Source organism: Malaclemys terrapin, chromosome 22, assembly GCF_027887155.1.
Source record: "Malaclemys terrapin pileata isolate rMalTer1 chromosome 22, rMalTer1.hap1, whole genome shotgun sequence".
Taxonomy (NCBI): domain Eukaryota; kingdom Metazoa; phylum Chordata; order Testudines; family Emydidae; genus Malaclemys; species Malaclemys terrapin.
Genome location: NC_071526.1, coordinates 5,073,918 through 5,362,275, shown reverse-complemented (window position 1 = coordinate 5,362,275; position 288,358 = coordinate 5,073,918). Strand labels below are relative to the sequence as shown.

At 52.3% G+C, this 288,358-nt stretch overlaps 1 protein-coding gene across 1 annotated transcript; it reads right to left on the bottom strand.

Moving 5' to 3' along the window:
• Positions 1-53,287: 53,287 nt before the first annotated feature.
• Positions 53,288-258,365, bottom strand: NKAIN1 (sodium/potassium transporting ATPase interacting 1). Its single transcript, XM_054011940.1, has 7 exons — positions 257,746-258,365; positions 124,939-125,076; positions 118,875-118,955; positions 104,966-105,163; positions 101,060-101,120; positions 88,750-88,831; positions 53,288-54,448 (listed from the first exon to the last, which is right to left on the bottom strand). The coding sequence occupies exons 1-7, from the start codon at positions 257,797-257,799 to the stop codon at positions 54,439-54,441; spliced, it is 624 nt and encodes a 207-aa protein (XP_053867915.1). The 5' UTR covers positions 257,800-258,365; the 3' UTR covers positions 53,288-54,438.
• Between the last annotated feature and the right edge of the window lie 29,993 nt (positions 258,366-288,358).

Here is a 288,358-nt window from a genome sequence, read left to right as displayed (position 1 = left end):
ACAAACCCAGCATGCCTCAGCCGTCTGCACTCTGCCACCCTCTGAGGATCACAAGCCACTGCTGCAATGGGCTCCACCACGCCTTGGGCCTCCCTCTGGATCCTGCCACAATAACCGTGCAACCAAAAGCAGGGGTAGCGCCTCCACCTGTGCTGAATCCACGCCTGGCACCGGCTGGAGCAGACCGACGTGAGGAGTGTGCAGCGCCACAAGGCTTTCCATTTCATGTGCTGGCAGGCTAAGGACACTTCTGCACAGGGCCTGGGCAGGACGGACACGTGCTCCGAGTCCCACAATGCACCAGGAAACAGTTGCCAGCACAGCTCATGTTATCCAGGTGCTAAGAACCCTGGGGCATGCACCCTGAAATCCTAGCACCTAACCCAGGTTACTGTAGAGCCAGTGTGGACACAGGTGGGCGGGTCTGAGTCGTGTGTGGCTCTGCAGTGTGGATGCTCGCAGGTAGGCTTAGCTAACCAGTGTCCACCCCCAGGGGCCTGGAACCCGGGAAACACTTCTGCAAACACATACCCAGAGTTCTGGGCTGGGCTGTTGTTAGTGGAACCCGTCAGAACAGTGGATTCTGGATTTATCACCCCATGGAGATGCATGAGGCAATTCAAATCTCACTTAGCCGTTGTTCCAGGCTATCTTGTTCCCTGTGTGCTACTCTTCCATTTCCAGGGGTTTGTGACACTGGGTGGCATTCTGAGAGGCAGAGAAGATGTAACATATGAGGACACACACACACACACACACACACACACACACTGCTCTACCTTGTGTGGATAGAGCTGAGTGTATAAATTGACTTTTCAGGAGGGAAAAAGTCAAGAAACATTTCAACATTTTGTTATTGCAGCCCCTCCCTTCCCCCTCCTCCTCCCCACTGGGCATTTTTAAAAAGCTGCTCTGGACCTGGTCCAAATTCTCCAGATTTGTATTTCAACATTTTGAAATGTCCAAAAATTCTGCATAGCCAAACATCCAAAAAATGGTGGCTGCGCGCAAATTCTCAAAAGCAACACAAACCCCTTTGTGAGACTTTCCCTGGAGTGCGTTTGAGTGTGTGTGTGAGTGTGTGAATCTTTTATTTTTAAATAAAAATACACCCTGATTTGCAAATGAGCCTCCAGCCTGACATCATTGCTTCCTAGAGTTGCCATTTCATATTGTGCTGAGTGGTCCAATTCTGTACAGCTTGTAATGGTCCCACACGTGTGTACAGTGCTGTGTCAGGAGCCGCGCCGTGGCAAGGCTAGGCACTGCTCAGCCCTGGCACTCGCCCGGTTATGTTCTTTTCTTGGCTCCCGCCCGATGAAAATGATCAGATTTCTGACTGCTCCCAGCGAGCGTTCCTGAACCATTTTAAAATTAATTGCCACCATAATAATGAACAGACAAATGCTTGCCTGCAACATGTTTTCATTTCCCTTAACTGGATAATTCCCTAGAGAATTATAATCCACCCCAGGCCCTTAATCACATCTCACAATATAAAATGCACTCCAAATGCCACAGATAGATAGCAGATAAAGGACAATGAATCTTTATGGCCACAAATGCTGCATAATAAACTGGAAGATGCTCCTGAAAATCAAGCCCCAATGAGTTTAATTGAAAAACACTGTAATAACGGACATGTTTTACTGTATTAGCCTCTCACTCATAAATGTCACATTAGCTCTCCAGGCCTTGGGATGATCATTCTGTATTAATTCAGAAGGCTCTGTGCCTCTCCAGTGTAAGACATCATTAACCCTTTTGCTTCTGCTGCTGCTCCATGAACAGCCTTGCCCCCGACGGCTCCAGCTAGCCCCCCAGTTCCCTGTACTGGGACTTCAGGGTGAATCTGTCTCAATGAGTTGGAATCGTGGCTCTCCTTCCTTCATTTACATAAGAACATAAGAATGGCCACACTGGGTCAGACCAATGGTCCGGCTAGCCCAGTATCCTGGCTTCAAACAGTGGGCAATGCCAGATGGTTCAGAGGGATCCATCCCCTGTCATCCAGTCTCAGCTTCTAGCAGTCAGAGGTTTAGGGACACCCGGAGCATGGCTAATAGCCATTGATAGACCTATCCTCCATGAACTTATCTAGTTCTTTTTTTGAACCCAGTAATAGTTTTGGCCTTCACAATGTCCCCTGGCAATGATTTCCACAGGCTAACTGTGCATTGTTTGAAAGAGTACTTCCTTATGTTTGTTTTAAACCTGCTGCCTGTTAATTTCATTGGGTGACCCTTAGTTCTTGTGCTATGTGAAGGGGGAAATAACACTTCCCTCTTCACTTTCTCCACACCAGTCACGATGTTATCGACCTCTGTCATATCCTCCTTAGTCGTCTTTTTTCCAAGCTGAACAGACTCAATCTTTTAATCTCTCCTCATAGGGAAGCTGTTCCATGCCTCTAATCATTTGTTGTTCTTTCTCTGCACCTTTCCCAATTCTAATATATCTTTTTTTTTGAGATGGGGCAACCAGAACTGCATGGTGTGGGCGTACCATGAATTTATATAGTGGCATTATTATCTATCCCTTACCTAATGGCTCCTAACATGCTTTTAGCTGGTTTGACTACTGCTGCACATTGAGAGGATGATTTCAGAAAACTATCCACAATGATTCCCAGATCTCTTTCTTGAGTGGTAACCGTTAATTTAGACCCCCATCATTTTAGATGTATAGTTGGGATCATGTTTTCCAATGTGCATTACTCTGCATTTATCAACATTGAATTTCATCTGCCATTTTGTTGCCCAGTCATCCAGTTTGGTGAGATCCCTTTGTAATGCTTCACAGTCTGCTTTGGACTTAACTATGATGAGTAATTTTTTTCATCTTCAAATTTTGCCACCTCCACTGTTTACCACCTTTTCCAGATCTTGTATGAATATGTTGAATAGGACTGGTCCCAGCACAGACTCCTGGGGGGGACACCACTATTTACCTCTCTCCATTCTGAAAACTGACAATTTATTCCTATCCTTTGTTTCCTATCTTTTAACCAGTTACCCATCCATGAGAGGACCTTCCCTCTAATCCCATGACTCCTTACGTTGCTTAAGAGCCTTTGGTGAGGGACCTTGTCAAAGGCATTCTGAAAATCTAAGTACACTATGTCCACTGGTGAATGCATAATTTTTTTTGGGAGGGATAGCTCAGTGGTTTGAGCATTGGCCTGCTAAACCCAGAGTTGTGAGTTCAATCCTTGAGGGGGCCATTTAGGGATCTGGGGCAAAAATCTGTCTGGGGATTGGTCCTGCGTTGAGCAGGGGGTTGGACTAGATGACCTCCTGAGGTCCCTTCCAACCCTGATATTCTATGATTCACTGGATCACCCTTGTCCACATGCTTTTTGACCCCTTCAAAGAATTCTAATAGATTGGTGAGGCATGATTTCCCTTTACAAGAGCCATGTTGACTTTTCTCCAACATATCATGTTAATCGATGTGCCTGATAATTCTGTTCTTTACTGTGGTTTCAACCAATTTGCCTGGTACTGAAGTTAGATTTACCGGCCTGTTATTGCCAGGATTGCCTCTGAAGCCTTCTTTAAAAATCAGCATTACATGAGCTATCTGCTAGTCATCTGGTACAGAAGCAGATTTAAGTGATTGGTTACATACCACAGGTAGTAGTTCTGCAATTTCATATTTGAGTTCCTTCAGAACTCTTGGGTGAACCCCATCGTGTCCTGATGATTTATTACTGTGTAATTCACAGGCACTTGGTGATGAAAGGATAAAAGGTACAACAACTTAGTTTGTTCCTGTGTGTGTTTTCTTACTAATGTATAAAAAGTCACTGAAAGAGCTTTGTTTAAAAAGGATATTTTCCCTCTCCTGTTTGTTTATTTTTTCTTAAGACACAATTGGAGCAGTGAGGTTGGTAAATCACGGGTTTGCTGGAGGTCTCCCTGGAGGTTTCCATGATGTGGATTATGAGCCTGAGCCAAAGCCCATTGAAATCAATGGGAGTTTACGATAAAGGAAAATTTGGGTCTGAAGTGAGCCACATACTTCGTACCCAAGGGAACTTGAGAGGTGCGTGTAATATATTTATGACAGTTATTGTACAATACCTATGCACATCACATATTACAGCTGGAGAACACAGCCACAGCCACATTTGCTCTAGTGTCTCTAGTATGAAGGGCCTTTTCCAGTTATTTGTGACCTCCAGAGACTTTCACATTTTGGGCTGAAATTCTCCATCTCTGGCTGTGCCCGGGAGTGAATTTTGATATGTGAAAATCTGAGAGAAAATAATTCTTTCGTTCCACACCTCCCTCTCATTCATGACATACCCTCCCCCCTCGCAAGCCCAATTCTGCTCTCCGTTATGCCCGTCTATATTCAGAGTAAATCCATTTAGTGCACTGGTTTGCTCCAGATTCATACTGTTCTCATTCTAAACAGAATTAGACCTGGAATGAGACACCGAGCAGGGAATTCCTGCTTTCTTCACTACAAACCATCCAACCTTGTCACTGAAGCATCACACAGCCAGCATAAGACTTATACACCATTTAAGTCCCACTTAAGACTTCAAATTAGATCTTAAATGGGATCTAGGTGCTACATAGGCTTTCTGTTGGCCCTCTATAGATGGCTGAGTGAGGCAAGCGTCCTGGGGAAGTAGCAGAATGTGATCATGTAATTAAAGATGGTGTCATGATTACAGCGGGGTGAAACTTTTCATCCAAAACTTTATTTTAGTGAAAAATGCTGATTCGGCAACTGAAACATTTCATGAATACACGTTGGTTTCACCATATTGTTCATGTTGGGGGGGGGGGGACGACCCAAAAGTCAAATTGTTTCAAGTTTTTGATTCAAAACTCCTTTTTCATTTTGAAATGTCCTTCAATTTTATTTTAAAAATTCAAAAATGTTAAAATAATGCCTGAAATTGGAATGAAACGTGTTGTTTTTGGATCAAACAAAACATGTTCCTTGACCCAAAATGTTTTTTCCCCAACTTTTTGATTCAGCAAAAGTTTAATTTTGGGGTTGACTCAAAACAATCCCCCTCCCCCCCCGATTTTTCAGAATTGCCCCAAACCAAAAATTCAGCTATCAACTCCAGTCATAATGTGTGTACACCAGAGGGAAGAGTAACCGTAATTCTTTCACTTCTCGATTTTTCAGTGCTTTAACTTTGCAACCTTTGCACTTTCTCAGTGCAGTTGGGAGCAGCTTTCCATTTCTCAGCTGAACGTGAACTCGCCTAAGATTTGGGAGTGCTGGGATTCAAGGTGTTGGTTTCAGCCCCTCTCTAGTACAGGTGTAACGTTTGGATGGGCCAGAGTTCACTTCATTTCCCATCTCCAGTGCCTTAAAAACCCCCAGAGTTCAGTCTCTGAGGGCTTGTCTATACTTACCGCGCTGGTTCGGCGGCAGGCAATCGAACTTCTGGGTTCGATTTATCGCGTCTTGTCTGGACGCGATAAATCGAACTCAGAAGTGCTCCCCATCGACTCCGGTAATCCTGCTCGCCGCGAGGAGTACGCGGAGTCGACGGGGGAGCCTGCCTGCCGCGTCTGGACGGCGGTAAGTTCGAACTAAGGTACGTCGACTTCAGCTACGTTATTCACGTAGCTGAAGTTGCGTACCTTAGTTCGATTTGGGGGTTTAGTGTAGACCAAGTCTAAGGGTTTTCAGCAAGGATTGCACAGGGGCAACCTCCCCACATTCGCGTCCCAAAAGGAACTAAAGGAATTAATTTAATTAAATAACTTTATAAAATCTTATGATAAAGAAACAAATAATCTATTTTTTACAGCATGACATGGCTATGTTATAATCCACAGACATTATCTTCACAGTTCTACATAAACATAAATAAAGGAAACAAATTAAAATCTGAACAGTTCAGTCACCACAGAAACACCGTGAGAAGGAACGGAAAGTTCCCAAAAGCTTCGGTTTTGTTCACCTAAGTCTCAGTTAGAGTCTTTGATCACCAAAACTAGACAGTCTGCTGAGTCCACTTGCTTGTAGGGATCTTCAGCTGGAATCCAGGCAGATATTTCCTCTGCTGAAATCACTGCTAACCAATCCACTGACTGATTAACCCACCACTCAGTAACGTGTCTAGATGTAAAGAAAACCCGATTACAAGAAAATACAAAACTGAGAATAGCAAACCAGAAATGACTCTTTCCCCATTAAAGAAAAGTGGGTGAATTGCACTAGTTGAGACAATGTAACTAGAACAGTTTGGCTAAAATCAAATCAACAGTCCAAGCGTACAATTGAACAGAAGAAGTTGATTTCCCCTCCCAGTTTCCCCTGGCTGTAATTAGCATTGCCCAGGCGTCCCTGTTCGAGGGTTAACAATACACTCACCTGCTGCAAAACGTTTCAGACTTAGGGACAACAACCTGCTTCCTCAGGGCCGGTGCAAGGAAGTTTTTCGCCCTAGGCAAAACTTCCTTCTTGCGCCCCCCAGCCCTGCGGCAGCTCCCTGCCCCCCCTCCGTCCTGAGGCACACACCCCCCCCGCGGCAGCTCCCCACCCCAGCTCACCTCTGCTCCGCCTCCTCCACAAGCACGCTGCCCCCGCTCTAATTCTCCTCCCCTCCCAGGCTTGCGGCGCCAAACAGCTGATTGGCACCGCAAGCCTGGGAGGCGGGAGAAGTGGAGCGGCCGCTGCGCTGGGAGAGGGAGTCTGAGCCACACGTGTCAGCGCGCCGCTGGCAGCCCAGCCCAGGAACGCTGTAAAAAAAAATTGGGGGCACTGCTTTTTGGCGCCCCCAAATCTTGGCGCCCTAGGCAACCGCCTAGTTTGCCTTAATGGTAGCACCGGCCCTGTGCTTCCTGCTTCTGGGCTCAGCTTCTCCCAACTCACCCTGCAAAGCACCTGCCCTGCCCGCTCGCCCTCAGCAACAGGGAACCTAGTGGAGCAGACCCAAAACTACCACACCCAATTCCAGAAGCTTCTGGATGTGGAGTACTAAATCTGCCTAGCATCAATGACCTAAACACAACTCACTCCTATCTCCCCCCAATGGGTCTCTTAAAGAGATATCTCCCTATTAGGCACATGGGTTACACAGGCATATGTACATTCCAGATATATACCCTAATCATCTTTAAAAGCCCACACAAATGAATTAATTCAATGAAAGACGACTTGTCATTTCTGGTGTCCCGGGAGAGCGATTGTAATTGATCCAATTACTTTTGTTATGGGCAGGGCCGGCTCCAGCATTTCTGCCGCCCCAAGCAAAAAAAAAAAAAAAAAAAAAGCCGCGATCGGCGGCGGCAGTTCAGAGGCAGGTCCTTCGCTCCTAGGGAATGAGGGACCTGCCGCCCCCGAATTGCAGCAGGTGCCGCCCCTCTCCCTTGGCCGCCCCAAGCCCCTGCTTGTTAAGCTGGTACCTGGAGCCGGCCCTGGTTATGGATAGAGAGGGATGAATTGATTTGTATAAACCAGAACCCTTGAAATTAACAAAGTTTGGTTAATTGTTGTTGCTGTCGTTTTCTGATTTTCTCATCTTCCCAGACTGAGAAGGAAGGAGGTGTATAAATTACTCTAACAAAGGATGTGGGTATCAGTTTGCATACTGCTTTGGATTACTTCAGGATGAAAGTCGCAATATAAACGTAAGAGCATTATCATCACATTTTCTCTCTGCACCCTAAGAAGGAAATTCAGAAGTGGATGTTTCCAAAAAGAGCGCTTTCTCATTCAAATTCGAAAATAGGGTCTGCGCTGAGGATTTGCAGGCCCGGATTAAGGCCTAGGCACTATGGGTAGAATGCCCCAAAGGAGTTAAACTCCTAACTTCTGTTTAGGCTCCTAACTTGCCTTGATTTCAGTGGAAGTGAAGAAGAAAAGTGGACTTCCTTTTGAGCATTCCACCCTAAAGACCTGTGCGAAGTGCCCTACCTTCTGCAGCCTTGTGATTACATGAGAATCTTAGCTTTCATTAACAACAACAACAAAGACTCTAGCTGTTATGGAGGGAAGAAGAGCTTGGAAACATGAATTACGCGTAACCGATGCAGTAACATTTAATTCAAATGGAAATTTTAAAAAATTGCAGCCGGAGGCAGATGCTGAGCATGGATAATTTCAGCCCAAATGCTTAAAAATTCGCAGTGATAAGCAACTGAAACCAGGCTCTTAGCATGGGAAGTGTTGGGGAAGCTGGCCTATAGAGCAGCGTTTCTCCCGGTGACTAAAGGTTCCCTGCACACTTCCTGGAGGCTGGCCCCCGAGCTGTAGATGTGGGCATGACATGGGCAATATGCTTTTTCTAGGCAATGCCAGGCTGGCCCTAGCCGGCTTCCCCGCCCGCAACTTTAATAAGCAGTTGGCCGCATGCCAAGTATTTGTGAATCCGGAGCACACCATGATGTGTGACCTAGTTCTTCATTGGTCCACTGACCCTTTATTTCGGTCCTATTTCTAGGCTCTGATTGGTCCTGCTGTTGCCATAGAGACCAAGCTCCATCTCCCCCCCTCCATCCATGGCACCAAGAAGGCATTGGATAGCTGTTGTTTAATCAACCCTCGCCAAGACACACATCCGGATCCTGATTATCCCCCTCGGCCAGTGGAGCTGAGGGCGGGTTTATTCACCGTGACTGGAGGGAGGAAGATTTCCTCCCCCTTCACGGGGATCCCGTTAAACCTGCTTTCTGCGCCCCCGCCTTACGAGGCCAAACCACAGGCTCTGCACAGGGGTTCCTGTCACTCACCATGCACTCTGCCCCGGCCAGGGAGGACAGTAGCTCAGTGTGTGGTCCTGGTCTCTCTTGTGTGGCGCTACAGCTGCAAACTTGCTTCTGCTCCCGGTGTACTTTATCCCTGACACTGAGCTCCCCTGGACTGCTCGCATGGGGCTGGGGGATCCATGGGGCAGGGGAGACAGTTCCTGTTGGGGGGGGGAGCTGAGGGGCATTGAGAATGACTGGGGGTGAGAGTCACAAGTTTAGAAAGAAGCCTGGGGTTGGGGAGAGGGGCTGAATTGTGCTGTGCGAGATTGTGCGGGAGATGGGGGGTTGTGCTGTGGTTGGCGGGGGGTTGTGCTGTGGTTCGTGGGGGGGGTTGTGCTGTGGGAGATGGGGGTTGTGCTGTGGTTGGCGGGGGGTTGTGCTGTGGTTCGTGGGGGGGGTTGTGCTGTGGGATATGGGGGTTGTGCTGTGGTTGGCGGGGGGTTGTACTTTGGGAGATGGGGGGGTTGCACTGTGGTTCATGGGGGGGTTGTGCTGTGGGAGATGGGGGGTTGTGCTGTGGTTGGTGGGGGGTTGTGCTTTGGGAGATGGGGGGTTACGCTGTGGTTGGCGGGGGGGTTGCGCTGTGGGAGATGGGGGGTTGTGCTGTGGTTGGCGGGGGTTTGTGCGGTGGGAGATGGGCGGTTGCGCTGTGGGAGATGGGGGGGATTGCACTGTGGTTGGTGGGGGGGTTGCGCTGTGGGAGATGGGGGGGTTGTGCTGTGGTTGGCGGGGGGTTGTGCGGTGGGAGATGGGGGGTTGCGCTGTGGGAGATAGGGGGTTGTGCTGTGGTTGGTGGGGGGGTTGTGCTGTGGTTGGCGGGGGGTTGTGCTTTGGGAGATGGGGGGTTGCGCTGTGGTTGGTGGGGGGGTTGCACTGTGGGAGATGAGGGGTTGTGCTGTGGTTGGCGGGGGATTGTGCTGTGGTTGGCGGGGGGTTGTGCTTTGGGAGATGGGGGTTGTGCTGTGGTTGGTGAGGGATTGTGCTGTGCTTGGCAGGGGGTTGTGCTTTGGGAGATAGGGGGTTGCGCTGTGGTTGGTGGGGGGGTTGCCCTGTGGGAGATGAGGGGTTGTGCTGTGGTTGGCGGGGGGTTGTGCTCTGGGAGATGGGGGGTTGTGCTGTGGTTGGTGAGGGGTTGTGCTGTGCTTGGCGGGGGGTTGTGCTTTGGGAGATGCGGGGGTTGCGCTGTGGTTGGTGGGGGGGTTGCGCTGTGGGAGATTGTCGGATATGGGGGTTTGCACAGTGGTTGGTGGTGGGGGGGGGTTGCGCTGAAAAATGGTCAGAATGACCCCTCTTTCATTAAACCATTGCTAGCTGAAATCCTAGGCTATATTTTTCTCCCACCTCCGTTGTCTGGTGAAGACACTGAATTGTGACTCAGAATGCAAACCCCGTGTTTGAGACCTTGGGCAAGTCCCCTAATCTCTCTGTGCCTCAGTTCCTCATCTATAAAAATGGGGGTAAGATGACATCCTCTCTCCCAATCTTTCTCCGGTCCATTTATCTATAAGCTGTTTGTTGCAGGCATTGCATCTGGGCAAGTGTTTGTGCAGCATCCGGTACAGTGGGGCCCTGATCTTGGTTGGAACCACAGTCTCTAATACAGTACAATACTATTACAAATAAATAATCATTAGGGCTGTTGATTAACCGCAGTTAACTCACACAATTAACTCAAAAACTTAATCACGATTAATCGCAGTTTTAATCACACTGTTAAACAATAGAATACCAATTGAAATGTATTAAATATTTTTGAATGTGTTTCTACATCTCAAATATATTGATTTCATTTACAACACAGAATACAAAGTGCACAGTGCTCACTTTATATTATTTTTATTACAAATATTTGCACTGTAAAAATGATAAACAAAAGATATAGTATTTTTCAATTCACCTCATACAAGTACTGTAGTGCAATCTCTTTATCGTGAAAATGCAACTTACATAACTGCATGCAAAAAGAAAACAATGTAGAACTTCAGAGCCTACAAGTCCACTCAGTCCTACCTCTTGGTCAGCCAATTGCTAAAAGAAACAAGTTTGTTTACATTTACAGGAGATAATGCTGCCCGCTTCTTATTTGCAGTTATTTTTTGTACATAATTCTACATTTGCAAATTCAACTTTCATGATAAAGAGATCGCACTACAGTACTTGTATGAGGTGAATAGAAAATATTATTTCTTTTGTTTTTTACAGAGCAAATATTTGTAATCAAAAATAAATATAAAGTGAGCACTGTACACTTTATATTCTGTTGTCGGACATGCGTCTGACGAAGTGGGTATTCATCCACGAAAGCTTATGCTCCAATACATTTGTTAGTCTACAAGGTGCCACAGGACTCTTTGTTGTTTTGTATTCTGTGTTGTAATTGAAATCAATATATTTGAAAATGTAGAAAACATCCAAAAAGATTTAAATAAATGGTATTCTCTTATTGTTTAACAATGCGATTAATCACTTGACAGCCATAATAATAACAATAGTATTCTCTGAGAGTCTCTTCCAAGTGTGACTCTAAACAGTTAACCTGGATGGAAAGTCTAAGGGGATTTTTGTACTGAGCACGTCTGGCCATCAGGAGAGCTGGGTTCTGTCACTGATTCCCTTTTTGACCTTGGGGAAACTGAGTCCCAGGAGAGGGAAGTGACTTGCCCATCTGTAAAATGGAATAAACAACACTTACCTGCTCCCAGTGAAGGATGAGTCTGAATTTGTTGCTTGTACAGCAAGGTGAGATCCTCAAAACAACGGTGCTAGAGAAGTGCAAAGTGGGATTAATTGCATCGTTGTTACAATGGTGCTTTGAGACACTTAGACTGACGATACCAAAGGAAGACAACGGGTTATAGTACACGATTTGCACTGCATCCTGGAAAACTTTTGCAACACATTCCCACATCTGTCTGGAAACACAGCGCATTCCCACATCCTTTTGACTTCATGTTTCTTTTCCCAGCCCCTGACCATTCCTAATGCCAAGCCTTCTGTTCAGCCCTTATATGCACCCAGACGGAGTTCCCAAAGACCATGGTAATAACACCACCAGCACTACACCTGGATGTGTCAAAGCTCCACTTTCTACAACTGCTCAACAGTTCTCCAGCAGGGTCCTGAGGCCTGTGCAGAAGCCGAGTTCGAAGTCCCGATCCTGTGCAGAAATCCAAGGCTTTGTCAGTGCCTCCTCCGTGCCCCTCGTCTTGGACCCAGAGCACTTGCTGTTTAACATGCTTGTACTGCACCAGGCTCCGGTGGGGCTTCCCGAGCCAGAGAGGCAGATCAGGGAGAACAAGAACGGCGCTCTTTAATATTTAAACAAAAGCGTTTGATCTTTAAACCATGAGGTTGTTCTTCAGAAGTTTAGCCAGCAATAGAGCAAGGCTGGTTACTGGCTCCAAGCCTCTTCCAGCGGCTTCCTACATTTCAACAGCGGGATCAGGAGGCAGATGGATCCAAACTGGCCTCCAAAATCTGAGCCCAATTCTGGGGGTGGGTGCTGGTTTGTATTTTTGGGGTATTGGCTCAAACCATCCCCAGGACCAGCTGTCTCCCTCCTCCTGCAGTTTGGACTCCTCATAGGGTTTGCACACAATCTAATAGCTCATAGATCTTCAGGTCGGATGGGACCATCGTGATCATCTAGTCTGACCTCCTGCACAGTGCAGGCCACAGAATTTCATCCAGCCCCTCCAGGAAGTGACCAATGCCCCATGCTGCAGAGGAAGGTGAAAAACCCCCAGGGTCTCTGCCAATCTGACCTGGGGAAAATTCCTTCCCATCCCCAAATCTGGCGATCAGTTAGATCCTGAGCATGGGGGCAAGACCCACCACCCAGACACCTGGGAAGAAATTCTCTGTAGTAACTCAGAACCCTCCCCATCTAGTGTCCCATCACCAGCCGTTGGAGATATTTGCTCCTAGCAGTCACAGATGGGTCACATGCTCTTGGGGCTGGGTGTGGGAGCAGGGCTGGGGGCAGGGAAAATGCTGGTTGTGCTCCTGCCCACGGGGCTTGGCAGGGATCAATGCTAGGCCTGACACTAGTCGACGTTTTCATCAATGGTCTGGAAGGAAATATCAAATCACGGCTGATGCAATATGCAGATGGCCCAGAGATTGGCCGAGTGGGAAGCAATGGCGAGGACAGGGCGTCATACAGGGCGATCTGGATCGCTTGGTAACCTGGGCCCATTCAAACACTGTCAGATGGAAAGTTGTAAGTGTAGGAACAAGGCTGTGTCCTGGGAAGCAGCGCCCCTGACAGGTACCTTGACGTGAGCTCCCAGTGCGATGCTACACAGGGGAGGAGAGAGAGGATTTTACTTCTGCATGTGGCACAAGTGAGACAGACCCTGGAATGAGCTGTGCCGTTCTGCAGTCCCCATCATAAAGAGGATGTCAAAACACTGTAGAGGGCTCAGCAAAAAGCTACAAAACTGCTCTGAGGGTTGGTGAAAATGCCTCGCAGCGAGACACTCGCTCAGTCTAGCTGATCACAAAGAAGACTGAGAGGTGACTTGATTATGGTGTGTCAGGACCTTCACAAGGAGAAAATACCAGGTGCGAGAGGCCGCTGCAATCTAGCGGAGAAAGGCAGGACGAGAGCCAACAGCTGGAAGCTGAGGCCAGACAGAAGGCACTTTTCTTTTTTCTTTTTAAACAGCAAGGACGAAAAAGGATTGGAACAAACTCCCAAGGGAAACCACTGGTGGATTCCTCATCCCTTGGAGTCTTCACATCCAGAAGATTTGTTTTAGCCAACGCCAAGTCCCAGGCGCTGACTTTCCAGTGTGCCCCAGGCCCTGCTCCCATTCCACTCTTCCCCAAGGCCCCCCCCCACCTCTTCCTGCCCCATTCTGCCCCCTCCCCCGAGCATGCCACGCCCTTGCTCCTCCCCTCTTCCCTCCCCAGGCTCCTGCACGCAGCAAAACAGCTGATCGCGGCAGACGGGAGGTATGGGGAGAGAGGGGGAAGCACTGATTGGCGGGGCCTGCTGGTAGGCGGGAGGCACTGGGGAGAAGAGGGGAGCTGATTGGGGGCTGCTGGTGGGTGCCCGGCACTCACTTTTCCCCCGTGGGTGCTCCAGCCCCAGAGCACCCGCAGAGTTGGCACCTAGGCTCCAAGTTATGGATTAGTCAAACACAAGTTATTAGGCTTAATCTAGAGTGTTTGGGGGGAAAGGACTGGTCTGTGCTATAAAGGAGGTCGGACTAGCTCATCTACTGGTCCCTCGGGACTCTGAGCTCTAGGATAACGGTTGCCTGAAAACTCTTTAGGGTTCTGATCAAAATCGACGTTTCCCCTGGAAGCCGACACATGCAGCGAAATATTCCACTGAATCAAATAACACATTTTCCACTGAAAACCCGGCTTGGCACAAAACGTTATCAGCCCTCGTACAAACGGACGGCGCCAACGCTCCCTGAACGGTGCTTGGAGCCGCAAGAGCAGGTGTGCAAGGAGCCACGTCTGGCACTTCGTGGCTGGAGAGGAGGCCGAGTCCGAGCAGGAGGATTATTAACGAGGCCCTGTGGTGCACTCTCGCTCTTAAAGGGCCGGGGGCCCTGCTCACATATGTCCTTCAATGGAGCTGCCCCCTTAACTCCAGTGGGGAATTCAGCCCCGAGCTGCGGACAGCAGCCAGTCCCATCTCCCTGCACACCCCCTCTCAGGGCATCCAGCCGCCCATGGAGAGCACGGTCAGATGTGGCTGGGAATTGGCCTTTTGTCCTCCAGAGACAGACTCTGACACCCCCGCCCCCCAAATCTTTGGACTCATCAGCGGTTTACAAACTCCAGGGAGGATCTCAAACCTGCCGCTATGTGCCAGGAAAGGCCCTTCCTCCCCCTACCCTCCTCCTCTAGCCCCCGTTTCTCTCCTCTCCATTATTGTCCTTGGAAGGCTTCAGCTCATCGTATACACATGTGCATGCACACTGCCCCCGCCCCACAGACACATGTGCACATACAAATACACACACGCACACTGCCCCCGCCCCACAGACACACGTGCACATACAAATACACACACGCACACTGCCCCCGCCCCACAGACACACGTGCACGTACAAATACACACACATGCACACTGCCCTGCCCCCCAGACACACGTTCACATACAAATACACACACACACACATGCACACTGCCCCGCCCCCCAGACATACGTGCACATACAAATACACACACACGCACACTGCTCCTGCCTCCCAGACACACGTGCACATACAAACACACACACACATGCACACTGCCCCCACCCCCAGACACACGTTCACATACAAATACACACACACACATGCACACTGCCCCCACCCCCAGACACACGTTCACATACAAATACACACACACACATGCACACTGCCCCCGCCCCCAGACACACGTGCACATACAAATACACACACACATGCACACTGCCCCGCCTCCCAGACACACGTGCACATACAAGTACACACACACACATGCACACTGCCCCCGCCCCAGACACACATGCACATACAAATACACACACACACATGCACACTGTCCCCACCCCCAGACACATGTTCACATACAAATACACACACACACATGCACACTGCCCCCGCCCCCAGACACACGTGCACATACAAATACACACACACATGCACACTGCCCCGCCCCCCAGACACACATGGACATTCAAATACACACACACACATGCACACTGCCCCCGCCCCAGACACACATGCACATACAAATACACACACACATGCACACTGCCCTGCCCCCCAGACACATGTGCACATACAAATACACACACACACGCACACCGCCTTCACCCCCAGACACACGTGCACATACAAATACACACACACACGCACACCGCCCTCACCCCCAGACACACGTTCACATACAAATACACACACACACACACGCACACTGCCCCAGCCCCCAGACACACGTGCACATACAAATACACACACATGCACACTGCCCCCGCCCCACAGACACACATGCACATACAAATACACACACACACAAGCACACTGCCCCGCCCCCCAGACACACGTGCACATACAAATACACACACACACGCACACCGCCCTCACCCCCAGACACACGTTCACATACAAATACACACACACACATGCACACTGCCCCAGCCCCCAGACACACGTGCACATACAAATACACACACACACGCACACTGCCCCCACCCCCAGACACACGTGCACATACAAATACACACACACACGCACACATGCACACTGCCCCCGCCCCACAGACACACATGCACATACAAATACACACATACACATGCACACTGCCCCCGCCCCCAGACACACGTGCACATACAAATACACACACACACATGCACACTCCCCCGCGCCCCAGACACACGTGCACATACAAATACACACACACACGCACACTGCCCCGCCCCACAGACACATGTGCACATACAAATACACACACACACATGCACACTGCCCCGTCCCCAGACACACATGCACATGCAAATACACACACACACACATGCATACTGCCCCGCCCCCAGAAACACGTGTATATACAAATACACACACACATGCACACTGCTCCCTCCCCCAGACACACGTGCACATACAAATGCACACACACATGCACACTGCCCCGCCCCCCAGACACACGTGCACATACAAATACACATACACACATACACACTGCCCCGCCCCCCAGACACACGTGGACATACAAATACACACACACACATGCACACTGCCCCGCCCACCAGACATACGTGCACATACAAATACACACACACACGCACACTGCCCCACCCCCCAGACCCACGTGCACATACAAATACACACACACACACATGCACACTGTCCCCACCCCCAGACACATGTGCACATGCAAATACACACAGACACGCACACTGTTCCCACCCCCAGACACACGTGCACATACAAATACACACACACACATGCACACTGCCCCCACCCCCAGACACATATGCACATACAAATAAACACACACACACACATGCAGACTGCCCCGCCCCCAGACACAGGTGCACATACAAATACACACACATGCACACTGCCCCCGCCCCCAGACACACATGCACATACAAATACACACACACATGCACACTGCCCTACCCCCCAGACACACATGCACATAAAAATACACATGCACACTGTCCCGCCCCCCAGACACACATGCACATACAAATACACACACACACACATGCACACTGTCCCCACCCCCAGACACATGTGCACATGCAAATACACACAGACACGCACACTGTTCCCACCCGCAGACACACGAGCACATACAAATACACACACATGCACACTGCCCCCGCCCCACAGATATACGTGCACATACAAATACACACACACACACATGCACACTGCCCCCGCCCCCAGACACACATGCACATACAAATACACACACACATGCACACTGTCCCGCCCCCCAGGCACACATGCACATACAAATACACACACATGCACACTGCCCCTGCCCCCAGACACACGTGAACATACAAAGACACACACACATGCACACTGCCACCGCCCCCAGACACACGTGCACATACAAATACACACACATGCACACTGCTCTGCCCCCCAGACACACGTGCACATACAAATACACACACACACACATGCAGGGCCGGCTCCAGGCACCAGCGAACAAAGCAGGTGCTTGGGACGGCCAATGGGAAGGGGCGGCACGTCCGGGTCTTCGGCGGCAATTCAGCGGCGGGTCCCTCAGTCCCTCTCGGAGCGAAGGACCCGCCGCCGAATTGCCGCCGAAGAATGAAGCGGCGCGGTAGAGCTGCCACCGAAGTGCTGCCGGTTGCGGCTTTTTTACAATTTTTTTATTTTTTTCCCCCCGCTTCGCTGCTTGGGGTGGCAAAAAAGCTGGAGCCGGCCCTGCTCTGGAGCATCCACACTGTTCCTTTTAGTGCGCTAGCTCAAACCCCACTAGCGCGCGGCTGTCTACACAGAGTGGGGGCCCACTCCCAGATGCTGTGCAGATGTAGCCTTAATTGCCTGCGAGAGACAGCCGGTCAGGGCTACATGATCTGATGGTCCCATCTGGTTTTAAACTCCATGAAACGATGATCTTCAGAGGTGCTGAGCTGCCCGCAGCTCCCCTTGACTTCAGCAAGCTCCCAGCACCTCTGAGGCATCTCAGGCTGGGCAGTTAATCAGGGCACAAGCGAGATTGGCCCCATTGCCCCTTAAAGGGGCCAGTCACCCTGTGACCGGGTTCAGCCGTATGTAGAAGGATCCTCCCATGTCTGATTGTGCTTCCTCCCTCCTCCATGTGCTTCCTCCCTCCTAGCCCGCAGACCATTGCAGAGTTTGCTCCTCTAAGATTTTGGCCACACGACCTCGGCCTGCCGCCTCCCCCAAGCCCTTGTCCTTGGGCGTCACTGACTCAGTACTTTGGGTCTCTTCCGTTATTTGGGGCCCTGCGGTGGCGTGATCCCCAGGGCTGCCTCTGCCGGGTAGGGCGTAGCCAGTCGTTTGGCAGACAGAGAGCGTAGCCCTATGGGGAGGGGAGTGGTTCTAGAATGGCTTTAGAACCAGTCCCAGGGCACGGACTGGTGTTTCGGAACCACTGCTCTAGCATGCTTGTTTTTCCCAGTCTGATCGGGGTTCCCACGGCAGCACAACCTGGGCACAGAGTCGGCCCTATAAAGGGAAGTTTCCAGGTGAGGTTTGGAAGGTGACTGGGTGTTAATGAAGGGGAAGGAGCCAGGGAAACGCTCCCTACGCTGCAGAGAAGGAGGCTCTTGCACCAGCCGCCAGCGGCATTGTGTCCTTGGTGTCTGGGTTGCGCTAAGGGAGGGGGCCGGGATGCAGCAGCAGGCCCAGGTGCGGTGCCCGTTGGCCGTTGGCTAGGGCTGGCTAGAACTGCCTCGCTTGGAAGGAAGAACACGGGTTCAGGAGTGGGGGGAAGGGGGGGGAGCGCTGGTGTAGCGCGGCAGGGGTCCCTAAGCTCTGGCACCAGCAATGCTGGCTTTGTGCCGGCGCAGACACTCCTGCTGGCTGAGCAGAGACTTCATGCAGAGTTACTTGCTTGCCCTTCCCAAGAGGAGCAGGCTGGCTGGCTGCAAACCCTCCCCCCAGCCAAAGCCCCCCCGTTATGTGCTCTGGGTGCGGGGGGAGTGGAGAGGGCTGGTGGCAGCAGCTTTGTCCGATGCACATACAATGTGGACAGGAAAATCTGCCAAAACAAGGCCCCCCAGAGAGTGAATGGGGGGTGGGGGACAGCAACAGCAAGATTCCCCCTCCCCCCGCCCCCCATGTGCAATAGCAGCCACGTGGCCAGGCCTGAAAGAAGAGGAAGCTAAGGGCCCTCTCCCCCGCACCCAAGGAAAGGATCCTGGCAGCGCAGTCGGGAGCCTGGGGGCAGTGGCCGGTGTCAGGAGCAGGGACTGCAGCCAGCTCAGGGCTTGGGCCACTGGTCACTCATGGCATCAGCTCCAGGAGCAGCAGGCACTGAGCAGTGTGTGTGTGTGTGTGTGTGTGTGTGCACACTTGTGTCGGGGGCGGGGGCAGTGTGCATATGTGTGTGTGTGTTTGTATGTGCACGTGGGTCTGGGGGGCGGGGCAGTGTGCATGTGAGCTGCCCACTGCTCCCCTTGACTTCAACAGAGCTCCCAGCACCGACAAGCCGGCACCAGCAAACCAAGGCACCCAAAATTTGGGCTAAACGTCCCACCCGCAGCACGTTCTGTGGCGGCACCTCAGGCAGGAGCTGACACACTGGAAGTGGGACAGGCAAAGTCCCCTTGAGCCTGGCTTCTGACCTGAAAGGAAACCAATGGTCTTGAGAGCCGTGGCTGCCTTCACCCGTGGGGCCAGGCCTGTCTCCAGCTTCCAGTCACAATGTGTCTCAGTGCCGCGGCGAATGATATTCTGGGCTGAGTGGCGAGTGTGAGATCGCGGGGCCGGCTGTAGCTGGGTGGGTGTGAGTTCTGATTGTAGCCTCCCGCCAGTGACCCCCCGACGGCGATTTCCTCCCAAGCCCCCTGTTTTTCAGAGGCTTGGAGCTGCTGGAAAAATGGCCCCGGAGGTTCCTAAATTCCCGAGGCACCTACGTTTCTGCAGGTAAAGTCCCATCGGCATCTAAAGATTTGCCAGTGGGAACATGTACAGCCGCTTAAATCCTGACGCCCAGCCCGTGCCTGAGGCCTGGCAAGAGCCCGAACAAGGCGTTCCCCGGCCGGCCTCGCCCAGTCAGCGGGTGTTTGTCCAGGCTGCCGTAAAGCACAAGATGAGCTGGTAGCAGCACCTCCCTTTCGCTCCATTCATTGGAGCAGGAGCGTGAACCAGACTCGTCCTGGGAGCGCTCTCGCCACCGGGTCCTGGGCAGTCTCATGCTCTCTCTGGCCCACCGAATATTTAAGTATATTTTGTGCAAAGAGGGACGGTTTGAGCCAGGGGTATTGGAATGGGGGAGGTGGGGCAGGGAGCCATGCCCCGCCCCTGCCACTTTTTACCGACTGTAGAGGCAAGCGACGGAGGGTAGGGGGAGCATACAGGGGACGGGGCCTTGGGGGAAGAGGCAGTGCAAGGGGGCGGGGCCTTGAGGAGAAGGGGTGCCGTGAGAGCTAGGGTTGCCAACTTTCTAATCGCACAAAACCAAACCCCCTTCCCATGCCCCTTCCCTGAGGCCCCGCCCCTTCCATGAAGCCATGCCCCTGCCCCGCCCCTTCTGAGGCCCCACCCCCAGCTCACTCGATTCCCCTCTCGCCTCATCGCTCGCTCTCTCCTACCCGCCCTCACTCACTTTCACTGGGCTGGGGCAGGGGTTGGGGTGCAGGAGGGGGTGTGGGCTCTGGGACAGAGTTTGGGTGGGGGAGGGGGTTCCAAGCTGGGGCAAGGGGTTGGGGTGCGGGAGGGGGTTCAGGATGCAGCTCCAGCTGAGAGGCACTTACCTCAGGCCACTCCTGGAAGCGATCAGCATGTCTGGCTCCTAGGCGGAGGGGCCAGGGTGCTCCGCGCACTGCCCGCGCATGCAGGCGCCGCCCACGCAGCTCCCATTAGCTGCGGTTCCCGGCCAATGAGAGCTGCGGAGTTGGTGCTCAGGGTGGGGGCAGCACGCGGAGCCTCCCTGGCCCCTGTGCCTAGGAGTCGGACATGCCGGCCACTTCTGGGAGCTGTGCAGAGCCAGGGCAGGCAGGGAGCCTGCCTTAGCCCCGCTGCACCGCCGACTTGACTTTTAACACCCTGATCAGCAATGCTGACCAGAGCCGCCAGGGTCCCTATTCGACCAGGCGTTCCGGTCGAAAACCGCACACCTGGCAACCCTGGCGAGAGCAGGGGTTCGGAGAGAAGGGGCTGTGCAGTGGTGAGGCCTCAGGGGAGCAGTGCAGCCATGGTTTGGGCACCTGTGCCCCCCTGCCCCACTTTCAGGGTGCTTCTGCCGCTCGTGGCTTGAGTGCATCCTCCACCCCAAAATACCCCAGTGGTTAGAGCACCAATCGGAGATGTTAGAGACCTAGTTTAACTCCCTGCTCCTCTTGGGTGGAGTGGGGATTTGAACCCAGGTCTCCTGCATGCTGGCTAAGTGAGTTAGCTACTGGGTGGGGCAGCTCCTCCTCTGTGTTCTTTCCTGAGAAAGGACTGACCCACTGTTCCAAGGAAAATTCCATCATTAGGTGTAATCACTGCCGGCTTGAATACAACAAAAGGAAACATTTATAATTTACTTGGTCCAAGATTTCTGTCTGAATGTGGGAAAAGAAAGGCACTTCATTATTATTTTTCTCAAAGAAGGAGTATGAAGCATAGAATCATAGAATCTCGGGGTTGGAAGGGACCTCAGGAGGTCATCTAGTCCAACCCGCTGCTCAAAGCAGGACCAAGCCCAACTAAATCATCCCAGCCAGAGCTTTGTCAAGCCAGGCCTTAAAAACCTCTAAGGAAGGAGATTCCACCACCTCCCTAGGGAACCCATTCCAGTGCTTCACCACTGAAAAAGTTTTTCCTAATATCCAACCTAAACCTCCCCCACTGCAACTTGAGACCATTGCTCCTTGTTCTGTTATCTGGTACCACTGAGAACAGGCTAGAGCCATCCTCTTTGGAACCCCCTTTCAGGTAGTTGAAAGCAGCTATCAAATCCCCCCTCATTCTTCTCTTCTGCAGACTTAACAAGCCCCGTTCCCTCAGCCTCTCCTCATAAGTCATGTGCTCCAGCCCCCTAATCATTTTTGTTGTCCTCTGCTGGACTCTTTCCAATTTTTCCACATCCTTCTTGTAGTGTGGGGCCCAAACCTGGACACAGTACTCCAGATGAGGCCTCACCAATGTTGAATAGAGGCCAATGCTCACATCCCTTGATCTGCTGGCAATGCCCCTACTTATACAGCCCTTATGGAAAGAACATGAATCAAGGAGCTGCAATGTTTGATTGTATGAAAAAATCTAGCTCATCGGTGCGGTCCCAGAGAGGCTCACCCACCCCCGGATGCACAGACACCTATGTCAGTGACCCCCGATGGTGTAAACGTCCCTTCGCCCCCAGGCAGTCCTTCCCGAGTGGCTGATTCAGCAGCATGGCAGACTGGAAATGAAATGAAATGAGGATATTTTGGGTTCCCCAAAGCTGAGCGGTATTACCCACGGCTCTCAGCTCAACGTCTGAAGTCCTCCATGCCAGGAGCTTGTCAAACATCCCCCTGTGCTGGCCCCAGAGAACAGGGTGGCCTTTTCAAGTCAGCGACCGTGTCCTGTACGATTAGTGCCCTTTGTCTGAGATCGGGCTTGGATTTTCCGAGCTCCGTTTTCTGGGGAAGGAGAGGGCAGAGGAGATTTATTTATAATATTTGAAAATATGTGACAGAAGTGGTGTGGTAGGTGCACCAAGATCTCAGTGGGCCACCAGAGGATTACGAAGGTTCTGCTCCTGCTCCAGTGGAGATCGACAGTCCCATTCGAATGGGACAGGAGTAGGTTTTGAGAACTGGGTTTTCAAAGGAGTTCAGCACCAGGCATGCACCCGTTATGCTGAGTTCTCCGAAAAATCTGGCCCAGATTTTCATCAGTAACTAGTGATCTCAGGTGAGATCCCCTAAAGGCACTTGATTTCCAGAGGTCAGATGCTCTGCAATTTCTGACCAGCAACTTAAGAGGTCTCAAGTTGGGCAACCAAAAATCATTCATTGCTTTGAAAATCTTGGCCTGTTTTGGTGCTTACTTGGGAGCTGAGCTCTTCTGAAAATTCCAGCGGAAGTTACCAAGCCAAGTTCGTTTCTCCTGCCCTAGCGAGAAAGAGGAATTAAAGGGAAAGCCGTCCTCTTCTTTCTACGACGACAACAACAACACGCTTCGGCTCCAGCTGCTTGGGGATGGTGCGTGCCAGCGTTGTGTGCTGCTGCTGTAGGTAATGGAATATAAGCTTGATTATTCATTCATTACCTTTGCTTCGCTTTGCCCTTGTTTCACAGCTGTCTCTGTCAACTCCTGAAAACAAGAAGCATGTGAATTTGTGTGTCTCGGTGTGTGGCACTTAGAGATGGGCCCAGGCTGCAGAGTTCAGATCCAGAGCCACCGCCATCCTTCCCAAAAGGTTGGATCTGGGTTTATGGGTTTGACCTGGAATAGGCAGAAGGGGCTGGCTTAGGTTTGGAACAGGCATGCATTTGGGGATGTGGATTTTGATGCACAAGCGAGATAAAGGCCATTGGTGGCATTTAGACTGAAAGCTGCCCACAGTGCTGAGGCATTCAGATCCTGAGGAGTGGCTCTGACCCATTTCTAGATAACCCTTCTGCAGAAAAGGACCTAGGGGTCACAGTGGACGAGAAGCTGGATATGCGTCGACAGTGTGCCCTTGTTGCCAAGAAGGCTAACGGCATTTTGGGCTGTATAAGTAGGGGCATTGCCGGCAGATCGAGGGACGTGATCATTCCCCTCTATTCAGCATTGGTGAGGCCTCACCTGGAGTCATGGTCTCAAGTTGCAGTGGGGGAGGTCTAGGTTGGATATTAGGAAAAACTTTTTCACTAGGAGGGTGGTGAAGCACTGGAATGGGTTACCTAGGGAGGTGTTGGAATCTCCTTCCTTAGAGGTTTTTAAGGTCAGGCTTGACAAAGCCCTGGCTGGGATGATTTAGTTGGGGTTGGTCCTGCTTTGAGCAGGGGGTTGGACTAGATACCTCCTGAGGTCCCTTCCAACCCTGATAGTCTATGAGTCTATGAACCTGCAGCTTGCTGTCTGCAATAATACAATCTCATCTGTCTGGTGGGGGTTGGGGGGCGGGGAGGTCCTGTCCTGGAGGTTGAATGCAATTGAAAATCTTCAAGTTTCTGGAAAAAACAGCCCCTCCTTTGAGGACAAGGGTGGAATTTGAGGGCTGCCGGCTGGTACCTCTTTGCAAACCGTTTCCGTATTCCCACCTTCCCCCAGCCCTGCAGAACTGTCACCCAATGCCATCACATGTGTCGCAGAGCCCCCTAGAGGCCCAAACAGGACGGGGACCTCGCTGTGCTCGATGCTGCACAGACCCACGGCGGGAGATAGTCCCTGCCTCAGAGAGCTTCCAGTCTAAATAGACCAGACAGACAAAGGGTGGGAGGAAAAACAGGGGAAGTGACTTGCCCAAGGTTCACCCCGCAGGGCAGCCGTGGAGACAGGACTAGAACGTAGGTCTCCTGACTCCCAGCCCAGTGCACTTCTCAACCAGAACCACATTAAACAGCCAGCTAGTTGGACTTGGTTAAAAACACATGGGAAAGAGCCCATGACAAATGAGAGGACAAAAATAAAATGAATTCATTACAGTTATTCCGCCAGTGGCAGGAAAACCTTGCAGCAAAGCAGCCAAAGATCTGTCTGGGTCTTTCTCCCTCGCTCAGTAGCGTGGTGGCTTGGTTCCCCACCCCTGCAAGCACATGGAGAATCGTTACTATCCACAGGGCAGCCCGCTCTTCTCCATTCCTTGCCTTACTGCTTTTCTGAGCTGCAGAACCAACAGCCGTACCCCAGCCCTCATATGAATCATTTCTCCTGAAAGTCTGAATAAACTCTCTCAGTAACTTAAATGCACACAATATATTGGGAAACACGCAGCTGTTTACTGGAGCTAATACGCGCCAGCGAAATGCCCCCTTAATCTTCCTGCTGGGAAGGGCCTTTCAAACTGTGCATGTTTAGGCTTTGAGATAGTCTTTAGCTTGAACAACCCCAGCTCTGTTAAGGCCAGCAACAGCTGTAGCCTAGATGGAGGGCTGTTGCAAGAACCCCTTTCCTATTAAGTTGATTCATAGATTATCATTCCAGAAGGGGCCATTGTGATCATTTGGTCTGACCTCTGAATAACACAGGCCATAGGACTTCCCTGAATTCATTCTTGTTTGAACTAGAGATGATCTTTTAGAAAAACATCCAATCTTGCTTTAAAAAGGCAAGTATGGAGAATCTACGACGCCCTTTGGTAAGTGGTTCCAATGCTAATTATCCTCACTGTTAAATATTTACACCTTATTTCCAGCTTAGTCTGTATCTGAGTCTAGTCTTCCACTTCCAGACATTGGCCCTGGCTGGATCTTTGCTTGCCAGACTGAAGAGCTCGTTAGCGAAGTTTTGCTCCCCATGTAGGTACTTATAGATGGCGAACAAGTCACCTCTTCACCTCTTGGTGAAGCAGACTGAGCTCCTGGAACCCATGATGAGACTTTGGTCTTTCACTAAAGAGAGAGAGTGTGTGAGAGAGAATACACTGTGCTCTGAAGCTATAGGCTAAGGGCACAGGTAACAAAAATGTGACGGGTTGAAGTGCACACACCAGAAGAGCAAGCAGGTGCAGAGGGGTTGGCCAGAGGCATGGGATCTTTCCACCTATCGGTTGCTCCTTTATAGCTGACCCAAGCTAGCCGTCGTTAGAAGTTGTTTGTTTCTGCAAAGAGTTGGCGAGGTGTCAGCCTTATACAGGGTGAAGAGCTTTTGCTGTGGCGGTGACATTTTTCAATTTTCTGCTATTGAAAAGGCAAAAAAAATGCAATTGAACCTCCCCAGATCTTTTGTCGCAATCAGACATTTCCCCACAGACATTTGCGTTTGGACAAAAAAAACCCCCAGTTTTCACTGAAAAATGTTTTGAATCAGAAATTGTGACCAGTTCTTGCTGAGTCCCATTGCCTGGGCAGTGCGCTGGCAAAACTTGCTCTGCCGGAGCTGTTCCTGTTCCCTGGCCTGTACCCGCTTAGCGGGCAAAGGGCTGCAGTTTCCAGGGCAATGAATCTAGAGTAGGGTATCTTATAAAGCCCAAGCAGACAAGGTTTTGCAAGAAATTAAATGGCTATTTATGGTGCTTACATAGCTCCCATCACCACAGCATCTCACAGTCTTTAATGTAGTTCTCCTCTCCCCTAGGAGGCAGGGCAGAGCTATTATCCCCATTGTACAGATGGGGAACTGAGGTCCAGAGGGGCTACGGTCCAGATCCACAATGGGACACAAGCATTGCGTGTCACATCGCCTAACTTTTAGGTGCCCATGGAATGGAACGCTAAACTGTCTTATACTGTTCAGTCACTAGGTGGTGCTGTGTGTCCCATATAGTAGAACCTCGGAGTTATGAACCCCTCGGGAATGGAGGTTGTTCGTAACGCTGAACAAAACGTTCTGGTTCTTTCGAAAGTTCACAACTGAACATTGACTTACTGCAGCTTTGAAACGTTACTGGGCAGAAGAAAAATGCTGCTTTTAACGATCTTAATTTAAACGAAACAAGCACAGACACAGTTTCCTCCCCCTGTCAAATCTTTTTTAAAAGACTTTCCTTTATGTTTTAGTAGTTCATGTTTAACAGAGCACTGTCTTGTCGTTGCTTTTTCTTTTATCTCTGCTGCTGCCTGATTGTGCACTTCCGGTTCCAAATGAGGAGTGAGGTGACTGGTCAGTTCATAACTCCGGTGTTCGTAACTCTGAGCTTCTACTGTACCTTATTTAAGCTAGGCTGAGCGCTACTGGGCAGATCATTAACCGGGGAACCGCCTGATCTAGCCAATGGGACATGCCGATGACAGGGAGGTGTGCTAAGCCCCGCGGTGGGCACCTAAGTCCAGGCTGCAGGGAGGTGCCTCGCTCTGTTGGTGACTGACGAACCAGGGGGAGATGGAATTTGGCCGCCAAAGTCACATATGGGAGCTGATCCGGGGGGACTGATCCAGGGGGGTGCTCACAGTTGGGTTGCCAGAGTAGTGATTTTGTCTACACTCAGCACAGTAACATCTGGTATTGTAACTGCATGCACCTGTTGATTGAACTGGCTACTGCGACGTACTTTAGCAAAATGCCCAATCTTTTTGCAAGGCATCTGGTTTTCAATAGGAATGCCCGGTCGCAGAAGGATCCTGGTGGCTCTGGTCAGCACTGCTGACTGGGCCATTAAAAGTCCAGTCACTGATATAGGAGGGCTAAGGCAGGCGCCACTTGGCTCCTGGAGGCGGTCGGCTCATCTCTCCGACTCCTAGGTGGAGGCACAGCCATAGGGATTCTGCGTGCTGCCCCCACCCTGAGCACCAGCTCCGCAGCTCCCATTGGCTGGGAACCGGAGCCAATGGGAGCTACGGGGGCGGTGCCTGCGGATGAGGGCAGCACCTGCAGATGAGGGCGGTGCGCGGAGCTGCCTGGCCACGCCTCCGCCTAGGAGCTGAGGGAAATGCTGGCTGCTTCCAGGAGCCGCCTAAGGTAAGCGCCACCCAGAGTCCGCACCCTGAACTCCCACCTGCATCCCAACCCCCTGCCCCAGTCCTGAGCCCCCTGCCCACATCCAAACTCCCTCCTATAGCCCACACCCCCTCCTGCACCCAACCCCCCTGCTCCAGCCCTGAGCCCACACCTTGAACCCTTCATCGCCAGCCCCACTCCAGAGCTCGCCCCACCAGCCAGAGCCTTCACTCCCTCCTGCACCCCAACCCCCTGCCCAGTGAAAATGAGTGAGGGTGGGGGAGAGCGAGCGATGGAAGGAGGGGGGATGGAGTGAGCGGGGGATGGGGCCTCGGAGAAGGGGCGGGGTAGGGGCGGGGCAAGGGAGTTCGGTTTTCTGCATTTGGAAAATTGGCAACCCTAGCTCAGAGGCCGCCTACCAAATCAGGCCCATCAGGCGAGTTCACCCGAAACAGCCGGGAAGAGGAGGCGGTGCCCCCTAACTGTTAGCCCAGTGCCTAGGGCACTCACCTGGGACGGGAGAGACACAGGCCCAGCTGAACCCGTGGGGAGGAGATGGGGGCCCCTGACCACCGGAAAAAACACCCCCCCCCTACAAAACCCCCAACCCAAACAGATGTGGTGGGAGGGGGCAGGACCCGCACTGGGGGCAGCCCGATTTGGCGGAAGGGGTGGGTGCGGCGGACGCGCGCACACCACTGGGGCAGCTTAAACAAGTTGTATCTGCAGCAAAGCGAATGCATTTCAAGCGCGAATTCAGCGGCTATCACAGCAAAACTCCTTTTCTATGCAGGCTCCATTGTATCCTGCATTGCAGGCGCTGCGCTGTGCTGACGCTCGTATCCCAGGGAATGCGTTTCCTCTCTTTAAGTATGGCGTCATGCTTCCTTTATCTCCGCAGGCGTCAGCGTCATCTCCTTGGAAGCCAGCGCCTTTGCGGGGCAGTGACTGTTCATTTGCAGTGTTACCCACGGCATGCAGGGTGCTCGCTGAACCCTTCCGGACAGGTCCTGCTCCGGGAGGAATTCTTCACACGCGTCCTAGTGTGTTGCCGCGGAAGAAGGGAGATGAAACCGGTTTCAGTGTCTGGCTCTGAGAGGACCCTGAACTCTGCCTGGCTCCATGTCTCTCTCTAGCCTATTTCCTGTGCGATGCCAGCCAGTGGGGTCCACGGGCAGCACCCTTCAGCCCCCTCCATCCTCCAAGCCTGGGCAAGAAAATGAGGAGGGCCGGGCACACACTTGGAAGCTACTCTTGCATCCTCGCTGCCAGACCAGAGACTAGTGTTGCCTAATGGATAGAGCACTGAACTGGGACTCAGGAGACCTGAGATCTCTGCCACTGGCCTGCTGGATAACCTCAGGCAAGTCACCGCTCCGTGCCTCAGTTTCCCCCATCTGTAAAATATGGATATTGCTATTCACCTCCTTTGTGCAGTGCTCTGAGATTTCCGGGTGTAATGCACTAGCTGAGAGCTGAGTGTTGTTATTTCACCCTGCAGCACGCACTTTGGGAGCAGACAATTGCAGGGAATCACGTAGAGCTGATGAATACAAGCGCAAATACCTAACAACAGCCTGTTTCACTCACAATCTGGCATCCCTTGACAGTGACACACTGTGACTTGCCCCTTGATGGTCTTAATTGCACCGGCGTAGAGGCAGCAGCAGACTCCTGGGAGGAGCCCAGGGCTGCACGGGAACAGAATCGCAGAGAGAGTGGCTCCCCTGGCTGTCACACCTTGCACCGTGTCTCAGGCCAAAGGCCCCGGCCAAATGGGGCAAGTCAAGCAATGCCCGGCCCATGCCATCTCTGGAGGGGCGTCTTGGCCTTTACATCACCACAGCAGAACTGCGGGCTTGTCCACATCAAACTGAACAAAAGAGGGTTTAAAAAAAATAAACAGAGATGGAGATGAACCAAAATCATGGCCTTGGAGACCTCTTTGCTCTGGGGAAATTTGGGCCTTTTAGGTCAAAATTTGTGGCTGACGGGGCCCATCGTGAACAGTAAACCTTATTACAAGCTGGGTTAAACCTTGTTATGAGTTGAGATGAAACCGGGTTGAAACTGATGTGTGAACACGCCCTTCACCTGCTCAATCTTGCTTAACCAAGAGGTGAAGAGGTGACTTGTTCGCCATCAGCTGTTGCTGGCCTTAACAGAGCTGTTTGTTGCTTTTATTCCAATGGGGCTGTTTTTAAACAGCCACCCCTAAAACAAGGCTCAGAGCAGGGTATTATTATTTCATCCTGCAGCACAGATTTGGGCCTGTCCAGAAACTAGCACCCTATAGGCGGAGGTTTGACTGGGTATTGTTCAGACTGGGGGCAGGGGTGTCTGTGTGTGGGGAAGGGTCTGTTGAAGAGGCAGACAAGAGACTGGGACAGAGACTGAGAGCGGAGCAAGAGAGCCAAGCAGCCGCCTGTCAGCACTTATGTCGGGGGTGCTGGCTAAAGGGGTTTGGAGGAAGAAACTGCTCCTTTTGGGTTTGGTTCCTCCTGCACGAGCAGGGGCTCTGTGCATCCCTTGTAAATAGACCCGACAGCACTAAAGAAAACCCCAGACTCCAGCCTCAATTTCTGCCCCCAGGTGGAACATCCCCAGGGTCGCTCGGGTCCCAAAGGGGGAGCGACTTGGCTCTGAAATCAAATTCCCGATTGCTTTGCAACCCCATCTCATTCACAGAGAGTGGATGAGCGGCTCTGCCGCGGGGCATGCTGGGGAAGGACGTGACTCCTTTGCGCAGGCCAGCTGCTGGAATCGTGCCCGCAGTTAGCCACCCTGGCCTGCCTGCATGACACGAGGGACGCACCTACCCTGCGCCCAGTGGGACAAGGAAGGGGTTAAAATCAGAGTTAATGATATGACCCAAAGCTCCCCCATGATGGGGGGATGCACTGACAGGGTTTTGAAAATAAAGCTCAACTGATTTCCATTCCGGGGCCAGGGACGTGTGCCATGCGCCAGCATCTCGGGGCCTTTCCCTTAGGCCCGTTCCCACTCGGCCCTTGGGGTGGGGGAAGGGTCACGTCCCAGCAGTGGGATGGTGGGGACCAATTCCAACACAGCCTTTTCTTCTCTGCTGGGGAATCTCTCTAAGCCCTGCCCAGGGGTTCCCACGCACGATCCAACTCTCGGCCGAGGAGCCAGGAGGGGAATTTGCATAAACCATTTTTTGATGGGAAAATCGGGTTTTCAGCTCAATGGAAATGTTCACAGAATGTGTGCGTTTTCCTTTAAAAAGTCTGTTCTTTTGTCAGAAAAATGGGGAAAAAAAGCAAAAAAGCAAAAAAAAAAGAATCCTTTGTTTTTGGTTGCTGAAAACCGAAGCATTTGGGGGTTTGTTTTTCAATGAAAATGCAGTATTTTCCATGGAGAAAGCCCCCCTCGTCCCATTGCCTCACCAGCTGTATCTACCAGCAGCCCCAGGGAAAGGACTAGAGACAGGAGCAGAACCAGTCACAAAAATGAGCAGCATTTCAAAGTTCTTTCCCTTTCGCAGGCTTTGAAATGTTCATGATTTTGCAAAATTTTCCATGATATTTCCTCACTGGCATTTTGATCAAAATCATTTTTTATATGTTTTCCATTCATCAAAAGCCAGGGGTTCGGTGAGAAAATGTGGTCTCCAGTAAATCAGAAACATCAGTAGTGATTTGGTCAAGAACACCCCTGCAAAACTCGCAGGGGTCGGGGGAGGGAAATGTCAATACAGGCAACGACCACGGTGACAAGCGATGTTTGTTTCTTAAAAATCTTTTTGGGCAAAGAATGTGGAGCGGCTCTTGGGGAGTGGCTGGAGCACAGCGAGCTGTGAGGGCAGCCGTAGGATTCGGAGCCAGGAGACGATCCGGTTTGCTGTGTGGAGGGGGGAGCATTGGGGCAGGCTGTGGGGAAGACTGAGTGAGGGGGTGCTCCAAGGAGGAGCCCTGAAGCAGAAGCGTCCTTGGAATGATCACTTAGCGCTAGGTTGGTTGTTCTCTGCAATTGCAGCAAGTCAGACTCGGCCTTTCCCCAGGAGATTCCCTGCTGGTCCATCACCTGCTTTGCTATTCAGTCCCTTCCGGCTTTTCCCCGGTGCTTCCCCAGCCTTGCATTCTTTGTGCTGCTGGGGGTCCCATGCAGAGCTAGCTCCTTTCCCGGGGCTCTCTGCATCCCCAGCCCCTCCCAGACAGAGATTCTGCTGCACCGGTCCTTTCCCTTCCTCACACCCCATGTGGGATCTGGCCCATGGTTAGCTGCAGCGGAGAGGCACCCGTCTCAACACTCCCGAACGCTGGGGAAGATGCATATTTCACAGCAGAACTCTGGCAGTCTAAAACGCAAGAGAGTGCGTCGTTCTCAGAGCCACCAGACCATTCTTTCAAACTCGGTGGCCCCTTGGGGAGAGAAGGATACAATGTGGCTAGGGTCAGGGCATTCATGGCTTCCAGGCTTCGTGCTGCGGAGCGGGGAGCCCGGAAGCTCTAGGCACCCCCTTTTTAGCCAGGTCTTGGCTCCCAACTCTGCAGGGTGGAACCTGGAAGCACTGAGACCCTGGCTTAAGCCAGGACTCTCAGGGCTTCTCCCCAGTCCGTGCCGGGGAGCCTGCCAGCCCTGGAAGGCTCTGTGGTTGAGGTAGAGGACTGGGTGCCTAGAGATATGGGGACTGTTTCCAGCTCTGCTACAGGCCCTGTGTGACTTTGACCTTCTCCATTCCGTGCCTCAGTTTCCTGACTGATAATTCCCACATTACCACACTAGTGACCTACACACTGTGAAGGGCTTAAATGACAAAGGGAGGATCACGCTATATCTGCCTGGACAGGCTGTACGGAGGCTTTCTTGCTTTAAGATCCTTGACTAGAGAGTGCTGGTGACACAGAAGAGGCCTGGCCCTCTGCTGCCCTGCAGTGTGTCATCATTTACCCCAGTGCAAGGTGGGTGTGCAAACCACAACCGATCTGATTGTGTAAATGACAGCGCCAGGCGCAGGGAAGCAGAAAATCAGGCCCGAAGCATGCTGAGTGTGTTGCCAGCTGGATAAAGAGGCAGGCTGCGAGATTCACACGGGGTGGGACGGGCAGCCACCTGTTAATTTTGTTCTCTTCTGAACCACTCAGGCAGGGCGCGGGATGCAATCCACAGCCTCGCTTGCCACAGCGGCGGAGAGAGCAGATTGATTAATCTTCCCCAAGTCCTGATTGCTGCTTCGTTCCGCGATAGCTGAGCTGGGGGTTGTTGTGTTTCTTCCCTCCCTGCCCAGCCCAACTCCACACGCTCGATTCCTGATAAATTGCATTTGACGTTTAATTTAAAGCCCGGGGTGCCGGAATCCGAAACAGCGCTGAAATAATGGTGATGAAGCACTGCGACAGCCTGGCGCGCGGCCATCCATTTGTTTAACTCCAGCGCTGAGCAGAAAGGCAGGGCGGGACAGGACGATCTTTCCCAGAACCCAACTTGAGTTTGTTTTCAGAAATGGGGGTGGGGAGGATATCGTGGGGAAAAGAGCTGAGATGGTCATTTAACCGCAGTGCGGCTGACATGGCTAAGTTCCTCATCACCAGCAGGGGGAGTGCTCCCTGCTGGAATTAAATGACCCCTTTGAGCCGTGTCAGACTCACACCCACAGCGATGGGGGCACCAGTGAGAGAAGGCTGGGTGGGGTCCCGGCTGGGGTGAAATGCTCCCCTCCCTGGGAACGTCCCCAGCACAGGGGTGATAGGCAGCACCCCGCTGCCCTCCCGAGCATACCTGGGCAGAGTGGGAGGGGTTGTGATGGGGGGGAAGGGGGACATTGCTAAGGGAGGGCGAGTGGCTGGAGGGCTTTGCAGTCTGGCTATTATTATTTACGCCTTGTATTTCTCTAGTGCCGAGAGCTCCAGTCATAGGGCAGGGCCCCATTGTCGCTGTACAAACAGAACAAACAGACGGTCCGTGGGCCTTGCGGGAGCAGCCCTGGGGCGGGTCGGTCTTATTCAAAGGGCCTCGCTGGACATCGGGTTCAGCTCGGATTCCTGACGGTGTGACAGTGAGGTAAAGCTAGCGTACGGTAGTGTACTCACCAACCACGGCGACCCCTGGGGTCAGAGTGTGGTGCTGCAAGGGGTCCTCGTCCCTGGCACCTCCTGCTGGTCACCTGTCCCTCCCCGGGTCTTCCGGGGCTCAGCCTCCAGCCAACTCTCCTATAATCCCTCCCCCTCCTGAGGTAACAAAAAGGTCCAAGTAAACAGCCACAGAAGAATTCTTCTGCCCCTCTTGGGCTCCGCTGAAGTGCTCTTAGCTGGCCCTACTTCAGGACGTCCCCTGCAGGGGCCTAACCTGCTGCTGGAGAGCTCCCCCTCTCTTACTGCATGTCTTAGCAGGTTTCCTCCACTGCCTCCTTGCCCCAGGGACTCTGGCAGCTTCCCCTAGGGCTCCTGCTAGCCCCTAGCTCAGGGCTGTGGGTTCCTTCTCCAGGCCCTTGCCAGGGAGAGGCAATTCTCTTACTCCCTCTCTCCTGAATCTGCTCCCCTGCTGAACAACCTCAGCTCCTTACAAGGCCAAGGTGCCCGGGGGGGTGTCTACACCCAGCACTCTGGGACTGGCCTTGTGCACTTGGGGTTTCCAAGCCCGCTCTTGAGCATCCACACTGCTTTGTAAACCCAGCGTTACAATTGCTGAACCTGCCACGCTAATGTGTCCATAGTGCCACGGGCGGCTCTATGTTTTCTGTCAGGCCTGCGGGCGGTCCGCTGGGGACAAGAATTCGGCAGCATTTCTGCGGGTGATCTGCCAGTCCCGCGCCTTCGGCGTACCCGCCGCCTAATTACCGCCAAGGCCGCGGGACCAGTGGACCTCCCGCAGGCATGCCGCCGAAGGCTCCCTGACTGCCGCCCTCACGGTGACCAGCAGGCCGCCCCGCATGGCTTGCCACCCCAGGCACGCGCTGCATAGTGCTCTACACAGACCTTCTGACTCGGGGCTGTGGCTTGGGCTGCGTCCAAACTGCAAAGTGACAGGGCTTGGCCTGAGTCTCAGCGGGACCCGGGCTCTGACCCTCCGCCCCCAGCAGAGTCTGGGGGCCTGAGTCCAGAGAGGTTCCTGGCCTGAGTCAGGCTGATTTCTGTATGGATGGAGGGGCCGGTTGGGCTCAAAGCTGAGTCTAAACCTGTGTTTACATTACAGTGCCTTGTAGATCCCCCTGTGGTCCTTAGCTAGCTCCGGCCAGGAGGCCATTAATTAATCTCTCCTCAGCCGCAAAGCATGACTCAAACTGGGGTCCCCCCCCCTTTTCTAGGCAGCGACGGGGGTTCACTGCAGCACAGTCACCTTCCCCCAGCAGGCCCCTCCTGAGGGCTAAGCACAGAATCTGGCACAGAGACAGACTGAGCTGAAATAAGTAGATGGCTCAAGGACCATCCCCTAAAACAGAGGCCCCCCGGTACTTTCCTTCGTGGCTAATTAGAACCTCTCCCCGAGCGGTTTGCTCCCTGTTGCAGAGCAATGCGTGGTCCAGTTAGCTCTGTCTGCACAGGGATCAGCGCGCGTGAATGGGCCTTCCCCCTGGCTCACTGGGATGGGAAGATGCCCTCAAAGCAGGTGGGTTCCCTTCGTGCAGCGCTTCCCACCCCATCGCTATGGGATTCCCATTAACATTATGCCCCTCCCCTGGAAGCACCTCGGCTGCTCGGCCCAGTGGCCGCAGGAGGTGGGGGACCAGGTCTCCTGGGCAGTGAATGGGGGAGCATGAGATTTGGGGGTGGGGTGCCCAGACAGCCAGGAGGTGAGAGTGAGGAACCTGGTGAGGTCACAGCCCCACACCCTTTACCTGCCTCCCCTCCCTATTGTGGGGTTGGATCCTGTAGCTTGAGGGCCTGCAACCTCTCTGGGACTCCACTCCAGTGTGGCATCTCCTCCCCAGGTCTCAGCCTGTTCCAGTCCTTCCTCCTCCGCTCCCTCCTAGCAGCCCTTCACGGGCCCAGGGGTAGCCCAGTCCCTTTCATTAGTTGGGTTGGGCTCCCCTGCTGCAGTGCAGGGCACAGGTCTGTCTGTCCACAGAGACCAGCCACCCTGTGACACTGCCCCAAACCCCTCTCTAGATCCTCCTCCTCTTTGGGCCTCCATTTGGGATGGGAGAGGCAGTAGCCAAGGCAGGTGGCTCCGAGACGAGGGGCTGGCAGAACCTGGAGGGAAAGGGCAGGTGGCTGCCTGATGAAGAGGGCAGTTTGGGACCCCCGGTGTAAGATTTTGGGGCAGCCCTTCTGGATTCATCACCAGAGCTGTGGAACAACCAAAGGAGAGGCTGCCTCCAGTGACTCCCGCCTCGGCTTTGTGCTGAGCCCAGTGCATGCTGGGCAGGACTTCGGGAGTATGGTCAGGGCTGGGTGGATCCCCACTCCGTGCAGACATGATCAAAAAGCTCCACATCTTGTACCTCACTCAACCCTTAGCCTGGGATGCAACCTCCACAAGGCAATAGAGATAAGTGGGGAATTAGGGAAGGGAATCCTAGGGTGACTTGGCAACTGAATGCTCCCTGATAACTATCCAGAAACATTGGGGACCCTCAAACTGGCTGATATCCTGGAACTCCTTAATCCCCTAACTCTGGAACCGATGAAAGGAAATAGATTTTATACACGATGCATAAACTGTGGAACTCATCACCACAGTAAAATGTTCAGGCCAGGAATTTAGCAAGATTCCAAAAGGGACTGGATATTGATAAGGATGCCAAGAATATCCAGAGTATTAATTAATAACCAAAGTGTTGGAAGAGAGATTAAATCTCGTGTTTCAAGGTTTAAGAAGATCTCTCTCTGTTAGAGACCAGGATGAAACCGGAGTGCATGTGTTTGTGTGTGGTGTAGGGGGCAGATTATTCCACACCTGTTTGTTGCAGAGTTCTTACACTTTCCTCTGAAGCGGCTGGTGCTGGCCACTGTCAGAGACAGGATACTGTGTTGGGTGGCGAGTGGATCTGATCTAGTCGGGTAATTCCTCTGTTCCGAACGAACAGCACTGCCGAAATATCAGCAGGAGGCAGATTCTGCCCAGAGCCGAGTCAGTACAAAATACGCAGCTCTGAGGGTGCTCGTTCCATGCAGGCACATCACATCCCGGGGGAAAGCTGGCTGGAGGTTAACATGGGTTAGAATCATGCTGTTAGTAGCACTGGCTATATAATTCACGCCTCCATCGTGCATGGTACCCATGTTCTTGATGATTGAGCCATCAATTACTTCTGCTAATTAGGGGAGACAGCTCCTCGCTTCTAACTGATGGCCCAGATTAGGGGAGAGCAGGCTCTGAGCTGGTTATGCGTGGAGTTAACGGATAATAATTCTGCGGTTGCTAGATTATTTGCCACTTTCAAAAGCAACTCTGAAATAATTCAGTGTTATCTTCCCAAAGCACTTTACAAAGGAGGGCCAGGATCATTGTCTGCCTTGTATAGCTGGGGAAACCGAGGCACGGAGCGAGGCAGTGACTTGACAAGTAAGTCAGTGGCAGAGCTAGATGGATAGTTCAGATCTCTAGAGTCCCAGCTTGGTACTCTTCCCATCGGACCATGCTGCCTTCCTAGGGCATGTAAACACACAAATGGAAGAATCCGGGCAAGTTCAAAGCCACCAGATGGTCACCAGTGATACCAGATTTGTGTCTTCCTGGGATCTCTTGCTTACCTCTGTATTACACACCACAACCACTTACGCCTTCACAGTGACCTTGGGGATGGAACTTGGGACTTTCTGCTCCAACTAAAGGAGAGTCTACCTCCCGCCAGTGGAGGGCGCTAATGACCCAGACACACTGCCTTGTTCATTACAATTAGCAAAGGTAAAGCTATAAGGAGTCTCCCTTATTTTTTACTTGAACATTTGTAACTGTGCCTATGTAGACGTATGGAAGAAAACTCTATGGTCAACTTTGCTTGGGTAAATATTAGTGGTTTTGAGGGGTTACTCCCAAAATTACCTTTAAAATATGCTAATGTACAATTTGTATGTAACTGTGGGTCTAAGTGCGTTTCTAGAGCTGGCTAGAAAATCCTTTTATATTTGCCATGAAAAAATTTCAAATTGTTTGCCGTTTTCCCCCAATTAAACAAAACCAAAAAAGTTTACTTTTTATTGGGACTGTCAAGCGATTAAAAAAATTAATTGTGATTAATTGTGCAGCTAAACAAAATAATAGAATATCATTTATTTAAATATGTTTGGATGTTTTCTACATTTTCAAATATATTGATTTCAATTACAACACAGAATACAAAGTGTATGGTGCTTACTTTACATTTATTTTTGATTACAAGTATTTGCATTGTAAAAAAACAAAAGAAATAGTATTTTTCTATTCACATCATACAAGTACTGTAGTGCGATCTCTTTATCATGCAAGTTGAACTTACAAATGTAGAATTATGTACAAAAAACCCCAGCATTCAAAAATAAAACAATGTAAAACTTGAGAGCCTACAAGTCCAATCAGTCCTACTTCTTGTTCAGCCAATCGCTCAGATAAACAAGTTTGTTCATATTTTCAGAAGATAATGCTGCCTGCTTCTTGTTTACAATGTCGCCTGAAAGTGAGAACAGGCAGTCGCATGGCACTGTTATAGCCGGCGTCACAAGATATTTACATGCCAGATGCACTAAAAATTCATGTGTCCCTTGATGCTTCAATGACCATTCCAGAGGGCATGCATCCATGCTGATAACTGGTTCTGCTTGATAACCATCCAAGGCAGTGTGGACTGACGCACGTTTATTTTAATCATCTGAGTCAGAGGCCACCAGCAGATGGTTGATTTTCTTTTTTGGGGGTTCGGGTTCTGTAGTTTCTGCATCAGAGTGTTGTTCTTTTGAGACTTCTGAAAGCATGCTCCACACCTCATCCCTCTGAGATTTTGGAAGACACTTCAGATTCTTAAACCTTGGGTCAAGTGCTATAGCTATTTTTAGAAATCTCACATTAGTACTTTCTTTGCGTTTTGTCAAATTTGCAGTGAAAGTGTTCTTAAAACGAACATGTGCTGGGTCATCATCCGAGACTGCCATAACATGAAATATAGGAGAGAATGCGGGTAAAACAGGGCAGGAGACATACATTTCTTCCCCAAGGAGTTCAGTCACAAATTTAATTAATGCATAATTTTTTCAATGACCGTCATTAGCATGGACGCATGTCCTCTGGAACGATGGATAAAGCATGTAGAAGCATATGAATCTTTAGTGCATCTGGCACGTAAATACCTTGCGATGCCAGATACAACAGTGCCATGCAACCGCCTGTTCTCACTTTCTGATGACATTGTAAATAAGAAGCGGTCAGCATTATCTCCTGTAAATGTAAACAAACTTGTTTCTTTTAGCAATTGGCTAAACAAGAAGTAGGACTGAGTGGACTTGTAGGCTCTGAAGTTTTACATTGTTTTGTTTTTGAGTGCAGTTATGTAATAAAAAAAATGACATTTGTAAGTTGCACTTTCATGATAAAGAGATTGCACTACAGTACTTGTATGAGGTGAATTGAAAAATACTATTTCTTTTGTTTTTTACAGTGCAAATATTTGTAATCAAAAGTAATATCAAGTGGGCACTGTGCACTTTGTATTCTGTGTTGTAATTGAAATCAATATATTTGAAAATGTAGAAAAACATCCAAAAATATTTAATAAATTTCAGTTGGTATTCTATTGTTTAACAGTGTGATTAATCATGATTATTTTTTTAATTGCAATTAATTGTTTTGAATTAATCGCATGACTTAATTGCTATTAATCGACAGCCCTGCTTTTTATTTTTTCCATTGCTTTCCCTTTTAAACAGTGTTCTTTCAACTGGAAAAGGAAGAGAAAAGGGAGGGAAATAATAACAACCCCCCCCAAAATATTGTGGGGGAGAGGTTGGCAAAAAAATTGGAAAATCTCAGCCAAAACAAACGAAGACACATTTTTTGTTACAAAACAAAACAAAAGAAAAGTTTAAATGAAAAAAATGTTAACCAGCTGGATCAGTGCCCATCATTTGCTTCAAATCTTGTATTTAAAAAAATAATAATAGCTACATCAACAATAAAGATACAAACACTCAGGCAAAAAAAGATGTATTTTTCTTCTAAATGTGTTGGGGATGGGAGCAAGGTTTGTAATGGAACCATAATTATCTCTTCCTCTGCTGTGAGAGCCATAGTATAATTAAGAATATTTCTCATTTAAATATCATGTTTCAATTAAGGATCTCAGATCACTTTATGAACATTTATTACAACAATCCAGGGAAGTAGGCACTAATATCCCCATTTTACAGATGGGGAAACTGAAGCACAAATCGAGCCTGATTCTGGTCTCACACCAGTTTTATACTAAATCTGTTGACTTTGGTGGCATTGCTCCTGATGGTGTAAATGAAAGGAGAATGATCAAGTTTGAAATAATTTGCCCGGTATTGTGATGTATTGAAAACTGTATTAAAATTGCAAACTGTCACTTTACATTTCAGGGGTCTTTTCTGCTTCCAGGCTAGGGGTCTCTGTAGGGCAATCTGGGGCTAGCAGCAGTCAGCCTAGAGAAAGGTCGGGGGAGTTGTGCCTGTCTGTTTTAGGGAGCAGCCTGCTTTGTCTCTCTGTTTTGGGTTCGTGTGCTAAGAAATAAAGTCAAGTTACATTGCAACATTCCAAAAGGAATATGTGTGTTTTTATCTAACTTCTCTGTGTGCGGGACATGAATAAAGCAAGGGGCATACAGCAGGAATAGAATCCAGGGGACCGGCCCTCAATCCTCTGATGTGACCAGTAGGGCTTCATATAAATATAAAACCACGTCATTATGAAATACATCCTTGTACATTTCCATACGTGTTAATTGTGCTTATCTCCTTTGCTATGTTCCCACAGTGTGGTCTGGTGCCGAACTTGGCCTCTGGAAATGGAACCGGGAACTCTGGAGGTAAGTGACAAATGAACAAAGAGCGAGCCTGCCAAACATCCTCTCTCCTCCCAATCGGTTTTGAGTGTATTGCAGGCAATTTGTGAGCTACCGCTGAGTGACTGATGGCAGCTGTATTTTCAGTAGCAGCACTCAGCATGCCTCTACAGTCTGGCCTTGCAACTGACGTCCTTTGCAAACAATAATTAATTAAACCTCAGAGTCTTACTGAAAGGTTTTGAACACGCCCAGGACCCAGCGCGGTAGGGCAGGAAGTGACGAATACCGTATTCCAAAGCAACTGCAGTGGGAAGGCAGAATATCATTCCTGGAGCTGGAATTTGCCAGGACAGTTCTGCAACAACCCCAAGTAAGCATAGGGTTACCATACGTCCGGATTTTCCGGGACATGTCCGGCTTTTTGGGACTCAAATCCCCGTCCGGGGGGAAATCCCAAAAAGCCGAACATGTCCGGGAAAATAGGGAGGTGCTGGGCCGGAGCCGGGCCGGGGCCGGCGGTGCTGGGCCAGGGGCGCTCGGCCGGGAGCTGGCCTGGGGCCCAGGGGTGCGGGGCCGGGCCGGGCCCTGTGGTGAGGGGCCGGCAGTGCTGGGCCGGGGGCAGGGGCCAGGACCAGCAGTGCTGGGCCGGGGGTGCTGGGCCAGGGCCGGGGGCCGGGCCGGGGCCGGGGGAGCTCGGCCGGAGGCTGGCCCGGGGTGCGGGGCCGGGCCGGGCCCAGCGGTGCGGGGCCGGGGGTGCTGGGCCGGGGGCCGGGCTGGGGCCGGCGGTGCTGGGCCGGGTCTGGGGGGGGGCAGACTTGGCCGTGCCTCCTCCCCCCCCGCCCCTTACCTGCTGCCTGCTTCAGGCTTCCTGTGAATCAAATGTTCGCGGGAAGCAGGGGAGGGGGCGGAGTTGGGGCGGGGACCTTGGGGAAGGGGTGGAGTTGGGGCAGGGGCGTGGGCGGGGCTGGGGGCAAAGCCAGGGCCCTGTGGAGTGTCCTCTTTTTGGACACTCAAAATATGGTAACCCCAAGTAAGCAGGACCTTTATTTTGTATCTCATCTGGACGAGCTGCATCTCTCCTTGCTCTATACGGGGACATTGGTTCATTACTGACTCAGAGGAGGAAAAGTAACCCACACTGAGGTGTCAGCTGCACATAGTGTGTCTGGGTGGTCTTCCACCCATGGGGTTGCAGAGCCCTATATTGCTCAGGTTATGAGAGCATGCGAACATATAGTGCAACTAGGCTACAGCACTTAGGGTGCTAGTTTCATCTCTGCTCTGCTCTGCATGGCAGGGCTGCTATTACAGTATAGCCAAGACCTTCTGATCAGGATCTGGGTCGCTTTGCGTTAGGCACTGTACAAACACACAGGAAGACACGTCACCATCTCGATTAATTTCACACCCTGCTTTAATTCCATGAATGAAGCTTCCCCTGAAGTTTGGAACTACAGGAGATTTCAAATAATATTCCCAACCTGGCTAAGTTATTGGAGTTAAAATGGCAAACACAGACCCCATACTTCTGAAAATCCCTTTTCGTTTTTCTTGTGGGACATTAATTCTGGGTTTTGTTTTTTACTTCGAATAATGTCTTAATTAAAAATGAATACTTCACCTGGGACTTAATCATTTAAACGTAACCCGGAACTCAGAATGGAATCGTTGTCAAGCATTTGGATTTTCTTTCTATAATGATGATGTTCTAACAAGGATTTTGTCCTAATATATAAGAACGTAAGAACGGCCAGACTGGATCAGACCAAAGGTCCATCTAGCCCAGTATCCTGTCTTCTGACAGTGGCCAATGCCAGATGCCACAGAGGGAATGAACAGAACAGGTAATCAATAAGTGATCCATCCCCTGTCGCTCATTCCCAGCTTTTGGGAAACAGAGGCAAGGGACACCATACTGCCCATCCTGGCTAATAGCCATTGATGGACCTATCCATAAAAACATAAGAATGGCCATACTGGGTCAGACCAAGGGTCCATCCAGCCCAGTATCCTGTCTGCCGACAGTGGCCAATGCCAGGTGCCCCAGAGGGAGTGAACCTAACAGGTAATGTTCAAGTGATCTCTCTCCTGCCATCCATCTCCATCCTCTGACAAACAGAGGCTAGGGACACCATTCCTTACCCAGCCTGGCTAATAGCCATTAAGGGACTTAACCTCCATGAATTTATCTAGTTCTCTTTTAAACCCTGTTATAGTCCTAGCCTTCACAACCTCCTCAGGCAAGGAGTTCCACAGGTTGTCTGTGCATTGTATGAAAAAATACTTCCTTTTGTTTGGTTTAAACCTGCTGTCTATTAATTTCATTTGGTGACCCCTAGTTCTTGTGTTCTGAGAAGGAGTAAATAACACTTCCTTATTCACTTTCTCCACACCAGTCATGATTTTATAGACCTCAATCATATCTCCTCTTAGCTGTCTCTTTTACAAGATGAAAAGTCCCAGTCTTTTTAATCTCTCCTCATACGGCAGCCGTTCCATATCCCTAATAATTTTTGTTGCCCTTTTCTGAACCGTTTTCAATTCCAATGTATATTTTTTGAGATGGGGTGATCACATCTGCACACAATATTCAAGATGTGGGCGTACATGGATTTATATAGAGGCAATATGATAGTTTCTGTCTTATTATCTATCCCTTTCCTAATGATTCCCAACATTCTGTTTGCTTTTCTGACAGCCACTGCACATTGAGTGGATATCGATATGGCGTTGCAATCTTAGCTCTTGTAAGTAAGTTTTTTGTCTGGGAATTTCCTTAGTTCCCCTCCTCCCCCTTCCAAAACAGTGTTTGTACAGCACTTAATACAATAGCATCCTAGTCCCAGATCCTCAAAGCTATTTAGGTTCCTAATTTCCATTGACATTTATTATGTAACCCTTCTGCCAGTCAGCGTTGACAGAAACAAGGGCCGGGTTCAATATCTAGGGTTCAGTATCAATACAATGCAAAACCGACTCGAGTCCCCACCCAGTGACCTGGGACAATTACACACCACCGCCTGGGCGCCTTTAAGAGGCAATACTTCTCCTTTTGCTAGCACAGTGTCTGAGTGTAGCAAAAAAAATTTTAAAAAGGAGGGGAGAACTCAGCATTAATTTGGGAAAACACCACAACTAGGTTCATAAACATAAACTCTGAGCAAAAGACCCACCCCAAGTAGATTGGGCAGTGTCCTTTCCTCCTCAGGTTCTTAAGACCAACAACCCCAAAGTCCCTTTAACATGCCCGTCCCTTCTCTGCACCCCACTCACAGCTGCTGTCCTTGGTCAGTGCAGCCCCAGAGTCCAGAGGTTCATCTGCAGAGTTCACTTCCCATCCTGGGTGGAAGCAGGGGTAAGGAGGCACCTTACACACTGCACTGCTCGGGCACTCACTTGCCACCCCGCCAACCAATTTCTGCACCTCTCTGTGGGGCTCTGCTCTGGCCCTCTCTGCCAGCCACCCTGCTGGCTGCTTGCCGCACCTCTCCACCAGCCACCTTGCTGGCCATTCCTCTTCACCAGCTGCCCTGCTGGCCGCTTCCCATGCCTCTCTGCCAGCCACCCAGCTGGCCACTTACCACACCTCTCCGCCAGCCACCCACCCACTCACTCACCAAGAAGTCTTTGGGGCCCACCACTTAACACAGCTCAGTTTTAATCAGAACCCCATCGCTTCCCAGCTCTTTGAGCTCTGGTCAAGTGAAAAGTTATATCTATTCCCACCCTCTCTCTATTCATTGGGCTTTGGAACCCATGTCCCCTGCCTAGCGAGTGCCATTCAGTTGAGGGTGAGTCCCTCCATCGGGGTATGCCAGGTACAGTTCCGCTGCCCTTGATTCACGCAACAAAGATAGCAACCCTTTAATACTCCTGCCCCAATAACAAGGAGAGTGGGGATCCAGCACGAGCCACAAGTGATCATTTGGGCAAGAAATTCCATCATGCTGAGTATCAAGGCAGGGTGGGTGTGCCCATGCAAACAAGATCAACTCCTGAAGTCCTTTTCCACAGTTCACCACTAGATGTCAGGGGGGAGCTCATTCAGACTTTGCTTACATTTATTATCATAACCATCCTCTGCTATGCATGCGCTTATTTCTTATTACTATTATTAATGAGTCACTACATTTTGGAGAAAAGAGCTAGAGAAAAGGCCAGGTCAAACTCCCCGCAATTAGTTAAACTCTGCAGGAATTTGTGTTTGTTCATGAAGCTTTCAGCTGTAGACATCCAACATCCTGGTTAGAGCTGGGGGAATAAATGATTTTTTGGATCATTGACAACGCTGAAAAGTTGCGGCGGGGGTGGGGGAATTGTTTCAGATCAGACTGAAAACAAATTAAAAAAAAAAATTGGCCAATCAAAAAGTTTTTTAAAAAACTGTTTAAATTTTGAGCATTGTAAAATATTTTTGAATTTTTAAAAAAATGATATTTAAGGAAATTTCCAAAGAAAAAGTCATTTTGAGCCAAAATAGCCAAACATTTTGTTATGAAAATGTTAAAATGAAATGTTTTGATTTTTTCCCGTGCAAGGAACAATTCACAAAATGCTTTGGCATTGTTGAATCTTCACTTTTCACCAGAAAAAAAGTTTCAGTTGAAAAATATCTCCCAGCTGTAATTCTGAGTCAGACAGACACTTGCATAGCCAAGCGTTCACCCGGCAAAGCATTCAAGCATGTGACTTTATGGGGCTAGTTTTAATGCTGATTTTCATGGGGCTATTCAATGTGCTTAAAGCTAAGCACGTGTGCACGTGATTTGCAGATCGGGGCCATGTCCTTAGAGCGCCTTAAGTTGTCATTTCTCAAATGTGTTGTGAATGCAGCTCTGGGGGTTGCCAGCACTGATTTCTGGGGACGCTGCTGTTTGTTTCGCGAGGGGGAATGATTCAAATGTGAATTGTACAGGGAGAAAATTACCTTCGCTGGCACTCGAGGAGGAAAGGCTATAGATTGGCTAGGGCAGCTCGGCATTCCAGGCCGTGATTACCAGCCTCTTTGTGGTCACTTTAAAAAAAAACACTCAGTTACATGAGACAAAAAGATGGATGAGTCCTTGGTTAAAAGCCCATGTCTATATTAATGCTATGGAACTACAGTCAGGGGTTGTCCATTGTTGTAGTTAATCCACCTTTCTGAGCGGCGGTAGCTAAGTCGATGGATAAATTCTTCCTTTAGCCTCGCCGTGTCTGCATCGTGGGTTAGGTTGATCTAACTGTGCCGCTCGCGGTTTGACATTTTTCACAGCCCTCAGCAATATAGTTGAACCAATCTAATTTTAAAGTGTTGATCAGATCTCAGACTCAGCAGTGCGAGAATGCAGCATTTCTTAAAGGAAAAAAAAAAGCAAAAAAACCACCACTTTTTAATCAATTCAACTGCACAAAAAATGAAAATACACAAAACCAAAACAGCCATTGGATGAAACTTCTCTGACTTTTATAATTACAGAATAGAAAACAAATCCCCATTTCACATTACAAATATGGTCTTATAAAAACAAACCAACTCAAAAAAGATCTCAAAGCACCAGTGCCTATATCCTTCAAGTTTAAAAAGAGGGGGGAGGGCAGGAAGGGGGGGTTAGGAAGTGGAATTTCTTTCTACCAAATTTTAAATAACAGGTTTTTTTCTTTCTTGAATAAATACCCACACAGGTGACAATCCAGGAGGAGGATCGGTGCTTTTCTTTTACAAGTCTACACTGAAACCTGGAATTATATTTCATCCAGGCTTTAGTTTGTTTCTTAAGCAGGGAATAGAAGCGCAGACCTTGTCCGTGCAGTTTACCCAAGTCTACAGGGCTTTTTGTGTTAGATCTTGGTGCAGTCTTTATCTTCTGTCAGCAACTCCACCATGTGAGATAACCAGTTTGCATCCCCTTCTGCACTGGATGGACCGGCCAGTCCTCAAAGGAGCTTCCATCTGGGGGAGAAGAGAAAGGGCGCACTCCCTGTCTCAGGCCCAGATTGGTAGCAGCAGCTAAGCAAAACTTTAAACTAAAGCTGAACTCGAAGCACGTTAGTTTCCTCGTTGACATCTATGGGGCGTAAGGGTGAGCATGCACCTAAGACCACAACTCAGCACGTGTTTCACTCTCATGGTGTGCTTCAATGGGACGTGCGTGAAGTGAAATGTGTGATTAGGGATGCTTCCCTCAATGGAACAGACGTGCCAGAGCATCAAAGCTATTTAAGTGCCTGTCTCATATTAAAACCAATGGGAGTTAGGCACTTAAAGACCTCTGAGGAGCTTGGCCTAAGTGCGCTTGACAGGTAACTCAGGATAGGGTGGGGAGCAGGTTGAAATTAATAAATCTAAAGCGCCACAGAAAGGCCAGTGGGGCTGAGATGTGGTCATTGCTGCCCCTGCTGGCTTGGTGGGAGACTCGTCCAGAGGCTTCCCGTCGCGTTCAGAGCATCGCTGGCTTGGCTGACTTCCCCAGGGTCAGCGGGGAGGTGGGATCTCACCCACAGAGCCAGTCACTACTTCTTTTCTTTTTTTTTTTCTTTAGAAAACAGCTGTTTTGACTCAAAATTGTTGCCTGAAAGGTTTTAAACTTCCCGGGGTAGGAGCAGCCAGTTCCCTGCCTTGCCGGGGAAGGGGGAGCGGGAAGCGGTGAAGGCCCAAGGAGGGGCCCTGTGGCTGGTGACACAGGCCAGGACTTAGAGAGACCCTGTGCGGTGACACGTGGCAGCACAGGCTGGGAGCCAGAGCGAACCTCAGGGTTTGGCTGTGTCCAGCCGCCTCACTGTTTGTTACTGCCAAGGCCTCTTTTTCTCCAGCAAGATATTGTCCCAGCCCGGCTGTCTGCTCCCGCCATGCCCTGACACTGCCACGCTCATTCCCCATGCCCCCTGCACTAAGCACCCTGGCCCAGATCCTCCAAGGTCGATGGGTGTTCAGAAGTAGGCCCTCCCTCCCCATCTAGCTTCAGGTGCCCCCCATCCTCTGCGGCGCAATAACCCTGACACAGTGATCAGCGCCCGCTGGAGGGGACGGACGCGACTCTAGGGGAACCACGTCGTGCCGTTGCTGAGAGCCTGGGACCAGGCGGCTCAGAGGGCAGCTCACTCCGCTTGCCCTGGGGGATCTGGGTCAGCTGCGGTTTTTAATAGGAGCCAGTTTTGCTCCGGAGCAAGGAGCAGATCTAGGCAGACATCGGTGTCTCCCAGCCTCTGGCCCGGGTAGGATTCAGACCTGTGTGACTAGCGCGCTGAGCAACTCCTCTGTGCTGGGAGCTGCTGGCCACCGCCCTGGAAGCTCCACACAATCTGTCCCACCTGCGTAGCTCCAGACCCCTCTCCTTGCTGCCCGAGCCCCATGGCGGGGGAGAGCCCGTGAGCGCAGCGGCAGGCAGAGGGCCCTGGCTGGTGCACTGGCTGGAAGAGCTGTCACAGGTCCATGCCTGCTGTGGTTGTCTAGGAGTGACAATCCTTTGATTTCAAAATGGGAATTGTTTCAAACAAGCTGGGTTTTTCCAGACAGATTCCTCCCCAAATGGAAAGGGATCAAAGGGAAGGAGATGGGAGTGCGAGGGGCTGCCGGGGTCATTTCCGGAGGGATAATGACAGGCAAAGCGCCATGTGTCCCTCCTTCCTTTGGTCTCTTTGTTCTCAGGAATGGCTAATGTCTCTGCTTATCCACACCCTGTGCAGATCTGGGCCTGTGGACGGCTCCTGGGTCACAGGATGCAAACGCCTGCAGGTATTTCCCACCCCCCACCCCCCAGCCTGGCAGATAATGGCTGAGCCCAGCGCCTGTTTAGAACGATATTCAGAGCAGCCTAGCACTGTTGTTAATGGTTCGTTTCCAAAGAGTTTCTTCCTTGTTCTCTGTCGCTGAGAAACGTGGCTCCCAACTAGGGACCTGACCCAGCGGGGGGCTCCAGGCCAAGTGGCAGGACGAGGCCCCTTGCCAGGTAGGAAGCCCTGATTTTCTTTCAGGGTTTTCACAGGCTCTGAAATTAACGTGGAAACCGTGTCACCTACTTCCTTGTTAAACTCTGCATTGGCCTGCACTGCTGATGTGGGGCCCAATCCTACTGAACAGCACTGATTGCTGGCCAGCGCTCTGACTACCACATGGGCTACTCACATGGTGGGGGGGTACCTCGCAAGCTGTCTCCTTACACCCCTGCATGGGCTACCTGCATCACTGGTGCAGAGACAGCAGTGGGAGTGAGGCCGCTACTCCCCTTCCCATGCAGGTGAGCAGAGACTGGACTGGCAAGGGTGGGAGTGGACAGAGCTGACCCTGCCCTTTGCAAGGCACTGGCCAATGCACAGCGGGCATGGAGGGGGAAGTCTGCTGTGCCAGCTAAAGGACTGGCACAGATACTTTACCCCTGGAGTAAACAGGGAGCAAACATTGACTATCTGAGTCACAATTCAGCCCTTGCCCTGGGCCAGTGTAACTACATCCTAGCCCTTCCCCAGTGCTTGTGGGAAGGCCCCAACGTAGCCCGCAGCAAGCACTACGCTCAGTAGCAGGATCAGACTTTGCCTTTGTTAGCTGCCTTGCACATTGCTGGCTGCACCGCAGCAGCAGAGTAAATATTGTAGGTCCTGTATAAACAATGATTCAGTGACTTGGTGAACAATTACAACCCCGCACCCCAATCCCTGTGGCAATTTTGAATGCAGACCTATTTCCCTACTGGATTAAAGGCAGGTTGAATTTCAGGCCTCAACTGCTTGACGGGGTCTTTTAAGCAGGTGATGCACGATTTGTAGCGTTCACAGTATCCCATATTGTTACAACAGCGCCTCCACATGGGCTGGAGGACTTAAGGTTCCATCGGCTTTTCCTTTCTAAACCCTTGGGTTGGATGGTTTGCTGCCGTAGTAGAAACGCACTCCCGGGGGAATGTAGTGCCAAAGGGACTCAGTCCCAGAGAAAGAGGATATTAAAACCAAACCCGCCCCGACAGCACCAGCTGTGTGTAGCGGTAGCGTGCAAAGGAGCCGTGGGAACTCAAGGTTGCGGCTGGTGGGCCTAAAGGCTGACAAGGCAGACTTGGTGCTGGCACATGGCATTGAGAGCAAAAGGCTCTTTGCCTGGAAAACAGGGGAGGCAGAGGAGCTGGGCAGGGCATAGGGCAGGGGGTCGTTGGGCGGAAGGAGGCATGTTGGTGTGGATTGATGCAGTAGGTTAGGGCCTATGGAAGGAGCCTGTTTCATAGATTTTGAGGCCGGAAGGGGTCACTATGATCATCTGGTCTGACGTCCTCTTGTAGCACAGGCTACGGACCTGCCCCGGTATAATTCCTGGAGCAGATCTTGTCAAGAAACCTCCCATCTTCATAGAACAATGGCCAGCAATGGAGAATTCTAGAAAGGGACGTGTGAGCCTGTGGTAAAAATGCCTGGAATTCGGGGTGGAATTCCGGTTCCCCCGTTTGCTAGAGCACACGCAGCCGTAGTGAAGAGGACCTGGCCATGCTTCAAGAGGCACCAGGAGACTCTTCACACTCTTTCCTCCCTTAGGCAACAGCGAGACGAAGACAGGGAGGAGGACGTCTTCTGGAGAGAGGAGCCTCAGAAGCCCTCCTGGAAATGTCCTGTTAAATCAGCTCTGATCTCTTCAGAAAGTCCCCGTTGCTGGGGACCAGCCCCTGCCTATGCTGCAGGAGAAATTCTGCACTAAGTAGGCTGGGCTAGGTGCTAGGGCCTTATGGCCTCTGGTTTTATGAAGCCACTTAACTCTCCCCTGACACGAGCCCGGCTGTTCCAAGCACATCACCAGTATTTCATTTCCCAGCATCATTGCTCTGGTGCTTTCCAAAGCCCCTTACTAAGGCGGGTGAGTATTACCGTCCCCCTTGTACAGACAGGGATGCTCAGGCAGCGAGAGAGGAAGCAGCCCCACCAAGAAAGCAACCCAGGTCTCCTGTCTCCATCCAATGGGGAATGTGGCTTTTAGGCTTGCACCGTGCCATGCTTTCCAATTCTCCTGCTTCCCCAGCCTCCGACACCCCTCTGCTTGCCCATTCCACCAGAGATGGGCTAGAACGTCCCCATGGGGTTCTGAACTTGCTCTGAGTTTGGGGTTCTTGGGACCTAGGATTCCAGTAAGACAGCAATGTGCTTCTTGAGGCTGCAGGCACGAGCCAAGGAAGAGGGTTGGCCTGGCCCATGTTGACAGCGGATTTGATGCTCGCTGGCTAAACTCCTGAAGCCCTAAGTAGCAAATGCCTGCAAGGCTCGAAGTGGCAGCAGCGCCCCCTGAAGTCACTGGGAGACCAGGTACTCAGCACCTCTGCCAATCAGACCCCAGTTCATTAGCTCCTTTTGTACATGGTGCAGGAGTTAGGAGCTAGACAATCAATTAAAGGCCTGGACACTTAGGCTCAGCTCCTCCAAGGGAGTGAACTGTCTCCACACCTTTGAGGATCTGGCCCTTAGAGATCAGACTCTGTCTCAGCAATAGCAAAGCTGCATCTGCAGCCCACCATGGGGCACAAAGTCACGCGCCCATCCGCATCTCACCCTCACTGGGACTGCAGTGGACGGCCCTAGCGCCAGCTCTGTGTGTACAAGTGTCCACATCAGAGACATCACCACTGCATCTGACACTAAGGGCTTGACTACACATGAAGTTATTCCTGATTAGGTCCGTGTGTAGACGCTCTTATTCCAGATCAAGCATCCTGTCTCCACTGCTGCTACTGCCAGGAGGAATGCTGGCTCCCAGGTTTGCTAGTGCAGATGCAGCCTTGGAGATGAGGATGTAGCAAGGGTTACAAAAGGCATCAGAAGACTCTTCAGACGCTTTCCTCCCTTGTGCAACAGTGAGTGTGCCTTGATTCCGGCTTACCCCTTCCAGGCACGCTTGTTCTGGAATAAGAGTGTCCATATATGGAGTGAATCAGGAACACTTCATTAGGAGCAACTCCATGTGTAGAGAGGGCCAGGTTGGGGACAGCCATGCCTTTTCCCCACTCGAGGGCACCCACGCTTATCAGCAGAGGGAAAGAAACACCGGCCATGTTGACCCAGGACATATAGGCCGACTTCATGATTGCCCATCCAGCACCGTTCTTAAGCATCAAAAGTCTCTCTCACATGCCCCTATCGTGGGAAAGGCCCAGCAGTGTAACCTGAAGACACAACACTGGCCTCAGTTGCCTTGACTTTCTGATATGTAATGTTATACCATAGGCAGGGTTGGGGGGTTCGCTTTGTTTGGCATTTCCTTGGTCTTTGGAAAACAATGTTGTCCTTGTATGGAGAGACTGAGCTGGGTCCCTTTAGATTCAGGCACTTATACAATAACATTCATTATCGTATTTAAATCAGCTCTACATTGCTGGAGACGAAAGAGTCACTATTACCAAGCTCAAACTTTTACAAAGCAAGAGGCAGGCCCCCAAAATCATGAGACTGGCTTACAAATCACGAGATTTAAAAATACTCAATAATACACTTGTGGCTGTGTTTCTTTGTCACCTGGTTTCAGAGCCTTTGGGATAAACTCCCTTCGTGTTTTCAGTAGGGCTGTCGATTAATCGAGTTAACTCATGCGATTAACTCAAAACAATTGCAGTTTTAATCACACTGTTAAACAATAGAATACCAATTGAAATGTATTAAATATGTGTGGATGTTTTTTTACTTTTTCAAATATATTGATTTTAATTGCAACTACAGAATACAAAGTGTACAGTGCACGCTTTATATTATCATTTTTTATTACAGATATTTGCACTGTAAAAATTATAAATTAAAGAAATAGTATTTTTCAGTTCAGCTCATACAAGTACTGTCGTGCAATCTCTATCGTGAAAGTGTAACCTACAAATGTAGATTTTTTTTGTTACATAACTGCACTCAAAAGCAAAACAACGTAAAACTTTAGAGCCTCCAAGTCCACTCAGTCCTACTTCTTGTACAGCCAATCGCTAAGACAAACAAGTTTGTTTACATTTATGGGAGATAACGCTGCCCACTTCTTATTTACATCACCTGACAGTGAGAACAGGTGGTTGCATGGCACTTTTCTACATGGCATTGCAAGATATTTACATGCCAGATATGCTAAACATTCATATGCCCCTTCATACTTCGGCCACCGTTCCAGAGGACATGCTTCCATGTAGACGATACTCATTAAAAAAAAATGCGTTAATTACATTTGTGACTGAACTCCTTGGAGGGAGAATTATATGTCTGTTTTATCCGCATTCTGCCATATGCTTCATGTTCTAGCAATGTCAGATGATGACCCAGCACATATTGTTCGTTTTAAGAACACTTTCACAGCAGATTTGACAAAACGCAAAGAAGGTACCAATGTGAGATTTCTAAAGATAGCTACAGCACTTGACCCAAGGTTTAAAAATCTGAAGTGCCATCCAAAATCTGAGAGAGACGAGGTGTGGCGCATGCTTTCAGAATTCTTAAAAGAGCAACACTCCGATGCGGAAACTACAGAACCCGAACCATCAGAAAAGAAAATCAACCTTCTGTTGGCAGCATCTGACTCAGATATGTAAATGAATAAGTGTCAGTCCACAGTGCTTTGGATTGTTATTGAGCAGAACCCGTCATCAGCATGGACATATGTCCTCTGAAATGGTGGTTGAAGCATGAAGGTACATATGAATCTTTACTGCATCTGGCACATAAATATCTTGCCATGAGAACGCCTGTTCTCACTTTCAGGTGACATTGTAAACAAGAAGCGGGCAACATTGTCTCCTGCAAATGTAAACAAACCTATTTGTCTTAGCAATTGGCTGAACAAGAAATAGGACTGAGTGGACTTGTAGGCTCTGAAGTTTGACATTGTTTTATTTTTGAATGCAGGCATTTTTGTACATAATTCTACATTTGTAAGTTTAACTTTCACGATAAAGAGATCGCACTACAGTACTTGTATTAGATGAATTGAAAAATACTATTTTTTTTTGTTTTTTATAGTGCAAATAGCGATCAAAAAGAAATACAAAGTGAGCACTGTACACTTTGTATTCTGTGTTGTAACTGAAATCAATATATTTGAAAATGTAGAAAACATCCAAAATATTTAAATAAATGGTATTCTCTTATTGTAAACAGCACGATTAATCGTGCGGTTAATTGCGATTAATCTTTTGAATCCCTTGACAGCCCTAGCTTTCAGGCTTTTCTCTGAAATCAGCAGAGCTAGACACTTCCCTTTTTAGGCATGAAAGCTGAGATTTTCCTGCAGTCTCTTGATTCCAGAAGCTGGAGCTTTAAGAAACTAACCAGATGTCGTGAGCCTTGTGGTAAAATCGCAAGAGCTGGCAACAGTGCAACTTCTGGCTGCGCCTCAGGGGTGAATGGGGTGCTGTGGCCGTTTACCAGAGGCAAGAAGCAGCCAGCTCTCACTGCCAGCCAGCTGACAGAGTGTATTCCTCCCACCAGTGCTGAATTCATTAAGTGCAGAATATTTTGCCCCCGCGCCCCATGAAATGTCCTTTCGGATTGGCACTTATCTACACTGACAAGGGACACACTAGTTCAAATAAAGATGTGGATAAAATTAAAGAAGAAAATAGTCAATTGAGATCCTACCTATCCTCCTCTGGTCAGTTTCACCTTGCCTTAAACACAGATACCTGATGCATTGCTAGCTACTCAATCCACCATCCGTATTGCCAAGCCATGGCGCCAGGGGTTCAGATCAGAACAGCTGACATAACTGTATGGATGGACGGCAGGAGTCCAGTCAGGGTGTTGATGAATAAAGCTGTTCCTTAGACAGAATCTTCTCCCCATCCTCCATGAAAATATCGGTTTTCCACCGCGTGGTCCTTGCTCTCATTGGAGTTACAGCTACCGGTGAGATTTGAACAGTAGCCAGCAGGTGGAGCCATTGCACCTCTTTTGGTCCCTCAGTCTGAGCAGAAAAGTGTGTGTGTGTGTGTGTGTGTGTGTGTGTGTGTGTGTGTGTGTGTGTGTTTCTCTGGTGTTGCAGCAAGTCCCTGAAAACTGTGCAACTGCCCAGAAGGAAAATAAAAGGAAACCAAGATGAACCCAGGGTGTTGGCTCCGTGCTGTCCTCGCCTTTGGCGTGTTTAGTTGTTGCTTTCGGGACAGTTCGCAATCGTTCGGGGCCTCCCGCCACCTCGCATTCCCATGAAGATCCAGGAGGGGGCGGATTCCAGGGCGCAAGAGAGTTACCCAGATCTAAGGGAACAAACCAAAGGCACAGAGTTAGGAAGGGGTCTGGGATTGGCACTGACCCACCTAGCACTTGAGACAAAGAGATTCGTTATCTACGTAGGGCTCAAGGTGGGCTCCGTGCTTTCCAGACAGAAGGAGACAATGTTCCTAATCAGAGCAGCTTAAGGCCTCAGTGGGCATGTGGCTTTGCCCTCCTCGCCCTCACTCGCCGTGGGATGCTCCACCCGTTATTTATACTTGAAGGCCCTGACGGAGATCGGGGCCCCATGGTACTGGGTGCTGCATAGACACAGCGTAAGAGACAGTCCCTGCCCCAGAACACTCCCAGACTGAACACACCCAGCAGACAAAGGCCGGAGGGGCGGGACGAGGATCATCCACACTCTACAGAGAGGGAATTGAGGCAGAGAGATTCAGGGGCCGATGGCTCACACAGGCGTCCTTGACAGAGGTGGCCACTGAACCCAGCTCACTGCTCTCGCCACAAGGGCGCTGACGCCCTCACAATGTAAGAGAGACTCTCAGTTTTCATCACCAATCCATTTCCAGCCCTTTTCCTCGGGGGCATGGTGGGGGGCGGGGAGAGCTGGAGTTTGTGACGGGGCACTGCCTCTCCGTGCTGCCCATCCTTGCAGCGGCTGGAACACACACGGCTCCCCATCCCCTGATCACAGCATGGGGGAGCTACCGCTGCTGGGGCCAGGGCTGCTACAAACGCCCTCCCTTCCGACCCCTCTGCTGAACAGCCAATGCAGCCCGAGAGCCAAAGCTTGGCAGGGGAGAGGCAGCTCCCCGCAGCAGATCAGGGCCTGCTCGTCTACACTGAACAGCTTGGCTGGCGTAGCTCTGTCAGTGAGGAGTGTGACAAAATCACACTGCCCAGAGCTGCGCCCACGCCGGCAAAAACTCCCCTACAGACGCTGCTGTGCCAGCAACCGGCCTTGTGCTGGGGGAGCTTCTTTTGTGTGGTCTGAGCTCTGGGGCGACCGCACTCTGGTGACTGTATGAGCCGGATCCCCACGGGGAGGGCTTGCCAGCCTAGCCCTGGGTCGGTATTGCTATACACCAAACCCTTGGCAGTGTAGACAAGACCCTTTCTGGGAGCTTAGACAAGTCACTTCGCACGCCTGATTCCCCCACCTGCTGGTAACAGCTGGTTACTTGTAAGGGTTCTTTGAGATGTGGGTGCAGCCACGCCCCATGCCCGGGGCACCAAAGCTGGAGACTTGCCTAGCAGTACCCCAGGGGCAGCTCTCATTTCCCTCCCCACAGTCCCTTCCAGGGCTCCATAAGGGTGGTGCTCCCCGACCCCCCTCAGTTCCTTCACACCGAAATCCCCATCTGGAGACTCCAATGCAGAGGGGCACAGGGTGGGTCGAGGAACATGTCTGCACCCACATCTCAAAGAACCACCATTACGATACAGACACGTAACTGTCTTTTCTCCTTCGAGTGGCTGCAGACGGGGGTTTCACTCGTGGGACTCTGGGCTCAGAGTCGATCTATGGAGTGAGTGCAGAACTGCCTTCCAAAGTCTGCATCCGATCTCGAGGCCGCGTTGACAGCATCATGTCTAGCAAAAGTACGCAGAGAAGACCACATCGCAACCCTGCAGGTATCGCTAAGAAACGCAGCCGATGTCACCTGAGCGCTCACTGAATGAACCCATTGGAAATGCTCTGCATGGAGACTGGTTGTCTCTGCATCCGCAGAGTAGGACAGTGGCTCTCACCTTTTACAAGCGACCGCCCCCCTTTCAGGGGTCTGATTTGTCTGGCCTCCCCCCAAGTGTCACCTCTCCTAAAAACTACTTGCTAACAAAATCAGACATAAAAAACACAAAAGTGTCACAGCCACTGTGACTGAACAATTGCTGACTTTCTCATTTTTACCATCTAATTATAAAATAAATCAATTGGAATATAAATATTGTACTTACCTTGCAGTGTATAGTACATAGAGCAGTATAAACAAGTCATTGTCTGAAGGAAGTTTTAGTTTGTACTGACTTCGCTCGTGCTTTTTATGTAGCCTGTTGTAAAACTAGGCCAATCTCTAGATGAGTTGATGGACCCCCTGGAAGGCCTCTGTGTACCCCTAGGGGTCCACGTACCCCTGGTTGAGAACCACTGGCATGAGATAAAAAGGTGAGGTGATGAATGAAAAGGCTTAGCCCTTTCTAAATAAAACGCCAAGCACCGCCTGACATCTAGGCTATGTAGCCGCTGCTCCTCTGCACTTGAATGTGATTTGGGAAAAAATAGAGGCAAGTAAATGACCTGATTGCTGTGAAACTGAGATATGACTTTGGATTAAAATTTCCGGTGTGATCTTAAAACCACCTTGTTCTTGAAGAATTGACTGTGTGGAGGATCTGCCATTAAGGCCTGCAACTCACTAACTCTTCCTGCGGATGTTATAGCCACACGGAAGGCCATCTTCTGAGAGAGGCGCGCCCATGAACAAGTTGCTATCAGCTGGAACAGTGGACCCATCAGCGCCGCCAGGACCGTGTTAAGGTCCCGCAATGGGACCGTTTCTTTCATCAGTGGAAAAAGAGTGAGGTCATGTCTTTTATTGGACCGACTTCTGTTGGCGAGAGAGACAAGCTTTCAAATTTACGCACAGCTCTTCTTCAGGTCGCTCTGTGTAAACTCAAAAGCTTGTCTCTCTCGCCAACAGAAGTTAGTCCAACAAAAGATATTTCTTCACCCACCTTGTCTCTCTAATATCCTGGGACCATCAAGGCTACATCAACACTGCATACAGCGGGAGGAAAAAGACAGATAATACCTTTAAAACTGCTCATCACCATAGGGTCTGAGAATTCCTTGCATGGGAGGATGGAAAGCCGAGAGCGCCTCCAAGTGAAACGTCAGGGATCTCGGACTGAAGCCTGACAATTTCAAACGCAGCACCTACTCCACAAGGTCCTGAGTCTGCAGTAACATAGGCTGGATTTGCTTGGACAAATGAGACCGCCTGCCTGCAAATAGCCGGGGCATAGATATGACAATGACAACAGACTGCCTAGCCGCATTTGACCAAAAGTAGGCGCAGAAGGCTTCCTCCTCCGTGATTTGTGCCTGCCTCGCAGTGTAGGACGACTGACAGAAATATTGCTGAGGACGACATTGCTGCTGTTGTTGCTGTTGGTTCCCAGAATGCCATCTCTTTGCAGCCTGGATATAAATTCCCGATGAGCATCGGGTGACCCGGGAACCTTTGAAAGAGTGTAATGGCTCATCAGTTCTCTCTGAGGGTAAGAGGTGACCATCAAACGACAAGTTCTCTCTGCTTTGCTGGGTCTCGGGCGCTACACCAGAGTTTTGTAACCATGACATTCTTCACATCGTTACAGCCGAGGCCACGCCAGGGCGGATGTCTTGGCCACTAAATAACATTCCATAATGAAGGACTTGAACCCCTCCCTGGAGGATTCTGGTAACTTGTCCACAAATTTGGACATAGTGTCCCAGTTCACAAAATCGTATTTTGATAACAGACCTTGCTGGTTTGCAATGCGCATCGGCAAGAAGACTTTTCTCCCCATCAGATCTAGCCTTTTGGACTCTTTTTCTTTAGACACAGCTTTATATCCACCCTGTTTCACTCACTCATTTGCTGCTGTCACAACCAGGGAATTTGGAGCTGGGTGGGTGAAAAAGGATTCAAAGCCTTGCATTGGCACATAACATCTCTTCTTATGACTGCCATAAAGTGTACAAAGTTCTTTAAACAACTACGACTTAAAAGCCTCACCCTGATCTGTCAGCATGTTCACTGGGTACCCAATACGGCTTTACAGACTGTGTCCAGAAGACCTGAACCATAGTCTGCACTGACAAATCCTTCACAGGAATTGCCACCACAAATGTTGTGTAATGATCAGTCATGACAAGCACATAGGTAATTCTGATTTTAAATGATCTAACATCACCATTGCTATCAGTAGCATGCAAGGAGGTTCTATCAAAACTACCAGCTTTATTTTTTAAGTTACATATTTCACATTTCTGACACCACTGGACAATGTCCTCCTTCATTCCAATCCAACAGAACCTCTTTCTCAAGTTTGGTTCTGTCTCTTTATCTCCAAAATGTCCAAACGCATTGTGATAAGCTTCTAATACCGTCCTTACACTCTGTCTGGGCAAGACAATCTGTATCATCTCCTCCTTAGAGTCAGAATCTATAACCTTCCTTACCAACCTCCCATTCTCTTGGAGATATTTTTGTTGTCTCTGCAGTTTCACAACCTTAGCTGGTAACTTTTCCCAGCAATCAACCATCAGCACTCGATCTTTTCTTAGATGCCTTCTTAATTCCCGCGTTACCAGACTCCATAACTGAATTTCCGTCCACAAATCTTGACGTATGTCAAGTTCTATCTCTTCATTCCCAACCACATGATTAGCAATAAACCTGGCTCTCTCTATAGGAACATTCAGAAACAGAGGCATTTCCAAATCCTCCTTTTCATCTGAGTCTTCATTTATAATCACCTTTTGTGGCAGCCTAGACAATACATCAGCATTTACATTAATACTGTAATATATTTGTATTTGATGGTGAAGTTATAATTGACCAGACAAGAAGCCCACGGTTGTTCCAATGCCCCTAGTTTGCCAGTTTGCAAATATGTCGATGGGTTGTTATCTGTAAACACTTCAAATGAGGTTGCTGTAAAATAATGCTGAAACTTTCCCATTACTGCCCAGGCTAATTCCGAGAATTCCAACCGGAGTGAACTGTATTTCTCATCATTTCTTTGAGATCCCTTTAAGCTCCAGCGTTCGTCAGCAGTCGCTCGCTCGCTCCCTACCATCTTGCTCTTGAGCAAGGGGGGCTCCCTATCCTTTGCTGCTGGCATCTATATATACTAGTCTAGAAGGTAGTTTATAAACTGGATATGCCAGGACGGGGCTAAGGATGGAGAGATTTCGATTCTTCAAACGCTGCTTGGCACTCTGCTCTCCATTTTAGCTGGGCAGCTTTAGAAATGTTCTTATCTCCAGTGTTTCTTAACAATCCAGGTAATGGCCAAGCAACTTTAGCTAAGTCCTTAATAAATCAACAATATTCATCAACAAATCGTAAGAACTACCAGACGTCTTGTACCGTGGCAGGTATGGGCCACTCCTCTGTCATTCTCAGTTTCTCGGTAACAGGAGCGACCTGTGCCACAGACACTGTGTGTCCCAAATTGTTCACATTTTCTTTTAGGAAATGATGTTTCGAAGGTTTTACTTTTAATCCATCTTGTGTGAATCTATCAAACACCATGTCCAAGTGTTGCAAACGTCCCTCAAAGGACTTTGAATACACAGTGATGTCATGGAGACATAATCAAATGGTATCAAAGTTCTCAGAGTCTTGACAATGCTCCACCCATCTCTGAAAAGTCCCTGGAACATTACAGAGTCCTTCTTGTAAATTCAGGAAGTCCCATGGGTGTCACACAGGTGGGTTTTTTCTTGATCTTCTGGTGCCACTGGAATTGTCCAGTATCCACTTACTAAACTGATAGTAGAGAAGAAACTTGCTGACTTTCATGCCACTAAGGAATCTTCCGTTCTAGGTATAGGTGTCCTTATGGGTGACCTGATTCAATTTTCAGTAATCTACACAAAAGCGCAGTTTCCCATCTTTTGTCTGAACTAGCACAATGGGCACAGCCCATGAACGATGACGCTCTTTTATTACATTAGCTTCCAAATCTCTTTTATCATTTCCTTCACCAGCCGATACAGAGCTAGAGCAACTGGTTGAAATCAGCCCTAATTGGAGGATGTCCCCCTGTGGGCACAGTGCGCTGTATTTGGGTGGCCCACCCAAAATCTAAAAGATGTTGCAAGGAAGCTATTCCATGTTCCTTAATCATTTGTACTAACCTTTCTACCTGCTTTGCAGATGCTGAAGGCATTCCCAAGTCTACTTCCTTTGTCCATACGTATGGATCTATCTCACCATCCTGGATCACTGTCTGCAGATGTCCCACTTCCCCAAACTGTTCATTGAGCACTAAATTGTCTTCCCAATCTATGCATACCAGACGCCCAACCACCTGATTTCTATATAGCGTCACAGGTCTGGCCACATAATTCAGTATCCTAATTGGTACTAATCCTTTTTCCGTTGCCACTGTTGTGGGAGCTCCCTACTTTATCCCAGCAAGGTTCCAGTAAAGAAATAAAACCAACTTTTGTTTTACAAATGAGACAGGTTTCCATATTAGGGTGCAGCTTGATGGGATGCACATCTGCTATTCTCACTTATTGACTGGCAACGTTTTCATAGCTTTCTTATACTGCATGTTGAATCACAGTCTGCCGGACCTTCTTGTAATAACTGGGGAGCTGCTGCTCTGACCCTAATACTTGAAACAACGCCTCATAACTGTTGCAGGAGGCTCCTACCTATGACTACTGGGGGGTAAATAATCACGGTTGACATTGCTAATGAAAATACCCTGATCTGGATGTTTAGAAGTTCCAATGTGAGCTTCAGCTTCCATTTAGCCTGCACATGAGATACCCAAACCACTTCCTGCTACCGATTTCACCCTGTTCTTGGTAGTTGACAACCCCTCTTGAGTCCAATGTTTCCTAAAATGTCAGCTCTGCAAGGTGGTGACTTGAGACCCGCTATTTAGCAAGGCCCACATTTCTATCCAATTAATCTTAACCAACACCGTTGGGCACCTTCCCACAGCAGTAGCCTGCCCTTTAATGTCATTCAGGTCTGCCCTCTGTCTCCCCAAGCTCTGAGCCTATTCTCAGACATGCATCTCCTTGCCACATGTCCCACCTCACTGCATCTTCTGCAAATAGGATTGCCATCATGACCAAACTTACCAGTTGTCCTATGCCCTGTGTTCCTACTCCTTGTGACCCACTGGATGACAAACCTCGGCTTAAACTAACAATGTAACTATTACTAGGGTGACCAGGTGTCCGGTTTTCGACCGGAACGCTTGGTCGAAAAAGGACACTGGCGGCTCTGGTAAGCACTGCTGACCGGGCTTTTAAAAGTCTGGTTGGCAGGCTGACCTGGCTTTTAAAAGTCCAGTTGGCAGTATTATGGAGCTAAGGCAGGTAGTCCTGTCCTGGCTCCGCGCTGTGCCCTGGAAGCATCCAGCAGGTCTGGCTCCTAGCTGGGGGGGCCCACGGGGCTCCACGTGCTGCCCTCGCTCCAAGCACTGGCTCTGCACTCCCATTGGCCAGGAACCACAGCCAACGGGAGCTGTGGGGGTGGTGCATGCGGGTGAGAGCAGCACGCAGAACCGCCTGCCGCGCCTCCGCCTAGGAGCTGGACCTACTGGCCGCTTCCGGGGTGCAGCGCGGAGTCAGGACAGGCAGGAAGCCTTCCTTAGCCCCGCTGCGCCACTGACCGCGAGCTGCCCGAGGTAAGCCCGCACCCCAACCCTGAGCCCCAACCCCCTGCCACAGCCCTGAGTCCTCCTGCACTCCAAACCCCTCATTCCCGGCCCCATCCCAGATCCTGAATCCCCAGATGGAGCCCTCACCCCCCCTTCACCCCAACCCCCTGCCCCAGCCTAAAGCCCTCCTGCCACACCCTGAACCCCTCTGCCACACACCCCAGCCTGGAGCCCCCTCCTGCACCCCAAACTCCTCATACCCATCCCCTCCCCAGACCCCGCACCCCCAGCCAGAGCCCTCATCCCTCCCACACCTGAACCCCCCTGCCTCAGCCCAGAGTCCCCTCCCACACCCTGAACCCCTCATTTCTGGCCCCACCCTGTAGGCCGCACGCCCTCCCATTAGAGCCCTCACCCCTCCCACACTCCAACCCTCTGTCCCAGCCCAGTGAAAGGGAGTGACAGTGGGGGAGAGTGAGCCACCGAGGGAAGGGGAATGTAGTGAGTGGGAAGCAGGGCCTTGGAGAAGGGGCAGGGAAGGGGCGGTGCCTCAGGGAAGGGGCGGGGCTAGGGTGTTTGGTTTTATGCGATTAGAAAGTTGGCAACCCTAACTATTAGCTGGTGGTTGAGGTAGGCTGTTAGCCCGATATGGGGACTAGCCACCAGAGGGACATGGCACACACATTTCATACTCCTCCCAACAGGGGTCGCCCACCCAGAGCAGCATCTGGGGCCCACAAGAGTTGAAGTCCCACTTGGCTGAAAGGAGTAACTCCGTTAGGTGATAGCAATAGTAGGCTGTTATCCTCTATGCAGTGCAGACATCAGATGAGACACAATGCACACGTTTCAGGTGTGTCACACAAGTTACCTGAGTTTGCCACTTATACCTATTTCCTGACCACCCAGCGTACTGCTTACACAACAGCTTCTGTGATGCTGGGTTTGGCCCAGGCATGTCTCTGGGGGGCCGAGCACAAGGGGGGGAGACAGTTATGAGGGAGCAACGCCACTAGGGTCAATGCAAACAGCTTCAGGAAGGGGGGTGTTTTCCACACACAGCGAACAAGCAGAGCCGGTCTGTTTGAAGGGCTTATCGCATTAAGGAAAATAACAAGAAAGAACGAATGTGACATCTCCCCGAGAGAGCGCAGTGTATGCGTCCCTGTTCTGGAGCATGCTGCGGCTGACCACAAAACGGCACTGCCAGCCAGCAGTGGAATGGCCAAGGCCACCAACAACCAAGTCATAGCAGTTACAGAGCTGCGTGCACTGTGGGAAAACAGTCTGGAAGGTGCACAGCTCTCCACAGACACACAGCAGATACACACGGCTTCTAGTCTAGGTACTTATACCACAGCTCCAGAGCACCTCCTAACCTTGAGTGCATTTATCCTCACAATCCCCACTGAGAGGCCGGGAAGTGCTATTAACCCCAGTGTACAGATGGGGAATTGAGGCACAGGGAGACAAAGCAACTTGCCCAAGGGTACACAGGGGTAGAGCAGAGACTTGAACTCCCAAGTCCTAGGCTAGTGCCTGAACCAATGGACCATCCTGCTTCACCAGGCCGTGTAACATCCCGCTGCAGTTTAGCAGTTAGGGCAGGGGAACTGGGCTCTCTTTCTGGTCCTGCCACTGACTTAAGGCAAGTCCTCTATTACTAGTAATGATAATAATTAAGGCTAAGATTTTGTCATGGGTATTTTCAGACACGGACCTATGCCTGGGAGCTGCTCCAGCTCCGAGGACCGACCCAGCTGCCGGGGACTGACCCAGCCACCGGGACTGCTCCAGCCCCGGCCACTGCTCCTGCAGCCAGGGCTGAAGCCGAAGCAGTCACGGAGCTCTGTGAAAGTCATGGAATCTGTGACTTCCATGACCAAATCGTACCCTTAATAATAATCATGGTTATTACAATAGTGCCTAAGGACCACCCACACTCGGGACCCCATTGCACTGGGTGTTGTACAGAGTAGTAGACATTAGGGTTACCATATTTCAGCAAGCAAAAAAGAGGACGGGAGGAGCCCCGCCCTAGCCCCGCCCCTGCCCCTCCCACTTCCCGCCCCCCCTGACCTCCCAACCCTCCCCCCGTTCCTTGTCCCCTGACTGCCCCCTCCTGGGACCCCTGCCCCTAACTGCCCCCCAGGACTCCACTCCCTATCTAAGCCTCCCTGCCTCTTGTCCCCTGACTGCCCCAACCCTTATCCACACACCCACCCCCAGACAGACCCCTGGGACTCCCACGCCCCATCCAACCACTCCCCACCCCCTGACAGCCCCCCCCGAACTCCCAACCCATCTAAACCCCTCTGCTCCCTGTCCCCTGACTGCTCCGATCCCTCTCCCCACTCCTGCCCCCTGACAGCCCCCCCAGAACTCCCAACCCCTCTAAACCCCTCTGCTCCCTGTCCCCTGACTGCTCCGATCCCTCTCCCCACTCCTGCCCCCTGACAGCCCCCCCCAGAACTCGCAACCCATCTAAACCCCTCTGCTCCCTGTCCCCTGACTGCTCCGATCCATCTCCCCACCCCTGCCACCTGACAGCCCCCCCCAGAACTCCCAACCCATCTAAACCCCTCTGCTCCCTGTCCCCTGACTGCTCCGATCCCTCTCCACACTCCTGCCCCCTGACAGCCCCCCCCCAGAACTCCCAGCCCCCTACCCCCCGCTCCTTGTCCCCTGACTGCCCCCTCCTGGGACCCCTGCTCCTAACTGCCCTCCAGAACCCCACCCCCTACCTAAGCCTCCCTGTTCCTTGTACCCTAACTGCCCCCTCCTAAGACCCCCCCCAACTGCCCCCCAGGACCCTACCCCCTACCTGTACCCTGACTGCCCAAAACTTTCTCCACCCCCCCCCAAAAGCCCCCCCCGTTTCTTGACTGCCCCCTCCAGAACCTTCCTGCCCCCGGTCCCCCTTACCCTGCTGCTCAGAACAGGGTGTTGGGCTCTGTGCAGCCGAGCCGGACACGTGGCTGCGCTTCCCAGCACAACAAAACCCGGTCCCTGGCCCTGCACAACAAAACCCGGTCCCTGGCCCTGCACAGTGCTGCCGGACCGGGCTGCAGGAGAGGCCAACTCAGAATGCAGGGCGGCTCCGGCTCCTCTACAGCTGCTCAGGAGTCCAGCCCGGGATTTTTCTGCAGCCCTCCCAGCCGCTCGCTCTGCTCTGCCGGGGGAGGGGGAAATCCCGGACATTGTGAGTGCTTTACAAATTCCCCCGGGACGCTATTTTTAGCGCGAAAAGGAGGACATGTCCGGGTAAATCCGGACGAATGGTAACCCTAGTAGACATTCCCTGCCGCAAAGAGCTTACAGTCTAAATAGATCACCTAGCCTGTCTTTCCCCACCTGGACAAGGAGGAGATATCAATACTCACCTCCTACCAGGGTTATCAGGGGGGTTGGTTACTTACCATCTTTACAGAGCTTCAATACCTAGCCACAGTCTAAGGCCACGTCTACACTACCAGCTGTGGGCCGTGTTCAGCTGCCGAGGTTTGTATATTGCTCAGGGGCCTGCAAACTGCACCTACTCACCAGCAGTGCTTGTGTTGATGCAAAGTGTGGTGCACCACAAGTACGTATCCCAGTGTGCCGCATGCCACTTTCTGGTGCAATGCCTTCTGGGAAATGATTTGCAAAATGTGTTGTAGGATAATACTGACTCGCCCAGGGATCTTTGGGAGCGAGGGGTCAAGTTTCCAGCATGCGACTTTCTCCATCCCATAATGCCAATACTGACTCGCCCAGGGATCTCTGGGAGCGAGGGGTCAAGTTTCCAGCATGCGACTTTCTCCATCCCATAATGCCACCCATAACCCATAATTTTGACTTATTTATTTTTTTAAATCCCACATATCTGCAAGGCATTTTTAGTATCCAACATCTCCGATAGACGCATGGAGCCCACACAGCTCTGCACTATTCGCATGAACATTGCACATACACGGTGCACGGTGCTCCTGTATTTGCAGACCTGCAGGAAGTACCACAACTTCCAGGGACATGAGGATGTCTTCAAGGACAGTTTGTGGAGGGACACTGCGAAAACCAATTCAAGATTTTTGGTGGTGTTCATGGAGCAGTTGCAGACAGTGGAGCGCTGCTTCTGGGCCCGAGAAATGAGCACATCTGGTGGGATCACATCATAACGCAGGTTTGGGATGTCAAGCAGAGGCTGCAGAACTTTCAGACGCGAAAGGCCACATTCCTGGACCTGTGTGCCACGCTCACTCCAGGTCTCCAGTGCATGGACACCGGAATGAGAATTGCATTGGCAGTGGAGAAGCAAGTGGCAATTGTACTCTGGAAGCTTGCAATGCTGGATTGCTATTGGTCAGCAAGAAATAATTTTGAAGTTGGAAAATCCACTGTGGGGACGGTTGACATGCAAATGTAGAGGGCCATTAATCATCTTCTACTATGCAAGACTGTAACTCTCTGCAACGTGCAGGACGGATTTGCACCCAAATTGTGGTAGGGTGATTGATCATAGAATATCAGGGTTGGAAGGGACCTTAGGAGGTCATCTAGTCCAACCAGGTGCTCAAAGCCAGACCCAGCCCCAGATCCCTAAATGGGCCCCTCAAGGATTGAACTCACAATGCTGCGTTTAGCAGGCCAATGCTCAAGCCACTGAGCTATCCCTCCCTCCTGGAGGGATATGCATGGCACACATCTCTCTATTTTGGCACCAGCCCACCTTGCCACAGAGTATATCGACAGAAAGAGCTATTTTTCTCTGGTTATGCAAGTGTCGGTGGATCACTGGGGATGCTTCACCGACAACAGTGTGGCTGGTGAGGGAAGGGGCATGACACTCACATCTTTAAGAACACAAGACTTCAGAAAGCTGCAAGAAGGGCCATTCTTTCCTGACCGTCAGATTACCATTGGTGATACTGATATGCCAATAGTGATTCTGGAGTCATACACTGGCCATCTTGACAGCACCAAGGAAATATTCAACTCTTGGCTCAGCAGGTGCAGAATTGCAGTCAAATGTGCTCTTGGTAGATTGACGGGACGCTGGTGGTGTTCACTCACTTGTTTGGATCTCCATGAGAAAAACATCCATGCCTGTTGTGTCCTGAATAATATCTGTGAGGCAAACGGGGAAAAACTACCACCAAGGTTCAGGTGGAGCAGACGTCTCTGACTTTGAAGAGCCAGACACCGAGGTCATTAGAAGAGCTGAACGTGGAGCTATCCAGGTGAGGAAACAGTACTTTAATGGTCAGCCCCAGGAGCGTTCTCTGCTGGAGTTTCTCTGGGAGCTTTGGGTACTGCTAAGGATTGTGCAGGGCTTGCTGTACATTGATAAAAATGACTGGGTGTTTTCCCAAAGCTATGAATTCTGTGGTGCTTGGTGTGGATTTACAAGTGCCATTTGCTTTGACGATCACTATGTATTTGGCAATATTTGTTATGAACTAATAAAGATAATTTGATTCTCCAAAAATAGAACTTTATTGAGCGGGGGAAAACGGCGTGGAAAATCAATGTGCACAAAAAACCCAGAGGCAATGTTACACAAATTTTTAACAAGCTTAATGGGGTGAACATTTAAAACTAGAAAGGCAGTAAACATTTATGTCCATCTGAGTAACAAATGTAGGCCGTTGTGGCTACACAGCTGTGGTTCTTGCAGGTCACTGTATGTGAAGCTGTGGTTTTCCTTGCTGTCCCCAGCATCGAGTGGTAGGAGTAAGGATGTGCCCTACCATGCTATCGTTGGGGAGTGTGGAGTTCTCCAAGGACTGTAAAGGGTGAGGAGTCCAGGATTTTTGGACCCGTAGGTCAACCAGGGTCTGCAGCATTTGGGTTTGCTGCCTGAGAAGACCCATTATGTCTTGGTGCATCTCCTTCTCCTTTTCCAGCTGGGAGTCCTGGGCCTTTCTCCTGTCCTTTCTGGCTTTCTCCAGGCTGTTGGTCATATTGGCCCTCCAACCTCACGGTGTGATGGAGCACTGGCTTGCAGAATCTCACAGAACATGTCCTCACGAATCCTCTTCTTTCTCCTCTCATCAGAGTCAAGCGTTCAGAGGGCATGGAGGGGGCACCAGAGGCAGCTGCTGATTAAAATTGACAGATGTACCTCTGAATATACAGTCACAAGGGAAACGGAAAGACAAGTTTCAAAACTCCCTTCCCTTATTCCCATAAACACTTGGAACAAGAAATGATTATTGATCCTTTAGCTTCGGAGCATCTTGGCACAGCACCACAGTCCAGCCCCAGCCGTGGTGAGGACAGCCCGCCAGGGACGATGGGGGAAGAGGGAAAGGATTTTCTAGTGCATGAAGCTACAAAATGTCAGTCCCTATTCCATGGGGATGAGCATGGGGCAACGGCACTGAATACGGGCACTGTTTTCCACAGACGGTGGGGATTTTAGCTGATGTCTCACTCCCGAGGGTCACAAAGGCACAGAGACCACAGCTGCTGCTGGTGTCCCAAAGCTGCCTGGGCCCATATGCCACTAGCCTGTTTATTGCAATGATGCCAGCCAAACTCATCACAGAGTGGCGCGGGAAAGTGTCCTACCGCAGAGGAAGAAACAGGGCAGCCATCCCTAGAAATCTTTGGGAGAGGGTTGCAGAGTGCCTCCAGGGAAGCTTTATCGAGATCTCTTAGGAGGATGAAGGGGCCATGCCTATAGACATAAACCAACTGCTTTGCCTGCCCCCCATCTCTGCCTTTCCTAAGAGGGGAATGAAAAGCAGATGCTAACTCTCCCTCTGTTTGTTGTATCTCCCGCCCTTCTCATATGGGTAAAACACTGGTCCGGGCGGCTGCCATCTTTACATTTAAAGATTGTAAGGAAAAATGCATACACACACTTACCCGGGACCCTTTCCCCTTCAGGCTCGTCTGCGTTTGCCTGGTCAGACTAGCTGGACGGTGGCGGAGTCTCAAACAGGTCCTGGCTTGCGGCATGGCTGGAGTTCCCCACCACATCTCCCCATCCTTGCTCCTCACTGTTCACTGCAGGGGTCTCTGTCTCGGGCCCCTCCGCAGTATCTGCAGTGCTCTGGTGGGGTCTCTGCCAAGTACGGCCTACGGTTCATTGTAAAAGCACCAGGTCTGTGGCTCAGGACCAGATCAATTGTCGGCCTTCTTGGCTTTGGGGTAGGCCTGCCATAGCTCCTTCGCTTTCATGTGGCACTGCCGCTGGTCCCTGTCGTACCCCTTCTCCCAAGCAATCTGCTTGTAGAGGTCCATGTTTCTATGGCTGGTTCATAGCTGGGCCTGTTCAGACTCTTCCCACAGGCCCAGGGAGCCAACATCTCCTATCTGCTACAGGAGTGTGTCTGGAACGTATAACCGGCATGCTCGGTTGGACAGTTGCACACAACAAGAGAGAGCTGCTAGGTGCGCGTGCCAAGGTGGGCAATCAGGAAAAAGGCATTTCAAAAATACGTGGGGTGTTTTAAGTAGGGGGAGTGGCTTCTTGTCTCTGGGACCCCCGGGCAGAGGAGTTTAAAACTGTGACCAGAGCAGCCACTTTGCAGGGATGGTCTAGATAATACTTAGTCCTGCCTTGAGGGCAGGGGACTGGACTAGTGACCTCTCGAGGTCCCTTCCAGTTCTATGATTGTGGGATAGCTGCTGGAGGACTGTTAGGATTGACACAGGCCATGCAGTGTCTACACTCGCACTGTGCCAACCTCAGTAGGTCGACCACGCCATTCAGGGGTGGTTTTACTGTGCTACTGGAATGGGGCATTTACGTCAGCCAGAGACAAATCCGAACATAGACACGTGCGGGAATAGGTCGACACAAGGCGACTTACGTCGCCCTTACTCTGGAGTGTAGACCAGGCCTAAGTAGAAACGAGTCTCCTACGAAAGGTGACGTGCAGAGTTGGGGAATCATATGGGGAAGCAGCTTCCTAGCAGAGAGAGAGTTCATCAAAGCGGAGCTTGCCACAGCCAGCAGGTTTGTCTTTTTTTTTTTTTCACCTTATTTAAAATTCTCTGGCGGCTGAACAACTTTCTTTGCTCCGTTTTTTATTACTGTTTCACCTGTCTGGAACCAGGAACTGCAGGCGCTTTGATCAATGGATTGAAGGGTCAGCTCGTTGTCTCACTCTCGCTCTGTAAGCGCCTCTGGGTCTGACCACGAAATGTTGTTTTGTGACTTCTTACAGCACAACTCCACCATAAATCACAGCAGCTATCCCAATCCTGCCTGCAGCAACAGGGCAATGGATGTGTGTGTCTGTGTGTGTGTGTGTGAGCTGGAGACAAAGACTTCTGCTACGTGACACATGGAGACAAAGACACACACTCATACACCTTGAGACACAAATGCACCCTCACCCCACACATATCCACAATACCCATCGCAGGGAGTCACAGAAACAGATGCACACAGACATCCAGGGACACACGTACAACTTCCTCTTGGTTACATACATACACAACACACATGCAGATGCACATCACAGGGAGTTATGCTGGCACACAACACACACACACACACACATAGGCACCCTCCCCCCCAGAAGCATAGACCCAATACACACAACACACCCATTACATGTAATCACACACACAGAGACAGAGTCAAACACAACCCCTCACCCCATAGACCCAGATGCACATTAATATAAATCAGCTCTATGCTCCTCACACAGGACACTGGGGCACACACCAGACATACAGCTACCCAGTCAGGCTCACACTCACACACCCTCAGTCCTGCACACACAGACATGCACCAAATGCACACCACTGAATTCTTTCCTCCAGTCATTCTCATGTGCTATTAATGAGTGAACTAACCAATCAGGAACATCAGTATAAAGGGTTGTGTGTGTGTGTGTTTCTGTGGGGTGTATCTGACTCACTGTGTGTGTGTGTGTGTGTGTGTGTGTGTGTGTGAGATATCTGCGTTACTGTGTGTGCGTTTCTGTGTGGTGTATCTGTGTGTGTGTGTATCTGAATCACTCTGTGTGTTATCTTTGTCACCGTGTGTCTGTGTGGTGTATCTGTGTCACTCTGTGTGTGTGTGTGTTTGTGGGGTGTATCTGAATCACTCTGTGTGTTATATTTCAGAGTAGCAGCCGTGTTAGTCTGTGTCCACAGAAAGAACAGGAGTACTTGTGGCACCTTAGAGACTAACAAATTTATTTGAGCATAAGCTTTCGTGGGCTACAGCCCACTTCTTCGGATGCATAGAATGGTGGGCTAGCAAGGTGAATACGGACCGGACTACGCTGCCTTCGGTGCTAGCGTTCCCCGCGCAGGCTGCATTCGAGCTAGTGCAGTCAGGCCAGCCTGTGCCCAGCTGGTGCTGTGCAGCACGGGGGCCACCACGCTGCGCTGGAGGCAATACCTCGCCCCCTGCTCAGCGGCACCAGCCCCTCCTCTCCACTAGCACAGCGCCCCCCTGTCCTGCCTCGGGCGGGGGCTCGGCTTGTAGAGCAGGGGATCCTTACGGGCCCAACGTGTCACTGAGTTCAGTGTGCGGAGCTCTTTGAAGATCAGAGCTCTGTGCCCGTTGACGGGGGGGTGCAGCTTAGCTGGCGTGCGCCTGTGTGTAGCAGGGTCTGAATGCCCAGTGGGGAAGCCGGTCGAGTGCTTGTGCAGCACCCCCAGGAGACCCTGCGCTCCTGGCTCACACCCCACTGCCTGCTGGGCTCAGGAACACGTGCAGCGGGGCGGCGGCTGCGTACCCAGGAGGGGCAGGACCAGCAGGGGGGTCAGCACCGGCCCCCAGAGAGCAGGGATTGTGCTCGGCAGCCTGGGGGCTCATTGGGAGCCACCCCGGGTCAGCACGGTGGCTCATTTCCCATCAGGTCAGGAGAGTGCCCTGGCGTGAGCCGCCCCGGGGAACGGCCTGGGGATGGAGTGGGAGAAAGAAAGGCAGGACGTGGCAACAGGGCAAATGCAGCTTCGGTGCTTTTCTAAAAGTGCGCTCACACTCCTGCCTTTAATCCAATTACGGCTAATTGGTAACTACATAAGGAGCTTTAATTTCACAGGCTATTAAGGTAGCCTCTGTTTGCCTGAAGGCTCTCCCCAGATTCATTTTGCCTTAATAATCCTCGGGGACCCCATTTACCAGACCTGCTTGACGGAGAGTGAATTAAGTGAGGCTTGTAACTTTCATGTGTTGCATCTGCCCAGGGAGCTGAGATGCTCTCATTAAAAAGTCAGGAGCTTCACAACCGAGCCCCCCGCCCCCCTCCAAACACTTCCCTCTATGCTGCTGGAAGCACGTCAGAGAGCCAGACTGTAGCAGCTGCCGCAGGGGTTCGAGGTGATCAGGGTAGAGCACTTTAAATAGCAGGGCCACAAGCCCCCAGCCCCTCTCCAGGGCGTATGTTTTGCAAGACCCTATAGCTGTGTACCAACCCGCTCGCCCAGTACAGCTGTCTCTGTTTTGGGGTATTCTACACTGCGCTTAACGAGCCAGCGAGGAGGTGAAATCTAACCTTTGGCAAGCTCACCGAAGGCGCGTAGGCGGACGAGTGGGGATAGCATTCCCTCTAGAACAGGACCTGCTCCAGAATGCACATGCTGCCTTCAGCATTTGGGGTTCTCAAACCTCAAACTCCAGGGCATCAGCGTAGCCCCTGGAGGAGTCAGGCAGGATTCCCCACCAGCCCTCCAGGTGCAGCATTGTAGAACTGGCTGGGTGCATTTATGGTGCCCGGGGAATAGAGCCAAGGGGGCGTCAGCTCCCTTTGAAGCATCAGGGTTTGACTGTAGGTAGAGGCAGGATGCCAGAGAGCCTGGACTGCTGGTGAATGGAGTGGTGGAGAATGCGGGCAGCGCCCCTATCCCTGCCGGAAGGGATTAGAGCAAGGAGGCAGCGGCAGCCCCTGATCTGCACAGCCGGAGGAGGGATATTGGACTGGGTCTGCCACTATTCCTCATCTTGTTCAGGAGTTTGGGGTGCTGCAGAGGCCCAGGAGAAGAGCCTACCCCCTGGCAAAAGCCACCTTCCCTGCCTCAGCTCCTCTGGACAGCAGCACTGCCTCCTCTGCGACTGGCCTTTCCCCAGCTACCGGGCTGCTGTGCATTGGGAAAGATGTGGACAAACTGGAGAGAGTCCAGAGGAGAGCAACAAAACTGATAAAAAGTTTAGAAAACCTGACCTGTGAGGAAAGGTTAAAAAAACGGGCATGTTTAGTGTGGAGAAAAGAAGACCGAAGGGGGACCTGATAAGTCTTCAAATAGGGTAAGGGCTGCTATAAAGAGGACGGGGATCAATTGTTCTCCAAGTCCACTGAAGGTAGAGCAAGAAGTAATGGGCTTTAATCTGCAGCCAGGGAGATTTAGGTTAGATGGTAGGGAAAGCGTTTTAGCTGTAAGGCAAGGTAAGCTCTGGAGCAAGCGTCCAAGGAAGGTCGTGGAATCCCCGTCATGGGAGGTTTTTAAGACCAGGTTGGCCAAACCCGGGTCAGGGAGGGTCTAGGTTTACTTGGCCCTGCCTCAGCGCAGGTGGCTAGATGAGGTGACCTCTCGAGGTCCCTTCCAGCCCCACATTTCTGTGAGTCTATGATTTCCTTGCACAACGCCACATGGGACGTACAGGTCTTTGTTGCCCGCTAATGGCTGGGCCATATAAGTGGTTTATGAGTCTGTTGCTGGTTCCGGGTAACAGCGCTCTCCTTTAGCTCCAGCAATAAGAGTTTCTGCCTTTAGAGCTAAAGGTCACAAGTCCAGTCCCTACTGTTCATCCAGGTAGGGCAGGACAGACAGCCTGCACCAGCCAGGAGCTAAGAGCGCCCAGGCCAGATTTCACTTAGTGGTAGTTCAGAGACCAACCCAGAGGCAGACAGTGTTTGTGTGCTGATCGCTGCCTCCCACAACTGCAGCTCTGTGCTTTGAACTCATGCTTTGAAGGTGCCACTTGAAACACTCCCCGCCTGCTCTCCTGCTTTGAAGCTTTGTCACTCGGGGCGCAGCGAGGACGGGCGAGGACATCAGCTGGTGTGCAGTGAAAGATGAACCCTCCAGCACTCTGGCCCGTGCAATCCGTCACAGCAAAGGCCCTTCCCAGAGACCAAAAGCAGAATTAAACTGCTCCCCGCACCAGGCGCTCAGATTTATGGAGATTCTGGTTACACTGCACTGTCTGCTAACCAGATTATAAATGGGAACTAACAATTTTATTATAGCGTAACTTTCCTCTCCATTACAGTCCTCACCACCCACCTGCACATCGTTAATGCAAATCCGGAGCCACTCAGACTAAACTGAGAAGGCACCAGCGCTCTTTAATTTATTCTTGGCTGTATACGTATGTTGCACGTTTACAGCATCTATCATTTTACACACCGCTCTAGATCTGTTCCCAGTACTCTCTCGTGCTGCTGCAGCAAGCCCTGTACCTGGGAGGGAGCATAGTTCAGTGGTTACAGTAGGGGATGGGGAGTCAAGACTCCTGGGTTTCAGACCTGGCTCCATCCTTGACTCATTGAGCAAGTCACAGCCCTTCTCTTGCCTCGGTTTCCCCCTCTGTGAAATAAAGGTCATGATCGTTCTTCAGCTCGCAGGATGGCCTGTGGCACTATGCCCCACAGTCTGCAATAGCTCTGTGAGTGTAGTGTCCATCTACACCCATGGGAATCCTGACTGGGAACTGAGGGGCTGTAGTGGGAAGAGAGCCTGAGACATAAGTCCTTGTATCAGAGGCCTGGTATGAGGCCTGAGGCCTGAGCTAAAGTAGTCAAAACCTTGCTGATATAAAGCAAAGTTAAGCTGTGAGCAAGAGGCAGGCCCTGCTCACAGAATGTGGTAAGCACAGGGCTGATATTGTAAAAACACATATTCCTAAGAGATGCTAGGCACAAAACACTCATGCAAGCACATTCCAAAAGGGTGGTACCGGAACACCCCAATAAACACATTCCCCAGGGATAACAAGAACATGCTGACCCAGCTTAAGGATAAGGTCAGGATGACAGTGTGATGAATAGAGATGTTTTGATCGAACCTATAGGTACAAGGCAATGGTTGGCACCCTAATACATCAGAGGGTGGCACCCTGATATGTCAAGGGTAATACGTCACTTGTTTGTATGGTATATAAAGATGTATCTCAGAGGGAGTGTCTTTGTCCAACTGAGGGGACAGTGGAAAGTCCCACCACTGACTGAGCTGCGTCCATTGTCACGGGCATCCTCCAGGGTAGATTGGCTGAGCCTCTGGAGGTTTTTCGCCTTCCTCCGCAGCATGGGGCAGGGATCACTAGCAGGAGGGTCTCAGCCGATTGAAGTCACTAAAACACAGGACTGGGGACTTCAACGGTAGAGTACAGGGAAGGGTCTTGCGGCCTGCAGCATGCAGGGGGTCAGACCAGATGATCATAATGGTCCCTTCTGACCTTAATGTCTATGAGTCTATGAGTCTATGTGCTAGTGTAACTGTAGACATTGATCCGGGGAGCTAGGACCATGATTTGCTGACAATAAACCTGGCAAGGCGCCTTCGCACCTTAACAGAACTTGTGGTCATTGGGCGGTCTGCTCGCGATCTGCTGTGCCAGCTGTCTGCACAGAGCTGGGACAACTTGCAGGGAGAACACGCATGCAGCCAAACATCTGACGACAGGGGCCTGTGACCCGTGGTGGGCACCTGGGAAAGGAGGACCGTGGCCGATGATATCAGCTCATTGCGGGATACACTGGACAGAACGCGAATGTCCAGCGTTAGTAACGGAGAGGGATCTCCTGCTTCATTCGCTGGCTCTTAAGGGTCAGGAAGAAACTCTCCTGGGGCAAATCACCCCACAGCTGCTCACTGTTGGGAGGGACACAGGTCTGATCCTGCATGACCCTTCCTACACTCTCAGGAATGGCTTGGCGCTGATGGACATGGCACATTTCAGGAGCCTCACAGATCTGCAGTGCCCTTTGGAGGCAGCAGTGCCCAATCACACACAGACGGTAGAGGCAGGTGTATGTGACGGTCCTGTGCATGCCTGGGGCTGGAAGTACATAGGAACAGAGTCTGGAAAACACCAGCAGTTGAAGGGTTAAACCTACTCCAGCCAGTTCTTCTGGGGTTGATTTTTATTTTTTAAAGTTTCTGGCCCAGCTTCTGCCCTGAGAGACAGCGGTGGAAATCCGGAGGAACTCTATGCATTGCAGTGGAGCTGCCCTGCTCTCCTAGCGGTGTCGCTGAGACCAGAAATTGGCTCTGTGTTTCTAATCAGAGCTGATGGAAGGGCCCCTGCAGAGCCATCGCTGGGTCACGGAGTGTTTCGGGCCAGAGCAGGGAGATGTTTTAATGCTAATTCATATCATGTATTGGACGCCTTGTAAACTCCATGGATTTTCTCGCCATGGCATTGTTCGCAGGCTGCTCTGATCAATCATGTTTGCTAACGAAGTGCTCGGCTGGTGTTTAAAAGCATGGGCTTGTGGTTAAGGCACAGGACTCGGCCTCAGGACACCAGTTTCTATTGCCAGCTATGCGCCACTGACTTCATACGTGATCTCAGGCATCTTTGTGATCGCTTCCCCACCTGTAAAATAATAATCCCTCACTGTTCTATAGTGCTTTGCAGCAGGAGATCTCAAAGCTCTTTGCAAAGGTTGTCAGAATCACGATCCCTGTTTTACAGATGGGGAAACTGAGGCACGGAGCAGGGGTCGTGACTTGCCCAAGCTCACCTAGCGGGCCAGTGGCAGTGACCGGAATAAAACCCAGGTTTCCTGAGTACCAAGCCAGTGTTCAACTCACTAGGTCACACTGCCTCCCCATAATACAAGGCTATGGTGACTGACCTTTGTCACAGGCATGCTTCATGAGTTTAGAACAGGGTAGGGCGCTCTGCCCGGACGGATGCCCTTCGGCAGGGCTGGCCTGGGTGCAGGGGAGGAAGGGTCAAGTTGCCATGGCAGTGTTGAGGCAGAGGCCGTCTGATTCAGCTCTCTTTGTGCTTCTCAAGGAGCTTCTCCCCACACAGTCCTGAGCGCTAACGGGGGATCGTGTCTGGCTGGGCTCCCCCAGGCTGCAGTGATGGGTGAGCGGCTCGCTGTGCAGCACCTATCCTGGGGGAGAGGTGGCGAGAAACGTCTCTCAGCCCCACCATCCAGAGCAGGTCTATCTGGATGAAAGGAGCTCGAACCAACATTGCCGTCGGGATGATGGAAGTTCGACACGCCTCGCTGTAAATAATACAAGGAGTAATTATGTCTGAGGAAATTAATGTGCTGGGTGATCAGAGCACGAGATGGCTGTGGACATGCGAAGCCCAGCTGCACCGCAGCACAGTCCCCCGCCCGGCGAGCCAGTCCCAGACCATGGCCAGGGCCTGCTCAGGCGGTTGTCTGATGATGCACCGGGATGGAATGTCACAGTACGTCCTGGCTGCTCTGAGATTCTGCCTCCGACCAGGCTGTGATGGCTTTAAAAAGACAATGTGTCTAACTGGGACAGGCGAGACACAATGACAGGGCAAGTGTGTCTGTTCTATTCAGGTTCTTATACTGCCTTCTTCTCCGTAGTATCAGAGGGGTTTAGGCCATTCGTAGGGAGTAGGTTGTACTTAGGCAGTAGGTCATCAATGGAATGAGTTTGGGGTTCTTAGTCTGGACTCGGGTGAATGGTTATCAACATCATAAAGCAACCTCTGCCTTCCTGAGGACGTGTAGCCCGTACTCAGGAGAGGCCCAGGGCTGGAATAGCTGGGAGATGCTGCAGGTCGGTGCATTGGCAGAGCTGTGGGGGGAGCCCAGGGCTGGAGTGGCAGAGGAGGCTGTGTTTGGGAACTGGGGGTCTAAAAGTCTCCCTGCCCTGCTCCTGCTTTTCTCTCCCTCCCTGATCCACTAACAATATCCCAGAATGCACCGGTCCATGACCTCACTGACTGCAAAAGTCTCTTGACAGCCTGTGCAAGCCGCCCGCTGCAGCGTCCGGCCCTGGGACGGTGCCAGCAAACCAGCCAGGGCCAGGGAGAAAAACGATGAAAAGGTGAATGGACCCTGAGTCCGATGCTGGCTGGCCGGACAGCCTAGGGAACGGGGAGTCAGCCCAGAAATCTGGCCTTCCCTTGGCTCTCATCACAGCTTTGCAGCTCCCCTTTAAGAGTCCTAGGCATGGTCTCCACCTAAAACGTAGGTCAGCCTAGGTACATCGCTCAGGGCTGTGAAAAATGTCATGCCCCGTGTGACGTAGGTAGGTCGACCTAATCCCCACTAGAGATGCCGCAAGGTTGAGGGAAGAATTCTTCTGTATGCCTTCTGGAGGGGGTGGGTTTACTGCAGCGATGGAAACCCCCCTTTCATCGCTGTGGTACGAGTCTACTAGGCAGTGACGTAGTGGCAGCGCTGCGGTTTGTCATGTGGACACAGCCTCCTTTGCAAAGGTGGGTGTTTAAATTCCAGACACATCGACTGCCTCCGTAGTGCACTCAGCCATCCCGTCCATGAGTGCGGAGTCCAGGTCAGGGGAGACCCTGTGTGGTGACACTAGCAGCAAAGGCTGAGAGCCAGAGAGAACCACAGGGTCTGGCTGCGTCCAGCAGCCTCAAGAAACAATCCTCTTTAGAATCCTTACCGCCAAGTCCGGTCTGTGCTAAAACACTAGGGACACTTCAGCTCTCACACACACGTGTGTGCTCTCACAGGCATTCGCACACACATCTGGGGCTTTGTGGTTCGAGGGGCAGGCCAGGCAGTCAGGTTTAGAAATTGGCACCAGGACTCCACTGGCTCTCTGGTATTGGACTGAAGTGAGGTATAAGGCAGTAAGTCAGCAGGCAGGCAGAGACGCAGCTGGGGGGCTGGGCGGGACGCTTGTTCCAGATGAGGTATGTCCAGCAGAGGCACTGCTGTCAAATTGTGCAGTAATGACTGTTATTAATACAGGGCTGGTGGCAAAGCTGCGTCTGTTCTGACTGGGCGCGTGCACGGTCTGCTCCCGAGTTACGAAACTAATAAAAAAATACGTAGTTTGAAAAAGCAACTTGCCAGATGCATCAACAGGGGGTGACTCACTGGCCTAAGCCTCAGGTGTGGACAACCTGCTTCCTCTAGAATCACAGGGTGAGCTCCCTCCAAGGCCAATTCAGCCTCCCTGTCGAGAGAGGAACTGAATTCTTGAGACACGCTGGGTGCTTATCGGCCCGAGGAAACCTCAGGACAGGTGGTGGGTGGCGCTGGGCTAAAGAGCTCAGTGGCAGTTCTCAGAGACGTGGAGAAGGTTGACAATCCCTGGCCAAAATTCACACTGGTGTGTTCGGCGTTGGCTACCACTCTGCCGCCCGCCGTGTCCCCAGCAGCCCGTCCCATCCCTACGAAGTCCTGGCTGGCGTTTGAGGGGGCCCTACATGGTGTCAGTGGGTTGTGTTCAGGAAGAGACACCGCACTCAGAAAACCCCCGGGACACAGAACAGATGAATTCAGAATGTTGCCTGTTTTTAAAAGCCCGGCCTTCCCAGCTTCCCTCCCAGCGAGATACAAACCCGGCTGCTCAACCTCAATCCAGCCGGTTTCTCGCTCACTCACATTCGTTTGCTTGAAACGGGCCTGGTTCTGCAAAAAAAAGTAAGCTGGTAAGGGCATGTCGGTCTCCCTGGGCAGGTATAATAAATAGAGATAGCCCATCGCCTAGAACTGGAAGGGACCCCCAAAGGTCATTGAGTCCAGCCCCCTGCCTTCACTAGCAGGACTAAATATTGATTTTGCCCGAGCTCACTAAGTGGCCCTCTCAAGGATTGAACTCACAACCCTGGGTTTAGCAAGCCACTGTTCAAACTACTGAGCTATCCCTCCCCCAGGCATGCTACAGGTACTAAAGAATGGCAGTCCTAGTGAGCCAGCCGTCCAGGGATTTGGTTATTACGGCCTGGCATTTTGCTTGCAAGTTTTTGATTTTGTTCAACACAGACCCATTCATGTGTGAGGAATAAATCTGCTCCCAGGGTAAATCACAAGAGGCTGTGTTTGTTTGAGGGGCATTTTGAGAAAATCTTTCATGAGGTTGGGGTTTGTTGTTTGTTTTGGGGGGGTTGAGGCAGAATCCCAGGAGCCCGCCTGGGTGAGAGGGGCTAGAAATCTGAGCTAGGGTGACCAGACGTCCTGATAAAATCAGGACCGTCCCAATATTTAGGTGTTTGTCCCGCATCCCGACTGATCTTTGGTCGGGACGCAATTTGTCCTGATATTTTGTTCTGCCGGCAGCACTCATCTTTATTTATTTATGCTGCTCCGCCGGCAGCACTCGGCTTTTTTTTTTTCCCCCTCTGCCGGCGGACCCCCCCCACACGTGTCCCGATATTTTCTCCCTCTCATCTGGTCACCCTAATCTGAGCGATTGTTAGTGCAGATGAAGCATGGGTCAATACCAGGGCCGGTCACTGCTGATGGAGATAAACAATGGTTTTGGACAGGCAAGAAAGGCAGGCTGGTCTTGTGACTAAGACAGTGGAGTGGGTCAGTTCCCTGCTCTGCCACAGGGTTCCTGCGTGACTGGGTACAAGTCACTGAATCTCTGCGGGCCCGATTCACCCTCTTTGTGCATCAAGGCTGGTGCTAAGGGCTGAAGGAGAGGCCTGAGATCCCTCCCTTGCACAGACATAGCCCCAAAAGCGCTGCAGCCCTGGGTGCAGGGGGAGCTTGGGCAGAACAGAAGCAGGGAGCGGGTGGCCTGGAAGAGGGAGGTAGCAGGAGCAGCCCTGCAAAGGACCTCAGGGCTGCCAGAGCCAGGGCTAGGGCTCTCAGCCGCCTCTGAACAGCGCAGGCCCAGATACCAGTCCAGGGATGAATCCTGCCCCCGGTGCTTCCATTCTCCATCCATACAATGGACATAATAAGAACATAAGAATGGCCATTCTGGGTCAGACCAGTGGCCTATGCCAGATGCTTCAGAGGGAATGAAAACAACAGAGCGATTGTTGAGAGATCCATTCTGTCACCCAGTCCCAGCTTCCGGCAGTCAGAGGCTCAGGGACACCTGGACCGTGTTTCCCTACCTTCCAGGGGCACCAGGAGGCCAAAGCCATTAGTGCGTGAGAGGCGCTCAAATACGGCCCTGATGGGGGGGATCTCATGAGACAGAGGAATCCTGGAACCACCAGATGAGCAGCGAGCCCTTAGCCTAAAGCCCCGCAGGTGTTTGCTCTCCGGTGGGGATGCCCCACCGTGCCATTGTGACTTGGAGTGCACAAAGCCACCGGCGTGCCGGGAAAACGTCTCGTGCTTGACGCTCTTCCCACGCGACTCAGTGCAGATGGCGCAGCGGATCTAATTCTCCCTCTAACTCCCATCAGCTTTCCCACACGCTGGGCAGCTCCTGCGTCAACAGCAATGGTCAGCGCCATTCACAACAACGCGCAATTTAATTTCATTGTGTCTTCGAAGAACGGATTAGAACTGAGGAGCCAAAGCCTTGCATTTACAGGGGGAGATGTGTCTGAAATTAACCCAGGGCCCTGCGGCCTAGGGCTGTGGGAAATGTAAGGAAATCAAGCGTGTGGAGCTCATCTTTCTGTAGGCCTTGCCATGGTGGACACCACACAACCACATGGTGCTCATGCAACCTCTAACCTTAAAGAAAAGGAGGAAGAGATTTAAGCGAGTCCACAGAGAGCTGAAGCAGGATCACACAGCCACTGCTTCTCTGGTACAAGGAGCAGGGTAACACGCAGGGACCCCCTTTCCCAGTCATGGGAGAGGGCTCTGGCCGTGTGCGCTGGATGGGCTGTATGACCAAGGTCCTGGTTACTACAGATCCCATGGCACTTTGCTCAAGAGCAGGGATGTTCTGTTTAAACGCTGGTGTCCTGGTTCAAACCCCATCAGGACATGAAGTCCTGCTCAATGCTAACCGTTAGCAATGTACAAACATTCATGAATTCTAACTTGCCCTGCTGTGAGGAAGGTATTAGCTACCTGCCCTCTTCGGACAAAGGAGGAAACTGAGGGACAGAGAAGTGACATGACATGCATGAGGTCACACAAGTCAGTGTCAGAGCTAGGATCAGTGCTCAGACAGCCTACCTTAGCTATTAAAGCAGAGGGCTGGGCGTCAGGAGAACTGGTTTCTAGTCCCAGCTCTGACTTGTTTAGAACCTTAGATAAGTCACTTAATCGCTTTGTGCCTCAGTTTCCCCATCAGAAATATGCTGATAATATTTAGCTACCCCACAGGGCTTGTGTGTGAGACTTAATTCATTAATCTTTCTCAAGTGTTTTGGGCTTCAAAGATGGAAGATGCTAAAGAAGGGCAAAGAGTTATTATTGGCACTGTGACGTTGCATGCCATATGATTTTATCAAAATATGCTAATAAGTGTGACTATAATGTAACTGGAATATGCTTAATGCAGGTATCATTACAAAGCTTATAATCTACTGAGTGTGGTCATCCTATTTGTATAAATGTATCACTCTTGTATCTAAAACTAGAAATATGAAATATAACTCTGAGGGCCTATTGCAATTATGCAACGTGTGGGCCATTAATGGGGGTTTGGAATCTTGATTGCTTCCATCAATTAGGATAATTGACTGTAAATGGCTCTGTTTACTTGCAAACCTTCCTGTGAGTCAGGCTGGGGAAAATGAAGGCTTGGGGTCTCACAGGACATGTGACCATGCCACCTGGTACTGGAATCCATCTTAAACCTGGGGCTTTTCCATTTAGAAGGAGGGGTAGGGACCCAAAGAGACAAAAGATTCCCGCCTTGTGCCAAAGCTATATAAAGGGGTGGAACAGAACAAAGGGGGTGGAAGTCATGAGAAATCCCCTAGCTATCATCTGAGCTGGAACAAGGACTGTACCAGGGGAAAGGATTGAGCCCAGACTAGAAAGAGGCTAGTCTGTCAAAGAAGCTTATTGGAACATCTCTGAGGGTGAGATTTACCTGTATTTAGTTTCATACTGTATTAGGCTTAGACTTGCGTGTTTTGTTTTATTTTGTTTGGTAATTTACTTTGTTCTGTCTGTTATTACTTGGAACCACTTAAATCCTACTTTTTGTATTTAATAAAATCACTTTTTACTTATTAATTAATCCAGAGTATGTATCAATACCTGGGGGGGGGGGAGACAAACAGTTGTGCATATCTCTCTATCAGTGTTATAGAGGGCGAACAATTTATGAGTTTGAGCTTTATACAGGGTAAGCTTTATACAGGGTAAAACGGATTTATTTGGGGTTTAGACCCCATTGGGAGCTGGGTATCTGAGTGCTGGAGACCAGAACACTTCTTAAGCTGTTTTCAGTTAAGCCTGCGGCTTGTGGGGGATGTGGTTCAGACTTGGATCTGTGTCTGTAGCAGGCAAGCGTGTCTGGCTCAACAAGGCAGGGTTCTGGAGTCCCAAGCTGGCAGAGAAAACAGGCTTAGAGGTAGACCTAGCACATCAGGTAGCAGCTCCCAAGGGGGTTTCTGTGACCCAACGCATCACAGGCAGGTCTTGCCTACTCCCGGGCTCAACCCACCAGACCTCATGGCCTACCTAGAATCCTGCTCCCCTCTCCCCCAGTTCAACTGCAAATAGTCTTCTTCTTCTTCTTCTTCTTCTTCACTTTCTGCCCTACACTGCTGGGCTGCTGTATGCTGTACATAGCTGCTATCTTCCACTCCAGAAGTAGCTACATTTCACTGGCAGACAAAGTGTGTATTACCTAGTTTGTACTATGCAGTACAACAATAATGCATTCCCTGCCCCAAAGAACTTACAAGCCAAAGGACAGACATTCAGAAGCCAGGACAGACTGGCAAATGCTTCCCCATGGTTACTGGAAACTCACTTTGTGCCATCATGACGGATGCACACAGCGCACTGGAGAGTTCGTGCAGTTTGGGATCCTTCGGGATGAAAGGCGCAGTATAAATACAGGTTTCAACCCTCCCCCCTCCGGCCATTCAAGTGACAGGCTGTGAGCCGCTACAGTTCCACGTCACATAACAGTGTTCCCAGCCCCCCGACACGGGTGAAACGGCGAGTTCTGCAAATCCTCTTGAGCTGCCTCAGGTTCGGAACAGATCAAAGTCATTGAGGGTCTGAGTCTGGTTTCAGTGACCGGCGTAAATCAGGAGCAGCGCCACTGAGGTCAGTGGAGTGGTGTGGTGTGAGCCTGGCGTAAGGGGGAAAGAATCAGGCCCAAGGCCAGAAGGGCTAAGGACACTGGCAGCACTCAGAGTCAGCCCAGAGCCCCCAGTGGTCGGCCAGCTAGGCTTGGGCCAGTCCACACAGGAGAAGTGGGCTCAATCCCGAGCTCTTCCTTCCCTTCCCTGGGTGGTTTTAGTATCCCTAGGTGTACGGAGGGGATAATGATGCTTCTTGGCCTGGCAGGGCTGGGTTCAGGCTAACTACTTGGCAGGGACTCAGCTATCACTCTGCTGGCGCCCACTGCGGGATCCAAATAGATCACACATGGTGCTTTTCATTCCTGGCTCTCCAGGTGCTTCCCAAAGGTGGGGAATGCGTCACGACCCCCAGTTTGCAGAGGGAGAACGAAAGAGTCACGCAGCTGGTGGGAGAGGCAGGAACAAAGCCCAGATCTATTGTTAGTATTTAAGCCACAAGCGCACCTAACAGCCCCAGCCAGGAACCAGAGCCCCATTGTGGTAAGCAGTGTACGGGTGTACGGGTGTGCTGCAGGTCATCCTGGGCTACAGAGGTTCTGAACGTAATAGCCACCACTTACAGAAGGCTGGATCTTTAGCTCAAGTTGTCGCCACTCAGGTTCTAACCATTGGGGTCCCAGGTCGAGCTCCAAGATGATGGCCATCAAACAGACACATATCGACAGTCCCTATCTGCTAGCCCTCCCCTGGGCCACGCTGCTCCCGATACTCTCCCGGTCCTTGTGCTCGGGGTACGTGTCATTGTCACAGCCGGATAGCAAGATCACCCATTTTCCTCTCTGCAGACGCCTCCTGCCTCCCCTGTGCCCACTTCAGAGACCTCTAGCACTAGCCTCTCTGCAACTCAGCTTATTCCCTGTCAACCTTTCTAGGCTTTCCACTGTATTGTACCCAGTGCCGGAGGATCTCACAGTGCACAGGGCCTGTGTTAGGTCTTCTCTGAAGTGTGGTTTTACCGCAACACAGCGCCCCCTACCTTCGCACTGGGGTACTGGTTCCACATTGACTCAGAGGGGACAGCCCCCAAAGCTCCATTGGCAACCCTGCTTCGGGCGGTATCTAAAGTGTTCCCTGGTGTCTCCTACCTAGCTCCGTCCTGCTGAGCTTGTGAAATCTGACCAGCTCCCAGCGCCTGGCGGCACGGCTTCCACGTTGTACAGAAACAAAGCCATAGCAAAACGTAATTGAGGCCTTTCTATCTAGCTGAGGTTTCTCTGTAGCACCTATCACCACAGCATCTAAGTGCTATCAGCTTTGGAGTACCCTGTATCTCTTGTGACTTCAATAACTCCCATGAAACACCGCTGCAGAAATCGCTGGTAGTGTTCTCAAACACTACTGATACGGCCGGTTTTGGCACATTACTGCAGGACGCTGCTGATCTGGTATCGCGGGGAACCTTATTTGGGGTCATCACTGAGTCCCAGCCTGAAGCAATCGATCCAGCATTGACCAAGCGTAGCATAAATGAGTCAGCCAAAACAACCGTCCACAAGGGGATGCTGGATTCTGACCTTTAGCCACTCAGATGAACTGTCAAGATCCCCCCTGCTCACTGTTTGATGGCAATAAAGCCTAACGTGGAAGGAGAAAGCTCTCTCGGGCTTTAATCTGAGACAAACACAAACATCTTTAAAACCCCCATCCAGCCTTTTGGTTCATCTGTGCAAGAACGCATTAGGATCATTCCATGTCGAGAGGAAGGTCATTAGACAGCTGCAGGTGAATCCAGCCAAATTCAATTCACCACATGCTGCTGTAAAGCACCGTTCTGTTGACTCTGTAACACCGGGGATCCGGGCCTGTCCCAGCCATGTCACACCGTGCTCTCCAATAGGGGTGCCAAATCACATGGAATTCAGTGCTTTGGGTGGGCACACAAGGATTTGCCCAATAACACCACAACACACTATGTAACAATACAAGCGGGGGCATTGCTCATATACTCGCTACTGACCAGCCCAAGAGCTCACTGAAGGCTAAAGGACGCAGGATTCCAGGGTGCTCTGTGCATTGTGGGGGGTATTCAGTGCCTAGCACTATGGCACCCAGTTAGCCCTACTATACTACAATACTCTCCTGCTGCCAATCCTGAGCCAGGCAGCTGTTTCGGTTGCTTGCAAAGAAATACCGTCCTCATTACAAACTCCAAGAAACACCGCACTTGACTGCGAAGTCGGCTGATGCCCGTTTGACTAACTGCCCCAAAGCCGACACAGAAGCTGTTCTCAGCACTGCCACAACAGTTCCTAGGCCCCCGCTGCCATCAGATCTGGGCTACCTCTGTGGAACACCGCACTGAGCTGGGACAGGAACCCCAGGGGTTCGTTCTCTGTTCACTTCATGACAATAGCCATGCTGGTGGGGTTCCTTCTGAGCCTGCCCCCCGCCCCGGGCTCCCTCCCAAGCTTTTAGCCCCTGTTAACGAGGCTGGCAGGTGTGGCCAGTTTCCAGGCCAGTCCTAGCTAGCGGCCCAGCCCCAAACCATTTCCCCTGATTGGGGCTGGAGTGGCTGGAGCTGATTAGGGCTTCCCCTGCAGCGCCCTGCCACAGCCCCCTCTAGTGGCTGCAGCAAGTAGGGATTTATGAGACCGACGATCAGTAGTTTGCAGGCTTCCAAGTTATTATCATGATTTAACATTTTTCCTGCAGCCGTGCCTACAGGTCACTCTGGCTGGGTCCCGTTGCGCTAGGCGCTGTACAGCCATGAAGTAAATAAGAGCGTCTAGTCTAAAATAACGTTAGCATTAGGAAGCAAAGCAGAGACACCACAGAAGCCCGGTAGAAGCCTTCATTTGGGATTTATGTTGGAAAACGCTTCTCCAGTCTCTGCCATCTCAATCCTGGGAGCCGAGGACCCAATCGATCCCTGGCATAGCGACATTGATTTCACACTCCATCACCCATTCCTTCCCCTTTGCAATAGCCACCCCCTTATTCATCTGCTGTGGTGAGGGGACCTATGGGGCATTTCTCTTTCTAGCCCAGAGATGGGGTCAGAGGAAAGAGGGAAGTTAATTCTGCATGTGAGAATGCATGTCTTTGACAGAGCGCTGAGGAAGAGTTCAGCAGCACTCTGGATGCATTTGTCTCATGGCCGTCTCCTCTCTGCATCTATAATTGCACTGTATGCCCTTGAATTTACATACAAGACTTAAAACACAATTAATTTTTGGCAGCCAGCAAAGCCCGAATGAGGCTAATCCCTTCAGATTTTGCATCGTTATCTCATTTTAGCGTTATCTAGTTAAGCTTAAATGGGCAGGGGGGGAAGTCAGTTGCACTTATCTGAAGAGATGTTGCTCCCACTGGAAAATATTCAGTGTTTAGAAGGCCTAGTGGCTGCAGAATGGAAGAGTGGAAAGCCATAGAGAGGAAAGAGGGGGCGCAGCGGGGTTTTCTGCACCATCCTTTCACCTCTGGGGTTCTCAGTGCACAATCGAATCGGATCGCAAGTGAAAATGAATGTGACGAGTCTGATCTTGTTTCTATTGATCAAACTCTGGTACCATTGTCAGTGTTTGATCAATAGAAACAACCCAGGATTAGAGCAGCTGGGGAGGTAGCAGATTAAAATTGCCAGTGTTGTAAGTGCAGTGCTGTGTGGGGGCTCAGGACAGGGGGGCTGTGGGTCAGGATTGAGCTGTGCTAGGACAGCTGCAGTGGGGCTCAAGACAGGAAGAGCAGGGGGGCTGTGGGTCAGCATAGCGCTCAGCCTATGCTCCCTCATAGGAGTGAGGGTCTCCATATATCTCTTCCAGGGCTGGCTCCAGGCACCAGCGCAGCAAGCAGGCGCTTGGGGCGGCCAACGGAAAGGGGCGGCACATCCGGCTCTTCGGCGGCGGGTCCCTCAGTCCCTCTCGGAGGGAAGGACCAGCCGCCGAATTGCCGCTGAAGAATGAAGCAGTGGGGTAGAACTGCCGCTGAAGTGCCGCCGATCGCGGCTTTTTTTTTTTCCTGCCACTTGGGGCGGCAAAAACGCTGGAGCCGGCCCTGATCTCTTCCCACAGCACAACTCCCTGCTTCTGAGTCAGACGCCCGCCCATCCCCCTTAGCTCACTGCAGGCTGGAAGATCCCCATCCACTTCAGGCTCCCCTCCCCTGAACATCAGCTCCTGTTGAAGCCCCTCAAGTACATCGCTGAAGCCCTGACACCCAATTCACCATCGCACAGGGGAAAACAGGGGAACTCATCCGCCCCCCCCCCCCCCGCGACTATCTCCCCTTGGCTGCACGTCCCACGCGTTCTCCCCCAGCCGGTCAGTTCTGCGGGGGCATCTGGCTGTGCGGTTTCAGGCCTATGTCCCTTCTCGTGCCTTGGCTTCTGGAGCCACTGTGTTCACCTTCTTCCCAAGGGGCTTGGGGCAGCTCGCCCAGCTGTCGATGAGCCCTGCAGGGGGCATGAGACACACTGGCACTTAGTCGGGCATGCTGAAGGGAACTGTGCTGGCGGGGGGGTGGAATGACCTCCCCACAGCCGCGCCCCCATTTGCCTTAGTGACCAGGCCCCGGTTTCCAGAGTGGCCAGGGCAGGGCATGCTGCTCCCCACAACGCCCCACCCAGACGTGCAAGAGGGCAGCTGGGTCACCAAGGCCCATGCAGGGGGCCATTTGGTGCCAGTTGTGCTGGTGGTTTGTGTCCGGCTAGGAGCCAGGCTCCAAGCCATCACCCGCCCGCCCACAAGCAGCTGCGCCGTGGCGAGGACTCAGTCTGCTCCCACGTCGGCACGGTGATGACCGGGGGCAAAAGGCTGCCTGGACCCTTGACAGTCCCCAGAGCCATCCCGCCCCCCGCAGAACAGCGGCCCCGACTCATTGCTCCCGCTCGCATCCCCGCGGGCAGGCGAGACTCACGTGTACAATGGCTGTAGCTGTAAGTGTGACGTCTTCTGTGGGGCCTGGTAGCCGTAGGAATCGAATCCTCCGATGAAGTCAACTGGGGAGAGGAAAGAACAGGAAGGTGGATGTCAGCAGGGGCTCCGGCTTCTACTGCAGGGAGACACGGCTGGTGCAGGACAGGGCAGTGGATTTCTCTTCCCTCCCACCCCCACTCTAGGTTAACGGCCCAATCCCCCAGCAACAGGACTTCCTGGTGGGTCTGATGTGACCATCTCAGACTGGGGAGAGCCAACAGGATCCTTCCGTGCTCGTGTGAGAGGCTGAGGGGGAGAAGGTGTGTGTCGGAGACAGAGTGTGTCGGACTGCGTGAATGCAGAGAGTGCATCGGCCCCGGGCCTCTCTCCCAGCGGTGGAAATCCGCAGTGACCCCAAGAAATCAGTGCAGCATCCCAGCAGCAGAGCCAGGGTAAGCGAGAGGGGACTCCGGCCCAGCATTCGTGCGCCTAGAGCACATGGCCTGCGAGCTCGGTACGTGTGTCCCAGCCGCCTTCCCATTGCCCGGACGGAAGATAAATGCAGGAAGAGCCGGACTGACTTAAAAAGATCCCCCTGGCTCTTTTCTACTCCACACAATAGACCTCACATTTCACGCTGGACAAAGTGGGTAAAATTACGCTATCATTGTCGCCAAAGTGGGCATTTAAGGAGAATTATGGGTGACTTAAGTCTCATTTAAAGTGTGTAATTTAGGGGAATTACAGACACCAATAGATCAGTTTTCATTTCTGCGATGGTTGTGATTTCCATCCGACAGATTAATCCCGCTTCATACAGCATTAATACAAGGAGCCTGGTTATTGTTTGAGAGTCTATTACCTGGTCTATGAGGCCCGGGGGGCACTCACCAGAATAAACAATCCGTGGGCCTACTCTGGAGCAGAAGGGAAATGCAAACCTGCCAAGTGAGTGGCCTGCCGCCAGTGCAAACCAGGGGGCTTTTGGCACACACAGTGTCCAGGGGCGATGGGAAGTGGGCTGTACTGAGGGCAGACACTAGACCTGGATAAGTGGGCAGACCGCTGGCCTCTGCTCCCCAGAGTAGATCTTGACCTATTCTGCTCCCCCAGCAATGTGGGCATCTATTACCAGGTGGGCGAAATGTTACAGTCAAGATCTTTTCTGCCCAATGTTTGCAAGCACTGTTGCTTTTTTGTGTTGCTGACAGGCTAGCAGTGTTTGCTTGCTTGCTGCCAGACGCCCCCCTCCATCTCTCTCTCTCTGACACACACACAGGCACGCTTGGCAGGTGCAAATCCTGCTGGGAAAGGGCCAAGTGAGTTCTGCTGCCTTACCAAGGCAGGTGGCTCCTTACCCCACCTGGATACAGGGGAGGAACTTTCTGGGGCAAGAGGATCTAGGGTGTAGGCTGAGCAGTCATGAGGGAGGAGCCCTTAGGAGCTGCAGAGACTGGGAGGAGGTTTGAGCTGAACTTTGTTACCTGATTGTTGACTGTGTTAATAAAGCCAAATCCCAGGTGGGGGGTGAGTGTAGATGCAGTCTGTAGAATAGGCTGGGAAAGCGTTATACTAACAAAAATCTCATTACTCAGTCAAGACCTTTCTCCTGCTACTCACTGTTTGTGCTTATCTAGCCCTTTCCAGGATCTGAAAGCGCTCTACAGATGGTCACTAAGCTAATCCACCACCCTGTGGTGCAGGCTGGTATCACTAGGCCCATGTCACACATGGCACAGCGAGGGGAAGGATTTTCTCCCAGCTCATAAAGCAATTTATGAGGACAGCCAGGAATCCCGGCTCCTATCCCTCTCCTGTAGCCAATCTGCCTTACTGAAGACAGGGAAGATTATAGGCTTCTTATTATATTACTGTTTATTATTTATATTGCAGGAGCACCGAGGAGAGCCCCAATGGATCAGGGTCCCATTGTGCTAGGCACTGTGCAAAGACAGAACAACGACAGTCCCTGCCCCAAAGCACTTACAGTTGAAGGCAGGAGACGTGACTTTACCTGGGATCTGTGCACATTTCGGTGGCTTGGTAAATGTTCTCTAGTAATAACAGCACCCCCAGTGGTGCCTGCCAGCACTAGCACTTCCAGGCGGGACAGCATTCACCCCTGAAGAGTGACAAATGGGTATTCACCCACGAAAGCTTATGCTTCAATACATCCGTTAGTCTATAAGGTGCCACAGGACTCTTCGTTGCTTTTTTGCAGATCCAGACTAACATGGCTCCCCTCTGATACTTTCAGGAGGGACTGTGACAATTTGACAAATCCAATGCAGGGCAAATACTTGCCTCTCCCACCCCACAATACTGCCTGCCCTGGGACAATACTGCCAGCATAATCCCCCTGGTTTTTTTTTAAATCACAGGTTATGGTGACTTTTTCTGCTTTTTGCCCTGGACCAGCAGGTTTTCCGTCCACCTGCCCTGGGCTTCTGAGGCAAGAGGGAAAAGGCTCCATTTTCTTCAAAGTTTGCAAAAGCAGATGTAGTGTCTTGTCCCAGGATTGGCTCATCCCCATTCTCTGTCACGTACCCTGGCTTCCTAGCCATCTCTCCATCCCTTTTATAGACTTGCCATACATCCCCCTCATCCTCCAGCAGCTTCGCCGACTGTCCATCCAGCCGCTCATCCCCTCCTGTGTCACCTTCACTGCTTTCCTCTCCCTCCCTCCATCCGCGGACACTTTCAGTGGCGTTCCTCTCCATCTCCGTCACTGCCTCCCCATCCCTCTCTGACTCCAGTACAAAACTGCCCATGAGCTTCCTCCTCCCGACCTCTGACCTCACACCCACCCACTCCCCTAGCTCCTCACTCTAGCCCCAATGATTCTTCACTGCTGGGGCAAGGGGCAGGAAGGGTCCCTTTGTCCCTTGAATTTGCTCCATCTCTCTGGAGCTCCCTTCCCACTGCTGTTTCTGAACCGCTGAGTTGCTTCATCCCTCTAAATCTCCCTTGACAAATTCCCTTTCCCCTCTCGCCTGCGATTGTCTCTCTGGGACGAGCGCCAGGCGATAACGCCTACTGGTGGTGCTACAGCAAAATAAGCCGCACTGTGTTATTCTTACAATCGCTCTCGGCTTTGCCACTTAATTCTTCCCGCTGAAACGCTGTGGAGGAATTATACTCCAAAGTCCTCTATGCACTTGACACCTAAACCCTCCCACGGACATCCTCGGGAGGAATTAAGTGATGAGATGTCCATGAATCCCCTGCAAAGTGGGCAGCCGCTCCGCTACCCAACGTGAACATAAGGCAGCTTTTGGACAGAGAAACTGTATTTAACCAAATTAGGTTCTCTCCCTGCAAAGCGGAGCTTCCGAGACACTCCGAGAGGGCCGGTGCTGCCGATCTCCCGGAAATCAATATATAAATCATTTAAGAAGCACTGAATGCCATGGATTATCCTATTAGTGTTCTGGAAATCAGAGTGAAGTCAAGGGGGCCATCCTCCAGGCCTATTTGTCTTTCTAACTTAATATTCAACGAGCTCTCACTTTTGACGGCATCCATCCATTTCCAAATCTAATAAGATATTCCATTAAAAAAACCGCATCTGAATCTCAGCTACAGTGGCATTAATATTAAAAGTGTATTGAATGCCTGAGTTTGTTTGAATGCCGTGTGCTGTGTGGAATGCAAACACAGTTCAAAGACAGCAGAGGCAGATAAGCCCCTTGCCAGATCTCAATATACATAAGCAACTTATTACAACAGGCGGTGTCCAATTTCACATGGAGATTTTTATTTTCCACTACATCGGTTTGAAATGCTGGTGGAAGGGAAATGCAGAGCGCGAGCCGGAATGTAGATCTCTTTCCTCCCCTAACAAAGGGGAGGAATAACGTAGCTGAAGTCGACGTACTTCGACCTACTCACCGCGGTGTCTTCACTGCGGTAAGTCGACTGCTGCCGCTCCCCCGTCGACTCTCGTGGCGGTGGAGTACAGGAGTCGATGGGAGAGCGCTCGGGGGTCGATTTATCGTGTCTAGAGTAGAGGCGATAAATCGACCCCCGCTGGATCGATCGCTGCCCGCCGATCCGGCGGGTAGTATAGACATACCCTAAGGCAGAGGTGGCCAAAGCCAGGGTCAAATTGCCCTGGGATGTGGCCCATGGTTGTCCAATACAGTGACTACAGGTCTGAACGTCTGCCAATGCAATGCATTCTGGGACCTGTCGTCTCCTTTGGGCACGGCTTTGTAATTAAAGAGGAGAGCAGCTGCAGCCTGCTTCATTTTTGTAAGCAACACCCAGCCAGGTGCCAATGTGCCTCCGTTTGCCCAGGTTTGGCTACTTCTCTATTAGGCAAATGTTAGAGGCCAACTGAGCCAGTTCTTCCTGCACTGCTGGGTGGTAGCTGACTCCTGTATACGGTATCTCGAAGCGATGGCTTGAAATGCTACAGCGACAGCACTGTCGCGCTTCAGTGCAGACACTTTATGCCAATGGGTGGGGTTGCCAACTTTCTAATCGCACAAAACCGAACACCCCTGCCCTGCCCCTTCCCTGAGGCCCCGCCCCTTCTCCGAGACCCCGCCTCTGCTCACTCCACACCCCCGTCACTTGTCCTCCCCCACCCTCACTCACTCCCTCATTTTCACCAGGCTGGGGCAGTGGGTTGGGATGCGGGAGGGGGTGAGGGCTCCGGCTGGGGGTGCGAGCTCTGAGGTGGGGCCAGGGATGAGGAATTTGGGATGTAGGAGGGGGCTCAGGGCTGGGGCAGTGGGTTGGAATGCGGGAGGGGGTGAGGGCTCCGGCTGGGGGTGCGAGCTCTGAGGTGGGGCCAGGGATGAGGAATTTGGGATGTAGGAGGGGGCTCAGGGCTGGGGCAGTGGGTTGGGATGCGGGAGGGGGTGAGGGCTCCGGCTGGGGGTGCGAGCTCTGGGGTGGGGCCAGAGATGAGGGGTTCAGGGTGTGTGTGAAGGGTATGGCTCCGGCTGGGGGTGTGGGCTTTGGGGTGGGGCCGGGGATGAGGAGTTTGGGGTGTAGGAGGGGGCTCTGTGCTGGGGCTGAGGGGTTTGGAGTGCAAGAGGGGTCTCAGGCCTGGGGTAGGGGGTGGGGGTGTAGGCTCCGGGCGGGATTCACCTCCGGTGGCTCCCAGAAGCAGTCAGCATGTCCCTCTGACTCCTAGGCACGGGGCAGCCAGGTAGCTCCACTCAGTGCCCCCACCTGCAAGTGCTGCCTCCGCAGTTCCCATTGGCCACAGTTCCCGGCCAATGGGAGCTGTGGAGCCAGCACTCAGGGCGGGGTCAGCGCGCAGAGCCCCCGTGGCCACCCCTGTGCCTAGGAGCCGGAGGGACATGCCAGCCACTTCCCGGGAGCCGCGCGGAGCCAGGTAGGGAGCCTGCCAGCCCCACGCCAACGGGACTTTTAATGGCCCAGTCAGCAGTGCTGACCAGAGCCACCAGGGTCTATTTTCAACCAGGTGTTCTGGTCGAAAACCAGACCCCTGGCAACCCTACCAACAGTCTTCAATGGAAGAATTCTTCTGTCAACCTAGCGCGCTCCACACAGGGACTTAGGTTGGCTTAACTCCATCGCTCAGGGGTGTGGATTTTTCATACCCCTGAGCAACATAGTTAAGCCAACCTAATTTTCTAGTGTACACCAGGCCTTAGACACGACAGTTAGTAACTGCTAACCCAGGTACTGTAACTAGCACATGGAGACAGCCAGAATCAAAGGTTTCGTTTGGATCATCAAGCAAGAGCTGGAATGCTTCTCAGAATCTCTTTGGAGAGATACATGACCAAAGTGGGCTGGCGGAACCACAGGGAGAGCCCAAAGTTAGCAGAACTTTTTCAAGCGTCTGAAGTTTCAGATCAGCTTTGAATCTGGGGGCAGTCCTTGCTTTGCCTGAAGGGGCTCTCGTCCCTCCTTCACAATCATAGCGATAAGAAATATGGCCAAAGGGAGATCAGAGGGGAGGGCCAGTCTCCCCGGTACATCAGGGTCCAAACCATACATGAAGCTTATGCACTCAGGGGAAATGTGGGATTTACACATGCAGTTTGGGCAGCCATTTTGGAAACCTGGGTCTCCTGAGGTGGCCATTACAGAATCATAGAAATGTAGGGCTGGAAGGGACCTCGAGGGGTCATCTAGTCCAGTCACCTGGACTGAATCAGGGCTTAGTAAACCTAGACCGACAGGTATTTGTCCAACCTGGTCTTAGAAACCTCCATTGATGGCGATTCCACAACCTCCCTTGGAAGCCTATTCCAGAGTTTAACAATCCTTACAGTTAGAAAGGGTTTCCTACTAACTAGCCTAAATCTCCCTTGCTGCTGATTAAGTCCATTACTTCGTCTTCTGCCTTCTGTGGACATGGACTGTCCCCTTTATAACAGCCCTTCATATATTTGAAGACTGTTATCAGGTCTCCTCTCCATCTGCTTTTCTCCAGACTAAACAGGCCCAGTTTATTTAACCTTTCCTCACAGGTCAAGTTTTCTAAACCTTTTATCATTGTTGTGGACTCACTCCAATTTATCCACTTCCTTCTTAAAGGGCGGCACCCAGAATTAGACACAGTTCTCCAGCGGAGGCATTACCAGTGCTGAATACAGCGGGACAATTACCCTCCTCTGCCTTACATACGACTCTCCTGTTAACACCCCCCAAAATGAGATTTGCCTTTTTTGCAACTGCCTCACATTGCTGGCTCAGATTCAATTTGTGATTCACTCTAACCCCCAGATCCTTTTCAGCAGCGCTACCACCTAGCCGGTTATTCCCCATTTGGTAGCTGTGCATTTGATTTGTCCTTGCTAAGAGCAGTAATTTGCACTGGTCTTTACTGAGTTTCATCTTGTTGATTTCAGACCAATCATCGAATCTGTCGAGGTCCTTTTGAATTCTAATCCTGTCCTCCCAAGTGCTTGCAACCCCTCCCATCTGGGTGTCATCTACAGATATTATAAGCACACTCTCCACTCCGTTATCCAAGTCATCAGTGAAAATATTGAATTGTACTGGACCCAGGACTGACCCCTCCCAATTTGACAACCTTGTATGAGCTGAGCCTGGCCCTGCACGGGTGCCAAGTACTCCCTTCCCCCACTGCGTTCCTGCCCAGCATGCTGCAGAGAGGGTTTCAGGAGCCCTTGGAGGTGCTACAAAGAAGCAGCTAAAGTGTGAGGAGCCCAAACACCCCCTAGGCAGGCCTGCATCAGGGACATTTACCAGGCAGAGATTCTAAGGGGCTGAGATGGGGACTTAACCCCCAGAAAAAAATCTGGTTACACACTGGGAGAGAGCTAAGAACCTGGGGGCTGAGTTTTGCTGCAGTAGCAGCTTTGGCTGATGACATGAAGGCAGCTAAAGCAAGCGGAAAGATGGCACAGTGGTTTGTGCACCTTGGGAGATTGAGGTTTAAATCCCTGCTCCACCTCTTTCTTCCTCTGTGGCCTTGGTCAAGTCACTTAGCTTTTCTATGTCTCTATTTCCCATCTGTACACTAGGGACTCCCAGAGCTGGGTGAGGCTAAATACATGGAAGATTTGGAGGCACTCCCGTAATGTGGCGATGGGAGCCACGTGAGTACGTAAAATAGGAATTCAGCAGTGACCTATCAGGCCTCCTACACGAGTCACTTATTTGATGTGGTTTGGGGAGATGTTCCTTGCTGGGGCTTTTTGTTTGATTTACTGGCTGGCTGTGGGAAAATCCCTGCCCCCCTTTGGTTATTCGATGCTGCCAACTGGCTGGAATTAATTATTTGCAGATGAGGAGTAAATGCCACTGGATGGTTATCGGTGTGACTGTACGTTTCATTATTGGCCGAGCACTCAGCGCTTGTATGTGGCTGCCTGCAATATTGTTCAATGGAAATAGATTTTTTTTTAAAACTCTCCCATAGCTGTGCTTACATTTCCTTTCCTCTGCCGGGTTACAAATAAACGGAGTAGGTTGGATCGGTAACAATCTGTGATTATGGCTCTGTGGGTCTCCGTCTTTCTGCACAGCGTACTGCCACTCCCGTACTATTCTTCCTGCTGCTACCATTTCAAATGCTGGCTAGGAGGAGATAATAGTTCATATTTACTGTAACGGAGTATTGCATAGAAGGGCGAAGCAGGTAAAAAAGCCCCACTGTGGTGGAAGCCAGGAGCGAGGGAAGGATGTCTTAGTGGTTAGAGCACTGACCCGAGTTCAGTTCCTGCTCTGCCACAAACATCCCGGGCATGTCTCTTCGTGCCTCAGCTCTGAAATGGGGATCACGGGTCAAAGATTGGGAGGCTCTCCAATACTTACGGTAATGGGAGCTGTGTCCGAATGATAGGACATGTGGCTAAGGGCTTGTCTACATGGGCTGTGAACGTACAGTGCACTAGCCTGCCGTGCAGTGACATCACGTGCAGACAGTGACTGTGCTTTGACGTGCTGCTGTTGGAAACAGGACTATGTCAAAGCGCACTACATACTTTTAGTGCCAGCATGCACGGGGAACATTACTGTGCTATAGAGTCACACCCTGGCTTGCCGCATACTAATGTCCCCTATAGACAAGCCATAAGAGACCTGCAGTGTGCAGTGAAACTTTTAAAGGAAATACCTGCTCCCACAATTAGGCCTGTTTAATTAATCCAAATCCCCCTTTCCTTACAATGAAAGAGCAGCATCGAGCAGCCTGCCGCTATGTAGAAAAGGTGCTAGTAAGAAATTCCCTCAAAACTGAACTGGGAGTACCTGGGACTAAGGAGTGTAAAGGCATGTAACACTGGGGCAAACGCTGCGATCCTTACTCAGCTTTTAACTCAGGCTATGTCTACACTACAGCCTATGTCGGCAAAACTTTTATCGCTCAGGGGCGTGAATATTCAACCCCCTTGAGCGACATATGTTACACTGACATAAGTGTTCGTGTGCACAGTCAGGGCCGGCTCTTTTGCCGCCCAAGGCAAAAAAGCCTCCCCCCCCCCCAGCGCGGCAGGGGAGGGCGCTGAGCCCGGCCGCGGGCCGCTCTCCCCAACCGGCTGGAGCGCCGGGGGGAGGGCGGAGAGCCCGGCCGGGGCTCCGCTCTCCCTGGTGGCCAGAGCGCCGGTGGGAGGGCGGCGAGCCGGCCGGGGCTCCGCTCTCCCTGGTGGCCAGAGCGCCGGTGGGAGGGCGGCGAGCCGGCCGGGGCTCCGCTCTCCCTGGTGGCCAGAGCGCCCCTCTCCAGGTGCCGCCCCAAGCACAAGCTTGGTGGGCTGGTGCCTGGAGCCGGCCCTGCGCACAGTGCTGTCAGTGGGAGACATATGCCGCCGACATAGCTTATGCTGCTTGTAGAGGTGGTTTTTTTATGTCCACAAGCGAGATCTCTCCTGTCGGCATGGAGCGTCTTAACCAGACGCGTGCAGTGGCACCTGGTATGGTGCAGCGACGCCATTGCAGTGCTGTCTGTAGCGACACACCCTTGTGAAATGAATGTTTGGCCAAAGTTCTGCGGATGGCTAGGAAGACCTGTGTTCTTTGTGTTAATTAATCCTTTGTATTGGCTGAGCTGGGGGCTCCTCGGAGCTCTTGTAGGTCTTCGCGTTGTAGAAAAAGGTTTGCTAAAAGCACTTGTGTGTGTAAACTTCTCTATCTTTTGCAAACCTTCCTGCATCAACCCCATTTCATATCGTTAGTATCAGATTAATAAAAACCTACAGTCATGGCCCCAAACCCTATAGTAACATGATTGTTATGCTGAACTGTTTGAGACCAGCGTGAGTTTTGGCAATCTGTCCTCACGTCCTTCCTGAGAGTGTTACTCAGTAGGGCCATTTTGGACCTTTCGCTGCTTCTGGATGCACTTTAGCGCAGATGGCTTTGTGGTTTTCCATCTGTGCTTGGCTGGAAGGTTGCGGCTGCTGCTGTGGCATCTCGTTACAGTCCTCCAAGGCATTGCCGCCTCCAGATGGGACAGTGCCAATGCCTTCCACCTCTTGGAAGAGTCAGCTGGTGTTGAGCATGGTGGCCCACTCAGTAAGTGGCACTTCAGACAGAGAGAAGAGTACCTAAGTGAACTGGAAACTGATGTAGGCTCCTGGATGAGGTCTCAGGCATTGGTTCTATATCCCCCTGTTCAGGTTCATATATGACCCCCATCGCCACAGGATCTGAGCACTTTCCAGAGGCGCATTAAGCGACGTAACTAGCAGCTGTCACATGTTTCTAGTCCATGAATCCCCAAAGAGTGTCCAGGTGACCCATAGCTGAGTGGGTTCAGCAAACAGTCCCCGGAATGGCTGTGATGCTGGAGGTAGGGTTGTTCAGAGCATGGCATGTGGCCAATCTCTGGACCCAAGTTCTCCCTGAAGGCTCATCTCCACCACAAATCTCTCTTGTGTTACGACTCAACTGGGAAGACAGAGTTAGCCAATACGATGCTGACCGTGACTGCGTGGTGTCACGTTCAGCATCACCCCAGCTCATAGTGGTTAGGCCCTGCCCCCAGAAGGCATCGGGTTGATCTACACTCAGGCTAACTTTTCACCCATGCTTTTATCCGGAGCCAAAGGTTCCCAGATGCTATAAAGTTGCTCCTACTAACTCTACTATCCTGAACTCCAGGCGTCCCCACACCCCTGCTCAGAATCCCAATCCATCAGCAAACCACGTCCCCTCATAAAAGGAAGTGTTTGAGATTTACAGGAGAAGTCTCCTAAATGAATAGGTGCATAAACATTGATCCTGCTACAGACAAAACTATGCTGGAAGTTCCATGTCTTCAGCTGCTATTTATCGCCCCATATTGATATTTTATGTGGCGCTTTGCTGTGCCAGACACCACAGCACTGGGCTCTAAAAGGCAGTGAACGAAACGTCCGCGTTTTCGCACTGATCAGTTAATTTAGCCATCTGTCATCACCGGGCCTGAAAACGTGACACAGAATCTGGGGTGAGGTCGGCTGAGGAAAAGCAGAAGGGTACTACTGCTTGTGGGTTGGGCAGTCCCTCGCCAGGGGCCCGATCCAAATCCCCTTGAAATAAGCCTTTTGCTCCCACTGACTTCCATGGGAGTTGGATTGGGGTCTAATGCTGTAATGGTGCTTTCTATGGACCTACTTGGTTTCATTAACTATGTAGCTTCACTCCGCCTCTTCCTCAGAGACAGAGCTGGAGTGGGAGGTTGATCAAAGGACAGAGGATTGGCCCAAAAGGCTTATTCCGACAAGCGCTTGATTATTCCATCATTTCCCCATTGTTTGTATTTCTCTTTTAAACTAACAAACACAGCACTGATTGACCCGCTGTCCTATTAGCCAACCTCCCTGCTTTGGGATTGGGGCACAACGGGTGAAAGTCACCCTGTGCAAAGAGCCTGCCTTAGGACTATGCATATAAATCTATATGCATAGACTGTAAGTCCTGCTTAACCATAGAGCAACACGACCTACCCAGGATCACACAGCCAGTCAGTCGCAAAGCCAAGAATAGAAACCAGGGGCTCTGACTCCCTGCACTTACCATTAGTCTACACTGCCTTCCTGATAAACCAGTGCTTGGGAAATCCAGATTGTGGTGAATGCTGGCAATGGGGAAGGTTGTTCGGTGGGAAGGGGAGGGAAGGAGAGGGAAGGAGTGTTTATGCGAGGGCAAAATGGGGAAGAAATCATGCTGGAGTTCACAAGGCCTGCACTTTTGCTTTTTTGTTGTCTGTCCATTTCTGACTGTCTGTCTTGTTATTTGTATTTGTAAGATCTTCGAGGCAGAGACCTCTTCCATTCCATGTGCATGCGGCAGCCAAACCTGGTTGGGGCTTTTAGGTGCTACCAAAAACAAAGAATCATTTCCTCAATGGGCGTGTAGGCCAGTGGGCAACACCACGCAAGAGCAACAGGAGGTGATGCAGGAGCAGCCCCAGGCCAGAGTCTGGGACAGGCCTTGGCCTCCTGGCATCATTTATTAGTTATACAGCTCTCCATAACTGATGGCCGCTAATTCCATCTTGACGGCCTCTATAGGGAGCGGGTTCTCTTCAGGCTATCAGCTGGCCCTGCAGCTAGGGAGGTAGTCATAGTGTGGGGCCAGGCCCATCCCCCCTTAAAGGGGTCAGTCACCCTGTGACAGGGCACCATTAAAACTGAGGGGTTTGGGGGGAGGGATCCTGGATTGTGTCATTTGATGGATTAGGTCTCAGTCTTGGCACTGGAGCCTCCTCGGAAGTGGAGCCCAGAGGAAAAAGGAGCCTGGTGCATTTCCCCCTCATTAATCCCGACACTTCTGCTGCGCCCAGCACTGGCTGTGCAAACCAATGTACCATATTATCCCTGATTCTTTTGCAATGCTGCCGCTCACCCTCTGTGACTAATAGCAAAAGCACTTACAGCTGTCTTCTTCCTCCATAAATACTTTGCTGACATAGCAGGCATAGACGAATCCAAAGAGCTTCAAAACAAAAACACAGAGAGAAAAGCCAATTATTTGGAACTCGAGAAATGTGAAACCAGACAGATAGCCAGGGTCAGAAGGAGCAGCAGTGGACACGGGCAGGCTATCTGGAGCGAATAATCTATCAAGTCAATTTAATCCCCTTATCTTGCTCACCAGTTACCTGCAAACAGATTTAGAAGGTTACAAATTTCTTAGTAAATTTCAATTTCACAAGCTGTTCATATTGGGTGAAATTCAGAGGGGCCAGCACAGACCTGTCCATCCTCAACCCTATGGGCTAATGTGTGATTAACTATTATTAACCATGTCTATTACGGCAGTGCCCGGGACCAACTGAGAACAGTGTCTCATTGTGCTAGGTGCTGCACAAAAGTGTAAGTGGTGCATAGGCTTGGTGCTTGGGTGACCAGACAGCAAGTGTGAAAAATCGGGACAGGGAGTGAGGGGTAATAGAAGCCTATATAAGAAAAAGACCCAAAAATCAGGACTGTCCCTATAAAATCAGGACATCTGGTCACTTCTACCTGATGCAGGTTTTCTGCATGGGATGAATTTTACCCTTTGGCTCTGTTTTCAACTCTGTTCATGGCAGGTAACAGGTCACCTAAGTCACATGGCATGAGTCCTGTCCTCTGATAGGATGTCCAGAAACCAATTTAAGACAAACTGGTGCAACTTGTATGTTTAGACAAGAACTCAGCAGGTGAGTGGGAGGGGTATGTCCTAGCACCTTGGCCAGGAGGGTTCTGTGACATCAGTCCGTACTGGGGGTGACAGCATTTGGGGAGTGCTCTTTTGGGAGAGAATTATGGGGCTCTGTTGGAGCTGGAAGGGTTCTGCCCCTGCCCCCCGCACTTCAAATCCCTCCAGTTTGTTCTATGAAGTTGGAACTGGGGAACAAGAGTGGAACTTGCTTTGGTTCCAATATCTGCACTTCGTGGGCTCTGTCTGCAGGAGACCCCATTGCCTGAGTCACTTACACCTGGACTGGAGAAAGCACTGGGGTCCTGGACTCAGTGGAGGATGGTCTCGTCACTGATCCCCAGGGTCCTAAGAGGTGTCCTGCCGCATGGCGTGGCAAAGGCAGGAGCGGATTTCTCAAGCGGTGTTGCCATGGGAGGTGTGTGCTGGAAAGCGAGGCTGAACTCACAGGTTACTACGCAGGGAGAGATATCTCTGACCCTGCCAGGCCACACACCCTGTGTGCAGGAGAGGCCAGCTGACCTGACAGGAAGCCTGTGATTAGCTCGGAGACATCACGACTGGTGGGAAGCAGGCCCTTCTCAAAGCTCATGTGCCCGGTTCCCACTCCCTCCGAGTCCTGGCCCCACCCCGAATCAAAGACTGCTGCTGCCAAGGCTGGTAGAAGCCAGCCCAGGTCATGTCTGGCAGATGTTTGGTGCTCCACTTGGACTGGGTCCGGCCTGTTGCCAGCTCCATCCAGCTCCCCCATTGCCAGGCCGTGTCGTGAAGCAGCACTTGATGCACTCAACTTATTTTTATTTTATTGGGCTTGTCATTCAGGAGGCTGCACGAGGGAGCCCTGCTGTTATTAATCGGGACACGGGGGAGGGCTGTGTGTGCATGAGTGTGCAATAAAAGTGCACCCCTGTTTTTAAACCCTGCCTTGAAGTTCTCCTTTAAAACCTTCCCCTCCAGCATCCCCGAAAGGGGAGCGTGTCTCTCCGGCAATTATTTCTGCTTCCAGCCCAGCCAAGGACATATTCACAATTGCTTAAACTCCTGGCATCTTTCTGCCTGTTGACAACTCACTAGCAGCCTCTGGTGTAGGAAGCTGCCAGACGGGGAGATGAGAGCAGTGGCCTCAGTCCACACGGTTCTGGGAACGTGTCGCTCAGCTCTTTTGTTGGCTATCATTGTATGATTTCTGAGTCAACATTTCGCACACACGAAACATCACATTTCAAGGGGGGCTTTCAGGCACAGGGTCTGTCTGCTCTGCTCCTCTGCTGTTCACACCTCGAGCACCACCAGCCCAGAGATGAGCTGATATGACACATTATATTATCAACATCTCCTCTGGAGCACGAGGCGCTAATGTACGCTAACACCCTGGGAAGTCACCAGCTGGAATGTGCCAGCCTCGCTCCCCCAGATATATTCGTGCCACAGCTGCATTCCTTTCTTCCACTCATTTTACAATTGAAGCTAAAGGGAAAGGAGCGAAGTTGGTGGTTTATAATCCATGCAGCTTAATGCTCATGGCTCTGTTATCTGCTAGGGTGAAATTTACCAGGTGCAGAGGACTTAAGTGCGCTTTGTGATGGTCTTCTGTATAAGGGTGAATTTCACCCTCGATCTTTAAGTGATCCCCCCACACCTCTTGTTATTATTCCATGGTTTAATGAGGGACTAGAGATACATTTATCAGATAAGAACACCCAGGATTGCTGTTTTCATATTTTTTAAAGCCACACCTCCCCATTTCACTTTGAAAATAACATGGTCCCAATAGCCTCTAAGTGGTGGCTTTGGGGAGCGGCCAGGAATTGAAATGACTTCAGCCACCGTAGGTGCCTAGCTCCCACTGATTCCAACGGGAGTGAGTCGCTTAAATACCTTTGAGGCTGGGGGCTGATGGCTCTACAACATTTCAGCTCCTCGAGTGGTTTCTGTGGGTGCCACAGATGCGAGGGCATCATACAATAACACATGCCCCTGAATGGTACATCGCAGCTGAGTGGAAATGGAGGATTTTTACTTTTTTTTAAAAATGTGAAAACTTTTTTTTTTTTTAAATGCATAGCGCTTTGCCCAGTTTTACTGGACATCCATTAAGAGCACGACCCCCTCTGGGGGCCATTCTGGTGTGTCGAACTTCACCCTGTTGGTTTATGGTGAATGGAATCACAGCTGCATTATGCACAGTTAAAGGGGATCGTTAATAGAGACAGGCCCAGAATCCCAAATCTGGAGGGAAAAGTCTCCTTTGTCTTTTGGGGAAGTTCTGATCCAGATTCATTTCTGGGTTTGGCTTTAGCACGGGCCAGAACTAGAACACATTGAATCCAAATGCTCCAGAACTTTGGGGAAAATTTGGATTCAGACCCAAATCCCACGTCTCAGCCTCCCAGTCCTCCACCTTCATAAATAATGCTAACTTTGTATTTCTGTAGGGGTCCCTCACCCCTGAAATGCAGCTGACCCTGGGCTGCAGTGTTACAGTCATTCAGTGATAGCGATGGTACACGATAATTTTTGGGAAGTCAGTAACAGGTGACTGGCCAGGATATGTTCTGAGTGAGCTGGCTGGCTCTCCATTGCCCTGCGCTGTGTGTAGCCATCTAGGACCAGAGGAATCTACCCCATGGCACAGTGTGCAGATCACCACTTTTCACCCACTTTGCACTAGTGAACAAGTGCAAGGTAATGGAGTGTCAGGCCCACTAAGGGCATGGCTACACTGCAATCACAGGTGTGACTGTGATTTGATCAACTAGCTTGAGTAACAACAGCAGTGAAGCCTTGGGGGCCCAGGGTAGCCCCACCCACCCAGGACCACGGGTAGCTACTCAAGTAGCGGTCGCCCGTGCTGCTGTGGCTTCACTGCTGTTGTTACTGGAGCTGGCTAGATCAAAGCTATCTTGGGTATGGCTACACATGCTGCAATCACACCAAGACAAACCCTTACTCTGGTGGTGTTACGTTGGGTTTACACCCAGTGGGCTTGATTCTCTTCTCACTTGAAACCAGGAGTAACTCCCATGGAGTCAAAGCTTGTGCAACAGACCCAGGATCTTTGCTATTCCTCATTCTAGCGCCCTCAGGAATCACACGGGAGGGACACGAGATCCGAGGCGAACCCTGGCTCCCCTTACCGCAAGGAATATCTGCATGGCGCTGCTCACTACCTCGATGTACTGGTAATCGAGCAGGCATCCGGTGACAGTGATGACGTGATGGTCCTCGGGGGCCAGGTTTGAGTTCATCACCGGCGTCACCAGGCAGCCGGGCCCATTCTCCATCCACCACGAGCGGTGCAGCGAGGTATTAAAGGTCATGATGAAGTCCCGGTCCTATGGGAGAGGCACATGGGAACACAAGCACAGAGTGAGGCCCCCCCTTTCTGTAGGAACCATTCCCCAGCAGAGGGTACTCCTGATTCCCGGGGTATGAGGGTGTTGGTTGTCAACATTTAGAGCCTCTATTCAGGGTGGCCATTAGGAGGCACCCAGTAGGGAAGTAAGGATCTGTGTAAGCAGAAAATAAAGACAGTCTTGTATTCACCCTGATCACTGTGTCCTGGGTCTCTGTAATTGCTACATGGTGTCAGTGGTGGGATTCGAACCCACGTCTCCATATGGAGACAATGACACCCAACACAAACCATCAAAGGCCTGATTTTCAGAAGTGTGGAGCCCTCCCAACTCTTGGTGAAGTCAGTGGGAGCTGCAGGTCCACTCCCCAAAGCAACACCAAGAGCAACAAGACTTCACAGGGGAAGGGGCCCGTAACCCACTCAGTGTAGTACTCTGTCCCCTCATGCAGGGGCTGGGTCACAGATGGGCTGACCTGGGCCTGGGCCTTTTAGTGCATTCAGGTCCAGCAAGCCCATGTTCTAACCCCACTGGTGCCACACCCTGCCCCACGGGACGAAGCATTACATTACTGTCCACACATACTTCTGCACTGAACGATGAATCGTATTCGTATAGCGCATCATTACTACATCTCTCCCTGCATCCCCAATCTGCTTTATTAATCATTAGCAGCACCCCGGCCCTTCTCTAGCAGCTTCTATTCACAGGTCTCATTTTAGAGGAGTTCAGGAGTTTAGCCTTATAATCCCTGTCAAATGGGAAACCTGGCCACGTTCTGCTCTGCCACGTTCTGCTCTCCGTCCTGTCAGCGTAAATCTACAGTTACTTCTACATTCACACATGTTACTGTGCACGGTTGGTCCAGAGAGGTTAGCTGACTTGCCCAGGGCCACACCGGTAATCCAGGGCACAGCAGGGAGGAGAGCCAGGGACCCCAGCTGGTGAGAATCAGAGGAGCTCCACTGACTTCCATGAGGCTCTGTCGACCGGCTCAGGACTGAGCCCATGTCTCCAGCCTGCCAGCCCTGTGCTCCCATTTCCTCCCAAAGGGCTACAGCAGCACAGGAGAGGGGCAGCCGCGTGCTGTCCAATCACAGCAGATGCGAGCGCCTGTGAGCTGAGGACACTGCGGCATCTTGGAGAGCCCAGCCTGGTTTTGCAAGCCCCGGGGTTAGTTCCTTTACGCAAGCACCTGTCCCTCCAGCTGGGCAAAGGGACCTTTGCAGGTTCTCTCAGCACTGGCTGCACCATGTGATAGCCAGAGCACAACGCTGACAGACCCTGGTCATCGACAGGCAGGATCAAACCGGGGAACGCTGGAGCTTAGTGCATGAGCCTCTACCACACGAGCTAAAAGCCCCCGGGCTAAGAGCAGACTCATTTAACTCTCTCTAAGGCAGGGGTGGCCAACCTGAGCCTGAGAAGGAGCCAGAATTTACCAATGTACATTGCCAAAGAGCCACAGGAATACGTCAGCCGCCCCCCACCCCCAGCACCTCCTGCCCACCAGCAGCCCTGCCGGTCAGCGCCTCCCCTCCCTCCCGTGCCTCCTGCCCGCTGCGATCAGCTGTTTCGAAGTGTACAGGAGGCTCTGGGGAGGAGCAAAGGTGCAGCAGGCTCAGGGGAGGGGGCGGGAAGGGGCAGGGGCCTGGGGGTAAGGGGTGGAGTGGGGGCGAGGCCTGGAGTTGAGCAGTGGAAAGTTGGCACCTGTAGCTCCAGTCCCAGCGTTGCATATTAACTTCTGAAGAGCCGCATGCGGATCTGGAGCCCCAGGTTGCCCCCCCACCCCCCTGCTCTAAGTCATCTCGGTGCCACCAGAGACAGAACACGGCACCCAGCTGGTGTGTGGGTTACACTCAGCACCTGGAGAACCAGCACCATAACACTCCAGCAAAGCCCCGGGCCAGGTCCATCTCTCGGTTCTGAGATGCAGATGGATTCTCCTTCTCCCCAGCCTGGTTGATTGCACTGGGCAGCACTGCCAGCGAGATGGACACACAGACCCCCGCCACAAAGGCTTTGCTCCTGGATAGATCCGCCTGGGCGCCTGGCAAGCCCGTTAACATGCTTTGGGGCTCTCCATGCTTGATCTCCCTGAGCTTTTAGATCTCTGCTTCATACCCAGCAGGCCTGCCCCTGCACAACACGGCTTTGGGCTGTCACCGGGGGAAGGATAAGATGCTGCTTCTCTAATCCTCCCAGCCCAGCGCCTGCACCCGCCTGATAGCAGACTCGGAAGATGCAAAGCTGAAATTCAATAGAGCCGGCAATACGTGGGCTGGGGCTCCCTTCCAGGAGTGACCAGACGAACGCACGGCACGATCAACGCAGCTGCCCCCGCTCACAGAGCAGAAGAACAGATTGGACTTAAAGACTTAGCTCTCCTGCAGCTGTGCTTTCTTTGGGTGCAGCCACAGGGACCGCTCGCATCTGAAAGCGTTCCCCGAAGAGAAGAGAGGCCCCCACAGCACTGAGAGCACGGGGTGGGGGGGCGGGCACAGGTTCAGGAGCAGAGATCCACTTCAGTACAGTGCATGTGTCCCAGCTCTGCTTTGTGTCTGATATTAAACCTCAGCAGCCTCTCTGAGCACTGCCAGGAGCACCAAACGTGCAGCCCCGAGCCCCGAGTTCAGGATCCGGGCCCAGGGCAGTTTGGCAATGAGCAGCCCCTTGGTGCGTTGACAAAACATTGACTTTTTTTGGTGACAAAAATCAAGGTTTTTGTCAAAAAGGATTGTTTTGTGAAGAAAATTGTTTTTGACCAAAAAATGGGTATTTATTTAAAAAAACGATATTCCCCCCCCAGTTTTCGGCAACCAAAAACATTTTTGATTTAAAGCCAAAAGTTTGGGTTTTGGGTTGTCAGAAGCCACACACACAAAAAAACCCCGTCAGTGTTTTGGTTTCAAGGTTTTTCAGTGAAAAGCAGATTTTTTTCTTTTCTCATTTTCACTGAAGATTTTCATGGGGGAAACTAAATAATTTCCCAAGCAGCAACACGTGGGAGATTAATAGACAGGGACATCTGAAGACAGAACATTCAACTGGGCTCAGGAGATCCAAGGTCTATTCCTCGCTCTGCTGCTGGGCGACCTTGAGCGAGGCACTTCACCGCTCCGTGCCTCAGTTTCCCCATCTGTACAATAGGGAAATGATACTGACCTCCTTAGTAAAGCCCTGTGGGATCTATTGATGAAAAGCACTAGATAAGAGCCAAGGGGTTCTTTTTATTATTTAATAATAATAACAATGCTGTTTGGGGGGCATAAAAGAGGGCCCAAAGGGCCCCTCATGTTTCTGCAGATGCAGCTGACATGCCCACAATAGGCTGCATGTGTCAGATCCGCAGCCTGTATTGTGGGTCTCAGTCCAGCTCCACAAGGCAAAAGCCACCCAATGTTTGGGATGTTTAGGAAAGCATGGAGAGCTTGGTTTCCATGTCTGCTGGGCTTCTGCACAGCCTGTCCCATCCCCGGCTGAACCTGGAAGAGCTGAACTATGCCCAAAATGAGACAGAGGCAACAGAGCAAGAGAGCTTGCCACAGCCCAAGCACAAGTGGGAATAGCAGAAATCTCAGGGAAGTGACACCTCTTTAGCAAAGAGGATTAATAACCCAGATTTGCAGACTCAGGAGGCTCAGAGAGTTTCAAACAAGCATCCAGTCTCCACACCCCAGTGCAACCCTACAATAACAAACCAGCAGGTGCACTTCCTAAGGCTCCTTGGCCACTGTAGCCTGCTCCCAAGTCTGCACCACCCAGTGCTCATGGGAAGCCATACGATAACGAAACAGCGAATTGTGGTCTGAGGGAGAGAAAAAAATCCCACAAAGAGAAATTTCACCTTCCAACATCTAAGGTGGATTCATGAAAAACCTGGATTTTAAAAACTTCAAAATATTATCTTGGCAGCATCTTTTAGCGATTGCCAAAAGCGAGGAATGACCATTCCAGGCATCCTGCAGCGACGCATGGGGGGGTGGGGGGGTGCAGCCCCTGATCTCTAGACACCTGTTGCTTATCAGTGTCCTATTTCTCTGCATTCCAGCTCTTTGACAGCGTAAGATTCCCCTGCTTCTTCTCAACACCAGTTTACAGCTCTCCCTGCTGCCGTTAATTTTAACAACACCAACTTTTATTAATAATTCAATGTTAACATAACGGTTTTGCTGAGATTTATTGCCCCAACTGCTGGGAGCTTTCATGCAAACAGCGGCAGTGCCACATCTTTGCACAATATGCGCTTTTGCTTCGCTCCTTTTCCTCTTTGTGAGATCCCAGAGCCTGTTTCTCCATTGCCTTGTGCCTTGTGCAGTCATTTCAAGCAGAGCGTTTGTTACCATTGTGATCTGGTCGTATGCCCTCTTTGCACTGATTGATGTACAGAACAACACTAGGTACAAAGCACAAGAGAATCAGGGCCCTGGAGCCTGAGGTCCAGACTCGTCCCAATCTCCTCACCCCAATACAACCTCCTCGCACAGTTCCAGGATATTTTTTAAAGCTGTGGCCTTAGGGGCCACACATGCCAGCCTCTTCTGGGAGCAGCGTGGAGCCAGGGCAGGCAGGGAACTACGTGAGGTAAGCGCCGCCTTGCCGGAGCCTGCACTCCGAACCCCCTGCCCCAGGTCAGAACCCCCTCCAGCACCCCAACCCCCTGCCCCAGCCCTGAGCCCGCTCCTACACCCCAAATACATCCCCGTCCCCACCCCACAGCCTACACCCCCTCCAGCACCCCAACCCCCTGCCCCAGCCTGGAGCCCCCTCCTACACCCCAAATACATCCCCGGCCCCACCCCACAGCCCACACCCCCAGACAGCCTACACCCCCTCCCACACCTCAACCCCCTGCCCCAGCCCTGAGCCCGTTCCCATGCTCCAAACCCCTGCCCCAGCTCAGAGCCCCCTCCCACACCCTGGACCCCTCATTTCTGGCCTCAGCCTGGAGCCTGCACCCTCAGCTGGAGCCCTCCCCGCTTCCCCAACCCAACCCCCAGCCCCAGCCCAGTGAAAGTGAGTGAGGGCGGGGGAGAGCGAGTGATGGAGGGAGGGGGGCTGGAGTGAGGGGGTGGGGCCTCAGAGAAGAGGCAGGGCAGGGATGGGGCCTCGGGGCAGGGGTGCGGCCAGGGTGTTTGCAATTAGAAAGTTGGCAAGCAACGCTAGTCCAAACTAAAAATCTGAGCCTGTCTCTCTGATATCGCCTCGTGTCCAGCCCCCATTGCTTAGTTCCACACCACCTCGCTCTTTGCATCCCTTCCCTGGCTCGCCCCTATGCAGCACATCAAACATGAGCTACGTGTCTTCATGTTCTGACCTATCCCCACCCGACCTACCAGCTCTCAGACCAGTCACTAGCAAAATGTCGATTCTGGCTCCATGATACCAGCCTCCATCGCCCACTGGTTACATTTTCAAACAAGCCCGGTTCGTGAGTCCACATTCAGAACAGAATTCGTTTTGACTCTAGTTTTCCTGGAAGACTCTGTGGCTAACTGGAAAACTGGTAGAACCGTGACATGAGAAACACCATGCTAGTGAATCCTAACAAACAGAGAAGTTATTATTATTCAGTCTGTTTAAAACTCTTTGCCGTTGCGTGTTGTTGTTTGTTAACGTATATTTAATTCAAATACCTAAGAAATACTTCGGAGGATAATTGTCTTTGTCAAAGAATTCGTGTTACTGCCACTTCTGCTAAGCCGGAGAAATCTCAGAGACCACATTTCCGAGACCTTGAATGAGCCATCTACCAAAAGCCCAGGGAAGATTTTACTTGACATTCCTGATATTTGAGGGACAACATGGGGGAGGGAATATCTTTTACTGGACCAACTTCTGTTGGTGGCAGAGACAAACTTTTGAGCTTACACAGAGCTCTTCTTCCGGTCTGGAAATGGTAACCAAAGTGCCACAGCTATATACCAGGAGGGACAGACTGTTAAGCATAAGGAGTTAACACATGCTGCAAGAAACCACTTAAAACGAAGTGGGTAATGAACACCTGTGCAGTCGCAGGACAAAGGAGAGTTAGCAGGTTACAAATTGTTGTAATGAGCCATAAAACCAGTGTCTCTGGTGAGACTGTGATTATTCGTGTCTAGCAGAGTTATGAATTTAAATTCCCAAGCTTGATATAAACTGGCCATCAGCCACCTTTGGCTTGAAATTAGATAAAGGTTTCTAACCATCAGAGGAGTGAAGTTCTGGAACTGCCTTCCAAGGGGAGCAGTTGGGGGGAAAAAACCTAACTGGCTTCAAGACTGAGCTTGATAAGTTTATGGAGCGGATGGTGTGATGGGATTTCCTACAATGGCATGTAGCCGATCTGCAACAGCTGGCAGCAAATATCTCCAAGGGCCAAAGATGGGACACTAGCCGGGCGGGGGGCTCTGAGTTACTACAGGGAAATATTTCACAAGGGTCTGGCTCATAGGCGCTGACCCCCCCTGCCCATCCCCGGCCCCACCCCACTCCACCCCTTCCATGAGGCCCCACCCATTCCCTGCCCCCATTCCAACTCCTTCCCCAAAGTCCCCGCCCCAACTCCGCCCCCTCCCTGCCACTATTCCAACTCCTTCCCCAAATCCCCGGCCCCGCCTCTTCCCCACCTCCTCCCCATCCCCGGTCCTCCCCCCCTCCTGGAGTGTGCTAACGCTGCCAAACAGCTATTTGGCAACAGCCCGGCGGGAAGTGCTGGGAGGTAGGCGGAGGAGCGGGGACACGGCATGCTTGGGGGGGGGGATAAGATGGGGGGAGCTTGGCTGCACCCACTAATTTTTCCCTTTGGGTGCTCCAGCCCCGGAGCACCCACGGAGTCGGTGCCTATGGTGTCTTGCCCACATGCCCAGGGTCTAACTGATCACCATATTTGGGGTTGGGAAGGAATTTTCCCCCAGGTCAGGTGGGCAGAGACCATGGAGGGTTCTTGCCTTCCTCTGCAGCATGGGGCACGGGGTCACAGGTCACTTGCTGGTTTAAACTAATGTAAATGGTGAATTCTCTGTAACTTGAAGTCCTTAAACCATGATTTGAGGATGTCAGTGACTCAGCCAGAGGTTGGGGTCTGTTACAGGAGTGGGTGGGCGAGGGTCTGTGGCCTGCGATGTGCAGGAGGTCAGACCAGATGGGCGTTGTGCAGGTTTCCTTTGAGGACAAGGACAGAGAGGTCAGATACAGAGTGATCGCTTTGAGAAAAGTGTTGGCCCATGGGAGATAGGGTGCTTCCATCTTTGATCGTTTTCCTGGGTGAGTTCATTGGAGAGCGCAGTGACTGTCTGATTTCACCTACCCCGTTGTTCTGGGGGTATTTGATGCACTGAATGTAGGACCCATTGATCTTGAAAGGTGTGTTGTGGGGAGTGCTGATCAGTGTGGCCGTGGAGATATGTCTGCGAGTTTTCCATCTGTTGTTCTGGCAGGATCTGGTGCCGCTTGGGGTTGGTGTGTCCTGCTCTATGGGCAGCTTGCTTCCGATGATGAGCTTGGTGAGGCTGGGGGGTTGGTTGAAGGCCAGAAGAGGATGCCCCCTCTTCTGGCCATCAACCAGTCCCCCAATCTCATCATCAGAAGCAAGCTCCCCCCCTGTTGGAGAACAACTATCCTGCTCTGCTCTGTGCTCTCAGCAGTATCTCCAGCTTCACACAACCATCCCTGAGCTTTTACATCTGCCAGGACATTTCTGACATGCACTGACTGGGCTGCAAGCCAGGCAGCAGCAGGGGATCCTGCAGTGCTCCTAAGCTTCACAACAGCCACGATCCAGGGCGCTTCTCACAAGCCCTGACTCTGCAGCCATATTTCATTAGCAGCTTCTTCTGACAGCCCAGTCTCCTGGTCTCCACCCAGCTGGATGCTGAGGGGGAATGACTAGGTGCAGTGGCAGATTAAGGCACCCACGCTGATTCCCATTGAAAGGCTCCTATGAACGTCAGGGAGAGCTGGATCAGGCCGGAAAGCAGGAGCAGCAGAGCTGAGGCGTGGGGATAGTGCTGCAGGGCTCTTTGTTTTAGCGCCAAAGGAGGCTGGCTATTGATCGGCGCTAGGTTCGTTTCCCAGTTCCTTGGAGGGCTCTAGCTGGCTCTCGCTGGCTGCTGGAAATAGACACTGCGAGTGTCTGCTGATTTCTCAAACCCATTAACACAACAAAAATTAATTTACAATTGATATTTCCAACTCTCCAGGATGCTTCCCTGCCTATCAGTGCTAGCGGAAGGCTACGCTGGGCTTTGAAGGTTCAACTGTTCACATGCTCTTGATTCCCCAAACTGCTCCTAACAGCACCTACACACACAGGGTAATTATCATTATTAATGACTGCCAGTGTAAGTAACCAAGTCCTAAGGGTGGCCAATGTACCTACAAACAGAAGCCTCACCTGCAGGGCTGGCTCTAACTTTTTTGCCGCCCCACACAAAAAAGAAGAGTGCCACCCCCCCCCCCCGCGAGCGCCACGCCGCGCCGCCGTACCCCCCCAGTGCCGCCGAAATCCCCGCCCCCCCAGCACCACGCCGCCTGAATCCCCGCCCCCCAGAACGCCACGCCGCCCGAAGCCACGCCCCCTCCGAGCACCGCGCCAACCCCCGCCCCTCCTCCGAGCGCCAGCCTCCGCCCCTCCTCCGAGCGCCAGCCCCCCCCCCCAGCGCTGCACCGCGCCAGCCCCCGCCCAATAAATAAATTAATAAAAACCAGAGTGCTGCCCCGGCCCAAGGTGCCGCCCCAAGCACGTGCTTGGTCGGCTGGTGCCTGGAGCCGGCCCTGCTCACCTGAGCTCCTTTAGGAAATGACAGTACTTGCAGTGTCTCCCCCGGGTTGTTCTCCTATCCTCCCTCTAGCTCTCACTCATCTCAGAGGGACTCATCTCAGCCTTTTAGACTTCTGCCCATGTGTGTGCTAATGGGACCCACCTGTTCTGACTGCTTGGTGAGTCAGCAGAATAGCCCTGCACTTCCATGCATAGTCCTAAAGCCTGACATGTGCTATATAAAGATCAAGTATTAACACGAGTTGCACGTACAGCACCCTAGGTGCATGCACGATATATAACAGAGGGAATTAAAACCTATCCCACGTCCCAAAGAGTTTTGTCCCACGGCTTGCACGACAGGCACAACCTGATATCTGAACTACCAAGCTCAGTTCATGCCACTTCCCCTCTAGCAGCATCAAGAGTGACGAAGGGGCCGATTCGTCATTGCGCGGCAACATCATTTACATCAGTGCAAAGTGCGTGCAAAACACCGCCACGCTGATGGATTCCCACCCCCTTGCGCTCACTCTGCCCTGGGGCGAATGACGGTACGAAGCACAGGGTGATGGAGAATCAGGATCTCAGCCAGCTGAGCACCGCAGACAATTCTGTTGCTGCTGGTGTGTAAGGCAGCAATTAGATGCAGGTTTCTAACCATGCAAGGAGTGAGGTTCTGGAACTGCCTTCCAAGGGGAGCAGTGGGGGGAAAAAACCTAACTGGCTTCAAGACCGAGCTTGATAGGTTCATGGAGTGGATGGTCCCTTAGCTGGATTCACTCTGCAGGGCTGGTCAGTGTAAAATGTGTCCACCCCCCTGCGCGACGTCGCTGTGCCGACCTATGATTCCATTGTCCTAGCTACCTCCGCTCAGGGAGGTGGTGTTCCTACACCCCCTTCCATCACTGCAGTGTCCGCGCTACAAGGTTGTGCCGGCAGAGCTACAGCGCTACAGTCCCCTGGAGTGTCGACATACCCGAACGGATGTAGCTATGCCGGCAAAGCAGTTAGGTGTAGCCCAGGCCTCACAGATGCACAAGGAGTCAGTGTGCTGAGTGACAAGGAACTGTACACGGCCCCTTTTCCGGCTGTAACCACCTGTTAAGCGCCTGTTTCTCGCTACAGTGACACACGGATGGATCCCGCAGCAGTTGCAGTGAGAGCCGCAGCCTTGGCTTATGAAATTGGGTTGTCTGATTCACGCAATCCATAAACTGAGGCAGCGCTAAGTGAGAGCGCGTGATTAACGAGCCCCCTGAAATTCCCTATTAATCAGTCTCATTCATTTTGCTCCTCTGCGCTCCACGTTCGAATCCGCAGCCTCGTTCCCTTCCAAAGCCGCCCACCCCATCGCCCTCGGCACCCTGCCCTTCCCGGGATGCTGATGGATCTAAGTAACAGAATGGAAAGCCAGCAGTGCTATCCATCTCTGTCGGGTGGGTAAATGGAGCTGGTGTTTCAGAGAGTGATTTCGCCATCGCCACTAAATGCACACATCCCTTTAGATTTAGTGAAAGTGTCACTCGCTGCCTTTCCGGGCAGGCTGGGGAGGGGGCCCCGTGGTTGGTTTGAAGAGATAAAGAAGCAACAGTCGCCTGCATGGTGTACATGGGAGATTACTCTGTATGCCTCCCTCCATGCATGCTGCCAGCCAGATGTGCAGGTGCTGTGCTGTCACAGGGAAGGAGTGCACAGCTCTGCCCAATTGATGGTGAGCAGGTTGTCTTGGGGGCTCTTCTATATCCATTGAGATTCCTCCATCCTTCCCTGCAACCTAGAAATGAGTCCACGTAGAACACCATGGGAGTCACCCCGTTTGGTGGCTCTCCAGATGCTGTTAGAAGAGGCACCAAAGAACAGCATGTCCCAATCGCTCTTTCTGTCATGTCAATGTGGAGTGGAAACAACCAGCGTGGGGTGAAATCATGTAGGTTGAATTCTGATGAGCAGAAACCATCTCTGGCCTGAAAGAATCACAGTATGGGTGGTGCGAGGAGAAACTATTGCAGGACAAAAGTACAGCAACCAGAACGCCACAGAAAGAAAGAGTTGCAAGGAGCAGCCATCAAGAGAAAAAAACACTGCATACAAATCACTGGGAGGAGAAATCATTGCTCTCTGCATGCCATGAGGAGATTAAAATACCATGAGGAGAGACCGTCACACCCAGAACCTGTGAGGAGAGACCATCACACCCAAAACCTGTGAGGAGAGACCATCACACCCAGAACCTGTGAGGAGAGACCGTCACACCCAAAACCTGTGAGGAGAGACCATCACACCCAGAACCTGTGAGGAGAGACTGTCACACCCAGATCCTGTGAGGAGAGACCATCACACCCAGAACCCGTGAGGAGAGACCATCACACCCAAAACCTGTGAGGACAGACCGTCACACCCAGAACCAGTGAGGAGAGATTGTCACACCCAAAACTTGTGAGGAGAGACCATCACACCCAAAACCTGTGACGAGAGACCATCACACCCAGTACCTGTGAGGAGAGACCGTCACACCCAGAACCTGTGAAGAGAGACCCATCACACCCAGAACCTGTGAGGAGAGACCATCACACCCAGAACCTGTGAAGAGAGACCCATCACACCCAGAACCTGTGACGAGAGACCGCCATACCCAGTACCTGTGAGGAGAGACCATCACCCCCAAACCTCTGAGGAGAAAAATGGTGACCAGAACAAGACTCATAAGCAACCCTTGGACCGAGACCACTGCCTGTCATACTGACCATTATCGTCTCATTGTTTCCATGTACTCTCTGTCTGTCTCCATCTGTTGTCTCTTGTCTTATACTTAGTCTGGAAACTCTTCGGGGCAGGGACCATCTTTTTGTCCTATGTCTGTAGAGCACCTAGCACCATGGGGTTCTGGTCCATAACTAAGGTACCCAGCCTCTACGGTAATAATCATAATAATTAATAATAAAATCAGTGGGCACTGCCCAGCCCCTACAGACAGCTTGACAAAAGCAAACCAGCGTGTGCTGCCCAGTCTATAGGAGTTACCCCAAAAGCCAGTGTGTGCAGCTCTGTGCTCAGGAGAAACCCTACAATAACAAGCCACTATGCGCAGTCCAGTGCTCCCGGTCTCCTCTGCTGCTCAGCGTGCTCACCCGCTCACCCGCCCGCCCGCCCGCCAAGGGCTTAGTACACAGAGTCTGAGTCTTCGAGTGGCAGAGACCTTCCAGCACTGTGACGTTGGACTCTAGCTCATTTGGCCACGACCCGTCCCTTGCTCTGAAGTCTGCACTGTGTTTCTAATGCCTGGAACTGGTGCCATTGGGCACACAGCGAAGAAGTCTGCAGTTTTCATGGGTTGTACTATGAAGCGAGTGGAGCACTGAAGATGAAAGGACGTAGAAGGGAGAGATGGAGGAGGAGAAACACACCAGCTCTTCACTTCTGGAGACAGGGAGTGAAATCCAGACTCCTTTGAAGTGAGTGGCAAAATTCCTATTGACTTCAGCGGAGCCCGGATTTCACCCCGGCCTCAGCAAATCTGGGTGAGGTTAAAAGTAGAAACCAAGTTTGGAGCCTTGGCACATTCATCCAGACAACACTTGTCCCCCTCCCCACACAGCCCCAAAGCTCCACTAAGAGAGACTCAGAACAGAGTTGGCCAAAACTCAGAATTTCCATCCCGCAGAAAATTCCAAGATTTTGAAATCTGGCGTCACCCTAAATGCAGCTGAAAAGCTGAAATCTCAGAATTTTTTACGAAAAGAAATATTCTGGAACTATTTTCTTCCGACCGTCTCAAAATCTAAAAGGTTTCGACTTTATTGTTTTACCTAATACAATACACTATACAAGTCAAAATGATTACGTCCAAACAAAACATTTTGACCTTATTGAAATGAAACATTTAGTTAATTTCTCACAAACATTTTGACAAAATGGCTACCTTCCTGCAAAACGTTCCAAATTCATTGAATCCCCATTTTCCAACTGTAGTTTGCAGTGTTGTTGTAGCCGTGTTGGTCCCAGGATATGGGAGAGGCAAGGTGGATGAGGAAACATCCTTTATTGGACCCACTTCATTTGGTGAAAGAGACACACTTTTGGGCACCAAGAGCTCTGTGTAGTTTGAACGCTTGTCTCTCTCACCAACCGAGGTTGGTCCAATAAAAGCTATTTCCTCACCCATCTTGTCTCTTTCATGTTCCAACTGAAAGCTGTTCCGCTGGAAATGTTTTGACCAGCTGCAGCTCAGGACTGGGATAGCTGGCGGTGCTGCAAGTCAGGGCTGAGGGACACCAACAGAGCTGTGTGTGAGGAGGCCAGGTGATGTTGCAGGTGACAACTGAGGTGCAGCTAAATCCTTATCCCCACGGAGTCTGAGCACGTCACCACTTTATCCTTCCAACACCGCTGTGTGGTAGGGAAGTATCATCCCACTTTACAGATAGGGAACCAAGGCACAGGGCAGATTAAGTGACTTCCCCAAGGTCGCACAAGGAGTATGTGGCTTAGGCAGGACACCTGGTTTCCAGAGCCTCAGTCCAGCGCCCAATTCACTGCACCATCCTTCGAACAGCAGTTGAGCTGCATTTGGGGGAAACATGCAGGTCACTTAGCCCCACCGCCTCCCGCAAGCCAGCGCTATCGGCTCATCAGTCTCTGCAGTGCTACGGTGTGGAGAAAGAAAGAAAGAAAGAAAGAAAGAAAGAAAGAAAGAAAGAAAGAAAGAAAGAAAGAAAGAAAGAAAGAAAGAAAGAAAGATGCAAACCAGTAAGCAGTGGCAGCGGCAGGAGTGGAGATGCACTGCGACCTCCCGCCCCAGCGCTGCTCTTCCCCGGCACCGTGACCTCTGTGTGCATGAGGAATAACAGCAGTAACGGGAAGGATGTGAAACCCAAGAGGCAGGGATGCCAGGCTGATCAATGGCTCCGAGGAGCCGGCGCTCAGTGCCATTAGAGAGGTAATTACCTGTGACAGGTGTCCAACTTCCAGGTAAAAGCAGATGATGAATGCGTTCCATCCAACCCACAGCACCAGCCACGCTGCATACTGGGGAGAGAAAGAAACAGAGGCTCAGAAATGCAGAAGGGCAAAACAGCCCTTAGCAGCAGGAGAGAGAAGCAGCCGGGCGGTGGCGTGGGGCTTTTCCAGGGGGCTCTGCCCTCGGGCATTCGAAAGAGACCAACAGCATTCAGATTTCTTCTGCACCCGCTTTCTGCCCTGAGCCAAATCCCACTGAGGTCAAGGGGAGTCTTTCTGCTGACTTCAAGGGGCTTTGGATCAGGCCTTACGCACATGGGCCTTGCAGAAAGAGACAGCCCCATGCCCCACGCGTTTGGGCTTGCAGAACCCGGGCTGGTGCATGAGCTCCCATCGCTGCCTGCAGCTACCCAGCATGCGCAAGCAAACACATTGTTTAATGAGTAATAGACCCAGCTCTGCTTTCACAGACCCCAGATTTACACCAAACTTCAGTGGGGCACCCCTGGTTTAAACCAGAAGCAGGGACAAGGTGATCAGGCCCAGTGTTTGTAATCTGTTGGCCCCAAAAGCATACGGGGCTCTGGAAATGAAAATCTGTTATAATTTATCACATACCTGTAGCACCTTACAAATATCAGCTAATTAACCCTATAATGCCACACACACTCAACGGTGTGCGCTTGTTGCCAAGAAGGCTAACGGCATTTGGGACTGTATAAGTAGGGGCATTGCCAGCAAATCGAGGGACATGATCGTTCCCCTTTATTCGACATTGGTGAGGCCTCATCTGGAGTACTGTGTCCAGTTTTGGGCCCCACACTACAAGAAGGATGTGGAAAAATTGGGAAGAGTCCAGCGGAGGGCAACAAAAATGATTAGGGGACTGGAGCACATGACTTATGAGGAGAGGCTGAGGGAACTGGGATTGTTTAGTCTGCAGAAGAGAAGAATGAGGGGGGATTTGATAGCTGCTTTCAACTACCTGAAAGGGGGTTCCAAAGAGGATGGATCTAGACTGTTCTCTGTGATACCTGATGACAGAACAAGGAGCAATGGTCTCAAGTTGCAGTGGGGGAGGTTTAGGTTGGATATTAGGAAAAACTTTTACACTAGGAGGGTGGTGAAGCACTGGAATGGGTTTCCTAGGGAGGTGGTGGAATCTCCTTCCTTAGAGGTTTTTAAGGCCTGGCTTGACAAAGCCCTGGCTGGGATGATTTAGTTGGGAATTGGTCCTGCTTTGAGCAGGGGGTTGGGCTAGATGACCTCCTGAGGTCCCTTCCAACCCTGAGATTCTATGATTCTATGATTCTATGAGATGGGTGCATAGGTATTATTATCCCCCTGTTACAGATGGAGAAACAGAGGCACACAAAGCAAAGTGACTTGCCCAAGGTCATGCAATGTGTCAGTATCAGACATGAAATTTCCTGGCTCCTAGACCTGTGGTCAGGACTCAGGCCACTAGCTTAAGCTACCCACTTAATGCTAATAAACCTCAATTGAATCAACCAGAGAAGGGTTCTAGACCAACCTTCTCCCCCAGCATCGACCCCTCTCTCATCTAAATGCTCCCAGACTTCAGGGAAAGCCTGAGCGAGATCTGAACATCAGGCCCATCTCTAAGAGTACAGAGACCAGACAATGTCAACCAAACACACTCATCCTCTCCTCCCTAACCAGGCGCGGGGGGATCACAGGCAGGGGACAAGAGGGGTTAAAGCAGAAAACCCCTATGGTAAAGAAGTGGTTCCAGTAGTTAAAATCAATGCTGAAGCCCAGCTTTACCAACCTTGCCCTTGTAGAGGCATTTCCACTTCTCACCAGGGCCCAGTACAGAACAAGATGGGAGAGGAAATGCTCAAGGCTTCTCCAGAGCTCTTCGGCACAGAACGAGACACTGTGAATTCTACCGTACAAGTCACGATGTCACATGACCACATTTATGGTGCTGTCATTCGGAGCGCCAGCAGAGGAGGGCATTGCGACCCATGGGCTGCAACAAGAGCCCTCAGTCCTTAGTCCTGGACCTCCTTTGTGACCTTGGGCGAGTTGTCGATATGCTCGTACCTCAGTTTCCCCATCTATAACAAATCCTACCCTCCTTTGTAAAGTGCTTTGAGATCTACAGCTTCTGAGAGCTAAGTGTGATATTATTACCAGGGGTGGTTTCAATGCTTTCCCAGAGGAAATCATCTTGCAGCAATTGCATCTGTGCAGCTGAGAACAGAATTTGTTCTACAAAAAATACCATGCAAGTCTATAGCACCTGACATCTAAGGATGTTGGCGTGCTTCACAAACATTGGGAAGATCCTCCCATTTCCTCTTGCACATTAGATCAGGACTGTTTTCCTTGTCTCACAGGTGGGGAAACTGAGGCATGAGTTGTCCAAGATCATGCATCAAATCAGGGGCAGCGCTCCTGACTCCCTGTGCCTTGCACTCTGCGCAGTCATTCACACAAGGTAGAACAAGGATAATAATGGTAACTGAACTGTCCCCTGGGAGAGTTAGATAGGATGAATTAGCTGATGTTTGGCCCCCGCTACAGTCATTTGACCACATTTCCCAGATAATTGGCTGGGAATTACAGCATCATTGAGAAAGCTTCGGGGCTTGTCAGCACTGGGATTATTTATCCGGGGCCTTGCCTACAGGAGAGAGGGTTTGCTGATCTAGCTGTACCAGTGACCCCTCTTAGGGGAGATGCAATTTATACCGGCAAAAGAACTGTTGTGCTGGCTTAGCTTAAATCAGGTCCCTGAACTGGGGAACTGGTTCAAGCTATTCCGGGAAAAGGACATGTTTTCAGGTATAATTGTGTCTACACTACAGTTTTTGCCGGCCCAGCAATATCAGTCAGGGGCGGGGGGGGAAAATCATACCCCCGAGCAACCTGCCGACACCAGCATAGTTTTTAGGTGTAGACCGGGCCTGAGGTAACTCTGCCAGTACAGCGGCACTGGTGCAAATCCCTTGGATAGATGTGTTGCACCAGTGTAAAAAGTGCCTTGCACTGGAGGGGCTGGGTGGAAACCAGTGTAAAACACTGTAGTGCAAGAGGGTCGCTGTTTACATGGTTACAGCCAGGGCTGACGAGGGGGGGGAAGCCGGTACAAATTACCGGGGCCCGGCGGTCCAGAAGGGGGCCCGAAAAATGTTTTTCACCGGGGCCCGAACCCGCTCTTGGTGGCCCTGGTTCCAGCATGTCTACACTAGGGGTTAGCCCTGGCTGCAGCTACCTCAGTGTGAAAACCCGCCAGTGCAGACCAGGCCTCCGGGGAGATGGAAAAGGAGTGTGCACAGTGCAGGCCTGGGGCCTGTGCTGCATTATCTGGGTCAGCCTGGGATTACGATGCACTTCTGCTTCTCCGCGGAGAGCAACCAGCCCAGCAATGGTGCTCAGGAAGTAACAAGCCTCCGATCTCATCCTTCTTTCCACATCTCCTTTTTCTCATGCCTCCTTTCCGGAGCTCCTCCCTGTACCTCCTCCTGCAGCCCCGAACTTCTGCCCTCAGTTTCTGGCCCAGGGGAGGTGGAGAGACTGTCCAGCAAAATCCACAGACCTCGGGGGGGTAGGGGCGTGGCGAGGTTGCCGGGCATGGAGGAAGTGGAATCGTTCGTGAGCACGGGCCAGACCCCTGCCTGCGTGGACCCCTTGGAGGGTTAGCAGCTGGGGGTGGGGATGTGCCTGGGCACAGAACCAAGGGGGGGGCAGTAACATTTAAGGTCCCTGAATCTATTGATCGCCCAGCACCAGGAACCGAGAGCACTGGGGGAAAGGCCAAAGCCCTGCCATGCAGAGCCCGTCGAAGCATGGGCTGGCTGCTCCGCCCAGACTGGTACAGAACGTCGGCATATTGAAATTTCCCACGAAACATCGAAACGAGCTTATCAAAGCGCAGCATAGAATCATAGAATCATAGAATATCAGGGTTGGAAGAGACCTCAGGAGGTCATCTAGCCCAACCCCCTGCTCAAAGCAGGACCAATCCCCAACTAAATCATCCCAGCCAGGGCTTTGTCAAGCCTGACCTTAAAAACCTCTAAGGATGGAGATTCCACCACCTCCCTAGTGAACCCATTCCAGTGCTTCACCACCCTCCTAGGGAAATAGTGTTTCCTAATATCCAACCTAGACCTCCCCCACTGCAACTTGAGACCATTACTCCTTGTTTTGCAGTCCAAACGCTTCACTTTGACCGTCTAGCTTGGTTTAATATCATATAACATGAGAGTCCAAACAATCAGGTGGAATCTGAGCCCTTTGACTTTATCGAAACAAAAGGTAGTGGGGTTTTTTGTCAAACATTTCAGCAAAATCAGTCTGTGCCCATGAAACGGTTTGATTTTGTTGCATCAGACGTTCCATCAGCAGCTTCTCAACCATCTGTGCCGCTGAGTGGCTGGCTTCCTCAGCTCCCTCTGCTCCTGCCGCCCACTCCCAGGAGCAGACATGGGGAGGGATTCTGGAAGAAAAACCTCACCCCCATTTCATTCCCACCCTGCTCCACATTCAATCAGCTTCCCCCTCCTGTCACCTCCTTCCCCAAACCTCTCCCTCCCCCCTCCTCTGTCTTTTCTCATTTTCTTTGTGGCCATTCACAAGGGGGTCACTCTCCCTGAGCTTCAAGTGAACCTCAAATCTCAGAATAAGACTCTGCTCAAACAGCCAGTTTCACCCAGTTTTCTGTCTAAACCAAATGAAACAGCAGATCCCACATGGAGCCATACCCTGGCCTGGGGGTCACTTGAAACATCACTATGACTCAGCTCAGGGTCACTTGAAACCACACCCTAACTTGGCCTGGGGTCACTTGAAACTGCCCTTAACTCAGCCTGGGGTTACCTGAAACTGCACCATAACGTGGCCTGCGGTTACTGGAAATTGAATCATACCTTGATCTACAGTCACTCAGAACTTCACTTTAACTCAGATTGGGGACCCTCAAAACTGCACCTATGGCCACTGTAAGTATAGGCGCCGACTCCGTGGATGCTCCGGGGCTGGAGCACCCACGGGGAAAAATTGGTGGGTGCAGAGCACCCACTGGCAGCTCCCCGCCCCGCCCCCCTGCCCCACTCACCTCTGCCTCTGCTTCTCCCCCCTCCCCCCAGCGCTTGCGCCACAAAACAGCTGTTTCCCATGGCAAGCCCGGGAGGGAGAGGGGAGAAGGAGGAACGCAGCGCGCTTGGGAAAGAGGCGGGGCCAGGGCAGGGTTTTGGCAAGGGATCCAATAGGGGCAGGGAGAGGGCGGGGTCAGGATGAGGGCAGGGCCGGTGGCGCCTGTGACTGTAAGGACTGAAAAGCCTCAATGAACCTGTTAATGAACTGGGCTGAGTCCTGAGTGTGCCATGAAACTCCAGCCAGGCTGCCCATCTCCACTGCCCCCTGGTCTCTCTCCAGCGTTGCTACACGGCTCTCTGCTGGAGCAGCTCACAGACCCAGGAGAGGTTGCACAGCACTTCATAACAACAGACGGGGGCGGGCCTGGTGTAACCCTTACACATACACAGGGACCCTTAGTACTAATGAAGTTGGCGACAAGCTGCTTCTGTGACCCAATGGGAGGGATCTTTCTGTTGCTTCTGAGCAGTCTCTCCAAGAGCACACAGGCTCCCTGGCCTGCAGCCCTGTCCCGCCCTCTCCTCCATGAGGATCGTGAAGAGCCTTCGGCAGGGTGCTGAGCAGAGGGGGATGGTGATGCAGAGGTGATTGACTTCCCCGTTTCTCGTGGGGCATGCAGGGCCTCTCCAGGCATGGATCTCCTTGGCACAATCTGGGCCACTACAAATTTGATTTAGCTGGGTATGGGTCCTGCGTTGGGCAGGGGGTTGGACTAGATGATGTCCTGAGGTCCCTTCCAACCCTGAGATTCTATGATTCGATGAAATTATCATCATTACTGCTGAGTGCCGGCTGGTGCCAGCCGATAGCCCCCGAGCAGTAAAACTGTTCGCAGTGAGACCTGCGGAGTGCTGTCCAAAGTGCTGGAAGCGAAAGAAATGCGCTGGCAGGCAGGGTGCACCGGCCGGCCACTTGAACCTACCATTATGAGGTATTTGGATCTGTACTGGATGGTCCCAAAGATGCCCAGGATGACAGCCATAATGTGTAAAAAATTAGCCAGGATGGGCACCCACTGATAGCCCAGGAAGTCGAAGATCTGTCTCTCCAGCGCTGCTATCTGGAAAAGAACAAAGGGGGACGGAGCAGAGAATTACTCATTGCACGGCAGCTCGCAGGACATTAAAGGCAAAGTGTATCATGTAATTAATGGGAAATCCCATGGACAATTAGTTACAATAGACTGAAATGTCTGCATGATTCATCGTCCAGCGTCCGGCAAATACATCGCAGCAGGGAGGATTTATTAGGAATGATCCCCAGCTGGAGGTGGAGAAGGAGGGACTGGGGAGACTTGAGCCAGGGGAATGGGCAGCCAAGAGCTCATGGGGTCACCAGGTAGGAACCTCTCCCCACTGCAGGCCACAGGCTCCTGATTTGTTAAGAGACCGGGAGCAAGTGCCTCCCTAGCAAAACCAATGGACTAATTTACCAAGGGTCATGGTGGATTCTCCATCACTGGCAATTTTCAAATCAAGACGGGGTGTTTTTTCTCAAAGCTCGGCTCTAGGAATGATTTGGGGGAAGTTCTCTGGCCCGTGTCATACAGATTATACAGTTATACAGGTCAGACTAGATAAGTGTGATGGTCCCTTCTGGGACTGGAATCTATGAATCTATAAAAATGAAGTGCAGAGAGTCTGTGAAACTTTCCGGGCACAATTCGCACGCAGTTCTCCAGCAGCAAGCCAGGTGCACGGACGCACTGAGCTGATGGTAAAGACGGATGTTCCCGAATGCCCTTCTTGGCTGCAGGAATAGGAGCTGGAGCTCGTCCCTGTGCAGTGAGAGACAGAGGGATGGGCCAGAGCTGCAAAGTTCAGATCAGGGTCCAGGGCCGCCGGGGGGGGGAGGGAAATGGGGCAATTTACCCCGGGCCCCGCAGGGGCCTCCACGAGAATGTCAGAGGCTCCCCCCGCCTCTGCCTTCCCCCATCCCCCGGCTCCTCGGCGCACCGCATCCAGGAGCGGCCCTGGACAGCGCTGCAGCGGCGGGACCTGAGCTCCTCCCGCTCAGAGCCGTGTGGTAAGGGGGCGGGGCTGCGAGCTCAGGTCCCACTGGAGCCCCACCCCTTTACCACGCGTCTCTGAGCGGGAGGAGCTCAGGTCCCGCCGCTGCAGCGCTGTCCAGGGCCGCTCCTGGACGCAGCACGCTGAGGCTCCAGGGGAGGCGGGAGTAAGCAGCATGGTAAGTCCCTTTGAGCCGGACACTCCCCGACCCCATCCCCCCACAGCCATGACCCCCAGCTCCGAGTCCAGCCCCTCTGAGCCAGGCACCCCCCAACCCCATCCCCCCACAGCCCTGACCCCCAGCTTCGAGTCCAGCCCCTCTGAGCCAGGCACCCCCCAACCCCATCCCCACACAGCCCTGACCCCTAGCTCCGAGCCCAGCCCCTCTGAGCCAGGCACCCCCTGACCCCATCCCCGCACAGCCCTGACCCCCAGCTCTGAGCCCAGCTCCTCTGAGCCGGACACCCCCCCAACCCCATCCCCCCACAGCCCTGACTCCCAGCTCTGAGGCAGCCCCTCTGAGCCGGACACCCCCCAACCCCATCCCACCACAGCCCTGACCCCCAGCTCTGAGCCCAGCCCCTCTGAGCCGGACACCCCCCGACCCAGAGCCCAGCTCCCCACCCAGCCCTGGGCAACAGCAGCACCACCCCCAGTCAGCGACAGCCCATTGGCACCAACCATCACCATCACCCAGCTACAGCCCATTATGTAATTGCAAATGTACTAAAGCATTTAATGTTTTTAAATAATGTATTTTGTGTATTTTCAAATTATTAAAAATTAATTTTTGAATGTATTTCACTGGTTATTTTTTACATTTCCAAATACACGTTACCAGAGTATTGCAACTTTTTTTTATGGAAGGGGCCCCCGAAATTGCTTTGCCCCAGACCCCCTGAACCCTCTGGGCGGCCCTGTCACGGTCCAAACTTCCCCAACGATGGAAGGGGCGCGGATCCATTTTTCTGATTCTCAGCCGTCTGATGGGGTTTGTCCTGCAGTGAATTGCATTGAATAGCAATGGGTCCCTGTAAAGAAAGACTCTCCCTCCCAGCAGGACAGGAGGTGTGTAAGGAGGTCTGGAAGCTGCGTTCCATCTCAGAACCACCACAGCCCTGGTATTAGTGAAGACAATGGCAAAGCTGGGCGCAGGCAGCAAAGAGCCGTGGACAGAGAGGACAGTGGTTTGGGCATTAGCCTGTGATTTAGCTTACAGGTTAAGAGTAGGGCTGGGCCTTGGAGACTCAAGCAAGGGGATAATAATGTTAGTGAGACTTGTCATGTTTAGCTCAGTTAACTCTTCTATTTAAATGTCCTTCAATTACCTGCCGCTCTGCAGCACTGGAGGAGGAGTTGCTCTCCCCAGCTTCACCCAGCGCACTGGCATTAGGGTCGCTCGCTGAACTCGCCTCTTTGGCACAGACGAATGGGAAAACCTGGAATGAACTGCCAGGGCCAGATTCATCCCTGAGTTTCATTTGCTTCAGGGAAAATTTCCTAGCCCAGACTGAGGGAAACTCTGTGAAATCAATACAGCAGAACCGCTGATATTTTCAAGTGGCTTTCCGAGGGTCCTTTACAGGACAGTAGAAAATTTGAACTGTGCCACCTTTACTTCCAAATCAGTCTGTTACTTCACAATTCATTGCTCTTTATGTACAGAATTCGCTTTGTTTACCGCCATGATTTTTTAATGGCACTTGTCTTTCATAATCTATAAATAAGGCTTTGATGCGGTTTTAAATATTGCATAGAGATTTCTACATGCATGTAAAATTAAAGACCGTCTCGGTATTTGTTTCTCTGCCTACTATTCCATTCTTTATTTAGCTTTGTATTTGTTATTGGCTTCAGGCCTATTATCCTTAATTACAGAATTCGTTTTAGAAAAGGTTTAAAAGAGGGGGAAAGCTTTGCCAACTCCCAGGTTTCATTGTCAGATACTTAGTGTTTTTCTTAAAACCCCAGCACCTGGAGTCACGGGATTAGATGGGAATCACATCTTTCACACACATATATATATATATATATAAAAGTTTCAGAGTAACAGCCGTGTTAGTCTGTATCCGCAAAAAGAAGAACAGGAGTACTTGTGGCACCTTAGAGACTAACAAATTTATTAGAGCATAAGCTTTCGTGGACTACAGCCCACTTCTTCGGATGCATATAGTGGCTGTAGAGAAAATCTTGAAAACATGACTCCTAAATACCAGTGGGCAAGGAAAATAAACTCTTTACTAATTTTAAGCCAGTCTCATGTTTTTCGGCCATGATTCCTGGCACTTGGTGTTGGGTCTGTGTCTCTGTCTCTCTCCCCAAGTGTCCCCACTGAAGCTTATATTTGTTGGCTGAAAAGCTTTAAACCCTGATCCTGCAATTTTTTGCATCCCGGAGGAGTGCTGGGCCTGCATGCAAAAAGCGGCAGGAGTCGGGCCTTAGCCTTCAATTCTGTGGGGCAGGAGCATCTGAGCGCCAATGCTCTCGACCGTGACTGCGCTAAGGCAAAAAGGGGCATTTGAAAATGTGTTTCCCTGAGCTGCAGTCTGAGATTTTTAAATGCAAGTATCTGGATCAACCCCATCACTAGGGGGATGCAGTTGCGGGCAAGTCACGTCCCTTCTCTGGGCCTCAGTTTCCCCCTCTGTAAAATGGGGACAATGATACCACCTCTTTTGTGAAGCCCCTTGAGATCTACTGATGCCACGTGCTATATAGGAGCTAGGGATTATTATTATTATTCTGCAACTGCCCCAGGAGCAGCTAGCTCTGTGTAAGGGACCTCCGGTGCTGCATAGTCTACTCCAGCCAGTTGCGAATAACTCTCCCCCTTCCCTGGATTGCCTATGCTTCGTAACATGAGGAAATCTTAGAGCCGGTCGACATGTATGGACAAAAATGTTTCTTATTCAAAAAAGTGGTGTTGTCAAAAGTGAACATTTTCACAACCCCCCTCCTCCACCCCATGTTTTTGAAAAAATTATTTGGATTTTCATTGAAAAACCAAAAACCTACATTTGGGGGGATGTTCATTTTCTGGTCAGCTCTAGAAAATACACTTAGACTTTACAATTTTGGATCTAATGGAGAACTAACGGTATAGAATACATATAATACGCACACACGCGCCCACACCCTGAGTCTATCAGAGCTGCATTGAATTTATTGCATATCTCCTGCATTGCTTCATAAATGACATACAACATCATGTAGCAGAGCAGACTCTTAAAACACAATTCTTCTGGTTCTGTACAGATCTTAGCACAGCCAGGCCCCGGTCCACGGCCCTTAGGTGCTCTTGCAATACAAATAATAAATAATAATACCCTTCAAAATGAAACCAAAGAGCTTTTCTTGGTGATGGAGTAATAGGGTGCAAAGAGGTTTCCACTGCAAAAACCGGTCCCAGTGAACATGCTGCATGCAGATCATGTGATGCATTTGTTGTGTCCGCTCAGCAAACGGAAGCATGAAGGCAGTTCTGCCCAGGGGATCTGTTCAGATGGGTTTTGCTGCCGTGTCCAGGAATGAATTACAGCTCAACATTTACGATCAACTAGATGGATTAAATTAACTACCAGACTCTCTCTCACCCCTTTACTGCTTGCCAGAGGACCCCCCCGCCCCAGTTCTAGCCCAACCTCTTTATTGCACACATTGTTACCAAAAGTCTTGAATTTGGCGTTGTTCTTAAAGTCCCAGGTTTGGAGGTGAGAGATTCTCCATTTCATTTAAGAGGAGTAAGGGCCACCTTTGCAAAGGTATTTAAGCACTTAAAGATGCAGACAGGCACCTAGTGAGATTTACAAACATCTAAGCAGGGGGGGCTTGCTTCGCATTGAAAGTCGATTGGAGGTAGGTACATAACTCCTACAGACACATCTGTAACTCCCAGGAGGCACCCATAGGGGAAATGCCATTTCACAGAAACCGAAACTACCAGCAGGAACGTGTCAATGTCAATGACATTTTGTTTTGATTTTTGTTTTAAAAAAAAAAAAGGATTTCCATACGGTTGAGATGTTCCGTTTGGGCATTTTTGGCAAGGCCCATTTCAACTTTTCATTTCAAAATGACTTTTTGTTTTACATTTTATTTTATTTTCTAGTATAAAAACATTTACAAATTGAAACATGTCACAGTAAGAACGAAATGTTTTGATGGACCTAAAATTGTTTTTTTTTTTCATTTCACTTTGCAGAGGACATGTCAAAATTCTTTGTATTTTGTTCTGATCTGAAATGAAAATGAATTTAGAAACGGCAGAATTTCCCATGAAACGGCAATTCCAGTCTCTGCCTAGCTCTACTAAATTCCTTTGTAGACCTGGCCCCAGCTTTCTAGCCCCTGTGGCTGTAGAGAAAAGCTGGCACATCTGAACATGAAAGGCTCAGAAACTTAAAAGTATATATATATACACACACAGAAACATATTAATCTCATGATTTTTAAGGCAATTTCATGACTGTTTGTGGCCAGCTATGATTTCTGAACGCTCGGAGCGGGCAGTACATCAAAGGATCTCCCTTTGCATTTCTCCGCAGCCCATTTTGAAAGAGGAAGTATACTGGGGTCACTAGATGCTGCTCAAAGACTTTCCTTCCTACCCAATCCATCTGTCGCATGTGCTGGAGTGTTCTCATAACAACTGGCCAGGCCAGGCCAGGCCAGGCGTAGGGGACACCCTGTGCAGTGACATTCGGCAGCACAGACTGGGAACCAGGGAGAACCACAGGGTCTGTCTATGTGCAGCAGCCTCAATAAAGAATCCTCTTTACATTTATATGCATCACAGTCCAGTCCTGTCGCTTCACTTTCTCAAGGGGGTCTCACTACACCCCCAGTTTTACCCTGCTCAGTATCACAAGCTTTGATCTGTTTCTGTATGGAGCTATATGATATCTGTCTGGCAAGCTATACACGGACACAGTATGGCGTAGTGGACAGCACCCTGTACTAGGACTCTTGGGATCTATTCCCACCTTAGTCCCTAGATGGCCTTGGGCAAGTTACTTCCTCGCTCTGTGACTCAGTTTCCCCAGGAAAATCAGGTTTACCTCCTTTGTAAGCTGCTTTCAGCACTTCTGGGGAATAGCACTGAATAGAGGCTAGGGGTTCTTGTGACTTTGCACCCCATATAACTTCTCAAACCAACACTTCAACCCCCCCACCTCTCAGAGCTCGTTTGGCTGGAATGAGCATTTTCTAGAGATGAATTAGGGGGGAGGGATAGCTCAGTGGTTTGAACATTGGCCTGCTAAACCCAGGGTTGTGAGTTCAATCCTTGAGGGGGCCACTTGGGGATCTGGGGCAAAATCAGTACTTGGTTCTGCTAGTGAAGGCAGGGGGCTGGACTCAATGACCTTTCAAGGTCCCTTCTAGTTCTAGGAGATGGGATGGGAGTTATAACTGTGCAGTAAACAATGAATTTATCATGAAAAGCCCAGTGGGACACAAGCCCCCAAACCCCCTCTTGCTTCTCCATGGCCCTACCAGGCGATCTTTATTTAAGCGCCATTGCTCCAAGCGAAGTGAAGTTCAGCATGGGAATGACCACACGGATAGCGCTGCCGAGCAGAATTTACTGCAAACCAAAACGACTCAGACAAAAATCGACACAGAGCGTTGGCCAATTTCATTAGTTGGAGGGACACAGGCTTTATTGCTTTCGATGGCTGCATTTAATGGGCTGAGTGAAATGCGTGTGTCACCGGCTAACAAGTGTTATTTATGCTTCACGTTAGGGGCACCTTTATCAGCTGGGCTCTTGGGATTTACTGCCCCTCCCCCCCACTCAGCAATCCAAGGTGCTCCCAGCGTGTGACGCAAAGTCTCCTGCCTGGAGGAACCCGTCTGTGAGGACTCAAGAAAGAGCCTTGCGATGAAGCAGCAGCTGATCTCGGGGGTTGTGGTGCCTGGTGAGCAGACCCCCGAGTGGAATGTTAACCAGTTATTGGGGTTCCATGATGATGGGGGGACAGGACATTCCCTGGAACGGGTTAATTTGCAGCTTCCTGCAGAGGAAGGACGATTGGGCTGGTGGGGGGAGGCTTGCCAGCTTTCTAATGGCTGGTAATGGGATCCTTAAGCCGCCTCCTCCCCCAGGCCCTTCTCCGCCTCTTCACTTGAGGCCTTGCCCCCTTCTCTGACTCTTCCCTCAGGCCCCGGCCCATCTCCGCCTTCCCCCCCCATTAAAACCCCCCAGATATCAGGGCTTGTCAAATGGCACCCGGACACACAAGCCAAACCCCAGACAGGATGAGTGGCAGCCCTAGGTGGGGAACAGGAACTCACATCCCTCTAACAGAGACGCCCAGCTTGACAGGGAGCATGGTCTAGTGGGTAGAGCCTGGGGGCTCAGAGCAGCTGGGGTCTATTCCTGGCTCTTTGCTGACCTGTTATGTGACCTTGAGCAAACCACTTCACCTCTCTGTGTCTCCTCTTAAGAAAGTCAGGACTGGTTAAATGGAGATATCCCATCTCCTAGAACTGAAAGGACCTTGAAAGGTCATCAAGTACAGCCCCCTGCCTTCACTAGCAGGACCAAGTGTTGATTTTGCCCCAGATCCTTAAGTGGCCGCCTCAAGGATTGAACTCACAACCCTGGGTTTAGCAGGCCAATGCTCAAACCACTGAGCTATCCCTCCCCCCTAGGACGGGGGAGGTCCTCCCTCTTAGGACGGGGACCTCTTGGCTCCCGTTGTGTGTCTGTGCAGCGCCCAGCGTGAGGAGGCCCTGAGCTAGCTGGGGCCTGTAAGTGCCTCTGTGATACAGAATCGGGACGGCTGGCTCTGCCACAGACTTTGCGTGGCCTTGGGCGAGTCACTGAATCTTGACCGGGACAATAGTTCTGTCTGTTCTGTGCAGGACCCAATCCAGAGGCCCTGGAAAGACTCTTCAGAGAGATTCAGTCAATTGTCTTAACTTGGCTTGGGATCAGGGCTTTTGCAAACGCTTCAGGGCAGGGTCTGTCGCTCGCAATGTGTCTGGGCAGCGCCTGGCACGCGGGGGCCCTCATCTCGCTTGGAGCCTCTGGCACTCACGGAGTAGAAATGAGAATAAGCCTAAGCTGCTTTGCTCAGATGGGAGGGCTTGTCCCCTCCCGCAAACCCGACTCCCTGCCTGTCTCCAGCCATGGCCCTGACCTTGTTTGTAACGTCCTTGAGATGGATCCTGCACTCGGCTGCAGCACCGGTCTCTGTAGTATGTCAGCAAACCTGCCAGCGCCCCCTCGGCCTTCAGCCATTCTCATCTTGGCTCAGTCCTTTGGCTCCAGACACACACACCCCGCCCACTCTGTGGCTCCTCTCCCTTTCCCCAGAGGCTGATCCCCAAGGGGGTCCAGGCCCCAGCTCCATGATGCCCCTCCTTAGGAGAATCCAATATGCACTTAGAATGGGCACAGGGTAAGAGAAGCAACTCTTAATGAACCGGCACTGCCTGTCCTGCTCTCAGAGCCCGGTATCTCAAGCCCAGGTTGGCTCTGCTTGTGGTGGGTTCCCTGTTTGAGCTGATGGGTTAACACAGCCACTCACCCATTCTGTGTTCTGCAGGGAGGGGCAGGGTGGTAACATCTGCCAGAGAAGCAGAGAGCCAGATGTGCACAGCCACGCAGCTGTCCAAGGGGGCGGCAGCTCAGGCCTGCCCCCACTAAACCCACCAAATACCTATTGCAGAGACAAAGGGTTCCTCCAGCCTGGCAAATCAGCCATGTTCCTTGGGCATTCGAACGCCGAGTGCTGTTCTCAGCGTCTTGGCCTATCTCCTCCGGGTGCTGGGCTGCCTGCTCACAATTGTTCCAGGCTGTGGTTAAAGTGCACCAGTCATTGAGGCCCCAATTCGGCAAAGTCTCCTGCCCGGGAATGACTCAGTGCACTGGGTCCTGGAACTCCCTGGGATTATTCACAAGCAGGGCCAGGCCGGACTCAACTTGGTACCGGGGTGCAGTGAGAAGAATGGGGGTTATAATCCACTGGATTTCTATCTCGCCACAACCCAGGCTCTCCCTGTCCCAGACCCATCCCAGTTCCCATCATCACAAACCGGGGAACGTTCCTAAGGCTTGACGAGGAAGCTGGGAGTGGGGACGCCGAAGTTCTCTCCCTAGTCCTGCTGCTGATTCGCATTGGTCATCCGCTTCTCCAGGCTCACTTTCCCCAGCCATAAAATGTCTCTCTCTCCTGTCTCACCGGGGCGACGTAGATTAACTATTGCTATTTGAGGCTTAATGAATGCCTCAATTCATTTGTATCTGCGACTGTCAATCCACGGGGCAGGCACTGGCTCCATGCTATGTCCTGTTTGGCATTTTTCATACAGCTGGCTCTTGACAGAGTGCAGTAGAACGGCACGCCTGTATTTTTCCCATTTATAGATGGGCAAAAGCGAGGAACAGGGAAGTGAAGTGACTTTTCCGAGGCCAAAGAGCAAGCCAGTAGCAGAGAAGGGAACAGAACAGAGTGTGGTCATCCTATTTGTAGAAATGTATCACTCTTGTAGCTGAAACTAGAAATATGAAATATAACTCTGAGGGCCTATTGTAATTAATGATGGTTTGGAATCTTGATGACTCCCATTAACCAGGACCATTGTCTGCAGATGGCTGTGTTTACCTGTGAGTCTTCCTGTATATGTGTGTGCTGGCAAGTGGACAATGAAGTCTTGCAGTGACATGTGATCATGTCACCTGAACTGGAATCCATCTTTAACCTGGTGCTTTTCCGGGGGGGGGGGGGGGGGGAACCCAGAGGGACAAAGGGTTCCCGCCTTATGCAAAAGACATATAAAGGGGTGGAAGAGAACAAAGGGAGAGAGGAGCCATCATGAAGAATCCCCTAGCTACCACCTAAGCTGGAACAAGAGCTGTACCAGGGGAAAGAATTGTGCCCAGGCCTGGAAGGTGGCCAGTCTGAGAAAAAGCTTACTGAAGAATCTCTGAGGGTGATCTGTATTCAGTTTGATTAGACATAGATTTGCGCATTTTATTTTATTTTGCTTGGTGACTTACTTTGTTCTGTCTGTCACTACTTGGAACCACTTAAATCCTACTGTCTGTATTTAATAAAATCACTTTCTACTTAGTAATTGACTCAGAGTGTGTATTAATACCTGGGGGAGCAAACAACTGTGCATATCTCTCTATCAGTGTTCTAGAGGGCGAACAATTTATGAGTTTGCCCTGCATAAGCTTTATACAGGGTAAAACGGATTTATCTGGGTTTAGACCCCATTGGGAGTTGGGCATCTGAGTGCTAAAGACAAGCACACTTCTGTGAGCTGTTTTCAGGTAAACTTGCAGTTCTGGGACAAGTGATTCAGACCCTGGGTCTGTGTTGGAGCAGACGGGAGTGTCTGGCTCAGCAAGACAGGGTGCTGAGTCCTGAGCTGGCAGGGAAAACAGAAGCAGGGGTAGTCTTGGCACATCAGGTGGCAGCTCCCAAGTGGGTTTCTGTGATCCAACTCGTCACAGCATCTGCATTGCCTTGCAGGCGCGACTGAGATTTCAGTGAAAACGGCTGCTGAACCACCCTGCAGGCGGCGTAACAAACCAGCGTTCTCATGCCAAACGGCCACGCACAGCCAGGCCTGCACAGGCTGTTTGCGCTGTAGCCAAATTCACTTCGGCCCTGTTCAAACTCGACCAGGAAAGGGCCGTGGGAAACACAACCGGGCTGTAAATCTTTTCAATTGAGGAATGTAAATAATAAATGATACAAGGAGCGTGGCGCTCGCCGGTTTATAGCCAGCCATCGATCTGGGGGCTGCTGACAGAGCTGCTTACAAGCAGCTAGACCAAAAGGCTGCTAGCTTCTGGTGATCACGTAAGCCTCCGACTCTGGGGATGGAGCTAGGAAGGGCTTCCGAGGGATTTCACTATGAACAGCTAGACTAGGTGAGCGTGTTTACATGCGGGCAGTACAGGCTCCATTTCAGCAGGACTCCTTAATTCCAGGCTGTCAAGCTGGGACAGTTTGAAGGAGTCAAAATGAGATTTCTAGGGAGATTGGAAGCATCTAATTGAAACACGCAGCAAAAATCCCTCTTCATTACAGGGAGAGGCAAAATTAGCAGCTAATGAGACAATCTCCCTGCGGATGGATGAAGTCTGTTAATTGCATCTACAAATTTTTCCAGTGCATCTGCCTGGCAGGTAAATGCTGAGTGGTGTGCAGTGCACAGTTACAACACCAACAGCAAATCACCAGTCTTTCAGCCTGGCTAAAGTCTGTTGAAGATTAAGGAAAATAACAGACCGAGAAAGAACAAATATAAAGTCTTCATTAGCGAGTGTGACTGGCTTGCTCTGTAATATGCTCCATAATAAAAGGAGTAGGCAGCTCCGATATGACACTTTTCATCTGTAAACCTCCAAGCACTTTTCAAAGGTGAGTGTGCAGTATTACCTGCATTTTACAGATGGGGAAACTAAGGCATAGAGACAGACAGCAAGTTGCCCATGGGCACCAAACAAGTCAGCAGCATGGCTGGGAATACAATAGAGGGAGGCCTCCGGAGAGGCAGTCCAGTGCCCTGTCCCCGTGCATCACCCCTCACGGCGTCCTGCACAGAGTGAAGTGAAACAAAACAAGGCCCCAGTGGCCAAGCCGAGTCCTCAGCAATGGACAGGGATGGCCCCCAGTGACCAAAGGCAGGGCAGTTCTGTACCTAGCTGAGCTCCACCATGCTATAGGAACAGGGAGCTTACTGGCTGGGGAGCCCCAACCCTAAAGAACCTGCCGGGTTCTTGCACCTGGGCAGAGTGGAGCTGCCCAGAAAAATGATGCCTGCAGCCTGGGGGGATCTGAGACTGGTCTGGTCCCTGCGGCGTCCCATGCAGGCAGAGGGAGAAGGGGAGACGGGGCTCTCTACCCACGGGCTGCTGTCCCTGGGTAACTGCAGCTCGGGGTAGGAGCATGAGCAGCAGTCTGCTCCGGGCTGGCACAGCCGACCTGGCACTGCGCTGGGACGCGAGCACATTCCCCACTAGCAGGAGCGGGCATTGGTAGGGACCCCCTCAGCTGCTGCCTGAGACCCCCCAGCTCGCAATCCCCAGCAGTGCTCAGCCCTCCATCCCCTGCCCCCGGGAAGCCAACTGATGCTGACCTTGCTGAGAGTCCGGACCCGGCTTCGCCCTCCGCTTCCCTGAGCTGGCAGCGAGATTAGAGCACGTCGCTGCTCGCCTGCCAGTACAGAGATGGCAACTTAACCTGCCGCAGGGACAGCGAAGCAATTAGGTGCAGGAGGGGCCGGGAGCCTGGCTGAACCAGCTGCCAAACAAAATCAGATATGGGATTGGGGGCGGGGCAGCAGCTGCAGTGGCATGTCGAGCTGGCGACCTCCAACCCTATGGGCCGTGGGGGGTGGGAGGGTGAGGGGTATGGCTGGGGATGTAAGCTCTGGGGTGGGGCCAGGGATGAGGGGTTTGGGGTGCAGAGGGGGCTCCAAGCTGGGGCCGTGGGGTTTGGAGTGCGGGAGGGGGCTCCAAGCTGGGGCAGGGGGTTGGGGTGCGGGAGGGGGTGTGGGATCTGGGAGGGAGTTTGGGTGTAGGAGGGGGATCAGGGCTGGGGCAGGGGGCTCAGGGCTTGGGAGGAGTTTCGGGGTGCGGCCTCTGGGAGGGAGTTTGGGTGCAGGAGGGGGCTCAGGGCTGGGGCAGGGGGTTGGGGTGCGGGAGGAGTGCAAGCTCTGGGAGGGAGTTTGTGTGCTGGAGGTGGCTCAGGGCTGGAGGTTGGGGCTCGGGAGGAGTTTTGGGGTGCAGGCTGCCAGTGGCGCTTACCTCAGGCGGCACTCGGAAGCGGCGACATGTCCCTCGGCTCCTAGGGAGAGGCGTGGCCAGGCGACTCTGTGCAGTGCATACTGCCTCCACACATAGGCACCGTCCCCACAGCTTCCACTGGCTATATTTCCCAGCCAATGGGAGCTGCGGAGCCAGCGCTCGGCATGAGGGCAGCATGCGGAGCCCCCCGGCCGCCCTTGCACCTATGAGCTGGAGGACATGACGGCCGTTTCCAGGAGGCGTGTGGAGCCGGGTAGGGAGCCCGCCAGCCCTGTGCCAACTGGACTTTTAACAGCCTGCTCAGCGGTGCTGACAGGAGCTGTCAGGGTCCCTTTTGGCCCAGGTATTCTGGTCGAAAACTGGACACCTGGCAACCTTAGGCATAATGCCCCACACTGTGCTGGGCAGGTCTGGGCCTTTGGCCATTCTGAATGCAGGATAGGTTGGGGGGAAATTCTTGCCAGACAGATGGACCCAGACAGTCCAGCTATACAGGGAAGGTAATTAACCCTCACTAGGTTTGTAATCAGAATCTCCAATTTGACCTATCACTTCCGTGTCACATGATTGTAACACTCTCCACCCACAGTCAAACAGACCTCAGTGTCCTAGATTATCCATCTCCACACAGGGGTCAACTCCTGGTATATTTCCTCCTTTAGCTGGATAAACGCAATGGGCCATTTTTCTAAGCACTCAGCACCTCCCATCGTGCCAATTATGGCCAGACTTTCTAAAGAGCTCAGCCTCCAACCTGTTCCCACCATGTGGAGCTTCTTTAGTCAAATCCAGCACAAGCAGATGTATCATTCCAACTGACTTCCGATCTCTCCACACCCACTCATGTCCTGCCTTGAATTTCATCCAGTCGGTAGAACACATTCTTTTCCAAAATTGGTCTCATTTATCTCAAACATCCTCGCTCCTTCGACAGAGATTTCCGCTGGTAAGTTACCATCTAGCTCTCCAGGAAATCCTTTCTTCCTAGCGACAGCCTGCATCCTCGTGCATATATTCACTGAGTCCTAAACTCACTGATGCTCCGGGCAGCTTTAAATTCATCTCCCTGGTTATGTCTTGTAAAAGCGGAGGTGGCAGATGCTGGGCTGATGCTGTAAATTGGGGACAGCGTCCTGTAATTTCTGGAGCAGGTGCTAATAATTCCTCCATGCAGCAGGAAACAGAGGCACATAGGCTGGGGAGCAAAACACATGCCTATGTCGTCTCTGGCTGGCTGGGGCATGCCTGCCTCAGCTGCTACCAAGAGCAATTCATCCAGGGGTCTTCAAGGGCAAATCTCCCACAGCAGCAGACTTGGGAAAACGTGTGGGGTTTTTCTGGGCCCCTCCTGGAGAGGGGAGTCTTTGTATAACAAATGGCTAGCGTTAATAACCGAATTCCTGTACTTTGCATGCTTCTAGGGCCAGATTCTCCATTGCCTGGCACCGGTTGTCGTCATTCGCTCCCATGCAAAGGGAATGTCAATATCACCACTGACTGGAGAGCATGTTACACAGGTATAAATGATGACACAGGCAATGGAGAATCAAGGCCAGAATGTTTTCCAGCTGTAAATCTCGACGTACTCTACAAAGGGGGGGTAAAGTATCATCATCCTCATTTTAAAAATGGGGAAACTGAGGCACAGAGCAGGGTCTGGCCTAAGGACACACAGCAAAGCAGTGACAGAGGCACTAAGGTTCTTTCTTTCCCAACTCAGGGGTCACTCTCCCAGCGGTGTTGGAGCAGTGTGATTGTGGAGAACAGCAGCGTAATTGAGGTTTGTCTAATACTACAAATTAAGTATTGCGCGTCCGCGTTCTGAGCGGCACGTTGGATATATAACGCAGCAATAAGAAGGATGCTTTGGTTTGATCTGCACTCTGTTATTAGCATGGCAGCACATGAGAGCAGGACCCATCGGGCTAGGTGCTGTATAGACACACATAGTGCCCCCCAGAGCTTATAACACAAAGGATGGGCAGCGGGACTCACCGAAGGTCAGTGGAAGAGCTGGGAAGAAACCACACAGCTGCAGACGGTTACGCCAGCCCGCTAACCAATGGAGCATGCTACTAAACAGTGTTACCATGCAACGGCTAAGGGGAGGGGACTTGGTAACCGGCTAGAATATCACTGGACCATGGCTAGGGTGGCGGAGTCACATGTAAACTTCATTGGTCTGTTCAGGGTGAGTGAGGGTGGAAGCAGGCGTAATGGGGTGGAATAAAGCAATGGTAAATACAGGCTGAAAACCTTCCAAGCTGTAAGAGCCTTGGAAAGGGAGGGGTGGGAGCCTGGGACCTGCCCAGAGCAAACACTCGCCAACGGTCAGTAATTGAAGTCCAGTTATTGGCTGGTTGCAGGACTCAGTGGGTGGCATTTGCCGGCCTGTGTTCTGCAGGAGGTCAGACGAGAGGATCATAATGGTCCCTTCTGGCCTCAGTGTCTGGGCATCCCCTTGGTTTGGTCCTCACAGATCAGAGCATCGGGGTCCTAAACCCTTCTCCCTCGCTGATTCGTATGGTTCTGAGTGAGACCCTGGAGCTCAGACTCATCCCTGGAGTCACTCCGCTGAAGTGATCCCGGACTGGACTGAAGCTGAGTGACACCCAAGCATGGAACCCACCCCCAGCGCAGGGTGGAGCTCTGGGCCACTGCTCGAGCTCGATGGGCCTGGGACTGCATGGTCCAATAAGCCGGGTCTCTCAGATCAGGCAGTAATGGCTTGTACCTGGAGACCCTAGATTCGATTCATAGAATCATAGAATATCAGGGTTGGAAGAGACCTCAGGAGGTCATCTAGTCCAACCCCCTGCTCAAAGCAGGACCAATTCCCAACTAAATCATCCCAGCCAGGGCTTTGTCAAGCCTGACCTTAAAAACCTCTAAGGAAGGAGATTCCACCACCTCCCTAGGGAACCCATTCCAGCGCTTCACCACCCTCCTAGTGAAATAGTGTTTCCTAATATCCAACCTAGACCTCCCCCACTGCAACTTGAGACCATGACACCCCAGGCTTAGGCAGACATGAGCATAGTTATGGTTCTCGTATCTGCCTAGCTAATGGCAGCCTCGAAAGGCTGCGCTGAATCAGAGCTCTGCATGCGAGAGGAACATGATCTGGATGTGCTGAACCTGTTGGGTCTGGAAAAGGCAGCTGGGGATCTCCCACCAAACACATTTTCCCTTCATAGGTTATTAATGGTCTATTCAGACAGCCCCACCCCCAAGCCCCTTATGAAAGCCCCAATTTCCAACCCGCTGTCCATCTTCTGCTTTCACTGCGGCTCTGACAGTGAAGGTGATCTCCTGGGTCCGTGCAGGGCTCCAGAGCAGCGGAGTCGAACACCAGCCAGTTGCTAATTAAGATAATCCTGCAGTTGATCAATGCAGCAAGTTTTAGGGCTCCCTCTTAATTAAATGCTCTATAGTTTATTGATTGGCCCAAAAGTTCTCCTTGCAGCAAATCGTATCAATTAGTCAGGGCCAGACGTGCAATGGAGTCCTGCTAATTGAAATGCGTTTGCGGCAATGATTTTATTTTAATCAAAAAATGGAATCAGACAAGAACAAGGTCCAGGTGCCGGGAGTCTCTGCTCTCTATTACAGGGGCCGAGGGAGTTGCAAGAGACATGTTGAGCAGCCATGGTCATAGATTCTGTCACTGGCCTAGACTGATGGTAAGTGTTGTAGCTGGGTTTTTAAAAGGATTAGATAAGTTTATGATCTTTAAGCACACAGGGTCAAATCCTGAGAACCTGCCATGTCCACTGGCTTTTCATGGGAGCTCAGCACAGATCCAGCCCATTTATAGGTTTGCAAGCTAAGTTCAAGCGTAGTCAAAACTTATACTTCAGGGTATAAATAAGATTGGCTGCAGGGGCCAGGAAGGAAATACACACCCAATGTTCCCTCTCCCTGACAAATTAACCTCTTCAGGGGCAAAATCCATAGCACTTGTATGGGACAGAAACTTCCAAGGCCAATGATAAAATCCTCAAGTTTATATCAGAGACAGGCCTGAACCAACCCCGCTGGCTCTAACCACACCTGAACTTCTGGGAAGTTTGGCCTGGGTACAAACTTTTTGCGTAGTTCTTATATCTACAATGTGGCCAAACCAAACCGCCTGATGCCCAAAGACCATCCCCAGCTCTGATGAAGTTGGGCTCTGGATCCAAGTTTTCTGCATCAGGTCCATTTCTAATAATTGAACTAGCACTGCTAGGTTAAAGGGACCCAAAGCATTTCACAGGCCAGATAAATCAGGATCTATTCTCATACCCCTGAAATGCAATGACCTTTGGGGTGGAACATGGCAGCTTGTTAAAAATATGTGGCAACTCTGCAGGAGAGATAGATAATGACAGGAAATGAACAATACTTCGCCCAATCCAAACTGGAGAGGGAATTATAGGTAGTTGGAATGAAATTAACCAATCTGAGTTTGAGCAGAGTGTCTGTTTTAAAGCACCACTCTCAGGCTGAAATCTAATCAAAAGCCGTTTCAGTTATAACACTTGCCCCCAAGATCCCCTGCCAACTGTTGTGTTTTTGCCTTCATATGTTCCTATTATTGTGAATGTTTTTCTCTTTCCTGTTGCACAGGGAACACTAATTAACTAATGACACAGGGAGTAGAGTGAAACTGACTCCATGCAAAATGTTGTCATCTGTACAAAGGAAACCAGGAAGGGAAAAAATAGAGATTTTTCTTCTTTCTCCCCCTTCCAGTTAAAGTGATTGTAGATGTTACCCACAATAATGGTAATGCAAAACTTACAGACAGAAGTGATTTTGAAGCTGACACTGTCCCTTTAATGCTCCCATATCTTGCAGCAGATGTCAGGGGATGTTTAAAGACCACAGATGGCCAGGCCCTCCGTTTTACAGCTTGTCAGAGGGAGCACAACATCTTCCTAAGCCACAGGTTCAAGACTAGGGGCAGTATTTTTAGAAGGGCTTAAGTCTTATTTTCAAAAGTGACATGGCCTTTGGGAGCCCAAGGCCTTACCTACATGCAGCTTTGCTGCTTTAACTGTACCAGTATAGAGCGATACAGCCCCATCGGCAAACACAAATTCAACTCCCGTTTCTATGCTGAAGACTCACAAATCTACCTCTTTGCTCCAGATCTGTCTCCTAAAATCTCAGCCCGTCTCCCTGACAGCTCCTTGCAGGGGTTTAGCCGTCAGCTCAAGCACAACCTGGCTAAAACAGAGCTCGTAATCTTCCCCCAAAGCCGTCCCAGCTAATAACTTTCCTCTGTCGGAGACAACATCACCCTCCTGCTTGTCACTCGGGCCTGTCACCGGGCATTGTCTTCGAGTCGGATCTCTCTCTAGATCCTCGCAGCCAGGCTGTGGCTAGGTCTTGCAGATTCTGTCTGCGTAAGATCTCCAAGATACAGCTTTCCTATCCGTCACCCAGAGAAAACTCATCCAGGCTCTCGCCATCCTGAGTCTCAGTCACTGCTCTAGTCTCTCCGGCCTTGACAAAAGCAATCGAGCCGTGCTCGTCCTCATCCAGCAAACTGCTGCAAAGATCATTTCCCCAGCCCTGCGCTGTGACTGCGTCACCCCGCTCTTTCCATCCCTGCCCTTCTCTAGCACAGCAGACATAAGCGGCTTCTCTTCACTTTCAAGGCCTCTCCCCACCCTCACTCTCATCTCTCATTCACTATCGAAATGTCAGCTCCCGCCTCCGATCGGCCCATGACGCCAGCCTCCATCGCCCACTGGTTAAACTTCTGAACAAGCTCCCTGGTGCTTTCTCCCCCGCTGCTCCCCACATGTAGGAGAAGCGCCCTACAACCAGCTGCAGAGCGGCCACATTGTCCTCCTTCAAAGCTCTGCTTAGATCTCTCCTTTGCCATGACGGTGATGGACAGCTTGAGAAAGGTTCGGCCCCTGGTGTGCTGAGACCACTGCCCATCATGCCAATCAACCATGTCGCATTGTTTCCTTGTGCTCCCCCATCTGCCCGTCTGTCTCCATCTGTTGTCTCTTGTCTGACACATAGGTTGAAAATTCCTTGGGGCAGGGACCAACTTTTTGTTCTGTGTCTGTACAGCGCCTAGCACAATGATGCTGGGGTTGTACTGTACACCCAGGGGCTGGGCTACACTAGACAAATCATACGGGCATCACTATTTCAGTGGAGATTTGATTTTTACCAGTATAGCTTTACAATCTCTAACGTGGACCCGTTTATACCTGTATAAAGGTGCCTCCTTAAACCAGTAGAGTTATTCCCTTTCCTGAACCAGAATACAACTAAAAGCAATACTCGTATAAGGATTTTTATACTGGTAAACCACATGGACACTAGGGGTTTTTGCTTCATTAACTATATGAATCTAGTTAAAGCAACACAATTTGCTAGTGTTGGCGAGCTCTACGTGGATAAAGACCCCATTCGTCCCCAGCACCGTTATCCTGCTGTAACTTTCTGAGTGGAGCCGCGTTCTAAGTCTCACTGGCTTTCGAGGTCGCTTTAGAATACGTGACCCTAATGCTGGGAGACTAGAGCGTGGTTGGAAATATTCCCTCAAATAAAACAACCCCCCCCCAACTCACAGCCCTTTAGTCTTTGCCCCCTGTGACTATTCTGCTAAGTGAGTTTACTGGCAGAACCGGCAAACTTCGAGCCAATACTGGTGGAAAGCGCATGTTGAGCTCACCAAAGCGAGTGCTATTTGCCTTGGAAACTGGATTCTAAACGAGTCCTGCTCTTCCCAAGGGGAGGGGCAGGAACGTGACGTGTGACCGCCATATCCAATCCGAACTAAGCAACATGGCTTGGACAGTGAATACTTGCAATGTGCTGCTCATGCGCAATGCACAGACTGAGCCTTGTTCGTTCGAACCATTTGGCCGCTACCGTCCAGTAACCAACACCTTGGAGACAACCTTCTGTTTCTCGTGCTCACAAATCACTCCCATGCAAAGGGTCAGCAGAAGGACTTCAGTGGTGCATAGGCCACATGCCGCCCCTCTGCACAAGGGGGGATTTCACTCTCAAGAGAACATGAATCTAAATTCACCCAGCAAACATTGGCTCTACACAGATCAGCTCCGTTCATCGGTTCATCTCTTCTCAACGCTGACTGAGGGGGAAGAGCGCCACCTACTGAATGCTGCAACATCCTGGCTGGTCCCTGGAGCTTTCCCAGCACGGCTGAGTTTGGAAAGAGCTGGGCTGAAATCTAATTACGGCAGGGGAATAGGTTTCTCAGGACCACCCGTCCTTCACTCCCAACGGAGCCACTTTATTAAACAACAAATCCTTTTGCCCGCCAGCTGCAATTTTTGCTCTTTTATTGAATTCGACCCTGTATTTTTGAGATAAAAGAAAATACCACCCTGCTAGGTAATAACACACTAGACAGACATCTCACTCTAGGGACTGCAGCTTCTAATATAGAAGAATTGAATCTTTCCCGACTGCCGAGTGCCTCAGCGGCGTGTGCCGGCTCGAAATGCGATGGAAAGGTAGAACCGGAGACTCCAGATCATTACGACGGGGCGGGAAAGTTACAGCACGATGCAGCCAGGCCACTGTATTCTGGACAAGCTGTGTTATGGACAAGGTCCTTTGATTCGCTCCTGTGGCCTAGTAGCTGGGGCACTAGCTTCTGAAGCGACATAGTGTGGGGCTCAGTCCCATCTAGGGCAGAAGAGACTAGCGGAGGTCAGACTAGATCACAGGCACTGACTTTTGTTCTGGCCGGTGTGTGCTCCTCTCTGCCCCCTCCCCCCATGTGAGCAGTGGGCGGGGCCTTGGGGCAGAGCGTGGGTGGGGCCTCAAGGAGACGAGGTTGAGTGGGGGTGGGGCCTTGGGGAAGAGTGTGGGCGGAGCAGAGGGTGGGACCACAGTCCAGGTGCCGAGGCTAATAAAAGATTAATCCAGCCCTGCAGGTTCTGAGTGCCCCCTATTTTTTCCCGATGGGTGCTTGAGACCTGGAGCACTGGGTCTTAAAACTGATGCCTGTTAGAGTCAAAGCGGTCACAGACTCCCAGCAGGGTGGCTCTCAAGCCTGCCCGCACGGGGCCTTTAAACTGCTCCAGGGAAGGGCCTTGCGAGGAAGGCATCAAAGAGGCCCAGCCGGCTTTGAACGCTCTGTGGGCGTACATCGCGGAGATCGGTGTTTAACGGGGCTGCGAGGACCCACATTAGGCTAATCTGGAACGTGAAGCTGTCAGCGCCAGTGATTTACGATTCGTGTCAGTTGTTCTTGCCAGGAAAATTCATTTCCAATGGCAAAAAAAAATGGACGCTCCTCCTGTCCTGCCAGATCCCTTTTCACCAGGGGGTTTATTTGGAAGGAACTGACATGTGACGAGTGAGGCCGCACAAACCCACATTGCTCAGCCTTGCAGTCAGGACCGTGGCCATCGCAGGTCACTGCCGTTGAGCTAACAGGGACCACTCAGGGTGGTACCAGCTGTAGGTCAGTTATCCTAGCTGCGGCCTGCCCACTAGAGGGCAGCCTATCACATACGTGCACAACACGCAATGTCCTACGGGCTGTTTGGCTTTTGATCCTCTGTGCATGTGCAATCGGCCCAGAATCACCCTCAAGCCAGAGCTTTCATCCCCAATACCTTCAAGATTCCTCTAGTACTACCCCTCTTCCTCGAAACATTTGCATAACCCACTCTCTGAGCATGCATTGCAGATCCCCCTAAATGCTGATCTACCACCATTTAGGGGACAGCTTTCTTGGCTGAGGCACCAGGGATTGAACTGGGGACCCTAGAGCTAGAAGTAGGAGCTGCTACAGCTTGACCGACATACAGCTCCCTGGCTGGGCCGGTAGCAGCTCTCATCCCCTGCTGGCCAGGCACAGGCCTGTCCTACGTTTGCAGCAGTGGCTGATGCCCATAACACAATGAGTGTGAAAGGAAGGTGAGCGTTGGCAGGGCTGGGCGCAGCAGGCGAAATGCCGGTACCACCCCGGCAGTGGGCGGAGTCATCCAACAGCACGACAGCCTGTCAATCACACTGCCCCGAGTGTCCGAGGCACAAATGCTGGAGGCCAGGAGACCACCGGGCATCATTTACCTTTGGGGGGCTCCTGCCAGCAGGAGCTGTAGTCCAGCAAACAGCCACTGTCTCAGCAGCGGGCCTGTAATGTGCATAGCACCCAGGGGTGAGATCATCGGCACCGCCTGCCTTAGTGCACCGCTGGGGCTCTCTAGTGGGTCTGACTCCCTGGTGCCCATCGATGGAGCTCAGAGCAGGGGAGGATCTGATCCTGGCTGCCCCCCACCCCAATGCAGAAAGGGAAGGGGCTGGGTGAGCACGCTCAAGTCCTGCCGCCGTACTGAGAGGGCACCAACAGGAGGCTAAGATGTTTGGGGCAGGCAGGTCCCCCTTATGCCCCTGCCCTTGCAGCTGGTGCTGTGTTCTGAGGCTCTGGCACTGGGACCTGCTCCGCTCCTGCCCCCAAGCGGCTTGGGCTGGGCCGGGATCAGGACTCAGGGGCCCTGCTCTTTGGGGAGCAGCGCGATAGCCATAGCAGAGACCTGGGGGTCACTTGGTGAAATCCCCCTTCTCTCAGAGTGCTGGTACCCCACTGCAGTGCTGTTGGAGAGTCAGTAGGGGGTGCTCTCCTCAATGCCCCAGCGTGATGCTAGGGGTTGCTGGGCTCTGGAGCTGTCCTTTAGCTAACCAGCACCTGACCCCCTTTGGTCATTAAAGACCCCATAGGATCACCAGCCACCCCCCGGGGAGGGGAAATGGAACAGCCCAACGCATCCAAACAAGGGCCAATTAGCCCCACCCCTGCTGTGCTTATGGAATATTTTGCAGGAGATTCAATGTTATCCCGGCTGTCCTGGCCACCTTCCACCTCCAGTGGCTACACTTTCTGCCTCCCTGCAGTTTGAATGTTGCTCTGCAGCTGGCAGACCGCTGCTGTGTCCCAGCCCAGAGATGGCTGCATTTCGGTGCCGGGCGAAGCGATGCCTAGCTCTTACCTACGGGCTGCCATGGATTACGTTCTCCAAGTGCTTTGAAATCCCCGGTGCAGTAACGCAGAGCATTATCCATTATGTATTAGCACTCTCGTCCTGCTGAACCTCTGGAGGAGGAGGGGTCTCTTTGTTCTAGCAAACCCCACATCTGGGCCTGCTGCACAACAGACCCCCCCGCATCTGGCAGAGCTGCATCCACAATGCACTGCTCCCCCCACTCCAGGGGGCTCTGCTCTTAAAAGGGCGGTTGGCCAGCAGCGCCCCTCGCCCGGCCCGAGGCGAGACCCTCCCCCCAAGAGGGGCGTCCTCTCGCCTGAGCTGTGATTGGGATGACAGGGGCGCCCACGGAGATGCATAAATATATGATCACAGCCTGGGAGCCTCAATAATTAACCAGCCGCAGAGAAACGGGCGCTCTCGCTTCAAGGAGGAAAAACATTTGATTAACCCCCACCCCCAGGAAGGAGGGGAGGGGAAATGGAACAGTCCATTGTAATTAGCATCCCAGGAAGGGCCAATTGTCCCTACCCCATTGTGCTCGTTTGCATCAATTTAAAAGGATGAGCGTAATTCACCAATTTACCAGGGGCCGCGGGGACAATGTTTAAATCAAGACTGGATGTTTTTCTGTAAGCTCTGCTCTGGGGCTGTTTTGGGCCAGGTCTGTGCCCCACAGGTGTGTCCCCTCCACTTTCTACTGAGCTCATGTTCAATTGCACAAGGGGATTTGGGTCAGAGCCCGGCTAAGAGACTCTGGTGAAAAAGCTGGGGCAGGGAAGGCGGTGGTGAGTCCGTGCTGTGAGCCAGTGCTGAGCCTCATGCCCGGTGTGACGCCAGGATGGCCTGGACGTGATGCCTCACCTGAGATGAGATACACATATTCAGGCCTGGGCGCCAAAGACCCACCCTTCTCCCAGCTACACAAATGCCACTTCTGAGTAATTACAGCCCGCTGATGTAAATCCATCCAGCATTTTCAACTGCCATCCAGATTTTCCTTCACCTCCCATCCTAACCGCCCGAGCAGCACTGTTATCTGCTGTTAAAGGGCTGCTGCATTCCACTCCAGAGGTGGCTGCATTTCCCTGGGGTGTTCGATTCCATGTCATTCTCAAAGCTCTTTGGGAACCTTCTGGTCCTAGAGTGATGTGAATCATCATTGCCTAACAGACCATGCGATTCATCGGAAGGCAGCGCTACATTTCACTCAGATAAACAGATAAATAATATGTTGGCTCCTTCCCCCCTCCCTCCCCGCAATTACATGTGTTTAAAAGTTGCCCGCCTGTATTTACTCCAATTCCAAGGGAGTTGGCAGCTATGGAGAAGATCGCAGCAATTTTTTAAGGTACATGATTATGTATTTATGTACTTTTTAAATAAAAGAGCAAACAAACTGCCACAGCATGACGGCTGTTGAAACCCAGCTCGCTCCGCTCTGTTCATCTGCTGGAAGCTGCCATGCCCCCCTCCGGCTGACGTGCTCCCTGCTCGCCCAGCTCTTCCCTTCGTGGGAGGAGGCAGAATACACAGGTAATTGATCACAATGGAATTTGTTCAGGATGTTGGATCTAATGCTTCACATCCCCGTAGGTAATCTTATTGCCATTGCATGTGGGAGTCTGCAGGATCTAATAGGTAGCTCCTAGGACCGGCAGTCAGGACGTCTGACACTGACCCAGGGCAAATGACTGCCCTGCTCTGTGCCTCAGTTTCCCCACTTGTAAAATTAGGCTAATGACGGCGACCCCTATTTGTAAAATGTTTGAGACTTACCAATGGAAAGCACAATATGGGCAGACTTTCTGACCCGCCCAGCGCTGGCCTTGTAACTGTGAGGTACTATTAGCACTGCACAGAGACGGGAAGAGTCGAGCTTCAACAACACAATGAGGCAGTGTCTGAGCCGGGAACAGAAGCCACCATCCCCCTTTCTCCATCCTTCGCTCTCATCCACTCCGTCTCCTCTCCCCACCTAGCTCTCTTTCTCCCCCTCTCCCACCTTTTCTCTTATTCTTTCCCTACTTCTCAGGATCTACCTGGTGGGAAGGTAGCTGTCTCCCAAAAGAATCACTGGAGTAGCTATGCTATGGAGTACCCCCATGCTGCAGTAATGCTAACCCTGGAGTACCCCATGCTGCAGTAATGCTGTCAGGTACTCGGCCTTGCCAAGGCTTGTGCCTGTATAACTCGTCTTGCCCCTGGGGAAAGGGCAGCCAATCAGAGCGGCTGCAGGAGGCAGGCATAGGGCCTCCCCTGCCCTCAGGAGCCAGAAGACATTTGGGGGATGGGATGGGGAAGAGGGAGCAGGAAAACGCCAGCAGCTCAGGACCCTGTGATGTTGGGGGCAGGGCAATAGGACCTGCAATGGTGGGGCGGGGCCATAGGACCCTACAGTGTTGGGGGCGGGGCCATAGGACCCTGTGATGTTGGGGGCAGGGCAATAGGACCTGCAATGGTGGGGCGGGGCCATAGGACCCTACAGTGTTGGGGGCGGGGCCATAGGACCCTGTGATGTTGGGGGCAGGGCAATAGGACCTGCAATGGTGGGGCGGGGCCATAGGACCCTACAGTGTTGGGGGCGGGGCCATAGGACCCTGTGATGTTGGGGGGTGGGGCCGTGGGACCTGCAATGTGGGGGTGGGGCCATAGGACCCTCTGTTCAGAAGGGCTGGCCCCCCCGGCTCCCTGCGATGAAATATTCAGGCTGCCTTGGCTCCGGCAGACTCAAAGGGCTGAGCATTTGCTGACATCAGGGAAACGCAATGAATGTAAATGGAGTGAATAATTTAGGCCTTTCCCTAGCGTGGCCCCTTTGGGACACTTCAGTGAGTAAATTCTAGGCCAGCTGCTTCACAGCTCAGCGGCGTTCCCCCGCCTGGTTCACACAGGAAATGCCCTGGGACGCACAAGAGGTGTGGCTGGTTGGAAGAGTCACACAGGGGCTGGAGGCCGGGCTAGTGACGGCCCATGGGACAGTGAGCTGGAAGGAAGCCAGCAAGGAGGACATAAGCCATGGCAGCGCTACGCTTCGCTAGCCCCTTTCTTCTCAGCATCTCAAAGCAACTGCCAAATGGGGCTCTGCTTCTCCCCATTTCACAGGTGTGGAAACCGATGCACAGAGAGGGGAAGTGACCTCCTGAAAGGTACCCAGCAAATCAGTGACAAGGGCCCCGGCCCAACAAAGCACTTAAGCACGGGCCTAACATCAGTCCCACCAAAGTTAGTCAGACCACTGAGGGGCTTAAGTACCTTGCTGAATTAGTGCCCAAGTCAGGAAGGGAACCCAGGAGTCCTGGCTCCCAGGCCTCTGTTCTAACCACTAGACAATGCTGCTTCCACCTCCCTTACCAGCTAGAAAGAATAGAAACTAAGAAATCTGGTTCTAAGAGTCCTGACTGACAGTTCCGTGCTCCAATCACTGGACAGCACTCTGATGGCCTGGTCTATACTTAAAAACTTCATGCCCTGAGCACCGTAGTTCACCTACCCTCCCACTCCCCCGGTGTCGATGGGGCTAGGTCGACCTAGCTACCCCCCTCTCCAAGAGGTGGTTTAACGCCATCACTGGACAAACCCTTTCCCACCATGTAGGATGCATGGATGCGGTGGTGCTACAGCCGTCCAGCTGCAGCACTGGAGCTCCCAGTCTCTGCTCCAACCACAAGATGAGGCACCCGCCCAGGGACAAAGGAAGAACCCAGGAGTCCTGGCTACAGCTGCCCTGCACTGACGCAGTAGATCACAGAAGCCAGGGAGAAGGGGCAAGGACCTCGAGGGGTACTAGTTTTGCGCAGGGAGGGGACAACGAAAGGAGTGGATTGCACTGCGGCATGGGAGGGGATGATCCCCTGGAGCCATGTTTCAGGGGTCCCTGCTGAGGGGAGCCCAAGTTGTCCCCTCCCCTGGCCCCCAGCACCTTCCTGCTTCATTGGTATGCTTCACGCGAGGCTAACCTGCACTCCGGAGCGCAGGCACTTGTGCTTAATTGGCCAGTGACTAAAGAGCTTTCTGCATGAGCGGCCCGTCGGCTCTGTTAGCGTTTGAGCGCAGCCAGGAGAGCCCTCGGCAGGGCAGCCTGGGACACTGCGCGCTGCGGGCCGGATGTCTGGCCCAGCTCAGCGCTGAGAGCAGCTCCCATCTCCGGCCCTGCCACACACGCCCAGCCAGCAGCCGGCTTGTACACACAGCAGCACCTTCCCGTAATCAGAAAAGGAAATGAGCAAACAGGAGGGAAAGGAAATGCAGCCACCAGCATGTGCCACTCATCTGTGGACCTGGGAGTGTGCCCCCGGCTGGCTGACTGCAGGGGAATTGCATCACTTTAACCCCCCCTATTGCTCATTCTTGAGGGTGGGGCAGGCATGGGCACCCACATCCCCGCCGTGTTTGGGGGGGAGGGGCACCAGAACTAACAGGGCAGGACAGACCTGTGGCCACATGATCAGACAGGTCACATTTCAAACCCAGCGAGTCCAGGTCTGTGACGAGGGACGTTTTCCTGGGGAAAATACCATTTCGGCAGAGCAGGTGTTTTTCACGGGAAAACATCAACGATTTTCCCCATCAGAGCGGAAATTCCCCCTGCGGTTTTGATGGTCGTCGTGTCACGTTTTTTACACCGACCTGGCGGGTGCAATTGAAATGAAAGTTCCCTCTCCATTTTGAAATGTCAGTTCAAACCGTGAACGTCCCCCAGGGAGACCTGAAGCAGGCAGTCGCCATTCGGAATGTGTCGTGGGAAGACGTTCGGGTTGCTCGGTTCCATCCAGCACCTCGTCCTGTGGGGCCTGGTCTGTGACGAGGGCTCCTAGGCCCTGCTGGGATTCAAATCATCATAACGTTCAGAACTGACCTCATGATCCCCAAATGCCCTGGAGAACATGGGGGTCTGGTGGCTACGCTTTGTCTTCCAGCCGATAGAGGGGGATAGTTACTCTACAGTCCCCTAGGGCTGCCCTTCAGTATTTCATCACCCCACCTGCTGTCTTAGGGTCTTATCTGGCCCCTGTCACCCTAGTATCTGGGCTTCTCACCAGCTTTAGTGTCTTGATCTTCACACACTCCTGGGAGGCAGGGCAGCGCTGTTATCTCCATAGTCCAGATGGGGGACAATGGCTAAGGGACTGGCCCCCATTGCACAGGGCCTTGAATGTGGGTTTCCCAAGTAGCACCCTAAGCCTTGGGCCAGCCTGGCTTTGCTTCTTGTGTGGAGTCAGTGGAACAAACCTGCTGTTCGCACTTTGCACCCGTTCCCCTGACCTGCCTGAGATTCCCCCTGTATTGAAAGGTAGTTTGCTACTGCAACACACACACACACACACACACACACACACACACACACACACACACACACACACACACACACCCTCGTGAGCCAGATAACAGCCTGGCCCACAAATGGAGTGGGAAGGGGGAACCGGGGGACAGGAGCGATGTGATAACAAGAGTATAATGCTCCTACTCCCCCCGAGCCATTCTGACTGGAGCTTCGCAGAGAGGTTTGGCTCCTCAGAACCACCACCTCCCTCCGTCAATATCGCCAGGCCGGAGGCAGGCGATGGATCCCATGGGAGGGCGAGGGGGGGAGCCTGTTTCCTTGCCGTTAATTGGAGCCGTAATTCTTGGATCAAAGGCTGGGCGAGCAAGATCCAGAAACATCAGCAAAACCTGCTGACGAAGGAGAAGCAGCAGCCGCTTGGAGCCAGCAGCTCATCAAATTTCAGAGGGCAACAAAGCAATCCTCGGGAAGACCCAACACACACAGGCGTCCTGTCTGCAGACTCAAAGCTTGGGCCACTGATGAATAAATCGCCGCCCGGGATCAGTACGGAGGAGCCTGGCCTCCAAACCCATCCCCTGGACATGAGCATTCCAGGGTTTTGGGGGTGTGCAAAATCTGGATCCTGATATAGTGCCCACACGCACAGACACACACTCCACACACACACACACATGCACAAAGTGTAGATCCAGGTTTGAGCTCAGATTTCAAACACTCCAAAGTTCGTGGGAGATCAGACCAGGATTTTGGTTCTGCCCATTATCAAGGCCATTTGGATCCGGAGATGGGTTCGGGGTGTTGGGACCCAGTCTCTCTAATAATGTCTTGATCTTCACCGAGTGTCAGAGGGAGGGGGGATAGAGTGAAGGGGGGTCGGGACCTTAGAGAAGGGACAGGGACAGGGGGCGGGACAAGAGTGTTTGTTTTTCTGCAATCAGAAAGTTGGCAACCCTACTTCAGTGCAGCACGGCAAGACTGGGGCATTTATCCAAGGGCCGGATATTAGAGATGGCCAGAAGCAAACCCACCCCTCAGACTGAACTGAAACCCTGGGTCCCAACACCCAGAACCCAGCTCCGGATCCAAATGGCCTTGATAATGGGCAGAACCAAAATCTTGGTCTGATCTCCACAAACTTTGGAGTGTTTGAAATCTGAGCTCAATCCTGGATCTACTCTTTGTGCATGTGTGTGTGTGTGTGTGTGTGGAGTGTGTGTCTGTGCGTGTGGGCACTATATCAGGATCCAGATTTCGCACACCCCCAAATCCCAGGAATGCTCATGTCCAGGGGATGGGTTTGGTATATGCACACACACACACACACATGCACAAACATGCACAGGCATGTACAGATGCACACGCGCACGGCGAAATGTCCGGAATGACCACTGAAGGGACCCGGAGTCGGATGATCTAATAAAGACTGGAGCAAACTGCGCTGAGGGCTCCCCTGAGCTCCTAGGAGAGGGCTCTCAAGCAGGAGAGAACCCCCATGGGCAAAGCGTCTCCCATATTACGGAGATGCTGCTCTTCATCTTCGCAGCGCCATGTGTTTGTCAGGGATATGCGGGATAATTATCCAACTCTCTCCCTAAATCCTTTGGAACAATGCGGCGAGGCGTTGCGGGAGCCCATCTGTATCCAAGTTGTTCCTTCGCCTCCGCACTGTCACTGCTGCATGGCATGAGAAGAGCCCGCAGATTAATAGCACCCTGATGGGCCATTATCCTTCAGCTGGGCTATTTCATTTCCAACACCATATGCCTTGGGCTCACCAGGGACTTCCTTTCATTTAGCCGCATTTGAATGGAGTTTTGTCCACAGCAAAGCCCCCGTCTGGAGCCAGGGAAGAAGCTGCGTGTGGTGCTCACAGCAAACTGTGGGGCCTGATTGGGGTTAACCCCCAAACTGCCAGGGGCTACCTTGCTGGGCCTGGTTGGCCTCCAGTGAGGAACTTCCCACAAAGAGCTGAGGTTCTCAAAGTGGGCCACAATCCACCAGTTCATCTAGGCCTCCTGCTGGAGATCCCAGAACCACAGGCCAGGAGAGGGTAGGGTGACCAGATGTCTCGATAAAATTGGGACCGTCCCGATATTTAGGCATTTGTCCTGCGTCCCGACTGATGTTTGGTCGGGACGCAATTTGTCCCGATATTTCGCGGTACTCCGCTTTTCTTTTTTGTTGTTGTTGCTCCACCGGCAACCCCACCCCCCATGTGTCCCGATCTTTTCTTCCTCTCATCTGGTCACCCTAGGAGAGGGGGCCAGCTAGCTGCCAAGGACTCTCCTCCATTGCTGAGAGGACTGGGGGGATTTGTGTACACAGAGCAGATGGCGGAGGCTGAGTGTCTTTGGAGCTAATGAAGCGAGATCCGCTCCACAGCCGTCCTGAGAGGAGCTGGGTCTAGGCCTCCAACAGGAGGCAGCTTCCTATCGCCAGCCCTGCCCATGAGCCTGAGTCCTCCCCAACAGTTTGAGAAGTGGCTGGGAAGAGTCACGTCACCACGGGCCGGGCTGAGACATTGAGGGGGTGAAAGCCCCTCTGGCTGCTCTGGGATGGTACCAAACATAGGCTATTGCCTTGGGAAGCTGAGTCGGGGTCTTCTTCCTGCCCCCAGGAATCCAGCCAGCCTCCCCGTTGCCAGGATCTCCAGGACGGAGTCATCTCCCCGATGCCCCGTGGTCAGCGAAAGGACAAGCAGGCCCACGGTGTTATCCTCATTGTGTCTGTCTTCCCCTGATAGAGACAGGCCCAGGTCTGAACACGCCTGAGCCCTGGAGGGTGCAAGGTCCAGACTTGTTGGACCAAACCAGAACTGTGGGTCCAAACACCCCTGAAGCGTAGCGATGTTCAGATCGACTTCCAGGTCCAAACGTGGTGGCTCGGCCCTGGGTCTAGTGCTACTGCCTTCCCCGCTGCACTGGAGCAGGGAGCAGGTCCATGGGTTTGTTGTCCTCGGTGGTGTAACCCTGTGTCAGCTGAGGAGCTGCTGGGTTCTGGGCGTCTTAGAAACACGCACCAATCTGTGCCAGATAGTACAGTCAGCTCCTCCGCCCACGCCGGGTAGTACAGTCGTCTTCTCCGCCCACGCCGGGTAGTACAGTCGGCTCCTCTGCCCACGCTGGGTAGTACAGTCGTCTTCTCCGCCCACGCCGGGTAGTACAGTCGTCTTCTCCGCCCACGCTGGGTAGTACAGTCGGCTCCTCTGCCCACGCCGGGTAGTACAGTCGTCTTCTCCGCCCACGCCGGGTAGTACAGTCGTCTTCTCCGCCCATGCTGGGTAGTACAGTCGGCTCCTCCGCCCACGCCGGGTAGTACAGTCGGATCCCCCCCTTCACTGACACTGTGCAGGGTGAGAGCTTTCTCCTGCAGCAGCATAATACTTTGCCTTTTCCAAAGGTGGGGGAGTTTTACTGGCCCCATTTTACAGAGGGGGAAAATGAGGCAAGGAGCGGGGACGTGACCTGCCCAAGTCCACTCAGTGAGTCAGTAGCGGAGTCAGAAATAGAACCCAGGAGTCCTGGACCTTACCCCCGGGGCTATGCTGCCCCCGACTGCAGGCCTGGAGGTGAGCACTGCCTTCGAAGCCCTGGTGGAAAGCGCATTTTATTCTGAAATGAAAGACGCTGTCACCCCTCCAGCCCTGCCAAGCCCCTTGCCCAACCTGCCCTGATCACAGCCGAACCAGCACACCTGTGCCCGTGATTTACCACATGCGCTGCGGTGGCATGCCTGTGCCAACCAAGTCCCAGGTCCTGGCAGTCTCGAGCGCTGCCGAGATCAAACGAGGACTCATGGGGGCTCCATTTAACTCCGAGATAGAAGGACTGGCAGCCTGTGGGCTCTGAGCACACATGCCTGTCAGCCACTGGTGGCTGGCCATGGAGGGCAGGGAGGGGGAGGAGGAAGGGGCTGCGCTGCGGGGGAGATGGCAGGGGAGGAAGGCACCTTCTCCCCAGACTCCAATCAATGAGCTGTTTAGCAGAGGCTGTCTGCCCCTCGGGCAGAGGCTGGTCCTGGCTCAGTTAGTGACACAAGGAACCTCTGCTCACCTAGACTCCTGCCCCAGGGCTTGGGCACAGCACCGGGAGCCTCAGGCTGGGTCCTCGCCGCACAGCCCAGGTGTTTTCACTCGGAGCTCACTAACTCGCTCGCTGTAAAACCTGGCGAGCTCAGCGCCGGCAGCGGGGAACGGTGCTGACCTGGCCTCGTTCCATCGGGGTGGGTGTACCGGGCAGCCGGAGACATCCCATCGCATCGAGCGTAAGAGCTCGCGTCGCTTGGCCAATACAATCCGTGCGCGCCGGGGACGGCGCCGCTGTCACTTTGCTGCACACCACGGGCCCTCACAACTCCATGGCAACAGCTGGGATGTAACTCGGGGCTTTGTGCGCTGAAAGCCCAGGGGTGAGCTACAGCAGAGGTGCCAGGATTGCTTAGCAGGATTGGGCCTATGATGCACAGGTGAGCGGTTCTGCTGGTGAGCGGAGGGGGGGGGTGTGCACACGCACAGACACACGCACACACACACGCACACACGGTGGCTGGTATGCAAAGGCCTTTGTGCTACAGAAGCACACAGCATCATTTATCTCTAAGGCAAACACGGGCTCGACGCCGTCCTCTTTCCAAAGCCCGGTAGAGATCAAGTTTAAACTATGATGAGGACGGGGCCTTCGTCCGGGAACTAATTTTTACAGGGCAATGCAGCACATAGAACAATTGCTGTCAGCGAAGTAAAAAACAACGTTCCCTCTCTTCCCCCCCAGCCTCTTGAGTTGGGTGTGAGCCTTGGAGCTTTAACCTGAGCCAGCAGGACTGGGGGGAGCAGCTGGGTAACCGGCCAGGACGTGGGCCTAACGCTCCTTGTTGGTACTGGCACACAGAGGATTGTTACAATGGCACCTAGAGGGCCCAGCTGACCTCAGGGCCCATTGTGCTAGGTGCACTATGGGCATATAGTGCAGAGGTGGGCAAACTACGGCCGTGGGAATGCCCTGCTCGGCCCCTGAGCTCCCGGCCAGGGAGGCTAGTCCCTGGCCCCTCCCCTGCTGTCCCCCCTGCCCCACAGCTACACCCCGCGCGGGGAGCGCTCTGGCCTGCCGCTGGTGCTGGGCTGCGTGTCTTGCGCCCGCCCACCTCCCAGGCTTTCCAATAAGCCAGTCCTGCCGCTCTGAGAGGCATGGTAAGGGGGTGGGGAGCGGTGGGTTGGATAAGGGGTAGGGAGGTCCTGGGGGGCAGTCAGGGGACAAAGAGCAGGGGGCAGATGGATAGAGGGTGGGGTCCCAGGGGGCAGTTAGGGGCGGGGGGGTCCTGAGGGTGGTCAGGGAGCAGGGGGCGGTTGGATGGGGTGGAGGTTCTGGGGGGGGGTAGTCAGGGGACAGGGAATGGGGGGATTGGATAGGCGTGGGAGTCCCAGGGGGCCTGTTAGGGGGTGGGGGTGTGGATAGGGGTTGGAGCAGTCAGGGGACGGGGAGGGGTTGGATGGGGGCGGTCCCGGGAGGGGGCAGTTGGGGACAAGGAGCAGGAGTGGTTGGATGGGTTGAAGGCTCTGAGGGGGGCAGTCAGGGGACAGGAAGTGGGAGGGGGCAGATAGGGCCGGGGGCCAGGCTGTTTGGGGAGGCACAGCCTTCCCTACCCGGCCCTCCATACCGTTTCACAACCCCGATGTGGCCCTTGGGCCAAAAAGTTTGCCCACCCCTGATATAGTAGGATACAGTCCCTGTTCCAAAGACCTTGAGTAGACAGGAAGTGGGAAAGGAAATGGGCACCGAGAGGGGAAGTGACTTGACCAAGGTTGCCCAGCTGATCAGTGGCAGAGCTGGACCAGAAGCCAGGCTTCTCACGTGCCCGGGCAGGTGCCCTATCCATTGGACCACACTGCCTCTCAAGCCCTATGAGTCTGCAGAGTGACCCGATTGCATCGTGCTAACCTTACTGCCAGGCTGATTCTTTACCAGCAGCCAGAGGGGCAACAGGCAGGCCCACAGGAATAGGTCTTGGGCCTCCTGCCTGTCCTCCCATCCCCTGGGGCCACCAAAGTCAGGCGAGAGGGTGGAGCTAAGTGGCGGAGCCAGCCATGGGGCTCGTGCAGGTAGCTCACCCCGGGTATAAACATCGATTTGTTTTCTCCTCTAATCCCTGGCGGTTGATGTACTGGTGTGGAGCTCATGCAATCACACGCCAGGGTATGTGGTTAGGCATCACAGCACGGCCTTTTAAGAGAAATATCCCCACACAAATGATCACTGCCCGCCGAGGCAGTGGGGCAGCAGCGTGGCAAGGCTGGGCTGCCAGTGGCTCCCTTCCCTGCAATGGCAGCCCTGGCACAGACCTTGGCATGCTCTAATGAGCACCAGTGGGGCTGCAGATCCTCCCCCTGCCATAGGGTTAAGCTGGTGGGCACAGATGCCAGGCCCCCAGGAAACGGGCCGCTGGGATGCCTGGATCCTGCCCCAGCCCTGCCTTTTCAGCCTCATGCCAGGGAGTCGCTGCAGCCCACCGGGGCAATTCCTCTGCTGCGCTGGTGTCTGCACTGTGCCCTCTACCCCCTCCCCCAGTCGTTCTCCCCCTCTCCCCCGCCCACCGGCTGCTGCTGTCTACAGCAAACACCCTTTCAACAGGCTGGGATGCTCTGATCATCAGCTGCAGTGGGTGGGAGCAGCATGGGATGTCAGATCTCCTGAGTAACTCAACCCGCCTGCCCATGGGCCCAGATCGGCTCCAGACCTGACCGTGCAGGGAGAAGGGCAGAGGCAGGGGGCAGGGGAGAGGGAAGGTGAGGACAGAAGGAGCATAGAGAGGAACGGGGGAACAAGGGACCTTGACAGGAGCAGGGGAGAGACACCCCTGCAGCAATGTGCTGTGCTGACGCTGGCGCTGGGAGAAAAATGTGACTGCGTGGGGCACGTGGATGGCACAGGGAGCCGCAGCATGGCGCAGGGAGTTGGGCACTGCCGTGGCACCAGGGAGAGCTGGTCTCTAGTCCCAGCTCTTTCACCAGCCTGCTGGGTGCCCTAGGGCACGTCACATCCTCCCTCTGTGCCTCAGTTTCCCTCCCAGTTTGTCTTGTCCGCTCATGGAGCAGGGCCTGGCTCGCCCTGTGTCTGGAGAGTTGGGTGTTACCATTATACAAACAGAGCTATGCTCAGTAAAAGACCCTCGAGGGGCAAGGGGGACACAAGAACCGAAGCAGCGTCCTGCAGGGCTGGGCAGGACGCGGGATTGTCCATTGCCCAGCCCCTTGGGCAGCCGTTTATCCCAGCACACAGTGGGATCCAGACAGAACGGCAGCACGTGACCCCAGAACATGCTGGGCACTGGAGAATCCAGCCCAGGGACTCCCAGGCCAGGGCTTTTATACTCAACAAGAATATTCGGACACAACCAGAGAATTTGCATGTGGGGGATTCTGTGCATATGGGGGTGGGTCAGGGGCCCCGGGTACCCCACAGGGAGCAGATGCCAGGGACTCCGTTGATCCTTGATGGCTGGAAAATACATATATGTAATGAAATCTTATTTGCTGCCTTCCCTCAGCTTCCCCCCCCCCCACCCCATTCCCAAAATCCCCATCAACCAGCTATCGAGAGCCAGGTGGCTGTAAAGGGTATGGCCAGGTTACTGCTTGATTTCATCTCCAGATCACTGCTTCAAAGCCAGCCCCGGGAAACAGCAACTAAGAAACAAATGGCCAGTGAGTGACGTATGTGGAAGTGATGGTGGCTCTCGGTCCGTTTCCTAGTGCTGCAGCTTTCCCCCCTCGTCCCCAGTCACTGTTGGTGCTAATTGAGTCCCTGTGTGGCTGAAGGCCTGGATTCCCTACAGAGCCCTTCCGGGGGTCCCTGCAGGCCGGGGTGGGTGAGGAAGCTTGTATGGTCACTGTCCATGTTGTACCCGGGCTGTCCGGAGCTGGAGTGGATCCTCCGCTCTCTGCCTCTCCTCTCCCTGCAGCGCTGCCGGGGAAACAGGGCAGCTCTGCACCTCAGCTGGTTCTTCACTGCATGGGAATCCATCATGGGGACGGAGGGCCAGGGCGAGGAGCCGGGGGAAGACGGCGCTGGCTGTCCTGGAGGAGCAAGTCCCGGCTCTCGTTAGAGGCGAAGGAGCTGGCAGACGTATTCCCAGGGCTGCTCTTTACAAGACATTTTACGGCTGCTTTGCCGGCCGGTTCAGAGCCTGTGTGACTGAGACGCCCGTCACAGCGACGGATCTTTCCTCGGCACAGAGCCTGCCACTGCCTCGGGTTGTCACAACAGGCTTCTCCAGAGCCATCTCCCCGCTCTGTCCTTCATCCCAGCTGTCTGCGCTGCAAGGAGCAGGCTGGGGGAGCGCCCGGGGCAGCCAGGGAAGGACAGACGGCTCAGGGGATCCCGTGGGTAGTGAACACATATCATGGGGTAAGGGGATTCTCCCTGAGCTGTAATACTCATAGCCACTAGACGTGGCCACACACCCAGCAGCAGGTCTCGTGCCATCCAGTAGGGGGCAGCGGAGGTGGCACAGGCCCACCTGTCATTACATCTCCATGTGGTGTGGGACGCCGCCTCTTGGAAGAAGCACAAGTGTGGTGGCATTACCCCTGTGGCTTTGGCGTGAAACCCACGGGTGCCATGTCTCCATGAGAGCCAGCGGGGCCTGCACCAGGCTGTGGGAGTGGGGCACGGGGCGGGGGGGCAGTGCCTTGGCAAGTCTCTCCCCTTGGAGAGTTGCTATCCCATGCACAGCCGTCTCCTGCAGGGCAGGGCTGTTTTCACTAAGCCATAAGGAACGGCTGCGCCGGGAGCTGCAGGCCTATGTGGCGCTTTTGTTCGGCCTTTCATCCCTCCCACGCAGAGAGCTCGCGCCACGCAGCATGTTGGGGGTGGGCCCAGCTCTGGGCAGGGCTAGAGGGGGAAAGCAGCCCCTGGGGTGGGGAGCGTTGTGCCCCCGCAGCAGTAACACCCATACAGCACTGTTCCTCGGGCGCTCTCAAAGCACTTCACAAAGGAGGTCAGTGGCATGATTCCCATTTTACAGATGGGGAAGCTGAGGCAGACATGGTCACCCAGAAGGGCAGTGGTAGAGGCAGGAATAGAGTCCAGATCCACAGAGTCCCAGTGTGCTATCCACTGGCTCACACTGCCTCTCAACCACAATAGGAGCTGTTCCTTAAACATCTCGTGCAGGAGCACGACTCTAGGACCATCCCCTCCTCCTAGCTAGCCCACTCCTAGCAGCCTCCATCTGCACTAATTGTAGCCTCCTGCCTGCTGATTATCAGCCTTGATTGATCAGTTCTGCAGAGTGTATGCCCCGGGCACAGCCAGCCTCTGGCCCACAAGGCCTCATTGGATGGTGGGAGATCAAAGCAGGGGCGAGGTGGGAATCTCTGGTGTTTGCTCCCTGTTTGGTGGAGGAGCAGCACTTTCGATGACATTCCCCAGCACTCCCTGGTTCCTGCGTTGCCATCGCGTCTCTGCCTGTGCTTTGTACATAACACAAAAAGAACAAAACCACCCATAAAACACCCACGAAATACCCAGAGGGAGATCTAAGGCAGCGCTGCGGACACGCATCTCATGGAAATGTGGGCAGAGCACAGAATATCTAACAAAAGAGCAGGGTGCTGGGAATCAGGACTTTTGTCCTCTATTCCCGGCTCTGCCTCCGCTTCCTGTGTGCCTGTGGACAAGTCACTTAATCGATCCATGCCTCAGTTTCCCCATCTGTAAAACCAGGATCAAAATGCTATGTGAGTGCACGTTATTATTCTATAGCCCTGTACATCTATCCTGGCAACATGGTCTAGGGGAGTGGTTCTCAAACGTATTTGATCACACCCCCCTTCTTTCTGTCTATAGTAGTTTCCGCCCACCCTCCCGGGGCGCCCGGCCAGCAGCTGCCACTCTCCAGCTGCCCAGCTCTGAAGGCAGCACCACTGCCAGCAGCAGCGCAGAAGTAAGGTGACAAGGGATGGCAATGCCGGGGCCCTACTTCTCTGCTGCTGCTGGCTGCGGCGCTGCCTTCAGAGCTGGGTGACCGGCCAGCAGCAGCTGCTCTCCAGCCACCCGGCTCTGAATGTGCACAGAACATTGTTCCCCCTAAAGCTCTCTCAGAATACATTCCGCATCCCCTGGCCCCTGCGTTTGAGAATCTCCGGTCTTGTGGTTAGCATTTAGGACTGGAGCTATATAAGGGGAGCTCATAATCAGGGCCGGCGCTAGGCACCAGCCGAGCAAGCTGGTGCTTGGGGCGGCAGCTTGTAGGAGGCGGCACTCTGCCCAATCCTAGGGCGGCACGGCTGCTTTTTTTTTTTTTATTTTTTTTTATTTTGTTGTTCCGCTCCGGCCGCCCTGTAGGGGGTGGTGGCGCGGAGGACGGGAGTGCCCTGCAGCAAGCCTGGCAGGGCAGCCCATGTCCTTCCCTCCCAGCCGACCGGAGCAGCGCAGAGCCCTCCCGGCAGGCGGCGGGGCCGTGTGGCAGCACCCCGCTGAAGCCCTGGCCGCCCCCCTTCTCTCTCTCTTCCCCCCGCTCCCTCTGCTAGCCGGGGCACATCTGCAGCGCAGGGAGTCCCCCTGCACTCTGGCTCCGGCGGCGCCGCAGGTTTTTTTGTTTTGCTTTGCCATTCTGGCCGCCCCGTTTTTGTTTGGTTTTTTTTTTGCTTGGGGCGGCCAAAAAGCCAGAGCCGGCCCTGCTCATAATGAACCCAATATTTAGGCTGCCTACCACTTCTCATTAAAAAGGGCTCTTGCAACCTTTTCTGGCAGGGGGCAATCTAGAGCACTGCAGTTGGGGTGTGTGTGCCCCATTCAATATGAATCAATACCCTCATCCTGGGGCAAAATGAGAGCTGTTTTGGGGGGGCTTAGAGCCCTGTTATGCTCTCTGCGCAGCAGAGGGTCTGAGTTTGCACTGAATTCAATTTCCTTCACCCCTGGAACATAAGGGGCTTTCTCTGCAATCGGGTTTCAGTCAGGGGGTGCTAGGGGAAGATGGGGAGACTTTCTCATTCCAGCCTCCCAAAGACTCTTTTAACCAGGCCCCAAGCAGCCTTCCCCAGGCCAGACACATCCCCACTTAGGGAAATTGACGGCTATTGAAATGATGGCAAGTAAGTGGATTGACTATTAACAAGGTGAAAACAGCATTGCCATCTCAGGGGCTTCATTTAATGACTTGGAAACAAATTCTTGACCCACTTCCAATTTGTGAAAGCGTTTGCAGACTGTCACCCGTAATTGCACAACCTAATTAAAGGACTGCGCCGTCCAGCTCCCCAGGACCAGCAAGGTGGGGAGGGCACGATAAACAGCACTGCATACACAATTGCAGGCAGGTTGCTTTTCTGGCCCCCTAGCCAAGGAAACCTTCTCAGTGCAGGATGTGAAAGCTTTGCAGGTCTGTGAGGTCAGGCAAGCTACTTGGGGGGCAGGGGTGGCACTTGTGCATCACAGCAGTGGGGAAAGTACCCACTGAAATGAGGGACACGAATGGTCTTCGCGTGTCTCACTGGAGAAGGACAGGGCTCAGCTGTGATGACTCTAATAAAGGATATTCTCTCTAGCTCACGGAGTGTGGGTATGTCTACACCCCTAGAAACTATACGGGCTATGTTGATGGCAGCATTTTTCCGTTGGCATAGCTGCGCCTACGCTGGGTGTTGGGCCAGCATCAGAGGGTGACCCCCTGTACATTGGGTCCCTGCAATTGCCCCAGGTCAGTAATTTCACTGCAGTTCTCATTTCTGGCCACTAGAGGCTGCTGCTCATGAGGCTGGTGAAGGCGCTTGTCTCCCACAGCTGACAAAAAGTTTGAGTGGGGAACGGGAGAGTGGGGTGCCCCCCGCAAGATGCTAGAGGAGGGGGCTGATCTGTGTGCCTCCCGCAATGCCGGGCAGTCAGTGTACAAACACAAGCACGCTCAAGGAAGGGAGTGGGCCTCGGATCCTGATCCCATAGCTCCATAGTGCAAGCCTCTACCGCCAGAGCGCAAGGACCATCCCCAGGCTTCTGCTCCTGGGTCTCAGGCCAGGCTGGGCGTAGTACAGAGGGCGCGTCATGCTTTCACTCCTGCACACAGAGCGGACATGTGCTCCCAAGTCACGGCCTGAGGGCAGCCGGCTGCCAGGGGAGGGTTGGGGGCGTATCCACAGGGTCAGCTAAGCGAACATTTAGGGCACAAGCCAGACCAAGTCTTTGAGATTCTCCCATCACAGGGCTTAGAGGCCATTTTGTTCTCTAGACAGTGAGACTTGCTGCTCATGAATGGGTTTGCCTCGTAGCTGTTGAATCTGTGCCGGCCTGGGCAGCTTTGATACGTCGTGCTCTTTTTCTGGGCGAGTCCGCTGACACCCATTTGGGTTGCAAGTGGCTGCCGTTGAGTGGCGTTAGCTGATTTTTAGAAGAGGGACGAATTGCAGGGAGGGGGCATCGATGGGCTTGATTTACCTCGGCTGCCGGCAGTCTGGCCTCTCGATTACGTTTATTAATCTCTCTCATTGTGTCTGAGTTTCCTTTCCCCTCCCGGGTTCCTGCTCTCCGGCCGCATGGGGGCACAGAGTGACTGTCTCTTGGGCATAGTGTCCAAGGGTTGGGCACAGTGTCCTACGCCTTTGCAAAGGACTCTGGAGTTGCTGGACAGGAAGTGCCATCCGCAGGAATGCTGGGCCATTCATCCATTACGAACCACCAGGCCCACGCTGCAGGTGGACCGGCTGTCCCTGCTCCCATGGAAGACTCCTGCTGCAATGAACGGAACTACTTGCAGCGTAAGGTTCTACTCAGCGGGGTGAGGGCAGCAGAATCAGGCCCTTCACGATGGGGGTACTGAGGCTGAGCATGCCCACGCACGTTCTCACCCTGCTCTACTCACCCTCCTTCCTCTCCCCCACTGGGCACGTTGACCCCCTCCCACCTGCTGCTCCCCGCAAAGGGGACACAAGGGATCAGTGGGGGAATCTGGGAGTCCGGTCTCCTGGGTTCTGTTCCTGGCTCCTGGAGGGAGTGTGGTTTGTTAATTAGAGCAGGGACCTGGGAGTCAGGACTTCTGCCTGCCACTGATTCACTGCCTGGCATTCGGTGAGTCCCTTTACCTCCCCGTGCCTCAGTTTCCCCATCTGCAATCCAGGGCTAATCTGCTGTCCTCCACCTCCCGGGACGGTTATGAAGCTGAGTTTGTTAGCGTCTCCAGTGAGCAGAGTGCTGTGGCAGCACACGCACCAAGCACGTTGCGTGTGTTTGCTGAGTCCCTTGCAGTTACAGCCTCTGACAGGCTGGGTGTGCAGCCGCAAACCTGGCCACTTTGGCAATGAGATCAGATGGCTCCTCCAGATCATGCGTGAAGGGAACAAATGAGAGCCTGCTCCTGCCTGCGCTGCTGTGAGACACTGGGCTTCTGGCCTTGGGGCCAGCCCCTTCCCCATGTGGCCTGACACTCGGAATCAATCTGCCGTGTGGCACGGCGTCAAGCCATCGCCCAATGATCCAGGCTGATTCCATCCATGCCTCACCCTCCCTGGCAACAATCCTGGAAGGGGAGGGAATTTGCGCTGGGCCTGGCCGTCTCACACTGAGCGGCAGTCAGATGTCACGTGCGGCCTTAACCCTTTGCAACACGTCCATCCCCTTTCTCCTGGACAAGCTCAGACCTTCCATGGCTGAATTCCCAGGAGCTGCCTTCCTCGAGTACAGAGGTGGCCACTGGAGAGGAACAGGAACTCACAGGGAAAATAGGAGTGAGCCATGAGTATCCAGGCATCCAGATACTCCAGTGAATGAATAGATTGGCTAGATAGGGGGTTGGGAGAATCACAAGGTAACCACATAACCCTTCAACCTTAAACTCCTGCACCTTTGCACTGATTTCTCATCAGTCATCAGCAAAGCACCAGGCTCCAACACGGAGGCCGAGCTGGGTTTTGCACTTAAAACAGGACATCAGCCTCTGTCGCGTGTGAAGAATCCAGCGCACGCTCCCCAAACTGCCAGCACTTCCTCCCAGCGCGGGACAGGTTTTCTGAGCACGTGCGAGGAAAGCGGTTACTCAGGTCCGGAGTTACCACGAATGAACGAATACACTATTGTTCCTACAGCAGCAGCAGCAGCGCGCTGGGCGCCGGACGGGCGTGTTTCCGGCCCTGAATGGCTAAGCCGCTAAGAAGGAGCCTGTTGGAATCAGAGGCAGGACCTGTTCCAGGTTATCCTGCGTGTCTCCCCTCTCACCGTAGCCAGAGCCAGATCCAACGGGTTCTCTGCAGTGTATTCTCTAGAGCTGAAACAGCCCTAGAGATGGGCCCTATGAAAGGAGGTTTGGCTTCTGCCTGGTTCCCAAGGGATATTACAAGAAGGTCCCTCCCACCTGGCACATAGGACCTAGAGACTGAATGACACATAGATGGGGTGCCTCTGAGGCAGGGCTTGCCCTGCTACTGCCCATGTAGACAGTTTTGGAGGACATCAGCCCGGTAAACTGATGAACACCAATTTCAGGCACACAGGTGCCATCACCGCTTCGCTGTGTCATCAGCCGTGCTGTGGGAAGGGCTGAGGCTCTGAGACGTGAGGGGGGGGAAGGCCATGTTGCTCCTGGATGGGACTATTTTTCCTTTTACTGCCCCTGTGGGCACATCTTTGTCACAAGAGGCTGCACTGCAGCCAGGCTGACGGCCCCTCCACGCTGACTCCATAGGACCAGCAATCCCAGAGAGGCCCAGAACTGCACTGGCCCTACCCAGCCATTACCTGGGGCTGGGGGGCTGGGGAGTGAGGAACACTCCCAGGGTACTGGGGCGGGGAAGTTGAGGCCAGGGGTGCTGGGGAGGGGGGTTGAGGCCAAGGGTGCTGGGGGGGATTGAGGTGTGGGGTGCTGGTGGGGGGTTGAAGTTTGGCGTACTGGGGGGGTTGAGGGGTGGGGTGCTGGAGGGGTGGGGGTTGAGGCCAAGGTGCTGGGGGGGGTTGAGGCCAAGGGTGCTGGGGGGGTTCAGGTGTGGGGTGCTGGGGGGGAGGTTGAGGCCAGGGGTGGTGGTGGGGGTTGAGGTGTGGGGTGCTGGGGAGGTTGAGATGTGGGGTGCTGGAGGGGTGGGGATTGAGGCCAGGGGTAGTGGTGGGAGTTGAGATATGGGGTGCTGGGGGGGGGTTGAGGCCAGGGGTGGGGGGAGTTGAGGTGTGAGGTACTGGGGGGGTTGAGGTGTGGGGTACTGGGGGGGTTGAGGTGTGGGGTTGAGGCTGGGGTGCTGGGGGAGTTGAGGTGTGGGATACTAGGGGGGTTTGAGGTGTGGGGTGCTGGAGGGGTGGGGGTTGAGGCCAGGGGTGGTGGTGAGGGTTGAGGGGTGGGGTACTGGGGGGGAGGTTGAGGTGTGGGGTGCTGGGGGGGGTTGAGGCCAGGGGTTGGGGGAGTTGAGGTGTGAGGTACTGGAGGGGTTTGAGGTGTGGGGTATGGGGGGGTTGAGGTGTGGGGTGCTGGAGGGTGGGGGTTGAGGCTGGGGTACTGGGGGGGTTGAGGTGTGGGGTACCTTGGGGGTTGAGGTGTGGGGTGCTGGAGAGGTGGGGGTTGAGGCCGGGGTGCTGGGGGAGTTGAGGTGTGGGGTACGGGGGGTTTGAGGTGTGGTGTGCTGGAGGGTGGGGGTTGAGGCCGGGGTACTGGGGGGGTTGAGGTGTGGGGTGCTCAGGGGGGTTGAGGTGTGGGGTACTGGGGGGGGTTGAGGTGTGGGGTGCTGGGGGGGTTGAGGTGTGGGGTGCTGGAGAGGTGGGGGTTGAGGCCGGGGTGCTGGGGGAGTTGAGGTGTGGGATACTAGGGGGGTTTGAGATGTGGGGTACTGGGGGGGTTGAGGTGTGGGGTGCTCAGGGGGGTTGAGGTGTGGGGTACTGGGGGGGTTGAGGTGTGGGGTGCTCAGGGGGGTTGAGGTGTGGGGTACTGGGGGGGTTGAGGTGTGGGGTGCTGGAGAGGAGGGGGTTGAGGCCGGGGTACTGGGGGGGTTGAGGTGTGGGGTGCTGGAGAGGTGGGGGTTGAGGCCGGGGTGCTGGGGGAGTTGAGGTGTGGGATACTAGGGGGGTTTGAGGTGTGGGGTACTGGGGGGGTTGAGGAGGGGGAACACTGGGGCTGGGAGCAGGGAAGGAGATGAGGGCATGAAGTCCAACACAAAGCATAAGACACTGCCATGGCAGCATGGGGTGCGGCCCCTCTGCACCGCGACACCCCAGAGCTGAGCGCAGGGGCAGGCCCCGGCTCTGTCTGGAGGGGGCATGCGATGGGTGATCTCATTCTGAGCGGGGGGTCGGCCCTGCCAGTCTCGCCCGTTGCTGTGATCGCCAGAGCCAGTGAGCGGGAGCCCCTCAGCAGTCAAAACGTGACCGATCCCCACAGACTGGGGCGGAGGAGCCCGCGGAGCCTTTCATCTGACCACATGGTTTATTCATGGTAGCTGGTGGCAGATCAATCCCCTCCCTGCCCCCAGCATGGGCTCCTTGCACACCTCCCCACTTGCCCGCCCCCTGGCGTTGTGGGAGGGGGTCCTGGCTCCTTAGCAATGGCTTTGTCAGGGGAGCCGGGCTCTGGCTGCCCATGGGTCACGTAAGCAGGCGGCATCCCCACCCCCCCAAAACACACTCATACACACATGCAGAGCACACCTGCTGGGCTTGAGCCAAACCTCCCTCCCCTCCTGGTGTTCACCTGTATTGTTAACTTCAATACAACCAAACAAACTTCAGCCTGAGCTGTCTCGTGAGCATGGACTTTCTAGGGATTCCCCCTGCAGGCCCCGTCTCGGCCGTACGCCCTCAGTCACAGAGAGGCAAGCCATCCCTCGAGCTGCTTTACACGCCTGCGCTGATGTTCATAGGAGCCACCTCGTCAGAGTGAACAGGCAAAAACAAATCTGCATCTCGGCTCCAGGCCCTAGTGCCCGATGTCGGGGTGAGTCAGCAAAGGAGCGCTGTATTTCCACCCCAAGTTCCCTCTCACCATCCCCTTCAGGGCTCGTTCTCAGTTCAGGACACAGCATCAGCCAGGAACAGTCGCTCTCAAGAGCCCCTCGTTTGAATAAAGTGCTGGTCTCAGTGTCAGGACTCCTGGGTTCTGGGTCTTGATCCTGGGCAAGGCCTTTTTCCTCCTGGTGCTTGAGACAAGTTTTCCTGACTTCAATATGGACCGGCCTACCTCACGCGTGTGTGTGTGTACATGCATGTGAGCACGTACTGCATGTGTGTGTGTTTGTGTGTGCATGCGTGTGAGTGTGCACCTGCATGTGTGCATGGGGTGGGCGTGCACACGGGCGGGTTTATTGTTGGTAAAGTTCTATGAGCTCCACGAATTAAGGCCCTATATGAACACAGAGGAGGGCCAGATCCTCAGCTGGCGTCAACTGACACTTCTCCTTTGGATTTGGGCTGACTTACCCCAGCGTGTCCCAGTAATGGTGCCAGCCCAGCCCGCTGGCCTCACTAGGCCATTCTGCATCCACATGCAGTGTCAGGAGAACGTCTCCTCCATCACCAGGGCTAGGCGAGCAGCTAGGCCATGGGAAGCACTTTACTGCACCTCTCCCCAGAGAGCAGGCCAGCTGCCCTCCTAGCCTATGGGCATCACCATCGTCAGGGCCTGCCCAGCAGAAAGAAAAGGACAGACCCCAGCCACCTAGAGCCAGACCCATTTCTCCGTGCACCCTGGATCTGCAGCCCAAGTGAGATCCATCCATTTGCATCCATTGCCCAAGCAAGGCCACAAGTGAGACCCCACTACTCAATTCCACTGCCTGAGCAAGATCGACCCCTCACTGCCCTCTCTCCACCAGAGTCTGCTGGCAAGGAGCCTTCAGCAGCAGCAGAAAAGTCATTGCTCCATTTGATCTGTCTCTCTGTCCCCTACACCCTATCTATCTAATCTATCCATCCATCCTCATACTTACTATCTATCTATCTATCTATCTATCTATCTATCTATCTATCTATCCCCATATACCCCATCTAGCTATCTAGCTATCTAATCTCCAAGGGTGGGCAAACTTTTTGGCCTGAGGGCCACATCTGGGAATAGAAATTGTATGGCGGGCTATGAATACTCACAAAATTGGGGTTGGGGTGCGGGAGGAGGTGAGGGCTCTGGTTGGGGGTGTGGGATCCGGGGTGGGCCAGAAATAAGGATTTCAGGGTGTGGGAGGGGGCTCCGGGCTGCGGTGGGGTGCAGAGGTGGGGTAAGGGCTCAGGCTAGAGGTGCAGGCTCTGGGTGGGGCTGGGGATGAGGGGTTTGGGGTGCAGGAGAGTGCTCTGGGCTGGGATCGAGGGGTTTGGGGTGCAGGAGAGTGCTCTGGGCTGGGATCGAGGGGTTTGGAGGGTGGGAGGGGGATCAGGGTTGGGGCAGGGGGTTGGGCGCACCGGGGGAGGCTCAGGGATGCAGGCTCCAGGTGGTGCTTACCTCAAGCGGCTCCCGGAAGCAGCGGCATGTCTATTCTCTGGTTCCTACACAGAGGTGCGTCCAGGCAGCTCTGCATGCTGCCCTGTCCGCAGGCACTGCCCCTGCAGCTCCCATTGGCTGCGGTTCCCAGGCAATGGGAGATGCGGGGGCAGCGTGCAGAGCGGAGCCCTGTGGTTGCCCCTACGCGTAGGAGCTGGAGGGGAGCCGCGTGGAGCGGCCCCCGACCCTGTTCCCCGGCTGGAGTGCTGAAGCGGGGCAAGCCCCAGACCTTGTTCCCCAGCGGGAGCTTGAGGGCCGGATTAAAATGGCTGATGGGCCAGATCCGGCCCGTGGGCCATAGTTTGCCCACCCTGAACTATCCCATACACCCTATCTATTTATCTAAAATGTAATTGCAATTAATCACAAGATTAAAATCATTACCGGTAATCGCAATTGATCACAGTTTTAATCTCACTGTTAAACAATAACAGAATACCAATGTAATTTATTATAAATATTTTTCAAAATATATTGACTTCAATTACAATGCAGAATACAAAGTGCACAGTGCTCACTTTATATTATTATTTTTATTACAAATATTTGTACTGTAAAAAAAGATAAACAAAAGATGTACAAGTCAAAGCATGAAGGGGCATACGAATGTTTAGCATATCTGGCAGGTAAATATCTTGCAATGCCGACTACAACAGTGCCATGCAAATGCCTGTGTTCTCACTTTCAAGTGACACTGCAAATAAGAAGCGGTACTTGTATGAGGAGAATTGCAAGATACTATTCCTTTCATTTAGCTTTTTACAGTGCAAATATTTGTAATAAAAAAATAATTTTTTTAAAAAGATTAAAACTGTGATTAATCGCGATTAATTTTTGTAATCGAGTTAATTTTTTTGAGTTAATCACTTGAGTTAACTGCGATGAATAGAGGGCCCCACTATGGATCGATCTCTCACCGGACAGCCCCGTCGCTCCCTCTCTCCATAGCTGGCATTTCTAAGGCCTGCCCCACCGCATGATTTACCAGGCGAGGAGTGACTGCGCTGGGGGTTTATGGGCTGGGGGGATTAGCTGCCAAGCGACCCTGGAGCCCCGCTGGGTAATCCCCGTTCCCTCCCGCTCTTAGCCAGCAACCCCCTTCATGCCCCCCTGCTCTTTGTCCTGCTTTATTATTTTATTTTTCTATCACTAGCTGCTTGATCTGCCGGCCGTTGCCATGGGGATGGCTGCAGCCCGGAGCCCCAGCCAGGCGACCCGACCCGCTTGTAGGATGCTCTGTCTGTCTAGACGCTGAGCCCCGGGAGCCAGGGTAGGGCTCAAATTAATAATGCAAATGGGCAGGTCTTTGGGAGGCAGGGAGCAGGGAGCGCAGAGTGTCTCCTGGTGCCCGCCGCCCCCCAGGCCAGCTCGTCCTCTATGCCTGAAGCTCGTCCTCAGCCACTCCCACCTTCCCAGTGTCATGAACTCCTGGGTTCGCTGACATGGGAGCGGCTGGCCTGGGTTATCCAGAGAAGGAAGGTATGAGCCCCCGGCAACCCTTCGCCAACCACTCCTGCATGCCCAGTGCCTCTGCCAGCCACTGTGCCACCCATGCTAGGTGCTCCCAGGTGCCCAGTGCCTTGTGTCCGCCATACCTGTGTGATCTGTGCCAGCTGCTCCCATGTGACCCATGACAGCTACTGCCAGGTACTCACACCCCAGGGCAGCTGCTCCTGCATAAGCAGTGCCAGTCTCTCCTGTGTGCTCAGCCCCACGCCGGCCATTCCGACTCCCCAGCGCCCCACACCGGCCATTCCGACTCCCCAGCCCCCCACGCCGGCCATTCCGACTCCCCAGCCGCCACGCCGGCCATTCCGACTACCCAGCCTCCCATTCCCACTCCCCAGCCCCCCAGGCCGGCCATTCCGACTCCCCAGCCCCCCACGCCGGCCATTCCCACTCCCCAGCCCCCCACGCCGGCCATTCCGACTCCCCAGCCGCCACGCCTCCCATTCCCACTCCCCAGCCCCCCACGCCGGCCATTCCGACTCCCCAGCCGCCACGCCGGCCATTCCGACTCCCCAGCCCCCCAGGCCGGCCATTCCGACTACCCAGCCTCCCATTCCCACTCCCCAGCCCCCCACGCCGGCCATTCCCACTCCCCAGCCCCCCACGCCGGCCATTCCAACTCCCCAGCCGCCACGCCGGCCATTCCGACTACCCAGCCTCCCATTCCCACTCCCCAGCCCCCCACGCCGGCCATTCCCACTCCCCAGCCCCCCACGCCGGCCATTCCGACTCCCCAGCCGCCACGCCGGCCATTCCCACTACCCAGCCTCCCATTCCCACTACCCAGCCCCCCACGCCGGCCATTCCCACTACCCAGCCCCCCACGCCGGCCATTCCGACTCCCGAGCCCCCCACGCCAGCCATTCCGACTACCCAGCCCCCCACGCCGGCCATTCCGACTCCCCAGCCGCCACGCCGGCCATTCCCACTACCCAGCCTCCCATTCCCACTACCCAGCCCCCCACGCCGGCCATTCCGACTCCCCAGCCCCCCACGCCAGCCATTCCGACTCCCCAGCCCCCCAGGCCGGCCATTCCGACTCCCCAGCCCCCCAGGCCGGCCATTCCCATATGCCCATGCCTAGTGCCGGCTATTCCTTTCATGGAAATCATGACGGGCTCCAGGCACACACAGCTATTCCACAGTGCCAGCAACGCACACATGGAGCCTCCCGCTACGGGACTGGCGTCGCCCTCGGGCTCAGAGGCGAGCAAGGCCCATCCAGTCTCTGAGGCCTCTTTGCTGAGGCCACCGACGGGGGTGGAGGGGGCATGCAGGGCTTAATTTGTAATGAAGGAGGTGCGGGGGCTCAAGCAATTAGGTGCTGGGGCTATGAACAGCCAGACCCAGAGGTCAGCCTTGGCAAACTCTGGCATAAGTGAAGCCCTGGGCCCATGGTAACGTGAACCTGTCTGCTGGGACTGAGACCCCACCAACCCCTCCCACACAGCGCCCCCTCCCAAGGCGGCCATCTTGGCCAACCCGCTGGGGAAGGACCAGGCACCCACATGGCTAAAACCATAAGCGGCTACAGTCTGAGCTGAAGGGCTTTGGCTCCACCACTGGGGGCCGTCACAGACTGGGACCTTCTGCAGCTTGGCATGTGGGGGGTCTGTAACACACATTCACCAGGGGTTACACAACAGCATCCACCCCACCGCCTGCCTGGGCAGGACTGGAGTCAGCCTCCAGTCCCCCTAACCCCTGCCCTGAGCCCCCCAGTGCCACTGAGCGCAGGGGTTGACTGTACAAAATAACAATGCAGGGGCAAAGCCTGGTGCCGGCAGCTCCAGGGCTGCTGAGGTCCGAGGAAGCAGAGGCCCAGAGGCACAGGCTGGCCCTTCGTGTGTGACAGCTGATTCCCAGATTGCACCAGGGTGGCGGTGACACAGAAACCTCTCACACCCAGGAACACTCAGCCCTGCGGCTGGCAGCCTCAGCCGAGAAACCCGGGACCTTCCACCAGCTCTACAGTTGCTGAAACAAAATTGTCTATTATCTGGCTGTGAAGAGTCCCTCTCCCCCCAGTTTCCAACTCCCGGTTTGTCCCCTCATTCAGCCCCAATGCAGTTAGCGTGTCTGGACACAGGGTGAAACATAACAGGGGAAAGTGAGTCTGTCTCTTTGGTTCCTCTTCCCAAGGGTAAAAGAGGGGGAGGAATCTCAACAACTGACCAGAGGATGTGGAGAGAATGTTCTTTAGAGGGGCTATAAACCATTCATCAAAGGCAGAAATACCAGGAGTCCGTAAATCTAACCATTCGCTCTCAAAGCACACACATCCGTCTCAAGGGGTTATTTCAAAGACCAACTCCGCTAGCCAAGAGGATCCCACCGAAGAAGCCCAGGGCTAAGAGTTTCAAAACCATCGTAGGCACTTTGGCCCGATTTACTGAAGATTCAGACAGGAGCCTGGGCCCAGGTTTTTAAAGCTTTTTAGGCATTCCTGTGCTCAGCATTGCCACACCTACCTGAGCCAGGAGCCAAAAGTGACTGAGGCACTTACGAATCTAAATTCCATCAATTGTCAAGGAGAGTTCGGCTCCTAAATGCTTCCGTCACTTTTGAAATCGGGATGTAGGTGGTTTTGAAAATCTTACCCCAGATCTGCTCCACTTCCAGAAGCTCTGATTACGCTCTAGGTAGGTTCCAGCCCTCCATAGGGCACTGTCAGCAACCACCTCACAGAGCAATGCCCAAGTCAGTGCATTGAGGGGGCTCTAAGAAACCAGGCCTAGGAATAACCTCAACATATCACCTTCAACCTCTATAGAAACACCCCAGGCTAGGCAAGCAGTGAATCAAAGCTCATGACCCTCATTGAGGTAGGAAGGTATTATCCCCATTTCAGAGCACAGGGAGGGGAAGTGATGTGTCCGAGGTCCCATGGCATGTCAGCATGTGCCTGATTTTCCAAAGGTGAGAGCTCAGGACTTTCTGAAAATCAAGGTCTGCTCTGGTGTCTCAGTCTGGGTGCCCAAAATTACTAACTAACTATTTTTGAAACTCTTGGCCATGCCATTCCGATTACAATCTTGCTTAGTTTCCTTTCCATCGATTGTGCCGTGAGGTTAGCAGCCATCTGGGTTAGGTACACACAGTATTCCAAACTCAGGGGTATAAAGCTTTGGTTACCAGCTCTCTCAGCACTCAAGATAGTGCTCACTGACATTAAACTGGAATTAAAGCAGGGCATGATGGTAATCGGAAGAACATGATTTTAAAATTGATTCTCAGGTTCAGTATTTCGTGACGTCCTAGGCCTAGAAACAGATGGTGTATGGCATCAGAAAGCCGAGATTGCCAGCTTTTCAGCGGCATAAGACATGCATTTAATTCTCTACAAGTTTATGAAATATCAGACTATAAACCGTTAGTGGTGTCTCAATCTAGGGCTACTTTCTCGGCACTGCCCTAGGACTAAATATAGCAAGTCACAGACCCTTGACCAGTGAAATTTCCATTCCTTGGCCTTTCTATGCAAGGGGTAATTCGCCTACTGCTGAAACTCATCTGCGTCTGGCTGTTCTGGCCAGCAGTCTAGCAGCTGCTGTAAACCCCATTTCTGCCTTGGGAATCAGCATGGTTGCTGCAGAGAGCGCACACAGAGCTACATTGCCCCAACTCTGGCATTGTCCCGGAGCCCAGGCCGCACCTGGATTACTCTGAAGGATTCTCTGAAGAGCAATCCGGATACCACTTCGCCAATACTTGAGCAAAAGGACAAACCTGTCCATTAGAGAGCCAAGGTGGAAACTGCACTGCCCACAACCCTTCTATTAACAGCCTTCCCCCAGAGCAGCCTCTTTCATACAGAGCTGCCAAGGAAGGTACGAACGAGCACAGGCCCCGAGAAACCAGGCAGCCATGGAGAGGCAGCGGTGTTTGCAGGAAGAATTCAATTTAAAAGAGTAAATCACAGCCATCCATTTCCAATGTGTATCCAGCTCTGACTGCGATGTCAAGAGACGATGAGACCCAGGTGTGCTGGAGCTGCCTGTTTCTTCTCTCACTGGGGTTCCCCCTGATTTACACTGGTGTGCCGGGGAGCAGAATCAGGCCCAGAGAAGATACATGGACAAACAATTTGCCTCGAAAATAATTTTCCAAAACCACAAAACAAACCAAGAAAAGATGGAAATCTGGATTAAGGAGTCAATGAACGTTTTTGCAGAAAATCATCTCAGTTTTCCAAGCAGCTCCACGTACGAAGCCGTTTCCCTGTCAGACCCAGGCCCTGGTGTTTCACCAGGGCTCTCGCCTCCTGCAAATCTCCTCATCTTCCTGCAATCATCTTGTTCTTGGGCCAGTTCTACAAAGGCCACCTAGAAAAGCTGTGTCTAGAGGACCCCCACAGCCCAAACTGCCATCTGTAGAGCCTGCTGTAGGACTTGGTCAAATCGTCTGTTAGGAGTGCTAGTGCCAATGTAGGATTCAGGCCTGTATTTTCGCCTGAGATAGTATTTTGAGTTTTGCCTGCCTGTTTGATTACATTCTAACATTCTTACTAATATGTGTGAACAAAGGACAAAGACACTGTGTATGTTGCTTCTGCCCAGCCCAGATGGGTTTGTTAGTATAATAGGAACAGAGAAGAGCAGTTAAAGTGTTACTGGGCATGGGGACCGACTGGCTAAGCAGCAGTTCTGCAGAAAAGGACCTGGGGATTATAGTGGACGAGAAGCTGGATATGAGTCAGCAGTGTGCTCTTGTAGCCAAGAAGGCTAACAGCATATTGGGCTGCATTAGTAGGAGCATTGCCAGCAGATCGAGAGAAGTGATTATTCCCCTTTATTCGGCACTGGTGAGGCCACACCTGGAGTATTGCGTCCTGTTTTGGGCCCCCCACTACAGAAAGGATGTGGACAAATTAGAGAGTCTAGCAGAGGGCAATAAAAATGATTAGGGGGCTGGGGCATATGACTTATGAGAAGAGGCTGAGGGAACTGGGATTGTTTAGTCTGCAGAAGAGAAGAGTGAGGGCGGATTTGATAGCAGCCTTCAACTACCTGAAGGGGGATTCCAAAGAGGATGGAGCTCGGCTGTTCTCAATGGTGGCAGATGACAGAACAAGGAGTAATGGTCTCAAGTTGCAGTGGAGGTCTAGGTTGGATATTAGGAAAAACTTTTTCCTTAGGAGGGTGGTGAAGCACTGGAATGGGTTCTCCAAGGAGGTGGTGGAATCTTCATCCTTAGAGGTTTTTAAGGCCCGGCTTGACAAAGCCCTGGCTGGGATGATTTAGTTGGGGTTGGTCCTGCTTTGAGCAGGGGGTTGGACTAGATGACCTCCTGAGATCTCTTCCAACCCTAATCTTCTATGATTCTATGATATGAGCACACACTTGAAGATTGCCTCAACTCCTATCTCAAGACAAGGTCAAGCAACCAGTCAGGAGGGTAAATGGGGAATTGGGGGGAAGGTAAAACACTAAAAGGTCAGAGAAATGCCTGCTCCTGACCGTAGCACAACCTCACTCCTCCCCAGTTGTCACGGAGTGTGGAGGGACACAAGGCCCTGCATCCCCGGCTTCCTGTGATTCACCATGACTCTCAGCCAGCCAGTAAAGCAGAAGGTTTATTTAGATGACAGGAACACAGTCCAAGACAGGTCTTGCAGGCACAGACAACAGGACCCCCCTCGGTTAGGTTCCCCTTGGGCTCCCAGGGCGCCCCAGCCCCCTTGGGAGGTCAGAGCCCCGTCTGCCTCCCAGCCATCTCTCCAGCGAGCTCCTGAAACTCTGCCTTCAGCGACCCCTCCCACAGCCTTTGTTCAGTTTCCCGGGCAAAGGTGTCACCTGGCCTCTAACCCCCTCCTGGGTTCTCATGTTACATGCTCAGGTATTCTCCGTTGGTCAGTCTCCCATCCCCCAATGCAGACTATCCTAGCCACACTCCCCTGTCAGCATTCACAGACCCACAGTAAGAACAGTCCCAGTTCGTCGATACAAAAGAGGTGGGATGAAGACTCCAGACCCATGACCCCCCAGAATGGAACATGACCATAAGTTGTAAGGGGTGAGACCGAGGGCATGCATTTTGGGTATAATTATGACTGCTGAGGAGGGGGGAACGGGACACTGGGAAACAAGGCTCTGGAAACTAACCCCAATAAACATGGCATTGCCTGCACTTTGGACTTCTGGTCTTCTGCTTTCTGTCTGCGTGACAAGAACCAGGGGAGAGGGTGAAGGGAAAGCCCCCTAACAGTCTCCCAAGAACTGTGCTGAGGAACAGCCCTGGCTCTTGGGAACACACCACCCAGATTTGGTTCCTTAAGTAAATGGGAAATGCTGTACCCTTAAATGTATGGATGATACCTAAATCCTGCCAGATGAGCCCCGTAGGATTGCACAGAATGAGAATAGTCTCAGGCTGGTTCCACTCTCCCATGCTAGGTAGCTCTCCTGGGCTAGCTACCAAACTGCTCTCTGTCTCATTTACTATGTGGGTACGTCTACGCAGCAAAAAAAGACCCATGGCAGCGAGTCTCAGAGCCTAGGTCAACTAACTCGGGCCTGCGGGGCTCACGCTGTGGGGCTTGAAATAGCAGCGTAGATGCTCAGGCTGCAGCCTGCGCTCTGTAGCCCAGTGAGGGGGGAGGGTTCTCAGAGCCCGGGCTCCAGCCTGAGCCCGAACATCTACCCTGCGATTGCTAGCTCTGTAGCTTGAGCCCTGTGAGCCTGAGTCAGTTGATCTGGGCGCTGAGATTCGCAGTCATGGGGGGTTTGGGCTGTAGAGACGTGCTCTGTTTGTACAGCACCTAGCACGGTTCCTCAGCAGTTCCTGCTCTACAGCCTGGTGCAGCCAGCGATAAAGCTGTGGCAAGAGGTGGTATCTGCATGTCTGGCACCCTAAGCTCCAACCACTAGGACTGTAGGGAAATGGCCCCTACTGTAGGGTGGCCATAGGACCTGATCCTGCCAGGGTCACTGCCTCTAGGGAGGGATGTGGTTGAGCTCTGCAGAAACTACAGCAATGTCACGTTAACTCAAAGTAAGGATAGCTAGGTAGCTGGCTCTCTCTCACTAAGGTCTCTCTGGCACTACCTATGCATGTAACTCAACCGGTTTGCAGCCCCCTTGGGTGCACACTCAGATCCGCATAAGGGTGTCAGCGCTGGAGCAGCTCAGAAAATGGAATTTCCGTCCCCCGGGACATTCCGACATTTCAAAATCTGTTTTCGTTCTGAATCAGACCAGAAAGACAAAATGTCAAAATTGACCGCAGAACAAAAATTCTGAACAAAATTGATTGGGAACCATTGAAATGTTTTGGTTCAAAAATGTCAAATCCTTTTGTTCCGATAATGTCAAAATATGATAATACAGTATCTCTAATACAGTATTGTTCCAGTTATCCAAATGGCAAGGGAGACATCCAAACCTTTCAGACGACTGGGCGTTCAGATAAATGGAAGTGATTAACTAACATAGGGCTACATGGGGGCCACACTGTGGATTCAGAAGACTAGGATTTTTGGATGAAGGAAATTCAGAAAACTGGAATTATACACTATTAAATATACTCTATACATAAAATATCTCAATATTACATTAAATATTATATCATATACAAGATTAAATGAAATGCTAAAGTCAAAAGTGTTTTTATCGAAACAAGAAAGTCAAAGTGATTCATTTCAACACTTTTCCACCCAAAATTTAGTGGAAATTTTGCAAAATATTTTGATTTCAACAAAACTGCAGTTTTCCGACAAAAAGCTGTTCCACTGAAAATCTTTCACACAGCTCACGTTCTACCTACTGAGCTGAAGTTGGTGAGGAATCAACTTAAGCTAAATCGATCGAAGGTTCTCGCAAACTGATTGAATTGTCCAACAAGGGAGTTGCACTGATTTAGTTTAATGGGAGTAGACAGGGTCTCTGTCTCTCTAGTAGCTCTGTCTCTCCGGTTGCTAGGCTAGTCCCCAGTAATGACATGGGGTGGGATGTTGCCAAGTGGAAGGTGCAATGGGGCCTTATGGTCATTGCTGCCCAGTGAATCAGGCCCTGCTGAGCTGTACCATGACCAATCTGTCCGAAATCTCTGCACCTTGGAAGGACAAGGGGTTCTCCATCAGCCAGGTGCTACCCTGCCCTTTCACACAGAGGAGAAGCTACACCGGAGGCCCAGGTGCACCCAGTTGGAAGGCCACCTGCCATGCTGCCGGCCATTGCAGGAGCATCCACCTCTTCTGCTGCTGAGCGTCTCCCTAAGTTGAAGCACCTGCCCTGTCTTGGTGCTCCAGGTTAAGCCCAGGTGGTGGCATGTTAACAGTCGGATGTGACAAGGGGCCAGCAGCAAATGGGGTAAGAACAATCTCCCCATCACAGAGCATCCTGAAGCCTATGGCAGGTGGGACGATGTAGTACCAGGCTGATGGTATTGGGGATGGGTGGGAGGGCAGCGGCCAATCAGTAAGGCCTGGTCCACACTAACCCCCCACTTCGAACTAAGATACACAACTTCAGCTATGTGAATAACGTAGCTGAAGTCGAAGTACCTTAGTTTGAACTTACCGTGGGTCCAGATGCGGCAGACAGGCTCCCCCGTCGACTCCGCGTACTCCTCTCGCGGAGCAGGAGTACCGGCGTCGACGGCGAGCACTTCCGGGATCGATTTATCGCGTCTAGACAAGAAGCAATAAATCGAACCGAGAAGATCGATTGCTTACCGCCGGACCCGGAGGTAAGTATAGACGTACCCTAAGTCCTGGCCTCAGGGGCCCACCCCCAGACAGTGCAGCGCTTGCCGCACAGGCATTGCCACCGACCTGAGGTGTGATTGACTCAGCAGTGGGTTTTGTTTGAGAGAAGCGGCCTGAGGCTGAGGGGAAGCTATGGAGGCGTTTGCAGAGACAGAGGCACCATCGCGGGATAATACCCAGCACGCTGAGTGCTTTTATCTCTCTATCAAAGGTCCTTCTCTGGCCTCCAGACCTGAACACCTCACAAGAGATTTATCAGCACACCTGTGTGGCAGGGCACTGCTCTTATGCCCATTTACTGAAGGGGAAACTGAGGCACAGAGGCACTAAGGGACTTACCTGAGGTCACACACGAAACCTGTGGTAGAGCAGGGTCTCAAACCAGTGTGGTCACAGTCCCAGGCTGGTACCCTAACTACTGCACCATTCCTCCTTTGACGGGTAGCAAAACGTCAACTGGTCCATAAGAAAGGCCCAATAAACTCTCCGCCAATGACAAATGATCCATTGCCCCTAATGAAGCCATGTGGGCGGGGGAGAATCTGGGCGCCCCTGCTCCCTTTTTGTTTCTTCTGAAATTAGTTTACTGCTGGCAAAAGTGCCCGCCTGACCCACAGGCCTCAGCCCCCAGCTCCTGCAGTAGCACAGGGCAAGTTTCCCTGGCCCTGGCCCTGGAGAACTCATGAGCGAAGAGGTCAGGCCCCAGGGCTCATGGGCTGAGACTGCCAAGGAGGAGGAGACGGCCTGGTGTCAGCTGGGATGGCAGCTTGGCAAGCTGAACTCCTGCCTGCCCTGGACTCAGGCCAATGCCTTTCACAGAGGCCACCAAGCAGCCATCGGGCGCTTCCGAGGTGCCCAGCGCTGGAGCATCTGTGCACCGGCCGAAGGTAGAGATCTCCAGCCACTGCTGGCCTCCGACTGACCAGTTGCACACGACTAGCTCTGGACCCAGAGCCCTGCATCCCCCCGGTTCGCTCCCTGCTATGACAATCCCTAGTGTATCTCCCAGGGAAATCAGGTGATTTCATGGGGCTCAGATTGGTATGCACCCCACTGCAGCCAGCAGGGCATGGATGAGGCAGTCAGTAGCAGATGGTTCAGCAGAGAGCCTCAGCTACGCACGGAGCTGTCCTCTGACCGATCGATCCGACCCGCCTCCATGCAGAAGAATCGCCCCGATCGTTTCATTCTGCTTCTAATACCTGAGCCCCCCGAGGAGCGGGGCTTCTCGTGGGTTTCCCCCAGCAGCAGCAGCGCTGTATCCAACACTCATCCACACAGAGCCAGCCACAGCTGTTGCCTTAACAACATGTCTGAGAGGGTGGCTGTCCTACCCTCACCCCCCACATCCCCGGCCCGTGGGGTGGGGCCCGATGCAAAGGGTCCACATCAGCAGCGTCCCCTCGTGGGACAGGTTTGTTCTTTGCTCAGCCAGGCCCCACATCCTCCCCATCCCCCGCCCCCATGCTGAGCAGAGAGGTTTTCCTCCCACATTGGGAACAGCTGTAGTTCCAGCCAACATGACTGAGGGATGGGGAGAGGCCTGGGGCGGCCTGGGCATGAGACTCCCAGGTAAGTCATTGGGCTAAGCCATGCAGTCCCCATAGAAAATACCTCGGCAGAACTGGCCCCTCCCCCTGCCACCACTGTCTACACCTGGGCAGGACCAGCCTGGATCGGGACCGGCTCCTCACCTCTCCCCTCCCCTCAGCACACACCTGGGCAGAGCCCACCCAGGTTGCTACAGTCAGTCTGAAAGGGTGATGGCTGTATTACAAATTCCTGATTCCTGGGCCCAAGATGCAGTCACAGTCCCGTACGGCTGATCACATCCGCCAAGGGGCAGCAGAGCTGTGCAGCCCCTTCCCAATCACTCCAGTGTGGGGCTATTTTTTTAATCCTGCTCCCGTCCCAGCCCCCCATGCCCACTCCCACCCGCTCCTCCAGCATTGTTATCTCGCTCCCACCTGCAAAAACCTTAGATCCCGCAAATCCCGCAAGAGAGACAGATTTCCCCATGCTACTAAACAAACAAACAAAAAACCTGGCTGGTTAATATAGTATCTATATAAACAGAATTCAGACACAATTTTTACCACTAAAAGAATAAAACATGCTTAAACCATGTAAAAATACTTTAACTCCTGTTATAATAGACATCAAATCTCTTTCTATCCCTCACTTAAATTTACATATTAGAACTTTTCTTTGAAAAATTAAAAAAAACTTGCTTTACTTTGCTGAAATTCCATTTATGACAAACTGCTGTCATGTATATATCACACGGAACGTCAGAACAAATTGCACCACATTTTTGCCTTAAGAGGTGCAGGCTTTTTAAAATTGTTAGAAAAAGTTGTTAAAAAAACCTGGAATTTTTTAAACCGCTTAAGCACTGTTTTTAGAACTTTGAAACCAGCCATTTAAGTTATTTAAATGTCAGGAGAGTTATTGCTTTTTGAAAAACATTTAATGGAAAACCTGCTCACAGCACTAGGTTTTTGATAGAAATTTATTTGAAATAGAAGCTCAAAGTAAGTGATCGATAATAAGGTCAACGTAAATAGTACGTGTTGCTAAACGAGCATTTTGTTTTCCCACAAATTCCTGCAGTCTGCTTTTTTTTTTGCCCACCCAATCCCACCCACACCAAAGTACATGTTACCCTCTCCTGCTGTGAGGGCAACGGGTCCTGCGGGACCTATGGGATCCCAGTCCCACTGCTGGGCTTTACTCCCAGGCCAGATGCTCAAACTACAGCAGCCAGTTTGGGCTGCCTGTAAATCCATTGGGGAAGCAAAGTGGGGGTTGACTGAATTGTACCAGGCTGTGTCAATCACGGTCCAGACACCCGGAGGGGAGAGCAGAGAATCCAAACCACCCCCCAAAAAACAAATGAATCAACTGGATGTAAAGAATGTTTTTGTCTGTACAAAATAAGACAAGTAAGGTCCTTGACGAAAGCTTGTAATGTCCTGAACTTGATGGTCGTTAGGAGATCTGTATCCGGGTTATGGGGATGAATACATGTCTGTGTGTATGTGTAGAAAATTGTAACTGTAACTACAGCATCACCTCCCAGCAGTGTGGGGAGGCAGTCAGGCAGAGACAGCACCTCCCAGGCCAGGGGTTCACATGGAACCAGGCTCCAAACTCCTAGCATTGTCCAGCCAGGAAGAGACAATGCTGGGCCATTAAAGTTAATGGGAAAACACTGAAACAACTTGAAACTGAAATGGAAACCCCAGACTGGAAAACCTGCCTGCTCTGTGTAACCAGGAATTACCAGAGCCTCAGAAAAGGGGCAGGGGGCTGCAAACCCGTGAAAACGGGCAGGGCTTGGGGAGTGAAGCTATCCAGAAGCTAAAGGGCCAGCATCTAAGCAAAGTGCTGGATCCCCTCTGGAAACCATCCAGAGGCAATAGGTAACTGGGATTAGAAAAGGGAATTTCGCTAACCTAGATGTATAAAGCCTGAGATGGCGTCTTTAGGTTCATTTTCCATGTAACCTGTATGTGATGCTTTTCCTCACTACTTCATCTTTGAATCTAGGATTTTTCTAGTAAATAAACTGTTTCTCTTTCCCTCCCACCGGTCTCTGTTGTGCAAACCGTGGGGCGTGGGTGTGCCAAAGGGAGTGGATAGATGGGGCGCGCGTTCACACCATCAGGGGTGGTGACCCACAGAGGAACCGGCTGAGTCTCAGGTAGTTCAGAACTCGGGGAGATGGATTTGGGGGACTCGGGATGAAAAGGGATTGTTGAGGATGCCCTGCAAGAAATAACTAGGTGGTGGAAGACAGGGTGGGACCGTGTGTTTGAGGGCTGGCTACTGGTCTGGGAGCCATAGCAACATAAGGCACCCAAAGTTACAAGGCAGGCGGTGACAGAACCCCTTATTGGTCTGGGAGATCCCCAAAATGATACACAGGCATCCTAGGAAATGAATCTAGGCCTGCCTCTTTGCTGAGCGCCCTCCCCTGCTACACAATTACACGGGACCGGCCTGACTTTCACAGCTGCACAGAGCACAGGTGAATCCCGGGGCAGTCAGCTGCGGATGGGAAGAGCCAGTGGCTTTTAAAGGAAAAGCGAGCGGAGCTGGTTGAGACCTGCGGCGGTGCAGCTACAATCACATCAGCAGAAGGTGCCAGAGGTGTGTCACGGGATCGGCACCCACCTCTCATGAGCCCCCCTCCGGTTGGGTGTGTCTGCGTTCTTTCAGGGCTGGTGACCCTTTTCAGTGTTTCTCATGTTGTTTTTTCAATAGCATCCCTCCGGCCGAGTCACACACGCATGTTAACCAGAACAGACCCCTGTTTGGGGTATACAGTCCACCAGGGCCTCTCTCAGTACCTCTCTGGTGTGTCTCTCTAGCTCTCCCACGGCTTTGGTCTTTAAGTACTCCAGCCCTGGAATGGGGCCATATCCCCAGGGCTTCCTGGTGACTCTCCCCACGCTCAGTCCCTACTCAGTCTCCACAGCCAGCCAGGAGCTCTTTCATTGCTCCCTCGGTCCCTGCTAGCAGACTGTCGTTGGTCCTGCTGTTCTTCCAGCCAGGCACACAGTCCTTTCATCTCCAGCTCCAACTATCTGCTGCTCTCCTCTGTTCTGTTCTGCAGCTCCTTTTATATGGCCCTCCTGGGCCCTGATTGGCTGCTTCTCCTGCAGCCACTCTAGCCTGCTTTCACTGGTCCTTTCCTGGGATGGGGGTGGCAGAACCCAGAGGCCTCCAGCAGAGGGCCTTTGGGCCTAGTCCACCTCATCACAAGGTGGTTATGAGCAACCTACTGCTGGATGATTGTCCATTTATTGAAACACCTAACGAGCATTTATTAACCATGTATAAACTATTTATAAATGTAACCTTAATATCAAGTGTGACACTGGAAAAACACTAGGCAAGTGTTAAGTATTACCATCGCTCCTGTGTTTTCACTGGCTAGGGGAAAAGGGACAGGGTAGGGAGTACGTCACTGGGCTGAGATGCACATACCTGCCTGTGCGACTAACCTTAAATCCACTCTCAGCACCACTGATGCATGTCTAGTGGAAATCCACTGCCCATGCGGGATCCAGGGCAATCCATACGGCCTCTCTGTGCCTCTGTTTCCCCAGTTTGAAACAGGGATAATAACTGCCTCAGAGGAGGGTTAAAAGCCTTCATCCATTAAAGTCTGTAAAGTTCTGTGAACTCACTGGGTAGATGGAACAATTATAAACAGGGCTTGCTGCATAGATCCTGAAGGCTGCAGTTTCTGGGGCTAATTCTGATTATAATAATGGGGCTGGGATACTTCAGTGATGATCTACACCAGGGGTGGGCAAACTGTTTGGCCTGACGGCCACATCGTGGAATAGAAATTGTATGGTGGGCCATGAATGCTCACAAAATTGGGGTTGGGGTGCGGGGTCTGGGGTGGGGCTGGGACTGAGGGGTTCAGAGGGCAGGAGGGGGATCAGGGCTGGGGCAGGGGTGTGGGAAGGGATGCAGATTCCGGCTGGGGGATCAAGGGGTTTGGAGAGTGTGAGGGGGATCAGGGCTGGGACAGGGGGTTGGGGTGTGAAGAGAGGCTCAGGGGTGCAGGCTCCGAGTGGCACTTACCTCAAGCGGCTCCTGGAAGCGGTGGCATGTCCCTTCTCCGGCTCCTATGCGGAGGCGTGGCCAGGTGGCTTTGCATGCTCCCCCATCCGCAGGCACCGCCCCTGCAGCTCCCATTGGAGCACTGGAGGGGGCCATTGGAGTGCATAGTAGCTGGAGTGGGGCCATGCTACGGCTTCCGGGAGCTGTGTGGTCCAGGCCCCGACCCAGCACCCGGCCGGAGCGCTGGAACAGGACTGAGCCGCGTGCTGCGGCCCCCGACCCAGTGCCCCGGCTGGAGCACCGGCATAGTTTGCCCACCCCGATCTACGGGATGGATAGCCAGATGTGCATGAAGGCAGAGAGAGAGAGAGAGAGAGATGTGCAATTCTACTGACCTCAGGGGGTTACCCACATATTATAAGGAGGAGCAGAACGTCTGACTGTCTCTAACTGGTGAGTTTGCAGCCTGCTCACCCTCTGGTCGGGGAGTGAATGGCAATTTACATTCCGCTCCAGTTGTTCCCACTTGCTCCGGGCTGGTAGGGAGAGTCCCTTGTCTTGGGACGCCCCTGGCTGAGGTAGAGAATTGGGCCAACAACACAAGACGGTTTCAAATTCCCATCAACTGGAAAGTGTTGAGGGTTTGATTGTGCTGCAGAACTCAGACCTCAAACTTTTCCGGGGCTCTTTACCCAGTCAGCCAGAACACGGCCCAGGGGAAGGGACGCCCTCCATTAGCACTACAGAACGCAACAGCCCACGGGTTCTGCAATCAAGCGAGGCACAAAGCCGCGGGACGCTGCTAGCAGGGGCTGTCTGGGGCTTGCAGAAAGGAAAGGCAAAGTTTAGTTCCGAGGGTATGTTTACACGGCAGTCAGAGGTGGGACCCACGCTAGCTTTAATCCAGCTAACGCAGTTCAAAATACCCGTGAAGATGTGGTAGAGCAGGTAGCAACCAGAGCACGTTCCCAGTGAGCCCGGCAGGCTTGTATAGACTGTGCTAAAGCCCACTTCACTGCTGTTTTTAGTCACGCTGGCGAGAAGAACGCTAGCTGGGATGCGGCTCCCTGAGAGGCAATCACACCTCTGACTGCAGTGTAAGGGAGAGCTCTGTCCACAAGGCCTCTCTGTCCCCCTCCCAGGGGGCTTGGGGAGTGGCATGAGCTGTCCCCGTTCTCTGCACTCAGCTTGCCCGTGCTGCGCTCCAGACGCAGCCAGCACCCTGGAGGGTCTTTGGTTTGGTTACTGGCCCATGACTGAGCTGCGGTAATTTGAGTGCTGCTTCCATCGATGTCTAGCAAAGCGGCTTATTTTAATGCTAACGATGTGATGTGACAGGTGGCTTCCAACTGAGAGTGACAGCACCAGGGGCTGGGGATGGCTAAGCAGACTCCCAGGAATAAATAGCAGCATTTCCCTCTTACCAGCCAAGGTCCCAACCCCACAGGAGGAAGGTCGCTACTATCATCATCCTCATTTTACTGCTGGGGAAACTGAGGTGACACCATTCTCCAAACGTCTTACAGCAGAGCTAAGAACAGAACCCAGAAGTGCTCTTTACGCTCCACCTCGGCCGTGCGACAGCCCTCCCCGTCCAGTGCCGGGAGGAGAACCCCAGAATCTGACACCTACGCCCTGTTCTAACCCTCAGCTCACACTCCCTCCAGCCAGCCAGGAAGGCGCTTTGCCAACCCAACAAACCCAGGGTTAAATCTTGTCCAAACCACATGAATTTGGACCTGCATATGCCACTTTGGTTCAGTGGCCAGCCACTTTTCGGCTGGCCCAAGTAGGGTGACCAGATGTCCCGATTTTATAGGGGCAGTCCCGATATTTGGGGCTTTTTCTTATATAGGTGCCTATTCCCCCCACCCCTTGTCCTGATTTTTCACACTTGCTGTCTGGTCACCCTAGGCCCAAGTCGGGGGCCAAGGAGGCTGCTGATTGTGGTTGTCTCGCTGTCTAGCTGGTGGCACACTAACGAGGCTGGAGGACGGGTGCTCAGCGCTGCCTGGAAACCAGGCCCTGCTAATGGCTCTCCCGTCTGGCTCCTTGTCAGCCTGCAGCGCCACCACGTTCAGGAAGATAATTAAAGGGACAGAACCTGCTCTCAAGTGAGTAAGAGCTGGTGTTGGCTTTGTAATCCCACCTGGTACATGGAGCCTGTACTTAGTAACAGCAGTGCTGGCCTGGCAGCACACAGGGATTCAACCCGCAGCTCAAAACAGGGGCTTTTACCCCTTGGGCTACAGGACCAGCGCTGTTGCAGGGGAGGCACTAACAGACTCATCACCCCTATGCATGATCTAGTCACCTGAGGGGCACATTAGCTGGGTTATCTCAGGAGCAACCTCAGACCTTGAGATGTGCCCTCCCCCACACCTCTGCCCTTCCCTCCTGCCCACTGTCTGATTCGGAGCAAGGGGGGAAAGAAGTGTTTGAGGGGGGAGAGGAGTTCAACCCACATTAACGACATGAAACAAGCAACTGCTGGCGGACCCAGCTCCACTTCCAAGGCGGGAGAGCCTGGGACAGAAACTTCAGCAGAAACTCCACTCGCCAGGGTAAAGCGGTTCCAGACAAACAAGCTTCCGTGTAAATAAAGTTGCGACTAATCAAGCGCTTCAATTAAATACGATGAGCTGCAGCACGTGCTTATGTCAGACACTCACAGTGGAAAGCACGTTAGTGGCGCGAGCACTTAGATGCTGAGAATTAATTAAGAAGTAGCAAAAAAAACTTTACAGGGCACTAAAATGGGGATTGTTTGGCAGTCCTGCACTTCCTCCTCTTTGCCAGCAGGGGGCGGTAGGTGCATGGGCCTGGTTCTGTCTGCTCTTCCCCGGTGAAGTTACTTGCACCTGGCAAAGCGGGTATGAAACGGTAGCCCAGCGTGGGAGGAGTGGCCTGGCTTGGCAGCCTTTCACTCCTACATTGCCCTGGTGTCAATGCTGACCCAAATGCGAGGCAGGGAGGGATTTGCAATGGATCCAAACCAGCGCGTGGGAGATCAGAATCAGGCTCCGCCCATGCCACTGCAGGAGTTTGCTGTGTGAGTGGGAATTACTTACGTTGGCCAACTGCTCTGCTGGGCTTTCCCTTGCCCAAGATCTCCCGCTACGCATACGACACTAGAGCAATCCAGCAAAGGCCTCACTTTCATCTACCTGCTGCTCCTCTTTGGTCTATGTCGGTTGCCCTCACACTTCCCAGCACCAGAGCTCAGATATCTCCCTGGCTGAAAAGCAGTCACTTCCGCTCAGCGCAAACGACTGTACTTGCCAGCGTAAATATCACTCAGCAAGCGCCTTGTCTGTACTGTATCACAGGGCTGCCACTTGTATGAGGATGTCCCCCCAGGACAAACCAGCTTCATCAGGATGTCCTGGCTACAGCTGCTCACATAGTTTTTGCAGATTATTCGTAGTTTTGTTTGGTGCTTTGCAAACTTCTTGTCAAACTCTGTCCAGAGCCACAAACATTGGGATGTGTCCCGCAAAGTCCCAGATGTGAATTCCTCCCACGTCTGGACTTGCTCAGATCTGGGGGAGCTTAGGAAGTCGATTCAGGGCCATGCTACATTTCTGTTTGATCGCGGAAATGATCCAGCACAGTTTGCTGAGGGAAAATGTTCCGACACAGAGAACAAGATTTATCCGGCGTAATGGGAGTTTAGGCGTTGGTAAGGTTAAGATTCTGTCCCGGGTATTTTTAGTAAAAGTCAGGGACAGGTTGTGGGCTTCCGTGAATTTTTGTTTATAGCCCACGACCTGTCCCTGACTAAACACACCGATGGGGGGGACAAATAGAGCACGGACGGGGGGCTGACCCAAACCCGGCCGCAGCTCCAGCAGCCCTGGGGCTGAGAACTACTCCAGCCCGATGCCAGAAGAAGTCCTGGAGGTCCTAGAAAGTCACGGAATCCGTGCCCTCCATGACAGAATCATATAATTGTATCCTTAGCCATTGGCTACAGTGCATGCAGGAGTGAGCCCGTTCCCATTGGCTTTCAAAGAGCAGTGATTTCACATGAGAGCACACAGCAATCCCTGGAACCAGGGATAATGCAGGAAATATTACTGTCTGAGCCGGGGAGAGATGCAGCCTCTTGAGCTGTGCAACCATTACCACAGGCTGCCTAGGAGGGAATTTGTCCTGCGTTTGCATGACAGAAGAAGGCGCTTTCAAATTATTAATAGGAGCTGGATTTTAAATTCCAAGGGAGTTAACAATAAAACACAGGTGGTGCCAGATCCTATTCTATTGAAAGTCAATGGGAGAGTCACCACTGGCTTCAGTGGAAGCAGGATCGGGCCCGTTTAGAGTGACGGGCCATAAGAACGTCCCACACCGGGTGCCTTTTCAGTAGGTTGCTTTGTAAATGGCCTGGTGCTTGGTTAGTTATTGAAATGGATCAGGGACCAAGTAGCCATTGAAGATGGTGAGGTGCTCAGATGCTGTGGGCAATGGGAGCCAATCGACCGATCCATCTGCATCTTTTCGCACAGAAAGGTCCAGTCAAAACATTTTGCCCAGCTCCAGTCACCACCCAGGATGTCCCTAAGACATAGTCTGCACTGGACAGTCGTCGAAGGGACGGCTGACTGCAGCCTCGTCCACTGGGAGGATGGAGGGTGGGTGCTCCTGGGGCAGGGAACGCTTGGCTTCCCCACGATGGTGTCTGATGGTATCTGTCTGGTCACAGATCCATCCTCAGCAGGATGGATCTGTGAAACCGGTGCTAGTGTCTCTTGCTGGCTCCAGACACCTGCTCTGTAAAAGGGGGCGAATAAGCCGAACGTCCTTCAGAAAGGGCTTTGTGATCTCCCGATAAAAAGCGCTCTGAGAGCTGGGGATTGTTCGTAGCCACAGCCTACACCCGGGGCTCCTCATCCTCGTCTTCAAGGCTCCAGATATTGCCCCAGAACAGGAGACTGCAGCAGCATTTTCCCTTCCAAATCCTTTTGTCGTGAAAATGGCCTTTTTTCCTACACCAATACGTTCACAAGAAAACGTTTGCTTCATTCGAAACATTTGGTGATTGATCTTCCACCCCCCCCCCCTTCCCCTTTCTATTTTTCCATTGCGCTACCAGAAAAGAGGCAGATGGGGAAGAAGGGAGAAAGGGAGAAAAGATGTAGGGAGGGACCAATCATTTTCAGAGGGCTGCTTTTTCATTTTAAAAAGAAAAAACATGCAGTGAATTTCCAAAAAAATGAAAAACGGTCAGTATTTGCCATGAAATCAATGGGTCAGGGCAGCACCAGGCCAGCTGCACCCCTTCCCCACTACCTGGGGTGGGGTTCTCCCCATGACGAGACGCTTTGCCTTTGAGCAGCTGAAGGTGACCCAGGTACCAGGCGCACTGGGGCCCTCAGTCCTGGCCCAGGGCACTGCCCCCAGCACTGGCTGGCCAAGGCGACAGCTGCCACCCTGGCGGAGATCAGGAATCAAACCGGAGCCCTCCAGAGCTGAGAGCCTAAGTCTCCACAGCATGAGACAGGCAGCGCAACTGGGGCTGTAACAGACCCACATCCTCTGGGTCGGATGCTGGGGGGGACAGATAACCACACCCCCTGGGGGTTACACAGGCTCAGTGACTCTGAGCAATGGGGTGAGTGCCCCAGAGAGCCGTGGCTGCGAGGTCGTCTCATCCATGTGCCAGTGCCCAGCCCAGAGGCCCCGACGTGCAGATCTCACAATGCACCAGCCAGGAGGGCTCAGTTTCTCTGTTTCCTCCGTGCCAGCTTGCCTGGAGTAACGCTCCCATTTGATAATCCCTGCAAGTGTCTGGGGGGCATTCGCACCAGAGGTGGGGGGTCCCTGTCCTTAGCTGTGAGCTCATGGCATCAACCCATCCAGAACAGCAGCTCAGAGTGTGGCATGCAGTAATCCAGAGAAGGGGAAAAGTCCTTCTCCCTAGCCAGGCAAGCCCTGCATTCATCGCCAGGTTAACATGCAGCTCTCGGATGTGTATGGAAACAAATAACTCCTGGTTGCAGCTAATTCCCCAGATCATAATGGGCTGCGGCTGCTGTGCCAGGCATGGGGCTACCAGGACTCACCCGGGCTGCAGACATCCAGGAGCAGAAACGAGATCGACTCGCAGCGCGGATAAGTCACCCTTGACTCTGTGTGAGACCCTGCCCCTCCGCCACTGCCTGCTGGGGGGCCTGGGTAATAGGCTTTAAGGGCAGAAGGGACCATCATGATCATCTAGTCTCACCTCCTGCACATCACAGGCCACAGAACCTCACTCACTCCTGTAACAGACCCAGAACCTCTGGCTGAGTCACTGAATTCATGATTTCAAGACTTCACGTTACAGATGATTGACCATTTACACTAGTTTAAACCTGCAAGTGACCCATGCTGCAGAGGAAGGTAACCCCCCACCTCCCCCAGGGTCTCTGCCAATCTGACCTGCATTGAGATAACCCAGGAAAGACCGGGGCCAGCTTTCATTTCCAAAGGCTGTGTCCTCTCCTACACCCTGGTCGGAAGGACTCCCGTTGGGTTTCCCTTTATTCAGGCATTAATACTTAGGCTGTGGCCACACCGACATACGTGCTAGTGTGCACAGCTTTCTCCGTCGGCGGGAGAGCTTCTCCTGCCGACACAGCGACAGCTGCTCGTGGAGGTGGGGTTTTCATGCCGACGGGAGAGCTCTCTCCCGTCGGCATAGAGCGTCTGCACCACGTGCCCGGCAGCAGTTAGGGAAGATTTTGCCAACCAGCAGGATGCCCAGGCCACTGCCAGTAATGGGAATGGAATATTGATTGTGTTGCTTATTAATAAAAAGCACCTAGATATTAGGCTTTGCAGCTCCCTTAGCATAACTCGCCAAGCCGGAGGGGAGGGGGGTTGAGCAACCACAAGAAGTGAGCATGACCCCGCCTTCCTGATAGAATCTCTTTTTAAAATTGCGACGGTATGCATCTTTGAAAAGCGGGAAGCCTGGCTACATCTTTAGTGCTGTGGTAACAGGGAAATACAGCGGCAAGACTAGCGGCTCAAAAGTGCTTGCCTATCGGGATTTTTTAGTGATACGATTTTTTTTTGTTTGTAACCCTTGCTTCTTGCTCGCTGATTGGTTTTGACTGATAAGCTACAGAACACCTACGAATAAAGGGGCAATTGGGGTCTGGGTCGAGCGGACTCTGCTGTGAAGGTCCCCATCAGCAGACGGAAGGCTGGCCGCTGGAAATCTGTCGTGGACCACTCCAGACCTTTGGGATAACTATTGATTTGGGGTGCTCTCTAACCTATTGCATTTGTATGTGCTTGTGACGAAACAAAGGAGAAGCTTTGGGTACGAGCACTCTGGTGGGGGGGCTTGAGACTAATGAAGTAAAGGCCTGAAGAGAAAGCACTTTTGTTTGTGTTGTTTGTGCCACCCATCTATTAGCCAGCTGTGCCGTGTCCCCATTGATTTGTTTCCTGACACGGCCTCACAAAGAGTAAAGTTACCGAGAGTGTTGGATTTAGAAACCCTGGGTAACAGCTGTACTGGAATAGCTGTAAGTGGACACATGCCCATACTCACTTCCTGGGCTGCGTCATTAAAGCAGGCCTGAAACACCAGCTTCACACAGAGTGTGATTACGGCTTGACTAGACATAACTTTAATCAGGCTAGCTTGGGTAGCGGGGCAGTGAAGCCAAGGTCGCAAGCTATACAAGCCCGCCTGGAACCCTGTGTAATTGCTCGCAGTGTATCCACGCTGAAGTAGCTGCTGCTGCAATTTTGATCTTCCAGTACCCGAGTTAACTGGATTAGAGCTAGGTGGGTGTGTCTACATGGGCTGCAGTCACACCCTGTGATTATAGTATAGACCAGGGGTAGGCAATCTATGGCATGCGTGCCAAAGGCAGCACACGAGCTGATTTTCAGTGGCACTCACACTGCCCGGGTCCTGGCCACCAGTCTGGGGAGCTCTGCATTTTAATTTAATTTTAAATGAAGCTTCTTAAACATTTTACAAACTTTATTTACTTTACATATAACAATAGTTTAGTTATATATTATAGACCTATAGAAAGAGGCCTTCTAAAAACATTAAAATGTATTACCGGCACGCGAAATCTTAAATTAGAGTGAATAAATGAAGACTCGGCACCGCACTTCTGAAAGGTTGCCGACCCCTGGTATAGACGCACCCTAAGGCCAAAATGGGGTCTCCTGGCTGCTGATAGACTTGGCTGGAAAATGGAATCTTCGCCTCGTGAAACATTCCAGGATTTCCATCCCAAATCAGGACCCAAAAGACAATTTTTAAAATGTTTTGTAGGACCAAACTGCCAGGAAGATTTCGTTTTAGAAACTTCGAAACGTTGCATTTCGGTGATTCCAACACATATGGAACCAAAGGGAAAGGCGGGGGAGGGAGGGTAGGAGTATGCCAGGAAAAAAAACAAAAATATAACGCTAAAGATGAAATGAGATGGGAAAGTCAGGATGAAATTCTAAACCAGAATGGAACATCGAAGTTAAAACTCAATGAACTAGTCGATATTTTTTGTCAAATCGTTCCAAACCATTTTCATCACAAATTTGATTCAAATCGATGCCCGGGCGTGAAAATGTTCAGCTTGACGAATCGGGCTTTTCCAATGCTGGAAGCTTCTGTTGGAAAATTCCTAACGGGTCCCCCCTGCTCCCACAGCCCCGGGCACATGTCTCGAGCTGTCCCTCGTGCAGACACGGCCTGGCAGGAGGATGCTGAGTGAGGCTGGTGGGACATGGCAAAGGCCCAGGAGGGCGCGGCAGATGATGCAGCACAAGGACACAGGTGGAGAATTTATCCCGCCGGGGCAGCCTTGTATATCAAGTGAGCTGAGTGCTCTGAGCAATGACACTACTGTTACAGGAGAGGTGGGAAGGGAACAAGCCTAATAACATGGCTGAGGTGAAATATGGGGCCTGGCCGCAGCAGCTACCCTCGCCCCAGGATCATTACCCAGTGTCTGGCTTGGGCAGTTTCTTACATCTCCATTGCTGCACTGTCTGAGGGTACGTCCAGACTACCCGCTGTATCGGCGGGTAGAGATCCATCTATTGGGGATTGATATATCGCGTCTCGTCTAGACGCGATATAGCGATCTCCGACGCGCTCCCGTCGACTCTGGAACTCCACCAGGGCGAGCGGCGGTAGCGGAGTCGACGGGGGAGCCGTGGCCGTTGATCCCGCGCCGTGAGGACGGGAGGTAAGTCGAAATAAGATACGTCGACTTCAGCTACGCTATTCCTGTAGCTGAAGTTGCGTATCTTAGATCGATCCCCTCCCCCCCAGTGTAGACCAGCCCTGAGAGGCAGAGACCCTGCTGGTACGGGGCTGGTGGGAGGGATGGAGAGCCCTAGATAAGGCAGTTCCAGCTGTATCTTGGCTCTGATTGGTTTCCTGGCTGGGCGTTGGGGGCAGTGAATTTGAGTGACACGTACCCCCAACCTGGTCAAGAGCAGGGCTCATGAGAAGTCTGGAGCGGAGCTACCTGTGTGTAACTTGCCTCCGTGTTCCAGGCTAACACGGGGGGCGGGGCAGGGTTCATTCCAATCAGGCCACCCCTGCCTATTCCCTGGAGCAGCACAAGTGGCTACGAATGACCTTTGACTCACGCGCCCATTCCCCCCCATTCCAGCCCACCCGCCAGCCAGGCACGGTTCCAGGCGCTCCATTGAGCTGGGCTCTCAGGTGAGAGTCAATCTCTTGATCGTAGGCATCAGGGGTAACCACTGCTGGCCTTGACCCCACTGACTATGCACGGGTCCCCCACCCCTTTGGAAAGGGAGCTGATTTCAAAGCCGGTGGCGCTATCTGCCCTGCAGAGCCCGGCGCTGAATAGCAAGGGGGAGATTTCCCACTCGCTCCTGGCTGGTAATAAAAGGGGCCTTTGGACAAGGATTAAGCTGCAGGCAATTTCGATGCTAATTCTTCTGGATAAGTTCTTTAGTCCGACCTCGGCAAGCAGCGCGAGGTAATTTCCCCCAGATCTTGAATAGCGACTCAGAGCCAAAGACGCCGTTAATATAATCCGATGGGGGGTGGGGGAATCCAATTTACTGACTTATTTAGCGACACCTTTCGCAATCAATTCTCTCAGGAAAGAAATACTGATTAAAGCCAACCTTATCGCTATGGAAACCGGCAGTCCCTCCTCCCACGACCTGAAGGCTGAAAAGAAAATCTGGCGAGGAATCTGCCTGGTAACAAGGGCGCTAATGAGAATGGGAAACGGAGCAAAAAAACCATCCCTTGCAGAGGAGCTGTGATGACAGTGGCACCCCGGGGCTACTGGGCCGCAGCTGGGAGTGAGTATCCCAGCCCTGGCCTGGGGTGGCTCTGCAAATATTTGTTTTACTGACGAGGAATGAACTCCATCTAAAGGGAGGAATCGGTGCTATCATGGCAGCCCATGGCCCAGACATTGGGCGTTTGCATTTGCCAGCCACAGATTCAGAGCAGAGCTAGGATGGGGAGCAAATTCAATCATCACCATGGCAACAGATGCCTGTGCCAAGCCCCTCCTGTTCAGCTGGTCAGAGGGGAGGGAAATGGCTCAAGGAGGGCCACAGAGTGAGCTACACGAGATGAGAGCGAGGGGGGAGATGTGGTGCCAGCCAGGAAAGGCCTGATGGGTCAGGCCGAGGGGGGTGGAGAAATGGGATCAGAGCAGGTCAGTTGCTGAGCTGGGTGAGAGGGGAGGACAGGCTGTGTTACGCCTCAGGGCTGTCTCAGGAGCACACTCCAGACTGTCAGAGACCTACCTAGTGGAGATGCTCTTGGCCTGCCAGTTCACATTGTCATGCATGGCCTAGGAAAATGACACTATGGTGACACAAGGCCCTCAGCTACTGGTGCAACAACACTCATGGTGTCTGCAGCCATGGGTGACTGATGTGAGGCCATGGGTACCATGGGGATGGGTGATGGATGTGTGGCCATTGGGTACCACGGCAATGGGTGAGGGATGTGTGGCCATTGGGTACCATGGCAATGGGTGACTGGACTAGACAATCATGATGAAGTCATAAACAATCAGAGTGAGCAATATGGACATGTTGTAACCAACTGGTGTGTGCGTTGCCAGTGCCCCGTAGAGCATTAGCTCAAGCTAGAGCAATGGGCAATAGATACCAGGCCCTCAGATACAACAGTGATAGGTAACAAATCCGAGGCCCTCAGCTACCCCAGCAATGGGCATGGTAGAAACCTAAACAGAACAGAACATCTCGCCTCAGTATCCCGCTGTTGCACATAAGATGCCATGTCAAAGGCCAAATCCCCTCTCAGGTCATGTCCATACTACACCCATCACAGCTATGGCAGTGCAGTTCTGCGGTGGTAGCGCTGTAGTGTAGACGCTCCCTACATCAACAGAAGGGGATTTTCCATCACTGTAGCTAATCCACCTCTCTGAGGGGCCGTAGTGAGGTCGATGGAAGAATTCTTCCACTGACCTAGCCAGGGCTACACTGGAAGCCAGTCTGACTTAACTGCTGTGCTCGGGGCACAAAATCGTTCACAGCCCTGAGTGACACAGTTAGGTCGAGCTAATTTTTACGTATAGACCAGGCCTCGGAGTTCACAGTAATTCAGTCGCTGGACTGGGATGTTCTTAGCACAGGATGTCAAATCAAGATGTAGGGACATACAGAGCCCAGCAGCTGCTCCCAGTTGGCCCCACTCCCAGACTACGTGAGGTGGGAGGCGGCTCTGCGAACTTCCGAGTGACGGGTACTCAGCCGCTGCGCTGGGACAGTGCTTCCAGCCCCATGCGTGCTCATGTTCCTGCCAGCATTTATCCAATTTTTAGCATTAAAATACTGGATAAAACTCTTCTGCGACACGGGCTTAAGAGATTAACTTAACCGACAACAGCACAGGTCTAGTCTGTTACAGCCCACAAGAAGGGAGCTGGCTGTACAAAAGGAATTTATACAATAAACCCTGGCAGGTTTCTTTCTAATCAGGGTGATTTCTTGCAAAGTAGCAGCTTAGATGGGCTGGCAGAGGGCATTTCTACCCAGGCTGGATAACTCAGGAGCCTTCGCTTTGTACTTCAGCTTTAACAGACCGCAAGGTCTGCAGAAGCTTTCCCCACACCTGCCCCATAATGGCACGACATGTGCAAGGGAATCCTCCATGTCGCCTCCTCCTCCAGGGCACTGGCCCTGATGGAGCTTGGTTCTGCAGTCAGTGTGGTCTAGACTAGAGATTACTGCTGGGAGGCAGGACTCCTGGGCCCAAATTCTCCCAAGGCAGCTGCTCTGGTGCCAGCATAGGGCCTGTAAAAGGGTCTGGCCAGGTCTTCTCTAGGCTCTGCTGCTTCCCAGCTGCCCCCTGAAAGTCACTCCAGGCCAGCCCAGCGCACAGCTGGCCTGGGACTGGACAAGCACAAGGAGGCCCCCCACTGCCAAGCTGTCCAGTGCACTCCGCAGCTTCAGGATTTGGACACGGGATCCTACTTTCAGTTCCACCACTGGTTGCCAGCCCTGCCGCCGTCTCTTTGTGGGACCATTACCAGGCTGTTGGGTGTGCTGGAGACACCAGTGTAGCTAGCTATCCAGCAATCACTGCCCTGATCCATGCCTCAGTTTGCCTATCTGTACAATGGGGATAATAATAATTACAAGGGCAAACACTTCATAGACCCTCTGACTCAGGCCACACAATACCTAGAGGGAGAGGCCATTCTGCACCTTGTGTCGTCCTTTACACCTGGGAGATGTGGGGTAATTGCTTCTACCTCATGGCTCTCCGTGCACTCACCCCAGCAGTGGCATTTCACACCCATGTAAATGGCCACCCAAAGCACACAGTGGGAAGTGGGGGAACCAAGCCCTGCATGTTACTGCTGTGAGAACCTGCCACCCGCCCTCTTGACCAACTGGGGATTGAACCGGGCGCCTCCAGAGCTAAAACCAAGAGCTGCTTTAGCTTGAGCTAATGCTCCATGGGGCACTTACAACGCCCACACCAGTGGGTTACAATAAACACGGCCATATTGCTCGTGCTGATTGTTTATGACTTCAGCATGACTGTCTAGTCCAGTGTTATTTTTTATTTATTATCCCGACCCTGGGAACCTAGCAGCAGCCGAACACCCTCCACAAAGGGCTTAGGAGACTTCAGGTCTGTCTACACTGCAATTTAAAACCTGCGTCTGGCCCGTGCCATCTGACTGGGGCTAAGGGGCTCTGCTAAGGGGCTGTTTAATTGCGGTGTAGCTGTTTGGGCTCGGGCTGGAGCTCAGGCTCTAGGACCCTGCGAGGTGGGCGGGTCCCAGAGCTCAGTATGGAACGTCTATACTGCAATTAACCAGCCCCTTAGCCCTGCCAGCGATGGGGGTCTAACTGCAGTGTGGACACACCATTTATTGGTTCGCTCACAACCACGCAGGAGAAAGGAAAACCAATCATATTGCAGCCTGGGGAAAGGGGGATCCTTCCAGTATAACCATTTCCTAGCCACTCAGCAACAAAATCCCCTTTTAAGCCCTAGAGCCAGAGATGTTTCTGTGCACACTGAGGCTGGTAGACGCCAGAAACAGACGGGGTGGCCGAGGCATATGGAGTTGGTGCCTCTGCTACGGGCAGCTGTGGAGGGTGCCCAAATGGGCCGGAGGCATGGAGGGCTGTCCGCTGGAATGTCCCCTTGATTCGCCAGAAGGGTTGCCAACCCTCCAGGATTGTCTTGGGGGCTCCAGGAATTAAAGATTAATCTTCCATTAAAGATTATGTTGCGTGATGAAACCTCCAGGAACACATCCTACCAAAATGGGCAACCCTAGAATCCAGGCTTGTGCGTGGCGGAATGAGGCAGAGATTTCCAATACGCCAGCTGCACGGCTGCTTAGAGCAGCGTCATCCATCAGCCACACGCCACTGTGGGAGGATGTGGGATCCTTCGAGCAGCATGGTAATAATGACCCCTGGCTGCCCTCTGACCTTTCACCTCCACAGGGTGACACCCACCCCACCTCCAGCTCCTTTCTCGCCTTGTCGTTCCCCGCCTGCTCAATAAACAGTGCCGCTTGAGTGAGAGCTGGAAACGGGAGCTGTCGTGCCGGAAGAATTATTAACTGATTATTCTGAAGAGGCACCTTGACCTCGGGAAGGTGTCTGTGAAATCCGCTGAGTCCTCTCACTTAGTCTTAGCCAGAGCTTGGAACACAAACTCTCTGGACGGCCCTCGCGTTTGAAAGCCAGCTGGAATTTTACTGCTCTTCTCTCATCCCTGCAGCCTGTGGCCGGAGACAGACCAGAGCCAGATGCTTCAGAGGAAGGCACTGCCCCTGCGAATGCACCAACGGGCAATATTACGTTGTAATAAACCAATGGCCAGGCAGGACTTCACGGACGTGGCTCTGAGATCGCAGGCCCCTGCCAGTTACCTCAAAGGGCAGAGCTGTTGCCAGGAAAAGGGCATTGCCACACGGTTGTGTGTTTGTGATTCCAGCCAGCAGAGGGCAGTCATGGTCACACACGAACTATCTGGACAGACTGTTTGAAAAGTTCACAAAACTTTGAAAAAATCAGGAGTGTTTTTGCAAAAACTATTTACCTCTCTATAATTTCAACCGTCTGCCCCAAGCCCGATTCAGCCCAGGCGGCTCATTACGTCCACGATGGGGAGCTGGTGTTTCTGCCTGACCCCAGCTGGTGGCCAACTTTGCTTCCTGAAGCATGAGGGCCCCGGCTGACAGACAGGCAAAGGAGAGAGTTTGCTGACAAATCACCTCGCCCCATGGGTGACGGATCCCATCTGCTAACAGCAGAGACTTACAAAACCTAAGTCAGAGAGACTGGGATTTTCAAAAGAACCTAGGGGAGTTAGGCACCCAGACTGCCCAACTCTCTGACGCTCTTTGTGTCACTCAGACTCCTAGAAAATCCCAGGATCAGGCCCGGCTGCAGTTTTCATTCAGCTAAGAGTTCCCTCGAAGCTTCTGGACATTGCCTCCTGGTCGGGAGCCTGCAAACTGACCTGGACACACGACGATACTTTTGAAGGCACAGCACCTGATTGCGTCATTGAAATGGCACGAAGATTTCTCTATTCACTGATCGCTTCTTTCTTAGGTGCATTCCAGCAGCTGATGATTTAGACTAGTCCAGCGAGGTGTGCTACTGCTGGGGAGGAGACCTAGGACAGGGGACATATTGGGTGCCATAGGCGTGCACAGCACATTTCATTAGAGTGTGCACTCAGGGAATTTTTTTTTTAAAGGCGAACATTCATTGAATACTCAGTCATAAAGGACATTATTTTTATTCTTCAAACAAACTAAAGAAACTAAAACTTAACTAAACTTATTTTTTTTTAAATGATCAACTAAACTTAAATTAAAACGCAAAGCCACTTTTTTTGGGGAGCCATTAGGGTGTGCCTGGGCACACCTGGCACACCCCGTACACATGCCTATGTTGGGTGCCTTGGAGTGCCTTAAATCTGCTTTGCCAGCATGCCTGCTATTCCAGGAGCTGGGAGTGAATGAAAGGGGATGGATCACTTGCTAATTGTCCCATTCTGTTCATTCCCTCTGAAGCACCTGGCAATTTCCACTGTCAGAAGAGAGGATATTGGGCTGGATGGACCGTTGGTCTGACCCAGTATGGCCGTTCTCATGTTTACATATAATGTGCTCGAGGTCTCGTTCCCCTGGACACAGACGGAATACACACAGGATGTAGTTTCCTTGCTCACAATATCCAAGCCTGCCTTTCCAGCCAGTCCTGTGCCCCAAGGAGCTCTGTCTCCCAGCTCTCTCTCAAGGCTACACTCACGGCTGCCTTTCTCACTGTCTGCTGGTTTCCTGTCTCTCAGACTACACGTACCTGCAACCAATCAATCCCCTAGCTCCTGCATATCACAATTAGTCCTGAGGAAACCCTGCCACCCACACAGCTTCATGATCATGTGGCCCATTGCCTTGGGCAGTGGCTTACGATTGTATCAGCTGTCACTACACAACGGGACATTTAATTGTTCCTTCCATGTAGCCTGAATGAAAGGTGCTTAGTAACCCATCAGCTTTAACCAGCTCTGTAATTGTCTATAGCTCCAAGACCCACTGGGCAGCAGCCATTCACACCTTCCAGCAGAAGACCTAAAATAAATCTGACCCCGCTGCTGCTACACTGAGACCACTGCCTATTGTGCTGACCAATATTGTCTCTTTGTTTCTTTGTGCTCCCCCATCAGCCTGTCTGTCTCCACCTGTTCTCTCCTCTCTCACACTTCAACTGGAAGCTCTTTGGGCAGTTTGTTTTGTGTTTGTACAGCACCTAGCGCAGTGGGGTCCTGGACCGTGAGCAGGGCTCTACCGTCATACAGATTCATGCATAACAATACAGCTGGACTTTATCCACATGGCAGCAGTGATCACTGCAGTTTGCCCCTTGCGGTTTAGCTGGTAACAGTTGCATTTACGTTCACATTTTCTGACTCTCTGGGTCTCATTCTCCTCCCCCTTACACTAGTTTTGCACTAAGGGATGGTCCACATCTAAAAATTAGATTGACCTAGCTACAGCGCTTAGGGCTGTGAAAAATGTCCTGGCCTGGGCGACATAGGTAGGGTGACCTACCCCCTCGCTGTCGATGCAGCTAGGTTGATGGAAGAACCTAGCTACTGCCCCACGGGGACAATCCTGGAAAAAGCCCGTCTGTTGCTGTAGGCAGCGCCTACACCATGACGCTGTCATGTAGACACACCCTGTGTAATCCCACTGATTTCAATGGCCTTACTCCAGATTTACACCAGGGTAACAGAGAGCGCAATCTGGCCCCGTGTCTGACCCTGCTCCCCCCACTCTTCGCATGGTATTTGCCTGCTCAGACCGAGCTCTTTGGAGCAGGTTCCGTGGGCCAGATCAGTGTGGCTCCATTGATATCAGGGAGTGATTTACACCCGTGGGGGATCAGGCCCATTGACCACCATGTGCCCAGGCAGCCCCTCGCAGAATGCAAACCATAGCCTCTAGCCATAATGCCCAGCCCTTTCCCAAGGACATGGGGCTTTGCATGTAGCGAGGCAGCCGCTGAAAAGCTCCTCTGAGGTTGGCTGGAAGAGGCCTTCAGGCCCCACCTGTGACCGCAAACCCGTTGGGCTCCCTTTTGCTTTTCCAGCTGGGATCTCGGCGCTCCGGAGATGCACTCGGCGATGCTGGACCAAATCCTGGTCTGCTCCACTAGGATGAGCCAACTGAACTCAGAGGGGTTGGCAGCGAGAGGAGACGCCTGCAGGGAAGGCACCAGTGCGAGCTGCCCCCCGCCAGGAACAGGGACTGCTCCACTGAGACATGCTTATGCAGACCCCCAGCACACAGCACTCAGCAGCGCGCTCCCTGGCACACACCGGGGTCCTCCGGGTTCCTGTGCTGGGTTTCCCTTCAGCCCGTAGGCACAAAGCGTATCCTATTCGTGCTTCCGAGCCCGGCGGGCACCTCAAGCTTTCACCCTATTAACACATCACTCTGCTATTGCCCCTTCTGTCCGAGGATCTGGGAGCCTCTCAGAAACACGGGGTCAGATCGCTGCTCAGAACTAACCACTCCCCACTGTACAGCACACCTTCCCGGGGACAGGCTTTGGCCCGTTAACTGGGCTCCAAGATTACTCTTATGCCACAGATGGGGAAACTGAGGCACGGAGCAGTGAGGTGACTTGCTCCAGGGCACAGAGCAAGTCCGTGGCAGAGCCAGGAACAGAACCTAGGAATCCTCTCCCTCTCCCGCCTAATAACCACTAGCTAGGCCATCCCAGAGTCAGGAAGAGAACCAGGAGCCCTGGCTCCCAGGCGTCGCCCCTCCTCCAGCTGCCTGTCCAATGCTGTCGTATTTCCGCTGTATCTGCTAGCTCAGCTTTCTAGTTCTCCCACTTAGGCCACTGCTGCAACAACCAAGTGGATGATTTGCTCTGTCGTTAACCTGTCAGCTCCAGCCCTCCCACGTGGCCTAGCATGCCAGCAGCCCCCTTCCCTGCACCCTGTTCCCAGCGGTCCCAGGCAGGCCAGGGACAGGCACATTCCCTGGTGCTGCTGTGCTCTGCACTATCCGCCAGCGAGGGATCATTTGCTGAACACTGGAAGGGGCTACTTTTTAATCTGGGATTCCTTTCCCCCTCCTTTTGGCTGGTCACTGCGCTGCATGGTTCCCTGGCAACGTGACCAGAGATGAAACGAGACATCCATCACAGCACGGCACACAGTACCCGCCCTCCCAGCTTCCCCGCTCCAGGAAAGGACTCCTGGCCTTATGAGATGTGCTGAATCCACAGGAATGCAGTGCAGACACCACAGTCATCAGCGACCCACACCCGTGCCTACAACCTGACATATGTAAGAACATAAAAATGGCCAGACTGGGTCAGACCAAAAGTCCATCTAGCCCAGTATCCTGTCTGCCGACAGTGGCCAATGCCTGGTGCCCCAGAGGGAATGAACAGAACAGGTAATCATCAAGTGATCCATCCCCAGTCACCCATTCCCAGTTCCGGCAAACAGAGGCTAGAGACACCATTCCTGCCCATCCTGGCTAATAACCACTGATGGACCTATCCTCCATGAATTTATCTAGTTCTTTTTTGAACTCTGTTATAGTCTTGGCCTTCACAACATCCTCTGGAAAGGAGTTCCACAGGTTGACTGTGTGTTGTGTGTGTCCGACAGGAGGGACCAAACCCTGAAAAGCACAAGGCCATACCAGCCGGACCACAGATGTAAATTTAGCTGCAGGTAGCAAGCTGTTGTAGTTAATCAGGTGCCACCACTAGAGGGAGACATGCTGGCCCAGTGTATTACCCTTGCAGCGAAGAACTGATTCTGCTCCAGAACCACAGAGCCGAACCATCGTGGGCCGTGTATCAGGGCTCATAGCCTCTGCAGGTTTTCAGATTCTAGAAGGCAAATGAAAGTCATGCACTGCAGTCTGGCTCTTCCATCTTCCTCTTCCATCCAGTAGGGGGCAGCAGTGCATGCACAGGCCCTGAGCCCGGCATTAGTCTGCGTTAACAAGGCATTTCTTTCTATCAGCGTTTCCTTTCTCCGGTGCTTCTCTCGGGGCGCACAAAGGCCTTGCTTTGGGAATGCAAGTCCTCGCAATTGTTTTCCAGATGCCCAGCTTTCATTTAAAGGAAAAGTTAAGCCTCTGGCTGTTCTACTCATGAAGAAAACCTTGAAAACACAAAGTGCGTGTACCTGAGGCAGCAGCGTCTGAGTCTGCAGAGAGCCTGAACCAATAGCTCTGAGAGGTGTGAGCTGCCCCATTGATTGCACCACCGTTAACTAATTGCCCAAAGCATGTAAGAGGAGAGAGTGAGGGTCGGAATACAAAGAGCTACTTCAGCCTTTCCCAAGCGCTGAGGCACGCCCCCTGGGAGGGAGGGAGGAAGGAAACGCTAGCCATCTTTATGACAATTGTTAATAATGGGCACATCTTCTGCAGGGGACGTGGATGGTGCATACGCCCCTGGCAGGGCTGCAGGGGGCACAGCTGCATTCAGATTCTGAAGTGGGGGCTCAGCTTGGCGACGCCTGGGAAGCGCAGTCTTGCACTAACTCCTCTGCTCTGAAGCTGTTGCTAGCCGCTCCTGGCATCGTGCTGGAGCCCCGGAGCTCAGCGGGAATTGGCGGAGACATAAGTGGCAGGGCTGCCGGAAACAATCCCTAACCCCCGCGCTCCCAGATACAGTTTCCTACCTTCTCAAGGCAGGGGTCGTCCACGTCAGCCCCACTAGCTCTGTCCTTCTCCAGCCCTATTCCCTGCACAACTCACCGTGAGCTGCAGGCTGGGTTGGGGTTTGCCAGTGATCCCTGTTACAGTAGATCAGATCTGAGACTCAGGGCTGCGATTTTCAAAGGCGCGGAAGGCCCTGAACCCCGTTGGATTTCAGTGGAAACCGGGCCCCTAACTCACTTTGAAGACCCCAGCCTGAGCGTCTTGCCCTTGAAAGCAATCTAAACACCAGCCCCAGAAAAGAGACAACAAATGTGCTAGGAGAGCCGCAGCGTGCTGATGAGATCGGCCTCCCATATGCTCACAGCCGTGACATGACGGTTTCTTTTCCTTTCCATTCGCTTAACTGCCTTGCCAGAGCCGGTGCTTAGCACTTCTCTCCACTCGTCAATTGCACACTCCTCCGAAGGGCGCCCATATGGCGCACAAGGATGGGAGCACTCCGGTAGGTTGGCAGAGGGCAGGACGCAGGCCGTTGGGGCGCCTACCACGCGGTTTCCTCATTAGCGCTGAAGCTGAAAGCTCTTTGTGTTTGTTTTCCTTCAGCTGCCCCCAGGAGGGAGCGGCGCAATGGCACAGCCAGTCCTTAGACACACAGAGCCGGGTGGAACGCGGGCTCCCGACGGGATCCACGGGGGATATTACCTCGGAGCGTTTGATGCGGACATTCCTGCTCACAGGAGTGGATGCTACCAGGAGCAGGTTGAACTGCTGTGGCATCGTGCTAAAGGTGACCTGCTTGTGTTGGTGTCCTTCTTTGTGACACAGGGAGTGTGTGTGTGTGTGTGTGTGTGTGTGTGTGTGTGTGTGTGTGTGTGTGTATTTAGTGGGGGTGGGGGGTGTTTTCTGCTTGTCATCTCCATTAGCAATTGCCTACCCTGTTTTCCTGGAAGACACTAAAAGACTCTAGAGTTATAACATCATGATGGCCAAGGAGGTGAGACCTGACTGATCAAGAAGGGGAGGGGCTTTTAATGAGATTTAGTACCTCCAACCCCAAGAGTTCACATATCAGGAGTCAGGCCCCACAAATCAGGAGACTGGCTTTAACATCATGAGCTTTTTAAAAAACGATCCGTTTTGCATTCAGCTTCTGAGCGTTTAACGCACGCACACATCACATTTTCCAGCTTTTCCGGGCCATCAGGAGGGCTGGAAACTTCCTTTTTTTCCCAGTGGAAATCAGGTTCTCTTGATCCCAGCAGCTGGAGCTTTAAGAAACCCCTCAAGATCGTGAGACTCAAGATAAAGTCACCAGGGTTGGCAACACTGCAGATTGAGTCAGACTCTGGTTTTGTGGACCCCCACGAGCTCAAACATCTGCCACACAGCCGGAAGAAAAGTTCTTCTGTTACATAGAATCAAAGAAGATTAGGGTTGGAAGAGATCTCAGGAGGTCATCTAGTCCAACCCCCTGCTCAAAGCAGGACCAACACCAACTAAATCAGGAGTCTCAAACACGCGGCCCGTGGGGTTATTTCCTGCGGCCCGCCAAGCTCCCCACACCCCTCCCCGCCACCCCCGAGTTATTCCCTGCAGCTGCCAAGCTCCCCTCTCCCCCGCTCCTCTTCCCCCCAGTGCGCCATGTCCCCACTCCTCTGCCTACCTCCAGGCGCTTCCCGCCGCCAAACAGCTGTTTGGCGGCGCTTAGCGCTTTCCAGGAGGGAGGGGGGAGGAGCGGGGAGCCGCACGCTCAGGGGAGGAGGCGGCAGAGTTGGGGTGGGGACTTTGGGGAAGGGGTTGGAATGGGGGTGGGAAGAGGTAGGGCAAGGGTGGGGCCTCATGGAAGGGGTGGAGTGGGGGTGGGGCCGGGGCTTTTGTACCTTTAAAGGTGTCAGTGATGCAGCCCTCGGGCCAATGTACTAGTCCTCATGTGGCCCTTGTGGTGATACGAGTTTGAGATCCCTGAACTAAATCATCCCAGCCAGGGCTTTGTCAAGCCGGGCCTTAAAAACCTCTAAGGAAGGAGATTCCACCATCTCCCTAGGTAACTCATTCCAGTGCTTCACCACCCTCCTAGTGAAATAGTGTTTCCTGATATCCAACCTAGACCTCGCCCACTGCAACTTGAGACCATTACTCCTTGTTCTGTCATCTGGTACCACTGAGAACAGCCGAGCGCCATCCAGATTCAACCCTTCCCATCCCTTCACAGGAAGGCTGACATTGCTCACAACCCCTATCTCTAGCGCCTCCAGTGAGTCCTCCAGCAACACCAGCCTGGGGATAATAGAGTTGACGGGAAGGAATCACCTTGGTCATCTAGTCTGACGTTCCGCAGAACACAGGCCAGGAAACATGGCCCTAAATATCTGCACAAACCACCCATCAGAAACAATTCCCCTTTTCAGCCTTCTACACGTGTGGCAAAGAAGCAACAAGAGGCCCACGTCCGTTCTTTCTCCTTTGCCGGCACTGTTACGGGTCAACTGCATAACACTGTTCCCTTCTCAGGCTGGAATTCCAGAGGCAGGGGGCGGGGAGGGGTTTGGGAGCGAAACGGAGACACTTTTATCCAATGCAGATCAGTGAGAGTGAAAGCTCTTAGCAGCTGATGGCTCTTTGGAGGCCTATGTGGCGTACGTTTGGTGGGTCAGTTTGGGGCTCACGTGCAGGTGTCTGTGGGGATGGCTACACTGCAAGCCGAGATGCGACTCGGGCAGACATAGCCACGCCAGCATGGCTAAAAATAGCAGACCAGCTGTTGCGAGGCGTGTCCCAGAAGCCCACGCCATCGCAGCTCCACTGCTGCTTTTAGCCATGCTAGAGTGGCTGTGTCTACCCGAGCTGCAATCACACCTCGGATTGCAATGCAGACGTGCCCTGGGTTTAAAACCAACCCCCGGGGATGGAGCTCGCTGGCTGAGTGAGTCCCGGGGCCCGAATTCACTCCCCAGATTGGCTGTGAGGCACACAGTCAGTGCAATGATGTCCCACTGTGGCTATTCTGTGGTATAAATCTTCACAGGAACATAAGGCTTGCCAGACTGCATCAGCCCTGAGGTCCGCCTCTGACAGTGGCCAGCAGCAGGTGCTTCAGAGAAAGGTGGCAGAGGTGGGATAATCTGTCCCCCACACACACATTAGGTCTCATCTCACCCTCTGACAGGCAGAAGGTGGCTTACCCCTGAAAGCACAAGGTCTAATATCCCTGCCAGAATGTGATGTGATTCATTGTGATCTGGATATTCTTGATATCCATGTCAATGTCCAGTCCCTTTGGAGTCTTATTATCATCTTGGCCTCAATGACGTCCTGTGGCAATGAGTTCCACAGCTCATCACGCGTTATGTGAAAAAGGATTTCCTTTGATCGCTCTTGAATTCCCCACACTCCAATTCCATTGAATGTCCCCTTGTTCTTGTGTTAGGAGACAGGCAGAACAGAAGGCCCCAATCTCCCTTCTCTAGTCTCATGAGTATTTTCATAGACATTCATCTCCTCTTTCCCATAACAATCCCAATCCTTTCAATCTCGCTTCAGAGGCTCTTGATTCGTCTCCTCACCCCTCCTTGACCCCCCACCAATTCAATATCCTTGGAGAGATGGGATCTTCAGTCCTGCAGTACCCAACGAAGCCGCACCCCGGACTTATATAACGGCATTAGACTATTCTCCAGCCTGTCCCTTATGCATCCCAACAACTTGTCAGCTTTTTGGACCACAGCTGCCCATGGAGTGGAGGTCTCCATTGTGTTAGCTATGCTGACGCCCTGAGATGATACCATGAATTTAAAACCCTGGAAGATGCATGAGCAGCATACAATGTTATAAAAAGCTGCCTTCCAATCCCGACTGGGTACCCGAAACTGTGGGCAAGCTGCAACTTAAAACACTCTCTGCAGACAGTTTAAAGGCCAGAATCTCTGTGGTTATCTTCCAGGACCTAAATTCAGGGTTGGCTTGTTCCCACTTGCAAGAGTTGACGCTGCCGTAGCAGTCATGGGCACTGCAGGGGACTGGCCTGCTCTGGTTGCTCACGGTGCCAATCAGGCATTGCCAAGGTGACAAAGATACTCTGAACTCAGGTCTGCAGACGTACGGAGCTACTGGTGCAAATGACAGAGCGCCCTCCGTGGCCACTGGAGTCCGCAGGGGTCAAAGGCTCCTAGCAACTCTTGGAAACAAGCCGCAGGATGGCGGCGGAAGGAAGGAGCCGATTTCCCTTCCTGCCTGGGCTGTCACCCAATTTATCCAACCCGGATGCCAGGAATGAGCCACACGAGGAGCTGGGGGCTGCTGACGGATTCCTCCTAACGACCCCATCAATAACCCCCGCGCCCCATCTGCTCCCCGTCAGCCGCAATCCGCCGCCATCCCCTCACTCACCGCTTGGGCTCAGCTGTTTTGGTTCATTTTTCACATCTCTAATTCAACCCACTTAATACGCGGCGTGACAGTCGTTACGGGTTTCATATGCATGTATTAAGTGCGAGTTACTGTCAGCCGGGGAGATTGATGGCCCCTGTAGGCAGACGCTGTGCTGGTGGGTCAATAAATCTTGACATGGGCAGAACACAAAAGGATAATTCAGTGTGAAGTGGTTAAATGTGGAGCCTGGCAGCGCCCGGCCTGTCCCTGTGCCAGAGATGCTGGGGGCTTAGGAACAGAGGCAAGATGGCACCCCTCACCCACAGTCCTGGGTAGGGGGCGGCGCACGGGCTCTGCCCTTCCAGAGCTCCGGGATGTTACCATGTGCTCCTTGGGACAGTGCTCACACCTCCTCCTGCCCTCGTTGAGACAGTCTACACCCCAGGTCACCCAGAGGGAGCAGCCTCTGTTCCCCTATTTACAAGGACTGCTATTGTCCCTGGCCCTTGCACTGGGCAGGCCAGGTGGGCCGAAGGCTCCCCCTGCCCTCGGTTCACAGTCTGGCCCCAGCAGGGCTCTGGATAGGCCCCGACGGGGCCAGTCATTTGTTCTCTTGGGGCCAGTATGGTTTTGCCCCAGGTCAGCCCCCCTTGGGTCTTTGTGTTACCAGCTCTGCGGGAGTCTAGTCGCCTGTGCTGGGCCCTGGTTGGTGCCTGGCGCTCAGAGGAGGCGGAGCTGTTCTGTACCTGCCCTTCCTTTGCCAACTCCCTGCGCAGGACAGGACTCCACCCCCGAGCTGGGTGACCCCCACCTGCCACCCAGGGTGCTGTGAGGGTGATTGGCTGGTGATCCAGGGCAAATGGACGGCTGTGTACTGGGATGGAACACAGAATGGGGGATCCCTCTTAGAGGCCCAGTCCTGCAAACTGTGCCTGCAGCCAGGATGTGGGGGGCAAGCAGTGGGGAGCCCCCAGCGGAGATGTTCCGCAGATGCTGCTAGAGGCACAGCCATGGAACCCCTGACCCCACTCCTCCGCTGCACAGTGGGGCGCACAGAGTCCCCCCACAGCTGGTCACAGCTCTGAAGTGTGAACGCCTTCGCTCCTCGCCCTAACATCTGAGTGTCTCCATGATACGAATCTCTCTGGAGACCCCAAATTCGCTCCCTCCTGCTTTGTCCACATCAGAGCCACACAGGTTTGCAGGACGGGGCCCCTCTGCAGCTGTGGAGGAGGCGGCTGGGGTCCTTCTAGATGAAGGCATCTATCCAAGGTACCATTAGTATTAATGATTATTATTTAATAGATTAGTAAAGATTCCATCTGGCATTTCCCCCTAAATCATCCCCAGTATTCTGGCCAAAAGCCAACGCAGGTAATTGCTGTCTGTCTCGTTATATCCCCCTGGCTTTCGTGCTCTTCGCTCGCTGGTCGGAATTGTTGTGGAGATTACAGCTGCCACATTCCCCTCCAGAGGAGGCTGCATTTCAGCCCTGGGGATATGACTTCTAACCAGCATTGCTGACTGGCTGTTAACCAGCTGCTCCGTTCTACTCCAGAGGGGGCTGCCTTTCCGTGCTGCGGGGGTCTGACCTCTAACCAGCATTGCTGTGTGGCTGATAAGCAGTGGCTGTGTTTCACCCCAGCAGTGGCTGCATTTCACTGGCAGGAGTGGTGGTTTGGGCTGTAAAGTTCATTGGGATAAGAGGCATTATATAATCCTTACTGCTGCTTAGAGCAGGTGTGGTTTGATCACCTTGCATAGACATCAGCACAATCTCATTCTCTAGAGCCCTGAACCCCACTGGTCTGAAAGGCAGGATGCCTTCCCCCCGGGCAGGAAGAGGAGCGGGGAGCGATCATTGCCAGATCGCTGCTCTGGTTATTTCCCTCCAGGTGTCAGGGAGTTATTGCATCACTTATGGAAAACCTGTGCCGTAAAACCCCCGTCTCCCACTGACCCAGGCTCCCCATGCACATGCCCTCAGCTAAAGGGACCCTGCAGCTCTAACCACCGATTCGTTCTTAAAAACCAATGCCCTGGCCTGTGCTCGCAATAACACTATGGGCTATGAACAGGGAAAGGGGGTTTTCAGTCTACCTCACCCTTCACCAGTCATGGAGTTTTGGGTGTGGCCTGGGACAGTAACAAGCTCTACAGGGCCCTCATCCCAGCAGGGACTGAGCATCACCCCCAAGCCACATCAGGAGGGAGGGACGTTTTCTCTCCATTTTAGACAAGGGTGTGCACTACAGGCTCTCTAGTGCGCTTTAAAGCACACCAGCAGGGTCTACTCAAACCAATGAAGGCACAACATGTTAGAGTGCTTTAGAACTCACACCCCTGTAGTGTAGACAAGCCCTAAACACCTTTGAAAGTCTGGATCTCGGGAGCCTAAAGGCCACTTTCACTGAGACTCTGGGGGCGTCTGCACTAGAGCAGCTACAGCGGCACAGCTACATCTAAAACTTAAGTCAACCTAGTTGCATCGCTCAGGGCTGGGGAAAATGTCCTGCCCTGTGCAACGCAGACAGGTCGACCTAACCCCCCAGGGTAGATACCAATAGGTTGATGGAAGAACTCTTCCCCTATTGACCTAGCTACCTCCTCCCGGAGAGGTGGATTGCCTCCAGTGCACCAGAAAAATCCTTTCCGCTAATACAGGAAGCATCTATGCTACAGTGCTGGAGATGTGCCGCTGTAGTGTAGACACACCCTAAAGTCACTTCAGTCCAGATCCTGGAGGTATTTAATGCCTAATTCCCGGGAGGTGGGTGGGAGCCCCTGAGTGGGGCAACGCTCCTCTACAGTCCTGGGCCAAAGAACAACTTGCCCCAGGGTACACACCCAGTCTGTGGCAGCACTGGGATTTGAACCCACATCTCCTGACATCTCAGCTATTGCTCAGTCCATTCGACAAACCATTTATGGCTAGACAGAACCCTTAGCTTCAGCTGAGCGCCTGCATAAGCCAGGCCCTAGTATTCCACCCAGAGATTCCTGCATCAGGCCTGTGATGTCTAAGATACTGGGTCTCTTTTAATTTGCTTTCTAGTTGTCTGTTTCACTCCCTGGGCCATGTGCCCTACAAGGGTTCTCAAACTGGGGGTCGGGACCCCTCAGGGGGTCACAAGGTTCATACATGGGGGGTCGTGAGCTGTCAGCCTCCATCCCAAACCCCGCTTTGCATCCAGCATTTATAATGCTGTTAAATATATAAAAAAGTGTTTTTAGTTTATAAGGCGGGGTCGCACTCAGAGACTTGCTATGTGAAAGAGGTCACCAGTACAAAAGTTTGAGAACCACTGCCCTAGAATAAGGCTGCAGTTGTGATGACAGACACTGGAAAGGGATGTCTGTATACAAAGGAAAACCAGTGTGAATTGGCATATTAAATATTGATATTAATGGAAACTGGTCTAATAAAACTTGAGAGTGTTTTTTACAGTTACTGTGTGCTAGCAAAATAACAATTGGCCATTAAACGTGATGCCACCTTACCCATTAATAAGAGCATAGATTTAATAAGGTGTGTTAAGCAGAATGCCATGTAACCACCAACAGGTTATTAAAAACACCAATTAACAGCTGCAGTGGATGGGAGCTCCTTAAAGACTTCTCCAGCCTCCATAAAAATTGTTTTTATTAATCAATTATTTCTTTTTTTTTTACCACGGCGCGTAAAGCCGACACAGTAACAGCAGCACGTACCAAGGCTGTCCAAAAAGGCAATAACCCCTTACATCCCGCGCTTCACCACGGCTCGGTTTGAGCCTTTGGCTGGTCGCTCGTTGCCAGCAAACGGATCAGGATTTTATCACGAATCCCTTTGTTATTCTTGGCCATTCAGAATGAAGACCACCTTTTTGTTCTGTTTGGACACAGCTCAGCACCCGGGGGTCCTGGTCCGTGACGGTGGCACCCAGATGCTATAGGAGTACAAATAATTAATAGTAATGTTAATAATAACGTTCAGAATCGTACAGATCATTGATACAAACCTACTGGAGTCCAGGAGCCCGAATGACACGTTCAGCTGTGATTCTCTAATGGGTGAAATTCACCGCAGTACAGAGACAACACACGCCAAGGCCCCATAAAGCCAAGGCCCCATAAATCGTATGCTGACTGTCTGCTAGGGACAGTCTGGTTTTTGGCTTCTGTGTCCAAGTGCCTGGTTTTCAACTGGAAAGTCCGGTCTAAAAGGGGACCTGGCAACCCTAAATGGCATCCCCGACCCGATCCAATAGTCTAGTTAATGCGGGGCGGGGGAGGCATTGGGTCATTAACCCGACACAGTCCGTGCTCAGCTGGGGCCGCCTCTTACAATCAGGCAGGCTCCTTAAGATGCTCCAGCGAGTGATGGGGGGCTGGGAGGGGAGGAGAGGAGCAGTAATGGGGGCGGGGCCTTGGGGGAAGAGGTGGAGCTGGGTGGGGCCCTGGGGGAAGAGGAGGGGCAGGGGGCGGGGCCTCAGGGGTCCAGTAGCAGCAATTAGAAAGGTGACAACCCCATGTCTCTGCACAGGGATGAATTTCACCCGTCTGAGCTGTGTGACGTCTCACCGATGTCACATGACCCAGCCTCTTTGTTTCTTGATGGGAGGGCACTGAGCTTGCCAAACTGCACGCTCCCGAAACAAATTTCTTCTGTCATGGCACGAGCCAGATTCCGCAGGGTGACTGCATGAATCTCAGCACCAGGCCCCCAGATTTGCTTCCTGCCAGCAAAACACTGATCGCACGAGTCCTCGGGAGACACAGGCCAGTGGGCTGTGAGCAGCCCAGCATCCAGACCTGGTTTCTGATTCAGCACTCTGTTTAGTAGCAGGTTTCTCGGTTGCTCAGCCGCCTCTAGTCACAGCTCTCCCACTCCCATGAGGTAGGGAATCCTTAGTCTGATTTCTATTACAGTAGTACCTAGGACCCCACTGTGCTAGGTGCTGTACAAACATAGAACAAAAAGACAGTCCCTGCCCCCACCAGCTCACAATCTGAGTATAAGGCAAAAGACAGCAGGTGGCTACAGACAGGGGAGTACAAAGAAAGAACGAGACACTAGAGAATATCCTCTCCCTTTTTCAGAGACGGGGCTAAAACTAGGTGTCTCTAAACAGCTGAGTATTTGGTTCAGGTGCAGGTCTGAAAAACCAAAAAAAATTATTTCAGGTCGTCTTAAAACAAAACGTTTTAAATGTCCAGCAAATGGAACATCAAAAAAGGTTTCACTTCCTGGCAACCGAAATGTTTCAGTCGGCACAATACTGAGACGTTCGTTTCCATTCCAAAGCTGTTAAAAACATCATTAATGACCTCTCTAGATAAAATGGAGGGAAATTCCAAACCAACTGTCTTCCCAGAATGAAAAGGTGAAACATTCCGTTTCGGAAATGCTCCAGCGAACCGTTTCAACCTTGCTGGGTGTTTTTTCTTTTTTTTTTTCCAACTGGAACAATTTGCCGAAATCGAGCCGAATTTGCAAATTGTTTCCGTCAATTTGAATTTTCATTTTCTGGCCAACAAATGCAATGTCTTGAAAAATGTCACCCAGCTGTAAATGAAACGGAGAGGTGAAGGGACTTCCCCAGAATGACACCGTATATTAGTGGCGAAGCCGCACTACGCTGTGCTGGGCCACTGGTCAGCCTGGACGACATGTCCCCTCTCTAGGATAAGAGGATAAGAGGCTTCTCTAGCTACCAGCTAGAGGGCATCATAAAAGGAAGAGTCCCCGGCTCAGCAGGTCTGGGGGAGTGCGAGCTCTGCAGGGTGGGCCTGTCAAACCCAGAGCCGCCAGCCTGTTTCCTTGTCAGAACTTTTATTGCAGGTGGTAAAATGCAAACGACACCCACTGGTGTTCTCACCTCTCCGATTGCAGGGATGTGACTTCAGCACAGCTCCTCCTTTCCCACAAGCTGGTGTCTCGGGTGCTGGGCACCAGCAGGGACTCTGAGAAATCTGGTCTCAGAAAGGGAATAAGGAGCCTCCTATCATGCAAGTGATTCAGGGTGCCCGGGCTTCCCAGCCAATCATTAGACTTGCTTGTCTTTTAGGGGAACATCACACGCTGGTGGGAAAGGCTCTATTTGCAAGACAGAAGCCTGGGAATTATAGGCATCAGTTATTCTATTGACCAACAGGCAAAGCCTCGTGGTGGCTGCTACTAATAAATTACCCTGAGTGGTTTAATTTACAGATCTCAAAGCACTTTACAAAGAATGGTCAGTACCATTACCCCCAGTACAGATAGGGAAATTGGGCCAGTGACATTGCCATATGGCTGTTAAGCAGCGGCTGCCTTCCACCCCAGAAGTGGCTGCATTTCAGTGCTGGGTGAGTGACTCCTGGGCAGCAGCAGAGTGTAGCACAGCTCCTACCTATTTTTTCGCTTTAGGAGCTAAATTGATCAACCTCTCGTGCTGTGTCATGCCTCTGCTGACAGCGATGTATGTAGCCTTCTGAACTGTGATGGCCGATCGGCCATCTGGAGACATGCCAGTGATGCTTGGGGGTGGATGTCACACGGGGTCTATGTTTGGGGATGCTGGATCATCCCCTTTATCCGGTGCAGGGTGTGAACCTGCCCTCTGGGTGAAGCGTCTGGAGGCCTTTTGAAGCCGCTGCAGGCAAAGGAGGAGGCCGGGTGCCAGTGCCCTTCACCTCCCCAGCAGGTGCACGGATGGGGAACTGCAGAGGAGTCCAATTATATCCCAACAATACCTCCACAGATCCCCCCGTGGCCTGTGTCCCCATGTTCCAGCTGGAGAAACTGAGGGGCAGACGGGTGTGGTGACTTGTCTACGGTCACTGGAGAGTTAAAGAGAAGCTCCCAGCAGTCCTGGGCCTGGCTTCCTGTCCAGGGCACTAAGTGTCTTCCACTGACTCCCTACCTAAAGATGGCAACAGAAATCGGTAGGAGAACTGGTAACCCCACTAGCAGTTCTCCGGTGACTCACCATCTGGATGGGCTGCTGCTCCTGCAGTGGGCGATGGGCCCCAGGCGGCTGTCGGGGCCCAGCCATGGGGCTGGCTAGCTCGCCTATCAATATCTGATGTCTTCTTCAGCTGTGGGCTCAGAGAAACATCTGCAGTGCCCTGGGCAGGGAGTTAGGACTGCTGGGCTCTCTTCCGAACTTTCCTGGCAATTTGCTCCATGCCCCTGGGATCTGATAGAGCTCCGGCTCGGTCGCCATTTTCAGTGGGGTGGTTGTAAGGAGTGACGGGGGGGGCAGAACACAGGTGGGTCGGGAAGGGGAGTTCCTGCTACGGCCCATCCTGAGTAAAGTCAAAAACAAAGTGCTAACGGAAGAGAGACAACAGGCCCTGGGCGCCCCATGTATAATTCACGGTGCTGGGTTTGGGTTTTTCCCTAGTGTCAGTTTTCATTTTGTTTTGTCTGATAAGTGCTTTCTCCCCGGGAGGCGGCACCCCGACCTCTCCTGCATGCCAGCCTTTTGTGCAGGTGGCTGAATTAAAAATAATTGCTGCCTAGAGCCGACGGAGACCGCTCCAGCGGTGGCGGTGCAGGAGATTTCCCACTGATTCCGCTGCCCCTAAACCAGAGGCCTCGGAGCAGCAAAATCCAGCCGGCTTAACAAGCTGCACTGGCAAAACGACGCACCGGGGCTCTGAGTAAACAGAGCCGACTTAAAGCGCTTCCCCCCCCCACCTGCCCTCCTTGATCAGGCGTCACAGCGCGCCCCGAACGCCACCAGGGAAGGGAGAGGAAGATGAAGGGGGTTTGGTAACGCTTTCAATTAGCGCCCCTGCAGCAGCTGGCACGCGGCCTGGGAGGGCTTGTTTGTCTGAACGCCCTGTTAGTTCTGACACCAGCCCCTGGGAACCTTGAAAATGGAGAGAAGTTTCCTTCAATTGACTCCCCCGGACACTGTGTGTGCACAGGCTGGCTTGGTTTAGCAGGGCGCATGCTGCTCTCTGGCCGTGGTGCTCAACCTCTGCAGACTATTGTACCCCTGTCAGGAGTCGGATTTCTCTTGCCTACCCCCAAGTTTCATCTCACTTAAAAACGTGGGCTTCGGCTTCAGTCCCACACGGTGGGGCTTGGGCTTCGGCTTGCTGCCTCGAGCGCCAGCGAGTCTAACGCCGGCCCTGGCGACCCCGTTAAAACGACCTCACGACTCACTTTGGGATCGCGACGCACTGTTTGAGCACCGCTGAAAATGCCGAGCAGAATAAACAAGTCATTGTCAGAAGGAAGTTTTAGTTTGTACTGACTTCGCTGGTGTTTTTTATGTAGCTTGTTATAAAACTAAGCAAATGTCTGGATGAGTTCATGTATCCCCTGGAAGAGCTCTGCACACCCTCAGGGGCACGTGTACCCCTGGGTTGAGAACCACTAGAGCACTGGGCTGTGCCCATGAGTCTGTTATTACAGGCAGGGCATGCATGCTGATTTGTTATTGTAGGGTTGCTCCGGAGCACAGGACACCCACACTGGTCTGTTCTTGTAGGATCTCTCCACTTGGCTATGCAAACTGGTTTGTTCTTGTTGGGTTGGTCACAGGGGGCAGACTCCATGCCTAGATTTTAAATACATTGGAGCATTTGTTTTAAAAACATAGACAGGGACAACTACAGATTGTGGAACCAGATCCAAATTGAGGGGAAAGGCTGTGGGCCCCCCACCCCTACACCATCCCTTTAAATAAACCTAAGCCAGCAGTCACACACTGCTTGCAGGGAATTCAGTGGCACAGCATGTGGGTAACTGGGTCCAGCCACAAGGGCCACGGGGGTCGGGGAGAGAGAGCAGAGAGAGGGTCTCTTTAGAACATATTCCCATCCAGTTCCCAGGGCACGATCCTGCACTCCATGTGCATCCACATCCCCCTGGACTCCAGGATGGTTGATGGGTGGCAAAGGAACAGCAGGACAGGCCTGGGTCCATGGGACGGACCCTGACTGGCACTCAGGACTGTGAATAATGGATTCTTTGTTTCTCTGGCAAATCCAATATGTATCTATTTTAATCATTTTGGCCCAAACTGAAAATTAAAAAAAAAAAAATCAGTGAATCAAAAGGTTAAAAAAAAAATTGTTTCAAGTCAACCCAAACATTTTGACTCAATTTTGAGCATTTGAAAATGTTTTTTTTTAAATGAAACTAAAGAAAAAACTGAAACGAAACGTCAAGTTGAATCGAAAAACCGAAATGTTTTGTTCTGAAAACGTTGAACGGAGACGTTTGAAATTTGCCAGCGTTTTTTTTCTGACTGAAACATTCTGGCTAATTTGACACAAATTCGTGCCATCCCACTGGGTCCTTGAATCTGCATTCTGCCCCGAAATCAAGTTTTGTCTGACGAATGTCACTCGGCTCTACTCAAGAGAACTGTCTTCCTTTCCTGCCTCTAGCGACTCCCGCAAGACCTTACGCATGTTCGAGGGGGGCTCAGAGTGGGCACTTGGGTGCAGGGCAGTGGATCAGGACACTGACTAATTACAGAAAATAGGTTGGGTGGCTGTAACTAGCCTGTGGAACTCATTGCCACAAGATATCGTTAACGCCGATAGTCCACCAGGATTGAAAAAAGTATCCCAACATCCAGAGCTACACTAGATAGGAGAAAAAAGAAAGAGAGGATACAAACCCAGCTGCTTCAGGGCCTGCGCAAACACTAGTGCCTGGGGTCAAAGAGACACTTCCCATGTGGGCAGGTGATTGCATGACTCTTCACAGGGAGCATTTCTGCACCTGGGACAGGACCCTGGTCTGGCTGGCTCACCAGTGTGATGCAATCAAGTCCTAGGTTCCTGCTCGGGACTGAGTTCTGGTTTGGGAGCCATATGCCAGGAAAGACACTGGCAACCGGGAGAGAGTCCAGAGCAGGGCAGCTGCGGAGCCGAGAGACCCCTACGGCGCTGTGAAGGGGGGCAGCTCCAGTGACGTGCACTGACTGCCTCGGCTCACGCCAGAGTCTGGAGAAGAAAGGGTTAAGGGAGGGGAGGACAAAATGGCTTTAAAAGGCTCTTCCACGAAGGAAGGTAGCAGGTGCGGGGGGCGAGAAGACGCTCAGCACCCAGGCTACCCCATGGGCCAGGCATGGGCCCTTAGCACTTCACCCTCCAACCAGCTTCTCAGCACACGATGCGAGGCTGCTTTCACATGCCAGCCCCTGGGGCGGGCAGCCTGCCCTGGGGCCTCCTGAGGGACAGGCTCTGACCCAGCTCCGCCAGATGGCCTGGCTTTTAGGCTTCCCCAGCAGGGACTGATTACTCCCCCTCGCTGTCCGGGCTGGCGCCCCTCCCGCCCCCCAGCCACATCAGGAACAGTCCCCCCTTTGGGGGGCCGGCCGATCGCTCGCCCAGCTGGCCGCAGCTACCTCTGGGGAGAGGACGCCACCTGGAGACAGGCGCTCGTTACTACGGCTGCCCCTCGCCACCCCCTGGGCGCCGCGGCTCACTGTCCCGCAGAGTGGCAGTGACCACAGCAACAGCTAGCACGAGGGCGCTGCAGACGGCGGGGCTCCCCCGTGACTGGCCCTCTGGCCCAGCCAGCTGTGGGCGTCTGTCCAGCGCTGGCACCACCCTCACCGCCGTGCTGGGAACACACATAAAAGGGGCTGGTGCAATATCCTCTGGGTCGCTGGGGAACGTGCAGTTTGGGTTAATGCAGCAAAGCCCAGCCTGGGCCACACGACCCCCCGAAGGCCAGGGGTCCTAAGAGGGCAGGCTCCAGCTCCCTCCACTGATGGTGGTACCCAGCTCCTCCTCCTCCTCCCCTGCCATTCCCCCAGTACCCCTGCCAAGGGCCATGGCTGGGAAGTGACAGAGCATGCTCAGCACTCCCTCCCATGCCTATTGGGTCCAGGCCTGGATTTCGGGGAACCCTGGGCAGCACCCAGCCGGGGAGAACCACAGCGTCTGTCTGTGGCTGGCAGCCCCAGAAAAGAATCCCCCAGACCTTCATTTCAGCCAAGCCCTGTCTCCTCGACACCACAAGGGGCGCCGCATGGTGCAGCGAGAGGGAGGCGTGGCCTAGGGATAACGGACGGGGGGAGGCGCGTGGGATCTGTGAGGTCCCTTTAGGAGCACGGGGGCTCGCAGAAGGGAGCGACTGAGCTAAAGGGCTGGCAAAGGGCGAGCTGCCCTGCCAAGGTACCTCAGCCACCTGTCCTGGAGGGGCGAGGGGAAGCCACTCAGCAACCCATTGGCCTCTTTGCCGAGGCTGCCAGCGAGCGGCCGAGCTGGTAGCTGTGATGCAGACACAGTCACACGCTGACGGGAAGAGTGGCACAGCCAAAGCTATTTGCAGCCCACAGCAAGCTACAAACCCAGGCACCCTCCAGCCGTTCTCCAGCGCCATCGTCTTGCCCCTTCCCCAGGCACTAACCGCTCGCACGTACAGACACCGCGCGCTCTCGGAACAGCCGCCCGTCTTTGAGACCTACCAAACTCATTCCATCCAGGGTACCGGACCGGGTACCAGGCACAGCTACGGACCTGGCCGAGATTTCAAGCAGTGAGCTGGAGTGGGGAAGTGAGAGGTTTGAGAGCCCTCAGCCCGGCCCCTGGCCTAAACCGCCCGGCCCTTCTCCTTTCAGTTCCATCCATAAGCCGCAGCTGCTGCCACTCACCTCCTTCCCCTGTCTAAGTGGCGAGTGCTGCCAATGGAAAATCACCCCAGATGCTAGGGGAAATGGGCAATGGAGACGGGCCCCGAGGGCTTGTATGGACGCTGCAGCGATTACCTGCAGAGAACAGGACGAGAAGCAGGATTACAGAGCAGGGGTTCTGATCAGAGGGCACCAGTGGGTGGGGATCAGCTTTCCAAACACAGCCGCCTCTGCGGGAGGGAGCTGGCTTGTCTCAAACAGATGGCGCAGGCATAGGAGCAGCCGGAGGCCGGGCTGGAGGGTCCAAGATGAAGGGACTCAGAGCTGGTGCAGGAATCAGGAGTGGGAGATGGTTTAATCTCCTTCCTAATCAATCAGCACCTTTGGGAAGGCACATACCAAATGGCCCTGCTCCGAGGTGCTCCAGGGAGCTCCGAGGCCCTTCCCAGGCTGAGAGCTCGCAGAGCAGGGCTGTGCTATGGGATTCCCCATGTCGAGGACACACAGAGCGAGGGAGGCCACAGGATTGCCTGGGTTGGGCTGAGATCTCACCACCGCTGATAATGCAAGCCTGAGCCCTCCTGTCGCTGCTTTTCGGGATGGCTTTGGGTCCCCAACGACCCTCTCACTGTGCACACTCAGATCCCTGCCGGCTCAGCAGCAAACAAATCAAACAGTTCATGTACTCCCCCCTCTCCCCCCACTTTCCACTCGCTCGCCCGCTCTGTGTCACCCACGACCTGGCTCTCTGGCTGGTCATTCACCTTGCTCGCTGACCTTTGCTCCCTGCATGCTCCCCGCGATTAAAGCATGGCACAGAAGCCAAGAGGCAAATCCACCTGCTACCTGGGCGTGGATTTGTGACAGTGCCAGCAGCGCGCCAGGAATATTTCGGGGGGAGCTGTCAGGTGCTCGGGCTGCCGTGCCAGCCAAGCCGTCACTCTTCCCACACACCCACGCCCAAGTGCATTTCTCTGGAGCGACCGAGGAGCGGAGCAGAGGGAGGAGCTAGTGTCACAGCGAGACAGGAGCTGGGGATTAATGAGGACAGGGGATAAAGCCTCCCAAGTTGACATTTACAGAGAATATCTGAAGAGCACAATTAATCTGGGCCATTATTACACATGAGCAAACGTTTGGTGCCCGGGCTCCTCTCCCCTCCCTTCACTATTCCAAGCACTTTGGTTTGGATCTTGTGAACGCTCCACCACTATGGGGATAAGAAGAGCCCCAGAAATAAGAGGGTGATATCCTGCTGGCAGCTCAAGAACCTCACCTCCTTTACCCGATCTCTAAAAAGCAGCTACTTCTGGGCTGGAACGCAGAGTGACTTTACCCACGCGCAGCAATGCTACGCAATCATTTTCAGCAGGAAGTGAAGAGATAGCCTGTATCTGACTGAAACTAGAGAGGTGGAATGTAATAACAATAATACCTAGCTCCTATGGAGCGCTTTTCACAGGAGTTCATCACATTACCCACACCTTACAGATGGGGAAACCGAGGCACGGAGTAAGGCATTAACTTGCTCATAGTCATCCAGCAGCAGGGCCAGGAATAGAAGCCAGGTTTCCGAAGTCCAAAACCAGTGCTGTATCCACTAGGCCACACAGCCTGGTCCCCTGGACTTCAATACGGTCCAGAAACAAGGCTGCCGTGCCTTTCCCTCTGCCCTGGTAGATGCTTCTCCACCCAGGCTCTCTCCCCGTCTCACACAGACAGCTTCCACGTGGGTAACAAGTCCATTAGCCTCAGGACACAGAGCTTAACCTCATTAACCCAGCCTGGCTCTCCGGGCCCTAATCATGATTTATTATCGGTTTCCCCTCTCCTTCCTTTGGCCCTCTGACCCCTGCCTGTCATGCCACTCGTCAGTGGCCCTGACGCGCCCCAGGCGTGGAGTTACTGCTGGGGCAGTTCCTTGGGAAGGTTCATGGCTTCGCATGTTGCCTTTCTTTGGCGTTATTTTTAAAGGGTCCGTTTTGTGGACCTTGTTATTGCAATGAGCTGCAGTGCCTGGGAATGGCTGAAGACTAGAGGCCAGGAAGCATGATTGGGAATCAGGACCTAACCCTGACCTTCTCTACGGCCAAGGGCCTTACTGTCAAACACTGCTCTGCACGTACACCGGCCAGATTCCCAAGAGCTCAGCACCCTGCAGCAACCCCATCTGGCCACAGTCCCACCCGGGCCCCCCAACATGGACCACTCTTGGCCCAATCCACGTTTATTTTGCTGCTTACATGAGAGTCAAGCTCTTTGGGCCAAAGAGCCTTTATCTAAAGGAGTCACAGGGCCTTACAAAGGCGGGGAAGGAGCATTATCTCTGTTTTACGAGTGGGGAAACTGAGGCACGGGAGCGCCAACACTGGCCCAGGTTCACACTGTGGGTGTTGAGGAGAACCCAGAACTCCTGGCTATTAGCCCCTGGCTGGCCGTGCTGCACTAAGTTCTCTCCTAGCTCTTAGACAGGAAGAAGCTAGAGCGTTACAAGTTTATGGTACCTGCCCTCCCACCCGCACTCTGGAGCCCTAGATGTGTCCCAGTGCAGTGGTTAGCAGCTGCCTTGCAAGCTCACCTGTCTGTCCTTGGCTTGGAGGAGCAGGAGGGGCACCCTCCCCTAGCCAGCATGTGGAGCGAGCTGCTTCCGGGCAGCACGGTCTCACAGAGCCTGGGAATTGCCGGCTCACCCCGAGATCCGTCTAGCCCAACGGCCTGTCTCCAGCCATGACCTCAGGGAGCAGCTGGCTCCTGTGAGTTCCCAGGACCACCGTGCGGGACGGTGCCGGGGCTGGGAACCCCCCTGCACTGCAGGGAGCCCCCAGGGGAACCCAGCTCCTCCCGGCACGGATCAGTTTTGCCTCTCTAGACCCCTCGGATCTGAACGGGCTGGCTCAGCCTGGGTGCTGTAGGGCGCCCGAGGTCAGTGCAGCTCCTGATTACAGGCCCAGGACTCAGAGGTATTTTTCTTAAGAAGGGGAAGTTTAATCTTGGCTCAGGGGGATTAGGCCGGGAGCTCTCCTCTGGGCTTTGTGGGCGGGCGGGTTATCAGAGTGAGGGGCCCGTTCGGTCTTGTATAGGCTGAACCCCAGGCAGGAAGCTAAGGCCCCTTCTCAGGCTTCTCTTGCATCCTTCGGGCAGGTCGTACTCCGGCCAGGTGCCCCTCACTCCCCCCGCCGCTCTCCTAGCCCAGGGGGTTCTTAGGCGTAAACTGACCCACGCTCCCCTTCCCCTGCCTATTGGTGACCTCAGAAATCTGAGCCTGCACCAGTAATAAACCCAGAGGCCTCTGTGTGTGTGTGTGTGTGTGTGTGTGTTATATGTGTGCCGTGCCTAGTCTCTACTGGTGTGCAGGGGTGTGTGTGAGAGTGTGCATGTGTGTGTGGGGGGGGGTGGTCTGGGGCGGTGTCTTTTTGCGGCTGGGTGTGTCAGAGTGCTGGCCAGGGCAGGATCTGGGCGTGCGGGTCTCAGTGTGGATGTATACGCACAATGGAACTGACACCAGTGTGTTCATGCAGAAGATTTGATCAGACGCACCTCATGGTACCGCGTGGGCTCCGTGTTGTTCTGTGTAAGAACAGGCCAGGTCATGTGCACTACACCGCATGGGAGCCTTCTATCTATTGGATCAGTGTGTGTGGAGCTCAGTGAGGTGACCTACACAGGCTGTAGATACAGGCAGAGCAAGCTCCTTCCCTGGTGACCTTTATGATGCCCAGGTTCCAATGGTCTTTCCCTTATTAGCTGCACTAACGTAACACACAGCCCTTATCTACAGCCATCCAGCCCCCCCACACACACAAAGCGCTGGCTTGCCAGGGGAGTCTGAGTCTCTTCTCCCAACCCCAAGGCTGGTGTAACTCCCCTGAGTTCCTCCTGCTTTACACCAGTGTGATGGGACAATCAGGCCCTAGACACGGGGGACGGTGGCAGATGACTGGAAGGGAGGAAGGGAAATCTGACCAAGGACACAGCCCCACTTCTATGAAACGTGTCCCGGGAATCTCGCCAGGATCACAGCATCATTCAAAAGCCCTCTCCCTCAGCAAACTGCATCAATCTTTGCTGATTCAGGTTGGAAGACAATCAGACAACTCAAGCCCAGAGGGATCTGCAGCTGAGATCCGCAGGGAGAGCAGCTTGGCCAGGCAGACCCTGGGGCCACCAGCGGCTGTCGGAACTTTGATTAACATTTCATAAGAAAATCTTATGCCAAACTTCAGGTTCACCTCATCTTATGTGAATCCAATAACAAAGGCTTCTCCACAAGAGCTGGCAAAGCTCCCGCGGGGAGACGCAGCGTCGCTCCCAATCAATAGCGACTGGGTTCGGGATGGCAGGTGTAATCAGCCCAAGTCCATGGCCTGGGTCAGGGTGTGACATTCTGTGTGCTGATCACACGCTCCAGCACATGGGGCTCCCCCCCTTTGGATATCTGCAAACCGCTCTCTCTCTCTTAGCTCAGCGGTTCGATTCCTTCCCCACACATCTCCCCCTCCAGCCCCTGAGCTCTCTACCAGCGCTCCCTCCCATCTGCCAGGGTTGAGATGCCCTGGCCGGAGTGCAGCATCCCAGGTGCTTTCTTCCTGGAGCTTGTGCTTCATCTGCAGGCACCAGCAGCTCCCTGCAACAGCTGCGGCTCAGCTGCCGAGTGGTGACAGCTCGATAATCAGAAGCTGCCCTGACAAGACGGGCAGGAGGTCACTTACTCGTTATTTCCAACAGACGAAACCCCAGGCTGCTGCCAGGAAAAGCTCAGCGCAGTCAGACCTGATGCCAGCGAGGCCGGGCCCAAACCTGCCTCACTAACGTCACAGGGCACGTGAGAACTGGTGCCCCCTGCGCTGTAGGGAAAGGACCAGGGGCAGAAAACCCTGCAGTGGGGCTGCTTTTGTCTCCACATGGGGCAATTTAGAAAACAAGAGGTGAGCAATATTGTAATGAACTGTGTGTGTGTGTGTGTGTGTGTGTGTGTGTGTGTGAGAGAGAGAGAGAGAGAGAGAGAGAGAGAGAGACCACTCCCTCTGCTCAATGGGATCAGAACTGCTCATCTGCGTGTCCTAGCCCCTACACTGCCGGTGGCAGGGGCTGGGCTTTCTGTGAAAGACCAGTGTGCTGTTTCTCCTGTTGCCATGGTGTTCTGAGTGACTGTGATGTGCAGCCCCGTGACAGCTGTGAAATCGAAGGCAGCCACAGGTCTGGTGCAATATTCCTACGAATATTCTGGGGAAACACAAGGATTTAAGGGGAAGATGCCTCATGCAGTCACAACGGAGAGGAGTAGACAAAGGAGGACGGGGCCAGTCCTGCCTCAGAGACCTCCAGCTGGTCTCTCTGCTCTCCTGTTCCGCTGGGAGCAGGGAAGGCAGTGATTACTCTCAGGCAATCCAAGACCAGGATTCAAGGAGACAAGCACCGTCCATCTTATGTTCACAGGTGAAGGCTCCAGCTCCGCCATGTTAGAGAGCCCAAGCTGGCCAAAGCAGTTAGCTCTGCATGTCTCCAGTGGTGAGGTGGGGTTGGGAACAGCCATGGCTACGCTTGGCCCCGACAACCCCATGTGGCATTCAAATCCCGCTCTGGGTTTTCTACCACCCTCACCAGAGCTGGGCAGGATGACGACAAACCATTTTTTCCACCAAAAAACGCTGGTTCATCCGAACCAAATCTTTGTGGCACAGGGTCAGTGCCCGGCCCGGCCCAGGGAAGCTAACGATCCAACCAGCGGACCAAATTCAGTGACAAACCCTGGTCATGTGCCATCTGCAGCACATTGCGCTTACGCTGAGAAGAAAAAGTTTGGCCAAATTTCCCAACGCACAAAATTTTGGAGGACGGGGAATTTGAAATTGTCAAAATGTCCCATTTTGACATTTTCAAAATGAAAAGTTTTGTTTTTTCCAGTCAAAACAACTGTTGGTTTAGAAATGTTCATGGATTTCATCTAAAAGTGGTTAAAAGAAAGAGAAAAAAAGGTTGAGCTAGAAATGAAACATTTCAAAATTGTGAAAATTGGGATTTTCAATTGACCAGAATTTAATTTCTTTTTCATTTTATCGGTTTGCAAAATTTTTGGAGAGTTTGATTTTGTCCCAAATGGGGATGGGAAAATGTCAAAATCTTGAAAATTCTCATGAGACAGGAAAACCAGTTCCCAGCCAGCCCTTCCCACAAGCCGTATCTCCTCCATCTGAACCAGCAGAGCTGGGGTCAAGCCTGAGGTTGGAGTTGCCAAGACTTATTGTCCCTGGGGATTCCCATGACCACATGAACTCCACCTCCATCCCAGGACCTCATGGAGGTTAGAGTAACCTGGGGTTCTCCCAGGCCCACCCACAAAGCCCTGTGACAGCCACACAAAACCTGGTTTCCAGCTTGGATGTTGATATAGGAGTGTAACAAATACACCCCAGTCATGAACCAACCACCATCTGATGCAAACAGACGAGGCCACCTCTCCTCCTCCAGAGGGCCAGATCTGAGACCAGGATTTTCATACAGGTGATGGAAGAATTCTCAGGACATCAATCTTTATGCATTTACACCAATGTGGGTAGCTCCGGTGAAGTCAACGGAGATTTTCTGACTTGCCCCAGCAGAGGGTCTGGCCCATAGACTACTAGAGTTAGGCCAGATTGACCCTTAGAAGTTTTGTTGGCATTGCTGGGTCAGTTAGGGGACCAATTTTGGGATGTAGCTGGGTCGCTTTGGGGTACGATTCTGGGGATATAGCTAGGTTGGTTACGGTACAATTTTGGGGACGGAGCTGAGTCAGTTTCAGGTACAACTTTGGGGACATAGCTGGGTCGGTTAGGATACAATTTTGGGGACGTAGCTGTGCTGGCAAAAGCACGAATGTGATGCAATTTTACCAACATAATTGTGCTTTTGCTGGCCGGGTTTTCGTTTCACTCACCAAATCACTATAAACTGTACTGGGAAAAGTCCCTTTTTGCTGGTATCAGCTTCGCCTCCAGGAAGGTTTTCATGGTCTAGCTATACGGGTGTGTATATATCCATACCGCTACACCAGAGCATATATAGAGCTCGAGTGGCAAACCCTAATCATTATTGTTATTACTAATAGTGGAGATGGTGCATTTCCCCCTGTGTAACTGGGCAGTATCTGACCCATCTGCACTAACACTGGGGAGGATCCTGGGATATTCCTGAAGCCACAAATTCCTTCTACAGCCTGAACAAAGGACAGATGCACAATTAAGGACAATTAAGCAGCTGGTCACTCTCCCCCCCCCCCCCCCATTCGCACTGGAGCATTCGCCCCAGGGATCACCATTCGCCCCACCTACTCCCGCGGGCTGAGTGCAGACAAGGACTCTGCAGGTGCAATCTCTGCACTTACCATCTAAACAGGCTGCAGAAATGGCTGCAAAGGGTCTTCGCACCACGGACATGGAAATAATCAAATGACCCAAGAAGCTTTGGTGGGCAGGCTGGCAGGGCACTGCATACTAGGGAATCACAGCACCTTCTAGGGTATGTCTACACTGTAATCATGGGGTGTGACAGGACCTCATGTAGACATATCCAAGCTAACTAGATTAACGCTAGCTCATGTCCCAGAGCAGTGAAGCCACAGTAGCCATCCAATGTGAAATGTGTACGGGATGACTGGAGGGTAGCTAATGGGACACCAATTTTTAAAAAAGTCTCCAGAGGTGATCCCGGTAATTACAGGCTGGTAAGCCTGACTTCAGTACCGGGCAAACTGGTTAAAACTATAATATAGACCAGAATTATCAGACACATAGATGAACACGATTTGTTGCAGAAGAGTCAACATGGTTTTTGTAAAGGGAAATCATGCCTCAGCAATCTACTAGAATTCTCTGAGGGGGTCAACAAGCATGTGGACAAGGGGGATCCCGAACTCTACACAGCAATAAAACAACCCCTTAAATCGAGCCCCACAAGCCTGCATCAGCTGGCATGGGCCAGCCACAGGTGTGTGTCCGCAGCATAGACAAAGCCAGAGTTTGAGTGACTGGCCCAAGGTCACATGAGTCATGAACAGAACCAGGAAGGGAACCCAGAAGTCCTGCTTTCCAGCCCACTAGAGTTTGTTGCCACCGATAGTCCCTTGTTGCTGTAGGGAACTATCCGGCATGGGTAGGGAGCTGCCTCGATGGGAGCTGATGGGACTTCTCCACGGCGGTTTGCTTCTCCACACAGTTCTAAGCTACACACACACACACACACACCACTGGTTGCATCCCCAGCCAGGAAGGGGAAAACAGCCCACCCTGAGCTGCAGAACCGGGTCCTGTTGCTAGAGAGTTTACTTCCCCGTGCCCCATGTGATGTAGATTCCCCCAGGTCCCTGGTATGTGACTGGAAATGCACTGATTGCTGTCCTGGCCTTCTCTGGGACACGCAAGGCCACGAGCTCCAACAGCTCTGCACCGATCCACCCACCGGGGCCACAGTCAGAGCTGGGCTGGGCAGGAGTGACTCTGAAGACACCAGGTGTGAAGACCAATCAGGATCATCAGCCAGGATTTAAACACACAACTTTCCCCCACCCAAATGAGGTTTTCTGCCCCTTCCCAGAGTAGCATGCCTGGCCCCTTCGCGGGAGAGGAATGACTAGTCCTGTCAGAGGGGTGACAGAGACATGCTGATTTTCCCAGCGCTCGTCCGTGTCTGGCCCACGGAGCCATTTTTCGGTTACATTTGAGAAGCGCCGTGTCAACACAGTGAATCTCGGAGATGACAGCTCTCGCCAACTCCCAGCCCGTGCACAACACGGGAAACAAAAAGCTGGCAGGAGCCGGGGACGCAGAATTCAATTGTTCAAACAGCCTCTGACAGGCCAAACGAGCGCTGTGACAAGGGGACAGGCATCAGCGCAACACGCAGGAGTGACAGGCAGGCCCTACGAGACGCAGTGCATGGGCCCAGGCCGCCTCGGAAAACTTTGGGGTCTAATGCCTTCCCCAGCAGCACCGAACAAGCATCGGCAGCGCGTCTGCTTTGCTCTCTGCTCCAATGCGTTCCCGCCTGCCGGGGAGATGGGAGGGACGTTAGCCCGCCAAAGCTGCGGTTAGCGGCAGTGCAGACTGCAGCAGGAGATACCGCACTCCCGGGAATGAGTCACGGGGGGAGCTCTGGATAGTCCTTTGCGCCTTCGCTGTGCCGCTGACAACACGCTCCAGCGGCTTTCACTCCCACCTCCAGCCCCAAGGCAATCCGGCCCCCAGCTTCTGCAGCCGCACCCCAAACTTTGAGATCCTCTTGGCTGCCAGCAGGAATCAAACCGCTGACCCAGCCTCTCAAAGCTGGGAGCTGGCCCAGGCTTCCTCTGGATAAGGCCCTGGGGGGCCCACACACCTCTCTTGCTCTGTCTCCTTCACACACCCGCTGAGCGGCGAGTTGCACAAGCAGAGTGTGACTGAAATAGGAAACACGCTGATCGGGCGATTCACACCCAACTTTACAGATTTTCAGCATTTTAAAGCACAACCCCACCCCACCCCGCCCCCCGGCAAGGGGTCTGTTCTCTGTGAGCCATGTCATCCCCGCCCCATCGATCAGCAGCTGGGGGGATGCTCCTGGACATTCAGTCCCTAGCTCGGGCCCTGGTTATCTGAGCTAGCGGCGTAAGAGCTAGCCCCTCTCTAAAGCAGCCATTGGGGCGCGCACGACCCCCCTCTCACAGTGAGCAACAACCGGTGCTCGTTGTAGTCCTGTATGTTTCGGATCCTTCGACAGGCAGGTTTCCAAAAGCAGCCACTGATCCTGGCTGCCTCCCTCTTTAGGTGCCCAACTTCAGAGCTGAGCAGAGCCGAGGCGTGGGCTTTCCGGAGACGAAACAGCAACAGGCTCTTAGGCCAGCACAGAGCCCCCAGCATTCGGGGGCAGGGCAGGGCTTTTCCCTCCACTTCTCGGCCTGCACAATTGTCCTCGTTCATAGAACAGCAAACAAGCCTGTCACTGCAGGCCGGTGATGAAAACACCACCCGTCTGCGCCTCCCCCTCCGATATACCTTCGCCAGGGAGGGACGAGCGGTGCAGTTCGGGTGCCTAGTTCATTGCACCCTCTCACACAGGGATCGTAGGCTCAGTAAATAACCTGGACCATGAGCAAGGCAGAGCCGGCCCTCTCAGGGTGCCTGTACAGAGGAAGCTGGAGGGTGAGTCGCACCTGGGCTAGCTCGGATCACTACAAAGAGTGCACCCACAGCCCCGTGGAGCAGCTGCCCCGAGGACGTCCCCGTTCGAGACTCCGCTTTGAGCACACCCATTCAATCAGAGCCTCACGCAGGGATGTCTCCTCCAGCTGGGAATCACCCCCTGCCTCCACGTGCGGACCGACCTTATGCTGGGGCTAGACTCCCCGAAGGACAGGGTAGAAGCCCTGGTACTTGGGATGGTCCAGAGGAGTCTAAAGGAAGGCCTGGAGAATCCAGAGCAGGGTGCTGGCCTACACGGGGTACGGAGGGTGGCCTAGATCAAACTATACAGAGCTTGACAGCAGAGGTGCTCAAAGGGCCATATCCTCAGCTGGTGAAAATCAGCCCAGCTCCATTGACTTCAGTCCCACCCCACTGATCCCTTGCTCCACTCCTCCCTTGACAGTCTTAAATCTTTGCAGGTAGTCCCCAGGGTCCCACCTCACCTGGTGCCCAGGCCTGTGTGCTAACCACTAGACCTGCCATCTCCTCCCCGCCATGGTTCTGCAAAAGTCCCTTCTGCATGTCCTTGTTCTTATAACAGCAGGTGAGAGGAGAATCATTAGCTTAACATCGACACCCTGTCTAACATTCATACCTGGGAGGGCTCCAGGGAACACACCTAAGATGCCTGCAACAGAAAGAGACAGAAGGGAAAAAAGAATGTCTCTTCCTTCCCCTACCCTTTGTGTGTCTGACAGCGCTTTGTGCCAGGTCGGTTTCACTGATTTCTCTGCACCATCCCTGAAGCCGGCTTCTCCCCAGGCAGGAGGGGGACGGGTGCCTGTCTGGTCAGAGATCGTTATGCTAATGCGGGCACAGGCTTCCTCTGTAGTGTCACACGCCTAAAGGGCGCATGGAACCTCGGGATGCTTAGGAGAGCAAAAGAGCTGCGCATGACCTCTGCCTATGAATCCATCTTTACCATGACAACAGCCACGGCTGGTCCTGGGGAGCAGTTGATGGCTTTCTGCGAGATAATGGCACCCCAAACCCTTTGCCTCTTCTGCATTGTCTGTGCTGCCTGTGCCTTTTAATTGTTCCCCTCCTACCCCTCCCCCACTTTTAAAGAGATACCGTCAAGTAGGCCAGGTCTACACTACAAACTTACTTCGGTACGACTACGTTGTTGCTCAGGGGTGCGAAAATTCAGCACCTGGTTTCTCTCGTTGTCTTTCTCGGGACCCTCCCTTTTTAACTCTGTCTCCCCTCCCCCACCAAGTCAACCATTGATGGAGGGCGGGACACCAAAGTCCAAACTCTGCCAATGTTCTTTCTGGGTAGGGGTGACAAGCATGGAGAGCCCCTCTCTCCACCCCCCCACCCAGACTGCCCTAGGCTTAGCTTAAAGGGGCACCATCAGGCAGTTTAGGTGCAAACTGGGAGGCTGGCACAAAGGATTTTTAAAACACATATTCACAAAAGAAGATGAGTCAGTGGATTTGTAGCATGAGAAGATCAGTGAGCACCACATTAAGCTGAGACTAGAGAACAAGAGAGGGAATTGGACTATAAACACAAAGGGAAACTAACCAGGATGGCTTCACCGTCCCAGCTAGGTGACGTGGAAAACGGAAACGGACCACATCAAGGGTGACATTCAGCCCAGCACAAGGACTAAGCACCACTTAAACCCTGGTGAAATGGGCCGTTAGTGCAGGCCCCCTGCACAGGGGTGAATTTCACCGGGTCTGACAAAAAGCCCCTTCAGTTTTCCGGTTGTTTCCTGTTGTGGTGAAGCTGAGGGCTGTGTACGTTCGCTTTTAATCCCAACAGCATCCTCGCCTCGCGATGTGCTTCATGAAACCTGGAGAGAACAGACGTAACCCTGGCATCTCTCAGAACACATTCCCCAAGGCCCTGCTCCTGCAGTCAGGACTGCTTGGGTCACTCGACTGGGACAGAGAGACCAGCCTTGTCAGTGTCTCTTTCCGTCTATAATTCCACTGGGGCTTCGCCCTGGCAATCCCCAATCAAGGGACAGTGGAGCTGAATGCTGGATTGGGGCCTGTGACGGTGCGGGACTCACCCCTGCGGCGCCTCCTGCTGGTCGTCTCTGGGAATTAGCTCTTTTCCAACCTCCTGAGCGCCCTCTGCAGGCCAGTGTCCTGCTTGCCACTGGCCCCGTGTCCCTCCCGGACCCCACTGCCCCTTTACCCTGCGGCTGCCCCCTGGCAATAATACCCCACCAGTCTCTATGGGTCTTCCCTCTCTGGGAAACCCCCAATCCTCTAATCCTCATCTTGCCTCAGTCTGGGCTACTGCCAGTCATCACCAAGCCTCCGCTCCCTGGGGCAGACTGCAGTGTAAAAGCCACTCATCATAGGCAAGGGGGTTCGGACCTGCTGCCTTCCTCTGCCTCCCCGTACCTCTATGGGCCTTGGATCAGGCCCTGCAGCCTGGGGAGTTGCCAGCCTGGAGCTCCCCTGGCTCTCCCCAGCCCTGCTTCACTTCCAGTACCCTTCCTGCAGGCAGCCAGGCCCTGCTCTCTCCCAGCCTGGACTCTGGAGAGAGACTTCTTGTGGGGCCTCTGGCTCACAGACTCCTTATAAGGGCCAGCTGGGCCCTCAGGAAGCCAGTCACAGCGATGGCTGCTTTCCAATCAGCCCAGCCTTTCCCCTGCCACAGTCCTCTCCCAGCGCTGTTTTAAGCCCTTCAGGGCAGGAGCGGGGTAACCACCCTGCTACAGGGCCCAAGCTCATTATTTATTGCAATGCAACCGAAATGGTTGCCCCAGGCTGAGAGCGCTCAAAAGCCTCATGCCTCCAGCTCTGCCCCAGAGCTTGCACCCCTGCACCCACTGACGCCTGGGGTGTGGGGCCATCATCCATCCCTGGGGAGAACCAGGCTAGCATGAGTGGAGGGGCTCCACCATCCCTCACCCCACAGCCCTGCCGTTTAATGATGGCAGCTGGAAATGTGTACTGCAGCCCTCTGCTGTGAGCCTTTCAGCCCTGGCTCCGCTAATTAACGGGAGCACTGCAAGGCCCGTTTATCACCACCATGCAATGTCTCCTGAATCCCCTGCGCCGTCCCCCTCTGAGAGTTTAACCAGTGCCTGGCTCATCAGCAGGTGAGAACGGCAGGGCACTGATTCAGGGGATATCCGCCAACCAAGGCCGGGAGGGCAGCGGCAGCCCGCAGAGAAGGATGAGCTTGTCAGGCACGGTGCACCAGAGAACGGATTTCGGAGCTGTTTCCTGGCAGGTTCTGGCGCTCGCCCTCCACCATCGGGCCTGAACTCGGGCGATGCCAGAGCTTTTGCTGCGGTGGAACTGGCTCTCTCCTGAAACCCATCTCCCTGCCTGGCTCCTCCCTTTTAAAAAAATGCCTAAATCGTCTGGTTATTTTGTCCAGAGATGTTTTTAAATTACTGCCACTATTGCTTGACTGCTCCACTCTGATTGGATTAATTTAACCACCTTGTCTGTAACACTGCTGCAGCCAGACAGTTCTTTCATTGAGGAGTGAGAGATTGTCTTTTTTACTGTTGTTCAGAATCCCCAGGAGGGCGTGGGGGAGGGGGATTTATAGACAAAATTTTTATCATTTTATTTTCATGGGACATTTTTACACCAGCCTCCCTTCCCCATGAGCGGCACCCTCCTGCCTGCCCATTCCAAGCGGGATCATGCCAACGGTGATGGGTCAGTCAGACCCTGTGTCCTATAAACTAGGCTCACAAGAACATCAAGGGGCCTCTGACCAAGAGCCAGGGCCATCTTGACATCCCGGTGTCAGGATTAGATCACAGCATTGAATCAGGAAAGGCCAGCTGGTCAATACTGGTACCACTTGGTGGTTTTCACATCCAGGTCTCCAAGTGCTTCACGGAGGAAAAATCAAGATCCTCATCCCTTTGTACAGCTAGAGAAGAGCAGGCACAGAGGAGCAAAGTCAATTGCAGGCGCACACAGAGAGTCAGCCGGAGAGCCAGGATCTGGTTCCAAGCAGAGCTGGGTGAAGTTGTTTTGGCCAGCAGCAAATCTGCCCCCCAAAATGCATTTTTCGGGACACCGAAACGAGTTGCAAAGTCGGGTCAAAATCGGTTGACAGTTTGGGTTGAAAAAATGTCTGAAGCAGGTCAAAGCAATTCCTTTCTGCCGTTTCTACCTGAAACATGTGGAGGTTTTAGTGTGAAATTTAGCTAATTAAAAAAACAAAGAAAAGGGTGAAAACCCCCTGAAATGACTCAAAACTAAACGCCCCCCTTACCCCCTTCAAGAAATTGTTTCAGGTCGAATAAAATCTTTTCTTTAACTCAAAATGAGGGGCTTTTTTTAGATTTTTGTTTGTTTGTTTTGGCGAGAAAAATAAAAAATGTTCATAGAATATCAGGGTTGGAAGGGACCTCAGGAGGTCATCTAGTCCAACCCCCTGCTCAGAGCAGGACTAATTCCCAACTAGCCCCCTCAAGGATTAAACTCACAACGCTGGGTTTAGCAGGCCAATGCTCAAACCACTGAGCTATCCCTCCCCCACTGACAAACGCTCAAGCCCTCCGCGGCCCTCCGCTGGCCATGTCCTTCCCCAGACATGGCGCTTCCTTTAGCTTCTCCACTCTCTAAGCCCCTCTAGCTCCCCATCAGCCCACGTGCTAGCAAGCGCCGCTTCATGCCCCTCCTCGCACAGCTGGGGGAGCGGCAAGTGCGAGTCAGACGGTGCTGCCGTCTCTACGGGGTTCCACTCCTTAATGCCAGAAGCTGGGGCGCACTGGAAAACATGCGTGGTGGGGCTGTGCCTCTCGCGTGGGCCCCCCAGTTCCCCTGCCCCGCCCCCCTCTGACACCTGCCTCATGGAAAACATGCTGGATCCATGTGCCAGCCCTACTGGCAGGGGAGAGCACGGGTGGGGGGATAACAGCCAGTCCAGCACCATCCAACATCAGGCTGCCCTGGCTGTATGGAGCTACCCCTGAGGGAGCACTGGAGACCAGTTCCACCAGTGGGGACAAGAGCGCTGCCCTCCTGGGGCTGCACAGGGCCACACACCAGCTCCCAATTCTGAAGGGAAATACTTAGATCTGGGCAGGGAGGCCTGGGTCAGTTATTGCAATGAGCCCGTTTGGTGCCTGTCTGTGTGTGTGTGTCCGTCCGTCCGTCCACACATGCATTTGTCCAGGCCAATCCACGCGCTCCCTCCCTGCCCTGCTCGTGGTGAGCCGGAAGCTTCCCCTGGCCAAGGAGAGGGGGCTGGACATTTTAGCAGAATTCAAGCTTCAGTTGGAGAGTCCTTATAGCTGTGGAGAAAAGGGTCCAAACACGGCCTGGACCAGCACAGTGCTGCCTGCCTGAGTCTGCAGACAGGTAGCTCCGTGGGCAAAGGCGGTGTGCAAGTCAGGGGACACAGGAGAGGGGATAATCAGGAGAAAACACCCCATGCACTCTCCCCCCCACACACCCACACACACAGAGCCAGACTCATGCCCCTAGTGGTAGTGCAGGGGCTCCATGGCCCAGACACACACCGGCACATCTCACAAGCTGCTCAGTGTAACCGGCCCCAGCCCACGGGCTGCTGGGAGTCCCAGGGCCCCAATCTCCCTTGGCTATTTGCTAGTGCCAGGTGCACCGTGACTCGGATCCAATAAGCGCCAGGGCACGTGGCTCAGCGTGACGATCGCTGACCAGGGCTGCAGAACGCAAGGAGCAAATACCCTCGGAGCAAGGGCTCAGTCACTTACTGCAAATGACAAAACCCAGTAATTCCCAACTCAGCCTCTAGGGGCAGTCTGTGCCCTGAGCTCCTCAGGGCTGATACCCCAGCTGCCCAACCTCATCCATCCCTCTGCCAGGGGGCAACAAAGGATCAGCTTGTTGTTCCCATGGGCTGGATTCCCTGGTGTCTCTTCGTGCTGCTATCCCTTGGCATGACAGATTCCATGTGCTGCGAGCTGCCCTGCCCACAAGCCCTGCCACTCTACCATCCCTATCGCACATGCCCTGCCCCTGCCTGGGACTGTCACAGGGTTAGATCAGATGGGGGGAGGATAGCTCAGTGGTTTGAGCATTGGCCTGCTAAACCCAGGGTTGTGAGTTCAATCCTTGAGGGGGCCATTTAGGAATCTGGGGCAAAAATCTGTCTGGAGATTGGCCCTGCTTTGAGGAGGGGGTTGGACTAGATGACCTCTTGAGGTCCCTTCCAACCCTCAGATTCTGTGACCTGTGCCCAGGCTGCAACATATACAGTCACTTCAGAGAGCCCCCTGCTAGATCTCCCCATTTCCTGCTAGTGCCCTGCCAGCCACCTGGCCTTCCCCACGCAGCCAGCGCCCAGGCTCTGGTCTCTCCCAGAGCCCCAGATGGTGGAGGGAGCCCAGGAGCAAGCCAGCAGGTTTGGCTGAGGCAGTCAGGCTGGGCTGGGGTGGAAGTGGAGTTTTCATTTCGCAGGGAAATCTGGGGTTTCGACATTTGTTTCTCTTCCTAATCAGGACGAAAACCAACATTTTCCCAGGAAGGAAAGGCTGGACAAAGATGCGATTGGGGCAGTGGAAAGTGTTGCATTTCGATAGAAACAAAATGTTCCGTTCCCATTTCAGCTTATGTTAGGTGGTATAACATTTGTTTGAAAACGGAAAGCGGATTTGAAAGGGAAAATCGAAATGTGACGTTCCCAAGAAAAGGCCGAGGCGAGACATTTCCGCCTTATCAAAGTGTTTGAGTCCAATTTTTTCTTCATAACAAAATTTCATCAAGATCGACGTTTCCAGGAAACGTTTTGCGTCGCCAAAGCTGCAGTTCCGATGGAGAAATGTCCAACCGGCTCAGGTGGTCAGTCTGTGGCTGGGAGGCCCCTAAGGGTGTGTCTGCACTTCATCGTGAACCCAGATCTGCGGGCCCCGGGCTTGCAGACATGGTGTTTCCCACCTTACGCATCCACACTGCATTGTAAACCTGGGCTTACAATTGCTGGGCCTGGGTCTCACAGCCATGCTAACGTGTCCATACTTGACTCAGGTCTGTGGCTTGAACTGCGCACGCAAAGCAGCAGGGCCTTCACTTCCTGTCCTAAACTCGCTGTGCCAAGTCGCTGATGAGGTAATGACAGGTTCCTGCCCTGCTCCCCATCCCCCAGAGGCAGCTGCGTCTCCCTGCTGGGCGAAGCAATCACTGCACGCGACACTCCCGGAAATCACCTGCCAGCTTGTGAGAGGCGCTGCAGCGATCAATGCATAATAACCATCCCTGCGCTGGCTGGCGCCGGAGCCACTTTTCAAAGTGCATTAACAGCCCATGCCCCTCTCGGCAAGTGACGGGGCACTAGGCTCAGTACGGAGTCGGAAGGAACAGCATCTTTCACTGAAACCCCCACAACCAGCACACCGCTCCCAAACCAGGGCAGGCGGGCACCACGCGATCGGTGTTTGCCAGCACACAAGGCAGGCGGGCACCACGTGATCGGTGTTTGCCAGCACACAGGGCAGGCGGGCACCACGTGATCGGTGTTTGCCAGCACACAAGGCAGGCGGGCACCACGCGATCGGTGTTTGCTAGCACACAGGGCAGGTGGGCACCATGCGATCGGTGTTTGCCAGCACACAGGCAGGCGGGCACCACGTGATCGGTGTTTGCCAGCACACAAGGCAGGCGGGCACCATGCGATCGGTGTTTGCCAGCACACAGGCAGGCGGGCACCACGTGATCGGTGTTTGCCAGCACACAAGGCAGGCGGGCACCATGCGATCGGTGTTTGCCAGCACACAGGCAGGCGGGCACCATGCAATCGGTGTTTGCCAGCACACAGGGCAGATGGGCATCAACATGCCCAAGACTTGCACAGCAAGTCAATGCGAGAGCTGAGAGTAAAACTCAAGAGTGCAAATTCCCAGTCCCCTATTCCAACCTCCAGTCCATGCTCCCTCCCAGGGTCAGAGCCCAGGCATCCTCACTCCTTCCCTCCTGCTTTAACTTGTAAACCACACTCTGCCCTGAGAGCTAGGCATCGATCCCCAGACACACAATTCCCAGTGCCTTATTCTAATCACTAGACCTCACTTCCTCCCAGAGTCAGGCACAGAACCCAGGAGTTCTGATCCTCCCCCCATCTTCTACCCACTGAACAGCGTTTCTGCATGCATTAGCTGCACAAAGGGAAAAAATTCCTTCTCCAGCATTGCAGAGCTCCTTGACAATGAGCTTTCTCTGCTCAAATTGCCCCAATCAGGCCTCGCCTTGGGGGTTGCTTCTTATCTAGTTTTATTAAGCAGTAATTATCTCCTTCCTGGGAGTTTGTCAGGAGGCAGAGTTCAGAGTTGGTGAATAAATAAAACGCAGAGGATACAGGCCAAGATGTTTATTGATCCACAAACCTTTTAGCTTCCGCTTTACTCCACGGCAAAACAAACAAACACGATTGCTGTTCTTCCATGCCAATAACTAATAAAATACATTTTTAATTTCTAAAACCCTTACCCTTAACTTTCACAGCAGTGTAATGGTGTGTGATAACTAGCCAGGCCCCTAAGTCCTGCCACTTAAGGACAAAGAAATCAGAGCTGAAAAAACTACCAGGTGGAATGTAGATTCATAGATTTTAAAGTCAGAAGGGAGCATTTATGATCCTCTTGTCTTGACCACCCGCAGAGCACAGGCCAGAGAATTTAACCCAGAAATTTCTGCATCAAGCCCCATAACTTCTGTCTGAGTGGTAGCATGTCTTTAAGGAAAAGATGCTGTCTTGATTTAAAGAATTAAAGTTATGGAGAATCCATCCCATATTCCCATCCCTAAATAAACTGTGCCGGTGGTTAATTACCCTGGTTGTTACAAGTGGGCACTTCATTTCTCATCTGAATTTGTCTCACTTCAGCTTCCAGCCATTAGATCTTGTTCTGTCTTTTTCTGCCATTTACTATCAGAATTTTTTTCCCACATAAGATTTTGTAGACTGTGCTCAAGTCACCTTTTAGCCTTCTGTTGGATAAACTTATTTGAGCGTCTCTAGTCTTTCATTATAAGGCAGGTTTGTCGAACCTCAAATCATTCTTTTGGCTCTTTTCTGTACCCTCGCCAATTTTCAACATCCTTTTTGAAGGGAGGACTTTAGAACTGAACACAGTATCTATCCATTGATGGTCTCCCCGTGCCATATACAGAGGTCATATCATCTCCCTGCTCCTATGTGATATTCCCCTGCTTTTTTATCCCAGGATCACATTCACCCACTTAGCTACAGCATCACGTTGGGAGCTCATGTTCACTTGGTTATCCACTGTTCAGAGTCACTGTTCTTCAGCATACAGTCCCCCATCAGGCACGGGTTCCAGAGGTGTGGGCTTGCATTTGGCTGTGTTAACTTCTAAACACCCATCCTACCAAGTGATCCAGATCAGCCTGTATAACTGACCTGTCCCCATCAGTTACCACTCCACCAGTTTCTGAGTCATCTGCAAATGTTACCAGCACCGGTTTTATAATTTCTTCCAGCTCATTCATAAAGCTTTAGACTAGCAGTTGGCTGGGATCAGATCCCTGAGAACCCCTCTAGAAACACCCCCTTTGGATGATAATTCCCCATTTCCTTCCCCCCTACAATTCTCACTACCTTCTCCCCTCTCACAGACACAGAAGTTTCTTGTCTGATTTCCTCCGCTAAGCCCTCCACTTGCTCCAGTGACCCCATCCCATTTCCTGATCTCCCGCCTCCCCCCTCCTCTACTCTTCTTTTTAACCTTGCCCTCTCCTCTGGCTCTTCCTCTCACAACAAAACCCACCTTTGGCCTCTCCAACTACCGCCCCATTTCCCTCTCCTCTCTGAACTCATTGACCGCTCTGTCTACAATGGCTGGCTGGAGCTCCTCCCGCCCAGTTCTCTCCTAGACCCTCTCCAGTCCAGCTCTCACCCCGGCCTACACTGAAACCCTCTGCCAGTCGCCAGTTACCTCTTTCCAGCTAAAGCCCAGAGCCAGTGGTCCCAATCCTCACCTCCTTGACCTGTCAGTTGCCTTTGACACAGTCGGCCATGTCCTCCCTTAGCTTTCATGACTCCATCCTCTGGTGGTTCTCCCCCGCCCTCTCTAACTGCTCCTTCATTCTCCCTGGGCGAAACCACCTCACCCCCCTGCCAGCTTTCTTGGGTGGGGTTTCACAGGGCTCTGGCCTTGGCCGCTTCTCTTCTTTCTCCACTTTATCTCTGCGTAATCTCATCCACAAACCAGGGCCGGCTCTGGCTTTTTTGATGCCCCAGGCAAAAAAGCCTCCCACCGCCCCGCGGCGGGGAGCGCGGCAGAGGAGGGCGGCGAGCCCGGCTGCGGCCCCGCTCTCCCCAACAGGCCAGAGTGCCGGGAGGAGGGCGGAGAGCCCGGCCACGGCCCCACTCTCCCCAACGCCGCCCCCCTCCAGGTGCCGCCCCAAGCACATGCTTGGTAGGCTGGTGCCTGGAGCCAGCTCTGCCACAAACACAAGCTCAATTGCCCGCTCACAGCTCTACCTCTCGCCTCCAGACCTGTCTCCTGCTGTCCAAACTAAAATCTCAGCCCGTCTTTGTCAGATCTCCTTAGGGGTTCCAGCCATCAGCTCAAGCTCAACGTGGCTAAACCAGAGCGCCTAATCTCCCCCGCCCCCTCCCCCCAAGCCTCCCCTGCTACCTCCTTTCTCAGGCATTGTGGACAACATCATGCTGCCTGGCAATCAGCCCCGCAACCTGGGCATTACCTTCGACTCAGGCCCCTCTCTAGGTCCTCAGGGGCTGGCTGCATTTCAAACTTACCGATTCCTTCTGCATAACGTCTCTAAGATACGGCCTTTCCTACATCCACAGTTACAGGTCCCATCCCGGCTCCCATCATCTGGCAGCTCGATTGCAGCAACAATCTGTTCAGAGAGCTGCTGCGAAGCCCAGTGTCCTGGCCTGTCGCTTTGACCACGTCACCCGTCGGTTTGCATTCTTCTCCGGGCAGTACCAGGTTTACAATGGCACCAGTGGCGCCAGGCCCACACTCAGAAGGGGCCTCAGCACCCCCGCCCTGAGACCTGCTCCCGCTCAGCCTCTTCCCTCCGAGGCCCTGCTCCCTGCTCGCTCCTCTCCGCCCCTTCCCCCTTGCGAGCAGCAGGCAGGGCTCAGGGGTAAGAGGCTGAGTGGGGGTGAGGCCTCAGGGCATAGCGTGGGCAGAGCTGGGGGGGGAGCGGGGCCTTGGGGGGAAGCGGGGAGTGCAGGGTCTCAGGCTGGAGCAGGGCCTTGGGGGCGGAGTTTGTCCTCAGGGGCGGAGCCTCGAGGCACATTAGGGCGGAGCAGGGCCCCGGGGCAGAGCAGGGGGCAGGGCCAGTGCCCACAAAGGTTAATGCAGCCCTGTCTCTGGGCATCCCCTTCTCTCTCACATCAAAAACGAGCAGCTTGTCTTCCCTTTCAAGGCCCTTCCAGGTATATCCCTGCCCCACCTACCTGCTCTCATTCGCTACTGAGCTGTCAACTCCCGCCTCCAGCGCCCACGTACATTTTCAAACTAGCGCTTTTCTGCCTTCTCCCAGGCCACCTGTACCAGGGCGCGCTCGCGTACTGCTCTGCTGCCTCCTAGTGGCCCATCGGGGGATTAGCTCGCCGCACAGTCTGACGCCCCTTCCTGCGGTTACTCAGCCCATCATCCCGCTCACTCACTCCGCAGCCTTTCTCACGCTCCTGGAGCCGCAGCACTTTCCCCTCCGTGGCCTAGCTCTCCAGCCAAGTCACACTGGTGTTCCCCCATTTCCAGGCTATTACCAAAGTCTCCTTCGCAGTTGTCTCCGGCAGTTCCTAGATAGGCTCCTCTAGCAGGCCACGTGTGGAGGGGAACCTGGGCCTGTCCTCTACACCAATCCAGGGACCCTTGCCCCAGCAGCTCAGGGCTTTACTCTCTCTGCCCTTGCTGTTCCTTCCCTGGACTGCTTCCTACGCTGCCTGTTCCAGCCTGCTACGTCCACATCGCAGCCACCCCCCCACCTCCCGTTACCGGGTCCCTGGCTTCATAGCAGCCCCGCCTGTTCCTGCCCAGGTGAGCTTCTTCCCCAGGTAAGCCTCATGGCATCCTAGCCTCCAGGTGCAGCCTACAGCTACCTGGCCTCTCTTGCCTATATGAACCCCTCCAGGGCTAGTGAGAGGTGAGCACCCCATCACCACTGCCCCACACAGCAAGTCAGTGGCAGCTCTGGGAATAGAACCCAGGAGTCCTGACATTCTCATTCTTGCTCTGTCCAGCACACAGCACCGGCTCCCTAAGGCAAAGTGAACACGTTTTTCTTGCAAAGTCATTTGCTTAGAAATCGATCCCTGTCACCAGGGAGTGGCGCGAGAACCGTTTGTCTAGTGAGGCTGGAAGGTCTTTGGGTCCGGGACGTTCTCTGACTACGGGTCTGAGCAGCACTTAGCACAATGGGGACCTGATCTTAGCTCAAGCCTGTAGGTCTGACTGTAATACAAATAACAACAGCTGCTTCCCGCTTCCCTCAAAGAGTGGAATTTCCCCCCCAACGTCACCAGCCTCCTACTTCATCCTGCATCCACAGCAGATTTAAACCCTGACATCCCCCAGAGCTACATACAGGAGCCTTCTACCAATCGCAGTGGAGAGGGGAGATTCCTGGCTCTCCAGCGGCACAGAGCGCTCCGAGACTCACAAGCCATGGCAGCAGTAGGTAGAGAAATGCTATTTTTGGCCATTTTGAAAGGTTCCTTAATAATACATTGGTCTAAATGCGGCCTGGCTTTACAGGGAGAGGAGGCAAAAACGGTGTCAATAAAGCTGTCCAAAACAGAGTTTTTCTGGAGCATGCAGCAGACAGGCAGGGGTGGGGTCTACATATTCATTCATACCTTCACCATTCAAGAGTAATGAGTCCTGCCCAAACACATGCCAATAAAGCCTTTATAGCAGACCATCAGGTCATCTGTATATAAATAATGCATACATAAATGTGTTTATATCTATCTATCCCCGTACATCCCTGTCTATCTATTAGCTATCCCCATATACTCCTATCTCCATACACCCTATCTATCTATCTCCATACACCCCCTCTATCTATCTATCTATCTATCTATCCCCATACACCCCTATCTATCTATCCATCCCCATACATCCCTATCTATCTATTATCTATCCCCATATACTCCTATCCCCATACACCCTATCTATCTCCATACACCCCCTCTATTTATCTATCTATCCCCATACACCCCTATCTATCTATCCCCATACACCCCTATCTATCTATCTATCCCCATACATCCCTATCTATCTATCTATCCCCATACACCCCTATCTATCTATCCATCCCCATACATCCCTGCCTATCTATTATCTATCCCCATATACTCCTATCCCCATACACCCTATCTATCTATCTCCATACACCCCCTCTATCTATCTATCTATCTATCCCCATACACCCCTATCTATCTATCCATCCCCATACATCCCTATCTATCTATTATCTATCCCCATATACTCCTATCCCCATACACCCTATCTATCTCCATACACCCCCTCTATCTATCTATCTATCCCCATACACCCCTATCTATCTATCCCCGTACATCCCTGTCTATCTATTATCTATCCCCATATACTCCTATCTCCATACACCCTATCTATCTATCTCCATACAGCCCCTCTATTTATCTATCTATCCCCATACACCCTATCTATCTATCTATCCCCATACACCCCTATCTATCTATCCAACCCCATACATCCCTATCTATCTGTCCACACACATTGTAGTCCTGTCTATATGGCCGGCCATGTGTCTTTTGTATGTTCTCTTGGGCTCCATAACCCCAATTGGGCTAATACCAATGACACTGGTAGCACCTGCTGAAGTTAAGGGTCTTTCCACATAACCCCTGCTTCCTCCTGCCCAGAATTTCCTGGGGAACCCGCCTTCTGAGCTGACCGTGCCATCAATCTCTCCAGTCTGAGTGTGTGAGCTCTGCTTCCTGCCACCCCAGTGACCCTCTCGGCCCTTTGCAACGTCTGGTCTCTGAACAGTCCCGATCCTGCCTCATCCCCCAGTAGGGTGACCAGATATCCCAATTTTATAGGGACAGTACCGATTTTGGGGGCTTTTTCTTATATAGGCTCCTATTACCCCCCACCCCCATCCCATTTTTTTACCCTTGCTATCTGGTCACCCTATCCCCCAGCCCGGCTGAGAATGTGGCGTGGAGAAATCTCGGGACCATCCATCCATAATGCCATTTGTCAGCTCCCAACACAATTTCCATGGCAACAATGCAAATGTGAAAGCATTCCATAATCATTAGGGAGCGGAGCTGAGCAGTATAAACAGTGACTGCAGTAGATTACATGCCTATTATGAACAGTCGCGGCTTCTGAGCACTGGTAATTATACCTAATTGTGCATTTAATTGTGTAATTGAAAACCCACATATAGAGTTCAGCCCGGGCTTCTTCCCTGCCCCTCTCCAAAGTACGGGGAAAGGCAACCGGGGCAGAGCCTGAAGCCACAGGGCAGTGGTGGGCCAGGGCCTCTTTGCAACTGTTCATGCCCCACAATCGTGCACTGGCTGTCACAGAAACCGCGCACGAACAAAAGCTTCCTGGGGACGTGAGAAGCAGGTGGTCTCCCCCCTCCTGATGCGTCAGCCATAACGACACTGCAGGCCCTCACCGTTTGCCTAGCTGCCCAGGGCCGGGGGCAGCTGACATTCCTCCAACCAGCTAGGTGTGGGGCGGGAGCATTGTCCAGCCCAGAGCTCGGACCAGCGGAGCCTGATGGAACCTGAATCAGGAGTGAACCGGGTGCAGTCAGGGGGATGTGATAGCAAGCCGGGGGGAGTTGAAGCAGGATCAGCCCCGCAGAGAGGGAGAGGGAGCCCGCAAGGGAAGACAGACTGAGATGTGTGGAGCGGATGCTGGCTGGCATTGCTGGCAGAGTGGAGAGGGCTGGGGATCCCAACAGGAGACACAGGCTGAGGTGGAGGCCAGGGCAGAGTCTGAAGTCAAGGCCTCAAAGGAGAGTCTGAAGTTGACAAAGTGGGAGACCCAGAGGGCAGTGGCAGGGTCTGAGTGCTGGGCCAGGGAGATCATTTTGGACAGCAGGCCAGGGGAGAGATGTGGGTAGCAGGGAGGGCAGAGAAGATTCACAGATGTCAGGCCAGAAGGGACTATGCGACCATCCAGTCTGCCCTCCGTATAGCCCAGGCCAGAGGGCTTCCCAGAGTTAACTGCTGTTCGAACAGGAGCAGCGCTTTAGAGAAACATCCAATTGTGATTTTAAAATTGTCGGTGATGGAGAATCCACCACGACCCTTGACAAGTTGTTCCAATGGTTAATTACCCTCACTAGAAAAATGCAACTTTTAGCTCTAGCCTGAATTTGTCTAGCTTCTACTTGCACTGGCTCAGGCGATGCTGTCCTCTGCCCGACTGAAGAGCCCATCACCAAATATTTGTTCCCCATGAAGGTACTTACAGACTGTGGTCAAGTCATCCCGAACCTTCTCTGTGTTCAGCTAACTAGCTGGAGCTCCTGGAGGCAGGTTTTCTAATCCTTTCATCCTTCCGTGGCTCTTCTCTGACCCCTCTCCCACTTATCACCACCCTTCTGGAGTCGTGGGCCCCAGAACTGGACACAGGATTTGAGCAGTGGTCACGCCAGAGCCAAATACAGAGATAAAATAACCTCCCTAGCCCTGTGTGTGATTCCCCGATTATACACCCACTGATTCATAGATTCATAGATTCATAGATTCTAGGACTGGAAGGGACCTCGAGAGGTCATCGAGTCCAGTCCCCTGCCCGCATGGCAGGACCAAATACTGCCTAGACCATCCCTAGTAGACATTTATCTAACCTACCCTTAAATATCTCCAGAGACGGAGATTCCACAACCTCCCTAGGCAATTTGTTCCAGTGTTTAACCACCCTGACAGTTAGGAACTTTTTCCTAATGTCCAATCTAGACCTCCCTTGCTGCAGTTTAAACCCATTGTTTCTGGTTCTATCCTTAGAGGCTAAGGTGAACAAGTTCTCTCCCTCCTCCTTATGACACCCTTTTATATACCTGAAAACTGCTATCATGTCCCCTCTCAGTCTTCTCTTTTCCAAACTAAACAAACCCAATTCTTTCAGCCTTCCTTCATAGGTCATGTTCTCAAGCCTTTAATCATTCTTGTTGCTCTTCTTTGGACCCTTTCCAGTTTCTCCACATCTTTTTTAAAATGCGGCGCCCAGAACTGGACACAATACTCCAGCTGAGGCCTAACCAGAGCAGAGTAGAGCGGAAGAATGACTTCTCGTGTCTTGCTCACAACACACCTGTTAACTGGTCGCATGAGTCCTTAGGAAAGGTGACAGCAATGGAAGCAGGAGGCACTTACAGACCGGGCAGGGGCAGGGGTGACCAGATGTCCCGATTTTATAGGGACAGTCCCGATTAATGGGTCTTTTTCTTATATAGGCTCCTATTACCCCCCACCCCCTGTCCCGATTTACACATTTGCTGTCTGGTCATCCTAGTCAGGAGAGAGGGGACTGGCTGGGTTATTATACGCGAGGGAGGAGGAAGTGATGAGGCTTCTCCCACCCAGTGACGTAGAGCACCTCTGTTCCATGATCCACCCCCGGAGTCCCCGCATGATCCTCCTACCAGCCCGGTGACAGCTCTGCCGGCCGAGTCCCAGTGCATCGTGTGCCAGACACGCTGCCTCTGCTGCCCGCTGTGCACACAAAAGCAGCAGCCCTCCCACGCCAGCCTCTGCCGGAGCAGTCCGGAGGCGCGGCCCATCTAATCCTCTCTCCTGCCCCCAGCCACCCAAGGGAATAAGGAATCAAGGAGGGAAGGCCGGGCCCACAGACTGTTCAGCATGCAGATCAGATGCTGGAATGGGGCCAAAGAGGCCTTCCCAATGGAGCGAGTTCATGAGCCGCAAGAGCTCCCCAAGCCCCGTCCCAGCCGGTGATTGACATGTGACACACTGGCATCGAGACGGGCTTGAGGGGCTGGCCAGGAGGGGGAGTGGCCTGGCTGGGGAGATTTCTTTCTGCCCAGCTAAAAAAGAAACAAAGACAAAGGAAACGCTGGATCCAAACAACACCAAGGGGCTGCCACAAACTGGCAAGGAAAGAGCACATCCCGCCTGCCTCCTCTCAGCCAGCTGCACCCACGGCATTCGCAGCAGCTACCCTGCAGGCCCTTATCAGGGACAAGCCTTGCATCTCGTGGGGCCATTTACCCCGGGCGTGGCCGGTGTGAAGCGCAGCCGGGCTGAGCTGCCCAGGAAGAACACTGTGCTTCGTGGCCCCCGGAAATCCCCACACCCTCCAGCCTGCGCTCCAGCGGTGCCTGTGCCGCACCAGGAATGGCACATCTCACTGCAGCCAGAATCTCCCCAGCGGGAGGCAGCAGATCCTAGAGTGCATTGGGCGCTGGCCAAGGAGTCCATAGACAGGGGGTCTATTTCCAGTTCCTGCCAGCTGACCGTGGGCACCTCTGTCTTCACTCCCTATTTAGAGTGTCATGTCTTTGGGGCAGGGAATGTCTCTCACTGTGTGTGTGTGTACAGCACCCTGCACAAAGGGGCCCGGATCACGATTGCAACCACTGATTGCTACGGTAATACAGTTAATAATAACGTATTTTACGGATTGGACTATTTGAGCACCTGCTAGATTAATAGACTGGCATTGGGAGGTCATTAGAGGGCTGCTTGTGTAGTTTTTTTTCTCCTCTGGTGGGACGGGGGGGATGGGAGCAGTGGCTGCAGTGAGTATCACTCAGACTGAGAGACAGCATGGCTTGCTGGTACCTGGAGTATTCTCAGGCTGCATCACCTGGCACAGCGGGCTGGGAGCGGTGTGCCCCTGGCCACGCTTCCTCATTAGCAACGAAGGTCTGATTAGCTCTATTCCGTTGGTCCAAATCATGGGCCCCATCTGCTCTCACACTAGTTTTACACCCATGGATCTCTGTTGACTCTGGTGGAGTTACCACTGATTTGCACTAGCGTGATCAGAATCAGGCCCTAAGGACAACCCTTGGGGGCCCTCACTTGTGGGTGGGTTCAAAAAAATACCAGCCGATTGTGGCTACAGTCTGCAGACCTTGCTGGTATCCATCTGAGCAGGAAGTAACTTGGCCCAAGCACCCTCCAGGGAATACTATGGGAATGTCCTACAGGAAATGGAACTGCTGCTCTGGACACAGCGATTGTATTGCACTCCTCCCTGTGGTGTCTGGCCCGAGGACTGCCCATTCTATCTGGTACTACAGCTAGCAATCTGGTCCTTGAATGCGCCTCGCGTGGCAAAGGAACTGATACTTCTAAAGCAAAAAAACCTGAGGCTGGGGACTGGCCTGAGTGACCCAGCCAGAATGGGGCAACAGCTTTCAAAATACTGCCCGATTTTAGACTTTTTCCAGGAACAACTGATAGAATTTCCCTGAGCTATTAGATCTACTAGCCAGACTGGTCAGATCACTGATCTATGCAGGAGCCCTGATTCTCGAATTTAGAGAAAGAAAAGTCCTATTCCTGATGTCCTCAGGGCTTCAGTGACTTCACTGGGAGTTTGGGGTGCACAAGGACAGCATCCCGCCTCCTGGTGATACTTCAGGAGATGATGAAAGCCCTCATCTCACATACTTGGCCAAGCACATGGGCAAGTGGAAAAGCACTTGGGACCATTGTGACCAGGACAGACCCGGAAGCATGAAATTCAATTCCGTTGCCTGAGCTGGCAGATCTGCCAATGATTGTAAAAGTTCATCATATGGTAACATTTCCCAGCCACGGTACTGGACTCAACAATATTCAATTCGGATATGAGAGGGAAAGCGATGGAACTCTTCCTAAACTCCACCCACAATCCCGAACTCCCATCCACAGTCCCCAGCTCCGCCCACAATTCCAGTCGGCCTGAAGGCCGATCAACAGTGTTGACATTCAGTCATCACCAGTAGGCTTTAGTCAACATACTCCATTGCCATGGCTAAGGAGCAACCACGCCCAGCAGAGCCATTATCTGTGTGAGCAGATGCATCAGGGCAGGCGGGGCAGGCTTTCTTTTCATTCACAAGGGCTAGCAACGTCTTCTTTTTTAATGTCAGTTTAAATTCTAAGGGCTGGTCTGATGAGCAACAAAGACCCAGGAAAACCTGCCCCCCTTGAGTGAATTCAGCATTGCAGCTGCATCGAGAAGTACTCCCACCTATCACTCATTTCATAGACCCCTTGTTCTTGAATAATTTTGGGCCAGCATCAAAACAACTTTTGATTTCATTACACTCCTCGTGATCTGAACTCTCTCGAGCCAGTCCCCTCCGGGCACATCTCCTCTCCAGCCCAAACAACTATTATGTATTTTACTCTTAACTGTCTGCTTTTTTGCCCTTCTGCCTTTTATTTAAAATTTCCCCCTACATGATAAAGCCTGGTACTTTTCACCTCTAGATCTCATAGTGATTTACAGAGGTGGGGGGGTGTCATTTGCTTCTCAGTGACAGGGAGAAAGGGAATGGACCTTTACCCAAGGTTACATACCAAGTGAGCGGCAGAGCTAGGCACACACCCAAGTCCTAACTCCAGCTGTTGTGCCACCTCCCCTGAATCACAGTGCCTCTCTGCCCTGGGTACCTGTTCAGCTTCGGTAAATAGCTTCATAACAGTTTTCAAAAGTGACTTCTCACTTGGGGTGCCTGTTTTTTCTGCATCCAACTTGAGAACCTGCAGCCTGCTTTTCAGAAGTACTAAGCATCCACAGCTCCCAGTGACTTCAACTGTGCAAGTCCCTTCACCTCTCTGGGCCTCAGTTTCCCCATCTGCAAAATAGGCCTAATGAACTTTGTAAAGTGCTTTGAGACGCCTGGATGGAAGGTGCTGTGTAGCAGATGTCGGGACTTCCCGTTGGCGGAGAGCTGGCTACACTGCAGCTGGGAGTTGTGATTCCCAGCCCAGGTAGACGGACTTGTGCTGCCTCAGAAGCAATTCTTTCTGTCAGACTCTCAGCTCAAATGTCCATGCCTAGTTCCCAGGGAGCAGCTGTACCCCAAGAACTGGCTCTTAGTAGAAGGAAGGCAGAGAACAAGCCCTCTTGCTGCTTGCAACAGCTCCACATGAAAAATCTACATGTCACAAAACTAATAACAATACAGCATTTCTTACAAGACTGTCCCCTGCCCCCATGCTGAAGGGAAAAAACTTGTAAGACTAGGTATGACAGTGCCACCTGGTGACATCTGCCATCACAGGCATCCGGGGACAAAGCGAGGCAATCACTTTCACAGCCTGGGTGAATGCTTCCAGGGCATGGCCTCACCCCCAGCACACAGCATCTCCTCATACAACCAGACAGACGCATGCATTGGGTCTCACCTGCCTCAGCCCCAATGCCTGCACTGACAAAACGCTGCGCTTTAGACCTCTGGTGATTAGTTAGATGGTTTAATCAAATGGAAAGTCCAATTCTCCCGTGTCATTTGGTAAGCGGAAAGTGAGCAAAACACTGTCAGGTAAAAACTCTCATCTAATTACAATAACAACAACACGTACGTTACCATAGCGATACCAAAATCAGTTACAGAGTAAGATTTAAATAATAGCAACAATGAGTCATAGAGTTTGAGACCCGCGGGCACCACCAGAACATCTCTCTGACCTCTTGTATATCACTGGCCCCCAGCACCAAACCCGACCCAATGAAACAAGGCAGGGGTTAAAACACTTTAGGGGAGGATTAATATCATACACAATAAAACCCAGGCTGGGGCAGCTAAGAGGGAATTCAGATGGGCCACATATTTCATTACTTAAAAAATGAAATGAACAAGCCACTCATCGTCCTCCGGTCACTCTTGAGTGTATTTTCAATCCCAGTTCCCCTCCTTTCACCTGCAAGCATTGATCACCACTGTGTCTATCTAGGTGCTCACAGAACCACCGCCTCTGAGCATCTCCTAAACATTAGCGAGCTGAGTCCCGCCACAGCCCCCGGGAGCTGACCTCTCAAATGTTTCGCGGGAAGTCACTTGTTCCCTGCCCAGCTCTGCACAAATCTAGCACCCCCTGGAAATTAGTGACATAAAAAATAAAGAGTCAAGGAGCTGGAGTTATGGACAGAGCTATCTATGAGGCAGGAAGGCATCCTGCAGCATCGTGAACTTCCTGCCTTTGTCACCACCCCGGGCAGGTTGAGAGGTAGGGTGGAACTGTTAGCCCCATTTTATACATGGAGAACGGAGGCCCAGAGCCAGGGTGTAGCATAGGATTTGCAGTCTGATGTTAGCATGTGCTAGCTAACACATGCCTTCAAAGTCTACACCAAACACACTGCCTTTAACCCAAGCTAAATGGGCAAAGGTAATGCACCCGAGAGGCAGCCACACCTTTAAATCTTAGCCAGGACAAGGCCAGAATGGGTAAGTGATTTGACCTTACTGACTCAGGAAGTCTGTGGCAGAGTCAAAAACTGAACTCAGCTCTCTGTTCAGAGCCTTATCCACAAGGCCAGCCAGCCAGCCAGCCAGCCATCCTCCCGCCTCTCCGGCTGCTGCCTCTTCCCCTTCGCCAGCTCGCTCTGTCTTTGTGAGCTCATACTTGGTGCTGGGGCACCCTGTGCATGGACGCTTCCTTCCCGAGGGGCTCGCACCCAAATCCTCAGCACATAGATCATTTCTGTCACCCCTTGCCATTGGTTTTGCTCCGCCCCCTTCAGCAGTGAGGGGAACAGCCGTCCAATCCATGATTAGTATTTATTACATGTATTACAGTAGCACCTAGCAGCCCGAGTCCTGGACTAGGACCCCATGGTGCTAGGCGCTGTACAAACAGTCCATCTTTTACTCTGGGCCAATCAGAGCAGCAGCATGATCGTAACATAATGAGGCGGTTTAGTTTCCCATGCCCCCTTGTGAACTGGGCACACTGAGGAGCGTCTCAGTAATGGGGGGCGAGGAGAGGAGATCTCGTTATCCTCCCTCCAACTCCACAGTCCTGCTTGGTTTCCTCCCTCTCCCCCTCTTGCTCAGGCTCTCTGTCGCCTCCACATTCCCATCACCCTTAGCCACAGGAGCTTTTTGCTTTCATCTCCATTCCCCCTTCTCTCGGGACCCTTTGATAACGAACAAACATGGTCAGATAATTAGCAACGAGGTCGGGCTCCCGCCAGCATCATGCGTGCGCTTGCCCCTCCCCCCTGCACTCTCGGGTCCGATCGAGTACAGCCCCGGCCTGAACCGCCAGAGCCAAAACCCAACAGACTGCCTTTTGCAAAACCAAACCCAGATGCGCTTTACCAACCACGTCACCAGTCCAGCTACCGGGCAGCAAAGCTCCCAGCACCTCCCATGACATTAATTAGCCTGTTTCCTATGGAAACTACAGCTGATTCCTGATCTGTGTGCTGAGAATCTGGGGCGCATACCTTACAGGGACCTTACCACAGCAAATAGCTCCTCACTGGGGCTGAGAAGACATTTCTCCCACAGGACATAGGGGTATTTCACCTTCCTCCAAAGCACTGTGTAAGGGCCAGCTGAGTGTATCCACACAATTCTATCTTAGGTGGAGGCTGGGCTCACAACAGGAGCTGGGCCAGAGAATGTCTCTACGGGCCAGAGGCCTCCAGCAATGGACCTTGGTGATGGCCATTGGTGGAATTCAGCCCTTCCCAACTCCTTCTCAGAGATCTTAAATCAACCACATTAAGGTCTCAACAGAGACCGTACAGTCAATAACTGTTACCCGCTGTCCTTAGCTCACCCCACTGTTCCTGAACGCTGCATCTCAGAAAGATCACTCCCTGTCCGGGGCCTTCCCCTGGGATCTGTTTTAAAACCATGTATCATCAAGGTATGTGACAACACCTTTCCAAACCATCCTGGTCCTGGTTAAAATATATACGATGGGTCTCTTAAATTACCCAATAAACAATAGAGGTTGGTTGAGAGCCTGTTTGGTCAGTGGGGTAAATCTCTACTGTAGGGCTCCTAAGGGATGGATGGGTTTGCACCTCAAACCATTGGGAGATACCTGGTTTCACTGCAGCAGCATTGGGACATGCTCTAAATACATCTACTGGAAACCTTGGCCCAAGTTTGGCCAGAATAAAGTTTTACTGTGCAGACATAGCCGGATCTTTTCCAACCCTAGGAGTTCAGATGGATTCCTTTCCCCCTCTAAAATGAATACCCTTTTCTCCCTTTAATGACCTAAAACAAACCCCAGCAATGCTCTTTTGGAGCCCTGGATGGGTGAAAAGGGGACTGATCCCAGCAAAGAGAAAATACCCAGGTGGGTTTTTTGTACCCTTGTCATAACCGCACACAGACATTCACGCCCAATTTTTATAATGAACATTCCCAAATGTAGGCAAATCAAAGATCAAGACGTTGCAGAACACAATGCCGCCAGGGAGGAAGTTTCATGGCCCGGGAAAGAAAAGGTGGTTTCTAATGGAAATGACAGAACTTTAGTGGAGCATCACTGGTAAGTTCCACTCTAATGAGAAATCCTTTTCTGGTTTACAGTGTGTCACAGAGCATTGCACACAATACCCAGGTAAGCCTCCCAGACAGTCACCAGCTATTAGACATCATTGTTACATGATTCACTTTCATGTTTTCCATAACCCACCATGAAGACATTGGCTTCCCCTTGGATTTTAAAATTCATTAACTACTTCAGTGTCTATTGCACAACCCCTTGGGATGAAAAACTAATAATGCAATAAGAATGCTAAGGTAACCTCACAGCATTGCTGTCATGGATATATATTTGCTACATTGCCTTTGTAAACAATGCTTTTTATTGACCAGACCTAATGCAAGCATGATATTAGACATCTTGTAAAATCCCCGCTGTGATCAACAGCAACGTTGCAGGCAGATTGGCCAAAATCTCTGGAATTTCCCCATTTTCCTAGCCCTGGGCAAGTCTCTATTAATCCCAGGATTGCCACGGAGGTGATCCAAATTCTAAGGTGTTTTTCTCCATCTGAGTTTCCCATCTGTCCAGGAAACTGCCTGGATAATTAATTATTACCTTCCTGAGTCTCCTTTCATCCGAAACCCGCCTGATAGCCCACATGCTTGCATCAGCTGGCCCCTGATACTGTACCACTGTCACCAGGCTGATTAAGATTGATCTGCGCACCGTGAAAAGCACGACACATAATTATTGCAAATATCAACAATCCTATTAAAATGAGATCTGTTTATTTGCTCTCTGGCTCTCTCCAGAACATGTGTGCCTCCCCAAACTACCTGCCACTCTGTGCAGTCAGATTGATCCCATCAGCAGGCAAGAGAGTTCACAAAGTATTAGTTTAAGTTTCGCTACTGTCATTTTCTTGGCATGTAAAAATAAGAGGTTCTGAACATGGAAGACCGGGACCCAAAGCCTCGGTGAAATGTAGGCAAAGGGGCCAGATTTCAGTTCCAAACAAAGATCCCACCTGCTCCAAACTGACTCCAGGGCACTGACCACACAATACAGAAAACTGCTTCAGAGGGGTTTCCATTTGCAGCTCCGGAGCGCCTTTGATTTGGGGTGAGGGAAGAGGGTCACATTTTGGGGGTCGTATGTAACCGTCCCTAGCCTGGCCTGACAGCAAGGTCACGTCCCAGACAGAGTGGTTAATAATGCGAGTGCACAGCTAGCCACAAAGCACAATAGAGCATGAGGAGCAGGCACAAACCCTTGTCTTACCAGCTGAAGGCAGCAGAATCCAACCAGCGTGCATCGCCCATTGCATTTCCCCATGGTTTCCTGGCTGGAGCCCGGTATTTTCCCCACACTGGATGAGCGCTGTCTTCCTCCAGCTTCAGCAATCCTCCCTTTGCCAATAAAAATACCCCTCAGAGAGCATCAGGAGGAAACCCGCAGCACGCCTTGGTCTCCAGCCCTCTGCCAGACCCGGGACTTTCTTCACAGCAGCCCTCCTGGCTTTTGCATGCTGCCAGGATAACCTAGAAGCAGGAGCGGTTCAGAAAGGGGCATTTTTGTCCCCCCCACCCCTTCCTTCTACAGCTCTGTCTGGACTTGCCACATTTCCAAGACGCAGGGACAACAGCGGATGATCAGATGTTGCCATCCATCTCCCAGGAGCTGCTCTGCGATGGCTGAGACAGGAGCGAGGTGGGGAGGGGGGACGGGGAAAACAGCTCCCTTTGCTTTGCACAATTTTGCATGGAAGATTGGCTTGGAGCTCTCAAGCCCCTTCTATTGTTCCCCCCCTCTCCCGCCACAAGCAGGATCTGTGCCCCTAGGGAGAGGGAAGGGCAAAAAAGCGAAGCGATCTTGGAAAAGGCAGGAGAGCCGGAGGAGGAAGCCAGGCTCAGAGCTGTATTAACAATCAAAGCTGGGGAAATAATACATTCAAGCCGCTTTCCCTCTAGGACCACGTGGCTCTGGCTTTTCTCAGGGCGTGGAGGGACCAGACCAGAGTTCTGCACTCTGCACCTGAATGGATTTTTGCTGCTTCTTCTTCATTCTGTGTAACAAAAGCTCTGCTTGCCTTGAACTTCAGCCCTGGCTGTAGCTGGGGGGCTGGGCTGCTAAAGAAATGCCTGGGCTGGATAGGAGGGTTTGTTTATTTGTTTTTCTCACTTTGTATTTTTAAGTGCAGATCCCCATTCACAGGATGAATCCTGGGTCCAGCTGGCGCAATTGGAAAGAAGGAGATTTTTTAAGACCCAACCTTTCCCAAAGCAGCCACTCTTTTTTGTGTGAGAGGCTTTCTGGGTGTCGCAAATCAGGTACTCAGAATCAGCAACTGATTTTTGAAAATGTAGCTATGAATGTCTCATTGAGAACCGGGCACAGTGAGATCAAAACCCTTCATTACTAAGAGAAGGCCTCAGTAGGGTGACCAGACAGCAAGTGTGAAAAACCGGGACAGAGGGTGGGGGGTAATAGGCGCCTATATAAGAAAAAGCCCCAAATATCAGGACTGTCCCTATAAAATCGGGACATCTGGTCACCCTAGGCCTCAGTCAGATCTCAAACTGGGGTAAAGCAGGAGCAACTCCCCTGAGGGCAATAGATTTATATTGGTGTAAACATGACGAGAAGTTTGCCCAGAGACTTTTAAAACTGCCTCAAACATCATCCAGAATGAAGGATTCTGCGGCCATACACCGAGAGACCTGGGGCAGGACTGTCTGGTCAGTTTCAGGAGCGGAATTTATGTGCTAAGGAGGTGCAGACCAAATAGATTGTTAGTGCTATGAGCAAATAATCACCATTGATATCGACCAGTATTGGTAGGTAAGAGAAATCCGGTTAGCCCTTTAAAAAGAAATCTACGGAAATCCCCCTGGAAAATCCTGTCAACTTTACTCCCTTTCCCAGTCATCAGCCCTGCATTTGTAAATTTCCTGCAGAGGAGACACAGAGCTCACAAAGGTCACTGAGCAACGGTTTGCAAAAAAATGCTCTTGATTTATTATTCTCCCCTCCCAGCCCTACAAATTGCAGCACCATGGTTGGGGGGGGCAGAAAAAACAAGCCCACCAGATCTGAGTTACGGGAGCCATGCAGTCAGGATGAATAAAACAGGGCACTCATTTGTCTGACACCCAATTCTGCTGTCATTTGTCCTGTTTAAAAGGAAAAGATTTAGGGGCAGCTGGGGAGGTTTGCAAAGGCAACTGTAGGGTTTAGGGGTGCGGGTCTTGCTGGGAGTCCATAGGACGGTGCTTCTAAATCCTTTTAGAAAACCCTCACTTAAACTTCATAGGGGATAAAGACACCAGAATAGCTGGTTTGGGTTTAATTCAGTTTTCTGCCCACCTCAAACCATTAGCTCCAGATTTTCAGAGGTTCCCCAACCAAGCCAAGGCCCCAATGCTACATGACTTGTGCTCTTGAGTAGCTTTACGCACCTGAGTTCACTGGGACTAAACTGATTCACGTGCCTCAGTGTTTGCAGGATGGGGGCCTAACATTTCACATGCAGGCTGGCAGGTGTAACACGAAGGCAGAGTGTGTGTCATGTTGCACTCTAGTGGCTGGTGTGTGAGAGGATAACAGCCTACTAATGCTACTGGCTAATGGAGTCACTCTGTTAGTTCAAGTGGTGATTGGTAAGGGCTGAGGTTCCCTGCTGACAACCCATGCAGGGAGCCATTACACACACACACACACAGACACGCAGGTTTTTGCCTGTGTATGGGAAGTGGTTTAGCAGCCCGCTCTGCATGCCCAAATGCAGTTTTCATGTAAAAGGCTCAGCTTCTGCATGTGAAAAAACTGGGCTACAAAAATACCATGAGGGCATCAACCTGAGAGCACTAAATTGCAGATGGCACGTGAGTGTGCTGGGCCGGGGGATGGGTTTAGTGGGCGAAAATGCTGCCTTTCCTCTCTGTTTCCTGTGGAATGGGAAGTGGAGAGGAAATCATTAGTTGTGAACAGATACGCTTTAAAAAAAATAGCAATAGCTTCTTTACACCAAGATTGAGTTTGTCCATTTCACAGTTGTTTTTTAACAAAATGTCTACAACCTGTCCTACTTCCAGGATCGATAAATCAGAGAAGCAATGGGCCAGATCCTCGGCTGGAGCCAGTGACGTTTTTCCGCTGACCCCCGTTGTAAATCCATGGAACTCCACTGAGGTCCACCAAAGGGTTAACACTGCACACCCTTACTCACGTGAGCAACCTCACTGGCCTCCGTGAAACTATTTGCATCAGCAAGGACTACTCAGAGGCTGAAGCACTTGTGGGGTCAGGCCCTAATGGACCGCTGACACACATACCAGTAAGACTATCCCTCTTCTTAGCAATCACCCAGCCACAGAGCCACTTTATCCCCATCCTGTCAACCTGCCTCCTCATTAAATGCCTGAAAGAGAGTAAATAGTATAGGTTTGTTTCTCCAACTCTTACTCAGGGGGAATAGCTGGAACTCATATCCAGATAGGCACAGTGCTACCTCGTGGATACAGCACTAGATTAGGATGCAGAAGACCTGGCACAGCCACTGGGTGGCCTTGGGCAAGTCACTTCACCCCTCCGTGCCTCAGTTTCCCCTTCTGTAAAATGGGGCTAGTGATACTGACCTCCTTTGTAAAGTGCTTTGAGATCTACTGATGAAAAGCACTAGGCATCATTATTATTACTCCCATGGATTTCAATAGGATGGGAGTAAGTACTATTTCATAGGTGGAAATTCACCCCCAGGCCGAGGACCATGGGACATAAATGGTACATAGGCTTCGCACTGGTCCTCTGCTTGGGGGTGAAAAAGGATTGAAGAGTTCATCCCCTTATACCTCGTCAGCGATTGCCAACCAGCCCTTCCCAACTCGCCCCATCTCCGGCACTGTAAGATTATGAAAGGTTCTGATCATCATCATGTAAAAGGCATCAAGATAAAATAATGGAAGTGATAAATGCAACACAATGGCACTGGGGTTTCTGGCCGGCTCTCAACCAGGTGGAGGGAGAGGGAAGTGTTGTGAGGAATCAATTTTAGATTAAAAAGGTCAATATACCATGTCAAGCCACTTAACTGGAAGGCAAGGAGATAACTTCATTTGTAAATGGGGGGGAAAGGGCTCCAGGTTTTGTTGCTCGTTTGGTTTCCAACCCCCAACCTCCTTCCAGAACATACGCATGTATATATGTTGAGAAGAAGAAAATGGATGACATGCAAATTATGGGGGAAATAATAGGAGGAAATTAAATCAGGGTCACATTATTCATTCATGGAGATGGGAAGAAGCTGTGAAGATAAGTGCTTTGATGTACACAAGACACATTGTTTGTGGAAAGCCATTCTTTTTTAATATCGCTGGCTTTTTCAAATGGTAATGTGTCGCACGGGAGATGACAGCATTGCTTTCAGCTGTCCGCTCATTAGGGGAACAGTCACGCACTGGCACCAAAGGAACCCTAGAATTTCAAGGCCCTCTCCTTTTGGGGTTTTAAAGCAGGTAACGGCGAACAAGAATGCTTCGTTTGCAGAACGCCTTGAGAATGTCTGATTCAGAAGGAATTAAATAAACCTAAAACCTTCGGACTGACTTTTTCGTTCGGGTTTCTAACAGGAATCTGCTTTACTTAGTTTCATTGATTCATTTCAGATTAAGGTAATGGGCATCTTGCATTTCAGCCTCAAGGATGTGGAGATGCTTCCCAAATCAGTGCACAGCAGAAGGGCAGCCACCTCTGGGGTGCAGCACAGAAGCTGTTTACCAGCTTACGGCAACCCTATATAAGAGTTTAGACATACACATTATCCCATAACCATGGGGAAATGTTTATGCTGGCAGTGGGTAACAACCCATATTAGACTTTAGCCAAGATCCCCAGGCTAACTGTGCACAAACTGTCTCTCTCCTGCTTTCTGTGCATTGTGACCTCACGGCACGGCCGTACAGCCAAACCAGCTGAGTAAGGGGCAAGAGAGGGGCTGATGGGGCCAGGGGCTGAGGACCCAGCTCCTGTAGAAGTTAATGGGAATTGGAGGTGTTCCGCACCTTGTAGGCTCAGGCACTTGATGCACAATCAGCCCATGGCTCAGCGATAACAGCGGCCAATGATACAGGGGGGAAAGGTGACCGTTCCATTAGGCCCTGGTCAAATCTTGTATCTCTAGAGCCCATTGCCTGGAAGGCCCAACAATGCGGCAGGAATGGGAACCGAGAGCTTTGCTCAGCGAGAGGCAGAACCCCAGGGTCCGAGTCCTAGTTCAACCAGCTCACTGTGGGACCTCAGGCAAGTCATTTAATCCAAGATTTAAAGTGGCCTGGGTCATACGGGATTGTGGACCTGGTCCAAAAGAATAGAGAGCTCTGAAGTGGGTCCGAGGCTGGGGTGGGGGCCTTTTAAGCTCACACTTTGTTACAAACAAATGCTATTCCATCCCCATGGCAACGACAAACCCAGCACTACTTGGAGAGCACAACAAACCCAGGTGTCCCTGCTCTGTGCCTCAGTTTCCCCATCTCTAAAATGGGAATACCAGTACCAGTGCCCTGACTCGCAGGGAGGGCAGTGAAGTTGCTACATCTTTGTCATTATTATAATTATTTATTATATGTATTACTGTTCTATGTTCTTAGACCAGAACTCCATTGTGCTAGGCGCTGTACAAATACAGCCCAAGAGCTGGTCCCTGTCCAAGGAGCCAACAATATAAGTATGGGGAGTGCTATAGGAGGGCTAGGGTTGTTATTACAAAGGACAAAATAACAGGGCAGTAGTTTTAATGATGGCAGCTTCTAAATACCCCAAACTCAGTGCGAATGCACCTGAGGACTGAGAAATGGAGACTGCCCGAGAAGGAACCGCCTGTTAGCCCACAGGACATTTGTCTTGCCACCCGCTAATCCTAGCATCTATTTATATTCCCCTCGTTCATTTCTCTTAACTGCTTATAGGATAACTAGTTACGCTTGTGTATGCAGGCAAAAGGCAGCGGCTCTGTGGCCTTATTTCAAAGTCCCTTCTCCATGAAACAGGCTTATCGCTTTGCTCCATTGCTTTCCATTTCGAAGGCAAATACGTTCCCTGGATTCAATCTCTTTCGCTGGTTAAACAGTGTGTGTAGCTGAGCCTGTCTCACAGATGAAAGAAACGGAGATGAATTCTTCCCTGAACGAACCTGGGGGTGGATGTGATGCAGTGAAGCCCAAGAATAGCATCCCAGTCTGAGATCCTCCCAACACACACACACACACACACACACACACACACGTTTACACATGAAAGCGGAGGACACTCTCCTGTCTTTCTCTGGCATCTTCTGCCCTGTGGCCAGGTGACCCCTTAGTTCTGATCCCTGCCAGAGTGTAGGAAGGGTAAAGCCCACGCTGCTTTGATGGGGAAGACTGGCTGTTAGTTTGTTTTCCTTTCTCAGGCGCTGGAGACGGGACCGATGAAACGTTCCACATCTCAGGAAGGGCATTGCTCGGCCTACGGTTTGGCTCACATCCTGAGCACTGCGAGCTGCGCTGTACAGTAGCTTTAGTGACCTCTGGTGATTGAAAAGGAGAAGTTTACCCACAGGGTGAGCCTCAATTTTGCTGATGCTCTGATCCGGTACCTGGCCACGTCGCGACGCAGACCTGGAGAGGAGTCCTAGCACACCCAAGGAGGAGGAGCAGTGATGAATGTGCAGCCTTGGGCGGGGAGTGGATTTGAAAGGTGAACTTCAAAGCTTTAATTTAAAAAAAAAAATTGCTTTCAGATCCCACATCAGGGAGAGAATGAAAGAATCAGACATTGGAGATGAAAGCAGCCTCTGGTCACATCCAGCCCAGCCCCTGCCAGAGCAGGACTGCCCCCTACGGCAGGCGGACGCAGACTGTGTGGCTCACTTCTGAAGAGCGAGACTCTGAGCACCTCCCCTCCCATTCCCAGCCACAAATGCAGCGATTGCCTCCATGGAGAAGTAAAGTGGGGGACGCCTGGAATTGTATTTTTAGCAGCTGGGAACCAGGAGGAGGAGCCAGCTGTCTGCGACCCGCCACAGGCACTCCCTGGGTACAACTACCCATCCTTTCACTGCAGCCTGAGCCACCCGAGTTTTAAAGGTCTCAAGGAACGGGATCCCCACCTCTTCCCCAGCAGCCTCCTCACGGATCTCGCTCGGCACCATTAAACATAACTCTTCCTTCCCACGCGCCATTGCTCCTCAGTGCAGCCCCTGGCACTGGCCTAGACAATGTCTCTCCCGCCTCGGATCCTGTGCAAACGGCTTAGCTGCCTCTTTGCCAAACCATCCGTATTTCGCTCTTTTAAAGCCTGATCTGGTCAAGTCAACGGCCAAACTCACTGATTTCAAGGATGTGAGCTCAGGCTCCAAATCTTCCTCATAAATCAGCCCCTCCAGGTGCCTGGTCGTTTTTCTGAACTTCTGTGATCTCTCTCCAGTTTGTCGGGATCTCCCTGGTAGTGACGTGCCTAGAAAGGACTACGGGATTCCAAGGGCCAGATCCTCAGCTTGAGTAAGTCAGCACTTCTCCTTTGACTTCAGAGGAGCTACACTGATTTATACCAGCTGGGGTGGGATCCCAGGTATGTAGACGTTGAAATGACATGCACTGAACATGCAGAGGGCCAGCCCAAAGCCTCCCCCACCCCAAAAGTGCCACTGAATTCCTCCGATGGCCTTCAACATAGGGAGGAATTTATCCTCATGTTATAACTCAAATCTCTGGAGATCAGTTCCTCCTTCATTTATCTGCCAGGATCCTAGTTCCAGGAGTTGTGTTTCCCTGACAGCCGCTGATGACATCACGAACACATAGCATAGCGTATTTGTGATGTCATCACCTGTTTCAGAGGGATCAGAGAACCCTGAACTCAGGTCCCGGTGGGTCACGGAGCCGGGAACACATTTTCAGATCAGTTTACAGATGTCTTTTACATCTGCCTATTTAGAGCCCCACCCTGCTCCCATTGGAGTCAACAGCAAAATGCCCCCAGATCTTTTGGCCAAGCCCCTTCCCCAGTCTGTCCTTCCCGTCCTCTGTGCATCAGCAGACAGGGAATCTCTCAGGAGCCGAGTCCTGCACCTTTGCCAGAACTCTGCACCACTCAGCCCTGGCCCCAGTTACACATGCCCCTGCCCTCACCCGCAGTCTGCTGATTTCAGGGTGTGCCCGGACAGCTGTGCTTGTAAAGCAGGCCTAGAGAAGGTCCATGTTCTCAGCTCAGCAGACTCTGTGGGGGGGAAAAGCATCGATCTGGGACTCCCAGCCTGGGTGGCTCTCTAGAGCATGCTCACTCTTTGGGCCTGCTAGAATAAGGGAAGGTCTGACTGGAAAGGACCCCCCTTTTGGCATGGCTTGTGATTAGGGCAGTGCCTCGGCCACTCACCCAATACCAGGTCATGGGAACCCAGCTCAGAGCCCCGGAGAGAGTTTTACATGTGACTGTGGGAGCACACATTCAACTCCCATGCCACGTACTCTCCGTCTCCACTGCCCATACTGACACTCCCACACCCTCTCTCTCTCTCTCCCCTTTTTCATAGGCTTGCATTTTGGACTCAGGCATTGCTGCTCTGACCGGTCAGCAGCAAACTGGATATCAGGACTCCTGGGTTCTTTTCCTGTCACTGACTCACTGTGTGACCTCAGTCATACACCAAGACCAACATTTTCAAAAGCAGCAGCTGAGTTTGGGTGGCCTGATGGGGATCCCCAGGGGATGTGATTTTAGGAGATGCTGAGCAACCCCCCCTACAGCGGAAATCCAGGGAGACTGTGGACACTCAGCATCTCTGAAAATGGGGGGGGGGGGCACCCAGAGTCAAGGCACTCAGAGCAGTGGAAACGATGTCTGTTCTGTTCACAGCACACGCTCAGGTTGCCGCCTGTGAGGCAAATGAGTGGAGGAGAGCAAGTGTGATGCAAGTTTTTAAAACTTAAAGAACTATAGAAATTGGAGATGAAAGTAGCCTCTAGTCACATCCAGCCCTTTTAAAAAGGTCTCCAGAGGTGATCCCAGCAATTACAGGCTGGTAAGCCTGACTTCAGTACCGGGCAAACTGGTTGAAACTATAGTAAAGAACAAAATTGTCAGACACATATATGACCTGTGACAAAGTTCCTCCTCTATCTTGGTGGGTCCTGCGCTTATTGGCAGATTTTCTTGCCTCAGAGATTCACCATGTGGGTTGGAGAACAGCCCAGAGACCTTCCCCTCTGGAAGAACCCACAGTCCAGGTCAATTGGGAGGTTTTGGGGGGAACCCAGGCCAGCCCTCTACTCCAGGTTCCAGCCCAGGGCCCTGTGGACTGCAGCTGTCTATAGTGCCTCCTGTAACAGCTGCATGACAGCTACAACTCCCTGGGCTACTTCCCCATGGCCTCCTCCAAACACCTTCCTTAGTCTCAGCACAGGACCTTCCTCCTGGTGTCTGATCACGCTTGTGCTCCTCAGTCCTCCAGCAGCACACCCTCTCAGTTCTTTGCACCTCTTGCTCCCAGCTCCTCACACTCACACCACAAACTGAAGTGAGCTCCTTTTAAAACTCAGATGCCCTGATTAGCCTGCCTTAATTGATTCTAGCAGCTTCTTCTTAATTGGCTCCAGGTGTCCTAATTAGCCTGCCTGCCTTAACTGGTTCTAGCAGGTTCCTGATTACTCTAGTGCAGCCAATGCTCTGGTCACTCAGGGAACAGAAAACTACTCATCCAGTGACCAGTATATTTGCCCTCTACCAGACTCCTGTACCCCACTGGTCTGGGTCTGTCACAGACCATAATTTCTTGGGGAAGAGTCAACATGGTTTTTGTAAAGGAAAATCATGCCTCACCAATCTACTAGAATTCTTTGAGGGGTTCAACAAGCATGTGGACACGGGGGATCCAGTGGATATAGTGTATTTCGATTCCCTCACCAAAGGCTCTTAAGCAAAGTAAGGTGTCACGGGATAAAAGGGAAGGTGCTCTCATGGATTGGTAACTGGTTAAAAGATAGGAAACACAGGGTAGGAAAAAATGGTCAGTTTTCAGAATGGAGAGAGGTAAATAGTGGTGTCCCCCCAGGGGTCTGTACTGGGAACACTCCTATTGAACATATTCATAAACGATCTGGAAAAAGGCATAAACAGTGAGGTGGCAAAATTTGCAGATGATACAAGATTACTCAAGATAGTTAAGTCACAGGCAGAGTGCGAAGAGCTATAAAAGGATCTCTCAAAACTGTGTGACTGGGTAACAAAAGGGCAGATGAAATTCAATGCGAAATAATGCACATTGGAAAACATAATCCCAACTATACATATAAAATGATGGGGTCTAAATTAGCTGTTAACACTCAAGAAAGGGATCTTGGAGTCATTGTGGATAGTTCTCTGAAAACATCCACTCAATGTGCAGTGGCTGTCAAAAAAGTGAACAGAATGTTGGGAATCATTAAGAAAGGGATAGATAATAAGACAGAAAATATCATATTGCCTCTATATAAATCCATGGTACGCCCACATCTTGAATACTGCATGCAGATGTGATCGACCCATCTCAAAAAGATATATTGGAATTGGAAAAGGTTCAAAAAAGGGCTACAAAAATTATTACGGGTATGGAACGGCTTCCATATGAGGAGAGATTAATAAAACTGGGACTTTTCAGCTTGGAAAAGGGATGACTAAGGGGATATGATAGAGGTCTAGAAAATCATGACTAGTGTAGAGAAAGTAGATAAGGAAGTATTAATTACTCCTCATAACACAAGAACTAGGGGACAACAAACGAAATGAATAGGCAGCAGGTTTAAAACAAACAAAAGGAAGTATTTCCTCACACAATGCACAGTCACCCTGTGGAACTCTTTGCCAGAGGCTGTCGTGAAGGCCAAGACTATAACAGGGTTCAAAAAAGAACTATATAAATTCATGGATGATAGGTCCATCAATGGCTATTAGCCAGGATGGGCAGGGATGATGACCCTAGGCTCTGTTTGCCAGATGCTGGGAATGGGAGACAGGGATGGATCACGTGGTGATTATCTGTCCTGTTCATTCCCTCTGGGGCACCTGGCACTGGCCAGTGTCAGAAGACAGGACACTGGGCTAGATGGACCTTTGGTCTGAAGCAGTATGCCCATTCTTATGTCCAAAAAACCCAGGCATCTGGGATAATCCTGAGCCCATAAAGCTGGACAGCTTGCCATGTGCACTAGCACCCTGACAGATTTTCCAGGACAGCTACGTCAACACAGGTTGGTCCTGGGAAAACCCTGGACAGGTGGCAATCCTAATACACACAGAGAAGTTAAATGAAAACATCAACTATTCTTGATGCAATGTTGCAACGTAGCATGACTTCATTTCAGAGAATTCCAGATGATAACACACAAGAACCCAAATACAGAGAGAGACAAAGCAGGCTGCTCCTTAGAGCAGTGAGGCACAACTTAACCTGTTCCCTTCTGCTGCTAGACTCAGATTAGATGCTTCCCTGCAGAGACCCCGGCCTGCAAGCAGGACTAGGAACCCCTCTCCCACCCCCTTTAAAGTGATAGCTTGCAATTCCAACACAGTCCTCGGTATACCACATTGGCCTTAACCTCTCTGAACCTGAGTGTTGCTCTCTGTACAATGGGAATAACGATACTACTTTGCTGTCCCTCCCAAGGAGGTTGTGAGGCTTTGACACACAGTTATAAGGTGCCCATTCTCCCAGTCTCTGCATATTTTGTATCTTGTGCAGCACCCGGCATATTGGGAGGTGGGTTAATACATAACCATTAATCTGGCTGATTGTGGCAAAGGACTGGGGTCTAAGGCATGATACAGGAAAGCGGGCTCTTCAGCTGAGTCACCATAGGTTGGTGTGTCCTCAACAATAGAGCGGGGAGATCTCACCTCTACCCCCCACCTTCCTATGTTTCTCCCTGATCAAAATTTTTCCAAACATCCAACTTTTTTTTTTTTTGGACAGAAAAAGGCTTTTTTGACTAAATTGACACTAAAAATGTCCATTTTCAGTTGCAGAAAGGGAGGGGGGATGATTTGGGGATGTTTTGTTAAATGAAAATCTGAAAAACATCAAAGAAAAATATTGACAAAAACAAACAAAGGTTGATCTCGATCCGAATTTTTTGCAGGAGAAATCCTTTCCCAACCTGCTCCGCCCACGAGCATCACTGCCATCTCTAGCCAGATGCTCTCAGCCATGCCCCTGGTTTGGACAGGGCTTGGGAAAGCAGAACAGGAAAAGCCCGGAGAAGACCGAGAGAGACAGGCTTGAGCTTGCGGTCCCAAAGTCCTGAACCTCCTTGAGCAGTCAGAGCCCTGCTGAGGCCAGCGTGAGAGAGTCCACGTGGCAGGGCGATCCCCCAGCACCGCTCTGTGAGCTCTTCCGGCAAGGAAAGAAGAGGACCAGTGGCACACAACTCTACCCACTCCTGCCAGACCTCATGGGCAAGTCATCAAGCCTGCCTGGTCGATGGTATTGACGGGTCTGAATGGAACAGTCTGGACCCCGACCTTTGTCCATGGGTAAGGGTGAGAGATTGTTCACCAAAGAGGCTGGTGCAGTCTCTGCGTCACACCCAGGCCCAGCAGCAGATCGAGGTCTCCAGATGGCATCAGAGCTGTTTCATCTCAACCTTCTCAAGCATGTTCTCCACGGAGAATCAACTGGGGACTGGGCAGTAACTGGCTAGTGACAGAAGATGGCTTTCCTTCATCGTGGAGGCTTGAGTTCTCCGTCAGAGAGATGCCAACAATTTCTGCCATTAATAGCTCCCAAGCCATCCCCGCTGGCTTCCCCGACCTCACTGCGGGATGACAAGACATAGCAACCACTGGGCAGAATCAGGGAGAAGATCACAGGGCCAGACTACAAGGGCTCAACTCTGTAAAACCTTCCTCACTCTACTAAAGGAAGGCCAGACTGGCCATCGAGAGGTAACTTCTGCACCCGGTGCCCAGCCTGGGTTGGGTGCTGGGCAGATGGAAGGGTGGCATGCGGGAAGGATAAGCCTTTCAGTGGTTGTGGATCTGTCTCTGCTTGGCTCCAGGTCAGTGGCTTTCCCAGTCGTGCTCACACCTGCCAGTTGGCTGCATGCAGAGCTCTGCATTGCGCGTGGGCTGCTCTGCAGGGACCCCCAGATCCTGCCCCCTAAGCACTAGTCCCCCTGCCTGAGGATCCTCCGTGCTTACAAGGTCCCTGAAAGGACACGAACCAAATCCCCATCTATAACTCACTGCAGCAGAAGCCGTCACCTTCCTGCTCTCGGGTCTTAATATACCATCTCCCCATGACCCCTAGCAACATTAACAGTCGTGTCCCCAAATCCTGCCCCGGCCCCTCAAATCCAGCATCCCGGGGTCACTGGTGGCTACCCCTTCCCCCCCAGCTGCTAGGTGGCCCATAATGCTGCCAGCAGCCAGCCACAGGGAAATCCTGCACTCAGCAGGGCGGATGCCTGTTCTTAGAGGGAGGAACTTGATCGGAAAGACAATAGCCAAGTGGTGGTTAGTAGCTGGGATGGAGCATTTGAGTAACACGGGAGGTAATTCACGGCATTAAATGGCCTATCAGAACAAGATGAACTGTTGGCTCATTTATTGGCAAACCAATCTGTGACGGGAAACCAGGCTTTTGGGTTACGGTGACGGCAAACAAATACTTATTCCGATCCATTATGCAGATTAGCCCAGAATAACCATTTGCAAAGCATCCTGCCACTTCACTGCAAGCAGAAAACAAAAGCAATTGAAACAGTCGAGTAATTCCAGGATCCTGCCACTGCCTGCAATTCTTCGAGCAGCTTGTGAGAGGGGATTTCTCTGCGGCGCTGCCACAGATGCCGGCGGGAGCAATACGCGGCAGCATCTTAATGGAGATGACTCTCGGAACACAGGGGTGGCGGGTGTATTTACAACCAGTGTCCACCATCCTGCCTCACGCTGAGTAGCGCCTTGCTGCACAAACCGGCTCAGTGCCTCCGATTGACTACCTATGTCCCGCAAGCGCGTTTAACCCACGCGGCGCCAGACTGACTCCATCTTCCTCTAGCAGCTAGGCTGCTACAGAGATGTATGAGTCCGTCCGCACAAGCAGTAGAGGCTGGTGCCGTCAGAGTCCCAGGTTTCAAGCCCCCAGTGCCATTGTTTCCGACGCCTCTGCTTTCTAGCGGAATGGAGCAGGTCAGAGAATTCGCCGGCTGTGTTGCTGAATCAGGCAGTACATGCTAATGGGCCTCTGGCCGCAGTGATGATAGAGCGATACAGCAGGGCCCCGGCAGAGAATGGGTTAATGAGGTCCTGCACAACGCTTTACCTGTCCAGCACAAATCCAGCTTTTAGGCAAGGTTCCTGCTAGGGTTAGAGGAGACATCGGAGGAGCCAGCATCAAGGGAGGGGTTCTGGCCCCTTCCCTCGCCCCTATTCCCTGCTCTGGAAGCTTAGAGGGGTTGTTCCAGCAAGGAGCTAGGGGAGAACCACCTGGTGCCAGCAACCCTCCACTGACCCCTTTGCAAGTCTCCGCAAAGGGGCATGCTGGGGGCAGGGAGAGGCATGTCAGGGGTGGGAGGTGGCATCTCCAGAGCACACTCCGACGGAGATTCAGAGCTGTTCTTCGAAGGCTGCTGTAATGGGGCTAATCTAATTTACACCAGAGGTTGATTTGGCCCCTGGAGCGGCTCAGGATCCCAAGGCACCTTAAAGCCGTCTTTGCCCTGGGCTGCACCTTCTGTTCTGCAACTCCTGGAGGCGCAGCATTGAATGCCAGCCCAGGAGGAGGTGGGGGTGGGAAGAGCAGGAGCGGCAGAGATGCTGACGAACAGGAAGTTATAAATTCCTACCAGCGCCACTGCTAACGTTTCAAAATCTGGCTGGATATTTGTGCAGAACAGCACGGGTTCATCATCAATGAATAAACAAATGTATATTCCAACTAATAGTTCACTGATTTCATATAATTCCCTCCCCGTCTCCGAACCAATGTGGATTTCTGTGGACCATCATGAAAGGACTATTATTCAGCATGTTGTTATTGAATCAATACAAAAATTAAAATGCATTCACTCCTTCATTATTTCTCAGATGTCATCATATCGCAGCCTGTAGCTAAAAGCACTTCTGATTATAAAATCTATCATCATTTAGCCTTTGTAGCTTGCAAACTTCATAATTAACAACGACAAAAATCTATTCAGTTTCTCGTGTAATTTAATTAGTTTTATATTAAATAGCGACTAAATATAATCTAATCCTGGAATAGAGCAAATAATTGTTTTCCATTATTTTAGAAATGATCAGTTGCTCATTGTAGCTATCAAATTAATTGTGCACCTTCTGAGCAATGTCCAAAGGGAGAGGACCGAATGCACACATTGTGGTAATTAGTGATGAACGGGGCAGGGGAGGAGGGTAAAAATGGGAGGAACTGAGACCTGGTGGATAAGGGATTAGATTGGTGCTTGGACACCTGGATTCTGGTACTGGCTGTAGTACAGGAAGGTAACCTCTCTGGCCCAGATCCACAAAGGTATTTGAAATCAGTGGAAGTTAGGAATCTAAATACCTGTGAGGATCTGGGCCTTAATTTTCCATCTGCGAAATGGGGATGATAATCATACAGCCATAGAAAAGGAGGGCTGGATGAGACCCAAAGAAGTCATCTAGCCCAGTGGTTCTCAACCTTTCCACACTACCGTACCCCTTTCAGGAGGCTGATTTGTCTGGCCTACCCTCAAGTTTCACCTCACTTTAAAACTGCTTGCTTACAAAATCAGACATAAAAATACAAAAGTGTCACAGCCACACTGTGACTGAACGATGGCTGACTTTTGCATTTTGTCTGTATGAAATTTTAGTTTGTACTGACTTCGCGCGTGCTTTTTATGTCGCCCGTTGTAAAACTAGGCAAATCTCTAGATGAGTTGATGGACCCCCTAGAAGAGCTCTGCGTACTTCCAGGGGTACACGGATCCCTGGTTGAGAACCACTGATCTAGTCCATGCCCCAGCACTGAGGCAGGATATCTCTAATGCTGCCTGTCTGTCTTCCCTGCATTCGCCATGATATAGGCAAGTGTAATTGCCCTTGTCGCATAGCTGAAGCTTTGTGATTGTGGGCAGAGCTGTATCTTCTGAGGAGCAGGTAACAGCTGGGGGGGAGAGGGTGTGCTGCTCTCTGTCAGGTGTGTTGCCTGCCTTTATTATGCACGTTACACTGTAGGAAGCTGGCTTGCTCTGGGTGGCATTCAGTGGTTTCCTCAGCGGTTAAGAGCTCACGGTGCCCATCTGGCCTTTGTAAGGGACGAGGGTCAGTCATCTGATGCAGCGTCCCCAGGCTGACTGGGGAGTCTTTGTTAACTTCCAAACATAGCGGAAAAGGGCAGAGAGGAAATGTTCTCTGGTGTTCGCATGAGACCCATGTGGGAACAGCGTTACATCTTTCATAAGCTGCCAACCCGATTTCATGGGGTCTTGGAAACGCATCCTCCAGGGAGCGTCCGTAGGCAGCTTGAGGTTGGGGTTGCTGATGTTTTCTTTGCAACCTTTACATTAGCAGATCTCTGTGCAGGGATGTTCGCGTTTTCCATCCATCTGCCAAACGTCTCCACGTCGTCCATATGGAAGGTGGCTGCTCTGCATCACTCCCCCCTCCCCGAGGCTGGGGGAGCTTTTCTGCCTGACACGGCCTTCATTTAAGGAACGGCAAGACAAGAGAAGCTGGATCTGCAGTACAGCAGGATTCAAAACACTCACTTTGGCTAGCTCATACCCCCATGGGGCCAGTATGGATGTGCTGCTCAGCTCTTTGGGGCATGGGTGGGCATTGCAAAGCCATTACACCACCGAGAACACACACATCAGTTCTGTGCTCCAGTGCGTGTCCACTCCCCAGAGTTAACTCATGGACAACAATGAACTGCAGGCTCTTGTCTTAATAATAATAATAGCAGACGACTGCAAGAGAAGGCCACCTCTCCTACCCCACACCCTATCCCTGGCATGGACTGGCTTGGGTGTCAGGAGATCTAGGTTCTATTCCTGGCTGTCACTAACATCCAATGTGACCTTGTGTGCCTCTCCGTGCTTCAGTTTCCCCTAAGGATAATAAGACTGACCCGCCTTTGTGCAGCACCCTGAGATCTCTGGATGAAAAGTGCTACATGAGGGTGAAGCATCATTAACATCAGGACATTCCCAGACTGTTTGAGTCCCCCTGGTGGGACTCAAACAGTCCCCCTCCACACATCCAATGACAACCCGTCCAAACAGCCAAGTTGTCGGGTGGAGAGAGACGGAACGTTCCCCCGTCCACGTGCTTGCAATAAGAAGGGGCGAGGAGGAGGGCCCATGATCAGAACACCCCAAGGAAAAGAAACGGCCCCTTTAACCAATTCAGAGCAGAACAGAGGGAGCGGCTATAGAGATCTGTACAAAGGCCAGAGAAATTAGCCCACACTCATCCCCAGAGCTTTGCCATTGAAGTCAAGGGTGCATCAGCAGCGATGAATTTGGTCCATTATATTGATATGATTCACCAGCTGCTCAGTTTTTCTCATGGACCTCGAAACCACAATTAGCCCAGAGCATCACTGCTAAGTGCTCTGAGACAAGACTCGAGGCAGAGGAACGGTAGTGTGTGAAAACTCAAAGCCATGGGAGAGGGGGCGGCTGGAGGGGCCGAGAGGCCGTGGGTCTTTGTTGGCAGACAGCAAGCCTGGCCTTCCTTTTTCTGGTGGCCACACCACATCCCAGTGACACGTATCTAGCATTTCAGACTGTCCCTAGGTGAGTGAGGAACGCATCAGAAATACCTTGTCCCACTGCCCAAGGACCTAACGGAGCGAAGAGGACTGTAAGGAGACCGTAAGGAGGTACAATAATGGGTTTGAAAGTAATGAACATGCTTTGGTAAGATAATGTGCTGTAAACATCTACTGAAAGAACCCAGCTTTCATAAGAACTAGGATTAAAATGAAACCCCTCGGGGGGTGGAGGAGGACCATGCTCTTTTCTTGTACTGTGTATGAAGATCACCTGTCTTCCCCTGGTTTGTGAATCGCTCTGGGGCCTAGATAGGAGATAGGCAGGTAGATGCCTAGAGGGAGGCAGCAGGGCACATACCCAGAGGTGGAAACAGGGAATTTTTGGCACTGAGTGAGTTTAGGCACCTACACAGTTAAGTGGGAGATTTGTGCATCGCAGGGAGCCTAAAACTGGGACTTAGGCACCTATCTCCTGGGTTGCATCCAGGACCCACATCTTAGCCAGTGCTCTTCATCGGCAGGCCACTACCATTATCCCCATTTTACAGAAGGGGAAACCGAGGCACAGAAAAGGTAAGTCGCCCAAGGTCATCCAGTAAGCCAGTGGCAGAGCCTGGGGGAGAATCCCCATCTCCTGAGTATCAGCATGGCTCTCTTTCAAGCGTTGGGCATGACTCTGTTATACTTATAACAAGCACACGGAATCTTTCAAAGGGGATAAGGCAATACGCCGCGTTTATTGACAGTACAGTTTAAGCATTAACATCAGCATATGCTCCCACTCACACACACACACCAAAGGGGTCTGCAGCTGTATCTTAGAGTTACCAGTCCTTAGTGTTGTTCGGTCAGTTTCAGTGGCCAGCTGAAACTGCACACGAGGGAGAGGAGCCGGGCCTCTGTCGAATGCGTTCGAAGCTCCGATGTTGATGCAGAACGAACCCGAAGTCCCACAGCAATACACCCTTCTTTTATAGTGATAAGTTCCCATACAAGTCTATAGACCTTGCTGTGTCACACCGGAGCTGTCAATCACAAGGTATTCAAGGTTGCTCTGTTCAGCATTATTTTGAGTTGTTAGCAGGAGGATCCCCAGCTGTTTCTTGTCTGTCCCTTTGGCTCAACTCCTTATCTCGTCCTTGGGGTGTCTGCCTTTGCTTTAGGGTCATCAATCTGCCATCCGGGTGATTGATAATAAAGTTGGTTTCTCTGGACTCCTTCACTCCCTTCTTGACCATGCGGCCCAGTTGTCCTTTCTCAGTTAATTACCATACAGTCTTCACTCACACCAAACAGTAAATAAGGCAGTTACAGCCATAAAACTTCTATCCTTCTAAGAACAAATGTTAACACAATCAGCAAAAAATAAACTCAGAACAATTTCTTCTTACTAACCAATTCAAAGCTAGCAAAATGGCGTATAAGGCAAAATAAGCAAAATGGAGTACAATTTTACTTGAGACAATTTCTTTCCATTAGGCTTTTGGCCTACAACTCCCACCTCAAGGAGACGTACCACAGCCGCTCTGATCAATCGACGGCTCTACAAATGGAGGACAGCCAGAGCAGTACCAGCGGCAGGAGGGTCGTACCTAGCATTTCAGATGGGTATGTAGACAGGGTGGCACATAGATTCATAGATTCATAGATTCTAGGACTGGAAGGGACCTCGAGAGGTCATCGAGTCCAGTCCCCTGCCCGCATGGCAGGACCAAATACTGCCTAGACCATCCCTAATAGACATTTATCTAACCTACTCTTAAATATCTCCAGAGACGGAGATTCCACAACCTCCCTAGGCAATTTGTTCCAGTGTTTAACCACCCTGACAGTTAGGAACTTTTTCCTAATGTCCAATCTAGACCTCCCTTGCTGCAGTTTAAACCCATTGTTTCTGGCATCTCCCCCGAGTGTCCCCCGGGCTCACTTGCTGCCCCCTCCCCGCCCAGAGCCTGCAGCTCACGCTGACTCCGCTCTGCTCTGCCGGCTTCCAGCATCACCTGCTGCCGCAGGGTCCTAGTGCCCCCCTCCACTAGGGCCAGGGCAGGCTGTCCTTCCCCTGCCTTTCTGCCCTAGTCCTGAGCCTCTCCAAGGCCCCAAACCCTTCATCCCCAGCCCCACAGCCCTCACCCCTGCACCCCTTCCTAACCCCAAACTCCATCCCATAGCCTGCACCCCCTGCCCCAGCCCGGAGCCTGCACCCAGCACCCAAACTCCATCCCAGAGCCTGCACCCCAGACCCCCTCCCCAACCCAAACTCCCTCCCAGAGCCTTAGGCAGGTGGGGGTGGAGTTTGGGAGTTCTGGGCACCACCAAAATTTCTACAAACCTGCCACCCCTGGAAGAGGCAGAGCAGGGGTGGAGTGGTGGTGCAGTCCAGTGCAGTGGGGGGTCTTTAACAGAAGTAAATCTAAGTGAGTGTTTTGTCCTTTGAGTGAGGTGCATTACTGTTGGTGGCGCTTAGCACTTTCCAGGAGGGAGGGGCGAGGAGCAGGGAGCCGCGCGCTCAGGGGAGGAGGTGGAGAAGAGACGGGGCAGGGGCAGGGCTTCATGGAAAGGGTGCAGTGGGGGCGGGGCCAGGGGCAGCGAGGGAGGGTGTCAGTGATGTGGCCCTCGGACCAATGCACTCGTCCTCATGTGGCCCTCGTGGTCATTTGAGTTTGAGACCCCTGGGTTAGCCTGACCCATGAGAGCGTAACCATAGCACTGTACTGTCACTCCCTGCAGCTGTATCTGGCAAGCAGTACAGCTCGCTGGACGCGTACCCCGCGATTCATAGCGCCACCACTCACTGCGTTGCTCAGTGCTTGGGAGCAGGCATTGTTCTACGGCATCAAACCCTGCAGGTGGGTGAAGTGGGAGAAACTGCAAACGGGACACTGAGCAGAGGCAGACGGATAGTTGGCTTTTGGCCAGGGGTCACAGCACAGCACGATAGCGTGCAGGAATGGGTGTCCAGGGGGCTTATGGGGAGGGATCAGAGGTGATCTCAAGTGATGTGATTCCCCATGGCTGAATGTTGTCACCGCAGTTACCTTAGGCCAGGAAGACACATTAACATCTACCTTGGGGCCTGCCCGGTAGCTCGGGCTGTGGTGGTTGCCTTGCCATGTGGTAACGACAGAGGCGTGTGGATGCTTGAACACAACATATTAAAGGTAAAACCTGCCGCTGAGCCCGAGTAGAGTCGCGAAGACGAGCCCTTAGTCAATGGCAAAACCCAGGAGGCCGGCTGCTCCCTTGTCCACTGCCCTTCAGGCTAGAGTGGGCTGCTTTCTGTTCAGCTTCGTGCTGTCCTATCTGAGGCTTGTGCAAATGCCAGGAGGATGAGAACCTACAGTGCCATGATTTACTAATCCAGCCAGCCGAGCACACATTTCTCCTGTTTGGAGGGAGAGCCAACAGCCGGCTCATGTCCCGGCTTCCAACTGGCCCGCTCACAAGGGGCCTGCATTATTCATTGAATTACACATCTGATGCCTCCTCTCTCAGAGCTGTTCACTGAAGCAGGTAGGTAAAAAGCCTAGAAAAACGGAGAACAGAATGATCCCCCGGAACAGTTCAAATGCGCTCGTTCCAGGGGCTCTGGAGAAACAATGGCAATCGATGGGCAAAATGCCATCCAGCCTCAGACTAGGTGAGCACAGGGAGTTGCACAAGAGAAGGAAGGTGGGGGAGGGAGATCCCAGAGCATGCCTGACAGCCAGAGCTTCTGCTACAGTCCTTTCATTCAGGACCATTAGCTGCTCTAAACAAACGTTGGAAAGGGGTTGGGGACCACACCAGTCCCCATCAATGTGAGGGATTTACATGCAACTTCCCCACTCTCATCGCCCAGTGAACCCGTTATTGGGGTGGCCTATTTACAAAAGAAAATATAAAGATCCTAAAATGCTGCGCTCCTACCAACAAGGGGCTGTCCCCCTGTCAGTCACTGACTGTATTGCCTTGCTGCTAGGAGCCTGTCAGCTCTCCTAACCTCACCAGTGCCAGCGCAGGATACAGCGTGGGTGGGACACCTGTAGGGGACCCCTCGGTATTGGTGGAGACAGTGGCTCAGCAGATGGTACTTCAGCCTCTGTGACAATATTGAATCAGACCACCAGCCTGGGCTCCTCCACCATGGCAGGTGCTGTCTTTGCATGGGATCTAAACCCAATGCCCTGACCATGTGTAGTCATTAATGATGCTGCGGTACATTGGCAAAGGGGTAGATTTAGCCCTGGCTACATTCCAGCCTGAATAATTACATTCTGTCTCTCTCTAATTCCCCCTGCATTCTAAGACTGTATTCAGTCTAACTTCTTGCCCTAAGCTGTTGTGCAGTGTTGCTGTGCACTGTTAAACTACGATGTTCCACCCCAGAGTTGTCTGCATTTCGGTGGCAGCTTTTGTGGGGATCCCTGTGTGTGGCTGGTTTCAAAGGAGTTTGGCGATGAAAAGTGTGGTATCATTTAATACTAATAACTGCTATTTATGTAGAGCAGTAAAACATTCATAGCACATTGTCAAGTGCAGGGCAAGGCACAGGCCCTATGGTCTAAGACAGATGCGATAGAAGAGACAAAGTTCAGTCGGAGAAGGGTGTGGAGTGATTACCGGTGGAAAGAACAGAGTAGGAAGGATTTGCGTCAGACGTGCTGGAAGGAGGAGAGAGGTTGTTTGGTGGACAAGAGGCAGGATGAATCTCTGAGGAGGTAAAGGCCAAGCTACCTTGGGTCTAAGCCAGGACTCCTTGGGCATGTTCAGATCTTCTGATAGCCTCAGTGGCAGTTTGGGGTAAGCAAAAAACACAAGGTTTAGCCCATTGGGCTCTATGGTACTTACATGGCCCCCATTAACACGGTACCTGCATGGCTCACCATCTTTAGAGCATTTATCCTCACACACCCCTGTGAAGCAGGGCAGTGCTAACATCCCCATTTGTACAGGCGGGAGCTGAGACACAGTGACTTGCCTGAGGTCACACAGGAAGGCTGTGGCAGAGAAATGCAGTGACCTCAAGTCTTAGGCGAGTGGCCTAACCCCTGGACCATCCTCCCTCCCTTGGATGGGCCGGTTTACCATGTACCTCGATCTCTCACTCACACCCAGGGTGGAGAGTGTACCTGACAGGCTGTCACTGTGGGCAACAGGTGGCAAACCCCCTCCCTCCCTGGCTGCAGAGCCCATCATCCCAGGAAGGGGAGGGTTGGGGGTGGGGAGCCTGGAGACCGCTTTCGCCTATATAGTGCCCAGCCGTCCCCCAGATCAGCTGCTGGAGAGATGGGAAAGGAGGAAAGGGTGCGTGGAAAGCTGCAATACAGGCCCCTTCCCCGTTCCCCTCCCGCCATTGGAAGCTGGTACCTTTCCGTGTGGCTCCCCACAGCCGGGGTCCAGCGCCCAGGCCCTGTCTGGAAGGGCGCCAGGGAGGGACGAGCAGCTGCTTTGACAAGGGATTTCTTGTGAGACACGAGCCGGCAGCTGGTTGCTCCCGTCGCCAAGCAGGAGCACAGTACCCCTGCTGCGCTCTGGATGCGGCTGGGAGCCCTCGCGCCCCAGCTAGCGAGCCGCAATGTCTGGTTGTCAGTAAGGGACAAGACCTCTTGGCCAGAGAGAAAATGCTGCTTATTGAGCTTAAAGGCCAAACAAATTCTTCCGGACGGAGCTATTGATCCGGCTGAGTCTCCTGCCGGCCCGGGAGCCGTGGGGCTCCGCTGTGGCTCTGCAATGATTAAAGCCAACCAGAGCGAGGCTCCTGGCTGCTCCCTGCACAGAGACAAGCCAGACACCGGGGCCTTGGCCCTTGGCTCCGGCCTGCTTCTGTGACCCATGTAACTCACCGACACGGCCTTGAGCGCGGGGCCGGGGAATGGTGCCTGGCCCACTGGAGACCGCAGGCCTCTGGCCACAGAGCAGGGACAGCACAGGCAAGAGCCAGGCAAACTCCCCCCTACACTAGGGTTACCATATTTTGTGCCTCCCAAAGGAGGACACTCCACGGGGGCCCGCCCCCGCCCCCAGCCCCGCCCCCAACTCCGCCCCCTCCCCAAAGTCTCCGCCCCCTCCCCTGCTTCCCGCGAACATTTGAGTCGCGGGAAGCCTGAAGCAGGTAAGGGGGAGTGTGGGGGGAGGAGGCGCGGTCCAGGCTGTCCCCGGCCCTGGGGTGCCGGCCCCGGCCCACCACCCCCGGCCCGGCCTGGCACCGCCGGCCCGGCCCCCGAGTCCCCGGCCCGGCTGGCGCCCCCGATCCCCCCGCCGGAGCCCCCGGCCCTGCCGACCCGACCGGCCCCGGCCCCGCCGGAGGCCCCGGCCGACCCGACCCGACCGGACCCGGCCCCGCCGGAGGCTCCGGCCCGGCCGACCCGACCGGCCCCGCCGGAGGCCCCGACCCGGCCCCGCCGGAGGCCCCGACCCGACCCGACCGGCCCCGCCGGAGGCCCCGACCCGACCCGACCTGGCCCCGCCGGAGGCCCCGGCCCGGCCGACCCGACCCGACCTGGCCCCGCCGGAGGCCCCGGCCCGGCCGACCCAGCCCGACCGGCCCCGGCCCCGCCGGAGGCCCCGGCCCGGCCCCCCCGACCCAACCCGGCCCCGCCGGAGGCCCCGACCCGACCCGGCCCCGCCGGAGCCCCCAAGCGCCCAGCCCCGGAGCCCCCGGCCAGGCACCGCACCGCGGGCCCGGCCCGAGCCCCCGGCCCGATCCCCGAGCACCCGCACCGCCGGCCGGCATGTCCCGATTTTCCCGGACATGTCCGGCTTTTTGGGCTTTCCCCCCGGACGGGGATTTGGAGCCCAAAAAGCCGGACATGTCCGGGAAAATCCGGACGTATGGTAACCCTACCCTACACACACCCATTTCCCGCAAAGGGGGATGGTACAGGGCAACCTCCCCTCCCCCCACACCATCCCCTCCCAGGCAGGGCAACCTCCCCTCCCCCCACACCATCCCCTCCCAGGCAGGGCAACCTCCCCTCCCCCCACACCATCCCCTCCCAGGCAGGGCAACCTCCCCTCCCCCCACACCATCCCCTCCCAGGCAGGGCAACGTCCCCTCCCCCCACACCATCCCCATGCCCCCCCCACATACACACACTGGCCCACACCAGCAGGATGCCTGGGCAGCAACAAGTTAAGATTCTCCCCTGCAGACGGGCCTGATCCGAGCCCAGAGCCCTTTAAATCCCCACCGCGGAAGCCGGTGCGGTCCAGCACGGTTTACTGGCTCTTGCCAGTATGCCGGACCAGACCGGACCGGCTTACTTTCACCTCTGTCCATAGGGCTGGGGCAAGGGGCCTGTAGAGATATGTTTATGAAAGATTGTGATTTGGAGACGCTCCCTCAGAAGGGACAGTGTTGTGAGTGTGGGAATTTGGAGATGTGCCCTGGAGGGGGGTGGGAATACAGCATGGCTGTGTGCACTGCGGCAGCTCTCCAGTTGTTTTATTCCTTTCTCCTTCACTGGTTTGTTATTTAATGAACCCCAAGATCATTACGGCACCTTTCACTCCCTTCCCAACATGGGGGAGTTACTGTCCTCGTTTAGAAACAGGCCCCTCTCCACATTACATCAGTTTCCGTAAGTTCCGTTCAGCAAAATATTGGACCAGGTCTGACAACCCCCATGGGCACCATTCCACACGCGACTGGAACCCAGGGGCTCCCCCCTACTACGCTGCCCCCAAACATCCCCCAGAGCAGAGGGGGGAGTGGATAGGTAAATGTCAAACTGCCCCATTCATCTCCACAGCCTGCATTCCTTCTCCTGCTGGATCAGCGTGCCTTCCACGTCCCTCCCGTGGCTGGCCCACATCCAAGAATAAGAGCCTGCCTACTACTGCTGATAGTTAAAGGAGTTACTCCTTCAGCTCAAGTGGTGAAGATCTATGCTTTCAGAGTTGAAAGTCCGAGGCTCAAACTGCTCTGACAACCCGCAGGGGTGTCATTACACAAACTCCATAAGAAACAGAAGGAAGTTAGGTATTGGCTAAACCAACAAAGACGTGTTTATTTCCAAACTACAAAGCCAACACTAAATACAACTGAGCATAGCATTTATTATTCAGTAATGAACAGCGTCCCTCCCAATTCTCCCTTTTAGCTCCAAACTCTTTCTTTACCTCCCAGTCTTCCTCTGTTTATGAACATTGCACTATTGCCAGTCCCCAACATTCAGAAATCATGAGTCAGGCCCCCCAAAATCATGAGATTGGCTTAAAAATCTCGAGGTTTAAACCAATTGGAACACTTTGTATTTGGTTTCTGAGCCTTTATGGAGCACTCTGTTCACGCTACCATGCTTTTCTCCACCACCATGAGGGCTAGATTCTCATGCAATCACCTGAATCCAGGAGCTGAGGGTTTAGGAAAGTCACCAAATATTGTGTTATTTGGGATAAAATCATGAGAGTTGGCAACATGATGAAGTGATTCACAGTGTGTCAGGCTATCAAGGGGTTGTGTAGCTGATCACAACAGGAAAAAAGTTCTTATCTTCCTACCTGAAGTATCTGACTGTTAGCTATGCTCTTATTAGCACTCACAAGCTAAACAGAGTTGGGCTTGGGTTAGTACTTAGATGGGAAATCACCATCTTCTCTTTGGGTTAATAATAAACCCAGATCCACTGGGTCCTGCTGGGGACTGTTTTTTCACAGAGCTGTAAAACCAAACCCCCTGAGCGTTTGTGCTCATTAAAGATTTGCTGGCACTGGAGCAGAGAGTAAAATACAATGGATTCCCTCAGAACATCCTTCCTCTGCTTTATCACCAAGGGCTTCCCGCAGAGCCAGCCACAAACCAAAGGGGAAAGGAAGCTCGTCAAGGGGAGATTTGAAGTGGGAGAGTGACATGCGGGAGAGGGCTCCAGATAGATGGGATCACACAAGTGGAGGAGCTTCCCCTCCCCCAGAAGTGCCACACTGTGTCAGAAGGAGATGAGGCAATGACAGTACCCAGAGTTGTGAGGCACCTCACCACTCCTTGCCCTGCTGTAGTTCAGCTCCCTGAAACCAACAGCCTCTGGCAACACATGCCCTGCCTTCCAGGCCTCCACAGTGCTTAATCTCTCTGTGCAGGCTAGTGAAAGGCCCACCTCAAGCCCCGAGTCCTCGGCGCGCTCATGCACTGTCCAGCCCTGTCCCTGGATGTTCACAGAAATTGCCAGGTTTGCTATCCCCTAGGGAACAGTGCATAAGAACGGCTATACTGGGTCAGACCAATGGTCTCTCTAGCCCAATATCCTGTCTTCCAACCGTAGCTGGTACCAGAAGCTTCAGAAGGAATGAACAGAACAAGGCAATTTATCAGGTGATCCACCCCCGTCTTCCAGTCCCAGCTTCTCTGGCAGTCAGTCAGAGGTTTAGGAACACTCAGTGAATGGTGTGGCATCCCTGACCATCTTGGCTATTAGCCATTGATGAACCTATCCTCTCTGAACTTATCTAATTATTTTTTTAATCCAATTATACTTTTGGCCTTCACAACATCCTCCGGCAATGAGTTTCACAAGTTGACTGTGCGTGTGTTTGTTTTAAACCCGCCGCCTATTAATTTCATTGGGTGACCGATGGTTCTTGTATTTTGTGAAGGGGTAAGTAACACTTATTTATTCACTTTCTCCACACCATTCATAATTTTATAAACTTTTATCACATCCCCCTTTAGGCATCTCTTTTCCAAGATGACCAGTCTGTGTCTTTTTAATCTCTTCTCCTGTGGAAGCTGTTCTATGCCCCTAATCATTTTTGTTGTCCTTATCTGTACCTTTTCCAATTCTAATATATCTTTTTTGAGATGGGGTGACCAGTACTGAATGCAATAGTCAAGGTGTGGATGTACCTTGAATTTACATAGTAGCATTATGAAATTTTCTGTCCTATCGTCTATCCCTTTCCTAATGGTTCTGTGATGTTATATGATCAAAATATAACCATGTAAATCATTGTTGCTACCACTGTTACATAATTGCAACAAATCTTGTACAGAGTACGTCATGTAAGGTGTCTATGAAAAAGTAATGATTTGCTTAATATGATTATCCTGTTTGTATGCATGCATCATTTTTATATCTACACTTATGAATATTGGCCCTATACCTGGATTTCAGATTTGTTGCTTCTGGGTAACAAGGTATTTAGCCAGCACATTATGAAGGGACTATTCAAGTTGAATGGCCCATCAAAGAACACTTAACTCACAATGGACCATGGATGAAGCCTATCTATACCTGATGGACCTTCCTGTGGCCATTCTAGCTGGGCATGCAAGGGCATATTTTCCACAAACTGAGACAATGGGTTTCCCTCCACAGGGCAGAAGCTATAAAAGGCCCCTCCATTTTGCCTCTTTCTTGCTCTAATCTCTGGACTATGAGTTTATACTAATGGGAGCATTCAAACCAAGGGACTGAGGACCTTCCAATTACTGTAAGCACCCAGAGACTTAACAAGCCAGCAGTTTATTCCATCACTGCTTCAAGCCTGATCCAAGAACTTTGCATTTGTTGTATGAATTTGATTCCTTTAGGCAATTTTAACTTTCTTTCTTTCTTTCTTTCTTTCTACAAATAAACTAGGGCTTGTCAAGCAATTAAAAAAATTTATCATGATTAATCGCGTGATTAATTGCGCTGTTAAACAACAATAGAATACCATTTATTTTAAATATTTTTGGATGTTTACTACATTTCAAATACACCTTTACCCCGATATAATACGAATTCGGATATAACGCGGTAAAGCAGCACTCCGGGAGGGGGAGGGGGGCTGCGCACTCCGGTGGATCAAAGCAAGTTCGATATAATGCGGTTTAACCTATAAGATTTTTTGGCTCCCGAGGACAGCGTTATATCAGAGTAGAGGTGTATATTAATTTCAATTACAACACAAAATACAAAGTGTACAGTGCTCACTTTATATTTATTTTTTATTACAAATATTTGCTCTGTAAAAAACAAAAAAAATATTTTTCACTTCACCCAATATAAATACTGTCGTGCAATCTCTTTATCATGAAAGTTAAACTTACAAATCTAGAATTATGTAAAAAAACCTGCATTCAAAAATAAAACAATGTAAAACTTGAGAGCCTACAAGTCCAATCAGTCCTACTTCTTGGTCAGCCAATCACTCAGACAAACAAGGTTGGTTACCATTTGTAGCAGATAATGCTGCCTGCTTCTTGTTTACAATGTCACCTGAAAGTGAGAACAGGCGGTCGCATGGCACTGTTGTAGCTGGCGTTGCAAGATATTTACATGTCAGATGTCCCTTCATGCTTCAACCACCATTCCAGAGGACATGCTTCCATGCTGATGATGGGTTCTGCTTGATAAGAATCCAAAGCAGTGCAGACTGACACATGTTCATTGTCATCATCAGAGTCTGATGCCATCAGCAGAAGGTTGATTTTCTTTTTTGGTGGTTTGGGTTCTGTAGTTTCCACATCAGAGTGTTGCTCTTTTAAGACTTCTAAAAGCATGCTTCACACCTCGTCCCTCTCAGATTTTGGATGGCACTTCAGATTTTTAAACCTGGGGTCGAGTGCTGTAGCTATTTTTAGAAATCTCACATTGGTACCTTCTTTGCGTTTTGTCAAATCTGCTGTGAAAGTGTTCTTAAAATGAACATGTGCTGGGTCATTATCTGAGACTGCTATAACATGAAATATATGCAGAATACAGGTAAAACAGAGCAGGAGACATACAATTCTCTCCCCAAGGAGTACAGTCACAAATTTAATTGATCCATTAATTTTTTAATGAGTATCATCAGCATGGAAGCATGTCCTCTGGAATGGCGGCCAAAGCATGGAAGGGGCATACGAATGTTTAGCATATCTGGCATGTAAATACCTTGCCACGCCGGCTACAAAAGTGCCATGCAAACGCCTGTTCTTACTTTCAGGTGACATTTTAAATAAGAAGCAGGCAGCAGTATCTCCTGTCAATGTAAACAAACTTGTTTGTCTTAGCGATTGGCAGAATAAGAAGTAGGACTGAGTGGACTTGTAAGCACTAAAGTTTTACACGGTTTTGTTTTTGAGTGCAGTTATGTAACCAAAAAAAAAAAATCTGCATTTGTAAATTACACTTTCATGATAAAGAGATTGTACTTCAGTACTTGTATGAGGTGAATTGAAAAATACGATTTCTTTTGTTTATCATTTTTACAGTGCATATGTTTGTAATAAAAAATAATAATATAAAGTGAGCACTGTGCACTTTGTATTCTGTGTTGTAATTGAAATCAATATTGAAAATGTAGAAAAACATCCAAAAATTTTAATAAATTTCAATTGGTATTCTATTGTTATAAGTGTGATTAATGGTGAATAATTTTTTTAATTGCGATTAATTTTTTTGAGTTAATCGTGTGAGTTAACTGCGATAATTGGGGTAAACCGTTAGATATTAGATACTAAAGGATTGACAAGAGCATAATTATTGGGTAAGACCTGAGTTATAGATTGACCTGGGTATGTGGCTGGTCCTTTGGGATCAGAAGAACCTTTTGGTTGATAAAATTGGTTTTAAATAACCGCTCATCATTAAATCTAATATTTTGGGTGGTGATACAAGGACTGGGATACCTAAGGAAACTGCTTTTCTGACTTCTTGTTAGCCAGTGTGGTGAAACAGAAGTTTACTTTTGTTGCTGGTCTGGCATTTCTTAGGGGAGAATAACCACCATTTTGGGGTATGTCTGTCCTATTTCTCAGCAGTTTGGTATCCTCAGTTGTTACCCACTGAGGCATGGTGACAGGCTCCTAACATTCTGTTAAATTTTTTGACTGCCGCTGCATGTTGAACAAATGTTTTCAGAGATCTGTCCAGGATGACTCCAAAATCTCTTTCTTGAGTGGTAACAGCTAATTTAGACTCCATTATTTTGGATGTATAGTTTGGTGTGATGGGGTGCCTATCCCACCCAGGCACATAAAGGGTTAACCAAGCCCTGCCCCAGAAGGAGCAATGGAGGTGAGTCCTCCAAGTAGCCCAGAGAGGCTGCATGAAGCACAGCCAATCTGGGAGGAGTTGCAGAAAGCAACCAATCCTGGCCTGGCAGGCTCAGATAAAAGGGAGCTGCAGGGCAGAGTAGAGGCAGTTGCTGCTGGAAGCCCAGGGAGTAAGGACTGTGTCCCTG

Bases quoted from the DNA above. Each gene is read 5' to 3' on its own strand.
- NKAIN1 (XM_054011940.1), bottom strand. From the start codon at position 257,799: ATGGGGAAATGCAATGGGCGATGCACGCTGGTTGGATTCTGCTGCCTT. The intron at 125,077-257,745 runs GTAAGACAAGGG...GTTCTTTTCCAG, and splicing joins GATTCTGCTGCCTTCAGCTG to ATAGCAGCGCTGGAGAGACA. The intron at 118,956-124,938 runs GTAGGTTCAAGT...TTCTCTCCCCAG, and splicing joins GATCCAAATACCTCATAATG to TATGCAGCGTGGCTGGTGCT.